Below are 287,274 nucleotides of genomic sequence, written 5' to 3' on the forward strand. Positions count from 1 at the left end.
GGAATAGTCCATCTCTAGTTACTAAACAATTTTGTCGGTTTGGGCTCTCCAAACACCAAATGCTGTATCAAATACTGGAGGACAATCAAGACATTTCTTATTGAAACAGCCAAGTGTTTCCAGTGCTTAAGCTGTAATCTCCTGGTTGCCTTTGAAACTGACCATTCTCTCATAACAGGGCCAACCATTCAAAAACCCCGGATGCTTTCTTAGCATCCAGAAGTTTAAGAAAGGTTTGTCAGACTTCTTGCAGCATGAAAGATCTAAGTTCCTTCACTTACTCCAACCTCTACAAGAAAATACTAAGCAAGGTTTCAAGCTTCTCAGTACTTAAAGGAATTGGTAATAAAGCCCAACTCACTCAAAATGAACAAAACCAGTTGTATTCCTTTCAACACGGGTTCTATGAAATTTTCAGTTAGAGCTGCATTTCTCTCAGACACATCCACTACCAGCCAACGCTTTTCAGCTGAAAAGCCTCCAAATCACTCTACAAATGCAGCATCACTAAGAACTCTTCCCATCAGCTGGAAAATGTACAGGAGGTCAAAAATACTTTCTGCTATTTCTCCCGGTAAAAACAGGAGGCAGAGATGGGAAATCTGCCACTCAAAGTCTCTATACTACCAACCTGGACACTACACCAAAGCAAGTTCTTATATTATTGCCTTGGATCCTGAAGAAAATGTAGAAACATCGCAACATAACATGAAAGTTCTACCCACCTCCTGACCCTCTGGCTCAAACTGCCACAGCTGCACCGATTGCAATGAAGTGAGGACACTTTGATCAGCTGGGGGCTTGGCCACCATGCCAGCTTTACTTACCCCGAGCCATCTTGCTCCTTCGCTGTCAGTCTGCTGGATCTGCGCTCTTCTCAGGCTGTCGCAGTCAACAGCTCCTTCTTGTGCGTCTTCAGCTCCATCCTCAGTTGTGCTCTGCCAGGAAAAGGGCCAAGAGAAACAAGTCAGAGAGAAAGGAACATGGTCCCTGCACAAGCGCAGGCTGCAGACACCAGCATGCCAGCACCAGGATCTCACAACACCTCAACAACGCTCACTTCAGTTGCCACTTTTTAGCTGCCTTCAGTTACCTGGGCCTTTTTGGGCTTTTAACTGAAAGCAGAGAGGAGCTGAGTGCACAACTTACTGCACGAGTCAATGAAAGAGGTAAGAATTAAACCAGAGAGTCCAGATCTCCTGAACCCCACCACTAACAGCCGCTGTATTAACATGCTGATACATGTTGAGGAGCAAAGCACTAGAGAATTGAAAATAGATGTAACAATTAACTTCAGAAATACATATACTGGTCCCCCTGCAACCACATAATGCTTTTTCTTCATACATACCACTTGAATAATTAAAGTTTCAGGGCTTTACTGACTACCATAGCCTTAAGCACAGCAACAACTCAATTAGAAAGGATTTGAGTGCAGTGCAACCAAATCCTGCTTTGGGGAAGCTGGGGTTTGGGGTTTTTTGGGGGGTTGCTTTTCTGGTTTTTTTTTACCTCTTTTAACTCTAAAATATCCCTAAGTCATACAGAACTGTCTGTGCACCAGTGACTTGCCTCTTGAACGCTCTGTGGAACCTCCACGTCTTCCCCAGGTTGGTTCCTCACATTTTCTTCCAGGCTCTGTGGAGTCTCCACGTCTTCTTCAGTTGGCTCGCTTGGAGTCTCCTCTGTGCACTCTGCAGTCTCTGTGTCTTCCTCTGTTGCCTTGCTTAGACCGTTCTCAATGCGCTCTGGAGTCTCTGCGTCTTTGTCTGATACCTTGCTTGTAGTCTCCACATCTTCCTCTCTTGTCTCGCTTAGAGTCTGCTCAATGCGCTCTGGAGTCTCCTCAACGCGCTCTGGAGGCTCCTCAGTACACTCTGGGCTCTCCACTTCTTCCTTGGTTGGCTTGGTCAGAGTCTCCTCAAGGCTGTGCAGAGACTCCACATCTTCCTCGTCTCTCTTCTGCCTGGGTGTCCTCCTCCGTGGTCTTCTCCAGCATCTCCAAAGAGACAGGTTCCGAAAGGGGAAGTTCCGAGCCTGTTAGAAAACAACGGAAAAACAGTTTTGAATTGCAGATAGCAACACATTTACTTTTAACGTCCTTGCAAAAGTACCGGGACAAGATCACATGAACCCTGAAATTCAGACACTATTACAATGCAAAAAATAGATAGGATCATAGAAACATTTTGGTTGGAAGAGACCATCGAGTGCAACCGTCAACCCACCCCTGGCACTGCCCCATGTCCCTCAGGACCTCATCTATGTCCCTTTTAAACCCCTCCAGGGATGGTGACCCCACCGCTGCCATGGGCAGCCTGTTCCAATGTCTAATAACCCTTTCACAGAATCTCAGAATCCCAGAATGTCAGGGGTTGGAAGGGACCTGGAAAGCTCATCCAGGAGCAGGAACACCCAGCTGAGGTTCCACAGGAAGGGGTCCAGGCGGGTTTGAATGTCTGCAGAGAAGGAGACTCCACAACCCCCATGGGCAGCCTGGGCCAGGCTCTGACACCCTCACCATGAAGAAGTTTCTTGTCAAATTTAAGAGGAACCTTTTGTGTCTCAGTTTGTACCCGTCACCCCTTGTCCTGTCACTGGTTGTCACTGAGAAGAGCCTGGCTCCATCCTCCTGACACTCACCCTTTACATATTTATAAACATGAATGAGGTCACCCCTCAGTCTCCTCTTCTCCAGCTCCAGAGCCCCAGCTCCCTCAGCCTTTCCTCACACGGGAGATGCTCCACTCCCTTCAGCATCTTGGTGGCTGCGCTGGACTCTCTCCAGCAGTTCCCTGTCCTTCTGGAGCTGAGGGGCCACAACTGGACACAATATTCCAGGTGTGGTCTCCCCAGGGCAGAGCAGAGGGGCAGGAGAACCTCTCTGACCTACTGACCACCCCCTTCTAACCCACCCCGGGTATCATTGGCTTCCTGGCCACAAGGGCCCAGTGCTGGCTCATGGTTTTCCTTCCTCAGTGTGATATATCACACTATATTTCAAATTTAATCTCTTTTTTTTAGCCATGCCTTTTAAGAAATGAGAAAGCATTACACAAATCCCTTTTATGAAGTGAAACTGCAAAAAGAACTATTACATTTTTTAGCACTAAAGGGACAATTTACCTGGGGAGGGCGGGCGGCGGGGCCCGGCTCGCTCATACCCGTCCGCAGCAGGGCCCGCAGCCGATCCCGCACATGGCGCTGTGTCCGCGTCCGCAGGCAGGGCTGCTGCCGGCTCCGCCAGCCCCGCACTCCCGCTCTCTCTCGCACCGACCGCTCGCCCCCACGCCAACGGCGGCGACGGCTCCGCCGGCACCACGGCGACCGGACGCGGCCTCGCGGCGGCACGCGCCGCCCGCAGCCGGCCAATCGCAGCTCGCCGCCGCTCCGCGCGCGCCCCCTTGCCCCGCCCTCAGCCCGCCCGCAGTCCGAGCCCTTGCTCAGCCGGACAAGGCGCCGGGAGCGGGACGGACGGACCGAGCCGGGAGCGTGGGCATCAGACTGTGCGTGGAACACAACGTGTGCTGCGGCAGAGCCCGGGGCGAGCGCTCCCGGAGCTGCTTCACGCACACGCACCACGCGCTGGGATTTTACTCCTGGCCCTTTAAAGATTCCTAGCACAATTGCTTACATACAGTTCTGAACTAGATATTCATTCTGTGGCTTAAAGTGTTAGTTCGTTAGTAGGCTCTTATTATGTAGTTGGTTAACCCTTTAAAATGTTATTTCCCTCTATCAATATAACTTCATAAACAAGTTTCCTAACTTTTTACATAGAACTTCACCACCTTTTCCTTTTCCAGGTTCAGAGCCCGTGCCCCATTTGGTTATATCTGTAAACATTAAACATCTTCTCAGCACGAACCACAGCTGCATTTCTCACAGTTCCCCTTTTTGCTTTTTATCCCATTGATTCGTGCTTTGACTTCAAAGTTAGCCAGCACCTGCCTAAAATCATTAATTTATACCCCGTTCCTTTTGTTGCCATTTCAGGATCGATAGGCATGGCTGAGATTTGCATGCCTTGGACTGCTGAATGTAGTAACTGAATAAAGCACGGGGTCATGCATGGCACAAACAGTAAACGCAGAAATGCACATACTATCACGAACCCTATTTTCTTCCACCAGGCTACAGTTTCAAGACCAATATCCATTAGGTGGACCTGGCCACCAAGTGGGAGGAATAGAGGTACTTGACGAATTTGCCCTCAACGCTAACTGACAAGGGGTTCGTCCAACGTATTCAGTCATTTGAGACCCCCCACATATCCAGCACGAGGTGACATTTAATTCTCGGGCTGTCTTTTCCATAAGATCTATAAACAGGTTTTTCCCTGCTGTCGGTAATTGTAATCCTTTGTCTTTTTGCCTTATTTCCTCATACCAATCACTGCTGTTCTGTACCAATTTCTGTTGCTCTTGCTTTCCTTTTAATTCCTGAGTGGCACTCTTAACTAACTCCTCCTTCTACTGATCTTGCACTCCCCCTCCATCTGAATAGCCCCACTCACCACCTTGTGTAAAACAGATCCTCTGTTCTCCCCTAGGGCAGGAGGCAGAGCCTACAGCGAGTCCACCTTTCTCTAGGTTAGTTGCTACCCATCATTCCTGCCCTTGGATTTCACACTTCTCCAATTTTGTTCTACCATAACATCCAGAATTAATAGGAGCGTGATAATGTAGAACATGTTGGGTTAGTCTCCCTATTCTCACACGCTCGTAGCACTTGGTACAGGGATTGGCCAGGCTAAGTTGGGAACAATAAGTCACCACTGCTAGCAAGGGGATCAGGTCCAGGGTTCTGCACCCTCTGCCTCTCTGGCCGACCAGGCTGCAGCCGCAGCCGAGTTCGTCATCTTCTCGGCAGCAAGGGCCGTGTCCCCGCCTTTCCTGTTTTTACCGTTAGCGTGGCGACTTTTTATCGTTTCCCAACTCTTGGCCTTCACTTCCCAGGAACAACAGGAGCAACACGGAATGTGGTTTCTCTGTCTGCACTCTGTTCTCCTCATCACTGGTGGGCTCTAAATTCCCATTCACCCCTTCAGTAAATACCTCCCACCATTCTCCGCTATTCTTTTTCTATTCTTCCAGCGGCAACTGGAATCCTCAACCGAGCCCCGGTTTCCTTATCTTCTGTTCTTAGACATTTCTTACACAATCCTGTCGGTAAGTTCCCTTTGTGGATATGCTTATACCACAGTCCATTTACAACCTAAACATCAGATATAAAATGAGAATTACATATACAACTCGGTTCAACACATTTAGCTATTAAGCCATTCTCATTTTCATTTATACTGGGCATTCACATCAATAACACTAATAGTAGTTACATCACCAATCCCGTGTCAACTTCAATTTCAGTTCCCCTGGTTCTTGAGTTACTTTCCGGGTTCTTTCTTCCGTCAGGGCTCCTCTAACTCGAGAGACGCGTGTCCATCCTTTCCCTGCCCTCCCAACAGCTGTTTCTGTAGTTAACAAAACAAGAAAAGTTCCCTCCCATCATGGGGTTGGAGTTTCTCTTTTCAGGTTTTCATTAGTGTTGCCCCCATATCTACCAGAAATTCTACTTGTTTTGTTCTTTTGGGTTTCTTCTTCCCAATGCGGTGAGCACCACCCAGGCTGCTCACCCAGAAGGACTAAAACTGCTTCCCAGTGCAACCCCAAACACCCTTCACTTCAGCAGGTGACCGCACTTGTGCTTTCAGCTCCTGGGCTGGTGCTGTCCGGGCTTTCCCTGCTCAGCACTGACTGTGTTTTGGGAAGGCAGGAGCCAGTGCAAACCCTTCTCCGCTGTTCTGCTCTTTTTCTGCTCTTTTTCCCCTTTGCTGTGAAGCTCAGCTGCTCCATGAGTTATTGTGTTCTCCTGTGAGCGTGGGGTTTGTCCTCTGCTGTGGAGCACGAGAGCGAAGCCCCCGGAGCCCCGGCTGGTGCAGACCCCGCAGCGAGGGTGACAGACCCGGAGCCAGGAGCAGTTTCCCCAGGGTGAGGAGCAAGTGGAGCTGCTCACACCAAGGGCACAGGCAGGGTTGGTGCACGTCACCGGTTCTAAGGCTGTCACCAGAACCTGACAACCTGACAACAGTGTGCTGGCTCCCCGGGCAGTTGAAGTACAACCAGAACGCAAGAGGCAGCTTAAATTCGGGGTCGTCTTTTTGCCAGGAGCAACAAATGCCGTGATGGAGACAACGGGGAAAAGGTGGAAACTCTCAGACCGCGGTGCAGTCTGAGAGGAAAAGAGATGAACGAGACACTGAGGAGCGGGAAGAGTTGACGTATTTATCATAGAAACATTAAAGGTTATAGAGAGATGGAATGTTACACGAGATCAAATATTTAAATACATTCGCTCCAGACACAAAATAGTGTTAAAAAGTTCATCTATTTATTATAGATACATTAAATATTACACAAAGCTCAAACATGATCTAAAGATCAAACATTAAAATCTACTAACTCCAGACAAGAATTGGTGGGAAAACGTTTGCATATTTATTATATAAGTATTAAATATTAAATAAAGATTAAATAGAATACAAAATCAAACATTAAAATATATTAACTCCAGACACAAATTAGTGGTCAAAAGTTAATCTATTTATTATAGAAACATTCAATATGAGATAAAGATTAAATATCATATAAAGATCAAATATTATCTAGAGATCAAACACTAAAATCTACTAACTCCAGACGAGAATTGGTGGAATAAAGTTCAAGTATTTATTATATAAATATTAAATAAAGATTATGTATTATATAAAGCTTAAATATTAATCCTAGTAACTCCAGATCAAAAAATACTGGAAAAATGTTTACGTATTTTTATAGAAACATTCAATAATATATAGAGATTAAATATGATATAAGGATCAAATATTAAACTATATTAACTCCAGACAAAAATTAGTTGAAAAAAGTTATGTATTTGTCATAGAAATGTTACATATCTATAAAAACTAAATACTACATAAGGATCAAATATTAAAATATTTTAACGCCAGACAAGAATTGGTGGGGGAAAAAAGTTCACATATTTATTATGTAAATAAAGATTATGTATTAAATAAAGATTATGTATGATATAAAAGCTCAAATCTTAATATATATTAACTCAAGAGAAGAATTAGTGGAAAAAAAGTGACGTATTTATGATAGAGATGTTACATCCATGTAAAGATTGAATATGACATAGGGATCAAATATTAGAATATTTTAATGCCAGACAAGAATTGGTGGAAAAAAGTTCAAGTATTTATTCTATAAATATTAAATAAAGATGATGTGTTCTATAAAGCTCAGTTATTAGTATCTATTAACTCCAGAAAAAAAGGGTGGAAAAAAGTTTCTCTATTTATTTTATATGCATCTCTAGATATGTGATATAAAGCTCAAACACTATCTACAGAAGAAACATTAAAATACATTAACTCCAGACAAAAATGGGTTGAAAAACGTTGATATACTTATCATATCAATATTAAATATTATACAAGGATCAAATATTATATAAAGATTTAATAATAAAATATATCAACTCCAGAAAATAATTATTGGGGAAGGTCTATGTACATAGTAAATAAATATTAAACATTAGTACATTAAATAAACATATTAAATAAATATTAAACATTAGTACATTAAATAAACATATCACATAAATATTAAATATCAGTATGTTAAATAAAAAATATTAAATAAAGCTCAAATACTATATACAGCTAAACCATTTCAATATATTAACTCCAAGGAGAAATTAGTGGAAAAAGTTTACGTACTTATTCTGTGAATACTGAATATTATACAAGCTAAAATATTCTATAAAGCTAAGCTATTTAAATATAGGAACTCCAAGCAGACATCAGTAGAAAAAAGATTCTATAATATTGAAGGTTTCTGTAGAAGTATGGAAAGATTAAATATGATAAACACATCGAGTATTAAAATACATTAACTGCAGACAAACACTGGAAAAAAGTTAATATACTCGTTATAGAAATATTAAATATGATACAAAGCTCAAACATTATATACAGGTCACATATTAAAATACATGAACTCCAGACTAAAACTGGGGGGAAAAAAGTTTACATACTTATAATATAAACAGTAAATCCTATCCAGAGCTCAGCCATTACAACCCATGAAGTGCGGGCTCCTCCTGTGCTGCAGCTTTTCTTCTCAGGATGCAGTCGAAGTTGCCCTGGGTGCTCATGGCGTAGAACACGTTCGCCTTGGGTGGGATCGCCAGCTCCGCAAGAGAGGGAGCAGAGCGAGCGTTCATGGGCGCCCCACTCAGCGTTGGGGGTTTATTCTCACCGGCAGCTGGGACAACGTGGCGATGGCGTTTCTGACGTCGCTCCGCATGTTACTCTGGCCGGCAAAATGCAGCAGAGCTCTTCAAGCAGCAGCAGCAGCAGAGTTCTGCTTCCCCACCTTTGTCCTCGGAGATGATCTGGACCAGCTCGTAATCCTCAGCCGAGCCAGACTGCAGGTTGTGCTTCTCCATGGCTCGCTGGGTGACAGCAGGAGCCTTCTCTTGGTTACTCAGCTGCAAAGAGGGAGTTGCAAGGAGTCGCTTGGTAACCAAGTCGCAGATTCTGCCAGACGCTAAAACACGCTCTTTGCGACACCTGGGGCTGGAGTTAGTTCAAGACAACAGACACTGCTCTAGAAATGCAGCAGGGAATCACAGCCTCTGCTCTCCTGAGCAACCGCTCGGAGAGGTGAGACCTTGTTCTCAGCAGCCATCGAATCCGCAGCAAGAGCTGCCCCAGCTGCTGTTTGCAGACATCCATTAATCCACAGTCTCCCCTGCTAAACACTTTCTGCGATGTCCTGCAAAGATTCTGGGCCTTGGAGCTGGGTTTGCTGGGGAAGGGGCACCTTGTGTCACAGCTCACACACCCCAGTGCTGAGCTGGACACACAACAGCCGGCGCTGGCAGAAGAGCAGGGGCAGCAAAGCCGGCACTTGCTCAGAGTGCTTCCCTTGGCATTGTTGATCAAATACAAGCTTCAATTTCAAGGCCAGAAACCTTGAGAGATGCTCTTTGCAAACCTCTCATTCATCCCCTGCTCCACATGTTTTGATTTGTAACATCGGTCACGTTCCCTGTCAAGGAGGTCTGATCGGGGAATAGGTGTTTCCGAAACTAAAAGCACCATTCAAGTCACCTGGGGTGAAAACACCACCCACAGTAACAGCGCTTTGCTGTTCCCACCGCTCACCAGGATGCTCCTGTAGATGTTGCCGCTTCTGTCCTCTTCTACGCTGGTGCGGATGACGCAGCTCTCTCCGCTCTGCTGGTTGTAGACTGGCAGGACTGGCGGCACTTCTTTCGATGGAACGGGAGTCACGGGGCCGGGGCACTTCTTGGAGCACTTGTCATCAGATGGCAGCAAGGGGGGAGACGAGATCAAACACATTCATTACCATTGAATTTCAAAGATCCAAAAGCTAAAGATGACACTCTTCAGCACAACAGCCTTAACAAGGGCTTCGGCAACCCAGTTAAGGCAGCTTAGGTCAAGAGAGCAGAGTCTGCAGGACAAAGCTCCCTGGGAACGGAACCCAGCCCAGACCAGGCTTGGTCTGGGCAGTTCCTGGCAGGTCAAACCACAGGGCTGGTGAGCTCTGACCTCACCTGCTTCTCACTTGCTCAGCTGCTCTGCCTGCCCCAGAATTAGGCTGGGCTGATGTACATGAGCCCTCCCCCCAAAATCGCCTTTCCCAGAGCTCAGGTCCCTCCATTCCACTGCCAGCAACGCTCCAGTCAAGATCCACAGGCTTGGGCAAGCGCCTGGGGCCGCCGGCAGCGTCAGCAGCCTCGCACAGGCTGTTTGTGCTGAACACAGGGCCCGGGCCCTACCTTGTGCTGAGGCTCCTCAGCAGTGTCGGTGGGAGGGACGATGGTGACGGTGCTGTCCCCAGAGCTCCCACCTGGAGCAGGTTTGGGCTGCGCGTTGACGGGGGTGCTGAGGGCGCTCACCCCCAAGCCCAGGAACGGCCTAGGGGAGAAAAGAAAGCACAACAGAGCTGGGCTGAGCACAGCTGTCACTTGCTTCAACAATCTGACCTGCTGTTGTGTTTTCCTATCTCGAGTGGCCTATTGTTTGTGTGTGTATAGCAAATTAGACTCTATCCTTATTTGCTCTGTTTTGCTGCTGCAAATTTGAATTGAATTTATAATCCAGCACTAAAATCGTTCCTTTGTTTGACACCTTAGAGTTATTTCTGAAGTCTTTAGTCGATAACCCTCATGGCTACTTACACCAATAGAAAGAGACAACAGCAATACGTATTTCTAGCTGGCGGTGTCTCCTCGCAGCACTGCAGTGCTCTGGATCCCCAGCCAGGTTTGTCAGCTGGTGTTTGATTTATTCCAGTTCATATTCACACACCAAACCCCCTCCCCGTTGTACTCACAGGCTGAATCTCTTCACCACGCTCTTCTGAGCTCTGCCCGCTGCGGTGCTCTGGTCAGGAGCTGCTCCTTCGATTTCACGTGACAGACGGAAACTGCAGAACAGGCAATACCGTTAGTTAAATATCTCAAAGTGGCCATATCTGAGAAGCCCTGGGTCACTCCCACGTCCCAGAGGGTTCATCCCCACGAGGAGGAGCGCAGCTCTGTGCGTGTGTATTTCCACTCTCCGGGAGCAGCTCCTGGCAGCGCAGAGCTCAAGGCTGAGAGAACCTGAACCTGCCTGCGGGGGAAGAAAAGCTGCTTCGCCAGCTGGGCTGAGACCCTACCTCTCCTCATCACTTCAATGCCGCTGCCTCCTAAACCACTGCACGAATTTCTCATCTCCTGTCACGCAAAAGCTGTTACATGAGGACTGCAACAGCTTCATTTGTGCGATTACTTCAAACTCCTAAGAAAACAAATAATAAAATAGGAATTCTAATTAGAAAAATCAAGCCAGTCTCGTTAATACACTAAACACACGCAGCAACAGATCCAGGACAAACTGCCCTCGGACAGAGGAAACCCCGGCACCTTCGCTCCTACTGATCTCTGACCAACAAGGCTCAGGCTGGAAGGCAACGCTCAGCCTTGATTTCTCGGTCCCAGGTACCCGCTTCGCTCTCTGCACCTTTGACCCACAACTATTTACTGCAGCACAAGGAAGATGGTCACAGACTGCATCTTGTGGCCAGCAAAGGTCTCACGCCAGCAGGTCTGATGCGCTCCCAGCACACAGAACACGCTCGTGTAACGTGTTCCCGTGAACACCAAACGGGGGGAACGTGCCCCAGACGTAACTCCCGCGGCAGCGAGTGCCCTGCGGCTCCTCTTCCCCTGCTGCCCGCATCTAAAAGGAATTTCTCTTCCCGCGCCGCCCCGCACAGCCCGGCAGAGGTTCACAGCGTGCCGGGGACTGTTCCTTCCTCACCCTCTGAGTAACGTGAGCGGCTGCTGGATACGCCCAGCAAAGACAACAGGCCTCGCCAAGAGAACGCTCTAGCAGAGAGCGTCAGGCACTAACGATCACAGAACAGTCACCGTTCCACTTACCCTTCGCCGCTTCTCAAAATTGATCAGGCCGCCCTGTTGGAAGGACAGAGAAGGGATCGGAGGAGAAGAGCACAGGCTCGGCTGGAGTTAATCACAAACAGGATGAACAGGATGAAGTAGCGACACCAAGGGACGGGCCAGAGCTGCCCTGACCAAAGGCCTCTACAAAGACCCGTTTCCAGCTCTAGGATAAGCCACAGCACTCGTGTACCTGAGTCTATTTGTTAAATACATTCCTCTCTTTTTAAGAACTGCACTAGCACCCAGTGGAAGATGCAGGAGCAGACACAGTGTCTGCAAGGGAGGGAGGAGATTTAGGATTCCAAAAATTGCCCCAAATTACCTCGAGATAGTCCTGAAGGGCTGTGTCCAGCATGACGAGGTCAGTGAGGAAGGTACCCAGGTAAGGTACCGTGCCTTGTGTGACTCCCTGCAAACGGTCAGAGCAATGGTGGATTAACTGACTGAGAAGTCATAATTATACTAATTAGAATACTCCTGTGGAAGCAAACAAAACACAACTAGTCTGCTTCACCAAACAGCGCTCTTGTAAATGATGCTTTCACGACATCATCCTTGGTATCCCAGCCAGCGGTTCATGTCTGCACAGAGCGGTATATAAGCCAAAGTGCTCATTCGTAACTCCTCTGCGTCAAATCTCGCTGTGCGGCACCTCTCGCCCCAGCAGAAAAGCCGGGATTTACAGACCCGTCTTCCCCAAAGCACCGCATACGGGAGCTCATTGGTCAGGAACAGGGCTGAGCTCGGCTTTGGGTGAGATCACAACCTGGCAACTCAAGCTCATTCCCACCTTCAGCAGCAGCTCCCTGCTCGTCGCAAAGTTGTCACAGTCGGCGATTTCGCAAAGCTCTTCGAACATCAGCATTGTGTCCCTGTACAGGAAAAGATTAAATGATTTAAGTTGTTTGTAAGCACTCTGAATCAGACCAGGGTACAATTTTTTTCTCAAGAATCGTTAACAGTTGGGCACAGAAAAGATAAAAGCACCAAAACACATCCAGTGACACACTGCACAGCCTTACTTTGGAACGCAGGCCCAGGTCTTCTTCAGGCGATAAACCGAGGTGGACTGCAAGGCGGAAACGATGGCCTTCAGAGACGAAAAGTTGTTCAGGATCCTACATTGCTGTGAAAGGAGCGGTTAGAAACACAGGAGCGTTAAACGTCAGCATCACCAATAGTCAGTGCTCTTCTGTCTGCCCCGTGTCCTGCTTGCTGCACATTCTCCCTGCTAAGCGGGCAGCTCTACAAATACTGAGCATCAAAAATATCACTCCCCGCTACAACCCCCCTGTCCCCTCCCAGCTCCACGGCACCCGCACAAGGAACGTTAAACAGTCGCGAATAAACGCTTTACACGTCCGATACGGATCCACTTCTCCAAGATCTTCGCTCTTGGCTGTGTCTTTAATTCTTTGCTCTCCAGGATGGTGCTGAGCACGCAGTTGGTGACGGCGTTGAACTGCGAGATGGTGGCTCTGATGCTCTGTGCCAGCTGTTTGTTCTCTTTCTTGTCCCTTCGGGACCAGATGCAGCCCAGGCAGTGGTGGGGCACAACGTTCTGGAAGAGTGTCTAGAGGGAAACAGAGGTGTCCAACTCAGCCTGGAGCGCTACTGCCCACAGCAAGAAATGCACGGTTACAGTACAAACTGCAGCTGAATCCAGTATGGTATTAAAAGGGAAATATTGGTTTTCTCTCCAGTTTAAAATATACACTTTGGTATAACTCTTTAGGCCTGACGCCCTAAAAGAACTGTCAGCTAAACTGTCCTGGAAAAATAAAAGACACCTTTCTATCACTTACATTACCAGGGGGAAAGATTTCTATATCATGATACTTTTGAAAGAGATTGATACAAATAAGCCAAATCGGAGCTCTACAGTTACAAAGTACTTCTACATCTTCAGGTGAGGTAGCCTAAGATACAGTCAAAATACGCTATTTCTGAGGGGTCAAATGCTAAACTTTGCAAAAGAGGCCACACAGTCTACATCCACACTGTATAACAAAAAGACAAACACCTTCAGAAGAACTGAAGGAAAAGCCCAATCAATGAAGCAAGTCTGGATAACCAAGCAGAGCTGCGCTCTGTGTCCCAGCAACAGAGCGGTTCTGGAACAACAGACTTACACCGATATAAGTTAAAAAACAAACAAACAAACAATGAGAAGCCCAGAACTCTTTCCCCGAGCATTTCAAGTAATACGTATGATCTACATACCGCATCCATGTATGTCAGCTGTTCTGCCACCAGGTCTTCTTGGGACAGCGAGAATTCTTCTGGGCCGCTGATCTCCAGTTCCTCTTCCTCGTCCGGGGTGCAGGGAGAAAGGCTGTGGAACGCGTCTGGCCAGCGGGGAAAACACGAGTCAGTGAATTGATACAGAAAACAAGTAATCAAAGCAGGTATTTGGAAAATCACTACATAGAAGAACAGAACATGCAAAGGGACCTGCCTGGGGTAACGGCCTCACCGTGCTGCATATTTTAGGGAGATAGAGAAGGTCCAGAAGATTAAATGGGCAAAGAGAAGGTAGAAGAAAAAGAAATAGGGAGAACTGAGCTGTTCAGGGTCTCTTAGCTGAGAAGTGCCTTAACCCATTCACTAACCATTCTTTGGAAAGAACAAACCCACCAACCCCCCCACAACAACTCCTTATTAACACTGCAGAACTTTGATAATCTGCTTGTCAGCATTTACGCATTCTATACTCTGAAAAACAGCTGAACTGCAAAGAGACAAGACTGCAGTTATACCCCCAAAATATTACGCTGAGAATGCTCTTATGTCCACGTTTCAAGGGAAGAGGAGGAGAAGGGAGAGAGACCAGTTGGAAAGTTAAAACGTGCTTTGCTAGTACTACTGATGAGGAGAGAAAGTAATGCAAAATATACGAAACCAATCGTGGCTCCAGCAGCTTCAGGACAGGCCCCCGGACGCCCTGGGCTGGACTCGGCACTAAACCAGAGCTGGATTCAGGGCTGCAGGGCTGTACAGAATTGATCAGCAGCCTTGGCTGCTGCAGCACTAAGTCTAAACCTGGGCCTTTTCTGCACACCAGTCCTACCGTTATGCGCTCCAGAGCCAACGGGGTCTGAGAAACACGCAGGTAACGTGAGAGAAATGCATGTAGTAGAACTCAGTCTGCCTACTAAGGCTGGAAGTTGATTCCAGTACTCATTCACATACCACGTGAGCTCTTACGACTTTTCGGCTCACGGCACAGGAAGCTTTGTGCTCTGGATAAGGGGATGTGTCAGGCTTGACGCTGGGAGAACACACAGACAGCAGAGAAAGGTACTTTACCATCATTCTCCCATTCTTCTTTCTGGAACTGCTCCAGGAGGTTCTGCGCCCTCTTCTCCGGGTCAGAGCCGGGCATGTTCTTCTTCAGATAACTCAGCACCTTCTGCAGACACACGTACTCGGGCGGCTCTCGGAAATCGTCGGCACATTGGTCGAGCCAGGCTTGTAAAATCGATGCCATCGCACTGTGAGCAAATTCAGAGAGAACACATGGGTTGTATGCAGCAGGTATTGATGCAATCGCATGGATCTGTACCTAATATAACAACAGGAACACTGAGACATTCATCCCCCACGTGAGGGCAGTATGGACACTTCTGTGAGCACAGAATTTAATTTGTTCTTTTTTCTCCAGACACAAAATAGTGTTAAAAAGTTCATCTATTTATTATAGATACATTAAATATTACACAAAGCTCAAACATGATCTAAAGATCAAACATTAAAATCTACTAACTCCAGACAAGAATTGGTGGGAAAACGTTTGCATATTTATTATATAAGTATTAAATATTAAATAAAGATTAAATAGAATACAAAATCAAACATTCAAATATATTAACTCCAGACACAAATTAGTGGTCAAAAGTTAATCTATTTATTATAGAAACATTCAATATTATATAAAGATTAAATATCATATAAAGATCAAATATTATCTAGAGATCAAACACTAAAATCTACTAACTCCAGACGAGAATTGGTGGAATAAAGTTCAAGTATTTATTATATAAATATTAAATAAAGATTATGTATTATATAAAGCTTAAATATTAATCCTAGTAACTCCAGATCAAAAAATACTGGAAAAATGTTTACGTATTTTTATAGAAACATTAAATAATATATAGAGATTAAATATGATATAAGGATCAAATATTAAACTATATTAACTCCAGACAAAAATTAGTTGAAAAAAGTTATGTATTTGTCATAGAAATGTTACATATCTATAAAAACTAAATACTACATAAGGATCAAATATTAAAATATTTTAATGCCAGACAAGAATTGGTGGGGGAAAAAAGTTCACATATTTATTATGTAAATAAAGATTATGTATTAAATAAAGATTATGTATGATATAAAAGCTCAAATCTTAATATATATTAACTCAAGAGAAGAATTAGTGGAAAAAAAGTGACGTATTTATGATAGAGATGTTACATCCATGTAAAGATTGAATATGACATAGGGATCAAATATTAGAATATTTTAATGCCAGACAAGAATTGGTGGAAAAAAGTTCAAGTATTTATTCTATAAATATTAAATAAAGATGATGTGTTCTATAAAGCTCAGTTATTAGTATCTATTAACTCCAGAAAAAAAGGGTGGAAAAAAGTTTCTCTATTTATTTTATATGCATCTCTAGATATGTGATATAAAGCTCAAACACTATCTACAGAAGAAACATTAAAATACATTAACTCCAGACAAAAATGGGTTGAAAAACGTTGATATACTTATCATATCAATATTAAATATTATACAAGGATCAAATATTATATAAAGATTTAATAATAAAATATAAGTAAGTATAGAATTGCATTTCTGTACTGGTACATGTGCAACGCGTTTTATCTCCTCTGCTATTTTCATTATGGCTTCCCCATCGTTATCTCTTTCCAAACAACACTCCGAAGTGTTCAGTTTCCCACAGACGCCCCCACTCAACATAATGAGCCAAAGGTAAAGAGGTCACTGTGACGAGGCTGAAGGAGCCTTCATCCAAAGACCCCTCCTCAAGACCACCAGATGGCACTGCGCAGGTGCAACAGGGAGGGGTCAAGGAGGAGACTACGGAAACGATCACCTGGGACTCATCCCCCAGTAGAGAGGGAACTAAAATAAAACTTGCTCTTTGCAAATGCATCCGTGGCCTCTGGCTCTTCTTGCGATGTGCCTGCGTACGTGCACACATTTGGCGTAGTCGGCAGTCGCTAGAACCAGCCATGCTGTGGTTTGCAAAAAAAACGAGGACAGGGGAGGCCTCGAGGGTGACTCCCCAAATTCCGGGATGGCCCAGTACGGAGCGCTGGGCTCCCGTGGCTGCTCTCCTGTCTGAATTCGCTCCACCGGAGTCATGGCCTCGGTTTGATGATGGGGCGGTGATTACCCCCCAGGTAATTCAAGCAGCTGTGCTTAAGCTTCCATGGAGAGCAGCATCAACTTCTTCTCGCAAATTAGCGGGAAGATTGGGATGGTTATTTGTTACCGGTCTTAATGCTCTTGATCGTGATGTTGTTGCGTTGAAGAGTAAAATAAGAGAATTGGAAAAGGAGGTTGAGATTTTGCAGGGTGCAAAGGCGATCGCACAAGAAGTAATTACTGTTCAAGCAGAGCGGTGCTATGAGCTGCAAGATAATGTAGACCGGTTGCTAGCATGTATTGCTAAGGAACAAAAGGAAAAACATGCCAAAAGTGAGTTTTTGTGTTCTCAGGTTTGTACTCTTACCACAAAACACTCTTGGAATCCCAAGGAATGGGATGGAAATATTTGGAGTGAATCCTCAGACTCCAATATTGAGTCTGAATTTGACCCTGACTTAAATGGCAGGGAAGCGGTGGGAGCACAACCCCCCATACAAATGGTGCTGCAGCAGGAACAAGCAGATGAGGGGGGCAGGTAGCACATACTCACTCTCCGAAGGAGTTAACGGCATTTTCAGAGATCTCTCAGCAAACGAGTGGGGAAGGAATTCCGGCACAGATTTTGCCAGCTTGGGATAGTGGAGCTGTGTCTATCCATTTATTAGCAGATGAACAAGTTTTCTTAAGCCCTATAGCCTATGATGATCAGATACAACAACAATATGCTCAGCTGCAAACTGTCGGAGGTCCGGACAGGCAAGATATTATTGCACCTGTGCTGTATCAATGTTTGTGTGCAGCAGTTTTAACGGCATATGCTGAACCTGTTGAATCTGTGTTGTCCCGTGGAAATTGGTGCACATTGGAGGAAAGTATTGATTTAGTGCAGCAGATGGGGGTGGTGTATGCATTGATTATGGGATCCGATTCGGACAGGGTAGCAGTGACAAGTGCTACAGGTAATGCAGGCACTCCAACAAATGCCTTGAGCGCAATTGGGGCTGTAATTTCAGGACCCTCTGTTTGGGTGGTGGATAATGGAAATCTGGCAAAACTGAGAAGAGTTACAGCACAGGTGATGAGAACACTAATGTGGAATGATTTAGTACAAGCTGGTATCCCACAATCAGAAATAAGCGGGATCATGCCATCACAAATTTTTTGCCGCTTGCAAAAGTTAATGCTTATGCAGAAAAGCCAACCAGCCCCAGCCCCCCCGCCCACACTGCACCCACCCTGCACCCCAACTGCCACCTCAGGGCGAGACCAGTTTGCCTTTACCTGGCAACAAAAGCAATATACTTGCCGAGTATTGTCTCAGAGATACAAACACAGTCCCTCCGTCTGCCACCAAATCATAGTAGCTGATAGAGCACTATGGTCGGGTACTGTTACTGGTTGCCATGATATTGATAATCTGTTGATCATGGCAGTGTCACAACAAGAAACCGAAGCAGCTGCTGAATTTTTGAAGGTGCATTTGCAGGACCAGGGCTGGGCAATTACTCTGATGAAAATACAGGGCCCTTGTGCTACTGTACTATTTTTAGAAATAGTTTGGCATAGGCAGCTTAGAGAAACACCAGTTAAAGTACAGCACACAGTCCAGCAGTTTTCTGTACCAGCTGCAGTAAAACAATTACATGCCTTTTTAGGATTTTTAGGGCCTTGGAGAATTTCCATCCCTACATCTTCTGTGGAGGAGGGTTCCCCTTGTAAAGAGTTAATAGCAGAGCACAATAAAGTTGATTCATTTGAGTCTCAAAACAGTAAGAAAGCAGATAATATGATCTCTGCTGAGCTGCATGCTCAAGCTCTAAATGTGCATATAGCTTGTGGACATGGATCAGCTTATGCTGCACACACATGGGACATTGGTCACAATCAAACCCCTTTGCTGTTATATACTTGTAAAACATGCTCACATCATTGTGCTGCTTGTACACAGCTACATTTAAGAGCACAGGGAAAGGTAAAACGGGGTCAGTGGGCCTCAAATACCTGTCAGGTTGATTATATTGGCCCCGTATCCCCATCTAGGGGGTGGCAATATGTATACACTGCTGTGGATATAGTGTCACCACTAACTACAGGGGAAATGAAATTATTCACACCAACGGATTGTGAAGTGGGACTGCAGCCTATTGATCGAGATGTGAAAATTTATATGACTCCAGAGAATGCTGTATGGTTTTGTACCCTGACTTCTCCTCTTATGTTACATCCTTTACTAATATCAGATTCTCGAGTTCTTGTATTTCAGGTATCTTCAGTGAACACCTGTGTTTTATCTAGAGGAGACAGCACTGGAACAATGTTATTGGTGTCACAGACTCAACATCCAACTGAATTCCAATCTGAAAAAGTGCAGGCCACGACTTTCCAGTGTGTGTAAGCAATTAGCCCACAACAGGTTGTTAAACCCAGTGATACCAGCTGAAGGAGCTGGAGCAGCAGCGTATGTATTACTGGAAGGTGACAACCCCCATAGCTGTGTTACAGAATTGTGCTATGCTAAGCGATTTTAACACTAATGTTTCTTATTGTTGTTTCTCTGAGTAGGTAGTAGCTGCAAATGCTGCTTTGATTTTGAAGTCCTGTGTTCCTTCAACACAGATGATGAACTAGCCAGCATGGAAGACAACATCTTGCATCTTTGGAACTAATGCCTGGCTGAATGACTCGTTTAATTCCCTGAGAAGATGAATGGGACACCTGATTATTGTAGAAACATGCTTTTTCCTTTTTCTGTATGTGTTTATTGTGTGCCCCTGTAAATTGCTCTGTGCTACACCTCACAAGCCCAAAAGAACAATTCTGGCTTTGTTGACCCCAGGAGAAGCAAGTCACGTGAGCGAGGGAGTGGAATGTATGGGGATATAGCGAAGATTTGGCGAGGAGGTTAGTTAAATGTAAATACGCTCAAGTGACTTGCACCTGTCTGTAGAAAAAGCACACACATCACACTAATTGTCTGACTGACCTTGTGTGCTTGATGAGTAGAAGCTCTGTGTTAGATAACACAGGCCTGGGAGAAACTCTGGGCACCTTATCACTGTGTCTGAGATTCCTGCTTTGTTGTGAGAAAGAGCGGGAGGCTGCGCCTGCCTGAAGCCTTGAAATACAGGCGAGCTCAGCAGGCCCAGCGATCTTCCAGCAGGGCTGAACTGACCAGCGCCTGCGTCCCCGTTTGTGTCACCTCTGCCTGGGAGCTCAGGTGTGGCTTCGGAGATCCCCCAGTAGAGAGGGAACTAAAATAAAACTTGCTCTTTGCAAATGCATCCGTGGCCTCTGGCTCTTCTTGCGATGTGCCTGCGTATGTGCACACAGCAACCAAGCGCCGGTGCGGTCTGAGTGGGGGTCCCTGGGGCAGGATGGCAGAAAGCCCCGCTGTGTTTGCTTTTCAGGAGAAAAATAAGCGCTAAAAAGGCACTTTAAGGGTGCCCAGGTGGATCCGGTGGTACCCAGGGCCCCCCCAGAGGGAGCACTGGCAGCAAACCGGTGGGCACCAGGGCAGAGCCAGCAAAGGCCCATCCTGCACCCCGGGTGGGGCTGAGGTGTCCATGGGCTTCAGAAACACCCCCTGGGACTAACTGGGGGGACGGGGTGAGGGGGTAACCAGGGGGCTGTGCAAGAAGCCGGGCTGACTGTCGGCAGCCGGAGGAGGGGAGCGCTTTGCTCTGGGTCGGGGGACCCAGAACTGGGGGGACGCAGCAGCTCCGCGCCCCGCCCCGGGGGGCCCACAGCCCCATGTCGCAGCACTTTGCAGCCGCAGGAAAGCGCCCGGCACTTCCGGTTGATGGGCGCTCCGGTCACGCCCACAGCCCTCGGCTTACAGACGTTTAGTGAAACGCCTGGGAGCGGAGAAGCTTCTGGAGCACTGACCGTATACGGGCCCAGCTCGGATTCCCTTGGGCTTGACAAGGAGGCTGTGGGACCTTCCGGTGGTTTCGGTGCGGGGCTGCGGGCGGAGCGTTGTCCTCAGACTGCGGACCCTGCGGGAGCATCCCGGGGAGAGCCCCCCCCGCCCCGCCGGCCGGTGGTTGTGTCTGCTGGGGACCCTGCGGAGCCGCCAGCTTTCGTGAGTGGGGATGTGCCTTTGGAATTGTCATTCAAAGGGTAGATGAGCACAGCTCGGCTTCAGCCGGGACGCCTCTGTGCCTTTAGTTTTTGTTTTTCCCTCACCTTCCCTTTCGCGCGGAGCGGCCCGGCCCGGGACGGGGGGGTGTGGGTGTGTGTGCTGAGGGAACACCTCGTACCCAGCAGCCTGCTCCGTGCCGCTGCTCCTTGTCCCTGCATTTATATACGATACACAAATGTAAAGCAAACGGGGGGGGTGCGTGGGAGTAGGAGCGGCTGGGGGCTCCCGGGCCGGGCCTGACGCCTGCAGCGCCTCACGCTTTCCCGCTCCCGTCGCGCCGCCATCTTCGGCGCGGGCAGTGAAGCCGCCGCACTGAGGCCGTGCCCCGTGCCGCCGGGGAGGAGGGGAGCTGGTCGCTCTGGGAGCCGCTCTTGGGAAGCGGGCGGCGCACCCCGCCGAGGAGGGGGAGTTAACGTCCTTCGAGTCCTCCTGCTCGGGTACCGGCGCCGTTCGGGCGGTGGCTGATGAGGTGTCTGTGGCGGGGCGGGGAGAGCGCGGCCGCTGTGCCCTCACTAGAGATGGCGGCGGGGCGGTCTCTCGCGCGGACAGGACGGCGGCCGCGGGGAGCGGCGCTGCAGCCCCTGGCGGAGCTCACGTGGCTGGGTGAGGGGACGGGACCCCCCCTGCAGCCTCGCTGCCTGCCAGGGAACCCCCTTCCCCTTTTCCAAACCTCCCGTTCCCCCTCAGCTCAACCCCCCCTTTCCCAGCCAGAGGGAACCCGTTCTCTGCCCGGCCCCCCCATCTTGGGGTCACTTGTCCCCTGGTTCCTGAGGTTCCGCCGGGTGGGCGTGGGGCGGGTTTGGGTCGGGCTGAGCCGAGGCCCGGCTCCCGGGGGGATGCTCTGCAGGGAACACCCCCCGCCCCAGGAGCGCTGCTGCTCCGGTTTATTTTCATATTTCCCGCCCCTAGCACTGCGCCCCAGCAGTGAAAAAGCAGACTGCAGGTACCGAAGTGTTACGTATTCATAATGACCCCAGGAACGCCTCTACATATTCATAACCTTTCCTGCTTCTTCTTAAAATGAGTCCCAGGTGATCATTTCCGTAGTCTCCTCCTTGACCCCTCCCTGTTGCACCTGCGCAGTGCCATCTGGTGGTCTTGAGGAGGGTCTTTGGATGAAGGCTCCTTCAGCCTCGTCACAGTGACCTCTTTACCTTTGGCTCATTATGTTGAGTGGACTGGAACCCAAGCTGCCAAGTCGATTGAAATCAGACTGGTTCCCCCCTTTTGCTGTAAATCTTCGTTATCTCGTCTTCTCAAGTTTACATCTAGGTGCTGTAAAACCTCTTACCTTGGCATTCGACGAGGTTCTGTTTTTTCTTAACATAATGGGTTAGTTAGTTAGTTAGTTCCCTCTGTCAGTTCCCCCCTTTTCGGGAAGGTTAGTAAATTCTTGTACTAACGTGATGATTCCCTATTTAACCTTTTCTCGGACCACAAGTAAGAAGGCTGCTTCGACAGGAGAAGACTTATCTTTCTCCCTCAAAGAACAAACAAATTCTCATGTTGAACAAAACATTCGTGTTGCTCTTCTGGGGCAGCTGATGACCGGGTGGCTGGTGCCCCGGCAGCAATGGCATCTGTTGGGCTGCAGCGGGAGCTCGCGCTCTTTGGCGTGGTGACCCCGCTCACTGCAGTTCCTAGCGCTTTCCTTTTGGGTTTCTTCTTCCCAGTGCGATGGCCAGGTCCAGTTTGGTGTTATCTTTTAAAATCATTAGTTTATACCCCGTTCCTTTTGCTGCCATTTCAGGATCTATAGGCGTGCCTGAGATTTGCATGGCTTGGACTACTGAATGTATTAACTGAACAAAGCAGGGGGTCATACGTGGCACAAACAGTAAACCCAGAAATGCACATACTATCATGAAGCCTATTTTCTTCCACCAGGCTCCCCCAAATAAGTTACCCCACCAATGGCTAGTAAGTATAGAATTCCACTTCTGTACTGGTACATGTGCAACGCGTTTTATCTCCTCTGCTATTTTCATTATGGCTTCCCCATCGTTATCTCTTTCCAAACAACACTCCGAAGTATTCAGTTTCCCACAGACGCCCCCCTCTCTTCAGCTAAAAGCCAATCTCACGCTCCCTGATTTTGGTACACTGCAGCTCTGGTCTGAGACAATTGTCTCGCTATGAGATTCGGTGCCTCAGCCGTCTGGTTGCTTATTATTTCAACCACTGCTTGCAACCGAATAATTTGGTTTAGCATATATATAGGGGTACGGGATCCCCAGTTTCCATCTTGGGCCCATGTGGCTGGATCATAGTATTCAGATATTCTTTGTGCAGGCCATTCACCATCTTTCCAAGTTTGCATTCCTCCTATGGGGCATTTATTAAACTCCTCTCTGTTTCAAGTTTTGTCTTGCACTCCCCCTCCATCTGAATAGCCCCTCCTACCAGCTTGTGTAAAACAGATGCTCTGTTCTCCCCTAGGGCAGGAGGCAGAGCCTACAGCGAGTCCACCTTTCTCTAGGTTAGTTGCTACCCATAATTTCTGCCCTTGGATTTCACGCTTCTCCAATTTTGTTCTATCATAACATCCAGAATTAATACGAGTGTGATAATGTAGAACATACTGGGTTAGTCTTCCTATTCTCACACGCTCGTAGCACTTGGTACAGGGATTAGCCAGGCTAAGTTGGGAAGAATAAGTCACCGCTCCTGGCAAGAGGATCAGGTCCAGGTTTCCACGCTCTCTGGCCGAGCAGGCTGCAGCCGCAGCCGAGTTCGTCGTCTTCTCGGCAGCGAGGGCCGTGTCCCCGCCTTTCCTGTTTTTGTCGTTAGCGTGGCGATTATCGTTTCCCAACTCTTGGCCTTCACTTCCTAGGAACAACAGGAGCAACACGGAATTTGATTTCTCTGTCTGTACTCTATTCTTTTCATCACTGGTGGACTCTCTAAATTCCCATTCACCCCTTCAGTAAATACCTCCCACCATTCTTGGCTATTTTTTTTCTATTCTTCCATTGGCAACTGGAATCCTCAACCGAGCTCTGGTTTCCTGATCTTCTATTCTTAGACATTTCTTACACAATCCTGTTGGTAAGTTCCCTTTGTGGATATGCTTATACCACAGTCCATTTACAACCCCGAGTCAACTTCAATTTCAGATTGCCCGGTTCTTGAGATACTTTCAAGGTTCTTTCTTCCGTCAGGGGTCCTTTAGCTTGAGAGACGTGTGTCCATCTTTTCTCTGCCCTCCAAACAGCTGGTTCTGTAGTTAACAAAACAAGAAAAAGGCCCCTCCCATCATGGGGTTGAAGTTTCTTCTGTCCAGGTTTTCATTAGTGTTGCCCCATATCTACCAAAAATTCTACTTGTTTGTTCTTTTGGGTTTCTTCTTCCCAATGCGGGAAGCACCACCCAGGCTGGTCCCCCAGAAGGACCAAAAGGTGACTGTGAAAAACAGAGTTTTCCAGGTTGCGCCCGGGTTACCCTCCGTGGTGTTTCACAGGCTTTCTTCACTCTAGAATGGCGAATCCAGGCATTCTGTTCTCCGATATTGGTAGCAGTCAGGGGGTCTTGAAATGGACCTTCCTGTTATGGTTTCAAAGTTTTCTGCAAAAGACTTCACATACTCGTCAGTAAAATGTGGCCCTCAATCAGAGGATCTAACAGCTGGGCCTCCAAGCCTTGGTATTATTTTGTGTATCAGTGTTGTAGTCACCTCCTAAGCTTTTGCTGTCCTGGTAGGGAACGCTTCTGGCCAACCTGAAAAAACATCAGTTAATACCAACAAATATCGGTACCCCCCTTTTCCTGGGAGTTCTGAACAATCAGTTTGCCATTGTGGTCCAGGCCCATTCCCTTTCCCCATTTGACCCATTTCTAGCTTGGGCATATTTTTGGGATTAGTCTGGAGGCAAAGATCACACCGCTGTCACCTCTTCCACAGTGACAGACAAATCTCTAGCTCCTGTCTCCCTAATCAAATGTTTGCGTAGTGGTTCTAGTCCCCAAGGCCCCTTCTTCTGCTCTTCCCTTCCTAAAGGCCAAACCAGGTGGGAGAAAGCCCCACTGTGTTTGCTTTTTCAGGAGAAAAATAAGTGCTAAAAAGCCACTTTGGGGGTGCCCAGGTGGATCCAGTGGTATCCAGACCCCCCCCAGAGGGAGCATCCCCCAGCACCCCCAAGTCCTTCGCAGGGCTGCTCTCAGGCCCTCCATCCCCAGCTTGTGTTGATACCCGTGGTTGCCCGGGGCAGCTGCGTCTCCCAGGCGAGCTGGGTCCCGCCCCGGCCCGCCCCCGGCTCCTCGCAGTGTCCCTTCCCCCGGGCAACGCGGCTCTTCCCCGCCAACACCCGCCGGTGCCGGCCGGATGGAGCAGGCGGTGGAGCCGGTGCCCGGCGCCGAGCGGCTGTGCCGGTGCGCGGCGCGGGGGCTGGGGGTGCCGGCGGAGCGCTGGGAGCGCTGGGCAGGCGGGGAGGCGGCGGGGCCGCTGCTGCGGAGCTTCCTGGCGGGGCCGGCGGGGCCGGCGCTGCTGCTCTGGCGGGGCCCGGCCGGGGAGCTGGAGCTGGGGCCGCCCCCGCCGCCCCCCGCCGCCCGCCGCAAGGGGCTGTTCTTCCTGCGGGCCCCCGGCGCCGGCCCCGGGGAGCTGCTCTGCGGGGACCTGCCCGCCGATGCCCTGCGGCACTTTGCCGCCCTCGTGGAGGAGGTGAGGATGAGGGGCCACGGGGGCAGGCTCAACATGAGGAGAAATTTGTTTGCTGGGAGATGGCAGAGCCTGGCCCAGGCTGCCCAGGGCGGGTGTGGAGTCTCCTTCTCTGAGACATTGAAACCCGCCTGGACCCACCTGTGTGATCTGCTCTGTGACCCTGCGTGAGCAGGGCTTGGACTGGGGGATCTGCAGAGATCCCTTCAACCTAACCAGGCTGGGATCCTGTGAGGCCTGGGCAGCCCCGGAGGTGCAGAGGGAGCCCTGGCACCCATGAGTACCGGGTGCCCCTCGCACATGGCAGCGGGGAAGGTGTCCCCTCCTACAGACAGGCTCCTTGGCCTCCCTCCCTTCTCTGCTGATGCACTTGTACCCTTAACTCTGCCCTTTGCAGTACCATGGACGGCTTTAGAACTCATATAAACCACCTGAATGCTGATCCACATCAGCTCTGTCTATCAGTGGGGTCCTTGTGGGACTGATGTACCCACAGGTGCTGGAGGGGACATCTGCAGGTCACCTACTCCAAACCCCTGCTCAAGCAGGGCCATCCAGAGCCAGTTGCCCAGGGCCATGTCCAGGTAGCTCTTCATTATCTCTAAGGATGGAGACTTCACAACCTCTTTGAGCAACCTGGGCCAGTGCTCGATTACTCTCATAGTGAAAAAGTGTTTTGTGATGTTCAGGAGCCTCCTGTAGCTCAGTGTCGGGTTATCTCAGGTGGGCTGATGTTTTCTTAAAGAGATCGTCAAGAGGTTCGAGTGCTTTTGCTTTGCTGTGTTATTAGCCTGAACTAGACAATGTTGTTTCGGTTTATTCCTGATGGCTCCTCACCTGGAGAAGTCTCAGGAATGAGGCTGTAATGGGAAAGCAGAGGAGCTGCTGGATTTGAGAAGCTCTGATCATGATGTTTGGTATATTAAGATGGTGACTGATAGATTGGATTCCCAAGAGCAGGCTGCCAGACTGGTTATCCTGGTTTTGTGAGAAAACACATTATTTATACGGGGAGCTTTTGTTTTGATGAGCCCCGTGGTCTTGCGAAGTCTGCACAAACAGTGGTTTTGCATCACGGCTGGCCAATAGCATTGCAAGCACCGTCTGCTATGGGTAGATGGTGGGGTAGGAACACTTTGGCAGATCCTGTTAAATCCTGTTTACTGAACGCCTTTGGGAGCCGGGATTGTGCGTCCCAGCTGCGTGTTTGCAGGCTTTGCTCTCCCCTGTGCAGACATGCAGTATTTCTGCAGGGAGCAGATTGTGCCTGGTTTTCATCCTATTTTCCTCTCAAGCTTCACTTGAAGGCAAAAGCAGCGGTGGTGCTGGGTCAGGCAGATGGGGTGGGTCTGCGTGAAGGTGAAAAAGGTCTTGAATTTCCTGGGGTTGGGGTCGTGTGTTCCTCTGCCCACACTTTGTCTTTATTCAGTGAGGGGTCACAGCTGGTGACCTTGTCCACTTGTTGCTTCACTCCTGCGGTGCCGAAGGGAACACACCTGCTCTGTGGGCTGGGGCTTCATCCTGAGTCCAGTTATCATTTTAACAGTCAGAAAGAAAATGAACGGCTATCATTTGCCTGGTTACAACATCACTGGCATTAGCAGTCCACATGCTTTAAGTAATAGAGACACATCTTGCTAATAATGCAGCTAAAACTGCTGAAGGTGAACTCGTCAGCACCTGCCCGTGTGTTCCCTGGGGTTGTGCTCCCCCTTCCCACGGCTCCCTGGGCACGAAGGTGGCTGGTCGGGTCTTCTTCGGGTCTACAGAGCCAGCCACAGTTCCAAAGAGTCTTCAGCATCCTGGGACAGCACCATGGAGGTGCTGAGCTGCTTTATTCCGTTTCAATTTTATGTCCATTTGCAGCTATTTTTATGCCTTTAGTCACCTCCCCCCCCTCCCCTACCCCCACCCTGAGTCCAGTAACACAAAGGGCTGTTGTTTGTCACTAGGGACAACCTGGCTTTGTTAGGCTGTTGCCACAGGCTGGTCCCAGTGCAGAGCCAGCCAGGATAGGTGACAGACACGGTGTTGCTGTCACAGCTCAAACAAGCCAAAAGCAGCTCAAATCTGGGCAAACCCCGACCAGCCCCACAACCCCATGCTGCCGGGTCAGTAAAAGTGCTGATAAAGGCAAAGCTCCTGTTTGGTGGGCTGCAGCTGGGACCTGGGGGACCCTCACCACCAGTGTATCCCAGGGGGTACCAGCAGACCTTCCCTTGCAGCACACTGAGCTCAGCCCAGCCCTGGCAGGCTCAAAGGGCAGCCTGACGGCTGTGCCCATGGGCAGGGACATGGGGACCAAGCACCGGGGACAGTTGTGAGGGCAAGGGACAGCAGCCCATGGGGCCATCTCCAGTTGCGGGCTTGAAAGGCTGGGAGAGCCTGGGGATGGGGCTGCTCACTTTGCCTACTGGCTTCCACCCTCCTTGGCTGCTTGGATTTGGGGAAAAGGGTGTTCTGCTGTATAAAGTGGGCCTGTAGAGATGCCCATTCATCATCAGCTGCCTCTATTTCACATGGGAACTGCTTGAGACAGCAATGAATATGGGTCTCCAGGCTTGGCCAAGCACAGACCTCAGAGCCTGGTGGCCTGTCCGTCTCCTGCTGCACTTTTTTCTCCATTGGTCTTCCGTGACTCCCGCTGTAGGTGATCGTGCCCATCCTAACGAACAAGAAGAACCATCAGGGCTGGCCACAAGTGGTGTCACAAGACATCGTGCGTCATGTCCACAACCTCAAAAGTACCATTTTCACAGTTGTTGGCCAAGTAGACGGCAAGACCTTGCTGCCTCTCCCAGCTGGCTCAGAGGGAATTGAGGACATTGATCTGGAAAATGAGAAATCGTGAGTACCACCCCAAAATAACAGGTTCTGGAAGGTCCAGAGAAGCAGATGCGTTTGTACATCAAGTTGTCATCGTGTCTGGGCTGCGTGCGTGCCCCTGTGGAACCCCAGGAGATGTGTGGGTGCAGTGGAATGAATCACTCCTCAGACAGGACGTGGTGCGGGTGGGATTTTGTGAGAAGTTACTGCTTCCAAGGCAGTGGGGTGACCTGTCCTCAGCTTCCCAGCCCACTTGGTGGTGTTTCTTGCTGAATTAAGTGAGTTAATGACTGCAGGGATGTAGAATATTTTGAGGGAGAATGGTATGGGGAGAGAGAATCTTGCTGGATGTGTGAGTCTCCAGGTCAGATCCTGAACCTGAATGGATCTGATGTGACAATGACTGGCTGTGCAGAGAGGTGGCGACTGGCTCTTCATTTCCATCATTCACTTTATGAACAGTGTTGTTGCCCACACTGCTGCAGACGTTCAGCCATTTTCTCCAGAGTGTAATTCCTATATTAAACCAGTGACAAAATCTTATGGGGTTTGATTGTTTTGTGGTTTTGAAATGTGAAACCCTGTAAAATCCAGCTGCCCACACGGCCGGCCATTGGAAGTAGATCCAACTGAGCAATGCACATCAACAAAGTTAATCACGTACTCTGTTTACTACAGCATGGAACGGATAGATAAATCTCTGGTGTATGCCATGGAGTCGGCCATCATAGACTGGAGCCACCAGATCCAGGAGGCACTGAAGAAAGAGTCTTCAGAGCCTCTCCTGCAAGGCAGCAATCCGAACCCGAAGGTGGAGCTGGAGTTCTGGAAGAACAGGTACCCAGAGCAGCCTGGCCAGTGCACGGTGCCCTGTGGTGCTGGTTTTGTGTAGAGGGAGAGTGCTGGTGGTGGAGCTGCTAATTCCATGAGTTGAGAAGAACAGGCCACTTGGGGTTCATGTAGGCTTCAACTAAGGAAAATTGCTCCCGCACAGAAAATCATCATGATCTGCAAAGTGCCTGGGAGGTCACTGGGCAGCTGGCTGTGTTTTAACTTAGCCCCACCACAGGGGCTACACCTCAAGGGACTTTTTTCAGAAATGCCCTTTACAGAATCCCAGGCTGGTTGGGCTGAAGGGACCTCTGCAGATCCCCCAGTCCAAGCCCTGCTCACGCAGGGTCACAGAGCAGATCACACAGGTGGGTCCAGGCGGGTTCGAATGTCTCAGAGAAGGAGACTCCACACCCGCTCTGGGCACTCTTTCGTCACTGTTCACTAGGAGCCATCCACAGGAGTAATTGCTGATGGACACCTGCTGGGGGCTGTCTGGAAATGGTGCATCTCAGCTGGCTGCTGTTCATCTGTCAGGGCCAGAGGGGCTTTAGATGCTCAGGAGCCTGGGAGTGGCATTTCCTCCTGCCCTTTGAAAACCTTTGTGCTGTACTGGTTCAGGCTGACTCGGGGCAAAGCCCTGCTGGCTGGAGAGCTGTTGCTAATGCCTGCAGAAACACGATGGCTTTTTTTCAGCGATGTTCTGTCAGTAGCAGAGCTGCTGTCATGCTGAACTCAGCACTTTCTGTCCTGTAGGGTTTGTCTGTGCCTCATGCAGCTTTCTCCCATTTCCACAGTCCATGTGTAGCTGGAGGAAGCCCTGAATCAGGCCCAGGGGAAACAGATGATGTTGGGGGACAGCTGATGGCCCAGTGTAGGTGGGTAACATGGCCACCAGCATCCTGGTGTGCATCAAGAACAGTGTGGCCAGCAGGCCCAGGGCAATGACTGTCCCACTGTACTCAGCGCTGGGGAAGCCAAACCTCAAATCACTTTTGGGCCCCTCAGGCCAAGAAAGACCTTGAGGTAGTGGAGTGAGTTGAGAGAAGGGAATAGAGCTGGTGAGGGGCTGGAGCACAAGTGTGATGGGAGTGGCTGAGGGACCTGGGGGGTTCAGCTGGAGAACAGGAGCTGAGGGGAGACCTTCTGATCTCTGCACTGCCTGAAAGGAGCTTGGAGCCAGGGGGGGTCGGGCTCTGCTCCCCAGGAACAAGCGCCAGGATGAGAGGAAACGGCCTCAAGTTGCGCCAGGGGAGGCTGAGGTTGGATATTAGGAAACATTTCTTCCCAGAAGGGGTTGTGAAGCATTGGAACAGGCTGCCCAGGGCAGTGGTGGAGTCACCATTCCTGGAGGGGTTGAACAGTCACAGAGATGACATTCTCAGGGACACGGGGCAGTGCCAGGGGTTAGGTTATGGTTGGACTCGATGATCTTGAGGGTCTCTTCCAACCAACTGATTCTGTGATTCTGTGTCTCGGTTGCTGTAGGTGTGATGACCTGGAATGCATTTACAACCAGCTGACAACGAGGAAGGTCAGGAACATGATGGAGCTGCTGGAGAGAGTTGAGAGCAGCTACATCCCAGCCTTCAAAACCATGCTAATGGATGTTGAGGCAGGTGAGATGCTGGGGCAACTTTACCACAGTGCTGGCTTCTGGCCTTTCTTCATGGCCTGGTGTGACTGATTTCAAGCCAAATCTTTCTAGTTTGTGAATTGAGACTGGGCTGCTTGTGCTTGAGTCTAGGCTTTTGTTTCCAGGCTGGGACAAGCTCCATCGCTGGTCTGTTGAGCCAGACTCTTGCCAAAGTTCAGGGTGAATGGGTTTGGGAATTTATTCTGCTGTAATAAAGTGTTTGCATTACTCTAACAGGACTCACCTCAACTTCCACCAGCTCCTCTGGTGTTATTATGCAGGAATGGGAGTTCAGACTAAGAGGACAGATCTTGTACCTAAGACTGCTTTGTTAGAGCGCTGCTTCTCAGGCTTTGGCCACTGCAGCCCGAATTTCCTTGCTTTGCTTTGCTTAGGGGAGTTGAGCGCAGCCCAAGGAAATATTGCAAATCCCTGTCTGTAGTGAAAAACAGTGTAGTCCTGCTGGTCTGTCCCTGCAGACCAACACAGCTGGACATCCATGTCCAACCCAGCTGCTCTCTGGCACAATGAAACCATCTAGACTGTGTTAGCTGTGCACGTGCTGGCAGAAAACACTGTTCTTCACCACTTCACGTGCAAACATTGAATCTCTTAAGGATCTGTGTCACACTCTGCATTGTGCAGTTTAAATGGGCTGGAGAAACACCCCTTATATAAGGAGCCAAGGGTTCATTGTTAAACTAATTAATACTTTAAGGGTTTAATCAAAATACAACAAATATTTGGTTTTAATCCGGCTACAGCGATACTAACCCTAATTGGATAATTTGGACTATAATTGTTAATTTCCATTACAGCGCAGTTCAGATTTGTGTGCACCTGCTTTTAAGTCTCTGCCCCTTTCCCTGGCATTGTACTGGTGTGGCTGCTGTTGGTGGATTTGCTGGGAGGGTGATGCTGATAGTGGGAGTCTCTTCTTCCTTGGTCTTGGGCCTTAGGGGTTATTTTTGCATGCATTCAAGCACTTCTGTCACTTCTTGTTGGTCCACAGGTTTAATTGCACAACGATCTGGTTTTATTAATGCTTGCGCTCTGGGGTAATTCTTCAGGGTAAAACCACACAGCTGTACAGAGCTAAGCTAAAGCTTTCGACGAGTCAGACATCAGTTGCTTTACTGTTGACAGGTTTTCTATTACAGTCAGGACTAGTGGGGCCGTCGTCATCTGCCCACTGGACAAGGAGTTGCTTGAGCCAAAACTGAGCTAAAAAGGGCTCAGGCCAAGGCTGTACAGCCTGTCGTGCTGTACAGCAAGGCCATGGCTCACAGCCATGGCAGCACTGTATTTTTGGTGCTGTTGGGCAAATTCCGTGTGACTTTTTAGCAGTTGTGGACTCAGGCTCTCCACGAAGCCCTGTCCCAGCTCCCTGTCCCCTGCCATCACATCAGCTTATTTCTGTTCTGGTTACTGCCGCAGGTGAGTGATGTTCACGAGTGAGTGACCTGCAGCACACAGGTGGCTGAGGGTGCTCAGTGCTTGTCAGGACAGTTTCTTTTCCCAGGCACTTTTCCATGTGGTGGGGCCAGCACCTAGCTGGGAACCCAGCACACCGCAGCTGGGTGGTTCTTACCGCTTCTCACGTCTCTCAACACAGCTTTGACTGAAGCTCAGGACGTTCACCTGCACCTGACACCCCTCAAGCGCCGCTTGGAAGACGTAGAGAGGGTTGAGTTCAGCGAGGTGAAACCTTTCCTGCTCCCCCTGCTCCACGTGGTGTGTTTGATCTGGGTCACCTCCAAGCACTACAACATGCCCGTGCGGATAGTGGTGCTGCTCCAGGAGATCTGCAACCTTCTCATTGAGCAGGTCTGTGGCTGTGATGCCTGTGTTTGCAGTCCCCTGTGTCCCCTCTCCCCTTCTTCCTATTGTCCTTCCCTGGAAAAGTGATTCTTTAGGCAACATTTAACTTAATAAACAGGTTCAAATGTGTTCAACACAAGAAGTCCTTGTTTTCCATGATGGCAGAAGTGACCTCTCAGGTGTGATTTTGCTCTTCCAGGCCCTGGTGTACCTGTCTCCAGAAGACCTTCTGAAAGGGGACATGGAGGAGAGCCTGGGCAAGGTGCGAATGGTGCTCGGTATCCTGAACATGTTCAAAGAGGCATTTGAGGAGAGAAGGGAAAAACTGCACATGTATTATGAACCAGGCCAAGAAGTGAGGGAGTGGGACTTCAGCTCCACGATGGTGTTTGCGAGGCTGGACACCTTCCTGAAGAGGCTGGAGATGGTGGAGGTGAGACTCTGGTCTTGAAAAGCATTGCAAACCGTCAGGAGAACTCTGTAGCCAGGAGATCACTTGCTGGCATCTTTCCTTTCTATAGCTTCACCTGATACCAGGGAATGGGGCCACTCTTTTGCTGTTAAGTCTCCTGTTACAGCGAGTCTAAGACTGTGTTTTACTATGTCCTGCTCAGTGCATATGTAAGCTGGTCAGGTTGATAGGTGTGTTTTTTGCTCTCAGGAGTCCCGTTGGACTCCTTGCTCCTGTTGGGGCAAGAAAAGGAGGATTACTGGAGGTGTGGTTTGCACAGCTGTAAATAAAGCAATGTAATCTCCCAGGTCTCCTGGTGCCATCAGAGACAGATTTAGGTTATGGTTGGACTCAATGATCTTAAGGGTCTCTTGCAACTGAAATGGTTCTATGATTCTATGACACCCTAGAGCTGGGTCCTGCCTGTCTTGGAGAGGCCAGATGGCAGGATCCCCTTGGCTGTGCCACGTGGGCCTGGGGAGGAGCAGGGACACGTTCCTCACCAGGTTGTCCCTTCGCATCCTCATAGTCCATCAAACTGGGGTGCTGTGGCTCAGGGGTGTCCCTGTTTGCCAGATCTGTCACCTGAGGCAGGGACATTGGGGTGTCATCCCTGAGCTCCCAGTGTGGCCAAGGGCTCCTTGAGCCACAGGAGATGTTCTGCAGAGAGCAGGTCTGAGTGTGAATGTGGGAGCTCCCTATGCTCTCCTTACCACATGGCTGTGTCTGGAGACCACAGACATACAGACACCATATGTACCTGTTATACAGACACTGTATATACCTCTTATACAGATACTGTATGTACCTCTTGTACAGACCTTGCATGTACCTGTTATCTCTCACGTGGCTAACCACACACATTCATCTGCTCTCCACACACATCCCAAATGAATTTCTTTGTTGATTGTTGCTGCGTTCTCAGTGTGTAGGGTTGGATGGCCAGTGTACAGGTTGCTGGTGTTTGCAGTTTTACTGCTTTAAATGTGCCATATGCTTTTATGTGTTCCTTAATTAACTATGTTGAAAACTGTCATGACTGGTGCCTATTTTAAAAGTATTCATAATGATGGTTTCCAGTAGGGTTTGATGTGAAATAAACCAAATTATGCTGGTCAGTGTAGAGAGGAATATAAATAGACACAGGAATAACTGCAGGTTATCATGAGGACAGTGTTGGTGACAGGTTTACTGGGACCCTGTAAAGGCTCTGGGGCACTGACTGCTGGGATTCCATGGATGCCGTGGGCACACTGTGGATATGGGCTGCAGACAAAAGCCAGTGGGGAGGTTTTGAGCTGGGGCACTGTGCGTTTTGACCAGTGTCTGTTTCCTCCTTCCGTGGCTGTCCCACACTCCAGGGACAGTAGAAGCTGCAGTATCTGGAGTCAGAGGGAGAGCCTGCGGAGTGAGCTGTAAAACAATAATTAAAAGCATAGTGCACACCAGCCTGTTAATGAGGAAAACTGCTGCATCTCTCTCCGTCTCAATTTCCCCTCATCACTTCATTTCAAGCAACCTTGCAAGACAAAGCAAGGGACAACTGGTATTTCCACATTATTTTTTTGCCTTACTAGGTATTTGTTCAAGCGGATGTGCTGGTGTGTCGAAGTGAATATGAATGCATATGTGCATTTGTTTTCGAATTTTCATAAAAGCTGCAGTTACACTGGTGCATGGGTAGCCCATGAGCACGTGAAGAGGGAAGGATCCCTTTCCTTTGGTTCGTTGCACTGTTTCATATTACGTGTCTGTGGTAAAACCTGCTGCCCTGCTCGGGTGGCCCCAGGACAAGTGCAAGCAGAGAGTGGCCACCAGTACATTCCTGTGCACATTTCTCCTGGTCCTCTGAGACAATGGATGTTCAACCAGCCCTTACTTGGCCCTACCTAGGGAGACAGATGAGGTGGGATGGCAGCAGAGCTGCCCAGTGCTGCCACCACCACTGGGGGAGCGGGACATTTTCCCAAGAGGTGACACTGCCAGGCTGCAGAGGATGGGAAGGGAAGGGAAGGACCCGTGTGCCACCTCAGCAGAGAGGGCCAGCGGGGCAGGTGCTGCAACACCCACTTGGACACGTGGAGGTTTGACTGCGCAGGAGCTTTGGACAGTTTGGGTACCTGTAAATATTAGAAATCTGTCCTTGGTTAATACCTATAAAATTGGGATTCTTAGCTATGCTGGATGACATATAAGAGTCTCATATCCTGCTTTGGATCTGTCCTTTAAATACACTTAAAAGCGATTTTACAGTTGTCATGGTATTTCTAGTGGCTGCAGCAGGTCTCACTGGGCAGGGACGTGTTATGAGCAGCCACTGATGCTCAGGACAGGCAGATCAGGCTCCCCCCTTCCCATCCCTGCCACCCAGCCTGAGCACCAGCGCTGTGCTTGGGAAGGTCCCTCAGCAAGTGCAACTCTGTCGTGACAACTGTTGTCATCTTCTTTTGTCAACATCATGACCTGTGTCTCCCTCCGTTGACTTTGAAGGATCTCCTGGCAACTTCCTTGGACTTGATGAAGCTGGAGAAAATTGAATTCAGTGGGATTAAAGGGAAGACCCTGGGCCAGCAGGTCCTGGACATGTATGAGGAATTCCAGGAGGCATACAAGGTGTTTTCAGAGCGAACCTATGACTGTCTTGACCTGACCAACACGGTAGGTGGGACCAGTTTGCGGGAACATCAGGAACATGTGCATGTTTCCAAAGCAGCAGTTTCCTGCTATCTTCTTCCCAGCTCTTTCCTCCTTTCATTATGATCTGATCTGGTACTGGAGGGAACAGGGAGCCGCTGGCCTTTCCTGCAGAGATTTGGGACTTCTTGCACGTCCATATCTAACATATCTTGCTAGATCAGCACCTTAGATCAGTGCAGCTGGGAAACTGGGATTTCCATGAGTTATGCACAAGCTTTTGCTGTACATGGTGCTTGCTGAGGTATAAGAGCTATACCAACACCCACATCTCTTTGCTTTCCTGCTCTTGGTATTTACCATGTTTCCCCAAAAAAAAGACCTACCCCAAAAACAAGCTATAGCATGATTTTTCAGGATGCTTGAAATATGAACCCTATTCAAAAAATTAGCCCTAGTTACAGTTCATAAAAAAGTCAATTTAAATAGGGTCCAGGCAGCTATACATGTAAAAAAGTAAGCATCTTTTGCAGCAAAAATTAATATAAGACTCTGTCTTAGTTTTGGAAAAACAAGGTAGTTTGCCTGATGAGGGCCAACTCAGATCATCTCTGGGATGTGTTCGCTCCTGCCTAGATGAACACATGGCATCTGGGGCTCTCAGAATTCAAGGATGCTCTATTTTATTATCAGTAGTGCTTTAATTAAAGGAATATTCCCAGCCCTCTGGGACCTGCCTGGTGTGGGGATGGGTGGCTCGTGCTTTGCTTCCTGCAGCTCCCAGTACATCTCTGCAGGGGGTGGCACGTCCCCAGTGTTTCTTGCTGGAAAGCTGCTTGCTCCATAGCACCCCTCCTTCAGCAGGGCAGGCACAGAGGAGAGGTGACAGTGGCTCTGCAGGAGGTGGCTTGGGTTTGGTGACCCCATGGCCATTTGTGTGACTCTGAGTCATGTTTGTTCTTTCAGTGCTCTAGTTTTGCACCCTCTGCCACTGCTGGAGCCGTTTTTTTTAGCTAAAACATGGCATCTGGATCTGCTGGAGCTCAGCAGTAGCAATAGTAAAAGCTATTTCCTTGCACTTTGTCCTTTGGAAAAGAGACACATGACCTCATTTTTAGTGGTTTTGTCCAAGCTAGAACAGAAGGACTGTCACGGACTGTCAAGTTCAGTCTTTGATTTGGACTCTTTTACGTGTAGGAAAACAAATATAGATGTTACTCTTGAAGTTCAAAGGATTTATTACAATTGAAGCAAGAAAAGCAGTGCAAGAAGATGATGGAAATTACAGAAACCCAGTACTGTTGAGTTTGAAAAGGACCTCTGGAGATCACCCAGTCCACCTTCCCTGCTCAAAGCAGGCTCAGCTAGAGCAGGACTGTGACTGGTCAGGTGAAATATCTCCAAGATTACCTATGTCCAAGTGTGGAGACTCCACAGCCTCTCTGGGCAACCTGTGCGAGTGTTTTGAAACTGCCTCACTCACAACCAGCTCACCATGGAACCACAGGCTTGTTTTGACTTGAAAGTAGGTTGGATTTGGGACTCAGCAGGTGCATCCGTGGGTTTTCTGGATGATGGTGTGGTCTTCAGGCCAAGTGGTGGGGGAGAGGGTGTGGAAATAGTCCATCTTGCCTGTAGGCTGAAGATAGTGCCATGTGGGCTGTGGAAAGCCCTCAGGACCAAAGGGTCCCTCCCAGAGAAAGGGCCAACATCTCAGCCATGGGACAGCACAGAAATGTTCTCAAGCTTCGTGAGGACTTTGCCACGTTGCGATGGCTGAAGATTGGCCAGAGGAGTGGCTTAGTTCACGGTGAATAAGAGAGGGCATCTCTGGATCGAGGAGTTACAGGTACCTTCCTAGTGCCATCTTGCAGCCTCACAGCTTGTGTTTTGCCTTTGTGCAGGACTTTGAGCAGGATGCCTTTGGTTTCCAGCAGAAAGTAGAAGACATGGACCGTCGGCTGGGCACCATTTTCATCCAGGCTTTTGATGACGCCTCCAACTTGGACCACGCCTTCAAGGTTTGTTTATCGCTCCCTTGCTCTTCCCTAAAAGGGAAATCAGGGCACCCGGCTCGGTGAGAATCACGCTGAGGAGACCAGGCAGTGCTGGAGCCACAGGCACATGGGGCTGGTGTTTGCTGGTGGGACAGTGGGACTTGTAGCTTTTGGGCTGCTCTTGGTTTGGGATGCTCAGGCTGGTGGGTCCCTCACAAAGCTTTTGGATGCCAGGAGATATATTTGTGTCTCTCTCTGCAAGTTGGGGGAAATCATGCTTTTTCTAGGATTTCCTGGTGAGAATTGATATTGTTAGTATCAATTTGTTAATATTATTAATACGTGGATCTGTTTCAGTTTTGGAAACAGGTTTTCTAGAAACAAAGCTGGTTTATTTATCAATTAATCTATCTTGCAGAAATAATAAATGGTATTTTTTTAAAAAAATCAATATAAGCATTTGTAGAAAAGACTTTAGCAAGTGACAGTGTTTATCTTTGTAAGTTTTTTGAAGAAAATAGAAAATCTTGAAGCATTTGAAGAACAACAGTTGGAATGTGGTCCAACCCCAGAGAAAGTCTGAGAGGCCCCGTAACAAAGGGAGCAAATTTCCTTTTTCCAAAGTGCCCATCGGTGCGGACAGTATTGAAGCCTCTGGGCTGGGGAGGAAGGTCCCAGCTGATCTCTCTGCAGGAGTCGGGGTTGTAAATTTTTCCCCTCTTCTTTTCCTGCGTGTTCACCCCAACAGCTGCTGGACATGTTCGGGAGCCTTTTGGAGCGACCGGTAGTCGCTGCAGATGCTGCTGGCAAATACTCCGTCCTCATCAGCGTGTTCAGCAGGGCCCTGGACCACGCCAGGCTGATCTACTCCCGGCACATCCAGGCAGAGCTGAAGCTCGGTAGGTAGAACGTGCTGAGTAAAATGGGTTTTACAGGGAGTTTGATTGAGATTAATTTGGGGGGGAAATGATTTATTTTTCTAAGGAACCCAAAACTTTACAAATTGCAGATGTTTTCAGCCTCTGTAGCTCCTAGTGGCAATGGAAATGCCTGGGAAAGCTCTGTTCTTAGTATTAAAGCAAATAATTGGTTAGGAGTAAAAATACCCTTTTTCAAATGTGTATGCATGATATGTGACTGGGAATGGAGACACATGCTGAGCTTTTCTCCCAGCGAGGCTGTGACAGGAGGTTTCTCTCCACATTTGTGTGCTGCCTCCAACACCCCATGGGACCTGCAAACCCACTCATGTGCTCCTCAGAATGAATTTATTTTGTTTCCCTTACAATGCTTAAAATGCAAAGTATGCGAGTGGGACTTTGTAACCAAGGGTTTAATCAGCCTTTTCCAAGTTTATTATTCCCCGTGACTCTTGGCACAGGGGGGAATGGGTGGATTTCTATCAGATTATGAGGATTCAAGTGTGTCATTTTGAACAATAACCTATTTACTTGCCTCAGAAAGATCATACTGGAACGAGACAAGTCCTGGACTGGAGAGAATCATGGAGAGAATCATTTGCTGTGAATTTGTGGTTATTGTTCTGTGGCTGTTAGATAAGGCGGACAGAAGTAACTCCTGGTCAGAAATCCCTATGTCAGTGTTTGTGAGGGGTGGGGAATGTGTCCCAGGCAAGGGACACCTCACATCAGCTCAGGTTTGGACATAGTCTGGGCTTCTCGTTCGATCTCAGCTCCTTATTCAAGATCCAGAGGCACTCGCCTTGGTCACAGACCTACATCAGTGTGGCAGATGTTGGATTTAAGGAAGGAAGCTGGGAAATCAGAGCAGTTTTCTGCAAATGAGGTTCTGTTGTTGCATCTTTGGGGTTACAAGTGCAGCGTTCAGTCAAACGCTGTTCCAATGTGCCCTCCCCAGGATCCCCCCTGTGCACAAGAACATGCCGCCGGTGGCTGGAGCGCTGCGCTGGGCGCAGGAGCTGCGAGCGCGAATCCAGGTGCCGTTTGATCACTTCAGGCACATCCCACATCTGTGCGTGTCTGTTCCAGCTAAGTTGCTTTATGACCACCTTGCTGTCTTCTCTGTAATCAATCTGATTTTCTTTCTGTGGTGAACATTATCCCATGGTTATAGCTGAAATAATTCTTAGTCAAAGAGGTGTGAAGTGGTTGCACTGGTGCTTTTCAGCTTCCTTGTGATCATTATTTTTTTTAAGAAACTCATTAACTGGATTTGTTTTGAAGCGATTAAGAGGCACAGTGGGCTATTCAGCTTTCAGACATAGTTCCCGGGTTGCAATTGAAAGAGGTATCAGAACCTTTCCTGCTGCAATCCCACTCAGCATGTTCTCCAGGACCTCCTCAGCTGCAAGTCCTGGTTCTGGCATCATCCAAACTGTGAATAGCAGAGAAGTGCTGGGCTGGACTCAGCTGAGATGGGTCGATGGAGCTGGGTTTGCATGTTGGGGAGCAGACGAGCATTTTGTTGGGCAGAAGAAAACTTTCTCAGCGTTAAACAAAGGAGCCATCTCCCAAGATCAAGGAAAGAAACCAATGCTGGTATATTTATCACCCAAATGCTTGTTATAACGGATGGTGTCAGGGAAGCATGGCCTCATACTCACAGCTGGCACCACATGAGACAACATTTAAGAGCTCTGTAAGCAAGGCGGTGTTGGACTTATGACAACTGAGGGTGTTCTAGGGACTGCACCTGGTAGCTCACAGGAATGGCTTCACGTGTGCTGGTCAGGATTCTGTGTAAATGGATCCACTTTTTTAATGTACTTGACCAAAATAACTTGACCGTCACTGTACCATGTTCATAACCTTCTCTCACTGTATCTTGCCATTAAGTGTCTTTAAGTGCACAGTTATTCTGCAGCAGCAAAGACATTGGTGCAATGAAACAAACTCTTGGGCTGTTCCCAGCACAGAGCCCAAGTTATCATGTCTGATTTGAACCTAAATGGCAAATTTTTGTCCACCATGAAGGACCCAGATCTGCATTTCACACTGATTTTCTGTCCTCTGTTTAGAGTAGTTAATAACATGCTCTGCAACGGTGGTGACATGATGCTGTTGAAAGGGAAAAAGGATTAAAAAGGAGAAACAAAAGTGGTTTTGCTGGGATTTACTTGGATTTGCTCAGAGGACTTGTTTACTTCCAGCAGGTTTCTCAGCACTTGCCCAGCGGTGACTGCTCAGGCGCTCCTTTTTTCCAGCTTTTGGTTAAGTTAATTCAAGTTTTGTCAATATGTCCTCCAAAATCAACAACCATCTTGAGGAAAACTTGGATATTGTAGATGAAACAGTGGGGAAAAGACAGCATGATAAGAATTCCTCTGGCCTGCTGTTCCCTGGGCTGTACAGCCCTGGCAGCGTGGCCAGGGCTCTGCCTCCCGCACTCTGGGACACCTTTGCTCTTCGGTTTGAGGGGCATGAATTGGGCACCGCCAAGAGCTTCATCTGCCGGGAGCCACACTCTGCTTCTTTCTGTGCCTCTTTGACCTCAGAAAGCGGTGGCTGGTGAGCAGAGGTTGCCCTGCTCTGTGCAAACACCGGAGCATTGAGTATGTTACGGAGACCAGTGTTCCTCCAGCAGCTCTGGGCCCTTGTTCTTCCCCCAGGACGTGGTTCTCATTTGCCAGTTGCCATGCAAACACCCGCAAAAGGGCGCACTGGGGCTTGGAGAGCTTTTGTGCAGTGAAATGGTTTTGGGCGATATGGTGGGGTTGGAATGTAAGATCCCCAGCCAGGCTCTGCCTGCAAGGTGGTGGGTGGTTTTGGGAAGGGGTAAATAGAGACTGCAGCCTCACAGGGCTAAATGTAACGCTGAGCTTGTCTGTTGTGCCACCAGCTGCTTGGACTCTGCTGAAGGAAGAAGGGTGATAGAGAAGTATGAAGAAATGATCCAGCTGCTCGACAGGTAAGTGGTGGCTCAGGCATGACTGTAACTATATGAAAAAAAGCCAAACCTTATAGAATCATAGAATTGTTTTGGTTGGAAGAGACCCTCATGTCCATCCATTAACACAACCCTGGCACTGCCCCGTGTCCCTGAGAACCTCGTCTCCACGTCTGTCCACCCCTCCAGGGATGATGACTCCACCACTGCCCTCGCAGCCTGTTCCAATGCCCGACAGCCCTTTGGGGAAGAAATGTTTCCTAATATCCAGTCTGAACCTCCCCTGGTGCAACTTGAGGCCATTTCCTTCTCCTTCTCTAAACCACCTTTCAGCACATTTGCAAGCCCAGGGCCTGAGAATGTCTCTTTCTAAGCCAGAAGGAATTTTGTGATGAGAGAGGAGGAGGAATCCTTTGCTACACACCACAGTCTTTCTGTGATATCTTGAAATGAGAAGTTTGCATGGGAGGGACAGGGGCTGTGCAGCCCAGCAGAAATGTTGGAACGAGATTCTTTTGGATGTAGGAGATGCTGTGGTAGAAAACCTGAGCTGACCAGAAGTCTCAATCCACTTGTGCCCATTCACAGTGTACTTACCGTGGCTGTAATGTGTGTATTCCACAAGTGGGAGTGGGATTCGTTGCACCTCACTTAATATCTTAATGTTTGATGCTAAAACTGAACTGATTGCTCTGAGCTTTTGAATGTTTGTCCCCAAATTTGAATCCTCTGCTAAGAATGGTACTTGGGGGATCTTTGTTTTCCTGACTTGATGCTGTCACTGGTTTTCAGGTGTTTGTCTTTGAAGCCAAGATCTTTATGGAGGTGGTGTGGGTGGGTTTTAAATATTCCTTGATGTTCTTCAGCCCTCAGAAGTGGACTTGGCTTTTATTTGGTTCTATGTCTTGGTGTGCGGGCTTGGCAGCTACGTGGTGGATGTTTTAATTTGTTTGTTTGTTTTTCGGCAGGTATCAGGAGAAGCTCTATGCAGACTGGTCCCAGACAGTCTCTGAAAAATCACAGTACAACCTTACTCAACCGCTTATCCGGCGAGATCCAGAAACCAAACTGATCACAGTTAATTTTGATCCCCAGGTAAGAACTAGCTTTCCTGTCTGCTGGAGGGCACGTCTCCAAGCTGTGCCCCACCGTGCATGGCAAGTCTGGTGGGATCGCTACTAGATCTGTTCTGCTGAGGTCCCTGGAGCATCTGTTATGGGTGACATGAATTAACCATCCCCTTTGTGGGCTCTGTCTCCTGGTAAAATATCAGGATTACAGTTTAAGCAGCGCAGATTGTAATTAAAGCCAGAAAGTCTGTGAGTAGCCAGATGTTAACTGGTGTCAACATCTCCAGAGCAGGTTGGTTTGACGCTGGTGTGGGGAGCGTAGGAGCATCATCCTACAGACGTGGGTTCGTGTTATGTTTACCTGAAATCTGAGCTTCCTGAAAGGGTATAAAAATCCCAGGAAAGGTTTGTTTTGTTACTTCAGTGTTGTGGCTGTTGGATTTCCTTAATTGTGGTGCAGGAGGCTTCCAGTAGGTCTCTGTTCCCTAGGGCTGCCCTCTCCAGCACAGGGAGGCCTGACCATCCCCCTGCCCAAAGCAGAGGCAGGGTCCAAGCCAGCAGAGTGCAGAGGTGGATTCAAAGGTGCTGGGGCCTGATGAGAGCTGGGGCCTCTCAAATGTGAAATGCCATTTGCTGCGGAGGTGCTGAATCTCAGGGGCCTGGGAAAACATCAAACACTTCCCCCTTTCCCTGGGACTTGCTGCTGTTAGAGAAAAGTGTTGAGGTTCCAGAGCTCATTCCAGCTTGGCTCTCAGACAAAGGATTTGTCCAGCTCCTTGGAATCTCCTTGCTAAGGTGGGAAGCAAATGGCCCCAGGGGATGTTTTCCACCCTTCACCCTGGTGCCAGGGTTTGGAGCCTGTGACGTGCTGAGCATGTTCTCAGCTCCAGTCTCTGAGTGCTTCTGCGCTGCTCTCAGCTTTCCATACTGAGGACTGCCTCATGTCCTCAGGTGCCTGCTTAGCAGCCCCTTCATGCCCTTCAGAGCAGATAGGAGCACCTCATTTTGCCTAAAGGGAGGATGTATTTGCAACCCTTCAACATTAAAGAATCTTCCAGAGCTCACCTTCCATGGAGGAGAGGGAAAGAGGGTAAGACATCCTTGACACCATGGTGGGGATGTCTCAGACATTCCAGTGCATAAAAGGGAGGGGAGTTTGGTTCTATCTCACTTGGCCTCCTGCTCCCTCAATCCCCTGCTTTTCCCTTCCTCCCATCCCATCCTCTTCCATCCACCTCCTCAAACTGCTCCCTTCACCCTTCTGCGCTCCGTCTTTCTTTCCTCTTCTTGTCATTGTGGACATAGTCACTTTAGTATTGTAGATACTCCTCACCCCTGCCATTGCCCATACAATATACTGAATTTCTGTCACCCAGCCAAAATGTGCAGTTTCAGGAGCATTTTCCCTCTCACAAGCCACTAAACTGAGCAAAGATTTTTTTTTTTTTGTCTTAGAAGTGATATGTTGCGTTGGAAGACCTTGCTGCTCCGTTTGTTGCAGGGACTCACTTCTACTTGGGTTTATAGTTTAATAACCCACTCAATCCCGTTCCATCACAACTCAAAGATGCTTTTGGTTGTGCCTCCTCCTGCAGGCACAGTATTGCTGAAAGACTGTATTGATGAGGATAGCTGAGAAGACCAGAGATCATCATGGCTTTTAGAGGCTGCACAGGGTTTGCTGGCTGGGTAGTTAACAGAGCTATATGTCTTTGATTGGGAAGCAAATCAGAGGCAAAGATCAATGGGAGGGAGATGGTCTGGACTAGGAGGTGTCCAGGCCCTTCTCAGAGCGTACTGCTTTGTGAATAAAACAGCAGGAACCCCCTAAGATCCCCAGAATTGACGGGAGGGTGTCTACCAGGTGAATGGGGAGGATTGTCTCACATTCAGCTCTCTGCCTTGTTTCTGCAGCTGGTGTCGGTGCTGAGGGAGCTGAGCTACCTGTCTGGCAGCCGGCTGGGAGCCATCCCACCCACGGCAGCAGAAATCTATTCCTCCAAGGAGTCATACCGGCAGCTGGCGGCCAACTTGGAGCTGATGGTGAACAGATACAACAAGGTCCTGAAGACAGTCCTGGAGGTCGAATACCCTCTCATACAGGAGCAGCTGTGGGATATTAACTTGAAGCTGAAGAAGGCAGAAGAAACACTCAACTGGAAGATGGAGGGTGAGCTAGCTCTGTGTTAGGGCAAAAGAGGCCGTGCAGGATTTCACAGAATCCCAGACTGGTGAGGGCTGAAGAGACCTCTGGAGATCTCCCAGTCCAACCCCCCTGCTCACGCAGGGTCACAGAGCAGATCACACAGGTGGGTCCAAGCGGGTTTCAATGTCTCAGAGAAGGAGACTCCACACCCGCTCTGGGCAGCCTGGGCCAGGCTCTGGCACCTCCCAGCAAACAAGTTTCTGCTCATGTTCAGATGGAGCCTCCTGTGTTTCAGTCTGTGCCCGCTGCCCCTCACCCTGGCGTTGGGCACCACTGAACAGAGTCTGGTCCATCCTCTGACACCCACCCTGAGATATTGATCCCATTGATCAGATCCCTCTCAGCTTCTCTTCTCCAGCTCAACAGCCCCAGCTCTCTCAGCCTTTCCTCAGAAGAAAAATGCTCTAGACCCCTCAGCATCTTGGTAGCCACCGCTGGGCTCTCCCCAGTAATTCCTTGTCCTTCTTAAACTGGGGTGCCCAGAACTGGACACACCACTCAGATGGGGCCTCACGAGTGCAGAGCAGAGGGGGAGGATTCACCTCCCTCGACCTGCTGGCCACACTCCTACTCACGCAGCCCGGGTACCATCAGCCTTCTTGGCCACAGGGCACATTGCTCATGGTTAACCTGCTCACTTGGGTCTCATCAGATTCCTCCCATGTCCCCAGCCTCCATCACCTGGTTCCCAGTGACAGTTCACAGCAGGGCAGGGGACTCTCCAGCAGAGCCAGCACTGGGGAGACAAAGGGCAGCCCCCAGCCTGCCTGCTCCTTCCCATCTTACCTTGATCTGCTTGGGCTGGGGACAGGATCCTGATCCCTTCAGCTTCCCTCTGGGCTTTTGGGGAAGAGAGGCTGCCCTGTAAGCAGTGATGCTGAGGAAACGGCAAGATTGGGGTTTGTGAGAGCTGGCAAGGCTGGGGTTGAAGAGTCTGCTCCCTGCCCGTGCCAGCCCAAGTGACCCACTGTGTGGTCATGTCCCTGTGTCCCCAAGGCACTGCTTTCTCCCTGAGTTGTGCAGGGACTGGGACCCCTTGGCCCAGCCATCTGGCTTGGGACAGACTTCTCCCGGTGGGGGCCAGGGCCACCTCGTTATCCTTTCCAGCCAGATGAAATACTGTGGTTAGTGGTGAGGTTTGTGCACCGTGACTTTGGGATGATTTAACCAGTGTTCTTGCTTGATCAGTTTTAACTGCAAAGCAGAATGGAGGAAGACAATTTGTTTCCTCTTGGTGAAAGCAAACTGCTCGCTGTTGGAATATATATTTCTGTCATCAGGCTTGTGGTATGAACAGGAACAAGTGTCCTCCCTTGGGAACTTGCAAAGCAGAATTCCTCATGCTGAAAAACTCTTTCTCCATTGCACACCAAAGATGAAGGGACTTTCCTGCAGATGAAGTTCCCTGAATCTAAATGCAGCCCTCGCTGGTACCTTGGGCTGTCACAGCCTGTGTTTGTGGGGCTGTGGGTCCCTGCTCTAGTGACAGTGGCAGGAACACTCAGCCTGTTGTCCTTGTTCTCTCTCTGGTAGCAGATTAAATCTGGGTACGGGAAAGGGGGAAGTGTCAGACGTCCCCACGGTGCTGGTGCTCCTGGCAGAAAACAGAGGCTGCAGCTGTACCATGGATTGTTGGGGTAGGAGGGAGCTAGAAGTGACTCTTTTGGTTGAGGTGGTAAGTCTCTTGTGTTAATGATGGGTGAGAAATACATGAAACCGTGGGGGAAAAGTCTTATGGAGAGTGCACAAGAGCTTGGCCATGCAGCTCTGAAAAAAAGTAGTCAATCATCTCATTTTTTACCAGGTGTCTGGGATCACATCTCCATGGTGATGGATGATGTCCATGACCTCGAGCAGAGGATACAGAAAGCCAAAAACAATGTTGAGGAGATGCAGACCATCGTGGGATCGTGGGCGTCGCCCATATTTGTGAGAAGAGATTGTAAAAGAGAATCGCTGCTGAGCCTGGAGGACTGTCAGGACCGCCTGGAACGGCGTTACAGCCTTGTCCGAGAGTCAGGGCAGAGGATTCATCTGCTGGTGAAGGTGAGGGGGGACCTTCTCCAGGGGTTTGTTGACTCTTCATAGGCTCTGGGTGTCTCTCTGCTCTGGTGAAAATGTCCAGAGCTGCTTCACCTTAAAATTAACTCCCTTAACTCATTTGAAAAACTTACCTGTTGTTGATTAAGGAATACTTTGATGGGTGAGCTGGTACAGCTGAGTGTGCGGGGCTGCTGACCAGGCACCGAGTTTGGAGCAGGAGTGGGAGCCGATGCAGCCCAGTCTGGCTCCCAGTCCTGGTTCTTGTGAAGCCACTAGAGGGGAGTCGTGCATCAGGCTTTGGGATCCTGCTCAGAGGAAAAACTCCTCCGAAATATTCACCTTAAAATGGAGAGGCAGCTGGCTGTGGCTGACCTTTCTGCTTTAGGCTTGTTGTTCCTCTGTGGGAGCAGGAGGTGACGCTGTCAGTCCAGGGAGAAGCTGAGTAACAAGAAAAAAGCTGCTGTCTGAACCCTGGGTTTTTTCCAGTGGCTTTGCCAGAGCTGAGAGTCCTCTTTGCAGAGCAGGAGAAAGCCCAAATCTCTGCGCCTCACCTGCCCAGAGGTTTTAGCGTGTCAGGGACAGCACCTTGGCTGGAAGGCAGATGGATTTTAGGTCCAGCCCACTCCTGAGGGTCACCATCTGGCCTTGGACTCTGGAGAGACTGGGCTGACCCTCTCTGGGACACTGAGCCCTTGTTGCTCACCTTACTTCACTGTCTGCACTCAGCCTTGGGCTTCTGACCCACTTCTGTAGCCTCTGAACCCACGGCGAGGATTTTACTATGCCCACGTTGTCCTGCTGCTACAGCTGTGACAGGCTCAACCACCTCCAGCTACACCCAAAAGATGGGAACACTTCCTAAATTGACCGGAGAGAACATGGGGCTGTGGCCAAGGCAGAAGGGCTGGCACCGCTGCTCTGGTGGCTCACAGGGCAGGACCAACTGCAAAGCAGCATGAAGGTCCTGGGGAGGGAAAGGCACCGTGGCCCAAAATAGGATGTCCCCATGCCTCTGTCCTGCTGTGCTGGTCAAACCTGGAGGAACAGCAGCAAAGGGGCCAAGAGCTGGTCTGCTGTGTTTCCCTTGGGTGTTCAGGTCTTCTTTTGAGCAGGTGAGTCTTGAGGCTGCTGAGAGAAGAGCACAGAGAGTTTGGGTACGTGCACCCACAAGCACAGGCAGGACAGTGAGATGCTGGCTTGCATTGCCCTTTTGCACCAGGATGAGGCCTCTGGAGTAAAGGTTCAGTAGAACACCAGTGACAAGGGGGCATTGTCAAATACAAGGGCATGGGACGGTGAAGAGGGGGTGGTGCTTTCAAATGGGCATTCCCATAGTGTTCAGTCCTGTGAAGTTCCCCTTTCTCTTGTGTCAGCAAAATGTGGAGGTGAGTCTGCAAGGCACCAGAGCCCTGGCTTGCTCTGTTAACAGTTTAATCACTCAGCGTTGATGTGTAAAGTTGGGGAGCAGCAACTCTGGGTTGACTCAAGCCCAATTGGCAATGCCACTCTATCTTGAGGAGGCTGAGGCCAGACCTTCTTGCTCTCTGCAACTGTCTGAAAGGAGGTTGGAGCATGGAGGGGGTTGGTCTCTTCTCCCAAGTAGTAAGAGATAGGATGAGAGGAAGTGGCCTCAAGTTGCACCAAGGAAAGTTCAGATTGGATATTAGGAAAAAATAATTCACAGAGAGGATTGTGAAGCTTTGGAATAGGCTGCCCAGAGCAGTGGTGGAGTCACATCCCTGGAGGTGTTAACAAATGTACAGATGGGGTTCTTAGGGACATGGGTTAGTGGTGGAGTTAGGTTATGGTTGGATTCGATGATCTTGAGGGTCTCTTCCAACCAGAATGATTCTATGATCTCATGTGTGCCAAGCTGCCATGCCACTGGGAATGGCACCCTCTCCTGTGTCCCCAGAGATGAAATACAGCCAGCTTTGAACCCCTGGCAGCAGACTGCAAGCTGGACCTTACGTTTTTTTTGAGCCCGTGCCTGTGTTGAGAGCCCCTGGCAGGCTTAGGAGAAAGAGCCCTCAGAGGGCATAGCAAGGCCGGAACAGGATCACGGCAGAGCCTGGGAGGTGCAGGGGATGGATACCCAGGCTGGTCTTGTGGGTGTGGAAGAGGAGACGCAAGAAGGATGGGGCCATTCTGTGGCCTAGAAAACCGTGAATTTCCTGACTGTGAACTTGCCTGGAGGTAAGGAACGCAATAAGCTGAGAAGGGAGGCTGTAAGCCAACCCTTTGTCTTCTGATCCCAATCTTTAACTATTTTCACTTGGTTTATTTAAAAACCCTTTTCTGAATTTTAAAGTTCTCTTGTTTTGAGATGACCATTTGTAGGGCAGAGGTGTAAGCAGTCCACTTGGAAGGACTCATCCACCCAAGGTAACATTATACAGGCCACAAGGACTGAGGCTTCATGCATTGGGATGAGCCTTTGGCCCAGGTCTGCAAAGCACCCTTGAGCCCTTTGGCCTCAGAGAAGAGGGAGGAGAAGGTTGCAGGGCTGCTAAGTCTCTCACGCACTCCATTTTTACCTTGTGATTATTTTGAGTTGCTTCAGATGACAAAGCAGCCCTTGACAGAAGGAGAAAATTGTGGCCATGCTACCAGCAGCAACATCCGTCTGTCTGGTTTCTCTCCCCCCGCAGGGCTGGTACCTGTGTGCTCATTGCCATGAGTCCTCAGCTGTGGGCAGCTCTTGTAGGACAGACTCAGCCCCGCTGTATTTCAAAGTGTCGTCTTTTTCTTCCAGGAAAACCAGAGCCTCTTACTTGCAGACCCAGCATCTGACATCTGGAAGGCCTATGTGGATGACGTGGATGAGATAGTTCTGGATGGATTCTTCACTGCCATTGAGTGCTCACTCAAGTACCTCCTCGAAAACACAGGTAACTGCTGGTTCCTCAGCTCTGGCCGTGATACCATCTTCAGTCTCACCAAAAGGAAGTTTCTGTTTTGTGCTTTGACTTGTGGTGGTCTTTCTACTCTGCCTCTTGCATTGTCTACAGCAAGTGCTGGAGGAGCCTCCAGACTCAGAGGGTAACTCTGTCCCCTGGTCACTGGAGCAAAGCCTTGCTCAAGGGAAGGGACAGAGATGACTGTGCACCATTTGCTGGGATTTGTGAACAGACAAAATTGAGGCATCATTCCAAGTCTGTTCTTGGGCATCAGCCATCTCCTGACCTCCCATGCACAAAGCATCAAGGTGACACAACCTTTCGTTTGTGGAGAGTCTCAAGAGTTGGTTCTGTGGATGAAAGACATGAAAGAAAAACCTCCATCACTGAGGAGTGAGGAGAGGGGTCACCAAAGCAGAGCTCCTGCCTAAGGCTGCCACGGAGGGTCACTCTGCTGGGAGCAGCTGTGTCCAGCTAAAGCACATCTTCAGAACGCTTCCCTCCTGGATGTGGAGGCACACTGAGCTGGAGAATTGCATCCAGTTCCTCACCATCTTGTTAAAAACAAGCACATAATTTCACATTTGTGAAACCAGTTGGTGTTTTATTTTTTCATGCCTTTCTCCACTAAATTAAAGAGCCTCTTGGTTCCTGTTGTTTTTCTCCTCTTTAAGTACTTATGCGCTGTAATTGTTCAGCTCTCAGACTCCCTTTTGATTAGCTGAAGAGCCTGGTCTCTTTAAGGCTTCCCTCCACAGCATTTTTCCGGTCCTTAAATCACTTGTGTCTCATCTGTTCTCCAGTATCTCCTGTGGGTACCAGAACACCAGCTGGTTTGGCAGCCTCCCCTCTGCGTTGTATGCAGACACAATGTCACTGGACCCAGCGAGTGGGTGTCCCACCTGCCTGGTGTCCCTGTGGGGCATGTGTGTGTCTTGTGGTGGGATGTTAGTGGTGGCTCTAGATCACTTTTCTCCCCTTCAAAAATAACCTGGCACCTCTGTTCTTCCCTACCAGATCCCAAGGCAGGGCTTCCTCCCCTGTTTGAGGTGCAGCTGGATTTGGTGATCCCAGATTTGATATTTCAACCCTCCTTGGACCCTGGCACAAACGATGGCTTCTACGACGTGGTGGAAGGTCTTCTCAACGACATCTACCGGATCTCATCGCTGGTGCCCAGGCTGGCTGAGCACAGCGGCTTCCTCCACTACCAGGTCCGTGGCTGTGGAGCTCCCTCACGCTGTGTGGCAGTGAGGAGGTGCCACGCTGCCCCCGCATCACTGCGAGCTCCTCTCCTCTTCTCTCCAGGCTGACATGGAGGACATGGCTGACCTGGCCGACATGCGCCATGAGCTGATGGGGCGTGTGCAGGCCGTGATGGCGGCCTGCTGTGATTACCGCAGTGCCTTCGACCACTACTCCTACCTGTACGGGGAGGACAGAAAGGAGTTCTTCCGCCAGTTCCTCCTCTACGGGCACATTCTCACTGCGGCAGAAATCGAGGCCCATGCAGAGAACGGGGTCCCTGAGTCACCTCCCACGCTGCAGCAGTTCCGAGAGCAGATTGACTCCTACGAGAAGATCTATGAGGAGGTGAATCGCATCGAGCCCATCAGCATTTTCCAGAGTTGGATGAAAGTTGATGCTCGGCCTTTCAAAGCGTCTCTGCTGAATGTGATTAAACGGTGGAGCTTGGTGTTCAAGCAGCATCTCATGGACCACGTCATGCACAGGTAGGAACCGTTCTACCTCTTCTTCCCAGAACCAAAGTGGGTTTCTCTTGTGTTGGCTGGGCTTTATCATTTCACACTGATAAGCAAAAGGCTAATACAGGAGCAAGAGGAGGGGGCACACACCCCCTGCCAGCTCCATCGCATCTCTGCTAACTTTCATCCCCTCGTCTCTGCTGGGAGCAGCTGGTCCAGCTGAGTGTGTAAAGTGCAAACAGTTCCACGAACTCGGTACCATCGACATCCTGCGAGCTGATGCTCCTACGACCTACTGTGTGGTGTTGGACAGGATGTCTGTTTGTCTGTTCATCCTGGTCCAACTAATCTAATCTCTTCTAGGGCTCTATGCTTATTTTGTTGAATTTGCCATCAGTAAAGCTGCATTAATGCCATGAGATACTTGCTCCGTTTCTAAATGCAGTGCTCTTTTGAGTGCACTCTTTGTAAAAAAAGTAATTTGGGTTGCCTGGCATGAGCAGTCATGGGGAGGCAGTTTCAAGGTTACAAAAAGGAGGAGCTTTGGATGTAAGTTTTGAATTAACATGTGTTCCCTGCTCTGAATAGCTGCTCAGCCGCCTGGTCTCTGCAGGATGATGTGTTAGGTGATTTATTTGAGTAGTAGCAGCTGAAGGATGCCACAGGGCTTGGATGCTTACGAAGAAATATTTACAGACATATGTACTAGTGAAGGCTGCTGCGTGTGGTGGCTGCTGTGATCTCTTGTGTTCTTTTCAGCACGATAATTCCTGTGCAAAGAGGTTTTTGCATAGGTTAGAACAGGCATTTAGGAGTTCTTATTAAGAGCTCCTGACTCAGCAGTTTAGTCTTTAATAGGTGAAGTGTTTAGGGCTATGTTTTGGTCCAGCAGCATCCACAGAATTTAAGCGGGCACTTCAAAAGTAAGCGTTTTGAGAAGGGAAGAATGGAAAGGACCAAAGATCCAGGAGCCCATCAAGCTCTGCTAACAGTGTCCAGCAGCTGGTGAGATCAAGAAGCAGGTAGGGAAACTTCCCCCAAATAGTCTCCTTGTCTCTAACCATTCATACCTGAGGACTTTGAGAGTCATGGGTTGTACCTTTGTATCTAAAGACCTGGATGGATTTTTTTTTCTCCCACAAATGTTCGGTTGCTTTTCTGAACCGCTGTGAATTTTTAACATCTGCATCCTTCTGCAGCAGAGACTTACCCTCTGAAATAAGGCAGCGTGCGAAGAAGAATCCCTGTTTGTTGTAGCTTTACAACCTACCAGGTTCATTTGTTGAATTCTTGTATTGGAAGAGATGACATGAAAACTGTCCTTTCAAATTCACTCTCTTCAGACCACAGACCCGAGCTCACAGGTCTCCCTTATAGAATCATAGGATAGAGTCATAGAATCTGTTTGGTTGGAAGAGACCATCAAGATCACAGAGTCCAACCATAACCTAACTCTGGCACTACCCCATGTCCCTGAGAACCTCATCTATATGTCTATCCAACCCCTCCAGGGATGGTGACTCCACCACTGCCCAGGGCAGCCTGTTCCAAGGCCCGACAGCCATTTCTGTGAATAATTTTTTTCCTAATACCCAATCTGAACCTCCCCTGGAGAAATTTGAGGCCATTTTATCTTATCACTTGCTACCTGAGAGAAGAGACCAACCCCCTCCATGCTCCAACCTCCTTTCAGACAGTTGCAGAGATCAGGTCTCCCCTCATCTCCTGTTCTCCAGGCTGAACAGCCCCAGCTCCCTCAGCTGCTCCTCGTAAGACTTGTGCTCCTCAAATGCCTTTTCTCCAACCTGTGAAGTCCCAACCCATTTATCCGTTCCTCACAGGAAGCTGTACCACATCTATGGATCCCTGTGAGCATGAACTGTGGTTCTGATGCCCTCAGCATGTTGCCATGTGATGGGCAGAGTTAGCCAGGCCTTTCCCTCTCCGTGCCAGTCCAGCTGCCTGGATGATTCCGGTAGGAACTGCTCTCATTTGGTGCTTTCCTGTTTTGTGTTCTACAGCTTGTCTGACCTGGACGAGTTCATAAAAACTGCTGACAAAGGTTTGAGCAAAAAGGTTGAAAAAGGCGATTATGATGGTTTGGTGGAGATCATGGGGCATCTCCTGGCCGTTAAGGAAAGGCACAGTGTCACCGATGCCATGTTCGAGCCCCTGAAGCAAACCGTCGAACTGCTGAAGACGTATGAGCAAGAGCTGCCGGAGGAAGTCTATAAGCAACTGGAGGTGGGTGAAAAGCTGCGGTGGACACGGCGGTTTGCCGAGTAGCCAGCGTCAAAGAGTATGAGCTTAAGAGCATTGCAGGAATATTTAAAGCCCCACTCCCTGTCATTAGAGGGCCTCAGTGGATAGTATTTTACTATTGTGGGATGTGCCTTAATAGCTCTAAATTTTGGAGTTATATTGAGATTTTTCTTTTAAAGCAGAGATTAAGCCTTTTGTTATGTATGAAAAACATAGAATTGCCTGCTCCAACTCTCAGCGATTACTCTTGAAAAAAATTAATGCATTTTCAAATACATCTGTTAATTAGTTTGAATTATAATTATTTTTAAATAAGCCAGTTCTTGGCAACTGTGGAGATGGGAAGGATAATGTTGGCAGAGGAGTCGCCTTCTCATAGGACTTCAGTCCTCCACTAGGTCTATAACACCCAATCTGCTTGACCCAAAGGACATCACTGGGAGCACGTTATGAAAGTATTTCAGCACCTTTCCACATCTGGCCCTGATGAATCAATTTTTCTTTGGGGAATTCTTCTCATTTCTGGACAGGGGACCATGAGGTGAAGGCTGGAAAAGCCTGTGGGATGCCCAGCCAGCCTTGGGGAACTGGCAGCAGTCACCATGTTACGGTGGAGGAGCGTGTGGCTGCATACTGATGGATACCCCTTAGTCACGGGGCGTTGTGTGCAGAGGGCTCTGTGTAGGACACCAGGTTTAAGGCAGAGCTTTTTGGGGAGAAGTTCCTCCCTCTGCTGCAGGCTTGGATGGGACCTGAGCGGGGTTCAGCAATCCCCCAGTTTTCTGCTGGTGCAGCCGTGATCCACGGATGGTTGTATCACCAAATCTGACACGGGTAAGGGTCCTAAAGATAACTGGATTCCTACAGACACCCTGAAAAACAGAAGAGCTGCATTAAATGAATGTTTTGGCTGCTACAGCAGCTTCAGTTCAGCATAAAAAATGGTGCTATGGGGAACCCAGCTCTGCTGATTCCTCTGCCCAAGAGCTGCTTGCTTGGTGCCTGTTTGTGCGTGTAGATTTGAACAACTGATTTATTTTTCTGACAGAAGAAATGAGGTATGCAGGGCAGCCATTCAGATGTAGGAGATAACAAAACAGTTTCGTTCTTTCTGGCAAGTGACAGCAACACATAGTTGAATAATTCATTCACTGCTGTACACAGTAGGAAAACCAAAGTAAGTTCCTCCAGGTACCGCTCCCTCCATGGCCATGAAGATGGATGGGCTGGAGCTGATAGTTTGTATGAGAAGGACAAGGAAGCAGCTCCATGTGTGCCCTGCTATGGTCATGGATAGTGATTTCTGCAGAGACTGGAACATGAAGTGCCAGAAAGAGACCCCTCAGGAGGGACTGGCCCTGCTCTGGCCGCCTCTGCTGCCTCCAGGTTATTTCGCTTCTTTGCATAGTGTTGGTGCATCTCCATTAGTCTTCTCAACTATGTGCACTGGGATGAAAAGAAGCCCAAAGTCTTTCCTGTAGGCTGGCACAGTACCTGGGGAAGTGGGAGAGCAAAGCTGTGGGACTTGAGGACAGCAGAGCCCTGGCTGCTGTCACTGTCTGGGGTGAGGATTTGGCTCGAGAAGTCTAGTGAGAAGAGAAGAAATCAAATCTCTTTCTAAATAAACTCCCAGGTGCAAAGGGTGGATTGTTAGCAGTGCTGTGCACCAGCAGCTTGGATGCAGTCCTGAGAAAGAAACTGTCTTATTTAGTACTAATATTATACAGGCAGGCTGGAGGGATTTGCCCCAGAAAGCTCTGTAGAAGTCCTTCTGGCATAATATCTTCTGCTCTAAGAGCTGGCTGGAAATTTCCCAGGCTCTGTTTCTTAATTAGCTCTGGGAAGCCGGACGATCTGATGAACTTGCATCCTCAGCCCACCCTCCTGCCTCCAGCCAGCTCTGGGTCCCGCTGGGCTCGGTGTCAGGAGAACTGTGCTCTCTCAACCACCGAGCCATCCTGGGAGCCCAGGATCTGGTCTGGGACCCTTCTTCTGAAGTTATTTAACATGTTTTTGCAATCAGAGCAGTCAGTTTTAAAGTCTCAGTCTTCATTCGTCTTCAAAATTGTGGATAACTGATAAGTTTTATCCCAAATTGTGTTTAGCTTTTGCATCACAACAAAACTTCCTTGCAGTTTTAGGCATGGAATCTGTTGCTTTTCCTGTTCTGTGATTGTCCATAAACAGATCAGTCACATCTTATATCAAATAGCAAATACTGCCTACCGTCATTTAAATTTTGCTTGCAGGAGCTGCCAGAAAAATGGAACAATATAAAGAAGCTGGCGATAGGTGTGAAGCAGCATGTGGCTCCTCTGCAGGCGGACGAAATGACAGTTGTGCGCAAGAGCTGTGCGGCGTTTGATGTTGAGCAACACAGATTCAGAGAGCGATTTCGGAAAGAAGCACCATTCAGGTACAGTGAAATTATAACATCAGAGAAGCCCTGAGGAAGAAAAGCGTCATGGGATCATCTCGGAGTGTCCTGAGGATGTGTTCTTGAACCCTTGCATACATTTCCTACCTGCTCACGGTGTTGTATCTGTTATGCCCTGGGTGTTTTGTCCCTGCAAACACTGTAAGGTGTTAGCAAGAGATTCAATCTGGATGCTGAGTGCACAATATTGCTTAAAGGGGTTGTCAGCAGTGCCATGTGGCTGCACCATCAATGGGTACTATAGATGTATCGTGTCTGCTTTGTGTCTCAGAGGCACCATTTGTTTTATGTTTTCTTTAGAAGTTGTTACAATATCACTTATGAAGAATAAACATTTCTTTCTAGGTTTGACACCAAAAAGCCTTATCAACTGCTGGATACAAAGCACATTGACATTAAACAAATGGAGTCAGCCATGACCTCGATTTATGAATCAGCTGGTCTGTTTGAAGTCATAGTGCCAGACTATAAACAACTGAAGCAGTGCCGAAAGGAGCTGTGTCTTCTCAAAGAGCTCTGGGATATGATCTCCCTTGTGGGCACTTGCCTTGATGACTGGCAGACCACCAAATGGGCGGATATTAACGTGGAAAACATGGATCTGGAGTGTAAAAAGTTTGCAAGAGAGATTCGGAATTTGGATAAGGAGGTGAGGGCGTGGGATGCTTTCACTGGGCTGGACAGCAAGGTGAAGAACATGCTGACGGCCCTGAAAGCTGTGGCAGAACTTCAAAATCCCGCCATTAGGGAAAGGCACTGGAATCAGCTGATGCAGGTGACGGGTGTGAGGTTTGTGATGGACTCGGACACCACGCTGGCTGACCTCCTGAAGCTCAACCTCCATAACTTTGAGGATGAGGTTCGTGGCATTGTGGACAAAGCGGTACGAGAAATGAGTATGGAGAAAGTCCTGAAGGAGCTAAAAATGACTTGGAGCACCATGGAGTTTCAGTATGAGCCTCACCCCCGGACGAACATCCCGTTGCTGAAGTCAGACGAGGAACTCATAGAAACTTTAGAAGACAACCAGGTGCAGCTGCAGAATTTAATGACATCCAGATGTATTGCTTTCTTCTTGGAGGAAGTGTCCATATGGCAGAGGAAGCTGTCCACAACAGATTCCGTCATTTCTCTCTGGTTCGAAGTGCAGCGTACGTGGTCTCACTTGGAGAGCATATTCATAGGCTCAGAAGATATACGGGCACAGCTTCCTAAGGTATGAAATCCCAAATCCTATTTTTCCTGTGTGGAAAGCGTTGAAGAAGAGCCTCCATTACACAGAAGAAGGTTGTCTATATTGCCGTGTTCCCCCAAGCAGGACTGTTCTCTTGCTGCATTGCTTTCTTGGAGGCTCCCTTAATGCTACAGCAGTTTCCCCAGTGTTGCCCCAGGATGTTTTTGTACTGTTGGTTGTGCCTGAACCCTGCTGAGAAACTGTTTTTCCTCCCCTCCACCATTGCACAGCAGATGCAGAGTTCCTGGAGGCTGAGCAGGAGGCTGCTGGCTTCCTTCAGTGATACAGGCATGTTCCCTCTTTCCTTGGAGGGGAGAAGACGGAGATAATTACTCAGATGGTGCAAATTGTCAAATCAGAGCTGGACCAGGCAGCTTTGCAGTATCCGCTTCCCTGCCTCCAGTGCTGGTGCAGCAGGAGAGCAGCTCTTCTCCCACTTCAGCTTCAGAAAATTGAGCAGAGTTGTCACTGATGCCCTCCTCAGGGTTGTGACCTCCTCAGGGCTGTCTTTGAGTCCAGCTTCCAGTCTTATTCCCTATTCTCTTGATTATTTAGAAAATCTTCCAAGCTTGTTCCTGGCCCCGCTGGACCACTCGCAGCCCTGTGGAGGAACCTGCCTTTCACTCACGAGTGACCCACAGTTGGCTGTGTGACCCCCGTCCCTGTTCACGAGCAGCATCGCTGACAGCACCACTGTGGGACGAACACCCACGAGGGGATGTGCGCAGCCCATTGACCCCTGGACAACACACTGTTCTGTCTCCAACCCTGCACTCTGCTCTGCTTGGACTGTTCCTCCATCTGCTTCAGAGAGCACGCTGTGCTGAGTGTCCTGGGGGCAGTTTTTGGCCCCTCACACCAAGAAAGCCCTTGTGGTGCTGGAGCAAGTTGAGAGAAGGGAATGGAGCTGGTGAGGGGCTGGAGCACAAGTGTGATGGGAGCGGCTGAGGGACCTGGGGGTTCAGCTGGAGAACAGGAGCTGAGGGGAGACCTTCTGATCTCTGAACTGCCTGAAAGGAGCTTGGAGCCAGGGGGGTCGGGCTCTGCTCCCCAGGAACAAGCGCCAGGAGCAGAGGAAACGGCCTCAAGTTGCCCAGGGGAGGCTGAGGTTGGATCTGGGGAACAATTTCTTCCCCAAAGGGCTGTGGGGCATTGGAACAGGCTGCCCAGGGCAGTGCTGGAGTCACCATCCCTGGAAGATGTATAGATGAGGAACATGGTTTAGTACTAGATTTAGGTTATGGTTGGACTCAGTGATCTCAATGGTCTCCTCCAGCTAAATGATTCTATGATTCTGGGCACACCTCGCTCACTGGGCAATATATACAGGTGCTGATAACCAGTGCCCTGAGGCTGTACCATGTGCCAGCAAGCTCTTAATATCCAGGAGCTATCTAATGTCATGTATGAAATTGCATCATGATTTACATTTGCATCCTGCTGGGCAGCTGTCTGCATCTCAGTAGCTGTCTGGCAGTGGTATGAACCATAGAACCATAGGATGTCCTGACTTGGAAGGACCCATCAGGATTGTCAAGTCCAACTCCTGTCCCTGCACAGGACACCCCACAATTCACCCCATGTGTCTGAGGACGTTGTCCAGTCTCTCCTTGAACACTGTCAGGTTGGGGCTGTGACCCCTCCCTGGGAGCCTGTTCAGTGTCCAGCACCTCTGGGTGAAGAACCTTTTCCTCATGTCCCACTGACCCTCCCTGGCACATCTTCTGCCATTCCCTGGGTTCTGTCACTGTCACAGAGAAGAGCTCAGCCCTGCCCCTCCTGCTCCTGCTGAGGAACCTGCAGCCCCATGAGCTCTGCCCTCAGTCTCCTCTGCTCCAGCTGAGCAAACCCAGGGACTTCAGCCGCTCCTCATACGGTTTCCCCTCCGAACCCTTCACCAAGTTCATGTCCCTCCTCTGGACACCCTCCAGTAGCTTTATCTCCTTTTCTCCTGTGTCCCCAGCCCTGCACACAGTGAATGCTCCAGGTGAGGCCGCCCCAGCACAGAGCAGAGCGGGACAATCCCCTCCCTGCCCGGCTGGCCGTGCCGTGCTGGATGCACCAGGACACGGGGCCCTCTTGGCTCCAGGGACACAGGTGGCTCAGTCAGCAGCTTCTCTTCCGTAAAAGAAAGACTGAAGCTCAAAGTCTCTGTAGCTGAGCACCCTCAGGATGCATCCAGGGCTGGGGGGATGTGCTGACAGGCTGTGGGATGCTCACCTGGAGCTGGATCTGTGGCGTGAGTGTAGGGAGGGCTCAACCTTCCAGATGGAGCCTTGCTCCTGGGGCTGAACACAGGGTAGCGTGGAAGTGTTACCTGGACTGCTTGGAACACTTGTTCAGTGTCCCGCCTCACTTAGGAGGCCTGACCTGGGAAGAAGGGAGGAGCAGAGATGTTTTGAACATAGCTTGCTTTATTCTTCAGTGTTTAGCTCCAGAAATTCAGAGTCCCTGTTAGATATGGAGCATAATTGTTGATGTGGGCCTCCGGTGCTGACGTGGGGTTTCCATACCCTCATTGAAGGCAAGGAAGGGCTCTCCTCTACAAGAGTCATCATACCCGTTTTGTGGATGGGTGTTGGGATTCCTGTGCTGTAGCAGGAGGGGAGGAGTGCACTCACATGAGGCTGGGAGCCTTTCCACGGTGTGGGAGCATCTCCTGCTGCTGCAGCCAGGGAAACTTGGTACTTCACCTGGACATGGGAGAGAGAGATTTATGAGGTTTTCCAAGGGGAATTAAATCCCATGAAAATGGTTGGTCCTAGACATTGCCTCCTGCATGGAGCACTTTATCCACAACCCCTTTGGGATACAGTGACAAGAAGGCAAGTGCCTGTTTGCAGACTAGTTTCAGGCAAGTCAGTGGAAGAGCCATTCTGGAATGGTGGAGGGGTCCCTGTCTGCACTGGACAGAAGGTTTTCCCCTCAACCCAAAGACAGCACCCAGAGGATGGAGACCTTTAGCACAAAATCCATGTTTTACCATGAGCATGTTTGTGTTGCTTTTTAGGACTCCAAACGCTTTGAAGGGATTGATGCGGACTTTAAAGAACTGGCCTATGAAACTCAGAAAACCCCAAATGTGGTTGAGGCCACCAATAAACCAGGTCTGTCCCAACAACTGGAGGACATTCAGAGTAGGTAGGTACAACTTCAGTCCCAGGATGTTGTCAGAGACTGGGATCAGCTCTAATAAGTTGGTTTAACCTGTGCTCCAAGGCTTTCCTTCTGGACTGTGCGTTCTTTGCATTCACACATTGAGTCTTTTTATTCATGATCCATCACCCTGAAGCCCCCAAGGTGGATTCTGGCTTTGCGTATGTGCAAACTCTTATCTTGAATATTGATTTGCACACATACAAAGCTAGGCACTCAGTTGGTTTTAATAACATGTGGCCTCACTGCCACCCCAAATTTGGTGTCTTAAATATCTATTTAGCAGTCCAAGCAGGGATATCTGCAGCAGAGCTGATCCCATGTGCTTTAATTAACAAAATTATCTTTGTGTGTGTACCCTTCACAGATGGTATAACTAAACTCCCTGAGAAAGACCTTAATGTCCAGAGATGGATACAGTTCTCACCTAACATATGAGCTACTCTACCTGGAACACACCTAACAAGTTAACGTGAGAGCTGTTGTGTCAGTAATAACTATCCATTTAAAATAGAGATCTAATTTTACTTCCTAAACAGATAAGGCCCGTGTTCCCCACAGAGGACTAACTGCATGTTATTTATGAACTTTGAAAGCTCAGCAGCAGTTTAACATGTAAACACTGAGAGATTCATTTTAGAACGGAGCAAACAAGTTTCTTTTCAGGCTTCACAAGCACAAAAAGCTGAGTAGGTTTGAATCAGACTTTAAAATGTGCTCATTAGAATAAAAGCAGTTTTGGAAACTTTCATCCTAGTGTGAAATCACCTGTGGCAGTTGAGAGCTTGTCTAAAACAGTAAGTCAGACTGCAAAGCCTTTCTAGCCTCTTCTTCCACCTGTGTTTCTGCTTTTTGGTGAGGATTCTCTGACTCTTTGTCTGTTTGACCCTTGGGAGTGGAGAGAGATCTATGAGTTACTATGTGCTTTGTTATCTATTTGGAAAATGCTGTAAAGGACCAGCCTGCAGGCTCAGCTCATGTCTGGCATTTCCCCATGGGAGGGGAGAATCTGCTCGATAACCCAAACTGTAGCGCGACACATTAAAGGATATTCACCCGCCTGTCCTGGGCTCTATTTTTCTGCTCTTCTCCCCAGGTTGTCCCTGTGTGAGAAGGCTTTGGCTGAATATTTGGACATGAAAAGATTGGCCTTTCCCAGATTTTACTTTGTTTCTTCAGCAGATTGATTGGATATTCTTTCCAATGGCACCAACCCACAGCTGGTGAGCCTTGCACTATGTCACCTTCACATTTTCCAGCTGTCAGTAATGTCAGGGTGGAAGATGCTGTCTAGGGACTCAGCTGTAGCTTATCCTTTCTTGAGTGCCTTTTCTCCCACCCTCACTTGGATTAACAATAACTCTTTCACTGCTGGCCTTCATCTGTCGTCTCTGAAAGGCAATGCGCACACCGTATGTTGTCCCATCTGTCCCTGGTGATGCTTGCAGATGGTTCTGAAAGCACTGCACAGAGCAGAGCTATGTTCTTGATACCATAAAAACAGTGGGTTTGTTTCTGCTGGGATACAGTGAGGTTGGGGGAAACCATTTCTTGAGGATCTCAGCCAAAACTTGTTGCTGAGCTTGGTTCCCCAAGCTGGGATGCCAGCAAACAGCATCTGTTGTTGAAAGAGCCACAGACCGATCATTCAAATGTGACAGTGTTGACAACCGAGGGCTTGGAGACGTCTCTGTTTTTAGGCAGAGGAGACATCTGCTAGTCAGCCACTTCTTCCTTCCCCCATGCAAAGGTCTTTGGGATGGCCTGTTCACAGGGGAAGAGCAGAACACAGCCTGGAAGAGGTAAGACAGCTGGTGGTCAGACAGTGGCTGTGGCCAAGGCAGGACTTCCTTGGGTTGCCACCCACCCCTGCACAGCTCTGCTTGGCCTTGTTTGGGACGCATCTTTTATTCAGAGGTTGGTGCATAAAACCAGTCAAAACGTTCACAGCAAAAGGCGAGTGTTGGATGATGAACAAAGTCCTAATTCTGTCTTTTGGTAGCGAGTATTTTCACTTTCTTCAGGCTTTCCACCATTTTCAGTATTGATGTGAGCACAGGAATGGAGCAGGTTTGCATGTGTATTTGGAAATGCTGTTGTTTACCTCTAACCTTTAACGCTGCTTCTATCTGTGTCTGCTGCTGGGTGATTTCAGCCCACAGAGTATCATAAATACATAGTTGATTGATATTTAAAATGAAGAGGAAAAAAAAAACACAGGAAGCAAAGATACTGTGTTGAAATGCTCTGTTGAGTAAGAAGAAATTCCTGGGGTGTTTTCTGTTATTCAAAAGTATTTGCAGTAAAATCAAAGTAAATGTCAAGCAGTATCATACATAGATACACTCTCAGCCTTCCCAATGTAGTTTCAAAGTCTGATGATTCCTAAAGGAGGATTAAATACACAATGACATTATCCTCGTGAACTGGGTGCTGAACTTGTGCAGATTCAGGTGCGTTCGGGCTCTGGCAGCAGGATCGCAGCAAGTGCTGGGGTTGTGTCCGAACCCTCCAGACTGGACAGGGTCTGGGAAGGGGCAGCTGGGGATTTGTGACCAGAAGCTTCTACATGTAAGAAAAAGTTTCTACGGTTTACTTACGGTTTGAAAAGAGAGAAGCTTATGGCCTCAAGATACGCTTAATGGCCTCAAGTTGTGCCAGGGGAGGTTCAGATTGGATATTGTAAAAAAATTCTTCCCAGAAAGGGCTGTGGGGCATGGGAACAGGCTGCCCAGGGCAGTGCTGGAGTCACCATCCCTGGAGGGGTTTAAAAGACATTTAGACGAGGTTCTTAGGGACATGGATTAGTGCCAGAGCTAGGGTATGGCTGGACTTGATCCTGAGGGTTTCTTCCACCCAAAATGATTCTGTGATCTGGGGGGATGCTGAGTGCCCTGTGCTTCTCAGAGTCACTTAGCACCTCCCAGGGTTTGGCCCTGCTTGTATGTGTGTGAGAAGCTGCGTCCACTTGCAGCACAGCTCATGAGAGGAGGGTTGTAGTTCTTTGTGAGTCAGTGAGTCAGAATTAGATGGACAAATCCACCTCCACCCTTCCTTCTCTGAAAGCATCAGAGCATTGGGCATCTCACGCAGAATCCCAGAATGTCAGGGTTGGAAGGGACCTGGAAAGCTCATCCAGTCCAATCCCCCCATGGAGCAGGAACACCCAGCTGAGGTTCCACAGGAAGGGGTCCAGGGGGTTTGAATGTCTGCAGAGAAGGAGACTCCACAACCTCCCTGAGCAGCCTGGGCCAGGCTCTGCCACCCTCACTGAGAAGAAGTTTCTTCTCAAATTTAAGTGAAACCTCCTGTGTTCCAGTTTGAACCCATTCCCCCTTGTCCTATCACTGGTTGTCACCGAGGAGAGCCTGGCTCCATTCTCCTGACACTCCCCCTTTATATATCTGTAAACATGAATGAGTCCCCCCTCAGTCTCCTCTTCTCCAGCTCCAGAGCCCCAGCTCCCTCAGCCTTTCCTCACACGGGAGATGCTCCACTCCCTTCAGCATCTTGGTGGCTGCGCTGGACTCTCTGCAGCAGTTCCCTGTCCTTCTGGAGCTGAGGGGCCACAACTGGACACAATATTCCAGGTGTGGTCTCCCCAGGGCAGAGCAGAGGGGCAGGAGAACCTCTCTGACCTACTGACCACCCCCTTCTAACCCACCCCAGGTACCATTGGCCTTCCTGGCCACAAGGGCCCAGTGCTGGCTCATGGTCACCCTGCTGTCCCCAGGACCCCCAGGTCCCTTTCCCTCATTTCTCATCTCCCCTATGGGAGTTTTTCTACCTCTCTGCTGTAATTGAGAGAGGCAGCTCCTGTCTGGGACTGCTTTGGGAGCTTCCCCTTTCTGTGGGGACGTCAATCCTAGGAGAATCTCACCTTCATTGGCGTGGGGCGCGCAGTGATGCAGTTGTGTGTTACGCAGTGGTCTGGAAGAAGTGCTGGTGACCTGCTCAGCTCCCAGCAGGCAGATGCTGATGTTGAGAGCCCACAGCATCTCCCTGTTGGCTTTGCAGACTCAGATGGAGGTGAACAGGAAAGAACTGAATTATTCTTTTCCTTCTGGAAGAGTGCTTTTGGTGAACATGGTTGTTCTATAGGAGGTCTGGGCTGTTTATCATAGGTCTTAGGCAGAAATAAAGATCTTTCTTCTCCATGAAAGAGAATTTAGGATATTTCACTAGCACAAAATCAGTTTCTAGTAGTGGAAAAACAGGAAAGTTCATAGTGAAGAAAACTCCACGTTGTGCTGAGAATAGGATGAGGTGGAGAAATGGCTACAGACTTCTCATCACTACATGTAGGGAAATTTGGGGTAGGAGTCATGAGGTGTTTCAATGTTTTCTATGCTTTTGCTCTGTATGGAAGATTTCCCAATGGAGAAACATGATTTATTAAGGCATGTCTGTTTTCTGAATTACGTAGAAATAGGTGGAAGTATTACAAGAGACAGCAAGAGGCTTTTGTTGGCAGTATGTTGGCCACATTTGAGAAGATGTGGTGCTACCTAAATATCCAAGATATTTTGTTAACATGATTTTGCTTGTGACATGTATAGTGATCTTCATTCCGCTCGTCCTATCTCGGTCGCTTTATTTACACAACCCGTTTTGCAGGTGCAACGTCATCTTTCCAAACTCTTTGACAGCTTGGCCAGGATGAAATTCCAGCTGGACTCTGAGCAAAAGCCAACCAAGGTTGGCCTGGGAATGTACAGTAGAGAGGAGGAGTACGTCAGCTTCAGCGAGCCCTGTGACTGCAGTGGGCAGGTGAGAGGGAAGTCCTTGTCTATCAAAACTGTCCGGTGGAGTCTGCTCCCCTGCCCCTCGTGTGAGATCCCTTGCCAAGACGTCATAGAGCTTCACTGCTCTCCCCTGGTGCATGAGAAAAGCTGGAAGAGGTGGTGATTTAGTACCTCCTTACACCACAACCTTTCGTGTCACTCTGGATAGGTCCTCACTAAGGGGGGACGTGGATGTCGCAGTCCACTGTGAGAGAAAGAGCTGTGCCATTTTTCTGACTAGGTTTTTAATTTGATTTTTTCTAAGACCTTTTGAAGGTTAGTCTTAAAGCTTGCTACAAATATCCTCGGTGAGGGAGGGGATGCAGACTGAAAAGAGACTAAGCTATTCCATAGTACCTCTGCACGGGTGTGTTTGGCAGGAGAAGGCCTTTTACCTGTTTCTCAAGTCTTCATTATTTCATACCACGAGTGAAAGTATGAAATGTAAGAATCAAGCTACTGCTCAGCTTATCTATCCTGGTAGTTTCACCTTTCTGCACGGTCTATTACAGGAAGCTAAAGTACGTAATACCGGCTACTGAGCTCCCCAGCAATGGAGCTTGCTGCGTTCAGTCTGTCTTCTTGTTGAGGGCTTTGCCTGTGAAATATGAAATTCAGCAGGAATTGTGTTCCCAAGTTTGGCAGCATCTTTCTTCTGCTGCTGGCAGACTGCCCACATCCCACCAGGGATTCTGTCATGGCCTGGAGGTGGAACACACCTGACCAAATTATTCATTGACGGAGTTCATTTTGGTTCCTCCTGTAGCTAGAGTTCAAGAAAAAAATCTGTCTTCTGTTCTTGGTGTCTGGAAGTAGATGCTAATCCTACAGTACCAGAATTAGCCAAATCTACCCAGTCTGAAGGAGGCTGTGAGGTTTGGTTAACTCATAGAATGTCCTGAGCTGGAAGGGACCCACCAGGATCATGGAGTCCAAGTCCTGTCCCTGCAGTGACAACCCCACAGGTCACCCCGTGTGTCTGAGGACGTTGTCCAGTCTCTCCTTGAACACTGTCAGGCTGGGGCTGTGACACCTCCCTGGGAGCCTGTTCAGTGTCCAGCACCTCTGGGTGAAGAACCTTTCCCTCATGTCCAGTCTAAAGAGAACTGAGATGCTTGCCTCATTTCCTATCTTCACTAATTACCAAAGGCACTTAAGAAGAGCAAATGTGTTACTGGGATTTAATCTCTTTTCCAGGTTGAAGTCTGGCTCAGTCATGTACTAGACAGCATGAGGGCTACTGTGAGAGATGAGATGACAGAAGCCGTCATGGCTTATGAGGAAAAACCAAGGGAACAATGGCTCTTTGACTATCCTGCCCAGGTATCTGCCACTGCTTCTTATCACCACTCAGGCTGGCTCGTGGAAAGGTAGCTCTTGGGTTCCCCATCAGTCCTGCCCTTCCCTTCTTTCAGCAGCTGCGGACAGGCATGTTTCTGGCCTCCACCTTGCTATCCAGGAGAGAGGGAGGATGAGTTGTCCTTTATCCTGGCGGTCTCCTGATGGAGTTTTCAGGCTGAGCTCCATGCTCTGGTTGGGGCTCTTGGTTGGGTGACAGAGCCCAGGGGCTTGGGCAGTGCAGTCTGTACAGCCAGAGCAGTGAGAGGTGCAGCAGGAAGGCAAAGTGGTGAGGCCAGATAAGAGTGAAGAGCCCCTCAGATGCACCTCTGACAACCTCGTGGTCTCCAACTCTTCCTCCTCTGCTGTGTCAGGCATGTGAAAGGTGCTGATTTACTTATAACTAGCTGCTAAATGTGTCTATCACTGATATGGTGTTTTAAATGAATGTCATGGAGCAGATCCTTGTTGTACTGTCTGCTGTGACTACTGTATGAAAAAATACTTAATTTCATGTCACGGATGTTTCATCCTTGATCTCCCTGTGGATCCGACACTCTTGAACATAAGGAAGCTTTGGTATTTTCCCTGATACTGAACCAGCCTATTTCCCTAGGTGGCGCTTTGCTGCACCCAGATCTGGTGGACAACCGAGGTTGGGATTGCCTTTGCCAGGGTGGAGGAAGGCTACGAGAATGCGATGAAGGAATAGCACAAGAAGCAAGTGACCCAGCTGAACACCCTCGTTACCATGCTGATCGGGCAGCTCTCCAAGGGCGACAGACAGAAAATCATGACCATTTGCACCATCGACGTGCATGCTCGGGATGTGGTGGCAAAGATGATAGCACAGAAGGTTGGTGTTGGCAGTTCAGCACAGTTCTGTGGGTGCTGGAGAGGGGGCTTCAGGGGGCCCAACCACTGGCCATTCAGATCACTGCCGGTCTCAGTGGGAGACGTATGACTAAATTTATTTCTACAATGTTTGTAGTAAGTGTGCAGAAAGCCCCTGTAAGCCTGCAGAGCTGTGCTGTGTCATGGCCCTGCAACACCAACTTGTAGTTGCTGCAGATTCACACCAGGAGTGAGAGCGCGGCACTGCGTCCTGGTGCCAAGACATGTGCTGGTGGATGATGGTGGTGTGTTGGGAGGCTGCTGGACTCAGTCTCAGTTTTGACTTTAGAAAGTAAGAAAAAGCATTCAAGCTTTGTTCTTTGTAGCGTCCTTTGTCTGGTGTGGGGCCACAGGGACTTATGTGGGACTCCCTTCTCCTGCAACACCTCTCCCACACTACTCCCCTGTCCCTGACACCATGCCAAGTGTTTAGCCTTGCAGGTGGGTGGGAAGATGCCCTGAATGTATTGGGTTGTGGCTCTTCCCTCATCTGTGTCATCTCAGAGGCAGCCAGGCTGCTCACAGGGTTTCTGTCTTCAAGGCTCAGCTGGGCTCAGTGGTGCCTCGGTCCAGCCTGGGGTGAAGTGATGCATCTGGACCTGCCTGCTGGTTGTGCAGAGAGCGCTGGCCATGCCTGTCTTTGTCCACCTGTCCCCAGTCAGTTTCCTTGGTGCTGTCTGCAACCTCTTCCTTGTCTAGATGGCCTCTGCTCCTTCTCTCACTCTGGTTGCGTTATGAGACCTTCTTCATGACTTGCTGCTTCTTAAATCTATTCAGGAGTCTTTTTGTAAGGCTCTTTCTCTTGGCCATTAATTTTTTCCTCTCCCACCAATGTGGTCACTAATTTGGTTCCTCCCCTTTACTGATGGGAGATGGGGAGGTGACATTTCTCACCGCATTGCAAGGAGGCGGCCTTCCTCACCACACCTGCCTTGCAGTGAGGACCTGTCATCCCCCATGAACATTTTATAGCAGTCGCTATTTTGGCCCCCGAGCTGCATGTGTCTGGCATCCCCGGCCTTCCTGTGATGGTGTTTGTGGGTGTGTTGCAGGTGGACAATGCCCAGGCCTTCATTTGGCTGTCACAGCTCCGGCACAGATGGTCAGATGAGGAACGGCACTGCTTTGCCAACATCTGTGACGCCCAGTTCCTGTACTCCTATGAATACCTTGGCAATACCCCTCGGCTTGTGATCACTCCGCTGACCGACAGGTAAGTCCCTGGGACACAATGTCATAGCTGGGCTTTGCCACACAGGTAGAGAGAGAGATGCCAACCAAAGATGGATTTAGTTCAGACACCTGTATCCCTCTTGTTCTGTCTCCATGTCCCAGCACTCCAGTGGTCGAGCTCTAACTCTTATCTGGTTTTTGGTGGTACCCTCTGGGGAATTTGTACATCAGATCCCTGGGTGGGATTCAGCTCACCCATTAAAACACTTGTGGGTGTCTTCCTGTGCACAAGATGTCCACAGTCCATAAAGCTGGTGAGTCTAGAGAGCTTTCATCCCATCTTGAAGCAGACATCTACCTGGTTGCCTCAGTGGGGACACCTAGGGTTACTTGAGATACTCTGTGTTGTCCCACCTGGCTTCCAGCTGCCAATCCAGAAGTGTAAAAGTCTCCTATGGACCCCTTGTCATATCTCTCCACCCTATGTGACATTTCAGCAACCAAGAGCATCTCAGGTGGCTCTAGTCACCTGTGTTAGTCAGCTGCGTCAAGCCCCCAGGTATCATCAGGTTTTGTTGGCTATATTGACTACACCTCTGTGGCTTATACAGGTAGTATAGATACTCACATGTGGACACCACCCCAGTGTCCATCATCAACATGATGGAGAAACTTTGGGACTTGCTGCAGCTTTGAGTTGGGTTCACTCATAGGCCACCTGAGCAGGTTTCTGTCAGTGACAGGTCTTCCAGAAAAGCTGTCCTTTTCTCATACTGCCTGAGATGTGCCCAATATCCATGAGTTGTATGAGGATCCAGAGAGAACACAAGCTGGACATGAAGAGGTTTGGGCAGACCTTGGTGGAAGATGAGTATCTCTTGGAGAAAACAGAGCTGAGCAGAGGTGGTAATTAATGCCAAGAAGGCTTTCAGCTCAGACATGACCCCTGCTCACGTACAGCTTTTCAGAGGAGAGGCTCTGCTGAGTGCAATGCTCTAGTGCTATTGCCCTGCAGCCCACAGTTGACCTATTGGACATATTTCCTTTTTTCATTCATCATTCACTGTGAAAGATGTTACATCACCCTGACCCAGTCACTGCACCTGACCATGAGCGGAGCACCTGCAGGCCCTGCGGGCACTGGCAAGACGGAGACTACGAAAGATTTGGGGCGAGCCCTGGGCATCATGGTGTACGTGTTTAACTGCTCCGAGCAGATGGACTACAAGGTATGGCTCCCACCTCGGCTGCGGTGCGGTCACATGGGGCAGGGGATGCTCAGGGCCCGAGCAAACCTGAAGGATGAGAGTAATCCAACGGTACCTGGGGTGCATTAGGAGAGGTATGACCAGCAGGTCAAGGGAGGTTGTTCCTTCCGCTCTGCTCTGCCCTGGTGATGCCACATCTGGAGTTGTGTCCAGTTCTGGGCTCCCCAGTTTAAGAAGGAATAACTGCACAGAGTCCAGCAGTGGGCTACAAAGATGCTGAGGGGTCTGGAGCTTCTTTCTTGTGAGGAGAGACTGAGAGAGCTGGAGCTGTTGAGCTGGAGAAGAGAAGCTGAGAGGGATCTGATCAATGGGATCAATATCTCAGGGTGGGTGTCAGAGGATGGACCAGACTCTGTTCAGTGGTGCCCAACGCCAGGGTGAGGGGCAACGGGCACAGACTGAAACACAGGAGGCTCCATCTGAACATGAGCAGAAACTTGTTTGCTGGGAGGTGCCAGAGCCTGGCCCAGGCTGCCCAGAGCGGGTGTGGAGTCTCCTTCTGTGAGACATTGAAACCCGCCTGGACCCACCTGTGTGATCTGCTCTGTGACCCTGCGTGAGCAGGGCTTGGACTGGGGGATCTGCAGAGGTCCCTTCAGCCCAACCAGGCTGGGATTCTGTGATCACCTCTCTCCAAATCCCTGCTACACTCCTTTAAGCTGAATGCCTTTTCCTTCTCCTCCCGTTCCTTCTCTAAGATTTGCACAAGGTTCTTCAGGAGGCAGAGACCCGAACTATCTTCTCTGCCTCATTATGCATTTCCCTTCCTTTCTGGAGTTAGATTTCATGTGTAATTCTTCAAAAATGTTGGTCTGTTCAGTTGAGACCAAGGCTGTGCTGATAGTTGGACCCTGGTCGTTTCTTCTCGGCGTGCTCGCGACCTGGCAGCCCCTGGCACGGGGAGGGACCTGTCCTGGTTTTCTCAGGATCCTCTCCCAGAATAAACCCAAAACATAGTGAACCTTCAGCCGCTACAGAGCACTGAATCATTAGGCTGAGTCTTGCTCTCTGCCAGTCTGGCACGGTACAGTGATTTTGGTAGCCTCGGATCATATTTCATTTAGCTTATGGGCTCTCCCAGGAAACGGGACCATCAGTAATTCAGCACAAGTGACCTTTAAATGAAACTGGTGCACAGATATATCGAGAAAGTGCAATTAGCAGATAAAGTGGCAAGCTGCGCAGAGCTATAAATATTATAATTGAGTTGTGCCTGCTGTTTCCATGCACTTTTCTAAATACCCACAATAGACTGTAAATTGCTATAAATAAACAGGCTGGGAAATAAAATCAATTTTTTGCTGGAGTTGATTCCATTTATGATTTCACTCTTGTAATCTTTGTTTTTGTTTTGTTTTTCCAGTCTTGTGGGAATATTTACAAAGGCCTTTCCCAGACGGGAGCCTGGGGCTGTTTTGATGAATTTAACAGGATCTCAGTTGAGGTCCTTTCTGTGGTTGCTGTACAGGTGAGTGGAGAAACACTCATAAATAAATACAAACAGAGCAGAGCCATTCTGCAGTCTTTGGAGCAAGGGTAAAAATGGCAATTGCATATTGCCGGTTTCAGTTCTGTGTATAGGCAGGTGTGGGATTAGATCTCAAGATTAATCACATGAATATCACAGCACTGCCAAGATGTCGCAGTTACGTGCTGCAAAGATATTTGTCACTTTTCTTGCCCCAGTTACAGCATTTGTGCCAAGACAATTCTTTGTAGCATCTTTTCCCAGACCACTACGCACCATGGCTCTGTACCTGTTCCTCCTCAGGAAAGCACTCGTGTCGTTAATCTGCTGTGAGATAATTGCAGCACATCGTTTCAAGACAGAGAAGCTGCCTTGACTTGCGGCTGCTCAGTCTGCAATGTAGGGAATAATTTTCACAGAGGGGAAGAGGGGTGTTTGGGGCAGATCCGCTGGACTTCTGGGGGTTCCTTATCACCCCTGGTCAGGCACAGGTTGTGTGTCATACTCAGGAAATGGGAATACATTCAGGATTAATTTTCTTAACCTGTCTCCAAAACTATATGGCTGTGGATTTAGTTCTGGTGTCTGTAACGACAGCTCTGCCAAGTGGCTTTGGAAGGTATTCCTGGCCAACTGGCACCATTCCTTGGAGGAATGTGTGCAGCCCCGTGGTGCTCCCAAAAGCCAGTGTCAGCTGGTGACACTCGGGAGCTGGAATCTGGGGCAGATCTGCGGCCCTTGCTGACGCGCTTGCCCAGGGTACCCTGACACCGTGGGATTAAACCTGGGACAGAGCTATTGGAGCGGTGCCCAGCTGGGCATGGGTGTTTCCCCTGGCGAATGGTTTCTCATCTCCTCTGTAGTTCAGCTGCTCAGTGCATTGTGTTGGTGAGTCTCGTGTGAAGCGCAGCAGCATCCCTGGAGAAGGGCTGGAAGGGAGACTGGCCTCCCCATCGTGCCAGAAAGTCCTGGGCTCTCGTGCTTATATATATAATCTGTCACTTCGCGTCCTCCTTCCCCTCCTCTTACCAGCCCATGAGGAAACCTGGCATTATTTTATACAGGGGAAGCCTTGGGGGGCTTCAGTGCAGAAAACTGAGGTGCCAAAGTGCCCAAGTTCTTCAGGATCCAACTGTCAGCTGAGTGCGTGTTTTAGGATCCTAATATCTGATTGAGGTGCTGAATTGTTCCTGGACTCCCTTTTGGGCTCAGTGTTGTAGAAAGATATAAAGCTCAGAAGTTTCTACACTTCTGTAAATGTTTCGGTCAAAGACATTGTTCTTAACCCCTCCATGAACTCCTCATTCTTCTCATCTGTTTCACTCATAATTGGTACCTTATGTGGCATCCCAGAGAAGCCCCAGGCAGGTACAAGAGTTTATGTATCATTCCCTCTCAATTTCTCTTCCGTCAGGTCCTAGTTTAAAGTTGTCATTGAAAAAAAGTCTTTGAGGATCTTGAAATAAAAAGGGAAGCTGAACAAAAGAAGCCCAGGAATGACTCAACTGCTCATGGTTCCCTCGCTCCTGGCTGGAGCGTGGCAGCTGAAGAAAGCGGCACGGCCGTCATTCCATCATGGTGTCTCCTGGCTGCTATTAGGAGTGTTACCATGGCGATGTTTAATTGGCTGTCTTACTCATGCAGCTGATGTCGATATGGTTCCTTACAGGGAAAAATTCGATTAATTGCTTTACTTTGAGATGGCAAACAGTAGTGAGGTTAGAGCGGTGAATAGAGAGAGATTTGCCCCTCGCTGAGGTGCTGTTTGCAGAGAGGTGAACTCTTCGGAAGGAGAGGAATGAGCAGAACAAAGCTGCAATCAGGCAAATATAAAAAACAATATAATATTAGTGAGTGAAGGTGTTAGGAGAGGTTTTACAGCTTCTGCCTTCTGGTTTTGGTTTTAAATCAAACGTCTGATGTCCCAAAATCTTTAAAAGTGATATCAAGTGGTCAGTTTACAACTGAGCTGAGGCCAAGCTTATTGGGAGGTGCTACCCCTTCTCTGGGCCTGGTCAGGGAACGGAGCAGGCACAGGAGGGTTTTGGGATGTCCTGAAGAGCAACGCTGTGTGGGGAGAGGTGAGATGGGTAAAGGGAATAATGGGCCCATATTGTGATAGACTTTGGGGAGTGCGTTTGGGTGTTGGCTATGTTGTGGATACCTGTACTGCCCTGTGTCTCTCTCACACATCAGACCTCTGCTGGGCTGGCTGGTTCAGAGATGGTGGAGCCTTTGGTGGTGTTTTTGCTGTGAGATGTGCTGAGCAGTGTCCCACAGGTGATGTCAAAAGCCAAGGTGAATGCAGGCAGTGCTGGGGACATTTCCCGCTCCTGAGTTGCTCTTCCTGACCCACGTTCATCATTGTCTCATGGAGCAAAGGTGTGAAGTCTTGCAACTCCTTTGCATTTTGACTTTCCACTCTCTTCAGCTCTTTTTTCTGCTTTGCCAGAGTTTGACTGAGATGGGAAATTGATATTGCCATGCTGATGTACTCCAAACAGTGTATAAAGCTTTGTGCTGCCGGTAAAAAATAAAACAGTGATTAGCCCCATTTGTCACGAGGCCAAGAGTAACGAAGGAAGCACCGTTGTCTGATGTGTTTTTCATAAGTGAACGCTGATACTATAGTACTGTCTTGATTTCTAGGTGAAGAGCGTGCAGGATGCAATACGGGAGAAGAAGAAATCCTTCCATTTTCTTGGAGAAGACATCAACTTAGTACCATCAGTAGGCATTTTCATCACCATGAACCCTGGTTACGCAGGGCGAACAGAGCTACCTGAGAATTTAAAAGCTCTCTTCAGGTGAGTCCAGGTCAGGGTTTGTGACCTGGCAGAAACTGTCTTTTGGAACATCCAGGCTCGACCTCCTGTCCTTGGGGAATTCACTTGCATAGGGCATTCGCAGGTAGTTTAAGCCTTGCACAACAGGCCTGGGTCTGGGCACGCACAGGCAGGGCAAAGGAGCTCTGTCCCTTGTCGTGGGGACGGCAGAGGGTGACCTGGCTCATAAAAGAAGGCCTAGAAGATGAAGCTGCAAATGCGCTGCCTGTAAGACCTGTAGTCAAGAAATACTTGTTCTGCAATGCCTCCTCACCTGTCATTTTAGGCCGTGTGCGATGGTTGTGCCAGACTTTGAGCTGATCTGTGAAATTATGTTGGTGGCTGAGGGATTCATCGAGGCCCGGGTGTTAGCCAGGAAGTTCATTACTCTCTACCAACTCTGCAAAGAGCTCCTGTCCAAGCAGGTGAGCCTGATTCTGTGGCTGAGTGGTATGATGAATCTCCAAAATCAGCAGAAACATGGCACTGTGCTGCTCAGCTCCATGGCTAACGTTTCACAGCTTTTATTTAATGACTGCATTTGCACTGGCTGCTGGGGGAGGAGAGGGTTGGTGATCATCGGAGCAATAAAATTTTCAGACTGCTTTACTGGAGCATCTGCAGGGACAAAAGCATTTGACCAGCTGCATTAATGGGAGACCTTTCAGTGAGTTTAAATGACACCATGTTTGGGGTAGTATTCAGTGACCTTTTGCTTTCCAGTCTCTTCCTATTGATTCTCCTGCCTGCAAAGGGTTTATGGTGTCCCTCTCTGAGTTCAGCCTTAGGCTGGTTCCAGGTCTTGTTAGAGTTACTGTCAGTGCAAAGCAGATCAGATTTTTCCTTGTCATTATTTGTGTAGATTGAAGCTGGGTCCAGAGGAGACCTGAATCAGGATTCCTGATGATACAAACCTGATCTTGGCTGTGCCAGCATGAGGCTGGGTGGGATATGCTCTGTCGCAGAAACTTGGTGCTGTGCCTTGAGGGGCCTGGTGGAAGCCATGGCCTCCCACACAGAGCAGAGCTGTCGAGCTGTGCTCTGGAGGGTGTTAACAGGACAGAAATATGAACAGTTGTTTGTTGGCTTGAGAGTTCTTCTCATGCCGTTTTGTGGTACTTTTTCAGCAATGTCTTTACTGACCCCTTATTCCTGGACCTCCTCTGAGACCAAACAGGCTTGTCATCTTGTGATGGGCAGGGTGGAGAAACTTGGGTCTTTGGGGCCTCATAATGGACTCACAAGCCTTTCACCTTGGTGGCTCCTGCAGATGCAGGGGGCTGGCTGGCCTTGCTATAGGTGCTTTATGATTTAGGTGAAACAAATTGCTTTGGTCTCTGGAGTGCAAATCCTGCTGCTGTCTTACTGCCAACTGTGAGCCCATGTGATGGTCTGAACAGCTGAATTATTTGACTCTTTAATACTGTCCCTGACGGGAATCTCACCTACTGAGATGGAAACCAGGTCACTCAGGCTGGAGAAGGTCTCTGGCCACAATGCAAATAACAGATTTAGATGTATTTTCATTGCTTACTAGTCTGGCAGTTTGGGAATGGTGGTTCTTCACCCTACATGGTGCTGTCTAAGCATAAACTCATGCCTCTTTTTTTTTCTTCCTCTGGTGTAGGATCACTACGACTGGGGCTTGCGTGCCATTAAGTCAGTGCTGGTTGTTGCTGGCTCCCTCAAGCGAGATGACCCAGAGCGACCCGAAGACCAGGTTCTGATGCGCTCTCTTCGTGACTTCAACATCCCCAAGATTGTGACGGATGATGTGCCGGTGTTTATGGGGCTGATTGGGGATCTATTCCCTGCACTGGATGTGCCTCGGAAGCGTGACCTGAATTTTGAGTCGTTTGTGAGGCAGGCTGTGCTGGACCTCCGGCTGCAGGCTGAGGACAACTTTGTGCTCAAAGTAAGACCAAGAGATCTTCTGCTACACCCACATCGCCATCAAATCATTTGGGTTTTCTCAAACAGCTTTGCTTCTACAAAGAGAGCTCTGCACAGCATTGTCCTTGCAGGCAGATCTCGCTGGAGGGCAGTCAGCTGTGCTGGGTCTGAGGCAGCTGCACCTGCTCCTGAAGTCAGCACTGGATCAGTCTCTGGGCTTCCAAAGGGGCCAACTTTTGTAGGCTCATGAAAGTGTAGCCCCTGGAGAGCAGGGCCTCATCAGGTGGTGGTTGTCAAGTATAAACAGCGCTGAAAGTTTATCTGCAGGCTGAGGATTTCACCCATTGTGATTAGAGTGGCTGGACCAAACTCAATTGTCAAATCTGCTTGTGTCTCAGGGTCACGTCTTTCTAAAGAGGTGGCCCAGTGGGACCTATTTTATAGACCTGAACTTCAGTTTGGCATCTTTGTCTAAAATTTGGGAGTGTTTTTCTCAGGTGGTGCAGCTGGAGGAGTTGCTGACGGTCCGGCACTCTGTCTTCGTGGTGGGTAACGCGGGCACGGGCAAGTCTCAGGTGATGAGATCCCTGAACAGGACTTACCAGATAATGAAGCGACGTCCTGTCTGGACAGACCTCAACCCCAAGGCAGTCACCAATGATGAGCTCTTTGGCATCATTAACCCAGCAACAAGAGAATGGAAAGACGGTAAATGTCATTTCATGTCTGAAATATGTAGATAAAGACGGGTATTTTTAATGAATTTCCCGAGCAGCAGCAGGGTGACTGGTTCTTCATGTGCAGGTCTGAGAGCCCAGGTGCTTGTCTGCTGCCTACAGCCACATGACAGTTTGTTGTTGAAAGGATACACAGGATGTTTTAGCTCTTTGATCTTCAAATGGGAAATATAGCATAAGCCTACTTGATCCTATTGCCCTAAGAATAATTTTAATGCCCATTAATACCAACACTTACCAGTTCCTAAGTGGGGCAGGCAGTTTTTGGGAGTTGGCTGGACCAGTGATGGAAGAGATGTCCCTCCTGCACTGTGGTGTGCACTGGGACCCCAAAAAATGTCCCATCCCCAGGTTTTCATTGCTGATAGCACGCACAGCAGCCTTAACGTCAGTTTTTCCACTCAGTATGGCTGCCCGATCTCTGTAGCACACCAGCGTTTGCCAAGCTGTTGATCCTGCTTACTCCTGAGGAACATTTCAAACTTGCTGGAAGATTACAGAAAATCTGGAGTGGAAATGTTGGTTGTGACTGATACATAAAGGCAGCTTCGATTTACGTGTGCGGCGGGTTGGGGAGGTGTGGGGGAGGTGAGGGAAGACATTACCATGAATCATCCACAGCAGCAGATGAGCTGCCACCCACCTCCCCTGGCCCCGCCATGGACCCTTCCCGACCCCCTGCTTTGCTCCAATGCCAGGTTAATTTCTTTCTAATTGTAATTAGGGAGCCTAAATCAAAGTGGCAGAGGGACGTGCAGGGTACAGCCTGAACTGTGCAGACTGGCTGCAGCAGTGGCTGCAGATCGAGGGCAGCGGTGACACCGAACAGCAGGAGGGACATTTTACAGGTGACTGTCCGGTGGTTTCTGGCCTGCGATGGTTTAAATGAAATAGTGGCACTCCTCCCTGAGCTTTCAAGGCAGATATTTTCTGCAGTAACCATTCCTGAAAATGTTGTTTCATGTTGTCAAAGACCAGCAAGGCAATCTTCACCACAGCCTAGCAAGAGGTGACCTGTTCCCTTACAGATCAGCCCCTGCTTTTCCGCTCCCCAGTTTTATCCTGTCACATTATCAGAAGTTGAAAAGGTCCTACATGTTAGGTGGTAAAAGGTCCCATATGGGAATCCCAAAAGTGTTCTTTGCAGAACAAAACTCTTCTTTTAAACCCCAAGAGAGCCGTGTGCTGTGGATGCACAAGGTCAGGACAGAGGCGCTTTCCTCTCCCCGCTGCCGCGGTGTATCCGAGGGAAGCCCTGATGCCCTGAGACAGCAACTGTTTCTGATGCTAATAATGTCGGAGTGGTTCCCAAGGCGTGTGTCCAACACGTAAGGAACTGGCTGGAGGCAGAGGCGCTGAAGCGTTATTTTTGTTGACCCAGTCTCGGGATCACACACCTGTTCCAGGTGAGCCGTTCTGCATTTGCTGAGCACAAGCTTTGTCTTCAGTCAGATGGTGCCACTAGCTGTTCCTGATCTGGATCACAAAGAAATAGCTTGTCCTGGAGAAAAAAAGAAAAAAAAAAAGAGTTCTTGTCACAATTCACTGGAAGAGAGGCTTTTTTTTAATGTTTGCCTGATGTTTTTTCATGAAGACCAGCATCTCCCGAGGTATTTTCACATGTAGAGGAGAGCAATAGTTTTGTGGAGTTTTCATTTGCTCTGCAGTGCTGCTGCTCTATTCCCAGCCTTCGTGGTCTTCTTAACATTCATTATTCACTCCCCTTGAGACTCTGTATCCTCTCTCTCCTTGATTTTACCAACATTTTGTTCTGTCATTCAATGTCATTCTGTGCTTGTTCTCCCCTCAGTCTCACTAAAGCCATGACCCAGCGTTTAATGCATCTTGATTGCCCTGATATACTTTGAGCCACAAAAAAATATTTATAAGGATTTCCTAGGCATATTCAGGTGGTTTTCTCTGCATTGTATAACTCATGCCGCCTTTTGCCTTTGAGTAGCTACTCTACATTTTTCTTATCCCTTATGATTCTCGGTGGGAATGAAGCTCGTGCGTAGGTCTGCAATCATTTTCAGTAGTGATAACTGATAACCCTTTTTTCACTTTAAAGCAAACTAGAACCGTATTGTGATATAGTAATATTTACGTATAGGCACATAGAGTTTTGCATGTTTGAGAGGAAAGCATTAATTAGAGTAATTTTTACTGTGTTGCTGGAGAAAACCGTTAGAGCAGGTGTCAAGTTCAGTGTTCATCACCATCTTCCTGTCACCCTCCCAGGCCTGTTTTCATCAATCGTGCGAGAGCTGGCCAACATCACGCATGACGGTCCCAAGTGGATGGTACTAGATGGAGATATTGATCCAATGTGGATTGAGTCTCTTAATACTGTGATGGATGATAATAAGGTAATGAATATAAGTTAAAGAAGGAGATATTCTTTGACTGCATGGCATGGTTCAGCCTAAAAATGCAGATGCTGAAATAACACCTCCTAGAATAATGCGGTTGTGTTTCTTCAGATACACCAAACAATATCACATATAGAAAATGGTGCATGAGGGGAAATAGCTCAAATCATGGTTTCATTGTAATTTCCCTTCCTGGAACTGGGCTCATGGATAATCACAGATGTCCTGATTGTAGCTCCAGGCCCTTCAAAAATAGGGTGGGGTCATAATTCCACACCTTTTTCCGCCGCTCGAAGGGAGTGCTGTTCCTTTGAGTCATGGAAGACAGTTCTACTACCTGCTGGAAATCAGCTGCATTCCCTCAGGAACTGTGCTGGCAGCAACCAAGCTTTTTAGTGCAAAGTGCTGAATGCTTTTCATTCCTGTTCCTGGGGAAGATGTCATTCTGTCTGTCTGTCTGTCTGCCCAATGCAGGTGCTGACCCTGGCGAGCAATGAGAGAATCCCTCTGAACCCAACGATGCGGTTGGTGTTTGAGATCAGCCACCTGCGCACAGCCACCCCAGCAACCGTGTCCCGAGCGGGTGAGTCCTGGCCTGAGCTCCGCACTGGGATTTGCCGTGAACCCAGGAGGATCTAGTGCCATTAACCAGTCTTCTGTTGGCCAACTTGACTCCTGTTGCAAGTACCCAACCTGAGATCACAGCGGCCGTGGGTGGACAGGGCAGGTTTCTGACAGACAAACTGAGGATCCTGACCCCAAATGCACATGTGGAGCTGTCATCATCCTGGAGATTTACCCAGAGCACTCTGACTGTTGGTGGGTGATCATGGCTTCAGCGTTGCTGAGTGCTCCTGTTGTGCAAAGCCCTTTGGATGGACTTTATGAGGAGAAGGACAGTATCTGTCTCAAAGAGTTCTTGATCTTCTGAAGAAGTGCATGAAGTATGGGAGAAGGGAATGGAGGTGTCCCCTAGTTTTACACATGGGGAAATGGGGCCCAGAGCAATGAAACTGCTCAGACAAGACAATGTTCTGAATTTAGGGCAAGGTCATGAAAAGCGCCGTGGTTTCAAGGGTGAAGTTTCTTCACTGTTCATGTTTCTACTCTGCAGTGGGGCAGGAAAAGGGGGCAGGTAATGGGACGTCCCGTCATATTTGATAGGGTTTTAGTTGTGTGAAAGTACCTGGTAAACTCTGCTGGAAGAAAGGAACAGTTTCTGCTATGTCTTTACTATATGTTCTCTCTTACCCTGGGCCTAAAGGGATCCTGTACATCAACCCGTCGGATCTGGGCTGGAATCCTCCAGTGAGCAGCTGGATCGACAGGCGAGAGATCCAGTCCGAAAGAGCCAACCTGACCGTTTTGTTTGATAAGTACCTGCCCATTTGCCTGGACACCCTCAGAACAAGGTACCATCTGATGAGTGATTGTGTCACCCGTGGTGAGGGCATGGGGACACCTGCCACTGTCCAGCCCAGCTGTGCTGCGCTGGGTTGTGCTGCACATGATCCTCCTTGCCCCTGGAAGCCCTGAGCATCATTGGCTTAAGCTCAGAGAACCAGCAGGGCGAGGTGGGCAAAGTGACGCTCCTGCCTGTATCGTGTTGGTCAGATCTGGTTTTCATCTGATTTTGATTTGATTTTTATTGTATTTCCTGTATCAACTCTCTATCTCTTGGAAAATAATTCCGGCAGATCCCAAAGAGAAAGCTTTTCAGCCTCCTGATGTGTCAGGCTAGACCTGAGCCCACTCCACAAGTTATTTTTCATTAAGAACTTGGGTATTTGGAAGGGTCCTAGTGCTTCTTGGCTTGATTTGGCTTTAAAGCAGCGTCCACAGGGAAGTCATGTGGTTCTTGCTTATCATCATGTGAAACCATTCTCTTTCTCATACTGTGGTGAGGACTGGCCAAAGTAGAGTCCCAGAAAACTTAAGGGAGCATCTCCCATCCTCTACTTGCTTCCTATAGTTGCACTTTCCTTTAAAAACAAAAGAAAAATCAGTGAGCATGGGAGATGTCAGCCAAAAGGGGGATGTGTCAGAAGGGTCTGGAATCAGGACTTAAACATTGTGCTAGGGAACTTCTCTCTGTGGGACCAAGTTGGTTTTGACTGTTGGTAGCAAAGTCAATCGGACGTTTCCCATTCTGTTTGCTGAACATTGTCTCAGAGCGTGAAATCCACGGGATTAGCTGCAGGCAACCCTGAGCTGAGTGTTTTGGTAGCTTGCTTAATTCAGAAATCGTAGAACCAACCTTTCAAATAGCTATAATTACTTTATGGAGGACTTCAGTGCAGCTACAATATTAGTTTGGAATTCTGTAAGTGTAGCTTAAATGAATGTAAAATGGCAAGATGAAAGGGTTTATTTTATTACTCCTCTATTTGACCGCTTTTGAACTCATCGTGCTCGCAGGAAATCATTGCCTTTAGCAAGTCTTCCATTCTGCTTCTTTCAAGAAGATCAAAGTTTTAAAATGCTTGAAACTTCTGATTATTGTTATTACTTGTATATGTGCCGGTGCCAGCGGGTCTGAGTGTGAGAATGGGTGTTCTCTGTATTGTACCTGGGAATAGGACACGTACCGCTGACAAGCAGAATGCCAGTGTTCTGAAAGAGCATTTCTAGTCTTCCTGGGTTGTGATGGACGTATTGCTTTCTAATTTCCATCCCTTAGATTTAAGAAGATTATTCCCATTCCTGAACAGAGTATGGTTCAGATGTTGTGCTACCTCCTTGAACGTCTCCTGGCAGAGGAGAACACACCTCCTGACTGTCCCAAGGAGCTTTATGAACTTTACTTTGTCTTTGCTGCCGTCTGGGCCTTTGGTGGATCAATGTTTCGAGATCAGGTAAGACGGAAGATGCCTCTTCAGCATCTTTCACACAGTTTGTTTGTGTGGTTTTGTGTTGTTTTGATTTCTTCATACTTTCTGAAACATAGTGCTATGCCAGTAATGCTGTTTTCCTGGGGCTCTCATATAGGTGATAATAAACTAGAAACACAACAATTCCTTTTACGAAAGGCCTCGTTATCCAGGGTGTAACACCACCGGAGAACAGCTGAGGGGTCAGTGGTAAAGGTGGAGGGATGTTTGCTTATGCAGATGCATTTCACTGGGGAGAAACATAAGGTTAACTTATAGAAGCCTGTGGATGTGCATAATGTGATCAAATTAAGACTGATTTATCAGATGGATGTATCAGTGGAGCAGTCTTTCAGCCTTCTGACTGCACAGGTAGACGTGCTACATAACACAAACCAGCCGGTGTTTTGTCACCAGGGCAGAGCAGAGCCGGAGGAACAACCTCCCTTGACCTGCTGGTCATACTTTTCCTAAGGCACCCCAGGTGCCATTGACTTTCGTGGCCACAGGGGCACACCTACTCTTGGGTGGTTGCATCCCCTAGTCAGAGGACGCCTTATCCTCAGATCTAAAGTGTGTAGTCCTGATGTCTGGGTCTGCCCACACTGCACTGCTGTCAAGGGCTTGGAGATCCACGTCTGATCTCCGCTGGGCTTGTGTCAAACTCTGTGTTGTCTGGACTATGCGGGAGGTCTCTCCACGAATGTAACACCAGACACCCCTCCCCAGCTCGGGTGGAGGCACTGCCGTTCTTGATGGCTGCTCAAGCGCTCCCAGGGGTCTCTTTGTGTGTTTTCATGTACCTTAACGCCAGACCTAGAGTGTCTGCTGGTCTCTTCAGATTTGCTCCATGCCAAGGATCAGATGCTTCAGGAAGTGCTGAACAACACAGCTCAAGCTCAGCTGGGTGCTCACTTGGTGCCATCACACCTTGTGACCATTGAATGACCTGTGCGAGACCAGCTTCCTTGGTCCTTGTGGAGCCTCCATTTCCCATGTGCCAGCTGGGAAATACTCAGCCTTAGTGTTGCCAGTCTAGGATGACTTAAAGAAACAAAACAAAGCACAATAAAGCCTGGGAAGCACTACTTGTCTTTGCTTCAGCAGTACAAGCGCAAGTATGCTGGTGTGCGGTGCTGTGGCAGCTGGCCGCTGTGTTCCCCGTGCCGCACAGTCAGTCTCGGGTGCATCAGGCCGGGCTCCTGCCTGCGGTAGTGGCTCTGGGTGGGCTGCAGGAGCAGCTGCAGGCACAGCGACCCTCCGGGAGGCTCCGCCGGGAGCCTGGCTGTGCGTTACTGCCCGCGGTGCTCTGTAAATGTCAGAGCTGAGAGTGCGAGGATACAGCAGTCCGAGCAATGGGGAGCCTGATGAAAAATGATCCAATATAAAATCTGTTTATTGCTTTCCACCGAAGGTGCCCTTCGCGCTGACCTTTTGCGGCCGAAATGTCAGGAGAAACAGTCTGGGAGGCTTCCCACTACTCGGTGCTTGTTGGTGGGTAGCGGGGCCCCTGTATAAAAACAGATGATAGATTTGCCATTTCCTGGCTCTGAAATTAGCGGTAATCCATATGGGGTTTTTATTAAGGAAGTGGTTTGAATTCCACACCGTTCTGGCAATAGAGCTGGGGCTGGAGCGGCTCCATTTAACCGCGGGGTCAGGGAGGGCGGGCAGCGCGGCACAGCGCGCTTGCAGGCGGTCTGGCTGTGCGGGGTAAGGGCACCCTTGTGGGAAAGCTTTTAGCAGCCGCGCACGTCCCGCTCCACTGCGGGCTACTCTGCTGCCGCTGCTGAGGAGTTATAACAACAGGAGAACGGAGAATTACAGGGATTCTGCCTCTCTGAATAGCATGAGTCTGCAAAATCGTGGATACTATTAATGTGTTTTTCAAATCCACTGGTCTTTTGAGGGACTGTGGCTCAGGAGGCTTTATGGAGGACACTTGGTTCAGTTCAGCAACAAACCCAGGTTTCCTTATGGAGGCCGAGCAGCCTATGGACAATGTGTTGGTGACCCCACATTGTATGGCTATGGGGAGGAGAGACCCGCAGACACCCCAGGAACAAACTGTGCTGTTAAAACGGGCTAAATGATGCGTCCGGTATTTCACAACCATCTTTCTCACAGCAATTTTCCTCTCCTCCTCCCCTCCACCTCTCTCCAGTTCCCATTGTCCACATGGGAAGGTGTTTGGGCAGAATGGCTGGCCCAATGTCATACAGGAGACCTAGGGCAGAGGAGGGGACTAAGCACATTTTGTGAGTCCTGACCCAGCATCTAAAGCAAAACTGTCACCCCAGTTGAAAAAATTCAGATGCTCCAAAATCTCCATGTGTAGAAAGATACAATGGGGAAAAGCAAGGGAACGGGTGCCTTGAGGGGAATGTGGCAGCGCAGAATCACGGCGGGGTCAAAGGGGCAGACCCTCGCTGCTGCTTTGGTGCGCTGGTGTCTGCAGTCCTGCTTGTCTGAAACGTTGTGGCTTGAAAAGAAGCCAGAAGACAACAACTCACTCTGAATAGAGTGGTGTGATTGATGAGGAAAGGCTTTGGTATGCATGCTGTGACTGACCATGAGCACAGATGTAGACGGATGTTGTGTCCTTGTCTGTTGGAAGAAGTAGGCACCAAGAATCAATCAAGTGGTCTGTTTAGTCATAGGCACGTATTTCTCTTTTTCAAATTGATCCATCTATCTAGTCTCAGACATACCAAGAGTGATCAACACAGAGGATGAATTATTTAGATGAATAAATAGGACTGATGAGCAGAAATGAAGAAAATGAAAAATTAGGCTTAATAGCAGGAAAAATGATAAGAACTTTATGCTGTGGAATATATTTTAAGGACTAATCCCGCTCTGGTGGACTGGGATAGATAACATTCTCCATTACTAATTAATTGATCCAGATTAGTGTATTTTCTCCACTTTTTGTCTTATAGCTTGTGGACTACAGAGTGGAGTTCAGCAAGTGGTGGGTGGCAGAATTCAAGACTATCAAGTTTCCCTCTCAGGGCACAGTCTTTGACTTCTACATTGATCCAGAAACGAAGAAGTTTGAACCTTGGTCTAAACTTATTCCTCAGTTTGAATTTGATCCAGAAATGCCCTTACAGGTATGTGAACCTTGCACGTGTTTTGTCTGGGAAGAGCACATGCATTTTAGTGACTGTATGCAGGCATTTCAATTGAAGTCTCATTCGAGGTCAAGCACTTCATAATAAGAATGGCATTCCGTCCTGGTTTTGTTAAAAACAAGTTTCTCTTTTAGTGAATTTGCCTGTCAGGTAAAACCTTCATATCAGCTGCGTTTTCCTGGAGAACCAGATCCATGTTTTGGTAAACATAGCAATGGAATGTGAGGTTATTGATAAGGACAGATTCGCATCTCGCGAGAGGGGCAATGAGAAACAGGTGACCAAGAAACTGACAAACAGAGTATAACATCCCATTCACGTGAATACTTCATATAAAAGTGGGAGATCACGAGGATCTCGCCCCTTTTGCTTATGGCCGAGATTAGGAGAGGACCTTGCTGGTCGTCCCTGCGAACTGAGGCCTCATGACAGACTGAATCCAGCTCCGGTTGGCTGCACAGTCCAGTCCAGGACTTCAGGTGCCAGCTCTGCAGTTGCTGGGGCTTTCAAGATTGGTTTTGTATATTTTGTATTATTTTCTCTATTCTTATTAGTAGCATTAGTAAAACATCTTTAATTTTTCCAATTCTCTTCTATCTATCCTTCTTTCCCTCCCAATCACCTGTCCTGAGTGGGAATGGGGGAGAGAGAGGGGCTGAAGGTGGGGGAGAGGGGGCTAACAACACATCTGCCATGGTTGTATTGTCACCCCACAATCAAAACCCTTGACACATTCTTTATGAAGTACAACTCAATTACCCATCTTTCTTTACTGTACTTTGACTGTGAAGACTCATCCTCCATCCATCTTCCAGAGCTGAGTGATGTACATGAGGCGCAGGCTCAGAGACACCTATGAGCCAGGGCTGGTGTGCCCAGGGTGCGGGATGGAGGTGCGTTTGGCCTGCAGAGAGAAGCAGGATGTGGGACAACGTAGTGACAAAGTCCCTGAGACACCATCTCGTCATTCTGCGTGGCTGAAAATAGGGTTGTTTATGTGATTTGGACGAAAAATGAGAGTTGCTGCAGGTAGTGAATTGCGTTTGCCAGCTATGCCTTTCTTTCCTTTTAGAGGTGCCACAGTGAGCAGATGACTTGTAAAAATTGTTACCATTTTAGCAAAATGTGTGTTTGCGGGGAGATCCAGATGTTGCTCTCAGCATCCCGCTGTCATTGTTTCGTCTGTACAGATAGTTTGACTTGAATGGTTGGTAGCAGTGTATTGTTCCCTTCCTAGCGCCATCTAGAAACTCAGGTCACCGCACTCATTCCTGGCTCTCCCAGTTTGATGTCTCCTCAGAACATGGCAGTGGGGTGGTGCCACAGATGGGTACACTTACCTGCTCGTTTTGCCCCTCTCAGGCTTGCCTGGTGCCCACCACCGAGACGGTCCGTGTGCGGTACTTCATGGACAGGCTCCTGGAGCGCCGGCGCCCCGTGATGCTGGTGGGCAACGCCGGCACGGGGAAGTCTGTGCTGGTGGGGGACAAGCTCTGCTCACTGGATACAGACGCCTATGTGGTGAAGAAGGTCCCGTTTAACTACTACACCACCTCTGCCATGCTGCAAGGTAAGACAATGGCTGAGATGTGGGACTTCTGCCTGGCAGGTCACCAAATTCCTGGGGTGTCCGTCGGGGTTTGGAGCTGGGTGTGCACTGTGGGCACTGCACTGGCACCCACTGACTCTTAAATCCCACTGTGAAACTCACTGGTCCGCAGACTCCTGGTTTTATGGAAAATGGCATTTCCCAACATGAGGGATTGAATTCTGAACACCACGACTCTGGTTCAGGGCTGTGCAAAGCACACACTTAAATCTGCTGCTGTTCTCTACAGCACACAGCTCGTACTTGACTTGAGGTGTGTCTTTAATACGCTTGAATTTAAGCCCGTGCTGAATAGAATGGGTTGCTTGGCTGGGATCTAAGCTGTCCTCAGAGTGCAATGATGGGAATTGCATCCCAGTTGTCAGTGAGGACAGTGCTAATGGGGATGTGCAGGTGCTGCTGGTTCCTGGGCTGTCCCCCGCATCCTGATGCAGCCCCGTGTGCTCCCACGGAGCGGGTGCCACATCCCACCGCCCCAGGGGACACGGCTGCTGACCCTGGGAGGCTCTGACCTGGGGAAGCCCATGAGAATATCTTTGATGAGGATTTTGGCACATCAGTGAAAGATGAAGTTTGAGACCAGGATAAGGTCAGTTCTGCTGTGTAGTCTTTTCACAGATGAAGAGAAAGAGGGAATTGTTGAAAAGTGACTCATTTTGGAATGGTATTTTCACTTTCAGTTGACCTAAAGAGAGAGGATAATTTTCTACATGTATTTATTAATCAGGAATGAAACAACCTTGCTTGTTTTGAGTTGAACAACAGCTGTGGGTCACTGTAAACCAAAATAACTTCCTTTATGGAGTTTGGTCTGACCCAAGTGTCCTGAAATCCCTTTACTCCCTCTACAGGACCAGCACCAGTGAGACCAAGGTTTTAACCTTCACCATGTGGGTTTTTCCTGGCCAGGTGGCCCTGGGGCGAACACGCTCACGGCCATGAGCATCACAGCCCCTGTCTGTGCTCTGCTGGGCTCCCGACACTGCAGATGTTTTAAGGAAGGTGTCAGAGTTTAAAGTTGCCCTGTGGGACTGATCCACTCGCAGAGGTGACAGCACAGGCTCAGCCCACGCTGTGTCACCTGGGGCTGTGTCGTGGAGTCACGGCAGCTTTCTGGGGCAGGTCTGAAGGGTTTTGGGTCTTGCTAGTGTGTGATGGCTGCAGTCTCCCTCCTCCCTCCCAGGTGCCCCTTTGCTTTTTTCCCTGTGTTGGGGTCTCTGCAAAATGCCCTTGAGCTGCTAAATGGGCTGAGCTGTCTGGCTGTCTGTCTGTCTGTCTGTCTGTCTGTCTCTCTGTCCAGCTGCCTGGGTGGGGGACAAAGATGCTGAGGGACCTAGAGATTCTTTCTTATGGGGAGAGACTGAGAGCTCTGGGGCTGTTGAGCTGGAGAAGAGAAGCTGAGAGGGATCTGATCAATGGGATCAATATCTCAGGGTGGCTGTCAGAGGATGGACCAGAGTCTGTTCAGTGGTGCCCAACGCCAGGGTGAGGGACAGCGGGCACAGACTGAAACACAGGAGGCTCCATCTGAACATGAGCAGAAACTTGTTTGCTGGGAGGTGCCAGAGCCTGGCCCAGGCTGCCCAGAGCGGGTGTGGAGTCTCCTTCTGTGAGACATTGAAACCCGCCTGGACCCACCTGTGTGATCTGCTCTGGGACCCTGCGTGAGCAGGGCTTGGACTGGGGGATCTGCAGAGGTCCCTTCAGCCCAACCAGCCTGGGATCCTGTGATTCTGTGAATGTGCAGCCGTTTGTCTCCAGCTGATGGGCGAGTGTGTGCAGGTGTTATTTGTACAGGCAGACCTGGCACCGTGTCCCTGGTCATGAGCTGTGGGCTGAGTCAGTGATTTTCTTCCCCTGCACAGAGGAGCAAGTTGTCTTGTGTGTGGATGAAGATGTGGTGGTGAGATTTGCATTGAGAAGCATGATTTATACTGCTTGGCCTGGATCCCTGCTGCTCATTTTTTAGAGTTAATTTGTCCCTTTTTGTGTAGTTTGTCACTTGGCTGCTTTATTCTTTTCCCCAGCAGGCACATCTTTAAATTTGTAAAACATGGGCACAAAGTAATTTTGGATTTTTTCTTACTTAAAAAAGATCCTAACCTGAGTTCCAGTAGTTCCTTAGACAAGGTGCCTGTTGCTGCAGAGATGTATAAGATGCAGCCCTTAGGGGAAGCGGAGTTGTTGTTCAACCCATCCCTGCATCCTGTGGCTTCCAGAAGCGCCATGTGCACAGGGGTTAAAAGGAGCCCAACACTCTCTCTGCCTGAACCTGGGGCCAGTTTGGGGATTTTCTGTAGTTTATTGTGACTAAATACCACATTCTGTGGCATTTGCCCTGGGCCTCGCTCTGCTTCGTGCCCTCTTGGGCCTCTGCCCCTCCATCAGATGTAGCCCTGACTTCTGTCATTCAGAGAAATTGCAATAAATCTTGTGGTTTTTTTTGTTTGGGTTCTTTTTTTCCCTCTCCCTTGCTCACCAACCAGAAGGTACGAGGTGTCCAGACTGTTTCTTTGAGGTGCTGGTTTGAGTATGTGTCAGGATCTCACACAGACACACCGCCCCTTATTATTATTGTGAGATACGGCTTTGAATTAAAATACCACTTCCACGAACATGTCACTTGATCCCCAGTAATTGCATTTCAGTGTGATGAATCTCTTGCGTACTTGTTTAACCTCAAAAAGGGCTGATTTTATATGTTAATTAGGGACTAATTAAATTTAAATTAAATGCTTATTTGAAACACTTAATTTAACTTGCTACCAGAAATTTCAAATATTGTGGTTTTATTGAACGGGGAGAGAGGCTCCGCTGAGGAAAGATTCATCATTTTTCGTAGCACAATCCATTCCTTTGTGCAGCAGCTGTCTGTGACAAGAAATCAGCTGCGTTTTGAGTGGTGAGCAAGGCGAGCTGTCTGCAGTGCACCCAAGCAGGAAAACCCAGCGTTTTGAAAGGTCTGTGATCTGAAACAAACCAACGGAATATAAATCTTCCTTAACAACTTTTGCACGTGATAATAAATGGCTTAAAAAAACTCCCAGTCCCGTTTACATTTGCCAGTCTTCCCTAATTACAAAGAATTGCTACTTACCGTGTGCTGCTTTATAGCACCTTATAGGTCTGTTGCCAACCCAAAACTGCTAATGAAACAAATTCTTCGAGTAAGCACAGGGCAGAAAACCCACCCGGGGTCTGGGCAGAGGAGCGTTGCTTCCGTTTGCTTTTCCACTTACTGAGACAGTAAAGGTTGCCTGGGCTGCAATCAGAGGAATCAATAACCTATAGAACATGATGTGCAGCGACGTGGGGTGATTTTTATTAAATATCAGCCCAGGATTATAAATATTCCCCACGTTTTATGAGCTAGAGCAACATATGACCCCAGCCTTCTGCTAAAACAAATTAAAGTCTTCCAAGGCTTTGAAATGCGAAACTGTTCTCTCCGTGCTTTCCTTTGCGTGTGCGTGACCCTACTTGAAACTAGGTGGTAATTTGACAGCTCGTGTTGGAATTAAGTCTTGTCACATTATCTGGAGGGTTGGGTAACGCTGGTGAGAAGATCAGGGAACTTATGATTATTTGATGCATTTAAATAAAAGTGTCATGTTGGTTGTTCTGAAGATGTCCAGGAATTTGGCCCTGAGATCGCCTATTTTTGTCTAACAGGGTAAAAGATGCATATATTCACAAAACCAGCAGCTTTGCTCGTGGGCTTCTGTGCCCACAGCATCCATCTCCCTTTCTCCATCGCAGCGCCCAGTGCCTGCTGCCCTGGCCACGCTGCAGTTGCCGCATCGCCGGGGCAGGCAGCAGGGGATGCTCACTGCTCTGGCACAGCCACCTCTGCAAGCAAGATTTCGTTTAAAAAATTATGCAGAAGAGATTCAAAAGGCTTTATCTTGCATGAAAAGCTCTTGTTTGCTCTGAGGTAGACATGTTTTGTAGCAGACGAAGTTTGTTGTATTTTTGTTTGGAAGGAAGAGTTGAGAGCTTTCTGATTTAAGTCAAACCAAAGTGCTGACCAAGGGTCCCTGCAGGGCTCCCAGCTGCACTGTAGAATCATAGAATCAGTTTGGTTGGAAGAGACCTTCAGGATCATCGAGTCCAACCGTAACCCAGCTCTAGCACTCTAGTCCCTGAGAACCTCATCTCCACGTCTGTCCAACCCTCCAGGGCTGGTGACTCCAGCACTGCCCTGGGCAGCCTGTTCCAATGCCCCACAGCCCTTTGGGGAAGAAATTGTTCCCCAGATCCAGCCTCAGCCTCCCCTGGCGCAACTTGAGACCATTTCCTCTGCTCCTGGCGCTTGTTCCTGGGGAGCAGAGCCCGACCCCCCCTGGCTCCAAGCTCCTTTCAGGCAGTTCAGAGATCAGAAGGTCTCCCCTCAGCTCCTGTTCTCCAGCTGAACCCCCCAGGCCCCTCAGCTGCTCCTCATACAGCTGCAGCTGGGGGACATCTCAGCTCCTTGAGGGGCCGCTGTAGCTACACACAGCACAGCATTGAGCTGGGCTGAGAAATCATTTTTATTTTGCAGCAGTTGCTCTCCCAGTAGATGAGCTTTGCACCTCTGCCTCCCTACAGGTATGCTTGAGAAACCTCTGGAGAAAAAGGCTGGTAGGAATTATGGCCCTCCAGGTACCAAGAAGCTCGTGTACTTCATTGATGATCTCAACATGCCCGAGGTGGACGCTTACGGGACAGTGCAGCCCCATACGCTGATCCGGCAGCACCTGGACTACGGCCACTGGTAGGAGCCTGCTTGGGCTTGGTTGTCGGAGACCTTTTTGTTCAGCTCCAGTGCTGGGGAGTGGGTTTGAGAGAATCTCAAAGCGTGGGTCCCTCTTCCCATTGCATACTGCTGGGCTAGAGCTGGTTGGGAGGCTCTGGGTGAACTGAGAGTTGAGCACCCTCAGGGCTTCCCCTGTCCCCAGCAAACAAATTCACTTAGAATCACAAAACGTCCTGAGCTGGAAGGGACCCGCAAGGATCATCGAGTCCAGCTCCTGTCCCTGCACAGGACAACCCCACAGTTCACACCGTGTGTCCGAGGACGTTGTCCATCGCTTCTTTAATACCGCTTGATTGCTTACTCATAGCTGGGTTGAGAGGAGCTTTGCTCTGCTCTTGCTGTGGCTTGTGACTGTGGTCCCAGTGCAAAGCCTGCGAGGGGAGCGCGATGCTCGGCCTTGCTGCCCCGCGACGCTGAGAGCAGAGGCGGCTGTGGATTTGGCCTCAGCTGGGGTGAACCCCCCTGCTGTGAGCACCTAACGTTGTCTTCTGTCAGGCAGCAGCAAACAACCATTATCTAGGCAGAGGTGATTTGAAGGAAAAGCAGTGACTGTTTTGGAAGGAGATTGGTGTGTTTTACACTTTAGCCAGCAGCTCTGTGTGGGACATGAATATTTGCATCTCTCCACAGGGAATACAGGGCAGGGACGCATTGCAATTTCCACTCTCCTCAGCTGTGTGCATGCCTGAGCTCTGCCAAAAGCTTCCGAGGAACAGAGACAGTGGAGCGGAGGCAGAAATCTTGGGCTGTGGGTGTCAGGGAAGTCAGGCAGATAGAGGGTGAGGGAGCTGCGAGGGAGCGTTGGAGGCACAAGGGGCTGCAGCGAGGAGTAGGGGGATGCAGTGAGGCGCAGAGGGATGCAACGAGGTGTGGGGGATGGAGTGAGGCATGGGGGATGCAGCGAGGTGCGGTGGGATGCAGCAATGTACAGGGGATGCAGCGAGGTGCGGTGGGATGCAGCAACGTACAGGGGATGCAGCGAGGTGCGGTGGGATGCAGCAACGTACAGGGGATGCAGCGAGGTGCGGTGGGATGCAGCAACGTACAGGGGATGCAGCGAGGTGCGGGCGGATGCAGCAACGTACAGGGGATGCAGCGAGGTGCGGTGGGATGCAGCAACGTACAGGGGATGCAGCGAGGTGCGGTGGGATGCAGCAACGTACAGGGGATGCAGCGAGGTGCGGTGGGATGCAGCAACGTACAGGGGATGCAGCGAGGTGCGGTGGGATGCAGCAACGTACAGGGGATGCAGCGAGGTGCGGGCGGATGCAGCAACGTACAGGGGATGCAGCGAGGTGCGGGCGGATGCAGCAACGTACAGGGGATGCAGCGAGGTGCGGGCGGATGCAGCAACGTACAGGGGATGCAGCGAGGTGCGGGGGGATGCAGCAACGTACAGGGGATGCAGCGAGGTGCGGGGGGATGCAGCAACGTACAGGGGATGCAGCGAGGTGCGGGGGGATGCAGCAACGTACAGGGGATGCAGCGAGGTGCGGTGGGATGCAGCAACGTACAGGGGATGCAGCGAGGTGCGGGCGGATGCAGCAACGTACAGGGGATGCAGCGAGGTGCGGGGGGATGCAGCAACGTACAGGGGATGCAGCGAGGTGCGGGCGGATGCAGCAACGTGCAGGGGATGCAGCGAGGTGCGGGCGGATGCAGCATGCCATGGGTCCCCTCCCAGACACATCGAGGCCTTCTGCCCATGTGCTCAGCAGTGCCCACTGGGCACTGTATTGCATGCAGGAAGTTATCATCTCACCAATATAATAGGCTCAGGTAGGATCTCTCAGCACAGCATATTTTATTAACGATTTTGCAAGGTCGGGTGTTCCACCTAAAGGTAGGCACACAAAACAGGGCAAAAAGCCACTGCTTATATCCACCCCTAATCCCAACTGCAAATTCCCTCCCCAGTTCCCCGTTGGTTGGGTACGGCAGGGTTTACAGACTACCTGACACTTCCTAGCTGCCAAGGCTCAGTTTACCTGTCTCACGACTCCATTCTAATAACCCTTCCCATTATTTCTTTATTTTCATTGAAGGTGTGTTTTCTTGACTGTCTGAATTTTAACCACTGGAATGGTTTTCAATTCCTCCACACCCGCTCTGGGCAGCCTGGGCCAGGCTCTGGCACCTCCCAGCAAACAAGTTTCTGCTCATGTTCAGATGGAGCCTCCTGTGTTTCAGTCTGTGCCCGTTGCCCCTCACCCTGGTGCTGGGCACCACTGAACAGAGTCTGGTCCATCCTCTGACACCCACCCTGAGATATTGATCCATTGATCAGATCCCTCTCAGCTTCTCTTCTCCAGCTCAACAGCCCCAGCTCTCTCAGTTTCTTGTCACAAGAAAGGTGCTCCAGATCCCTTAGCATCTCTGTAGCCACCGCTGGACTCTCTCCAGTAATTCCTTGTCCTTCTTAAACCAGGGAGCCCAGGACTCCCTGTCCTCCCCCGGCAGCAGCAGCCTGCTGACCCTTGTCATGTCCCACCTGGCGCTATGGTTGGGGGAAGTGTGACTGAGATTTGTCAGTCCCCTGGGTTGGAAAAAAGTACATACAATCCTGAAGGTCCACAAACAAAAGACCTTTATTTTTTGTAGCTTGGTCCAATTGGCAAATGACTCAGTGGCAGAAGGATTTATGTTACTTAAGCTCAATCGATAAACAGTTTAGCAGCGAAAAGATTCACATGAAAGAGTTTTGTGGCACAAGTGGGGCTCTAAACCTTATGTTACTGTATTACTCACAAAAAGGAAGGCAAAGAAATAGGAATATAGGAAGGAAAGAGAGAGGAAGAAAAGAAGGGGAAAGGAAGGGGGAAGGAAATGGGAAGGGAAGGAAAAGGAAAGGGAAAGGAAAGGTCTCACCACCCTTAGGGCTCCGTGGTGTGTTTGAGGGGTTTGTAGTCTCAGGTCCAGTTCCTATGCAGGAATGCTTGGGTCTGTAGTCAGGGTTCAGCACCCTGTGGTGTGTGGTTCGGTTCCCGTGGTCAGCCCGGTGGGTGGAAGGGTCCCCAGGGTGGCACCCTGCCCGTGCTGGCACAGCTTTTATAGGGTTTATAGCCCTCGGGATCACCTGGGCTTTTGTGCAGGCGTCACTGGGGGTGATTGTGGAAGATGGGGGAGGCCCGGAGGGTCTCTCAGCCTGGGCCTTGACACCGTGTCGGGCCTGTCAGCGCACAGGCTGCGTGTCCTTCAACACAGCACTGCCTGTGTCACCCAGCCTTTGTCTGTGGCTGTCACCTCGGCCTTGACATGTAAATCACCATTCACCTGCTCACGATGGCCCGTCTCCCATGACTGGGTGTTGCAGGGCTGGGTTTGCCAGAGTGTTTGAGAGTCACCCTTGTAGTCTCTCACACCCTGTCCCGGGTTGGGATCAAACCAGAGACACTCCTGCTGTTTTCTGCCATTTCCATGCAAGTGAAGAGTATGGCCCAGGGGCTTTGCTCAGTGCTTATTACTGATAGAAATATTAGCTACAGGTTGTTGAAGCTGAAGGATTTCCACCAGGAGCAGGACTCGCATGTGCCAGGCCGTGTACAGATAGGCCGGCAACCTGGGCCTGGGCCTCATCTTGGCAAGACGCAGAATTTGACCCCCTGAAGACAAGCGGCCTCTGGCAGCCCAGGGACACGTACTGAGAGAGGCAGTGGCCGTGGTCACTGTGCTGCTGCTTGTGTTTTGCCCGAAGGTACGACCGGACCAAGCTGTCGCTGAAGGAGATCACGAACGTGCAGTATGTGTCGTGCGTGAACCCGACGGCGGGGAGCTTCACCATCAACCCTCGGCTGCAGGTAAAGCCCTGCACAACGGCAGGTGCATCGCTGGGTTTATTTTGGGGTGGATCATTTAAACGTGAGGTTAGAGGACAACCACTGGCAGATCCTGCTGTTGTTTTATCAGTACAAATGGCACGAATCTGTCGAGTGACTGTGATTCCTAATAGTGAAGCACCGAACTGGGTCCCTTATTCCCTTGTTTGTTTTTCCTCGCATTCTGCAGCTCCGTCAGAGGAGGAAGTCAAAAGTTGCCAGCCAGCTTAACACCTACTTTCAGGACAACCTTCTGGTCCATACAGGCAGATTTTGCCTTCATTTAGCTCGTATTTAGCTCTGAAGCATGGTGCATTAACGCCGCCTGCTTTCCAGAATTGTCTGCTGCAGCTGTCAGTAAAAAGAGGTGTGGGGGAGAAACCCAAACGAAGAAAACAGACAAAACTAAAAAAAAACCCAAGCCACACCAAAACACAACAACAACAAAAACCCCAACAAACCCCAAACCAAGCAACCAAACAAAACCAACAAAACAAAGAACACCAAAACCAACCAACCAACCAAATCCCCCCAAAAACCTAACCGAACAAAAAAACCCCAAGCCAAACAAAAAGCAGTTCAAGCGCTGCTGATAACAGAAGATTTGGGAAGAGATCTTAAACATTAGACTTTGATTTTTGGGAGCTGCCAACCGATGGAGGGACTGGGTAGCAGTGAGCAAAATTCATTTCATCATGGAGAAACCTAATGACCAGAGTCAGCTTGGACCCTGGCTCCTCTTCAGCAAGGTGTGGAGTTAAAATGAAGTGTCCCATGGGCAACTTTGCAAGTTCCAAATTAGTAAAGAGGTCCTCTGGGAGATGGCACCTTCCAGGGGCTGCTCTTAATAGAGACAGTGACTGGGCTTTGTCAGAGGTCGGTGGGACCTTCAGAGCCCTTTGGCTCTTCAGTGGACTGCACTTCCAGTGCAGCATTGGTGAGATGCAGTTGAAAATCCCTGGTTTAGTGAGCAGAGTGATGTCACTTCCCACCTGAGCTCTGCTGGCAAACTGGGAGAGGGAAATAACCTTGTTCAGGTGGACTGCAAATCAGAGAATCATAGAACAACCCAGGTTGGAAGGGACCTCAAAAGATCATCTGGTCCAGCATTTCATGGGAAAGGGAGCCTAGATGAGATTATCACAGCAAATCCCCAAGGGCATTTTGCTTGAAAGGTGTTTTTCTACCTCTCTGACCTTTCCATGCCTTCCTTTCTCTCCCTCAGCGTCACTTCTGTGTCTTCGCGCTGTCCATCCCTGGGCAGGATGCCTTGTCCAGGATCTATAGCACCATTTTAACGCAGCACCTGACAAGTGGAAATTTCTCGGGGGCTGTGCAAAAATCAGCTCAGCAGCTGATTGCCCTTGCCCTGGGACTGCACCAGAAAGTAGCCGCTACATTCCTTCCAACAGCCATCAAGTTCCACTACATTTTCAACTTGAGAGACTTCTCCAATATCTTCCAAGTAAGTGCAGTTGCTGTCCTGTGGGACTTGAAGCTTGTCCCGATGCTACAAGAGGCTGCGGAGCTGTGTTCCTCTAGCTCTGGTGGGCAGAATGCAGTCTCCTACCTAAAAATGACACAGCACATGTGTGCCCTGAGTAAAGTGGGTGACCTTAGGCCGTTCCTTAATTCCTTGTTAGTTTTGGATGGATTCCAGAACCATTGCCCATGGCTTTGAGAAGCTTAGTTACTTTCCAGCCTCTTGTGGTCAGCGGGGAGGGATGAGTAGTTCCAGATGGATGTGCAGGTTTGGGGTGGGTTGAAACGCCCTCTGGCTGTAGAAGGGACCAGCTGAAGGGAGCTTTGGGCTTCCGACTTCAGCACTTAAATGACTGATGGTGAGTGCGATGGAGCTGCGCTCATCTTTGGGAGCCTCAGTTCCACACGTGTAAATGTGGGGATTAATGGCACTGTTCCACCACACAGGCAAATTATTTTATTGTACTGAAGCAGGTGGTGGATAGTTAGTGGGTTACTGGCCCTGAAGTTAGATCCAGCTTAGCTTGTTGGCCTGTACTGGCATGTCCTCTTAGCTTCTTGATGGTCAGATGCTCAGTATGTGCATGAAGGGTGGCATTTAAAAAGGTGATAATTGAATCAAACCCAGCTTTGACTTAATTGCTAAAACTGAATTTCCACCAGAGCCAGTTCTGTACCAAGGGGAAGTTGTTCAGATTTAGAAATATTTTCTTCCAACAACGGAGAGACTTTTTTTTCCCCTGAAATCTCATACTTTGAAGCAGTAGATATTACTGCTCAAAGAGCCTTTCAGAGTTTAAGGCTGATTAGTAAAATTTGAGAAGGTTCTCAGCAGCCAAATCGAGAGGTTTGGAACACCATAAACTCTTGTAGAACCCCGGTTTGTAACTTGTTGCTGTCCTTCTTAACACCTGTTCTCCTAAGTACGTACTGAAAGTTTGGTGCCTTGTGGTCTGGTCCATCACACAAGCACTGAAGTAATGACGTAGTGGGAAATGCAAAAACAGGGCCTTGAAAAAGTTAATAACTCTTTTGTGCCAAGAAAGAATCAGACCTGTCACTTATGCTCAGCTAAACATCAGCAGCTTTTGATGTTAGATGTGGGTCGTGTTAACTCCTGACTTCTAGTTAATCTGTGCTTTGAAAGGCAGAGAGAGAAAAGCAGCATTTCCATGGGAAGCTTTAATTTTAACTGTAACCTGCTTGAAAGGTGCTCAGGTTGTGGGATATTAGGAAATGTCCTGCCAGGTCTGGATGCTGGGGCAGGAGCAGCGACTGAGCTCAGGTGTTGTTTTGTTTATCACGTGGCTTCAGGAGTGGGGGAGTCTGGCTCCTGGGCTTCATAATGTTTATTTAAATAGTGGTCCAATTTTTCTTGAAATCCTTCCTTACCTTTTGGATTCATTCTTGATTATTCCTTCACATTAAATATTCTTGAGTTTTTGAGATCTCCTGATATCCTGTTTGTCCCTACGGGAACACAATTTTCTTCCTGAAATTGAGTGTGAAAGAAGCTCTGGACTCCGGGAATGCATTTCCATGTGTTACTTTCATTCAATCTTCATAAACTCATAATTTAGCTCACACTCTCTTGTCCAAACCCTTCTTGTGCAGTGCTGGCTTCAAAGTCAGGTCAGGCTGATCAGCCAAGTTTTGAATGTTTCCATGACTGGAGTTCCCATAACCTCTCCGACCCTTGTCACACCACTAAACCCACTCCACGGTGAAGCTGATATATTTTTATTTCAGTTGGAATTTCCCTTCCTGCAGTTTGTTACCTCTTGTCCTTTTGCTATACACCTCCAAAAAAAATTGGCTCAGTCTTCTCTATAACTCCCTATTAGGTAGTTGTAGACAGAGTCAAAGAATCACAGAACAGTTTGGGTTGGAGGGACCTTCCCAGCTCCCCCAGTGCCACCCCTACCATGAGCAGGGACATCTTCACCAGCTCAGGTTGCTCAGAGCCCCATCCAGCCTGGCCTGGGATGTCTCCAGGGATAGAAACAGAATTAAAATTCCCCTTCACCTTTTCCCCGAGCTGTAACAAACCGATTTCTCTCAGCCTTTCCTTGCATGTCCTGTCCTCCACCATTTTATGACCTTGGTGGCCTCCGTTGAACTCGTTCCAGTATGTCAATGTCTTTCTTGTCCTGGGGGCCCCAAAAGTGGATTGAACCTCACACAGCTTTTGTCTGCCTGTCAAGGTCCTTCCCTTTGCGTTCTGCGTGGTCAGTGCCAGCTGCAGCCCTGCTGGGAGAGCACTGCTGGCTCCCGCATGGAGACACCCACTGCCCCGGTACCAGCCCCTGCGGAACACTGGAGCTCCAGTGAGACCTCGGAGCCTGCTGGGCCAGCCAGTTCTCCACCCACCTTCCAGTCTACCATGGCCCATGACCCTTGATATGATGCTAACTGGGAAAAAAAAAAAAAGATAAAGGAATAAACAACCCCCTTTTCCTGGTTAGGGACATGTGAGTTTCCTTAGCTTGTGGGCAGATGGAGAACTGGTGGATGTAGCTCGGTGCATGTTGCCTTTTTCAAATTCCTTTTAATCCCAGACAAGCAATCAAACACCGCCTGCACAATAGCTGTGTGTGTGAAGGGCATTGGGAGATTGTTGTTTTACCGACTGTTCTGTAGTTATACAAGCAGCCAATGACAACTGTTAAAGGCACAAAGCACGTAGAAATTGCAGCTGTGGAGGGGTCAGCCCCTGGACTTGCTGCCGCTGTGCTGTGATACTGCTGGCTCTGCACAGGTCCTTAAAATGGCTCCATTTGCAGCCTGTCCAGTGGCTCTGTTGTTATCTCACTATTATATACATACTGTTATATACATAATATATTATATATTAATACTGCACCTACCAACCTTAGAAGCCCAGCTTGATTCCCTTTGTCAAAACTGCCTGACAGCTCTTATGACAAGGAGTCCTGTGCTAATTACCTCATTACAAAACACTCCAAGAACTTGTATCTTAATTGCTGCAGCTAATGAATTTGGACATTGTACGCATGTGAGTGTTGCACAGAACAAGGAAGACGGCCCCAAATCAAGTCAGCAATAATTCCTTTCAACAGGTACAGGTCCTTACTGCTCTCATGTTTTCCCTTCTGCACCCAAGACCCATTGCCAGCTGGCTCCAGCTGGTCAGGCTGATGTCTGCGTTGCTTGGAGCGAGGGTTCAGCTGAAGGTGACTCCAGGTGTTCACTACAAATGATGGCAAAATACCAGAGAGATTTGTCAGGTATTGGTGAAACCAAAGGGAAAAGAGCAACCTATACACCCAGGGGTAGGAGGCTCGGCAGGCAGCAGTGGATTGACTTTGTCAAGCACTGTTCATGTTTGTCCTGACTGATTGGAATGATCGTCTCTGGGGGTCTGAGTATCTTCAGTGGGATTCCCTTTTGCCTGGCGAGTCGCGTCCTCTCCCCCAGCAGAGAAAAATGGGCATTTCTGTCTGTAGTGCATCAGCTCTTCCTCATGGACAAACACGGAGAAGAGCTCAGAGGAACTGTGTTTCTGAAGCACCTCATTCACTGGAGGTGAAAGGAGTCCAAGGTGACTGTCCTCTTGTCAGACATCAGCACTTTGCAGATCTAAGGTGGGATTAGGCTCCAGTTCAAGGTGCTCAGATTCAGGTAGGTGAGGATATCCAGGTTCATCCGAGGCTGTGGAGGCCAGAAGGGTGTCCAGCGCCCCATCAGGGACACAGGTGTGGTTTCACTCTGTTGCCCAAGTGTGGGTCTCTAATGCTTTTTGAAACATGTCAGGATATCCAGCCTGGGTTCCAGCGGCTGTTCAAGGACACAGGTGTCTTCTTCTGTTGTGTGGGTTCCTGTCTGAACTGCTTGAGCCATGTTGTTTTCCAGGCTGCCCTGGCTGTACAATAGGTTTCTCCTGAGATGAACCATCTAGTTGTGTTGACTTGGGAAGGCTGTGGGAAATTCCACGTATCCCTACAGAACAATGATTTTCATCCACTGTTCTCATTTGATTTTTGTCTCTGGACATCACCTTCAGCTGGAAAACACTAAATGCCTCAGCATTACAGAATCCCACATAATCCCAGCCTGGTTGAGTTGGAGGGACCTCTGGAGATCCCCCAGTCCAAGCCCTGCTCACGCAGGGTCACAGAGCAGATCACACAGGTGGGTCCAGGCGGGTTTCAATGTCTCAGAGAAGGAGACTCCACACCCGCTCTGGGCAGCCTGGGCCAGGCTCTGGCACCTCCCAGCAAACAAGTTTCTGCTCATGTTCAGATGGAGCCTCCTGTGTTTCAGTCTGTGCCCGTTGCCCCTCACCCTGGCGTTGGGCACCACTGAACAGAGTCTGGTCCATCCTCTGACACCCACCCTGAGATATTGATCCATTGATCAGATCCCTCTCAGCTTCTCTTCTCCAGCTTAACAGCCCCAACTCTCACTGAGTCTTTCCTCATCAGAAAGATGCTCCAGACCCCTACCAAACCATCTAGTTGTGTTGACTTGGGAAGGCTGTGAGAAATTCCATGTATCCTTGCAGAACAATGATTTTCATCCACTGTTCTAATTTGATTTTGTCTCTGGACTTCACCTTCAGCTGGACAGCATTAAATGCCTCAGCATTGTACTCAGTGCTGCTGCTTGTCTGGCGTCAGCTGGCCAAGGGTGAAACTTTGGTTCAGGCCCTCAAGTAGAGATAAGCTGGTCGGTCCTATGTGACACCAGGGTAATGTGTGTGTTGTGGGGGCTTTGGCTCCCAAAGGGGAACATGAGTCTCCAGGGAGGTGGCGACTGGCAGAAGGGCTGTGGGTGAAGAAGGGGGATGAAGAGGGGAAGCCAGCACTGGGCATGGTTCCTCTGCTGAGTACACAAACACATTCGGGTCACTGCTGACCTGGGAACACACCAGGGTCTGGGCTGAAGGATGCTGCTTCCTGATTTTTAAAAAGAATAACAAGGAACCTCAAAATCTATGACCATCTTCAGCCCCCTGGGCTCGTGGCTGGTTTTAAATGACTACAGAAGGCTCAGCAAGTACCGTAATAATTTGTAATAATCTAACTTTAATTTGCTGTCACGTTTCACTGGAAATATGAGGAGGGGCTGGAAACCACAGTCAGGGATGACAGGCAAGAAGGGGCTGGAGCAGGGTTAGGCAAGGTCTGCAGGAACGGCAGCCTGGCTCCTGGTTGTTGTGAGTATATAATTTACTGTTTCTGATGTTACTGCTGCAGGGGCAAGGTCACCCTTCAGTCCTTTGTAATCCTTTGGGCTCATCAGAAGGTATTATCTGTTACTTTCGCTCTGTAGTGGGTCCCGTCTGTGGTTCAAGTCCGACACTACTTTGTCTTGCACTTCTACAGCACCTTTTCGTGCCTCTGGGTCCCACCATGCACTGCAGAGTTAAATTGATTGGTACGCTCCAAGCAATTTACCCTTGATTAAAGCAGACAGGTCTCTGCAGTGACAGAGTTGTGGATTATGCTTTTTAAAAATACATTCCCTGCTGGCTCCCACCAGAGAAAGCCCTGCTGCTGTCTTTCTTTCCATCTGAAAGGGTTACCATGGTATTATGCTCTAAATTATATCTGTCATCTCTGTAAAATAATAATCACAGACCCAGCAGGGTTGTATTTTGCTTTTTATTCCTATTTCTAACAAGATTTTGAAGCAGCATGTCACATTAAGATCTGTGGCAGCTGGGGAAGAGCAGGCTCTCTCCTCCTGACAGCCAGACAGCAGCGGGGGCTCCGGCGTGTCCTGCTGCTCCACGTCGGCTCCGCTGCCAGTGAACTCCTCACTCCTTTGCATGGGGAGGGATTTTCATGTTCACCCTTGGTTGAGCTCACTAAAGAGCCCTGCAAACTTCAGGCTTGAAGCACCGAAATGCACCTTGTGTGTTACGTGCTGACATTGTGGCTGAGTTGGGAATGACGGCGGCGAGATGGGCGCAGGGTCAGCAAGAGTTTGTTTTGTGCCTTGGTCTGGCACGGTTGTTTGGCACAGCTTTACCTTGGGTTTGGCTGGCGTGTGGTTACCTGAGCCAGTCTGGTTTCACAGCTTCCCCCTCCTTCTCTCTTCCCATCTCTGCTATTTTTCTTCCTAACAGAGATCCAGGTGCCAGCAGCTGCTCTATCGCACATGGCAACCACGGTGCTATGGAACAGGCTGCCCAGGGCAGTGGTGGAGTCATCATCCCCGGAGGGGTTTGAAAGGTGTTTAAACAAGGTGCTTAGGGACATGGTTTCATGCTAGAATTAGGGTATGGTTGGACTCGATGCTCGTGAGGGTCTCTTCCAGCTGAAATGATTCTGTGATTCTATGCAGTGCCAAGGGGGTGACTGGAGCCTCTCGTCAACCCTCCCTGATACCAGAGCAGATTTAAAAATTGGCACTTTAAATAGGACTCTTGAGTTTGTGGCCCACACGCTGTTGTTGTGTTTGTCATTGTTTTCATGTCACCGCTGCTGAGGCAGCTCCAGGCTCCCCAAGAAGAACGTCAGGAGAAAGGAGAGCAGGTGCTTCATCCAGCAGTGCAGGACAGCTAGAAAGGGGTCGCTATGCTGCACTAGTTAGTATAATTTTAAATGTTATTTAGACTGCAAAGAAAAAGTTATTTACTTTTCTTGCCTGGTCTCCAGGGATGGTTCATCCACCACCTCTCTGGCCAACCTGGGCCAGGCTCTCACCACCCTCAGGGGCAGCAATTTCTTCCATATCTAGAGCGTCCCCGTCGCTCTCTGGGGACGCAGCTGGTTGCCGTGGCAGAGCCTGGTAGCTCTGCTGAGAGGAGTCGGGAGAGTCGGGTCTGTAAAGTGAAGGAAGGGGAGATGTTCAGGTGTTAAGTTAATAAACTGCTTACAGATTTGTGAAACGTGGATTTTCTTCCCTCTGAGCCTTACATTTGCTTGCATCAAGAACACAACTTTTGTGGCTTGGAGTGTCTTTAGAGTGACTTTTTTTTAGGACCTGATGGGTTTCACCTTATTCTCTTTGAGTCATCAGCTCTTCTCACTATCTTTTCTCTGAAATAAATAAAATAACAGCTTGACAGCTGTAATGACAAATGTGAAACCCAAATGATTTGAGCCATGATCCATCGAGCTGAGATGGCCTGCTTTACATTGCTTTTAATACATTTTATGTTTTGTGTGTAAATAATTAGATGTTAGGAATAAAAACTGTCTGTTTAATACATGCCATTGAAAACCCTGGGTGCTGTTAATAGGCTTAGTAATAGGTGACACCTCTTTGAAATATAATTCTTTTATGCATTTTAATAGAGTTCATGGTAAACATGCTGTGATAAGCAGACAGAAACTAATATTTCCTGCAGCCAGAATGCACCTAATTAAAATTAATTGATTTTAGAAAAAAATCATCACCGCTAAGATGTCCAAACTATCTTCTTCTTGACAAAGCAGCCGTGCTGTGGTGTTGGGATGCAGAAACCCGCCCGTCAGGCTGGTGTCTGACCCTACGCACTCTTGGAGATCAGGCTGCGCGGGGGATGCACTTTGGCTATTAAAATTGGTGTAATATATACAATTGCTTTGGGAAATTGGAGGTAACGAAGGGCACGTTCTCCAGGGGCTTCTTCAGAAGTTTATTTGCAGGTTGTTACAGTAACTCTGCATTTTGAGTGATTCAGCCCCATTCAGCCTGGATGCTGGGGAGACATCAGGCCCTTCAGGTCAAGGTGGGGTTTACTGCTGGTCTCTGCACCCCACAGGGCCTTCTGTTCTCTACCCCGGAATGTCTGCAGCACCCCCAAGACCTGGTGAAACTCTACCTGCACGAGTCAAACCGAGTCTACCGGGATAAGATGGTTGAAGAAAAGGATTATGGTACCTTTGATAAAATCCAGCTGGAGACGGTGAAGAAATTATATGACGTAAGTGTTGAGGTTCATAACTCTGATAATAACGTACGTGCTTACAGGAAAAAGGTTCCTTGGGCAAGAGAAGTTTGACCCAAGGTCTGCCAGTCTCTCACTTGCAGGGAGTGTGATGCTCTTGGTGGGACACCAGGAGCAAAATCTCTGTCAACTGCTTCCTGGGCTGCCAATGTTGGTATTTGGGTGAACGATGCTCTCCCTAAGGGCACCGGGGAGAGGAGATTTCGGCTCTGTGAATTAATTAAATTATTTTATTTAAATGTCTTGAGTCTTGTGGCAAAAGCAAAAGAGTCAGATCCCCAGTCTTGGTGGGAGTAAAGTGAGATGCAGGCACAAATCCCTAGTGCTTTCCTTTTTTTCCAAAATATCTTCCTAATGGAAGCTCTAGACCTGCTTTGCTTCAGTCCTGTCATCACCCGGCAGTGTTGCCATTGGAGTCCTGCAAATATCACAGTAACGCAGACAGTGCTTTTTCCTCTGGCTGTTAATCATTGTCCATGCAACAGTGTCATGCTGTAGCTGTTGCTGTGGGGCTTTTCTTGTGCTCACATTTTCTTAAGGTGATGAGTTCTTGTGATTTACAAAAGGTCCAGAGCAAGTATTGGGGCTTTATCCTTTCCCTTTCCTTCCCTTTTGTCGCTCTTTCCCCTTTTTCAACACACAGGTGCAGCTATATGGACATTTTTTGGAACACTGTGCTTCACTTGGAAAGATGACATAGAGCTGCAGTGTTTTCTCCTTTACTTCTTATATACCTTTTTTAAAAATTATTTTTAAATTTGACAGGACATTGAGGAAACTTTAGAGCAGACCAAGCGAATGAACATTTATTGCCATTTCGCTAAAGGCGTTGGAGAACCCAGCTACAGGCCAGTTCCGACCTGGGAGGAGCTGAACAAGATCCTTGTGGAAGCCTTGGACAGCTACAACGAAGTCAACGCTGCCATGAGCCTGGTGCTGTTTGAGGACGCCATGTGCCACGTGTAAGGGAGTTTTCTGTCTTTATGCTCTCATTGTAGCTTTTATCCATGCAGATTGTTTCCATGGAGGTTTCTGGAGGATGTCGGTATCCATTATTAGAGCAGAAGGAGCTGGAGGTGTGCAGAAGCTTCATCTGCCCACGTGGTGTGTCCTGCACAAATACTGCCCTGCTTCTCCAGCTGCTGCTGGGGGGATCTTTTGACACTGTGAGGATGCGGGGCTGTCGGATGGAGGGTCAGCATGCTGCTGGTCGTTTGAAGTCTGGTTGCTGTTACATCTTTGGCCCTTGATGCTCTGCATACGGCACAGACGTTTATTGTACATGACATTGATCAAGTGCTTTTTGTCTTCACTTGACAGCCAGCCACAGAACTAGTTACACCAGGATGTCCCTAAACGCTTTCACAACTGGGTTAGAGGCACGTTTACACAATTCTCAGTGGGATTTTCAAATGTATATAATGTGAGATTACGTGAATTCAGGCTGCTAGTTTGAATGGACTGAGGCACTTAAATTGCCTGGATCCTTTGGAAAGCCTGCTTGCATTCCGATGCCTGGAGGTCCAGCTGGATTCCCTGTGGAAACTGGACACGTGGGACTATATGAAAATAGCGAGCCTCCGTTGATCATTATGAAGCTATTTACATGCCTGTGGTATGGATTGTGACACGTACCTCCAGCTCTTACACATGATTTAAATGCTTGTTGGGAATTCCACAGAATCAGAGAATCCCAGAATGTCAGGGGTTGAAGGGACCTGGAAAGCTCCTCCAGTGCAATCCCCCCATGGAGCAGGAACACCCAGCTGAGGTTCCACAGGAAGGGGTCCAGGCGGGTTTGAATGTCTGCAGAGAAGGAGACTCCACAACCTCCCTGGGCAGCCTGGGCCAGGCTCTGACACCCTCACCATGAAGAAGTTTCTTCTCAAATTTAAGTGGAACCTCCTGTGTTCCAGTTTGTACCCATTGCCTCTTGTCCTGTCACTGGTTGTCACCGAGAAGAGCCTGGCTCCATCCTCCTGACACTCACCCTTTAGATATCTGTAAACATGAATGAGTCCCCCCTCAGTCTCCTCTTGTCCAGCTCCAGAGCCCCAGCTCCCTCAGCCTTTCCTCACACGGGAGATGCTCCACTCCCTTCAGCATCTTGGTGGCTGCGCTGGACTCTCTGCAGCAGTTCCCTGTCCTTCTGGAACGGAGGGGCCACAACTGGACACAATATTCCAGGTGTGGTCTGATTTTTGGGGGCTGAAATGCAGACCTGGCCTCAGATAATTTCTGAAGATGAACCTCCCCTGTAAATCATATTTTTAACTGATTTTGCCTGGAAACATTGTATCATGAAGAGCAGGTTTGTGACTAAGCTAGAAGGAAGCCGCTGTCCTGCTGCACGCTTGTGTGGGTGATTTCAGGTTTGCTGGACCTGGTAACCTAATGCAGTTACTCTCATGCAAATTAAAAAAATACATAGATATATATATAAATTTCTACTCCTTTTAACTAGCTGTTTAACCAGTTCTGTTCTAAGAGCTCAGCAATCTGTTCCTTTTGCGGTGCAGCGTGCTGGCTGTGCTGGGGCATGGCTTCCCTTATAGTTTGGGCATTTACTTCTTTGTATTAATGAGTCATATGCAACCTGATGTCCATTGGTGTTTCTGCTTGCAGAAAGGTGACAGTAATTTTAATCTTGTGCTTCTTTTGCACTTTACATAAATTGGGATTTTCAACAAAACCTGTCAGTATCCCTCCAGTTAATATTGTGAGTAATCGGGAAGGCGAGGTTTGAGTATTCAGCATGATTTTCACTGGAGCTGAGTGATTTCGATTCAGCGCATTTGGAAATTGCGTTTTGCTGAAACACACAAATTATTCCATCTCCAACAGCTTATGGATGACATCTTGAATTTGTTGTGAAGTTTCTGTTGGGAAAAAAAAGTAAGGGAGTTAATGTATGTGGGGAGGTGGGGGATATGGGTCAGTCACCTCCTGACCCGGGGCTCATGGTGCCCATTCCCAACGCACACCCCGTGCCCTTGCTTTTGGGGACAGCCAGCTAGAGAATGAAAAGCAGGAACGTTCCAGCTCTCCACACAAGCTGGATTGCTATTCTGGGTTTAATTTCACAATCTGTGGGAGTCTGCACATAGATCATAAGACGCTTGAGTTGTAATAAAGCAGTACAGTATTTCTTGCAGTCTTATTTGAAAAATTAATTAGATTAGTCTAGGAAAATACTCAGTTAAGTGAGTTGAATAAAGGCAGTGATGTCAAGAGGGGAATGGTGCTTGCATTTCAGACACCTGACAGTGAGGTTTTCACAGGTAGGATCCTCTAAACCTCCCTCACTTGGGATTTTAACGTGGGGATGTCAGCAATTGCTTAAAGAGAATAGACTGGGGGCAGAGCTCACTGTGCAACTCTCAAGGACAAGTGAACAGACCTGAAAAACAATAGCAAGTTCATTTTAAGTGTGACAAAATCTCACTCTTAATGGTGGCTTGGATAAATAATGTTGGACTGTATTTTCCAGACAGGTATTATGCTATTCCAGATGTATATGAATATGCTTTAATGCATAGCAGGACCCTTCACCTGAACATGAACCCAAAATGCTTTGTGAAGAGGAACCTTCACTGGAGAGGTGCACCAGAGCCATGAATTCTGTTCTCACTATTTGCATGTCCATGTAATGTGTTTTTTCCCTTGTCCTCCCTGCAAAGACATCCAGGCCTTCACCTTAAAATATTTCTATCCAGCAGGACTTGGCAGGTGGAAAAATATTGGACACAGTTTGAATCGCCACCAAACTATTTTTTTAATCAGCTACGTCCTTTGTTTGGGCCTCAGCAGAGATGGGGATTGATTGCTGACATGGCTCTTAGATTGACATTTTTCATCCCATTCAGACTACGGTTTCCTAGTGATTAAAATATATATTGAAAAGCAGTGGGCAGAGAATAAGAAAAATACTCTTATTAATGACAGATTTTATATGCTTCAATTTAGTTGCCGCATCAACCGGATCCTGGAGTCCCCCCGAGGGAACGCTCTCCTGGTCGGCGTGGGTGGAAGCGGGAAGCAGAGCCTGACCAGGCTGGCGGCCTTCACCAGCTCCCTGGAGCTTTTCCAGATCACGCTGAGGAAAGGGTACGGGATCCCTGACCTGAAGGTGGGTGACTCCTGGGGCTGAGGTGGAGCGGAAGGGAATAAAAAGCAGAACTTGCCCTGAAAACTTTGGGATCCCCAATTTAAGAAGGACAAGGAATTACCAGAGGGAGACAAAGATGCTGAGGGGTCTGGAGCATCTTTCTGATGAGGAAAGACTCAGTGAGAGTTGGGGCTGTTGAGCTGGAGAAGCTGAGAGGGATCTGATCAATGGATCAATATCTCAGGGTGGGTGTCAGAGGATGGACCAGACTCTGTTCAGTGGTGCCCAGCGCCAGGGTGAGGGGCAACGGGCACAGACTGAAACACAGGAGGCTCCATCTGAACACGAGCAGAAACTTGTTTGCTGGGAGGTGCCAGAGCCTGGCCCAGGCTGCCCAGAGCGGGTGTGGAGTCTCCTTCTGTGAGACATTGAAACCCGCCTGGACCCACCTGTGTGATCTGCTCTGTGACCCTGCGTGAGCAGGGCTTGGACTGGGGGGTCTGCAGAGGTCCCTTCAGCCCCACCAGGCTGGGATTCTGTGATTCTGTCTTGTTGCGTGTTGAATGACGCCATTGTGAAGACAGTAAAAAGCTCCAGAGACTCTATGGGACTGCAGAGAGGAGCAGTGCTTCCCAACACATCTGTGGGGTGCAGACAGGCCTGATGTCCCCTGCCAGCCCTCTGAGCTGGCCAGACCCAACAACATCCCAGCCCAAGGCTCAGAGTCAGCGCTGGGCTCCGATGATAAACCCCTGGTGTGGACATTCAGTTAATGCTTGTTCAAGAAACCGTATTTGACTATTATTTCTAATTAAAGCAAGATGTGGTAATTAGCTCATCTGTGAGGTGCCTGTTGTGGAGTGATTTGGAGGTGGAAAAGGAGCAGGAGAGAGCAGGAGGAGAGTTCCAAAGTCGTATCCAGTCCTTCCACCAGGATTTTGTATGAGGGAGGGACTGAGGGGATGGTGGATGGTTCACTATAGAGAACAGGTGCCTGTGCTTATATCTATGCGCAGGCTAGTGAGCACAGAAGTTACAAATCAACATTGTAAAATATCGTTGAAATGATTTTCAAGTATTTTAGCTGCTGGCAAAAGGATTCTCATCAGAAATGTTGTAAAAATCACAACCTCAGTAACTTCACGCCATTCTGCTCGGGAGATGCGATGGCCAATGAACCCTTGCCTTCCTTCCCCATCAGAGGCAGGGCCTGATGACCTGTAGTTGTGTACAGGTTGTTTTTGTCATGTTTTTGTCACGTCACACAAGCCTGATCCTCCATCCATTGGGTATTTTCAACTTTCCTCTGTGTTCTTCAGCCCCACTCGTACAATTTTCTAGCTCCTACCTGCCTATTCATTGAGAAAACCTGTGCTCCCATCTAGGAACATAGCTTGAAACCAGCATTAATAAACTTGTTTTCAAAGCATGTCTTTACTTCTGTCTGTGGAGGTGGAAGATAATTTGATGTTCCCTTCACTCTCTATTCATTTTCAAAGAGTTTATGAAATATGGAGTCATCTTTTTTTCTTAGATATGGAAGAGCAGGATGGTGACAGATCACCCTGTCTGGCATTGGCCCCTCGTGCTGTTATAATTGATCTAATTCAAATTTCCAGTGATGGAAGTAACAAATGATTCTTTTTGAGGGAGCGTGTGTATTTGCTGAATTTCTAAGAAAGTTTCTGGAACACAGGCCAGTAAATTCCTTCAGTGTCTCCCGCATGCCTTGTATCCTGCTTGGAGGGGCAGGAAGGAAATGATGGAGTTTGAGCGGGATGATGGCGTTTTTCCCATCTCATGAACAACTTGGATTTCAAGAAGTTGGTGTCCTTCATCAGGAGGACACTGTGTCCTTCATCAGGACACTGTCCCCTTTGAGGTGAAACAGCTTTTCCATATGAGCAGTTTCTCTGTCAGCATCACTGCACTGAGTGGGACACTGAAGGGCGAGTCCCTGCTCAGACTCTGGAAAGGAATAAAACTGAAAACATCCCTGTTTGCACAAGGTGTCCTTCTCCTTTCTTCACAAGCAGAAAGAAATGTGTTGCAGCACCTCAGAAAAAAAAAAGAAAATTCAGGTATAGTTGTGAAATCAGAGAAATCTACAGCATGGGGACACCAAGGTCCAACATTTTCAGTGGCTGCTGTCCCTCCCAGTCCCTGTGGTGCTTTAATGTCCCCGTATAGTGGCTTATTGTGCCCACAGTAAGCCTTTCTGAACTCCCAGGGCAGCCTCCACAACCAGGGACTGCACTGATGTCTTTAGCCACATCCATTGACCTCCAGGTGTTCCAGCTACAAGCATTTCCCTGTGTGTAGCGGTGCTGGCCAGGGCTTCTTTCTCTTTTTTTTTGTGTTACACAGACCTGGCCGTAACGTCAAGTCTTACTGGGTAAAGTCTTACAATGATGACAGCGATAGACTCCCCCATATAACCTGGCAGACTCAGCCATGAAGATGGAGAGTGGCCAAAGTGCAGTTTCACGCTAATTAATTGCCATTGCTTTATTCTTGGTTAATGGGAAGATTCTGAAATATCCTGCTTGTAGATGTGGTACCTACCTGAGTTTTGCAGAATGGAGGTGCACCCCCTAAGTCCTCTTGCTTTTCAACGTCCAGGCAGACCTGGCAAACCTGTACCTGAAAGCCGGTGTGAAGAACATAGGCATCGTGTTCCTGATGACCGACGCTCAAGTGGCAGATGAGCAGTTCTTGGTGCTGGTGAGTGACTTCTTAGCATCAGGTACCTCTGTCATTGCTTGATTTCCCCTTTCCCCCTTCTCAGTGTGGTTGTGCTCATGGTAGCATCTGTGGTTTTAGAATATACAGAAGGGCAATATATGAAGTGAGCTAGAAGATATGTGGGTTAAGTTCTGGACTAAAAGCCATGATAAGGTCTCCTTTGTGAGGATGTACTCCATCATCTGATAGTTTTTCTTTCTCTGATGTTGTGTACCTAGTTTTTCCATACTTCATGGTATACTCTCTACAGTTAAGAGACGTGTCTGTTGTGACATTGCAGCTGAGGACAGAGCCCAAGGAATGTATCAACAGATGAAGAGTTTGACCTGTGGATCTCATGCATCCACACTCTAGTTACCTAATAAGGTTTTTCCTGGCTGGAATATTTGACTGCAAGTTGGTGGATGGTACAAAGCCACCAAATGACCGTGTCTGTGTGCGTCACCTAGCTGCTTGTCCCATTGCAGTCCTTTTCCTCTTTGTTTTTCCATTAAAGTTGTTGAGTTGTTGCTTGCCCAAACAATTGCAGAATAGCCAGCCTACACACAGATGCTCTGTTTCGCTGCAGAACATGGCATGAGTATGTGTGGTGGAGCACTCCCCATGCAGGGCGCACTGCAGCTACAGCGCACATGGGAGCGTGCGGCTGTGTCACCGTGACCGCAGGGGGTAACCCAGCCTGGGCATATTCCCCAGAGTCCCTGGAAAATCACTGCTACCAACTGCATGATGCTTTTTTCCTTATTTATGAGTCAGGAGTGGGAAGACTCCAGCTGGTTCGGGTGACCTCTGTGCATGGTGAGGACTGGAGAGTTGAAAGCACAGGGAAGCGATAGTTTGTGCGAAACTCCAGAGTTGACATATGTGGCTGTAAATTGGCCAGATGGTTTGAGCAGCAAACAATCTCTGCCTGTGATAAATTTGTAATCAGGAGTAAAGACAGGGGTTGTTGTGGAGGCTGGTGAGTAGCTCCTGTCACCTGTGTAGATGGCACAAATATCTCATGACATGAAGTGAAGCTCTGCAGTGTCCTGCAGCAAGGGGCAGGCCAAGCAGCCTGGTTTGGGATGTCCAGGTCATTTTGCGGTGGTTCAGAAAGGTGTCACATTTTCCTGTAGCTGCTATGTGGGGAAGAGGGGACAGATCAGAAGTCCTCACTCAGGGTCTGGGGAGGCAGCTCAGAATTGTGGCTGGACTGAGGACTGAGGAAGGGACCATGGGAGGGACCATGACAAGTGTAACAAGGGCAAGTGCCAGATTTTGCACCTGGGACACAGCAACCCTGGCTGTACAGACAGACTGGGGGACGAGATGCTGGAGAGCAGCTCCATGGAGAGCTCTGGGGGTTCTGGTCAGTGGCAAGTTGAACATGAACCAACAGTGTCCCTGGAGCCAAGAGGGCCCCGTGTCCTGGTGCATCCAGCACGGCACGGCCAGCCGGGCAGGGAGGGGATTGTCCCGCTCTGCTCTGTGCTGGGGCGGCCTCACCTGCAGCATTCACTGTGTGCAGGGCTGGGGACACAGGAGAAAAGGAGATAAAGCTACTGGAGAGTGTCCAGAGGGACATGAAGCTGGTGAAGGTTTGGAGGGGAAGCCATATGAGGAGCGGCTGAAGTCCCTGGGTTTGCTCAGCTGGAGCAGAGCAGACTGAGGGCAGAGCTCATGGGGCTGCAGGTTCCTCAGCAGGAGCAGGAGGGGCAGGGCTGAGCTCTTCTCTGTGACAGTGACAGAACCCAGGGAATGGCAGAAGATGTGCCAGGGAGGGTCAGTGGGACATGAGGAAAAGGTTCTTCACCCAGAGGTGCTGGACACTGAACAGGCTCCCAGGGAGGGGTCACAGCCCCAACCTGACAGTGTTCAAGGAGAGACTGGACAATGTCCTCAGACACACGGTGTGAACTGTGGGGTTGTCATTGCAGGGACAGGAGTTGGACTCCATGATCCTTGGGGGTCCTGTCCATGTCAGGACGTTCTATGGTTCTATGACCTCCCAAAACGTGACCTAGTGCCACCCAGCGGGTGCTGCCTGAGGGCTCTGGCTGCTTCCCGCTCTCTGCAGGCTTGTTTTTCTTACTTGTTTCACTTCTTTCCATCACCTAAGGAGCTAGAACAGAATATATATTTTAGACTCTCTTATAAACAAGCAGATATCTGATTAGTGTATTTTCCTAAGTAATTAGTGCTCATATTGACAGTATCTCACTCAATAATAATGATTTCAATCAAATCAGAAGCCAGAAGGGAAGTGAATAGGTGATAAATTAAGTAACCAGAAAAAAAAGAAAAATTGGCTGGTTATGTTTTTGGCAATCAGTTGCATAACTATTAACTTTAAAAAGTTTTTAAAAGATTTCTGACTTTTAAAATGTTTTGGTGATGTGGGAGTTATTTTACCAGCACTGGCAATGGCATTGAACAGCTGCAGGAACGGTACAGGTAACTAATTGATTTGCAAAACTGAAATTATTTCATTATTGTGTATAGCATATTAGGTATTTGCGATTTTTTTTTGTAATCTAATCAGCACTGTCGATCTGACAAAAATGGACTTTCTGTACTTTGGCTTTATTCTGTGTTTGTTTAGCTCATACTTTTATGAGAAATGTTGCTCTCACAAGGGCTTATTTTTTAGCAGAATGATGTTCTGTGCCACTTTGCTGCTGCTGGGGCCTATGGGCGCCTGGCACAACGATTTTTCTCAAGGAAGGGTTTTCCCCAAGGCCCTGAAGAGGGAGGCACCTGCTTCACTTTGCTCTGCGACTGCAACAAAATCCAGACCAGTAAACCCAAACCTGCCTTCTTCTCAGGTGAAATCCCTGATCTCTTCCCCGATGATGAAGTAGAAAACATAATCAACAGCGTGAGGAATGAAGTCAAAGGCCGAGGGCTGGTGGACTCCAGGGAGACTTGCTGGAAGTTTTTTATAGAGCGTGTTCGACGGCAGCTGAAGGTGAGACAGGCTGGGGGAGTTCAGGTCTTCGCCATCTGCCTTGGTGCAGGAGCATGGGGTGAAGATGCTTTGGGCTGCCTGGTAGGAAGGTCAGACCGCAGCCTGAAAGGCTTTTCTGCCTGTTCATGATGAGAACTGTGATGCACTCAGCAAGTAGTACTGAAGTGCAGGAAATGCTCTCTGTTGCCATCACTTCTTGGGTGTTAGAAAGCACTATGGAAGTTGAGAACGTTCTCTTTCAAGAGCTGAGCAGGACCAGCCGCTCCCTTTTCAAAGCCGGGCACAGGGGTGCATCAGGACGAGGTCTTGCTGCTTGAAAGAGCTGCTGAAGGGATCAGTGTTCATGTTGTTGGGGTTCCATTGCCAGAAGAAATGAAGTATTATGTTAAAAACAGAGTGCTGGAAACTGAGTGGCATGCAATGTGCCTACAGGATTTCTTCCAGCACAGCCCATAATCCAGCATAGAAAGGCCTTATGAATATGTCCAAAAGATCCCAGAACAGTTTCAGGACTATTTCCCATGTGTGCTCAGCTCACGGGGAAAGCACAGTGAGGCGCACAGGAGAGTGAGACTGTTCCAGAAGGTGTTTACCCCTCTGCAGCGCTGTTCACTGCTGCCGGCACAGGGCCAGGAGCTGGGGAGGGCAAAGAGAGAAGCCTTGATCTTTGCTCAATGAAAGCATGTCCTCCTCCTTACTGCTCCGTTTGTGTTGGTGGGACACGGTCACTGAGATAGGGTGGCCCGTTGCTTTTTTGATGTGGGAAGGTACATGTTTAGGATGGGGAACAACTGGAAAATTAATTTTTGAGGGAAAATTTGAGGACCATGCCACAGTGTAGGTGCCCAAGGAGAGGGAATGCAGTCCTGCTCTTTCCCTCTCTGGGTGTAGAGGGGATTTTCTGATGAGTCCTGATGCTGTTTTGTGACTTTTCAGCATCTTGGTTGTCTTCTGCCTCCCGTCCCCTCATGGATCTATTCCTGTTATTGTGGTGCACTGGAAGGGCAGTGTGAATATGATTTACTTGAGGCTGATCCCTTCTCTTTTTTCTACCCTTCTCCTTAACCGTGTGTTACAGCAGATGGATGGGGTCAGCTAGGAAGTATTATTTATGCTTATAAATATCTCCAGGGTGGGTGTCAGAGGATGGACAGTGGTGCCCAGCGCCAGGGTGAGGGGCAACAGGCACAGACTGAAACACAGGAGGCTCCATCTGAACATGAGCAGAAACTTGTTTGCTGGGAGGTGCCAGAGCCTGGCCCAGGCTGCCCAGAGCGGGTGTGGAGTCTCCTTCTGTGAGACATTGAAACCCGCCTGGACCCACCTGTGTGATCTGCTCTGTGACCCTGCGTGAGCAGGGCTTGGACTGGGGATCTGCAGAGGTCCCTTCAGCCCAATCGTCTGGGATCCTGTGAAGAGGCTTTTGTACATGGACAGCTTCCTGAAACTTGCCTGGCCCTGACAGAAAAACGTAGAGGTGCCCAAGGCATATGCTTGAAGGTGCAGGAAGGATTTCTGTGTGTCTGTCCCCATGCGCAGTGGCCATGGCAGAGGAGCAGGAGCTCTAAGTTCAGCTACCTCTTCTGAAATGGAAACTAAAGTGGGTTTGTTACAGGCAGTTCTTTTGTGGCTTCTAAAAAACAGATCATGATGGAGGTGTTGACCCACTATAGCGACATCTGAGCTAACAGCAGCCTGTCCTATGACACTTGCTAAGGTACCAGCCAGGGCTAACAAGTGGGAGAGGGATGATGCACTGAGTGAGATACACTGCTTCCCAAGCTGGTCCTTGCTCACATGTTGCTACTTCATTGCATGGTGGCATCTTGTCCATGTCCTTCTTTGTGGCCAATTAACAAAGCTTATATGGATTTATGAGCCACAGCGGGCTCACAGGAAAAGGGCTGTGATGAACAGTAGTGGTAGGTTTTGGTTCTTGGGTCTTATCTTGCTGTTAAAGCTGGTTGTGAGGCAACAAAGAGGAAAGGTACTTTGCCTTGTCCTGACTTTACGTCCTTCCAGAAGGAGTTTCCTGCTGGCAAAGGCAGAGCTTGTGCTGCCAAGAGGAGCTGTGGGCCAAGCGGCTGTGGGGCAGGAGGCTCCCCGCCTGCAGGAAAGGCAGGGGATGAGGGAAGGGATAAGGCTGGAGGAAGGAGAAATGGTGCAGGGCAGAGGGGATGCTGGGCAAGGGAGTAACAGCCCCTTGACCAGGCCCCAGAATAATGCAAAGAGAGACCCCCAGGGGCCCACATACACTGCACAATTTGCTGCAACTCAGAAACTTTTAGCAGCTGGACTGAAATAAAAGCCTGAAAAGCAAAGGACCTGCTGCACAAAAATGCAATGAGTAGGGAAAATATATTCATAAATGCTTTTATTTCTGTTCTGCTTTGTTTTGAGGTTTCTCTATTCAAAAAATGTCTCACTCTGATAAAAGCAGATTTTGAGTTTGAGCCACCTCGACTCTTTTCAATGCTGCTTTCGGGGAAACAGCCCAGGTGGGCCTGTGGTCCTGCCAGGAGAATTTAGATCCATTCACTTTAATTCCTGGTTGCACCACTTGAATACAGATGCCAGTTCCCTGCTGGGCAAAGCTTTGTTTCACTGCTGAAGCAGGGAAGGGTGGTTTTATTAAAACCCAGCTTCAAGCTTGAAAGTGTGCCAGGCTTCTGCTTTTGACCATGGCAATGTTTAACACCACTGCTTGTCTTTATTGCAGAGAAAAAATGTGTTCACTGCCACATTACGTTTTTTTCCATGCCAGGCTTGCTGGCCTGAAGTGCAAGGGCTCAAGGACTGAGGTTGCTGTAACCTCAGCTGGTGCTGTGAGATCTTCCATTCATGGAATCCCAGCCTGGTGGGGGCTGAAGGGCCCTCTGCAGATCCCCAGTCCAAGCCCTGCTCACGCAGGGTCACAGAGCAGATCACACAGGTGGGTCCAGGCGGGTTTCAATGTCTCAGAGAAGGAGACTCCACACCCGCTCTGGGCAGCCTGGGCCAGGCTCTGGCACCTCCCAGCAAACAAGTTTCTGCTCATGTTCAGACGGAGCCTCCTGTGTTTCAGTCTGTGCCTGTTGGAAGTGGATGGAAGAGCCTGAGCTGGGCTGTGCAGCTGGAACCCCATGCCTGCTCCTGGCTGTGTCTTCTCACGTTCTCCTTCCCTGGGCTCTGCAGGTTGTGCTGTGTTTTTCGCCCGTGGGCAGCAAGCTCCGTGTCCGCAGCAGGAGGTTCCCTGCCATCATCAGCTGCACGGCCATAGACTGGTTCCAGGAGTGGCCGCAGGAGGCCCTCGAGTCTGTCAGCCTCCGCTTTCTGCAAGAAACAGAGACCGTGGAGGTGAGCACCTCACCCACTGGCATCTGGGGCTGCCATGGCCGTGCCTGGGTTTGGGTTCCTCTGCGGGGGGTGCTGGTGGCAGCCAGGTGTGACATGTCCCTCTGCTTGGTGCAAGCAGTGCCTCTCGCGATGGGGACAGCACTGCAGGGACAGCACTCACCCAGGACATCTGGGTGACCGTTCAGAGAGGAATTGCTGGTAACTCTCTACTGCTTTAGGATGAGAGAAAATGGCCTCAAGTTGTGCCAGGGAAGGTTCAGATTGGATATTAACTAAGGTTTCTTCCCCAAAGGGCTGTCGGGCATTGGAACAGGCTGCCCAGGGCAGTGATAGAGTCACCATCCTTGTGGAGGGGTTAGACAGAGATTAAGTTCTTAGGGCCATGGTTTAATACCAGAGTTAAGTTATCGTTACACTTGATGTTCTCAAGTGTCTCTTCCAACCAAAATGTTTCTATGATGCTAATTAACTTAAGCAAAGCAGGTTTTTCAGAGAGGGGCACAGCCCTCAGCTGAAGCATGGCCGTGGGCACCATGTTGTGTTTGTTCACTGATAGCACTGCCAGACACACCACTGCTTTGCAAGCAAGAGCGGCAGCTTACAAATCGGTGCAGGAAATAACCTAATGCTTATGGTTATTGCAGGGAACGTGGGCTTTGCTCTCCACAGGCGTGTCTGAGCGCCTGTAATTCTCAAGGGCAAAATTATGTCAAGTTCTCATTGATGACAACCTGCTGCTAGACTAAAAGAGATTCAGTTATGTTTATTTAGCTTTTCTGGGCAGGATTTTTGTAGAATAAAGTCTACAATGTTTCTTTTTATGTGTGTGCTTTCCCTATTTGTAGAGGAGAAAAGCCCAAATTTATGCTTGAAAGGCTGTTATTTTATAGAGCTTAATGCTAGAAAAATTGCTTGGAATAAGATAAAATATGAGATAAAAAGATATAAAAAGAGGTATACAGTACATGAACAGACAAAGTTATTTTAGAGATAACAAATGAAAAGGGATCAACTTAGATGTTCCAGCCTGGATTTTGCTGCAGCAGAATAAAATGTTAATAAATTCCTTTGTATATGGCACAGATCTGCACTACATATAGTTGTTCAGTTTGAAATATTTTCTCCTTGTCTTCTCATCTTACTTTTAGGATTCAGTGAAAGATTCAATAAGCAAATTCATGGCCTATGTCCACACAAGTGTCAACGAGATTTCGCGATTGTATCTGAGCAATGAGCGACGATATAACTACACCACTCCAAAGTCCTTCCTTGAGCAAATCAAACTCTATCAGAATTTGCTACTGAAGAAGGGCAAGGATTTAAAAGCAAAAATGGAGCGGCTGGAGAATGGCCTGGAGAAGCTCAAGAGCACATCTGCACAGGTAAGCAAACCCTTGGGGTTAAAAGCTGATGGGTTTTCGTGTTTCTCTGTTAGAGGCATCTCCTCATCCTGGTTTGAAGGAGAACTTTACCGGCTGGAACTGTGCAGAGTGTAAAATTTGCACTAGATCCTGGCTCTAGTCTGGTGTGAACTGGTTCTTTGAGGAGCAGGAGTTGTGTCTGTACTGGAAAGGAGAAGGGGAGGGATGTATATTCAGTCCCTGCTGCTGGGGTGGTGCCAGTCCCTGGTGACAGATCACAGGAACTGAAATGAGATAGGGATCCAACTGGCTATGTACATCTTTTAATTATTATCTTTCAGTTGTGACAAGATACCTTATAAAATAGAGGGAGATCAGTGATTTTTGGAGTAGCATCCAGGGGATCTACAATGACTTCAGCAAGAATCCTTTTAAAATATAGCTGATGGTCATTTTTCCTTGCATTATGCTGTCCATCTTTGAGGGAAACTACTGCGTGTCTGAAATGTAGACCAGCCATCCCCAAATCGCCCTGCTAAGGACCAGCACTGGCACTCTTGTGCAGTAAAGACTGGATGTTGTTCTGAGTATTTCACAAACCCCTCTGTAGTGACTCAAACTGCCTTTCAGAGCTTTGCTGTCTACACCAGTTGCTAGCTCCCGTTTTTCTCTCCATTTCATATTCTATTAACTGTTTCAAATGTTCTCTTACAAGCTTCTGCTGTGGCAAATGGACCTCTCCTGAAGCTGCTCTGAGGAAATGCAGGGGGTTGGTGGGAATGAAGGACTAGCGGGTTCACTCCCTTCTGCCTATGTGCTCTGGGTAGTGCTGCTGACATAAACAACGTCTGTCGTGCTCAGAAGGGTATGTGCCTCGCTGGAGGGTGATGTGTGGGCTTTATTAGTGCCTCTTGGCTCTGAGAGCCTGCGTCTCACTTGAGCACTTGCTTTCTTCATGGTGCAGGACAGGTCTTTGAGGACACAGAATGGGAGGGGGCATGTTTCATGTCCCCTTTGCAGGTTCTGTCATCTCCTGCGGAAGGATGGGGCTGCGGTTGAACAGCCAGTAGCAGAGAACACCAGTTAGAACCAGTGATGTCAACCAGAGCGACCTCACACCCACCCTACCTATGGGGGGAAATCATTTTGCTGACCTGTGCATTGCTGCTGGTTTTGGTGGTGTCCCAGTGATGGAAAATTTGTGTTAGGTCTATTTTTTATTGCAAGCAACTAATATGAAACCAACCTTTTGAGGGGAAACAAGTCCCTGTAGTGTCGGTCAAACATGGGAACCTTTTGTATTCTTCAGTTGTATCTGCATATAGGTGTTTTGTTGGCAAGGGTTCTCTGACCAGCCACAGAAGAGGTGCTGAGGAGTGGTGGAGGGCTGGGGAGGAGATGGGGAGCCACAGCACCTTGGGGTCTTGTCTATTTTACTGTTGCGAGAAGGATAAAAGGAAGCGATGTTCATATCTGGTTGGAGTAAGGCTGGGTGAGAAACGCCTGTTTGTGAGGTTCCTGAAGATGCAGAGCAGTGAGGAGAAATGTGTCAAATTTGCATCTGAGATTAGCACTGGGGGCCTAAAATTAAACACCTGAAATATCAGATGTGTGCAATAGTCAAAACTGCTGCCGAGTTGAAACAAGGGTGTGGATATTTAGCAGTAGTGAAAATCATACCAGAACGTTCCATCTTGTCTGAACTTTACACTCACCCATGGTTGGTCCTGGTGCTGAGGAGCTGACGAGTCTTATGTCTCAGGTGTGTCATCTCCAAGCTGTGTCGTGGTGCTTGAAAGTGATATGTTGTGGGTTGTTTTGGTTTTGTTTTTTTCTTTAAATTTCAAAGCAAAGGTGGAGGATTTCGATACCTGGGTGTGGCCTTACGTCTGAGGACTAGTGCTCCTGTCACCAGGATTCTCCAGTTTCCTGCTGCTTGGATGCCACGACAAGTTAATTATGAGTTTTATGCATTTCTATAGACCTTCCAGTGTGGCCTCAGCATGAGGGAGCTGTTGTGCAAATAGTTGCGGGGTACATTTTGACTTAACCATTCCAACTTCAAAATAACCTCTTCCCCCTCCTTTGACTTGTTTCCCCTCTCCACCCCTCGTCCCTGCTCTGGACAACTTGATACTGTTGACCAACTTTTCTTCTAAAGAAATGTTTTCCATTTCCTATGTTTCCTCACCATCTTTCCCTGAAGACAGCGACTGTCCTCAGTACCCTGAAAAGCAGGAGCCGGCTTCCAGTTATTAGGACATAGAAGACTTAGGAAGATGCATGGGATGAGTAATTTGTTTTTCCAAGTGATGTTCACCATGAAGAGGTCAGCGCTCTGTTCAGAGCTCATTGCTGAGTCATTTTTTGGATGACCTTGGTTAATATTGCATCACTGGATTCCAGATCCAAGTCTTGCTTGCTCTATCAATTAGTCGCTGACCTTTGTGATGTATTTTGTGTTCTTGAAACAAAGCAGGGAAAATGAGGTAAAATGAGTCTTCTGGGAACCTGCCCTGCAGGTTTTCTGTTCTTTAATAATTCTTCTTGCTCTGTCCTGGTTGAGTGTTCATGGGTAAGAAGACCAACAAGGCCAATATCCTGGTGGGGGTTTGTTACAGCCCACCCAACCAGGATGAAGAGGCAGGTGCAATATTCTGTGGGCAGCTGGGAGAAGTCTCCTGATCGCCAGCCCTTGTTCTTGTGGGGGACTTCAACCCACCAATGTCTGCTGGAAATACCACACACAGAGAGATTAATAGTGTTCTCTCCTCACTCTGGGGTGATGGTCTGCTGTCATTTTTCCTGCCACCTCGGTCTCTCTTTGTACAATTATTCTTGAAGTGTTACCCAAAAGTTTCCGAAGAAGCAGCAAATAGCTCTGTGTGCAAGCTGCCACCCTTTTTGGTGTGAGAGAGGGGAAATCTGAGTACCTGGTTACCGTGACGTTTGTAGAAAGAGGAGAATTTTTCATGCCTTTATTCCTGGCATTGCTGTGCCAGGGACGGCTCCGCAGGCCACCCATGGGAGCGCATTAGATATTTCAGCTGTGCCTTCCCGAGGCGGCGGTGTGAGCCCGCCCCGCTCAGCGCTGTCTCATCAGGCGTTTTCATGTCTGGGCATCAGGCTGTGTGGGAAGGGAGGAGAAATGGATGTGACAGACTGGTTTTGCTGTGGAAACGAGCCTGACATTAAAGGAAACTTGTTTGATGTGTTGAGGGGGTGAAACTGGAGGAGTGAAGTTCATAAATCTGCATTCCTGGTGCTGCCCCCAGGATACCACTAAAGAGAGTGGATTTAGTTGTTTAGGCGTAGCTCCTGTTTCTCTCTTTCCACTGCACAAACACTATTAAATTGTCCCTGTTCAACTGTGTTTGAGCTGTAGCCTCACTGGGGAAGTGTGATTTGTTTCCTTACACAGGTGAGGGAGGCTGGAGGTCAGCAAACGTCCCCCAGATGTGGCGAGGTCTGTTAGCAGAGGGTCCTCAGCTCCCACTTGGATCATTTCCACTGGGAATTTAACGTGTTGCCCAAGCCAAACTGGGCAGTAACACACACCTTCACAGTAACACACACCTCTGGCCTTCCAAATGTTTCATTCGGGCAAAGCCCCAGCTGAATTTCTTGATTTTAAAATCCTGACAGTGTTATAGCAAGTCATTTACCCTTCCGCTATTACATGTGCTTGGCTGAAAGAAGGTTTTGTCAGAACATTTTCTGTTCTCAGGGGCTGTGCTGAGGGCTGAATTTACATCAGCTGTTGAGTGCTGGTGGGTTTTAATCCCTCACTTGTTTTGTTGTGGCCACGTAAACCCCTAAAGCTCCCATTCATGTCTATATCCAGCACATCATTTTTGGGCAGAAGCTCACAAGCCATATCTGCTATCAGTGAAGCCTCCCACTTCAGTTTCCTGCAATCCCCAAAGATGTGGAGCTGAACAAGAAGCTGCTGCTGAGTTTGCTGAATGAAGGGATTACATGCTCCTGAAGGCTGGAGTCATCTGGATTTACAGTTGCGTCTTTGCCCAGGTGAAAACAGCATTGTAGTGCTGGGCAGCAGGAGTTGACAATGACTGAAGCGCACAAAGAGACTTCTAAGAAACCGCCCTCCACTTGAAGCTGATGCCGAATGTCAATAGCTTCAGTTTATATGATTGCAAATCTTGCTCTCTCTTCTGGTATAAAAATGGAATTATCAACAAAAGCAAGTGTCTGACTTCCCTTCTAGTAAGTACTTTTATGTAGGTAAAGATGTATTGAAGGAGCATTAAGTAATCCTTTATGCGCCTGACCTCAGGACAGGGAAAAACTCCATGGTCTGCACAGAGCCTGTGGAAATTAATCGATAGGGTGCTTTTAGAAAGAGACTTTCTGTCTTGGAGTGAGAGCCAGTGTGAGCTGCCCCACCATGTGAGCGCTCCAGCCTGTTGCTGAAAGTGCTCCTACCTTACGCGTCTGAGTAGCTGCTTGGTGGAGCTGCTACCACTGCTGTGCCTCGAGGCTGCCAGCTGAATGGGGGATCCCTTCTCAAGCTCATTTGACATCACGAATTGGAACAGAAGTGTGATGGGAGCGGCTGAGGGACCTGGGGGGTTCAGCTGGAGAACAGGAGCTGAGGGGAGACCTTCTGATCTCTGAACTGCCTGAAAGGAGCTCGGAGCCAGGGGGGGTCGGGCTCTGCTCCCCAGGAACAAGCGCCAGGAGCAGAGGAAACGGCCTCAAGTTGCGCCAGGGGAGGTTGAGGTTGGATGTGGGGAACAATTTCTTCCCCAAAGGGCTGTGGGGCATTGGAACAGGCTGCCCAGGGCAGTGCTGGAGTCACCATCCCTGGAGGGGTGGACAGACGTGGAGATGAGGTTCTTACGGATGTGAGTTAGTGCCAGTGTAGGTTAAACAGTTGAACTTGGTGATCTTAAAGGTCTTTTCCAACCAAAATGATTCTATGATTCCACAATGTAAAGTCCCTCAAGCCTTGGGCGTCTGACAAGGGCTGTATGTGTCAGCAGATCACAATCATGATGTTTGTGGTGTGAAAAATGCCCTTAGTGCCACAAGTCTGTAGGACCTGATGGTTGTAAGGGAACTGATGGGCATCTTCTTCTGCCGTGTGTGTGCGGGGTGCGGGGGGGAGGAGGTGTGTTGCAGGGTGTGCCTGGCAAGCAGGGGGTTCCTGGTGCACAGGACCTCCTCAAAACCTGCACGTGGCAAAATAACACCTGCTCTGTTCTGTAGGTGTCAAGGCTGAGAAGAGAAAGAAAGCGTAGCTGAATTGTAGTGCGTCATCGCCACTGCCAAACACATATGTACAGTGCATGCGTGCCTCTGTTAGAGGGGACGTGATGTGACACCAGATCTCGTGTTCAAAGAGAGGTGACAGCTGGGTGTATTTGGTTTTCTGATGAGAACAGCTTGCTGCAAGTGCCTGGCCTATGGTGAGGCTCCTGATTGCACAAAGGCAATCCCAGGAACAGCTGAAATGAAAGTTTCCACCTGCTTCCCATCAGATCATACTCAAAGCAGCATTTGCATTGCCCTGGCACCTCAGTCCTCTTTCCAGGCAGGGAGCAGGGCTGGGACAACCTCAGCAGCTCCATCTGCTGATGGGGTTTCTCCCCTGCTGGGTTCCTCACCGCTCGCAGGCTGCTCCACTGTGTGCACCACACACACCGACCCTGACCCAAGCAACCATGGGCAAAGGAGAGCAGCAAATCTTGCTAACAGCTAGAATACCACTTTTCTGTGCTACCGTGGCATTGCTTGCTTTGCCCACAGGCCCTCTGTGCTTTTGAGTGCTGCTCAGCCCCTCCGGAGTGTGAGCCTGTGCTGCTGTGCAGGGCAGGAACAGGTTGGTGCATGTCTGTGCTCCCACATGTGTTTCTTCCCTCCAGGTGGATGAGCTGAAGGCCAGGCTGGCAGCCCAAGAAGTGGAGCTGAAGCAGAAGAATGAGGATGCTGACAAGCTGATCCGGGTGGTGGGAGTGGAGACGGAGAAAGTGAGCAGGGAAAAGGCGATTGCTGATGAGGAGGAGCAGAAAGTGGCACTTATCACCCAGGAGGTCGAGCAGAAACAGAAGGACTGCGAGGAGGACCTGGCCAAAGCTGAGCCTGCCCTGGAGGCTGCCCAGGCTGCTCTGAACACCCTTAACAAGGTAGGGTAAAGATTCCCCTGGGAATCCAGTATCTGCCGACTGCATTGGAGCAGGGGGAAATATCATCTGATGGCCCAAATTTTTGGGCGATGTATTCACCCTCCTCCAGCTTCCTCCCAGCTGGTGCATACTGGGTTCTTGGTGTAACTTAGAGTAGCAGCAAGGCTGCACCAAGTTGCCTTTTACTCATGTTTATGGAGAGCAGGAGGAACTGGAGGTGGGTGTTTCGTTTGCACCTCTTCTCCACTGTTGGCTGGCTCCACTGCTCGTTGGTTCTGCCCCACAAGGAAGGGAAGGTCACCTTAGAATCATAGATCCATAGAATCACAGGATGGTTTAGGTCGGAGGGACCTTCAAAGCTCCCCCAGTGCCACCCCTGCCATGAGCAGGGACACCTTCAACAGCTCAGGTTGCTCAGGTCATTCCCCAACTTATACTGGAACCTGGACGGACCTACAATTTATCTTGACTTGAAGTTCACACGGCATCCTGGAGCAGAAAACTCCTGCTGCACCCAGGGCAGAGGAGTGGCCAAGCACCTGGTGCAGCTGGAAAATCAGAATGAATCCCATGATTGCAGCAAGGCAAGGCTCTGTCATGCCTCAAACCATGGCTCAGTCATAGCCCCGTTGGGGGAGAGGAAAACAACTCTCCGTCATCAGGAATGGGTTTGCTGTTTAATTAGCTTTCAGAAAACATGGCTTTGCTGCAGAGATGTGTTGCTTTGGCTCTTGTTCCTGGAAGGGAAAGGACTGTGCAAAGGGAAAATGTTTGTCTCCTTATTAGTTTTGGTTTCGTGCTGGAGCTGTAGAATATTTCATTAGGCAAAGATTAGGGAGATGCTGGGATTTTTCTCTAGGGACCTGTGAAGCTGCAGTAGCAGAGCACTGGAAGGCATGGTCTCCTTTACCTGCTGATCGGAGATGCGCCGGAGAGCTTGACCTGCTTACTAATGTGAATAATCTGCAATATTTGTGTGTGTATATACAGTTTCTCCCCAATTATCTGTCTTCTTTGGGCAGCACTGCTATATGCAACATTAACATGGAAAATAGCGAGAAAAACTGTCAAGTAGAATGCAGCAGTAAATATACATAGTTAGCTACCAAGAAGCTCAGTAAGTATGTGGATACATGGACATTTCTGTGCCAGTGTCACCTGCTAGTTTAAAAGAAGAACAACCATGTCTATTCAGACTTGTATAGTATATGCATAAAATAATTAAGGTAATAAGTATATGGACCATGATGGATGCCCAGCAGGTTATGACAGACCCAGCACAGAGCACCTGCAAAATCAAAAAAATGCAAAGCCAGATGTGACAGTGAGTTTGAAAACTTAGGAAATCAGGTTTTAGAGACAAAAATGCCCTTTATCTCTTGCAGTGCAATTTGTCTGCGGGCTGTTCCTCAGCACCTGCATCCCCTAAGGAGTGCAGGACGTGGAACTCGGGGGATCTGATGTTTCGACATCCTCATCTCATTTTGGGAGGAGGGAAGGAGGAGATGAAGGCACAGCGACTCCGGGACTGCCTTCCCCTGCCCGTGGGTCTCTGCTTGGCACAAAGCACTTGCAAGAGGAGGCAGAGTTGTCTCTCTGGGCAGCCTGTGCCCGTGTGAGAAGGAGGATGGTGCTTGGCCAGTGCTGCTCAGTCTCCGCACAGGTTACAGAGAGCAGAAAACAGTGACAGTATCAAAAGCAACAAACTTGCCGTGCAATTGCCTGCAAGGAATATCCCCCTGGAGATGGTCCAGAGACATCTGAGGATGCCATAGTGGTTCCTGAGGCAGGTGGCACTCGGTGTCAGTGTCCTGTCTGGTTTCCATCCTGGGGATACTCCAGTGTGCAGAAGAAGAATTTAGAGTGATATAAGGTTGTAGCATGGAGGGTGTTGATCTCTTCTCCTGAATAGCAAGCGATAGGATGAGAGGGAATGGCTTCAAGTTGCACGAGGGGAGGTTTAGATTGGATATCAGGAAAAATTTCTGAATGGAAAGGGTTGTCAAGCATTGGAACAGGCTGCCCAGGGCAGTGGTGGAGCCACCATCCCTGGAGGGGTGGAACAGATGCGGAGATGAGGTTCATAGGAACATGGATTAGTGCCAGAGTCAGGTCATGGGTTGAACTTGATGATCTTGAGGGTCTCTTCCAACCAAAATGATTCCATGATTCTGTGATTAAAATGCAACAGATTGATGCCATCAGGGAAAAGGGCAGAGCTCCTTTTACATGGTACTCAAGTTCATCAGCGTGGCGCTCACCATGGGCTTGACTTGTCCTCTTCCCGTGGCGCCAGAAACTCTCACAATAGGGAAGGAAACCAGGCACCCCATGCTGCCCAGGGCTTCCTCCATCTCCTGACCAGGACAGCATCATCCTCCCCTCCACCCAGGGCAGTGGCGTCCCCGTTCCTGTCATGCCGTGAAGTGTTCACTTCCTAGGGAAAGAACAACAGCACCCACTCAGCATCCCATTGCCAGCAAGATGCAGGCTGTGAAAGACAGGCTGCTTTGCCAGAGCCCCCCAAGCAGCACCCCCAGCACACGGGGGCTCCGGAGAGGCCACATCGTCCGTGCTGCTCCCGGCTGAGCTGAGCTGGGTGCTGGGGACACGGGAGGGAATGTCGGGCTGCTCGCCTGTGCTCACGGTTGGCTCCGTGTCATCGAGCATGTTAATTAGAGACGTTTCACACTGGAAATGCACACAGCTCCCAAGGGCCTGTTTCTGCCAGCTTGATGATTCAGAAAAGCTCAAAGCAAACGAAGACACATTTAGGAGTAGATTCATGGCAGATACCTTTATCTAAAAAATGAATGCTCAGAAGTACCAGACTCTCGCACCTTGCTGCCACAGATAGAAACTGATAGAAGCAGAACATCAGAGAAAATAGATTAAAAACTATTCAGAACTGATAGAAACAGGAGCTGACTGAAACTCATAGATTTTCCTTAAACCAGTGTTGAAACAGCCCTTATCCTTGTTTTGACAACAGCGTGTCATCTGAGCACAGCTGAGTTACCCGCGCTGGTTTTTCCTATGCTAAAGCTAAATCGCGTGTGCGTGGAGACAAGATTTAAGATGTCAGCAGATCAAATCCTCAGCACTGCTTTATTGTCACAGTTGCAAGGGTGTTAGGAAATAGGTGCTTTCTCTGCAATTCACCTTTTTTTAACTTAGGGTAAGATTCATCCCACTTTCTATTAGGGACTCACTGAAGCTGCCTGTGTTGACAGTGGAGGAGGTGGATTAGCTGATTTTCTTGTGAGGGGACTGTCTGTTCACCCCAATGACTGCCATCCTGCTAAAGGTGCTTTGTTTAAGTGCCTAAATTTGGGCTGGATGATGGCCCCAGGGGTGCACACAGATAGTTCAACAAGACCTCAGTGCAAGGGTGTCTGGCACAGGGAGTAGTTGAGCACAAAGAGAAGAGCGTCAAGGCAGTTTTAGAGGGGCTGGGGGCAATTTGAAGAGGTTATTATTTGGAAAGTTTTCCTTTTTCCTTATCCTGATCTTCTGAGACGGCAAAAAACCTCCTGCAGCAGGGAAAGGGTGGGAGTGTGGGGAGGAACATGGGGCTGGGCTGGTCCGGGTGCAGGGAACTGAGCACATGTGCTGCAGACATGCACAGCGGTGATTTAGAGGCAAGAATGTTTGGGCTGGAAGAAACCCAATTTATCAGATTGATAGCTTGGGAGCCTGACTCTATTAGTTGCAAAGTAGAAAGCAAACCCATTAATTTTTGTCTAACAACCTTGTTTTCCCGTTTTCAGAAGAATCTGACGGAGCTGAGGTCCTTTGGCTCACCACCTTCAGCTGTCAGCAATGTCACCGCAGCCGTGATGGTGCTGATGGCCCCAGGAGGAAAGATTCCCAAGGACAGGAGCTGGAAAGCAGCCAAAGCCGCCATGGCCAGGGTGGATGGCTTCCTGGACTCCTTGATCAAGTTCGACAAGGAGAACATCCATGAGAACTGCCTCAAAGCCCTTCAGCCCTATTTACAGGATCCCAAGTTTAAACCCGAATTTGTGACCACCAAGTCCTTGGCGGCGGCCGGGCTCTGCTCCTGGGTGGTGAACATGGTGCGGTTCCACGCTGTGTTCTGCGAGGTGCAGCCCAAGCGGCAGGCTCTGAGCAGGGCCAACGCCGAGCTGGCGGCTGCCCAGGACAAGCTGGCCAGTATCAAGGCCAAGATTGCTGTAAGTGCTTGCCCTTCGGTGGGAGCAGTGTAAGGGAAAGGGAGCTGGGGGTCCTGGGGACAGCAGGGTGAGCATGAGCCAGCACTGGGCCCTTGTGGCCAGGAAGGCCAATGGTACCTGGGGTGGATTAGAAGGGGGTGGTCAGTAGGTCAGAGAGGTTCTCCTGCCCCTCTACTCTGCCCTGGGGAGACCACACCTGGAATCTTGTGTCCAGTTGTGGCCCCTCAGCTCCAGAAGGACAGGGAACTGCTGCAGAGAGTCCAGCGCAGCCACCAAGATGCTGGAGGGAGTGGAGCATCTCCCGTGTGAGGAAAGGCTGAGGGAGCTGGGGCTCTGGAGCTGGAGAAGAGGAGACTGAGGGGTGACCTCATTAATGTTTATAAATATGTAAAGGGTGAGTGTCAGGAGGATGGAGCCAGGCTCTTCTGGGTGACAACCAGTGATAGGACAAGGGGCAATGGGTGCAAACTGGAACACAGGAGGTTCCACTTAAATACGAGAAGAAACTTCTTCCTGGTGAGGGTGGCAGAGCCTGGCCCAGGCTGCCCAGGGAGGTTGTGGAGTCTCCTTCTGTGCAGACATTCAAACCCCCTGGACCCCTTCCTGTGGAACCTCAGCTGGGTGTTCCTGCTCCATGGGGGGATTGCACTGGATGAGCTTTCCAGGTCCCTTCAACCCCTGACATTCTGGGATTCCGTGACTTGTCACACTGGTCACTGCCTGGGGAGAAATCCTCCACTTTGGAGCAAACTGCTTCTCTGTGCTCACGTGTGGAGTGGGAATCCAAAGATTTTTTTTTACTGCTGCTTTCTACATTTCATCTGTTCTTCGCCAGCCTTGCTTACACCTTGAAAGAAAGGCTAATTAATAATTCTTATTATTCCCACCTAGTTTTTCAAAACGTAATTTACCTCTACACCTGGGTCCTCAGGACACTCATTGTCTCAAACCAGTGTGTTCTGGGGGGGAAGAGGAACCGGAGGCTCATTCAGAGCACTCATAGCATGTGCTGGGCTGGCTCCCTGCGCTCAGTCCCCGATGATGGGCGTTTTTTGCAGGATGACGACTGCTGAAGTACGAGGCTAAAAGTTTGTCCCTGCACAGCTCCCTGATGGCAAATCTTGTGCATCATCCTTATTTAGTTTTTTGCTAATTAAAAAAAAAAAAAGAAAAAAGGCAGCGCAGCAGGGACATCTTTACCCAGCCTGGCCTGGGATGTCTCCAGGGATGGTTCATCCACCACCTCTCTGGCCAAGCTGGGCCAGGCTCTCACCACCCTCAGGGCAACAATTTCTTCCTCATGTCCAGCCTGAATCTCCCTCCTTTAGTTTAAACCATCACCCCTTGTCCTATCGCAACAGGCCCTGCTCAAAAGTCTGTCCCCATCTTTCTTATCAACCCCATTGACGTATGAAAAGGCCACACTAAGGTCTCCCCGGAGCTTCTCTTCTCCAGCTGAACCCCCCAGCTCTCTCATCCTGTCCTCCCAGCAGAGCTGTTCCAGCCTCGGATCATTCCTGTGGCTCCTCTGGCCCCGCTCCAGCAGGTCCATGTGTGTCCTGTGCTGAGGACCCAGAGCTGGACCAGCACTGCAGACAGCAAAAAAACCCCACAAAAAACCCAGACAAATAAGTCAATAAAATCAAAATACGTAAAAAATATTGACAAGTAAGTAAAAATATTGACTTATTTTGGAGCATGTGCCCCGAAACCTGCCTTTTCTTAACATGCTGTGGAACTGGCATCCTCCTTCATGAGTGAAGGATCCTGTGTGTCTGTGCCTTCGTACTGACACCACAGTGTGTGCAAAATCCCCTTTAAAAACCAACATGTGTTGTCAGCTGGGCTGACAGTTCTGTGTTGAAATATGCGGCTTTGAGATGTGCACTTAGAGAGGGGCAGCGCTGTTCCTGCAGCCCAGCTCGTGCGAGGACTCATCTGTTCCATCTTCGTTTTAGAAAATATATAGCTCTTTTGATGCCTCCTAGGCTTCTTAAAATGCTTACTACACTTTTTAACTAAAAATATTAAAGAAAAGGCTGCAGATTCCTCCAGTAGCCCCTTCCTGCTGCAGAGGTGGGCACAGCACCTGGAGCAGGGCTGGATTTAGAGCTATTTAGCCTCTAATTCTCCCATCTCAGATGTGAAATACAGCACTGGGAAACATTTTTTTATCCCTTTATGGTTCTTGTTTCTGAAGCTTTTAATGTCTGAGCTTTTTCTCTTCTTTCTTTTTTCGAAGAAGTGGGATTTGGTAAAGGAAGTGGCAATCCCCCCAATCTTTGGGGGGATTACTGGTACCTCACCAGCATGCGCTTGCAAAACTGATTGGTTTAGGTGAGTTTTCCCCTCTGCAGATGGGTAATGACACACTGCTCGGCGCAGGGCTGGATCTGTAGGGGTATCCCTGCTTATCAAACTGTGATATCTTGGATACCTTCATTGACGTGAGGCTGATTCATACCTGCTCACAACAGGGCCCTGAGCTGCCGCATATCTATTTTTAGGAATAAATGAGACTATTTGGATTTTCAAAAATACTTATCACTTTGCCTGGGAAGTAAGGTCACTACAAATCTGGGGAGGGTAGATATAGAAGTGAGAGCTGTCCTCCCAGCTGCACACAGATGTGTTTGTGTGTTACTGCAGAGTGGGTCTGGTGGGCATTGCAGCTCTGACCTGTTCTCACAGCTCACGCTCATGTATCAGATTGTGCTTGTGTAATGGGGTTTTATATATAGGAGTGTACGTATGCACACACATTCATGTACCTGCAGGGACAGAAACTTTTTGTGTTATTAATTCCAAGACAGGTCAAGGAGGGAGCGCTTTGTGTTTTCCAGTATCCTGGAGAGCTGCAGATACTGGAATGGAATGGAATGGAATAGGATAGGATAGGATAGGATAGGATAGGATAGAATAGAATAGAATAGAATAGAATAGAATAGAATAGAATAGAATAGAATAGAATAGAATAGAATAGAATCCTTTTTTATTTTCAGGTTTGTTTCTAGCGTAGCTCAAACAGCGTTAGAGTGATTTACGAGCAGTTTATCCTTAAGCAGTTTGCACTGGGTGGAGATAAAATCTATTATTACTTCTGCCTCTCTTATCAGAAGTGAGATGCTCCAAGTGCTTGTGGGAGCCCTTGATTTGTTTTAGACCTGAGTGTGAGCAGCTCTGGCCAAGCAAAGGGACAGTGTGGGGGGCTCCAGGTGCTTTGGGAGCTTCTGCCCCTTCCCAGCCCTCAAACACTTTGCAGCCGGCCTGCACGTGAGATGGTCCCACCTGGAGCTGCTTGCGCTCCTCTGTCACAGTGTCCAAGGCAGCTCAGGCAGCTTTAGGAGCAGGATCACTTTATTGACTTCTATGTCATAGTCCTTTCTAGAAAGAGGGCACAGGAGGTGTGTTCTGGCGATGGTTCAAGCCCCAGGAGCCCCTTGGGGTTCTGCGCGCAACTCAGCAGAGCCTCAAGGACTGGACCGAGACCAGAGGGGCTGCAGCATCAGAGAACAAGACTTGGTTTTCTTAGCTGCCCTGTTCATAGCTATAGCACCACTCATAGGTGCTTGGCCATAAGGACCCCTTTTCCCAGTTTAAATTCACACCAAATACATTAGTTTTGCAGGTTCTTCGCCTGTGCCCTGCGCTGAGGGTGTGAGTTCCAAGCACACAATGTAACCCAGGACCCGGCTGCTCCGCGCTGCTCCTGCTGCCGCAGGGGGAGTATCTCTCCAGAAGGGTTTGCCTTAAAACTGTGCTGTGATTTTCTCCTTTTATTTTCTTTTCTCATGTACAGCGCCTCAACGAGAACCTGAGGAAGCTCACAGCCAAGTTTGAGAAGGCCACTTCCGACAAACTCAAGTGTCAGCAAGAAGCCGAAGCGACAGCGTGTACCACTGCTCTTGCGAATCGACTGGTGAGTGTCAGCAGATGCAGCTCTGGTGGCATGAATGGGAGGTACCAGGTGCTGCTGAGATGCGAACCACGTGCGCACAGCACGTTACATCCTCTCATTTTTTTGGAATATGTTTCCTGCACTGCAGCAAGTTTCAGTAATGAAAATGATTTTGCATTGGCTGTTTTCATACATCAGGGTAGGCACTGCTCGTATTGCTATACCCTCTTCACAGGTCTCATCTCCTTTTTGTTACTTAAAAGCTTGATCAAGTACTGATGAGCCAAAACTATATTACTCAAAAATCGTATCATTAAAAAAAAAAAAGACAGGAATATGCCAGTAGCTTTGCAGGTTTAGAAATTATGAAAAGTTAATAGTGAAAAGCTCTAAAAAAGCAGCGCATGTCTCCATTATCAGTCCATCGCTATGCATTGCAGTCTATTGTATCTTCAAAATACGCAGCCTCCTAGTCCTCTGCAGGGGCAATGCCCTTGTCACTACTTCACAGATAAGACACTGAGAGATGATGGCTTCTGTTCACACTAGCTGGAGCCCCAGCTCACATCCAGTGCCTTAATTGCCCTTAATGCTTTGCATTTTGGCTTCCGCACTGGCTGTCAGCTCCGAGCGAGCCAGTTCTTCCTCTGAGCAATGGAACAGGGCTGCAGGAGACTGACTGGTGCTTGAGCTCTGCCCTGCCAGGCGGTGGTGTTGGAGCTGGTTCTAGCAGCTGATTCTGCTGACTCAAGCTCCCCCTCTTGCACACAAAGGCACCATTATCATAGAATCACAGAATCATTTGGTTGGAAGAGCCCCTCAAGATCATCAAGTTGAACAGTTAACCCACCCTGGCACTGCCCCATGTCCCTGAGAGTGTCATCTCCATCTATTCAACCCCTCCAGGGCTGGTGACTCCAGCACTGCCCTGGGCAGCCTGTTCCAATGCCCCACAGCCCTTTGGGGAAGAAATTGTTCCCCAGATCCAACCTCAGCCTCCCCTGGCGCAACTTGAGGCCGTTTCCTCTCATCCCATCGCTTGTTCCTGGGGAGCAGAGCCCGACCCCCCCTGGCTCCAAGCTCCTTTCAGGCAGTGCAGAGATCAGAAGGTCTCCCCTCAGCTCCTGTTCTCCAGCTGAACCCCCCAGGTCCCTCAGCCGCTCCCATCACACTTGTGCTCCAGCCCCTCACCAGCTCCGCTCCCTTCTCTCAACTCTCTCCAGCACCTCAAGGCCTTTCTTGGTGTGAGGGGCCAAAAACTGAACGCATTGATATAATCTCAGTGGAAAGCCCCAATTTTTCCATGTTTTTAAAATATCCGACATGCTAGACCTGCAGGGAAGATGCAGGTGGAGGTCTGGACTTAGGCAGTTGCGTTCCCACATTGCAGCTCTTCATGTGCAGAGCTCCTCCCGTGCCCTGTTTTGGGTGAGGGATATGTGCACAGCTGCCGAGCCTGTCCTGTGACCTGGCAAAACTCACTGAAACGTGTGGCCCCTGCTTTGTGACCTGCAGCCTGGGCCTGCAGCAGCCCTGAAAGGCAAGCGGCCGTGCTGCTCTTCCTCCCAGCGGCAGGGGAGATGCTGTGTTTGAACCGCTCTCTTTCCCAAGAGACTCGGCCTGTATCTCCAGGAGACCATCCTGCCTGCTCTGCCCATCTTCAGGGATGCAGGTTGGTCTCTGTGTTGTTGAAGCTGCTACTGCTGGTGGAGCTGGTGGCAGCTGCATCCCAGTACAAAGGTATGTCTAGAAGTGATGCAGGATTCTCTGATTGGCTGTAATCTGTATATAAAGTAAAATATCTGTTTGCATCTATCCCAATGTAGCATGCAGTGATAAATAGAGAAGTCAAATGGTTAAGCTTTTTGCTTTGGACATGCAGAGTTGTGCTCTGTTCCACATTTCGTACTCTCAGACCTTCTTAAGTGACCTTCAGCAAATTGCTTTAGCCTGGATTTTCAGAACTGTTTAGATTTCGGGTGAGTTTTCACAGACACATGAAAAAGGACAGGAAAGTGTTCCCCAAAAGTGCGGAGTTCACCTGCTGCGTGCTTGGGTACTGGGAAACTTGGGAAAAAAGACCCTTCATCTTGAATATCTGTGTGCCTGCGTTGGAAGAGCCGCGTGCAGCCCGGCTGCAGCACAGGCGGCTGCTTTGCCGACAAATGCGTTTGGGACTCTGAGATGCTCAGATATCCGGGGTCAAAGACAAACAGCAGAAAAGTCCCTTCCTGTGCCGATTTAGATCTGTTTTATGCAACCGCTGAAGGAGTTTTATGCTTTCATGTTCTTCAGGTTAAATCTCGCTGAATGCTTCTGAAGCATTTAATTAAAACAGGAAAGTAGCTTTTTCTTTTGAAAGAGCCATTGATGTTTCCGGGGAGATTTTGAAGGATGAGTATTGCCCTGTGTCTTTCTGCAGACTAACAAAATCACATTGAACGTGTGACATGGAGGTAGATTGTGGCTCACATAGAAGAACCACAAAATAGAAGAAAATATTTCATTAAAAAGAAACATAGAAATGATGGTTGCAATTCTTTTCATATAAATATGTGTGTGTGTGCTTTACACTGAATACGGCTTAATTTCACCTTGATTAGTACCACTGTAGTGACAGATTGTCACCTGTGATGTATCTTCCTACATGATTTTTTTTAAGTTTGATAATTTCCTTTAAAAGCAACTATTTCAATTCTGAAATCAAGATAAGACATAGGAATCAAGTTTTAGAAAATCTTTCTTTGGTTGCAACTGCATTTTTAGCAATGATCTCTGCACTAGTCTGTGGTCTGACAGCACGGAGTTTGTGTCATGGGCGGTATAACCTCAGTGAAGCAATAGGAATATATTGGCTCTGAAACGTGTTCTTTCCCTTGCTCGTGACCTGGGGACGCTCACAGGTCCCGGCCCCGGTCCCACCGCCCCGGGCGCTGAGCAGGCAGCGGCTGCAATAAATGGCGATGGGCAACCAAGCGCCGGTGCGGTCTGAGTGGGGGTCCCTGGGGCAGGATGGCAGAAAGCCCCGCTGTGTTTGCTTTTCAGGAGAAAAATAAGCGCTAAAAAGGCACTTTGGGGGTGCCCAGGTGGATCCGGTGGTACCCAGGGCCCCCCAGAGGGAGCACTGGCAGCAAACCGGTGGGCACCAGGGCAGAGCCAGCAAAGGCCCATCCTGCACCCCGGGTGGGGCTGAGGTGTCCATGGGCTTCAGAAACACCCCCTGGGACTAACTGGGGGGACGGGGTGAGGGGGTAACCAGGGGGCTGTGCAAGAAGCCGGGCTGACTGTCGGCAGCCGGAGGAGGGGAGCGCTTTGCTCTGGGTCGGGGGACCCAGAACTGGGGGGACGCAGCAGCTCCGCGCCCCGCCCCGGGGGGCCCACAGCCCCATGTCGCAGCACTTTGCAGCCGCAGGAAAGCGCCCGGCACTTCCGGTTGATGGGCGCTCTGGTCACGCCCACAGCCCTCGGCTGACAGACGGAGCCCTCGTTTAGTGAAACGCCTGGGAGCGGAGAAGCTTCTGGAGCACTGACCGTATACGGGCCCAGCTCGGATTCCCTTGGGCTTGACAAGGAGGCTGTGGGACCTTCCGGCGGTTTCGGTGCGGGGCTGCGGGCGGAGCGTTGTCCTCAGACTGCGGACCCTGCGGGAGCATCCCGGGGAGAGCCCCCCCCGCCCCGCCGGCCGGTGGTTGTGTCTGCTGGGGACCCTGCGGAGCCGCCAGCTTTCGTGAGTGGGGATGTGCCTTTGGAATTGTCATTCAAAGGGTAGATGAGCACAGCTCGGCTTCAGCCGGGACGCCTCTGTGCCTTTAGTTTTTGTTTTTCCCTCACCTTCCCTTTCGCGCGGAGCGGCCCAGCCCGGGACGGGGGGGTGTGGGTGTGTGTGCTGAGGGAACACCTCGTACCCAGCAGCCTGCTCCGTGCCGCTGCTCCTTGTCCCTGCATTTATATACGATACACAAATGTAAAGCAAACGGGGGGGGTGCGTGGGAGCAGGAGCGGCTGGGGGCTCCCGGGCCGGGCCTGACGCCTGCAGCGCCTCACGCTTTCCCGCTCCCGTCGCGCCGCCATCTTGGGCGCGGGCAGTGAAGCCGCCGCACTGAGGCCGTGCCCCGTGCCGCCGGGGAGGAGGGGAGCTGGTCGCTCTGGGAGCCGCTCTTGGGAAGCGGGCGGCGCACCCCGCCGAGGAGGGGGAGTTAACGTCCTTCGAGTCCTCCTCCTCGGGTACCGGCGCCGTTCGGGCGGTGGCTGATGAGGTGTCTGTGGCGGGGCGGGGAGAGCGCGGCCGCTGTGCCCTCACTAGAGATGGCGGCGGGGCGGTCTCTGGCGCGGACAGGACGGCGGCCGCGGGGAGCGGCGCTGCAGCCCTATCTGTGATAATAAGAATTAAAAGTGTATGGGGAAGGAATATATTAGTGGAAGATTCCCCAGCTTATTTATTAGAGACAAACGTTTTACAGGCTCTGGGTGTGGAAGCACAGTTACTGCCTGGGGGGGTGATAAGGAGAAAATTTGAGAGCTATTCTATTACCTGGAAGTTTGTGTTGGTTTTGGCCAGGGTGGAGTTAATGTTCTTTGTGGTACCTAGTATGGGACTATGTTTTTTGATTCGTGCTAAAAGCAGTGTTGATAATACAGAGATGTTTTTGGTACTGTTGAGCAATGCTTGCACAGGGTGGCCTGTTCTGCCTCCCACACTGCTCCACCAGCAAGTGGGCTGGGGGGAAGCGACAGCCAGTGGCACACTTATCTAAGCTCTTAGAGCCAGTGTCTTGAGTGTGTGCAAACTGCAGCAGTCACCGCTCTTCTGGTGAAAGAAAGCAGGAAATTAAACCCTGCTGCTTTCCTGAGGAGAGATGACAATGGGCTGCACCTCCTCATAGATGGGACTTCAGGGATAATTCAGGGGAAAAGACACAATGGGTGTGCCATCGTTGAAGGTGTGAGTGGTGAAATAAGAAACGGGCAGGTTACCTAATAACTGGTCAGCTCAAACATGCCAGCTATACGCTGTCAATCAGGCACTGCAAATGTTAGATGGAAAAGAAGGTACCGTCTGTAACGGTTCTAGATATGCATTTGGAGTAGTGCACACCTTTGGGAAAATCTGGGAAGAATGGGGTCTAATTAATAGCAAAGGGAAAGAATTGGTTTGTGAAGAACCAGTTGGACAAGTGTTACATAATCTGATGTCACCAATAGAAGTGGCTGTAGTGCATGATGTCCATTAGGACATCAGAGGGGAAACTCCTTTTGTGTCAGGGGAAATTGGTTATCAGATGAAATGGCCTGAGAAGCAGCCTTAAAACCTGAAGTGATAACTGTAAGTTATCTCACGCTTGAGGTCCTGGCCTCACAGGAAATTCCAGTTTTTGATGAAAAATAAGAAGAAGTCCTCCAAGAATTAGGAGCCAGGGAACAGAGTGGGAAATGGGTACTCCCAGATGGTAGAGAAATGTTAAATAAGCAAATCATGAGGGAGGTATTAGCGATTCTACATCAGGAGAGTTATTGGGGAACACAAGCAATGTGTGACGTAATACGGGAATTTATACTATAGCCAAGCAAATTTGTGAAAGATGGGTGGTTTGTAAAAGAAGAAATAAAAAGGCACTTAAAAAGCAGCCTGCAGGAGGGCAGGGTCCAAGTTTACAACTCTCTCAAAATATTCAAGGTGATTGGCCTGTAGCTGGTGGAATTAAATACATACTAGTGTTGGTTGATCACCTTGCCAGCTGGGGAGAAGCTTTCCTCCTGAGCACTGCCGCAGCAGCAGTGGTAGCAAAAGTTTAATAACAGGTGGACCTCCACAGTTTGAAACTAAGGATTTATTTCTCAAAAACTGTATACTCGGGTTGTCTTGCCTATCTTCTCTCAGGCACAAGGCCGTCTGGCACAAACTCTGCCTTTAGAGTTTGCAGCTCACAAGTTTCAGCCTGAAAACTGGGTCCTGGTCAAATCCTGGAAAGAAACGGAAGCTTCAGCCAGATTGGGAAGGAGCATTTCAAGTTCTGCTGCTCACCGAGACAGTGGTACGACCAGCTGAGAAAGGGTGGACTCATTAGACACGGATTAAAGAGCCAATGGAACCTCCAAAGGACAATGACGAGTGGCAAGTATTGACAACTGATGACCCCCTTCGACTAAAGATACAGAGATGAAAATGAAATGAAACCTTTGGGGATTGTTAATCCTGTGTATGTAGAATTTACAAATGGGTTACTTAACAAACGTCACTGAAACTGAAGGTTCCCTAACAATTTGAGTAGATGATTGCCACATCCTTAACTGTGGGGATGTACAGAGCTGAAGAGAATGGAGTTATGAAAAGAAACGTGTCCAAGGGGACTGAGTCTAAGGATGATTTAAAGAAGTGCACAGTTTTTGTTACTGTCTCTCATTGCCCCTCCTGGTACAGTGTTATTTGGAGCACAGAGTTTAGGGGATGGACAGTGAGCAATGAACGGTTATAGAGTTGCAAAGAAAAATGACCCTATCTAAAGGACAGTCTCTCCCAGGATGTGAGTCTCTGCAGTGCAACCCTTTGCTAATTGCAAGACAGAGAGCAGATGATTCAGTAAGTGGGGTTTATGGATCACAAATAGACATTAGTAGAAAAGATGCCCTGGGAAGGTTCAAAATATATGGAGGTACAAATGCCTGGGTAGAATGGATCAAATCTATGGTGCAAAGCCTAAACGAGCAATTGCTATGCCTGTGCGGCAGGAAGGCCTGTGGCCCAAGTGGTACCCTTCCCTCTGGGGTGGAGCGAAGATTGACAGGGGATGGAGTGCGTCTTAGCCTTATGCCAAGACTCTACGGCATGCAGAAATAAGTCGTGTCATACTCTCTCCCTACTGTTTCCAGCTTTGCAGGGAAAAATATCAAAATCCCCCTGGCATTTTCAGGAATAATTGAAAATCATACTGCCTGTCTCTCACGACGCGGCAGGAATGATACCAAGTTCCTAGGAACATGAGTAGGTGTGCAGAGACACGGGAAGTTGGTCCTCATATGTCCTCAACTGCTTCTTGAGTGGATCTTTGGTGGTACTGTGGGAAGATGACACTTCATTCCATTTTATCCCCCACTGGGAAGGTACCTGTGACGTCGTACAATTGGAAATTCCTTTTACCCTGGCATTTGAACGCTGTGATCCATCAGGGCAACAGAAAAAGGAGTTTAGGGCTTTCCTCTGATGACAGGGTTTATTTCAATTAGATTGGGGTCCCCAGAGGAGTCCCCAAGGAACACAAAGCAAGAAGTCAAGTTAGCTGCGGGTTCTGAGTCCTTTTTGTTTTGGTAGGTAACTACAAACAAGAATGTAGACGGGATAAATAACATTTATTTATAAGTTATACTAGACAAGCAGTTAAATGAATCACCAAACAATTAGATGCTACTAGTAGAATGGCATGGGAAAATAACATGGTCCCAGATACGATGTTGGCAGAAAAAGGTGATATATGTCTAACCACAGCTTCAGCAGAAGAATTGGCTGAGAATTCAGGTGTAGATAGTCCACTCATGGGATTGTTAGAATCTTGGTTTGGAATATTGAGAGAAATTACTTCTTTAATCGAAGTAACAGAAGCACTGATTTCTATAGCGTGCTACATCATTGCGTGTCTGCGAGGACTTGTTCAACACCTTATTGGACAGCTCTATCAAAGCAAGTGCCTTTAGGGCCACTGCCATGCTCAGATAAAATGATCCTGCTAAAAGAACAAGAAGAAAGAAAGAACAGCAAATGCATAACTCCAGAAGAAAAACGTGAAATCGTGTTGTCTAGGCTTGAAGCCACCTATACAACTGTATCATAAGAAAATGCAAAACCTCCTCCATTTCAGTCCTGCAGCTCAGCACTAGTTTTTCCTCTTCCCTCCCTTTGTCCTGCTCCCTTTGCTTTCTCCCTTTGTTCCATATCCTTCTGCACAAAACCACCGTGACTCAGCCTAAGTAGATCTGCCGCTTATTCTTTTGTACTGCCAGCAGATTGTGGAAGTAGAGTATAAAACCCATCCTGATGGAGAGATCTTTGCATTTTAGGCTTAGTCTAAGTGTCTCAAGTAGCCGGGGTTTTTGATTGGGCCTAATCCATCAGGTCTGATGGCTTTCCTCCTCATCTCAAAATGAATGTGGTACAAAATATGTAACCAAGGAAATGTCCTTTGGCCCAGCCTTGCCTTGCCTTGCCTTATTTCCTTCTCATCCTTTTCTCCATCCCAGCCTGTCGAGGGTTAAGATTGCGGGGTGACAATCAAACCCTGGCAGATGTGTTGTCAACCTCCTCTCCCCCCCACTTCCCCCTTTTGCCCCTCCCTCTCCCCCCTTCCCACTCAGGACAGGCGATCGGGAGGGGAAGAAGGACAGAGAGAAGAGAGTTGGAAAAGTTAAAGGTGTTTTACTAATGCTACTAATAAGAATAGAGAAAATAATACAAAATATACAAAACCAATCTTGTAAGTCTCAGCAACTGCAGAGCCAGCACCCAAAGTCCTGGATTAGGCTCTGCAGCCAACCGGAGCTGGATTCAGTCTGTCACTGGCCTCAGTTCGCAGAGATGACCAGCAAGGTCCTCTCCTAATGTCGGCCATGAGGAAAAAAAGGGAAAAGGGGCGAGATCCTCGTGATCTCCCACTTTTCTATGAAGTATTCACGTGAATGGAATGTTATTCACCGTTGGTCAGTCTCTCAGTCATCAGTTTTCTCATTGCCCCCCTCGCGAGATGTCCATCCGTGCTTATCAATAAGTTTGCATTCCCTTGCTGGGTTCAACCAAAACATGTGTTGGGTTCTCCAGGAAAATGCAGCTGACATGAAGGCTTTGGCTGACAGGCAAATTCACTAAAAGAGAAACTTGTTTTTAACAAAACCAGGACACTGTCTCAACCCCATAACCTGGCTGTGTTCAGCTAAGCCTGTTCTCTGCAGGGTGGGGTAATCCTGAGATAAATAACAGTGAAATAAATATTCCACTATTTGTTGCCTACTTTGAAGGAAAATAAGTCTGTCCATCCATACCAGAACTGTCGCAAAACAGATGTTGGTCTGCAGTAATAATGACAAGCTTTGGACCTTTAATCTTGGAAAGGAGGTGAGGGTCAAGGGAAGGTAAAGGAAGATGTAGAGAGGTATTAGGTTTTCTTTCCTGATCGCAAAACCTACTTTTTCCATTCTGAAAATCTCAGTATTGTGTATGTAGAACTGTAAGATCTACCTGAGGATGAAATCTCGGGCTGGGAGGTAAGCGCTGTGTGCTTACCAATACTTACAGGGCATGGTTCTCACTTTTTTTGGGGAGAAAAAACATTAAAAAACAGAACAAAACACACCACTAAATTAAAAAAGTAAGCCACTGGGTGCGATAAACTGGGTCTGCCTTTCACTCCAATACCGGGTGTCTGGTGGGAGCCTTGTGCTCGTTCTTCTGCCAGCTTGGTACGGAGATGGAGAGCTTTGCAGATGTTCCTATTTTGGGGGACCCTTGGTAATGTGGTATGGGTCCATCTTCAATGTGCCCATTGAAAAATCAGTGGTGCTGGGCACCTAAATTTGAGCTGATTCTGCTCTTTGAAGAACCTGTCCATTTTGCATGAGCAGAGCCAAGAATATTTCTAAACACCAGTGTTCCTTCCCAGTGGCTTACTCACTTTCATTGATCTTGAACAGCTGCATTAGCTGGTGTCTCAATTAGCATTGGTGGGAACAAACTATCCCCTCAGAAATTACAGTGCTGATGTAGTTAATTCTTTGTTTGAGCAAATTGATTTCAGAGGCTCATCACAGCCCTGATCCCGTGCGTATGAGATTTCCTGGGCTTTCCTTATGGGAATTGTTTCCTGGAAGCCAAGTCTGCTTGGAAATATTGACAAGGCCAGATGCAGATGGTTTTTTGTTGTTTTGGGGTTTTTTTTATTGCTTCTAAAGCTTTGTCTGCAACAGGGTGACCGTGGGGAGAACTAAAGTAAGATGAAGAGAGAACTTGGGGCTGGAGCCGTCAGAACCTCTGCTGCACTGTAAGACAATTCCCCTCACACAGATGCCAAAGAAGCTGTTACATGGGGATTTTTAACTATGGGCATGAGAGAACCATAAGCAGCCTCAGCCTGATGGATTTTCTGGGGAGATGTTGTTTCCCTTGTTGTGTCATAAAATCACAGAACAGTTTGGGTTGAAGGGACCTCCCCAGCTCCCCCAGTGCCCCCCCTGCCATGACAGGGACATCTTCACCAGCTCAGGGTGCTCAGAGCCCCGTCCAGCCTGGCCTGGGATGTCTCCAGGGATGGTTCAGCCACCACCTCTCTGGCCAGGCTCTCACTACCCTTGGTGTAAAAACAAATTTCTTCCCCATGTCTGGTTTGAGGTTGTGTGGAAAGAGCCAAGATCCTGGTGTGTTTCAACGTATGTATGCAATAATGTACATCTGTGAATCATTCCCTTGGCCTTGGAAGATCATTGAAGGCTTTAAAATCGCTGCTGCTGCCAGCAAAATGCATTATCCACAAGCTGCTGAAGGGCATAGGGAAAAAGTCAGAGAAGAGAGCTATTTGTTGCATTCCTGGGCTGTGAGGTCCTGTTTTTGTCCAGCTGCCCAGCCGGGAGTGTTGCTGCTCTTGTTACTGGTTCCACACTCCCACACAACTCCTGCCGCTGCTCGGGGCTCAGACCATCTCTGCACAGGAGCTGACGTCTGGGGGACCAAGGTAAAGTGGTTAAAAAATAAGGTACTTCCAAAAGTCTGTCCTGAATTATGGAAACCCTAGAACAAATGCCAAGTCCCCATGAAGCCAAAAAGTCTTACGCGTACATTCAGATTTTTAGCAAGTTGATTAAATGCTTAAACAATATTTGAACTCGGGCCTGAAGGATCAGGCTTTATTAATTGTGTGAGTATAATTGTGGTAAAATAAGTGGTGGCAAGGAAGGTTTAAATCTGCTCACAGGCGCTGAACTGCGTTGTTGTGAGATAGCTCGGTGACATCTCGTGATGCGTTATAGAATCATATAGGTTGGAAACGAGCTTTAATATAATTGAATCCAACTGTTAACCCAACACTGCTGAGTCCACCACTGAACCACGTCCCTAAGCACCACATCTACGTGTGTTCTAAACCCCTCCAGGGATGGTGACTCCAGCACTGCCCTGGGCAGCCGTTCCAATGCCCCACAGCCCTTTGGGGAAGAAATTGTTCCCAGATCCAACCTCAACCTCCCCTGGCCCAACTTGAGGCCGTTTCCTCTGCTCCTGGCGCTTGTTCCTGGGGAGCAGAGCCCGACCCCCCTGGCTCCAAGCTCCTTTCAGGCAGTTCAGAGATCAGAAGGTCTCCCCTCAGCTCCTGTTCTCCAGCTGAACCCCCAGGTCCTCAGCTGCTCCCATCACACTTGTGCTCCAGCCCCTCACCAGCTTTGTTATCCCCTGATCTGTTGGTATCTGCAGGATTTGAGGTGTCAAGTCCCAGATTAATGCATGCAAGGTAGGACAGGCACACACACAAATATCTACAAAGCAACAGAGTGTTTCTAATTAAAAGAAAATTGTTAATTAGTTGAGCCTCCTCGGTCAGTGCTGGGTGAACAAGAGCCTCATACCTGCCTGTTGCTGCAGGAGTGCTTGAAAAAATATAATGAACCCTGCTTGGTTTGCAGAATTTTGGGAAAGGTGCTGAGCTGGAGAACATAAGTCATGAATAGTAGCAATGCCACTTGTTATTGTGTGGTAAAGAAGGGCGTTTTCACAGCTGGAATAAACCACCAGAATTTGGGAAATCTGGGTATACTGCCCAGCCGGGTGCTGAACAGCTCTTCACTTGTGCATCAAGCCACGGGGTGAGTAGTGTGTTCTGTTTCTTGGCAGGAAGGTGATGGAGCCAGACCTACAAAAGCTTTGTCTTAAGCCATTGTAATAGTACAGCTGCTTTTTTGGTCGCTCTCCGCTGCCTTGGCAGACTCCCTCTCGCTGGATTTTAAAAGTGTTTTGCCTCTGTCGTGTTTTGAATGTTTTTTTCCCTTTAGGATCCATACCTTCTCTTCTAGGCTCTCCCAGCCGCAGTGTTTCCTAGTCAAGCGAATTCATCACTGATTCACAGTGGAAACTGCCAGTTTGGTGGGTTTTATGTTTTGAGTTAGTTTTCTAAGTCTGGCAGCATCCAAACACAAAGACAGGGAGAAATGACTCGTCTGTTACTTAATTTAATGCTTGTTTTGGGAAATCTAAATCCAAATGTGTATGGGACTCATATTAGGACTCCAGTGCTGGATTTTATTTTTCTTTTTGCCATTGTTGGCAGGGCCGAATTCACCTCCAGAATAAGCGCAGTCGTCGGTCTGTGTGACACTGAGCTCGGTTCTCTGCTTGGACCAGACGGCGTTTGGAGCTGCCCAAAGTGACTGAAAGCTGAAGTGGGCTTTTGCTGCAGCATCTAAATGATTCTGAGGGCTCTAGCGACCCTTACAAAGCCAAAAGTACCTTGCTATCTTCTTTAGTCTCTCACAAACATGCTGAGTCCTGCTTTAGAGGGCTGAGCTCTCCGGAAACATCGGGTGGGACCAGCTTTGGCTGTAGCCCTCATAGCAAGAGTGGGGGACACAGCTCTGACTCAAAGACCAAGCCATTTGGTGACAGTGACAGAACCTTTTTGTCTCCTAGACTTCTCTGGAGATCCCAGACTGGCCAGATTCCCCATGAGGGTTTATGCTTGTGTGAGGAAACTTCTTAGAAATAACTGTAGAATTCAGCCTTTTTTAGTAGGCTGGAAGGTGGCAGGTCAATTGACCTTGCCAAACTTTAACCAACAGTAAGAGAGCAGGGCCCGAGCTGCCATAGCCTGTGAGTCTGTATTATTTCTAATAAAAGAGGAAAGATGGGGCTCTGCAGGTGATCTCCTTCCCATTCTGTCTTGCTCCTTCAAACATGTGAGGGCACGGAGGGGTTCAAGGTCCAACCTGAGTATTTGGGTATCTCTGGCATGCAGAGATATGCTTCCTCCATCGCTGTTTCTTTTGAGACATAGAGTCTCTCTGAATGCTTTATTGCTGCTCTGCTTTGTGGAGGATGGCCAAGGGGAGCTACTGGTGCTTTTGTCACCAGTTTCTGTGCTATGGTTGTTAGGAGTGATCTGCTAACAGGCTTTCCATTGACTTTGGGCTTCGCTTTGGACGAGGCTCCGCAGATTTAGGGCACGTGGCCAACTTATGGCTCTTGTTTCAGTGGAACTCAATCTTGGACTACATCCCATAGCAAGCCTGGTGGGTAAACTGGATCTCTGGCTGCAAGCGGAGAAAAAGCGAGAGGGATGGCTAAACTGGATATCTGTGGCTTCTCCTGGGACTTGGTTACGTGCCCAGCTCAGTCCTGCAGCAACCCTGGAAAGCCAAGGGTGTCCTCCTCCTGGGAGCCGTTCTCAATGCAGCCCCAGCCATCAGCAGCACCCTGACCATCGTCATCCATGTACGTGCTTGGCAGGGCGATGGGAAGGGGCCGCTTGGACCTGAGGGGCTGAATTTGGCTCTCGTAGCAATCAAGGATTTGGGAGCAGATGACTCAAACAGTGCTGATCCATTCTCTGTGTACATTTTTTTGCTGTGTTATGTTACACGGGGATGGGGGCAGAACCCATTGCCCTCCTCAAGCCTTTACAGTCTTTGAAACATCATCAGGATGGGAAAGGATCCTCTAAGGAACTTTAATTTTCCATAGAATCATAGAAACTGCCTCCAGTTCTGGCTCTGCTTTGCAGGACGCACTTCTTGAATGTGAAGTGCTTACATCTCTTCAAAGCCCTTTCTCCCTGCCCGTTTGCCAAAGGGAAGAATTGATAAATGTTAAATTCAGTAGCAAAATCACCGCAGGCCCCTGGCCATAGAGTTTCCCACAATTTGTGTTACGAGGTGACCCAGATTCTGACGAACCAGAGGCACACAGGGTTGGTTTTGTCCTGTAGTACTTTTCCTATACAGATGGTGAAGGTGATTTTTTTTCCTCTGCCCTAGTGCCTGAGGTAAATAAACTGTAAATAGCTTGGGAGAGCAGGCTGGGATGTGGAGGAGTGAAAAAGGGTGATTTTTATTCTCAAGGGTGTGGAGGAAAACAGGAGGAGAACATTCGAAGCCTAAATTAACTCCCTCTTGCAAACACAGTTTGATCAGACATTATCAGGCTAAATATATGAGCAGTCTGTAAAAGGAGCAGTTTTCCTCCTGTGCTACTGCTCACATGTTACTTAATTAAAACAGTAGGAGCTTAATGTTGCGCTTACTTTTCCGCTATTAGCGGTACTTGTGTTTTTTTGGGAGGGGGCTACTTTACTGAACATGGCCAATGAGGGTTTGTGTCCATGGTAAGACTTCTGCTTAAAGCCAAAGTAGATATTGAGGTGGTTATAGTTATACCGACATAAGCCCCTATATGAACATTCTTGCTCAAGCTTTTCTAAAATTTAACTTCTATTTATTGGAAATAGGTTTAAATCTGAATGGAAAAAGTTGCCGTGTTACTGGAATAGGTGTGTCCATCTGTAGAGCTGTTCCAGTTTAATTTATTAAGCTTTATCTTCAGAAAAGAGTGGCGGGAATTTAATATATATTTCGTTGTTGTTTCTTCCTTGTCACTCCCCCAACCTTAACTGGTTGTGTCGCACAGGCTGTAGGTTGTAAATCTTGCAGGAGACCTTTTTTCTTTAAATTTTAGCCTTTGTTAATCAGCTCTTGAACATGAAGTTGCCTCCCTTTTAGTGCAAAGGTTGTGGGTCTAACTGGTCTCTTTTGAGGGAATCCTGCTGTTGAAGCCGCCTCCCCCAATAACTGGTTGCAGGCGGAGTGTGTTGGCTTTGGCTTGAGAGGTGCCTGCAGGGCATCTCCTGAACTTCATCAGGTCCTGCACCTGGGGTGGAAGAACCCTTCACAGGGATGTAGGCTGGGGACTAACTAATCCACTCCAAAAATGTGATTTACCTCACCTATCAGGAGCATTTCCCAAGGGGAGTCAGCACGGGATGCTGCCAACAGTGTCCTCCATGTGGTGCTTTCTTACCCCTGGTTTATCACATCTACGGTCTCATCCCATGGCCTCGTCTCACTGTACCAGCCCTGTCACAAGCGTTGACAACTCCATCCCTGCATCTCAACCCTTCCTGACCGTCCTCACCCAGGGAAAGGACGCTCAGTGTTCCAGAAACAAGGAGATGTGCACCATGGACAACAGACCACCAGTGACGGTGGTGACATCTGCAGCAGAAATGCCCTTATGAGTCTCCAAAATGGATTTAGAATCCAAGTGGTCCATCTGAGTTAGAACAATGAAGTTTTAACTGTCTACTCAGCTTCTTGACATCCTACAAACTATTACAGAATGTGTACGATGGGGCCTGTCCTGATGTTCCTCTTATGGCTTGAGGAGCTCTCACTGCCAGTGGGAAGTCCTGCTCCTATTTTTATTTGTCTGTTTTTTCCTGTGCGGGGGTTGTTATTTAAAAAAAGGGAGGAAAAAAAGAAGTGTCTGTTTTTCCATACAGTGATAACGCAAATACCATAGCTGCTATTTTTTTTCCGGGGGGATAGGTGGACTGGTTCAGATACTAAAATAGGAGTAAGCGCAAATTTTGTTTGATCTTAAATGTTAATTGTTCAGAGACTAATAGTGATAATTACTTTTCAGAATAGCTTGAGTCATTTGTTGGGTTTTTTTTTAAATTGTGTTGTTTTTGAGGCTCCAAGCTGGAAAAACAAAGGTTTGCCAATGTGCTGGTCGTAGGGCATGTTTCGTCCAGGGTGTGACAGATTTTACTGCCTTTGAGAACTCTTGGGCTTAGAAATGCTGCTGGGTGGATGGTCCTGGAGACTTGAGTTAGGTATTTGCGCCAGTTTTGTCTCATCAATGTCCTTGTTAAAGGTCTACTGGGCTGTGAATTTACCTTTTAAATAACACCACCATTACAGCTTGGGCAGTAAAATGCCATTTTTCTTCTGGCAGTTTCCTTGTGGGTAGATGTAGAGATTCCTGTGTCTCACGTCTGTCTGGGGGTTGTCAGGTGTTGGGGTCTTCTGGGGTGGGTTGTGTGAAGAGCATGCTGCCCTACCAGGAGCAGGATGGAGAACCCCAGGTGTATGGGATCTGGTTGTCCCCACTGATCTTACACAAGGATAGAAGGTCTGGGATGGGGCCTGATGAGAGAAACGGGCATGTACACCAGACTCTAGGATTTGTAGGCTTACTTTAAGGGTTTGCAAGATCTTTAAGACTGGCCTGGGCCTGGCAAAGAGGTGGTAAAACACCAGCCAGAGAGGTGGTGGCTGAACCATCCCTGGAGACATCCCAGGCCAGGCTGGACGGGGCTCTGAGCACCCTGAGCTGGTGAAGATGTCCCTGTCATGGCAGGGGGGGCACTGGGGGAGCTTTGAAGGTCCCTTCAACCCAAACTGTGATTCTGTGGTGTAAGATGGACTCTGACGTTCTTCAGGAAGGCCACCATCATCTTTGCTTGGTTTGCATGACACGTACTTGCAGTGTGGTCCTACTGTGTGGCAGGAGCTTCCTGGTGCCACTGCAGCTCCAGCAATGACAATGAACAACAAAACCGTTTTCACGGTTCTTTGGTATTTTAGGAATTTTGGAGCTGTTGACTGTGCAGCCGGCGTGTGGGAGGAAAGCTGAACGAGAGCAGTGAAATGCGCAAGGGCAGCAGGAAGCCCAAGCAAGTGTATCAGAACAGGGACTGGGGTGGAATCTGCGATCTGTGAAATACATGGAGCAAGTTGGACACCAGTCTGTTCTACCAAGTCAGCACTGACTGGTTTAGTTCAGTTAAACATCCTCGCGAAGCTGGATTTGCAGTGCAGTCCAACCCAGGGTCTGGGTCAAAAGCAAACCCCGAAGCTATGATGAAACCCAGCCTTGCTCTGGCATAGGAGAGCAGCTAATAGCAAAGAAACCAACCCTCATTCACTTGCTGAACTTCCCTTATTTATTGCTTTGCTAGACAGGAATAAATACTCAATAAGCTTCCTGTCCCTAAATTATTGCATTCTTCTGCGTTCTTGATTCCTTTTATTTTTAAATTAAACCAGGCTAAACCCCACGGGATTGATGTCCTCTCATTGCATGAGCTAGAAAGGGTTCATGGTCTGATCGTCGTCTGGAGGATCACACGATGGCTTGGGGTGGAGGTATTTTCCTGAAATAGTTTGGAGTAGCTCTGGGGTTTGGGATGTGCTCCCTTTCTCCCTTCAGTGTCTCCCCTCCCTCCTTTCTTCCCTCCCAGCTACAGGGATCTCTGACTTCAAGTAGGATGGAGGATGCTGTGGGAGATGCCTTTGGGTCTCTGGAGCTGGAGGACAAGAGAGGCGATTAAGAGCAGCTGACAGGGGCTCAGCACAGCCTTCCAGCCCCCTCCCCTTGGGGATGTGTTCCATACCCTCTTTGCTGTCTCTCCACGAGACCTTTTGGGAGTATTTCTACTCCCAGAGGAATTTAAAGGGATTGTAAATTCTCAGTGGAGCTGTGGCTGCGCAGGTTGTGTCCTGCCATGGGGCTGTGCTGCCGTTTGCCTAGGGAAAAATGAGCAGCCCTTTGGCTGGAGGGAATTTTCGGTGGGATCTACCATGGCCAGGTGTCGGATCCGCAAAGTCGTGGTCCCGGGGAAGCGCAGGCTGGGAATGAGGAGCCGGGCTGTGCCGATGAGCTCCTGGCTTCTTTGGGAGCGTTTCCATGTGATTCCCATCAGGAACATGGATCTGTGCATCCTGTTCCAGTTTGTGCAGCTACACAGCTCAACCCCAAGGAGGAAAAAAAACCAACATTCTTCAGATGCTGCTTTTGGGGAGGGTGGGGGAAGGAGCAGGCGGGTTCCTTCCACCCCGTTGTTTGAGACTGAGCGCTGTTGCAGCGTTTTAAGAGAGCCCAGCATCTGCACAAAGCTCCTCTGTGTGTTTTTACAAACTTAGAACCTCCATGTGAGGAAACAGCAGCCGCCTCTGAGCCCCAGCCTTTTCAGCTTAAACACAGAGTATGGGGACAATACAGCAAGCAGAACAAAATCCCCGTGCCTCTAGAGGTGGGATCTTCACAGCTATAATAACTTACCTGCGGCCATTCATGTTGTGGTGGCCTGTCGTGTCTTTCCCAGTGGGTGAACTGGACATTTAAAGGGACGTGGCTGGAATCATAGAACCGTTTTGGTTGGAGAAGATGTTTAAGATCATCAAGTCCAACCGTTGACCTCACACTGCCAAGTCCACCTCTAATCCACGTCCCTGAGAGCCTCATCCATGCGTCTTTTAAACCTTCCCAGGGATGGTGACAGTTGGCAAGGAGAATTCACCGTGTGGTCATTAAGAACAGAATTCAGTCCTGTACCTGCTCGGTGCTAAAGCTGCTGTGGTCTCGATGAGGCAGGAGGAGATGAGCAGAGGGGAGAGATGTGCAAGGATGCCCGCGTTCTGGCTTTGTGGGGAATCTGGGCTTTGCTCTGTGCTTAAACAAGGACTTGCACCTCTGTGGAGCTGCCCCGAGTTCTTCCAGGAACCGGATGTGCCTGTAATAAATAGCTCGTGCCTCTGTTTGACTCAATTGCTGGCTGGGAAAAAGCGAAGGACCTAAACCGTGTGTTAATGGGGCTCTTTGTGCTCTCGTTTTTCCAGGGTGGCCACTGCCCGCAATGTTGACACCACCACAGCAATGCTTAGAGAGTGGCTGAAGAACGTGCAGAACCTCTACCACGGTGTGGAGTGGAGGCCGATGGAAGAGCCCCGGTGAGCACTGCAGTGAGGGGCTGACTGTTTGGTCTGTATCTCCGGTTTTCTAGATTTTCTGGTCTCAAATAAGGAGGTGTACTTAAAATGTAGATTTTGTGGGGGGAGGCGGGTCTGTCCCATTTAAACTGTGTCCTTATGGAGCCCATAAAAAGGTCTCTGACTTCAGTGAAGCAACTCATGCAGAAATTCAGCAAATCTTTTCCGTTCAGTTATTTAACGTCTGCAGCTGCTCTCTGTGCCTGGAAAACAAATCACATCAAAAACTACAGGGAATAAAAACTGTCATTCTTTATTTTCAAGGAAGCAGAGAAATCGTAGCCCATTCCCATTAGTGTCTATGAAAGTTCTGTTCGAGACATTGAATTCTCAGTAAGTTCTGAGCCAGAGAACTAGATTTAATTCAGCATATTATGCCTTTGCATGACTTGCAGGATCATTGCTTTGAAATACGATAGTAGGTTTAAAGAGCATCCTCCTATAAGGAATGAAAAGCAACACCTATTTATATGCAGAATTTCAAAGAGGAAGAACTCTGTGTGTTTGGTTTGTATCCTGACTTGTTATTCCACACAGGGCTCTGTCCCGGTGTTTCCTTCCATCTTTGTAACAAAGCGTTTGCTTTTGGACCTGATCCTGAGAACAGAGACACGTGGCTAACTTCACTCACGTGCTTGGGCCCCTGGCGCTGGGCGCTGGGTGTCTGTAGATTTCAGAGCTGTTAGCAGGATGTGTTAACAGTTGCTAGTGATGCCCAGACCCAAGGGAATCCAGATTGCCTTCATCTTCTCACCCTCCGTTCTGTTGATTCTACTGGGCTCAAGGAAGCTGTGTTTATAGTTTAAACTTGAATTGTAGCAGAGGAGAGATGACTTTCTACCAGAGGGTCAGGTGAGGTAAATCAGCTTCAGCCCATTTTGGTGGTGTAACCTCTGCTTCCATCAGGGCCTGTTGCTGCTGAAGAAACTCCTGGGTGTGTTTGATGGTGCTGTTTTGCTTTCAGTCACTTGCTCAGCCCAAAACGCTGCAGCGCTGCTTGTTTTCCAGTGCCCTGTGTACACACGCCAGCACGAAACTTGGAATCTTTCTCTCTCAAAACCGCTCCTGGGTTGCCTGAGGTGACTCTAACACTGTTTTTATTTTGGAAAGAAGATAGTAAGGGAACTTTTTATTTTTCTAACTAGCGCAATAGGTTTCTAGACATGGGTTGCAGTCACTTTCTTTTGGTTTTTTTTGCTACGTCTTACCCAGAAGAATTTGGGCCAAAACATTGGCCAAGCTCCCGATTCACTCACGTGACGAAACTCCGACCGGCAGCCCTGCGTGCTGCACGAGAGAAGGGGTCAGACCACATCCTGGTAAGTACAGGGTTTGATTTATTAACTGTCCTCAGGCAAAAGCTTTTCAGATGGTCACTCTGATAACTCCGGGGCTGCCAAAAAGTTTCCTGTCCATCTAAAGACAAAGCTCTCTGCAGTGAGATGCCGTGTATCCTTTCTTGGTCTGATGAGCAAGAGAGTTTGCAGCTGGAGAGAGAAGTCCATGGGTAAACCCAAGGTTTGTTGCCCAGCGGTCAGGACTGAACGTAGTCCTGGTGGTGGGTAGGTACCTGCAAGGGGCCCTCAGATGGAAACCCCACCTGTTAGTGATGGAATGTAAGGGGAATAGTTCTACGGAACAGTTGTGAACAGATGTGTGGCTTTGGTGACTGCAGCAGCCACTTTTTAAGAGTGATCCTCTTTGCAGAATAAATGCACCCTGAATTTTCAGCAGTGATGTTTTCCCCCGCAGCTCCGTTGCCCCAGTGTTGGAGGAACATTCCGTGGAGTGCGAGGGAAACTCCGCATCTCTTCTCATCTCATAATGTACCTTTAACAGAGATGTGTCCTACGGTATCAAAACCAGCAGCTCAGTGCTTTTTGGGTTTTTTTTGACAACCTCATGCCTCTGGCTGCCTTGTTCCCAAGAAAGCATCAGGGCAAGCATATCATTTAATCTAATAACAAATTTATTTTTCTCTTCCCCTCTTCTCTAATTTATTGATACAGATAACTCACTGACCAACGCAGAAACCCTGAACCTGTTGATAGCAGAAAACAAGACCTTGGTGGCACCAATGCTCGAGTCTCGCTCTCTCTACTCAAATTTCTGGTGTGGCATCACCCCCCAGGCAAGTGACCTCCTGAACGCTACGGGGCGACTGTGCAAGCTGTGTTTGCAGAGGCCTCTTGTGTCTGTGAAGTGGTGGGTTGTGGTTTCTGTCCCGTGGGCTTTCCTGGCTGTTTTTGTAGCGTCCTTTTCTGAAAAGAAGCTGCTGTAGCTCGGTGACGTGCACTCAGCTCAGCTTGCGCCTCTCTGAGTGGCAGCATCCCAAATCTTGGTGGGTACCTTTGGGAAAGGTCCATACGTTTATAGGAAATCTGGGAATGAGGGCAGAGAGGACACTGCGGTCTATCAGTGTTTTTCAGGCTTTGTTTTCTAACCGAGCTGTAGGTACGAGCAGAGCAATGCGTGTTCTGCATTGGGTGTGCAGGCACGTAGCTGGAACTTGCTGCCTTGTCTGAGATTTCTCGCTTGAAAAAGCTGAATCTGGAGGAAGCTGAGCTTGTTTAGCCAAAAGTCCTGGGAAATGATACAATCCCACTAACTACATAAAAAATACTGATATACACACCAGAATTTATTTGAGGTCACTCCATATGTTTGTTTAATGGCCTTAAATCTCTTGGTACATAATTTTAGACAAGCTTTCCTGTATAGTGATGCTAATCAGAGAGGAATTTGCTTTTCTTTCTACAGCTTTCTGTTGTATATAGGTTGTTTTTCTCACACATGAACAAGATTTATGTGTTGGGGCAACATTGTTTGCCTTGTAGAAATTAGTTTTGTGCTTCTTTCTCAAATCATAGATGCTGCAGTAAATATTGGTACAAAGATGCTGCCTAGTAGGAGTAACATCATTTTTAGAGCCAGAATGAGATTGAGCTATCACTTGACAAGTAGATCCACATCGCTGTGGTCAGTGTGGGTCAGCGGTGATTTTTTGCCTTTTTTCACTCTTTTTCTTTGGAATGTTCTTGACTGAGCTCCAGATGGGCTTCCTCAGACAGTCAGCCTTGTGGGATCGTTTCTGGAAACAAATGGACATCGGTGCAGTGAGCAAGACTGCATCGAGCTGATCCAGGCCACAAGGGAAGGGTCATTGAAAGGTCCTTGACCACACAGAATGGGGTAGAAAGTTGATGAGGCACGAGGAGAATGAGGAGTTAAAGTAGTTTGTGGTGAGACACGAGAGGTGATGATTGTCTAAGGTAGCGATCAATCATGTATTAGCTAGAGAAATGTAAGCAGCGCGTAATCTAACTATAATTATCCAAGTATAAATAATGTAACTACAAAATCAGCAGTTTAAGACTATATAACCTGATCAAACTTTACATTAAACAGCTTCAGTTTATAACTCTCATAGAGTTGTCGGAGTCCATTCTTCTCCCGCGCAGTCTGAGGTGAGGACTATAATTAATACTCGTTTCTCCAAGCCCACAGGTAAATCTCAATAATGAGATGGGGTTTTTGACCTGTTTGCTGCTCTGCTGCTGGCAGGTGTTTCATCATCCCTTGGGGATGTTAGAGAGGCTCCATGCTCCAGCCATTTCCTGCCCTCTTGCTTTGCTCCAGAGAGCTACCCGGTTACTAATTATTGTCATTATTGCTGGAGTGAAATGAAGAACAAACTCCATTTCCCACTTCTGGTGTAAAACATCCTCTGGCAGTCTCCTTCTGTAGGATTTCTTGAGGAAGGTCTTTGTTTTTAAAGCTCTCGGTGATTATATTTTTTCTTTTACAGAAACCACCGAATCTTTTCTCTTTTGGCCCCCACACCATCTTATGACAGGGAGTTCCACAAGTCAGACCAACTAATTGAGTAAAAATAGCAGGAAAAGGTCCTGAACTCGCCAAATTCTTGGGAAGTAAATACACAGATAAGAAAAGGGGTGTGTGGGGGGGTGTGTTTACTTGTTTCAGTTGTTGTTTTAAAATGGAGAAATAAACTTTATAGGAAAGGCATTGTCCTTTAAATGTTTAAGGTGAAGTCCTGATGTAAATCAGCAGTTCTCCACAGCCTGGCATGGGGCTCTGCCAGTGTGCGCCAGCCCCAGCCCCGGCCCCTGCTGTTACCTCTCCAGCAGAAAATCGCCATCATTACCAGGATTACTGAGAAAAGGAGGGGAAAAAAACCTAGCAGCAAATGCATCTTGCAGGATTTGCTGAAAAAAGCTGCTCAGATGAAGAGGAAAGTTCCCACTTTTTTTCCTTTTCTCTTAGTTACTGCTGCTTGTTTCTGTGCTCGCAGTCCTGCAGCTTCGTGCTCTCAGCCCTGCTCTCCCTGGAGACTTGGGGAGGGAGCAGGAACTGGAGAACGCCCTAAAACACAAAGCCAAACCCAGCTGCAGACAGCCTGACATTCAGCTGTCGTGAAGCTGTCCTTAGGAGAGCACAGCAGTGCTGACAAGTTGGAGTCTTTCTTGGCTACAGGTGATTTATGAGCCATGAAAAGCCCCACAAGCCCGTAGTGAGCAAGTGGAGGAGGACAAAAATGAAGTTTCCAGCATCTTTCACCCGTGGGCACTCTCGGCCGTCTGTTAACGTTGGATGTTTTAACCCTTCCCGCAGCGGGAATGCCGGTCAGGGCTCTGCCCGCTCGCTGCTCTTCGTGGACATCTGAGACATCCAGGCCTCACAGCGTGGTCAGAAGGTTTCCGAAGGGCAAACCAACAGATGCATAAACAGACAAACGCACCACACGGTGCTTCTGCGCAAAGGCAGGGTAAAGTGGTTCTGCAGTGATTTGCTCGGCTGTTGCTAGGATGCTCTTGGAAAATATAAATCAAAAGTAACTTCAACTGATTTTAGTGACTCATCATTTCTGTAAAGACCAGAATCCACTACGGACCCAACCGTCAGCCATATTCAGATGTCTAATTGGTGCATTAGGACTTTCTTTCAGGGGGAATTCAGTGTATTGATTTCCAAATCTGATAGCTTTAGACATATGGCACCTGCAGACCCAGCTGTGAGCTGCACAAGGCGGGTGTCGCACCCTCAGTGCCGAAAGGTTGGCAAAGCTCTTTAGGTCATGGCCAGAAATACTTTGCAGGTCCTATTCGGTGAGACACTGAATGTCCTTTGTGCTTGTTGAACACAGAGGATGCCACAGATGCTCAGCAGCTTCCAGGGTCAGAGCTGAGAGTCTATGTGCAAAAAAAAGGTTTCCAGAGAGCCAGGGGAAAAAAATCCGAGATTTGAAGCTCTGTTGCAAGGGAATTTTGTAGCAGAAAGGCTTGAATTTCCATTAGCTGCTGAAAAGCAGAGAGAAGGTCATATTTTAACCTTTTTGGTTGAAGATTGTTTCTGAATACTTGACTGAGCCCTTTTCAAAATGGGGACACTTCACAATCTGAGAACTGAGCACTGATCCGTCTCTGCTGAGCAGGACTAAGGGCAGGAGCTTTTGCTGGGGAGCAGCTGTGAAACTGAAGTCTTCTGTCACATCCAGCCCTCTGCTTCTGTTTGCAGGGCTATTACAAAAGGACCCTGGTCTACCCCCTGATCCGGGAATGGAAGAGGACAGGCTGGTTTGCTGTCCCGATGGTTCATTCCACCTTCCTCATCGACTTGAGGAAAGAAGCCTCCACCAAGCTGATGTTCTACCCCCCGCATCAGGACTACACCTGGAGCTTTGACGATACCATGGTCTTTGCCTTCTCCAGTCGCCAGGCAGGTGTGTCTGGAGACTTTGCTGGGCAGGATTCACTCGTAGACATGCAGATCTTTACTTTGGAGTTCACAGACCAAAAGCCAATTTTTTGGCTTCAGTGGTGAGTTAAGACCCTGTTCCCTTTTCTCTTTTGGATCTGGTCAGGGACAACCAGCAGCAAGTGAGTGGCAGTGCAGCTTTGAATCACAGATAGCTTCAAAAGACATGGGAACTATTCTAGGGACGAAGGCAATGTTTCAGAGACCAAATTAGTGGCATCTACCTTTGTTTTTTGTCACAGTGAGATGATAGCGAGCACAAGTGAATGCTGTGAGAGTGGAAGGCACTCTGTAGTTGTCTAAATTCACCACTTCCAGGAGACTCCATGAGGAAGGGGTGAGGACAAGAGACACTTTTTAGACGTTGCAGTGTTTGTGCAAAATAAAACCCAAGTTGCTTGCCTGCAGTGCTTGATGAAGCTTTGCTTTGTGGCAGCTCAGCAGGAATTGTCTGAGAGTTAAGAGGTTTTTCTTTTGTTGGTTCTGTTTGCTTTAAGCAGAATCAGTGCAACTTTCAGGGAGTGATGTGGGGGCTGTGGGCTGTGCTCAGAGGAAATTTCTTGCTGGCGTGAGAGCGGTAAAATCTCCACAGAACTGACGCCTCACTGGGACTTTGGGAGAATGAGTCAAGAACCAGTCCTTGAGATGTTTGGGACCAGTTTCTACAAGACATTGGGAGGATTTCAGTTAGATCTGAAACTCAGGAGTCCTTTCGGGCCAAGGCACCACCTCAGCGTCTTCTTCTACCTGGAACGGCTGTTGGTGTGTGCAGAGCTCCATGTGTCTTGGGGGATTCGCTGTCTCTTAGTGCACGATAGCACTGCTACAGCTGCTTGTTCTTCTGCTGAGGATGGTCAGTCCTGTTTATTTTTGGATCTGGTGGGTATTCTGTCTCTAGCGAAGTCCTGGCTGGCAGAACTGTGTCCCATCTATGAAAGGAGCTCCTGGGAAGGGTATGTTTTTAATGACCATCTGTATTGTTCTTTGCCCTCCTGTGTTGAAAAGGGCAAAGTTTGGGGCCTTATAAAGGAAAAAATGACTGATGAAACCTCAGCGGCACTGATGAAACGCGCTTCTGTTCAGAGCTTCACAACTGGTTTGCTGGCTTACTGGGGTGAATTACTTGGGGAAAGTCGGGTCTTGGGTCTGCTGAGTGATGTACAGCTGGTGTTATCTGTCCTCTCCTTGTAAAAAGTTAAGGTGAGAAGGAGGGGCTGTTCTTGGGGTGCAGACAAGTAGAGGGAAAGTGAAGAAGTGTGGCTTGTCAACAGTGGCTTCTAGAGAAGAGCCAGGCTGAGCAATCTGCCTTTCCCACCACTTACAGAGCAGTGCAGCGACTGTTGGCAGCTTTCTTTTGAGTGATCCTTCTTGTTGCAAACAGCACTGCGAAAGACAGTGTTCTTGGCATGGTAAGCAGGGCTTTTTAAAACTCAGCTTCCAGGGGATGTGGAGCATGGATGAGTGGGAGAGGAGACGCAACCAGAGCTGAAATTGAGCCCTTGGGAGGCAGAGGAAGATGGGAGTTTGCAGGGCACTTTTGGGGCCCTGACCTTTTGAGTCAGGCCATGGGTATGTTGGCTCCAAAAGAGAACAGAGGTTTAGGTCCAGTGAGAAAAGCAGGTTCCCTCAAATCTGCCTGCCCCTTGTTCCCTCTGACAGCATCCAATTAGTCTGGGAACTGCATTGCATCAGCTCCAACTGCTTCAGAAATATTTCAGGGATCCAAACCCATCATTTTTTCCTTCCATCCTAGAACACTTCAGCTTTTTCCAGAGTTGACCTCGGCAGTCTGGCCCGCTGATCTTCTCAGATTGTTGGCTTGTGTCCTGGGCTGAGTTTTGTCACCCAGGACAAAAGGATGACATCCAAGTTCAGAAATGTGAAAAATGTATGGACTTTGAGGCATACTTCTCTTCAGAGTAATTCCACTTATTTCCCTGAAGCCATAAACGATGTTGGCTTTTGTCTGGGCCAAGTACTGCGCTTAACGCCTCAGGTCAGCCCATTGATTTTTCCAGCAGTGAATCTTCTGCTCGAAGCAGGTGGTTTGTGATGCTCCACAGAGACCATCCCACCTGTCCCACTTCTGCCGAGAGGGCGTGGGCTGCGGAGCACAGAACAAAACTCAGCGCAGGTGTTTTATTGAGGAGGGCGGTCTCCGTAGAGCCCTTTGCACTGGCAAGATGATGTTGAGCTGGCCAGAGCTTCTGAGCTTCCTTCAGCCTGAGGCTCTGAGACCTCAGGCCAACCAGGAATGTCCAGTCGCAGGGATGTGGGGGAAATTTAGGTTGCCTAAATATGACTGTGGATTTATTTAAGGCATATGACTGTGAACCCTGCTCACTGCCTTACAAAGGCTAATAGTAACACCAGTATCTCTAGCCTTCTGTCCTTTGTAGCAAACTTTTATTTTATTATAAAAACAGAGCCGGAGAGTGAGTCCCCCTCCCCGTTTTAAGGTAGATTTACCATTTTGAAGTAACTTTTATCCCAGAAGAAACAGAAATACTGGTGTGAATCTATGCAGATGAACTGTGTTTAAGCCAGCGGAAGATAAAAACGGAGATCAGTGAGCCAGATAAGATTAGTTGATTAGATCAGTGCCAAATCCATTAATATTAGCAGGTAGTGTTTTTTATTTTGCCATTTACCTAAATTGCAGCTGACAGCTGAATGTGTTTTGGCAGTAGTGTAGCCAGCAGCTTCCTCGCAGAACTTCAAACAGTAGAAACACCGGGGTCAGTAGTGCAGATAATTCTGCCTTGCTAAAAATACCAGGGATTTAGGAGGATTAATACATGAAAGCACCAACTCTCACCAGGTGGTGTCTGCTTTTCATTCATTTCCTAGAGGGACAAGGGTGATTCTGCTTGTTTAATTAAAAAAAAAAAGAAAAGTTATAGCCGATAATGAGCAAACTCTTGGTGAGTCTGGGGGGAACAGCATCTTACTGATCACACGTTGCGACGTTCCCAGCAGCGTGTGGGTCTCTCCCTTGCAAATGGATCTGCTCAGAAGGGAAGCTTTGCATCTTCTTCTTGTTCCGTGCCTTCAGATTCAGCTCCTTGAACAAGCAGTTACAAAAGCTTTTGAGCAGAAGGAAGTTACGGTATCACCTATTTTCGGAAGCATCTCTTTCTCCCTGCTGCTCTCTCTCTCTAGGATTTGGTTGATTTGGATGGTGCAGACCTGCTCCTGCTTTTGGCTCTGTGAAGGGATTGCACCAGGTCTGAGCGGTGCAGGTGGGGTTTGGGGAATACAGGGGTTTCTGGGGTGCTCCCCAGTTCTCCCAGCAGATCCGCTGTGTGCATTGAACATCGCTTTGCCAAAGGCCGGTTCTGCCCTCTGCTGAGAGATTGTTTTCATAGCATGAAGGCAAAGGCCAAAAGAGACCCTTTCTCTGGGCTAAGAGGGAGTTTCCAGTCTCTCCTAAGAGAAAACTGATGGCAATTAAAAATACCTTCGGTTATGGAGCAACTGGAAATTGTTTTCAGAGGAGAGACCACGTGCTGCCAGCCAAATGATACAGAAAATGTCACTATGAATTTCATAGACTCATTTTGCTTGGAAAAGACCAAGATCATCGAGTCCAACCGTTAACCCACCCCTGGCACTAACTCATGTCCCTGAGAACCTCATCTCCACATTTGTTCAAGCCTTCCAGGGATTTAAGTTAAACCCCTTCATTTGCTTTTGAAGCAGAACTTTTTGGGACTGGGCTCCTGGCAACGAATTTGATGGTGGGTACATAGCAACAGAGCAGCGAACTCCTCTTTTAAGAGACCTGACTCTATTTTCTGTTTTTTTCTGTGATCCCCAGGTATACAGATGTTCATCTGCAACCGTGAACACTATGGTTTCCTTCCCATGCCCCTGAAATCGCACCAGACGCTGCAAGAAGAAACCGAGAACTTTGTGCACACCCTCATTGAGGCAATGAGTAAGTTACTGTGCCTTGCTGTGATGGACACCCCCAAGTTAAGGTTTGGAGAGCTCTCTTACCCCTGGGAATCTGCCTCCTGATCCGACTGTTCTCATCCTGGTTTGACATGCAGTTTCCCATTTTTCCACTGTTTTTCTACCTAGAGATGCAATCGCTTCACGGTCAGGTCAGCTCCGTTGACAAAACTCCTTAACTTCCCCATATCGAATGCAAAAATGCTTCTTTAACGTGGCAAGGATGCTGCAGAACCTCGTGTCTCTCCTGAGCTATGTCTGGCAGATGGCTGCTGGCTTCTGTTCTGTGACATGGACGCTTTGTGCTACACCCACTCCTGCCTGACTTCATCAGCCAGGTCCCTGGGGCTTTAGGTCCAGAGATGCAAACACGCACACACACACACGTTATTGTTAGTGCATGAAGGTGATGCTTGGGATCTCTCCTCTCTTCCAGTTGATCGTCCTCCCGTTGAACCCTCACAGTTTGTCTCTGTTCCGCCGAAGAACCCTGACAAGATGGGATTTGATGAAGTAAGGAACTTATTTTGCTGCCATTGTCTTGTCTTCCTGTTTCTCACCTAATGGAGCTGGGATCTCCCTGTAACTGACCTTCCAGCCGTTTCCCATTCCCATCTCTTCATACGTTTGAGCTCTTTCCCAGTCACTCGTCTGTTGGATTTCAGCTTTTTACCAGGAGCAAACAGCCGTCCTTACGTGGGGAGAACTTCTGAGGTCAGGGAAGCAGAAGGGAAAGGGCTCAGGGAGCATTCTTGCCCTCTGGCATTTGCTGGGGAGAAATGAGGCCACTCAGGTCTGTGGGCATTTCATACCTGCTACAAAACCCCCGATTAAGGTTGGTGTGCCAGGGCAGTGCTCAGCAAATCTGTGGGCTTCCTGCATTGATGGTACGGATGTTTTAATCCAGCCAGGAAGAGATGGCAGAAGTGAGAGTGAAAAACACATCATTTAACTCCCCCGATTCTTGTGCCATTTCCTCTCCATCTGACTCTGTGGGGCAGCTTAGCCATCCTTCCATTCTGCAGCAAGAACTGGTCATTCGGGAAACCTCTCCTGTGTTCCAGTGAGAGACAGGAATGATTTTCTCCCCTGAGAGAGGCACTGGGGAGCCTGGAGAAGATGGGGGAGGCTCTCAGCCGAGTTCTGTCCAAGATGGGGACGTCTAGGAGGGCTGGAAACCATGTGTGCTCCCCCCTTACTGGGGCAGCTCTCCTCCTGCCCTGCTCGGTCACCGCATTTTTCTGCTATGGCCTTTAAAAGCGCATTAGAAAGGTGGTTCCTGACAGCGGTCCTGCCCCAAAACCCCGCAGAAATCCTTCTCCTCCCTGTTCTTCATGTTATGGAGGGTGCAGGCATTGAGGGGAAAGGCTGGAGAGGGATCTGCTGTGCTTTAATTAACCAGGAGTTGTGTTTTTATGCAGCTGCCAGGGTGGCAGTTGTGGAGACCAGAGAAGCCTTTGTTTTCTTGGCTTATTCTGTTACATCTGTTTATACGACACGTGAATTCCAAACACGATTTGTTGGAGCGTCTGTGTTTAGGGCGCAGCTGTTGTAGGTTTTTTGCCGTGTTGTCCTTTGTGGCTGCGCTCTATTTATCCAATTTATTATTTTTGCATTTGCACACTGACCTAGAACTGGATCCGCTTCTTACTGGCTCGAGGTTTTTGCTCCACAGGCTACAAAGCTGCACTTGTCTGCCTGGGACTGAAAAACATCCCAGCCCCTCTGCAGTTTACCTGCAAATGAGGGGTTTGGGCCTCTGCCCCCCACCAAAAAGTCTGTCTGCTTAGGCTTGGGAGAGCCTGGCGCAGACATCTCTGGGTGTGATCTGGGCTCTGTGCTGGGCTTTCTGCTCTGGCAGGGGAAGCAGCAGATTTGTTTTTGGTGAAAATTCTGTGATTTTTTGGTGAAAATTCTGTGATTTTTTTGGTGAAAATTCTGTGAATTTTCAGTGCCTGAAGTAATTTACAAAACTTCTCTTTGCTGTGTTCTTGTGCTTGGGTGGTGACCCCGCAGATAATCCTAAATACAGGTAGTGGTGGCGTTGTGGAGAAACATGTGGGTCGATGTTCCTCTGGGACTGGAGCTGGACATTTGACTCTGTGTTTAATATAAATCAAAACATCTTATATCTTTGGAAATTATAGACTTGGCTGTAACTGGTCTGCTCTCACCTTTATTCATCCTTGATGAGCAGCTTCTCCTTGTGACATAAAACGTCCTTAAAAAGTAGTTGTTAGACAAAGAATGAACCTCTAACCTTCCAACTCAAAACCAACCCCAACTTTCTGACAAATTCTACGCAACCTGGGATAAAATCACAGCTGGTATTTTAAGATCTGCTACTGAAGAAGGGTAGATGAGAAGTCACTTCTCCTCCTCGCTCCCAGGCTGTGAGCTTGATGTCTCTCTCTTCAACCCAGATTTTCATGACCAACCTGAAGCGCCGGAAGGACAGGCGGGATCGGATGCTGCGGACTCTCTACGAGCAGGAGATTGCAGTCAAGATAGCAGAGGCCGTGGATGGGAAGTGAGTTTCGGCTGGGGTTGCTGATGTTTGCAAAGAGGGGGTTTTGCTGGACACCATCTCCTTGGGTGCCCTGACCTCCCTCCTGCTGGGGATGGATGGGCTGAGGGAGAGGTGGACGTTTTATTAACCTAACTGCCCCTGCTTTGGGGCAGTTTTACTCTGTTTGTGTCTTCTTTTGTCATTGGTCTTCATGAGAGAACCAGGGCGGTGTGGGTCAGGCTGATAGAATCACAGAATCATTTGGGTTGGAAAAGCCCCTCAAGATCATCGAGTCCAACTGTTCCCCCACCCCTGGCACTGCCCCATGTCCTGAGAACCTCATGTCCGTCTGTCCAGCCCTCCAGGGATGGTGACTCCAGCACTGCCCTGGGCAGCCTGTTCAATGCCCCACAGCCCTTTGGGGAAGAAATTGTTCCCCAGATCCAACCTAAGATGAAAATCAGGTTAAAATCATACTCCTTTCTGTGAACTGTAACACTTGCACACAATTAGAAAGCAGCGAAAGTGTGTGAGAGCAATCATCTCCTGAGAGATTTGTCTGTCCTCGTGCTACAAAGCTGTTGGGCTACAGTATTAACCCTGACACAGCCCTTACTTTAAGGCATGTTAAGATGTTTTTATCTTGAGAAATCAAGGCAGAAATTTTTGGTCTGGGACTCGCAAAAAGGGAAGTGGGAACCCCCATGCCATCTGGTGGTCTCGGAGACTTGCGCACCCATCAGGACCTCTTAGGAAAGTATTTGAAGCCAAGCTCCTGACATATTGATGGTCCCACAAGAAGTCGTTGGCAGAGTTAAGGATATCATTTCTAAGCTCGATTTAGAATGTAAATCAGTTAGTTAATTTTTCTCCCGGTTTTTGAGCAAAGCAAGTGCAGGAATTTCGTGAGTTACAGCTTATCTCTGAACATCAGCAGCGCTTCCCCCGTTGCGTCTGTGTCCGACTTGAATTTGCTTTCTATTTAAATGCTGATAGGTGTTCTCTCTTTCTCAGAGCGCTGAACACGAGTCGGCTCAAAGCTCTCAGCATCGACACCGGGACCCGTGCTCCTCGCGGCCCCTCACCCGGGGAGAGATCGGCTGCTTCCTCAGCCACTGCTGCATCTGGGAGGAGGTGAGGGGGGTGCGGGTGCCCTGGGGAGGGTGCTGAGGGCAGGAGCAGTGGGGAGGCACACGGACGGTCCCAGGACAAATCTAATACCGGTTTCTGGAAGTGTAGGGTGGTTTTACTTGGTTTGTAGGGGATCGCGTACAGGGGTTCTCTTGAACACATTGCTCAGCTTTCTCAGCTCTACTCTCCGTTTGCCAAGTGATTTTTATCAGAATGTTTTCACGATTGGTTTTGCAGACCATCTGATAGCCTGTTTGGAGTGAGTTTGTTTAGGAGAAAGGCAGGAAGGTTTTGAAGAACAAATGGTATTAAAGAAACTCCTGTTTTATTTCCCTGGTTCTTCATGTGTGCTGGAGCAAGTTCCAGTGGCTCTGCTAACTGCTTTTTTTTGAGCTGGTCTATCATAAATAAATTTAGCAGCAGGGATCTCTGTTACTTGAGCTAACAGGTGTTGTTTGGGTTGTAGTAGCTGTAGCTTCCATCTGTCCTGGTCACCTGGGGAGTCACACTTGAGAGGATCTGGGCTGTGCTGGTTGGAGGTGCTGGAGTTACACAGCCTGACATCAACGGGAGGGATCATTTCGAGCGAGGTGGGATGTGGAGGCAGGGAGAACAACTTGGTGCTTAGAGAAGACTGGTCTAAGGCAGCAGCTGCCCAAATGTGACTGTGATGGTTGGATGATCCAAATACCTTTCAGCCAGCAGCAGGGACTTCAGCACTGAGAAATCAGGCAATGATTTGGGGCTTGAGACTTCTGCATCACCAATGGTCAGATGGTAAGATGGGAACCCACTCGCAGGATGCCTTTGCATGTGTGTTCTTGAAGTTGCCAGGGCCAGACTTTGGATGTGCTGGATCATTCTCCAGATTCCAGAAACACTTTTTTTCCCGAACAGAAACAGGTTTTTCTGAACAGCGGTTTTGTTGTCAAAGGAGGAGGTGGTCGTGCAAGATGGTAGCTCACGGGGTTGAGGTGCTGCAGCATCACATGGAGGGTTTTTCTAGGTTGCAGATGCTCAGCCACAGGATATTTTTGGACAGCTCGTCCCAGCTGAGCTGTGAATCTGGGGCTGGTTCTCCAGCCTCCCTACCTGTATGGTCCAGAGGGCCAGGACCAGGTCAGGATGATCCCCAGAGATTTCGGGGCCGCTGTGATCACTTCTGAACCATCTTGTTTCAGGTGGTGAACAGAGAACTGGAGAAGACGCTTGTTATTGAGGACGAGTTCAAGAGGAAGCTCATGAAGCTGATGGATGACATTGAACAAGCCCAGCTAGGCTGGGAGCTGATGTAAGTCACTGGCCCTCGTGAAGCTCTGGGCACACAGGGGACATGAGCAGCAGAGATGGAGGGTGATGCTGGAGTGCAGGGAAAGGTGGCAGAGGCTTCTTGATGGCTCTTCCCATCAGGATAACTCTGCTTCTGGGCCAGGCTGGTGCTGGGGTGCCCCGGCTGTGTTGGGTACCACTGGTGCGCTTTGTGGGCAGTGCTGGTCGTCTGGGGACACCGCTGTGACAGAGGAACTGCCGCAGCTCAGCGCTGAGGCTTGGACCGTGTCATCTCAGCTGCCTTATCAAGTCTTTCACATCTGTACCACCCGCTGGGGTAAGGTTTGAATGTCTGAGAGTGGTACAGGATAGAAATGTGTCAGGGATTGCTTCTTAGATCCACCCTTTGTCCTTCCCCGCTTGACATGGACAGTTGTGTGGTCCTAACTGCTGCAGATTCACATTTAGGTTCCGATTTCTGTGGTCTTTTCCCCCTTTAAGCTACATTGGCCGGAAAAGGATGCAGGTGCAGGAGCCTGAGAAAGCGGTTCCCAACGTCATGAACCTGGTGGAAGCCGATTACTCGTACTGGACCCTGGGCTACGCGATCTCCTTCCAGGGGGTTCAGAAGCTCATCGGAGCGGAGCCTTTCGGCAAGATGTTGCCGGTGGATGAATTTCGGCCAGTCATGTACAACAAGCACCCGGTGTGAGTAGGTCGGATGTCTTCGTTACTTGGGTTCACGTGAGCTTGGTCTTGCTGAATGATTAAGATCTGGTTCGTAGATTTGTGTAGTGTATATCATATGTGTTAATATCTATATATGCTTATGTATACCCTTGTTTATGTGTGCACACTTAGTGTGGTGCATATAAATGATTAATTTTGGAGCTTGGAGTCCAAATTATTCACGTTACAGTTTTCAGCAGGTTGATGACTTGAGTGCTCTGCGGGGCACTTCAGAAAATGGAGCTCACTTGGTGCTCTTCAGCTTCATCTGCAAAAATGTTGATTTATCAATCAGTACTGAGACCTAAACCAACAAAAGATCAGGTTAATAATCATTCGGTTCTTTAGTGTTTTAATGCTGTTTGACTCAAGCTACGCAAAACCTCACGGTGCTTAGTATGCAGCGTGTGATGTTGTGATGCTCACGTTTCATTTTTCTAAAGCTGAATGCAGTGGGTAGAAGGTCAGACCCCACCACAGCAACGACCTGTGCTGCTTGGGACACATTCACTCAGTGGATGGGCTTGGATCTCGCAGTTATAAGCATTTCACTCTGTCCCTGATGATTTTTCTCTCCTCTTTAGAGCAAAGTACATGGAGCACTACAAGTCCAGAGACTTGAAAGCCTTTTCAGCAGAACCCCTGCTCGTCTACCCCACGCACTACACAGGGCAGCCCGGCTACCTTAGCGACACAGAGACCTCCACCATCTGGGACAACGAGACCGTGTCGGCGGACTGGGGCAGAACGCACTCCTGGAAATCCCGGCCGCAGGGCACGATCCGCAGCGACGCCAGAACAAGGACGCTCTGCCCTCACAGTCGTCTCTGGACGCGCCGTCCTCCAGGGACGAGCTATGACCGCCCGCGGCCCCGCGGCTCTGTCGGCGCTGAACCTGCCTCGCGCTTCGGCTTTTCACCCTTGGCAGTGGCGGAGCCGCTCTTCGTGTGGTCTCCATCCCGCTGCTTCGAGTGGCAGAGCACAGAGCCTGGAGCTGATGTGACAACTGACCGAGACGCGCAGGGCGAGGCGGGAGATGGAGGAGGAAAAAGAACGAGTGATGCAGACTGGCAGGAAAAAAAGCAGAGATCTGAACAAAAGCCCTCGCAAGCTTTTGTAAAAGAAAAACCAAACCTTGAATGACGTCTTTCTACAGTTCCTTGTGTAGAATACTGTATTTATAAAGATTAATATATAGAGGTGTACAAGTGTTCATACCTTTCTGGATCGCTGTCACTAGGCTGCTGTGTAACTGTTAGTCCTCGTAGGTTCACAGGCTTTTTATAACCCTGTTCGCTGAGAGAAACTGCGGGCGAGTGTTTGGGTATTTGGGTTTGTTTTTTCAAAGGGAATCAAAATGGTTTCCAAAACCACCCAGCTCCCTGGAGCAGCGCTCCATGTAGGGTCATCTCCTTCATCGCACGCTGATAGAAAAGGATCGCTGGCTTCCCCTCTGCAAATCACAAAACTTGCCGGATCTGAACGGGCCTCCCAGTGCGGAGCTGCCATCTTGGCGTGCCTAAAATCCTGGGAGCTGGCAGCAGGAGTGGAGGTTGCAAAAGGGAAGAGTTGGTCCATGCCATGTCCTGCTTCACCCCCTGTGCCTCTACTTATTCCTTCAGGAAAACAAATCTCCACAGCCTGTTTGCAGGCCTGTTTAATTAGGCCGTAAAACCAAGTGTTAGGACTTTCAGGAACTTTAAAATGTTTGGTTACGAACTGCTTGACATTATCCTTATCAAACCAAAGCAACTTACCGAGATGTTGGTGGTGTCATCCGTACTGTTCTCGACAGCCCCGACAGAATTATTGTGCGTTACAGGACGGAAAGGCAGCTTGGCTGGATATTTTTTCACGTGAGGAGCAAACTGGTCTCTTTTTTTGGATGGGTTCTGATGTACTTGCTGCAGAGTATGGTGATTATTTTTAAAAACAAACGATTCTCAGAGGGCAGGTGATACCGGCCTGCACTGCTTGGGTTGGCTGGGATGTTCTCCTGCGCTTCCCACCGAGAAACTCACCCGCTGGAGATCTGTACGGTTGGGTATGTGTGCCTGGGCTTTCACTTGTGTTTGTTTTTTAATAACTCCTGACGGATGTTGTGCTTTCTGCTCAAGAAGATGTGTTCTTACCTGTCAGCCGGTTTGATAATACATAAAACCTGGTGCAAAATGGCAGCTGTGTGTGCTGTTCCGTGGGGTGGGAGCAGGCCTGGCAGGGAAGGCCAGCGCAGGCCGTTCAGCTCTGTCGCTCTACCACGGAGTCCCTGCCCGTGGAAATGCGCCTGTTGTGCCGGGAAGCCGAGTTCCTTCTGCTCCGCGGGCCGGAGCAGCGTCCATGTTGCGTGGTGAGCGTGCGGAGCGGCTGCGCCGCGGGGGCGTCGCTCTCTGACAGCTCCTCTCCTTTCCTCCTCAGCTCTGGCTTCACGAGCGGCAGCCCGGCTCTGTGTGAAGCGCGGTGCAGCACGGCGATGCTCCAGACGGCGGCAGACGCTTGGCGCGGCCCTCAGCAGCAGGACGTCTGCGAAGCGGAGCATCCAGCGCGGTGCCGCTGTCGGTGTGGGCAGGAGCAGCACGTGTGTCAGCACAGCTCTGGGTTCCCAGCCGTTCCTCTCCTGACCCGTTGTGATCCCACGGGAGCAGTTTCTCCATGAAACGGCCCTGGTGTTCCTCACAGTTCTGCCCGCCGGGGGCTGGAGACGGAAGGGACAGACACACTGCAGATTCTGTTTAACTTTGATTTCCCTAAGCAGAGCAGTAGCAATTTATTAAAAACTACTTGACACTGCAGCTGGGGTTTTTGCTTTTTTTATTTGTTTGTTTGGTTTGAGGTGCGTGGGTTTTTTTTTTTTAGTTGATTTAGGAAGCGAGTTATTAATAGTACAAGAGGTTTGAAGGTTTCACGGACGGGAGAGAAATAATTAAGGATCTAAATGTAATGAATTAGATGAATGTGTCCATTTCATGGCCTCAGTGGAGCCGACTGTTCTTTCACCTGTACGTGTGCGTGTAGGTGCACTTTTCTATTTATTTCCATCTGCAAGACCCGGTGGCTGCCCAGCGGTTCCACAGCTCCGACAGGCGCTGGTTCTCTGCCTGTGCTTTCAGCTCCTGGGCTGGTGCTGTCCGGGCTTTCCCTGCTCAGCACTGACTGTGTTTTGGGAAGGCAGGAGCCAGTGCAAACCCTTCTCCGCTGTTCTGCTCTTTTTCTGCTCTTTTTCCCCTTTGCTGTGAAGCTCAGCTGCTCCATGAGTTATTGTGTTCTCCTGTGAGCGTGGGGTTTGTCCTCTGCTGTGGAGCACGAGAGCGAAGCCCCCGGAGCCCCGGCTGGTGCAGACCCCGCAGCGAGGGTGACAGACCCGGAGCCAGGAGCAGTTTCCCCAGGGTGAGGAGCAAGTGGAGCTGCTCACACCAAGGGCACAGGCAGGGTTGGTGCACGTCACCGGTTCTAAGGCTGTCACCAGAACCTGACAACCTGACAACAGTGTGCTGGCTCCCCGGGCAGTTGAAGTACAACCAGAACGCAAGAGGCAGCTTAAATTCGGGGTCGTCTTTTTGCCAGGAGCAACAAATGCCGTGATGGAGACAACGGGGAAAAGGTGGAAACTCTCAGACCGCGGTGCAGTCTCAGAGAGGAAAAGAGATGAACGAGACACTGATGAGCGGGAAGAGTTGACGTATTTATCATAGAAACATTAAAGGTTATAGAGAGATGGAATGTTACACGAGATCAAATATTTAAATACATTCGCTCCAGACACAAAATAGTGTTAAAAAGTTCATCTATTTATTATAGATACATTAAATATTACACAAAGCTCAAACATGATCTAAAGATCAAACATTAAAATCTACTAACTCCAGACAAGAATTGGTGCGAAAACGTTTGCATATTTATTATATAAGTATTAAATATTAAATAAAGATTAAATAGAATACAAAATCAAACATTAAAATATATTAACTCCAGACACAAATTAGTGGTCAAAAGTTAATCTATTTATTATAGAAACATTCAATATTATATGAAGATTAAATATCATATAAAGATCAAATATTATCTAGAGATCAAACACTAAAATCTACTAACTCCAGACGAGAATTGGTGGAATAAAGTTCAAGTATTTATTATATAAATATTAAATAAAGATTATGTATTATATAAAGCTTAAATATTAATCCTAGTAACTCCAGATCAAAAAGTACTGGAAAAATGTTTACGTATTTTTATAGAAACATTCAATAATATATAGAGATTAAATATGATATAAGGATCAAATATTAAACTATATTAACTCCAGACAAAAATTAGTTGAAAAAAGTTATGTATTTGTCATAGAAATGTTACATATCTATAAAAACTAAATACTACATAAGGATCAAATATTAAAATATTTTAACGCCAGACAAGAATTGGTGGGGGAAAAAAGTTCACAGATTTCTTATGTAAATAAAGATTATGTATTAAATAAAGATTCTGTATGATATAAAAGCTCAAATCTTAATATATATTAACTCAAGAGAAGAATTAGTGGAAAAAAAGTGACGTATTTATGATAGAGATGTTACATCCATGTAAAGATTGAATATGACATAGGGATCAAATATTAGAATATTTTAATGCCAGACAAGAATTGGTGGAAAAAAGTTCAAGTATTTATTCTATAAATATTAAATAAAGATGATGTGTTCTATCAAGCTCAGTTATCAGTATCTATTAACTCCAGAAAAAAAGGGTGGAAAAAAGTTTCTCTATTTATTTTATATGCATCTCTAGATATGTGATATAAAGCTCAAACACTATCTACAGAAGAAACATTAAAATACATTAACTCCAGACAAAAATGGGTTGAAAAACGTTGATATACTTATCATATCAATATTAAATATTATACAAGGATCAAATATTGTATAAAGATTTAATAATAAAATATATCAACTCCAGAAAATAATTATTGGGGAAGGTCTATGTACATAGTAAATAAATATTAAATATTAGTACATTAAATAAACATATTAAATAAATATTAAACATTAGTACATTAAATAAACATATCACATAAATATTAAATATCAGTATGTTAAATAAAAAATATTAAATAAAGCTCAAATACTATATACAGCTAAACCATTTCAATATATTAACTCCAAGGAGAAATTAGTGGAAAAAGTTTACGTACTTATTCTGTGAATACTGAATATTATACAAGCTAAAATATTCTATAAAGCTAAGCTATTTAAATATAGGAACTCCAAGCAGACATCAGTAGAAAAAAGATGATATAATATTGAAGGTTTCTGTAGAAGTATGGAAAGATTAAATATGATAAACACATCGAGTATTAAAATACATTAACTGCAGACAAACACTGGAAAAAAGTTAATATACTCGTTATAGAAATATTCAATATGATACAAAGCTCAAACATTATATACAGGTCACATATTAAAATACATGAACTCCAGACTAAAACTGGGGGGAAAAAAGTTTACGTACTTATAATATAAACAGTAAATCCTATCCAGAGCTCAGCCATTACAACCCATGAAGTGCGGGCTCCTCCTGTGCTGCAGCTTTTCTTCTCAGGATGCAGTCGAAGTTGCCCTGGGTGCTCATGGCGTAGAACACGTTCGCCTTGGGTGGGATCGCCAGCTCCGCAAGAGAGGGAGCAGAGCGAGCGTTCATGGGCGCCCCACTCAGCGTTGGGGGTTTATTCTCACCGGCAGCTGGGACAACGTGGCGATGGCGTTTCTGACGTCGCTCCGCATGTTACTCTTGCCGGCAAAATGCAGCAGAGCTCTTCCAGCAGCAGCAGCAGCAGCAGAGTTCTGCTTCCCCACCTTTGTCCTCGGAGATGATCTGGACCAGCTCGTAATCCTCAGCCGAGCCAGACTGCAGGTTGTGCTTCTCCATGGCTCGCTGGGTGACAGCAGGAGCCTTCTCTTGGTTACTCAGCTGCAAAGAGGGAGTTGCAAGGAGTCGCTTGGTAACCAAGTCGCAGATTCTGCCAGACGCTAAAACACGCTCTTTGCGACACCTGGGGGTGGAGTTAGTTCAAGACAACAGACACTGCTCTAGAAATGCAGCAGGGAATCACAGCCTCTGCTCTCCTGAGCAACCGCTCGGAGAGGTGAGACCTTGTTCTCAGCAGCCATCGAATCCGCAGCAAGAGCTGCCCCAGCTGCTGTTTGCAGACATCCATTAATCCACAGTCTCCCCTGCTAAACACTTTCTGCGATGTCCTGCAAAGATTCTGGGCCTTGGAGCTGGGTTTGCTGGGGAAGGGGCACCTTGTGTCACAGCTCACACACCCCAGTGCTGAGCTGGACACACAACAGCCGGCGCTGGCAGAAGAGCAGGGGCAGCAAAGCCGGCACTTGCTCAGAGTGCTTCCCTTGGCATTGTTGATCAAATACAAGCTTCAATTTCAAGGCCAGAAACCTTGAGAGATGCTCTTTGCAAACCTCTCATTCATCCCCTGCTCCACATGTTTTGATTTGTAACATCGGTCACGTTCCCTGTCAAGGAGGTCTGATCGGGGAATAGGTGTTTCCGAAACTAAAAGCACCATTCAAGTCACCTGGGGTGAAAACACCACCCACAGTAACAGCGCTTTGCTGTTCCCACCGCTCACCAGGATGCTCCTGTAGATGTTGCCGCTTCTGTCCTCTTCTACGCTGGTGCGGATGACGCAGCTCTCTCCGCTCTGCTGGTTGTAGACTGGCAGGACTGGCGGCACTTCTTTTGATGGAACGGGAGTCACGGGGCCGGGGCACTTCTTGGAGCACTTGTCATCAGATGGCAGCAAGGGGGGAGACGAGATCAAACACATTCATTACCATTGAATTTCAAAGATCCAAAAGCTAAAGATGACACTCTTCAGCACAACAGCCTTAACAAGGGCTTCGGCAACCCAGTTAAGGCAGCTTAGGTCAAGAGAGCAGAGTCTGCAGGACAAAGCTCCCTGGGAACGGAACCCAGCCCAGCCCAGGCTTGGTCTGGGCAGTTCCTGGCAGGTCAAACCACAGGGCTGGTGAGCTCTGACCTCACCTGCTTCTCACTTGCTCAGCTGCTCTGCCTGCCCCAGAATTAGGCTGGGCTGATGTACATGAGCCCTCCCCCCAAAATCGCCTTTCCCAGAGCTCAGGTCCCTCCATTCCACGGCCAGCAACGCTCCAGTCAAGATCCACAGGCTTGGGCAAGCGCCTGGGGCCGCCGGCAGCGTCAGCAGCCTCGCACAGGCTGTTTGTGCTGAACACAGGGCCCGGGCCCTACCTTGTGCTGAGGCTCCTCAGCAGTGTCGGTGGGAGGGACGATGGTGACGGTGCTGTCCCCAGAGCTCCCACCTGGAGCAGGTTTGGGCTGCGCGTTGACGGGGGTGCTGAGGGCGCTCACCCCCAAGCCCAGGAACGGCCTAGGGGAGAAAAGAAAGCACAACAGAGCTGGGCTGAGCACAGCTGTCACTTGCTTCAACAATCTGACCTGCTGTTGTGTTTTCCTATCTCGAGTGGCCTATTGTTTGTGTGTGTATAGCAAATTAGACTCTATCCTTATTTGCTCTGTTTTGCTGCTGCAAATTTGAATTGAATTTATAATCCAGCACTAAAATCGTTCCTTTGTCTGACACCTTAGAGTTATTTCTGAAGTCTTTAGTCGATAACCCTCCTGGCTACTTACACCAATAGAAAGAGACAACAGCAATACGTATTTCTAGCTGGCAGTGTCTCCTCGCAGCACTGCAGTGCTCTGGATCCCCAGCCAGGTTTGTCAGCTGGTGTTTGATTTATTCCAGTTCATATTCACACACCAAACCCCCTCCCCGTTGTACTCACAGGCTGAATCTCTTCACCACGCTCTTCTGAGCTCTGCCCGCTGCGGTGCTCTGGTCAGGAGCTGCTCCTTCGATTTCACGTGACAGACGGAAACTGCAGAACAGGCAATACCGTTAGTTAAATATCTCAAAGTGGCCATATCTGAGAAGCCCTGCGTCACTCCCACGTCCCAGAGGGTTCATCCCCACGAGGAGGAGCGCAGCTCTGTGCGTGTGTATTTCCACTCTCCGGGAGCAGCTCCTGGCAGCGCAGAGCTCAAGGCTGAGAGAACCTGAACCTGCCTGCGGGGGAAGAAAAGCTGCTTCGCCAGCTGGGCTGAGACCCTACCTCTCCTCATCACTTCAATGCCGCTGCCTCCTAAACCACTGCACGAATTTCTCATCTCCTGTCATGCAATAGCTGTTACATGAGGACTGCAACAGCTTAATTTGTGCGATTACTTCAAACTCCTAAGAAAACAAATAATAAAATAGGAATTCTAATTAGAAAAATCAAGCCAGTCTCGTTAATACACTAAACACACGCAGCAACAGATCCAGGACAAACTGCCCTCGGACAGAGGAAACCCCGGCACCTTCGCTCCTACTGATCTCTGACCAACAAGGCTCAGGCTGGAAGGCAACGCTCAGCCTTGATTTCTCGGTCCCAGGTACCCGCTTCGCTCTCTGCACCTTTGACCCACAACTATTTACTGCAGCACAAGGAAGATGGTCACAGACTGCATCTTGTGGCCAGCAAAGGTCTCACGCCAGCAGGTCTGATGCGCTCCCAGCACACAGAACACGCTCGTGTAACGTGTTCCCGTGAACACCAAACGGGGGGAACGTGCCCCAGACGTAACTCCCGCGGCAGCGAGTGCCCTGCGGCTCCTCTTCCCCTGCTGCCCGCATCTAAAAGGAATTTCTCTTCCCGCGCCGCCCCGCACAGCCCGGCAGAGGTTCACAGCGTGCCGGGGACTGTTCCTTCCTCACCCTCTGAGTAACGTGAGCGGCTGTTGGATACGCCCAGCAAAGACAACAGGCCTCGCCAAGAGAACGCTCTAGCAGAGAGCGTCAGGCACTAACGATCACAGAACAGTCACCGTTCCACTTACCCTTCGCCGCTTCTCAAAATTGATCAGGCCGCCCTGTTGGAAGGACAGAGAAGGGATCGGAGGAGAAGAGCACAGGCTCGGCTGGAGTTAATCACAAACAGGATGAACAGGATGAAGTAGCGACACCAAGGGACGGGCCAGAGCTGCCCTGACCAAAGGCCTCTACAAAGACCCGTTTCCAGCTCTAGGATAAGCCACAGCACTCGTGTACCTGAGTCTATTTGTTAAATACATTCCTCTCTTTTTAAGAACTGCACTAGCACCCAGTGGAAGATGCAGGAGCAGACACAGTGTCTGCAAGGGAGGGAGGAGATTTAGGATTCCAAAAATTGCCCCAAATTACCTCGAGATAGTCCTGAAGGGCTGTGTCCAGCATGACGAGGTCAGTGAGGAAGGTACCCAGGTAAGGTACCGTGCCTTGTGTGACTCCCTGCAAACGGTCAGAGCAATGGTGGATTAATTGACTGAGAAGTCATAATTATACTAATTAGAATACTCCTGTGGAAGCAAACCAAATACAACTAGTCTGCTTCACCAAACAGCGCTCTTGTAAATGATGCTTTCACGACATCATCCTTGGTATCTCAGCCAGCGGTTCATGTCTGCACAGAGCGGTATATAAGCCAAAGTGCTCATTCGTAACTCCTCTGCGTCAAATCTCGCTGTGCGGCACCTCTCGCCCCAGCAGAAAAGCCGGGATTTACAGACCCGTCTTCCCCAAAGCACCGCATACGGGAGCTCATTGGTCAGGAACAGGGCTGAGCTCGGCTTTGGGTGAGATCACAACCTGGCAACTCAAGCTCATTCCCACCTTCAGCAGCAGCTCCCTGCTCGTCGCAAAGTTGTCACAGTCGGAGAAGATTTCGCAAAGCTCTTCGAACATCAGCATTGTGTCCCTGTACAGGAAAAGATTAAATGATTTAAGTTGTTTGTAAGCACTCTGAATCAGATCAGGGGACAATTTTTTTCTCAAGAATCGTTAACAGTTGGGCACAGAACAGATAAAAGCACCAAAACACATCCAGTGACACACTGCACAGCCTTACTTTGGAACGCAGGCCCTGGTCTTCTTCAGGCGATAAACCGAGGTGGACTGCAAGGCGGAAACGATGGCCTTCAGAGACGAAAAGTTGTTCAGGATCCTACATTGCTGTGAAAGGAGCGGTTAGAAACACAGGAGCGTTAAACGTCAGCATCACCAATAGTCAGTGCTCTTCTGTCTGCCCCGTGTCCTGCTTGCTGCACATTCTCCCTGCTAAGCGGGCAGCTCTACAAATACTGAGCATCAAAAATATCACTCCCCGCTACAACCCCCCTGTCCCCTCCCAGCTCCACGGCACCCGCACAAGGAACGTTAAACAGTCGCGAATAAACGCTTTACACGTCCGATACGGATCCACTTCTCCAAGATCTTCGCTCTTGGCTGTGTCTTTAATTCTTTGCTCTCCAGGATGGTGCTGAGCACGCAGTTGGTGACGGCGTTGAACTGCGAGATGGTGGCTCTGATGCTCTGTGCCAGCTGTTTGTTCTCTTTCTTGTCCCTTCGGGACCAGATGCAGCCCAGGCAGTGGTGGGGCACAACGTTCTGGAAGAGTGTCTAGAGGGAAACAGAGGTGTCCAACTCAGCCTGGAGCGCTACTGCCCACAGCAAGAAATGCACGGTTACAGTACAAACTGCAGCTGAATCCAGTATGGTATTAAAAGGGAAATATTGGTTTTCTCTCCAGTTTAAAATATACACTTTGGTATAACTCTTTAGGCCTGACGCCCTAAAAGAACTGTCAGCTAAACTGTCCTGGAAAAATAAAAGACACCTTTCTATCACTTACATTACCAGGGGGAAAGATTTCCATATCATGATACTTTTGAAAGAGATTGATACAAATAAGGCAAATCGGAGCACTACAGTTACAAAGTACTTCTACATCTTCAGGTGAGGTAGCCTAAGATACAGTCAAAATACGCTATTTCTGAGGGGTCAAATGCTAAACTTTGCAAAAGAGGCCACACAGTCTACATCCACACTGTATAACAAAAAGACAAACACCTTCAGAAGAACTGAAGGAAAAGCCCAATCAATGAAGCAAGTCTGGATAACCAAGCAGAGCTGCGCTCTGTGTCCCAGCAACAGAGCGGTTCTGGAACAACAGACTTACACCGATATAAGTTAAAAAACAAACAAACAAACAATGAGAAGCCCAGAACTCTTTCCCCGAGCATTTCAAGTAATACCTATGATCTACATACCGCGTCCATGTATGTCAGCTGTTCTGCCACCAGGTCTTCTTGGGACAGCGAGAATTCTTCTGGGCCGCTGATCTCCAGTTCCTCTTCCTCGCCCGGGGTGCAGGGAGAAAGGCTGTGGAACGCGTCTGGCCAGCGGGGAAAACACGAGTCAGTGAATTTATACAGAAAACAAGTAATCAAAGCAGGTATTTGGAAAATCACTACATAGAAGAACAGAACATGCAAAGGGACCTGCCTGGGGTAACGGCCTCACCGTGCTGCATATTTTAGGGAGATAGAGAAGGTCCAGAAGATTAAATGGGCAAAGAGAAGGTAGAAGAAAAAGAAATAGGGAGAACTGAGCTGTTCAGGGTCTCTTAGCTGAGAAGTGCCTTAACCCATTCACTAACCATTCTTTGGAAAGAACAAACCCACCAACCCCCCCACAACAACTCCTTATTAACACTGCAGAACTTTGATAATCTGCTTGTCAGCATTTACGCATTCTATACTCTGAAAAACAGCTGAACTGCAAAGAGACAAGACTGCAATTATACCCCCAAAATATTACGCTGAGAATGCTCTTATGTCCACGTTTCAAGGGAAGAGGAGGAGAAGGGAGAGAGACCAGTTGGAAAGTTAAAACGTGCTTTGCTAGTACTACTGATGAGGAGAGAAAGTAATGCAAAATATACGAAACCAATCGTGGCTCCAGCAGCTTCAGGACAGGCCCCCGGACGCCCTGGGCTGGACTCGGCACTAAACCAGAGCTGGATTCAGGGCTGCAGGGCTGTACAGAATTGATCAGCAGCCTTGGCTGCCGCAGCACTAAGTCTAAACCTGGGCCTTTTCTGCACACCAGTCCTACCGTTATGCGCTCCAGAGCCAACGGGGTCTGAGAAACACGCAGGTAACGTGAGAAAAATGCATGTAGTAGAACTCAGTCTGCCTACTAAGGCTGGAAGTTGATTCCAGTACTCATTCACATACCACGTGAGCTCTTACGACTTTTCGGCTCACGGCACAGGAAGCTTTGTGCTCTGGATAAGGGGATGTGTCAGGCTTGACGCTGGGAGAACACACAGACAGCAGAGAAAGGTACTTTACCATCATTCTCCCATTCTTCTTTCTGGAACTGCTCCAGGAGGTTCTGCGCCCTCTTCTCCGGGTCAGAGCCGGGCATGTTCTTCTTCAGATAACTCAGCACCTTCTGCAGACACACGTACTCGGGCGGCTCTCGGAAATCGTCGGCACATTGGTCGAGCCAGGCTTGTAAAATCGATGCCATCGCACTGTGAGCAAATTCAGAGAGAACACATGGGTTGTATGCAGCAGGTATTGATGCAATCGCATGGATCTGTACCTAATATAACAACAGGAACACTGAGACATTCATCCCCCATGTGAGGGCAGTATGGACACTTCTGTGAGCACAGAATTTAATTTGTTCTTTTTAGGCAAGAAATATTATTAAGATAATACTTCATAGGAAACTAAAGGCTGCTTCTTCAATTACACCTTGAGAAACCAGCGCAGTCATTCATATTTTCTCTGTGTTGTGCTCTGCTGCCCACGTCCCGCTCCAGCACCGAACCCTGACTGGGGCTCGCTGGGCGCTGCAAAACCAAACTTACGTCCTGAGCACTGTGCTGGATCCGGGGGAATTCTGGGTTCCATGTTCTTCAGAGCCCGAGATCTCCAGGTTTCCGTATCTGAAAAAATGAGATGGCTGTTTAGAGGAACCTCTACTGAGCAACCCAAACAGCGTAATCCATATACAATTGGCATAAACATATAGATATTGGCATATTCATATACAATTGGCATGAAGACAAGGGCTTCATGCTGGACAATTCCACCGTGGCTGGGGAAGCTGCGGCAGAGATGAAGGGTTTGCACATATCCCCCGTGCACTGGTCTTTTTTTAAGGGACAAGCTGTATTGGTTTTCTTGTGTCGGTCCCAGTTTGGTTCCTTAGCGGTCAGACCACGCACGCTTTCCCCACCTGGCGCTTAAGCTTTAATGAGATTTGGGATGTGGGCAACGTGCATTTACACATGGTGTGTTTACGCTGAAATCCTGAATTTTGCAGGATTCTTTTCTGTCAACATCCCCCTGTCGTGTATAATAAATGACGGCTCAGTTTCCATTCTGTCCCGGCTCTCACCTGTCCAGGAGCAGTTCCAGGACTGTGCTGGTGGAAGCAAAGGCCCTGTACGTGGAGAGGAAGATGCTGATGTATGTGAAGTCATTATCGGCAAAGGCCGTCGGAAGCGTCTCCACCAGCTTTTCCAAAGTTCCAGCTTTCAGGGCCCTGCTGTTGCACGTCTCGTCCGGGCTGACAGTGTGTCCTGCAGGGAACTGGTCCCCTTCAGCCTACAAAGTGGAAACAAAGACAAAGCACAAAACTCAGACAGAAGCCAGAGCCCCGACAGAGCTTGCACAACGAAACACAGATTCCATTCCACCTTTTCACAGGAATAGTCCATCTCTAGTTACTAAACAATTTTGTCGGTTTGGGCTCTCCAAACACCAAATGCTGTATCAAATACTGGAGGACAATCAAGACATTTCTTATTGAAACAGCCAAGTGTTTCCAGTGCTTAAGCTGTAATCTCCTGGTTGCCTTTGAAACTGACCATTCTCTCATAACAGGGCCAACCATTCAAAAACCCCGGATGCTTTCTTAGCATCCAGAAGTTTAAGAAAGGTTTCTCAGACTTCTTGCAGCATGAAAGATCTAAGTTCCTTCACTTACTCCAACCTCTACAAGAAAATACTAAGCAAGGTTTCAAGCTTCTCAGTACTTAAAGGAATTGGTAATAAAGCCCAACTCACTCAAAATGAACAAAAACAGTTGTATTCCTTTCAACACGGGTTCTATGAAATTTTCAGTTAGAGCTGCATTTCTCTCAGACACATCCACTACCAGCCAACACTTTTCAGCTGAAAAGCCTCCAAATCACTCTACAAATGCAGCATCACTAAGAACTCTTCCCATCAGCTGGAAAATGTACAGGAGGTCAAAAATACTTTCTGCTGTTTCTCCCGGTAAAAACAGGAGGCAGAGATGGGAAATCTGCCACTCAAAGTCTCTATACTACCAACCTGGACACCACACCAAAGCAAGTTCTTATATTATTGCCTTGGATCCTGAAGAAAATGTAGAAACATCGCAACATAACATGAAAGTTCTACCCACCTCCTGACCCTCTGGCTCAAACTGCCACAGCTGCACCGATTGCAATGAAGTGAGGACACTTTGATCAGCTGGGGGCTTGGCCACCATGCCAGCTTTACTTACCCCGAGCCATCTTGCTCCTTCGCTGTCAGTCTGCTGGATCTGCGCTCTTCTCAGGCTGTCGCAGTCAACAGCTCCTTCTTGTGCGTCTTCAGCTCCATCCTCAGTTGTGCTCTGCCAGGAAAAGGGCCAAGAGAAACAAGTCAGAGAGAAAGGAACATGGTCCCTGCACAAGCGCAGGCTGCAGACACCAGCATGCCAGCACCAGGATCTCACAACACCTCAAAAACGCTCACTTCAGTTGCCACTTTTTAGCTGCCTTCAGTTACCTGGGCCTTTTTGGGCTTTTAACTGAAAGCAGAGAGGAGCTGAGTGCACAACTTACTGCACAAGTCAATGAAAGAGGTAAGAATTAAACCAGAGAGTCCAGATCTCCTGAACCCCACCACTAACAGCCGCTGTATTAACATGCTGATACATGTTGAGGAGCAAAGCACTAGAGAATTGAAAATAGATGTAACAATTAACTTCAGAAATACATCTACTGGTCCCCCTGCAACCACATAATGCTTTTTCTGCATACATACCACTTGAATAATTAAAGTTTCAGGGCTTTACTGACTACCATAGCCTTAAGCACAGCAACAACTCAATTAGAAAGGATTTGAGTGCAGTGCAACCAAATCCTGGTTTGGGGAAGCTGGGGTTTGGGGTTTTTTTGGGGGTTGCTTTTCTGGTTTTTTTTTACCTCTTTTAACTCTAAAATATCCCTAAGTCATACAGAACTGTCTGTGCACCAGTGACTTGCCTCTTGAACGCTCTGTGGAACCTCCACGTCTTCCCCAGGTTGGTTCCTCACATTTTCTTCCAGGCTCTGTGGAGTCTCCACGTCTTCTTCAGTTGGCTCGCTTGGAGTCTCCTCTGTGCACTCTGCAGTCTCTGTGTCTTCCTCTGTTGCCTTGCTTAGACCGTTCTCAACGCGCTCTGGAGTCTCTGCGTCTTTGTCTGATACCTTGCTTGTAGTCTCCACATCTTCCTCTCTTGTCTCGCTTAGAGTCTGCTCAATGCGCTCTGGAGTCTCCTCAACGCGCTCTGGAGGCTCCTCAGTACACTCTGGGCTCTCCACTTCTTCCTTGGTTGGCTTGGTCAGAGTCTCCTCAAGGCTGTGCAGAGACTCCACATCTTCCTCGTGTCTCTTCTGCCTGGGTGTCCTCCTCCTTGGTCTTCTCCAGCATCTCCAAAGAGACAGGTTCCGAAAGGGGAAGTTCCGAGCCTGTTAGAAAACAACGGAAAAACAGTTTTGAATTGCAGATAGCAACACATTTACTTTTAACGTCCTTGCAAAAGTACCGGGACAAGATCACATGAACCCTGAAATTCAGACACTATTACAATGCAAAAAATAGACAGGATCATAGAAACATTTTGGTTGGAAGAGACCATCGAGTGCAACCGTCAACCCACCCCTGGCACTGCCCCATGTCCCTCAGGACCTCATCTATGTCCCTTTTAAACCCCTCCAGGGATGGTGACCCCACCGCTGCCATGGGCAGCCTGTTCCAATGTCTAATAACCCTTTCACAGAATCCCAGAATCCCAGAATGTCAGGGGTTGGAAGGGACCTGGAAAGCTCATCCAGGAGCAGGAACACCCAGCTGAGGTTCCACAGGAAGGGGTCCAGGCGGGTTTGAATGTCTGCAGAGAAGGAGACTCCACAACCCCCATGGGCAGCCTGGGCCAGGCTCTGACACCCTCACCATGAAGAAGTTTCTTGTCAAATTTAAGAGGAACCTTTTGTGTCTCAGTTTGTACCCGTCACCCCTTGTCCTGTCACTGGTTGTCACTGAGAAGAGCCTGGCTCCATCCTCCTGACACTCACCCTTTACATATTTATAAACATTAATGAGGTCACCCCTCAGTCTCCTCTTCTCCAGCTCCAGAGCCCCAGCTCCCTCAGCCTTTCCTCCCACGGGAGATGCTCCACTCCCTTCAGCATCTTGGTGGCTGCGCTGGACTCTCTGCAGCAGTTCCCTGTCCTTCTGGAGCTGAGGGGCCACAACTGGACACAATATTCCAGGTGTGGTCTCCCCAGGGCAGAGCAGAGGGGCAGGAGAACCTCTCTGACCTACTGACCACCCCCTTCTAACCCACCCCGGGTATCATTGGCTTCCTGGCCACAAGGGCCCAGTGCTGGCTCATGGTTTTCCTTCCTCAGTGTGATATATCACACTATATTTCAAATTTAATCTCTTTTTTTTAGCCATGCCTTTTAAGAAATGAGAAAGCATTACACAAATCCCTTTTATGAAGTGAAACTGCAAAAAGAACTATTACATTTTTTAGCACTAAAGGGACAATTTACCTGGGGAGGGCGGGCGGCGGGGCCCGGCTCGCTCATACCCGTCCGCAGCAGGGCCCGCAGCCGATCCCGCACATGGCGCTGTGTCCGCGTCCGCAGGCAGGGCTGCTGCCGGCTCCGCCAGCCCCGCACTCCCGCTCTCTCTCGCACCGACCGCTCGCCCCCACGCCAACGGCGGCGACGGCTCCGCCGGCACCACGGCGACCGGACGCGGCCTCGCGGCGGCACGCGCCGCCCGCAGCCGGCCAATCGCAGCTCGCCGCCGCTCCGCGCGCGCCCCCTTGCCCCGCCCTCAGCCCGCCCGCAGTCCGAGCCCTTGCTCAGCCGGACAAGGCGCCGGGAGCGGGACGGACGGACCGAGCCGGGAGCGTGGGCATCAGACTGTGCGTGGAACACAACGTGTGCTGCGGCAGAGCCCGGGGCGAGCGCTCCCGGAGCTGCTTCACGCACACGCACCACGCGCGGGGATTTTACTCCTGGCCCTTTAAAGATTCCTAGCACAATTGCTTACATACAGTTCTGAACTAGATATTCATTCTGTGGCTTAAAGTGTTAGTTCGTTAGTAGGCTCTTATTATGTAGTTGGTTAACCCTTTAAAATGTTATTTCCCTCTATCAATATAACTTCATAAACAAGTTTCCTAACTTTTTACATAGAACTTCACCACCTTTTCCTTTTCCAGGTTCAGAGCCCGTGCCCCATTTGGTTATATCTGTAAACATTAAACATCTTCTCAGCACGAACCACAGCTGCATTTCTCACAGTTCCCCTTTTTGCTTTTTATCCCATTGATTCGTGCTTTGACTTCAAAGTTAGCCAGCACCTGCCTAAAATCATTAATTTATACCCCGTTCCTTTTGTTGCCATTTCAGGATCGATAGGCATGGCTGAGATTTGCATGCCTTGGACTGCTGAATGTAGTAACTGAATAAAGCACGGGATCATGCACGGCACAAACAGTAAACGCAGAAATGCACATACTATCACGAACCCTATTTTCTTCCACCAGGCTACAGTTTCGAGACCAATATCCATTAGGTGGACCTGGCCACCAAGTGGGAGGAATAGAGGTACTTGACGAATTTGCCCTCAACGCTAACTGACAAGGGGTTCGTCCAACGTATTCAGTCATTTGAGACCCCCCACATATCCAGCACGAGGTGACATTTAATTCTCGGGCTGTCTTTTCCATAAGATCTATAAACAGGTTTTTCCCTGCTGTCGGTAATTGTAATCCTTTGTCTTTTTGCCTTATTTCCTCATACCAATCACTGCTGTTCTGTACCAATTTCTGTTGCTCTTGCTTTCCTTTTAATTCCTGAGTGGCACTCTTAACTAACTCCTCCTTCTACTGATCTTGCACTCCCCCTCCATCTGAATAGCCCCACTCACCACCTTGTGTAAAACAGATCCTCTGTTCTCCCCTAGGGCAGGAGGCAGAGCCTACAGCGAGTCCACCTTTCTCTAGGTTAGTTGCTACCCATCATTCCTGCCCTTGGATTTCACACTTCTCCAATTTTGTTCTATCATAACATCCAGAATTAATAGGAGCGTGATAATGTAGAACATGTTGGGTTAGTCTCCCTATTCTCACACGCTCGTAGCACTTGGTACAGGGATTGGCCAGGCTAAGTTGGGAACAATAAGTCACCACTGCCAGCAAGGGGATCAGGTCCAGGGTTCTGCACCCTCTGCCTCTCTGGCCGACCAGGCTGCAGCCGCAGCCGAGTTCGTCATCTTCTCGGCAGCAAGGGCCGTGTCCCCGCCTTTCCTGTTTTTACCGTTAGCGTGGCGACTTTTTATCGTTTCCCAACTCTTGGCCTTCACTTCCCAGGAACAACAGGAGCAACACGGAATGTGGTTTCTCTGTCTGCACTCTGTTCTCCTCATCACTGGTGGGCTCTAAATTCCCATTCACCCCTTCAGTAAATACCTCCCACCATTCTCCGCTATTCTTTTTCTATTCTTCCAGCGGCAACTGGAATCCTCAACCGAGCCCCGGTTTCCTTATCTTCTGTTCTTAGACATTTCTTACACAATCCTGTCGGTAAGTTCCCTTTGTGGATATGCTTATACCACAGTCCATTTACAACCTAAACATCAGATATAAAATGAGAATTACATATACAACTCGGTTCAACACATTTAGCTATTAAGCCATTCTCATTTTCATTTATACTGGGCATTCACATCAATAACACTAATAGTAGTTACATCACCAATCCCGTGTCAACTTCAATTTCAGTTCCCCTGGTTCTTGAGTTACTTTCCAGGTTCTTTCTTCCGTCAGGGCTCCTCTAACTCGAGAGACGCGTGTCCATCCTTTCCCTGCCTCCCAACAGCTGTTTCTGTAGTTAACAAAACAAGAAAAGTTCCCTCCCATCATGGGGTTGGAGTTTCTCTTTTCAGGTTTTCATTAGTGTTGCCCCCATATCTACCAGAAATTCTACTTGTTTGTTCTTTTGGGTTTCTTCTTCCCAATGCGGTGAGCACCACCCAGGCTGCTCACCCAGAAGGACTAAAACTGCTTCCCAGTGCAACCCCAAACACCCTTCACTTCAGCAGGTGACCGCACTTGTGCTTTCAGCTCCTGGGCTGGTGCTGTCCGGGCTTTCCCTGCTCAGCACTGACTGTGTTTTGGGAAGGCAGGAGCCAGTGCAAACCCTTCTCCGCTGTTCTGCTCTTTTTCTGCTCTTTTTCCCCTTTGCTGTGAAGCTCAGCTGCTCCATGAGTTATTGTGTTCTCCTGTGAGCGTGGGGTTTGTCCTCTGCTGTGGAGCACGAGAGCGAAGCCCCCGGAGCCCCGGCTGGTGCAGACCCCGCAGCGAGGGTGACAGACCCGGAGCCAGGAGCAGTTTCCCCAGGGTGAGGAGCAAGTGGAGCTGCTCACACCAAGGGCACAGGCAGGGTTGGTGCACGTCACCGGTTCTAAGGCTGTCACCAGAACCTGACAACCTGACAACAGTGTGCTGGCTCCCCGGGCAGTTGAAGTACAACCAGAACGCAAGAGGCAGCTTAAATTCGGGGTTGTCTTTTTGCCAGGAGCAACAAATGCCGTGATGGAGACAACGGGGAAAAGGTGGAAACTCTCAGACCGCGGTGCAGTCTCAGAGAGGAAAAGAGATGAACGAGACACTGAGGAGCGGGAAGAGTTGACGTATTTATCATAGAAACATTAAAGGTTATAGAGAGATGGAATGTTACACGAGATCAAATATTTAAATACATTCGCTCCAGACACAAAATAGTGTTAAAAAGTTCATCTATTTATTATAGATACATTAAATATTATACAAAGCTCAAACATGATCTAAAGATCAAACATTAAAATCTACTAACTCCAGACAAGAATTGGTGGGAAAACGTTTGCATATTTATTATATAAGTATTAAATATTAACTAAAGATTAAATAGAATACAAAATCAAACATTAAAATATATTAACTCCAGACACAAATTAGTGGTCAAAAGTTAATCTATTTATTATAGAAACATTCAATATGAGATAAAGATTAAATATCATATAAAGATCAAATATTATCTAGAGATCAAACACTAAAATCTACTAACTCCAGACGAGAATTGGTGGAATAAAGTTCAAGTATTTATTATATAAATATTAAATAAAGATTATGTATTATATAAAGCTTAAATATTAATCCTAGTAACTCCAGATCAAAAAATACTGGAAAAATGTTTACGTATTTTTATAGAAACATTCAATAATATATAGAGATTAAATATGATATAAGGATCAAATATTAAACTATATTAACTCCAGACAAAAATTAGTTGAAAAAAGTTATGTATTTGTCATAGAAATGTTACATATCTATAAAAACTAAATACTACATAAGGATCAAATATTAAAATATTTTAACGCCAGACAAGAATTGGTGGGGGAAAAAAGTTCACATATTTATTATGTAAATAAAGATTATGTATTAAATAAAGATTATGTATGATATAAAAGCTCAAATCTTAATATATATTAACTCAAGAGAAGAATTAGTGGAAAAAAGTGACGTATTTATGATAGAGATGTTACATCCATGTAAAGATTGAATATGACATAGGGATCAAATATTAGAATATTTTAATGCCAGACAAGAATTGGTGGAAAAAAGTTCAAGTATTTATTCTATAAATATTAAATAAAGATGATGTGTTCTATAAAGCTCAGTTATTAGTATCTATTAACTCCAGAAAAAAAGGGTGGAAAAAAGTTTCTCTATTTATTTTATATGCATCTCTAGATATGTGATATAAAGCTCAAACACTATCTACAGAAGAAACATTAAAATACATTAACTCCAGACAAAAATGGGTTGAAAAACGTTGATATACTTATCATATCAATATTAAATATTATACAAGGATCAAATATTGTATAAAGATTTAATAATAAAATATATCAACTCCAGAAAATAATTATTGGGGAAGGTCTATGTACATAGTAAATAAATATTAAATATTAGTACATTAAATAAACATATTAAATAAATATTAAACATTAGTACATTAAATAAACATATCACATAAATATTAAATATCAGTATGTTAAATAAAAAATATTAAATAAAGCTCAAATACTATATACAGCTAAACCATTTCAATATATTAACTCCAAGGAGAAATTAGTGGAAAAAGTTTACGTACTTATTCTGTGAATACTGAATATTATACAAGCTAAAATATTCTATAAAGCTAAGCTATTTAAATATAGGAACTCCAAGCAGACATCAGTAGAAAAAAGATGATATAATATTGAAGGTTTCTGTAGAAGTATGGAAAGATTAAATATGATAAACACATCGAGTATTAAAATACATTAACTGCAGACAAACACTGGAAAAAAGTTAATATACTCGTTATAGAAATATTAAATATGATACAAAGCTCAAACATTATATACAGGTCACATATTAAAATATATGAACTCCAGACTAAAACTGGGGGGAAAAAAGTTTACGTACTTATAATATAAACAGTAAATCCTATCCAGAGCTCAGCCATTACAACCCATGAAGTGCGGGCTCCTCCTGTGCTGCAGCTTTTCTTCTCAGGATGCAGTCGAAGTTGCCCTGGGTGCTCATGGCGTAGAACACGTTCGCCTTGGGTGGGATCGCCAGCTCCGCAAGAGAGGGAGCAGAGCGAGCGTTCATGGGCGCCCCACTCAGCGCTGGGGGTTTATTCTCACCGGCAGCTGGGACAACGTGGCGATGGCGTTTCTGACGTCGCTCCGCATGTTACTCTTGCCGGCAAAATGCAGCAGAGCTCTTCCAGCAGCAGCAGCAGCAGAGTTCTGCTTCCCCACCTTCGTCCTCGGAGATGATCTGGACCAGCTCGTAATCCTCGGCCGAGCCAGACTGCAGGTTGTGCTTCTCCATGGCTCGCTGGGTGACAGCAGGAGCCTTCTCTTGGTTACTCAGCTGCAAAGAGGGAGTTGCAAGGAGTCGCTTGGTAACCAAGTCGCAGATTCTGCCAGACGCTAAAACACGCTCTTTGCGACACCTGGGGGTGGAGTTGGTTCAAGACAACAGACACTGCTCTAGAAATGCAGCAGGAAATCACAGCCTCTGCTCTCCTGAGCAACCGCTCGGAGAGGTGAGACCTTGTTCTCAGCAGCCATCGAATCCGCAGCAAGAGCTGCCCCAGCTGCTGTTTGCAGACATCCATTAATCCACAGTCTCCCCTGCTAAACACTTTCTGCGATGTCCTGCAAAGATTCTGGGCCTTGGAGCTGGGTTTGCTGGGGAAGGGGCACCTTGTGTCACAGCTCACACACCCCAGTGCTGAGCTGGACACACAACAGCCGGCGCTGGCAGAAGAGCAGGGGCAGCAAAGCCGGCACTTGCTCAGAGTGCTTCCCTTGGCATTGTTGATCAAATACAAGCTTCAATTTCAAAGCCAGAAACCTTGAGAGATGCTCTTTGCAAACCTCTCATTCATCCCCTGCTCCACATGTTTTGATTTGTAACATCGGTCACGTTCCCTGTCAAGGAGGTCTGATCGGGGAATAGGTGTTTCCGAAACTAAAAGCACCATTCAAGTCACCTGGGGTGAAAACACCACCCACAGTAACAGCGCTTTGCTGTTCCCACCGCTCACCAGGATGCTCCTGTAGATGTTGCCGCTTCTGTCCTCTTCTACGCTGGTGCGGATGACGCAGCTCTCTCCGCTCTGCTGGTTGTAGACTGGCAGGACTGGCGGCACTTCTTTTGATGGAACGGGAGTCACGGGGCCGGGGCACTTCTTGGAGCACTTGTCATCAGATGGCAGCAAGGGGGGAGACGAGATCAAACACATTCATTACCATTGAATTTCAAAGATCCAAAAGCTAAAGATGACACTCTTCAGCACAACAGCCTTAACAAGGGCTTCGGCAACCCAGTTAAGGCAGCTTAGGTCAAGAGAGCAGAGTCTGCAGGACAAAGCTCCCTGGGAACGGAACCCAGCCCAGCCCAGGCTTGGTCTGGGCAGTTCCTGGCAGGTCAAACCACAGGGCTGGTGAGCTCTGACCTCACCTGCTTCTCACTTGCTCAGCTGCTCTGCCTGCCCCAGAATTAGGCTGGGCTGATGTACATGAGCCCTCCCCCCAAAATCGCCTTTCCCAGAGCTCAGGTCCCTCCATTCCACTGCCAGCAACGCTCCAGTCAAGATCCACAGGCTTGGGCAAGCGCCTGGGGCCGCCGGCAGCGTCAGCAGCCTCGCACAGGCTGTTTGTGCTGAACACAGGGCCCGGGCCCTACCTTGTGCTGAGGCTCCTCAGCAGTGTCGGTGGGAGGGACGATGGTGACGGTGCTGTCCCCAGAGCTCCCACCTGGAGCAGGTTTGGGCTGCGCGTTGACGGGGGTGCTGAGGGCGCTCACCCCCAAGCCCAGGAACGGCCTAGGGGAGAAAAGAAAGCACAACAGAGCTGGGCTGAGCACAGCTGTCACTTGCTTCAACAATCTGACCTGCTGTTGTGTTTTCCTATCTCGAGTGGCCTATTGTTTGTGTGTGTATAGCAAATTAGACTCTATCCTTATTTGCTCTGTTTTGCTGCTGCAAATTTGAATTGAATTTATAATCCAGCACTAAAATCGTTCCTTTGTCTGACACCTTAGAGTTATTTCTGAAGTCTTTAGTCGATAACCCTCCTGGCTACTTACACCAACAGAAAGAGACAACAGCAATACGTATTTCTAGCTGGCGGTGTCTCCTCGCAGCACTGCAGTGCTCTGGATCCCCAGCCAGGTTTGTCAGCTGGTGTTTGATTTATTCCAGTTCATATTCACACACCAAACCCCCTCCCCGTTGTACTCACAGTCTGAATCTCTTCACCACGCTCTTCTGAGCTCTGCCCGCTGCGGTGCTCTGGTCAGGAGCTGCTCCTTCGATTTCACGTGACAGACGGAAACTGCAGAACAGGCAATACCGTTAGTTAAATATCTCAAAGTGGCCATATCTGAGAAGCCCTGGGTCACTCCCACGTCCCAGAGGGTTCATCCCCACGAGGAGGAGCGCAGCTCTGTGCGTGTGTATTTCCACTCTCCGGGAGCAGCTCCTGGCAGCGCAGAGCTCAAGGCTGAGAGAACCTGAACCTGCCTGCGGGGGAAGAAAAGCTGCTTCGCCAGCTGGGCTGAGACCCTACCTCTCCTCATCACTTCAATGCCGCTGCCTCCTAAACCACTGCACGAATTTCTCATCTCCTGTCACGCAATAGCTGTTACATGAGGACTGCAACAGCTTCATTTGTGCGATTACTTCAAACTCCTAAGAAAACAAATAATAAAATAGGAATTCTAATTAGAAAAATCAAGCCAGTCTCGTTAATACACTAAACACGCGCAGCAACAGATCCAGGACAAACTGCCCTCGGACAGAGGAAACCCCGGCACCTTCGCTCCTACTGATCTCTGACCAACAAGGCTCAGGCTGGAAGGCAACGCTCAGCCTTGATTTCTCGGTCCCAGGTACCCGCTTCGCTCTCTGCACCTTTGACCCACAACTATTTACTGCAGCACAAGGAAGATGGTCACAGACTGCATCTTGTGGCCAGCAAAGGTCTCACGCCAGCAGGTCTGATGCGCTCCCAGCACACAGAACACGCTCGTGTAACGTGTTCCCGTGAACACCAAACGGGGGGAACGTGCCCCAGACGTAACTCCCGCGGCAGCGAGTGCCCTGCGGCTCCTCTTCCCCTGCTGCCCGCATCTAAAAGGAATTTCTCTTCCCGCGCCGCCCCGCACAGCCCGGCAGAGGTTCACAGCGTGCCGGGGACTGTTCCTTCCTCACCCTCTGAGTAACGTGAGCGGCTGTTGGATACGCCCAGCAAAGACAACAGGCCTCGCCAAGAGAACGCTCTAGCAGAGAGCGTCAGGCACTAACGATCACAGAACAGTCACCGTTCCACTTACCCTTCGCCGCTTCTCAAAATTGATCAGGCCGCCCTGTTGGAAGGACAGAGAAGGGATCGGAGGAGAAGAGCACAGGCTCGGCTGGAGTTAATCACAAACAGGATGAACAGGATGAAGTAGCGACACCAAGGGACAGGCCAGAGCTGCCCTGACCAAAGGCCTCTACAAAGACCCGTTTCCAGCTCTAGGATAAGCCACAGCACTCGTGTACCTGAGTCTATTTGTTAAATACATTCCTCTCTTTTTAAGAACTGCACTAGCACCCAGTGGAAGATGCAGGAGCAGACACAGTGTCTGCAAGGGAGGGAGGAGATTTAGGATTCCAAAAATTGCCCCAAATTACCTCGAGATAGTCCTGAAGGGCTGTGTCCAGCATGACGAGGTCAGTGAGGAAGGTACCCAGGTAAGGTACCGTGCCTTGTGTGACTCCCTGCAAACGGTCAGAGCAATGGTGGATTAATTGACTGAGAAGTCATAATTATACTAATTAGAATACTCCTGTGGAAGCAAACAAAACACAACTAGTCTGCTTCACCAAACAGCGCTCTTGTAAATGATGCTTTCACGACATCATCCTTGGTATCTCAGCCAGCGGTTCATGTCTGCACAGAGCGGTACATAAGCCAAAGTGCTCATTCGTAACTCCTCTGCGTCAAATCTCGCTGTGCGGCACCTCTCGCCCCAGCAGAAAAGCCGGGATTTACAGACCCGTCTTCCCCAAAGCACCGCATACGGGAGCTCATTGGTCAGGAACAGGGCTGAGCTCGGCTTTGGGTGAGATCACAACCTGGCAACTCAAGCTCATTCCCACCTTCAGCAGCAGCTCCCTGCTCGTCGCAAAGTTGTCACAGTCGGAGAAGATTTCGCAAAGCTCTTCGAACATCAGCATTGTGTCCCTGTACAGGAAAAGATTCAATGATTTAAGTTGTTTGTAAGCACTCTGAATCAGATCAGGGGACAATTTTTTTCTCAAGAATTGTTAACAGTTGGGCACAGAAAAGATAAAAGCACCAAAACACACCCAGTGACACACTGCACAGCCTTACTTTGGAACGCAGGCCCAGGTCTTCTTCAGGCGATAAACCGAGGTGGACTGCAAGGCGGAAACGATGGCCTTCAGAGACGAAAAGTTGTTCAGGATCCTACATTGCTGTGAAAGGAGCGGTTAGAAACACAGGAGCGTTAAACGTCAGCATCACCAATAGTCAGTGCTCTTCTGTCTGCCCCGTGTCCTGCTTGCTGCACATTCTCCCTGCTAAGCGGGCAGCTCTACAAATACTGAGCATCAAAAATATCACTCCCCGCTACAACCCCCCTGTCCCCTCCCAGCTCCACGGCACCCGCACAAGGAACGTTAAACAGTCACGAATAAACGCTTTACACGTCCGATACGGATCCACTTCTCCAAGATCTTCGCTCTTGGCTGTGTCTTTAATTCTTTGCTCTCCAGGATGGTGCTGAGCACGCAGTTGGTGACGGCGTTGAACTGCGAGATGGTGGCTCTGATGCTCTGTGCCAGCTGTTTGTTCTCTTTCTTGTCCCTTCGGGACCAGATGCAGCCCAGGCAGTGGTGGGGCACAACGTTCTGGAAGAGTGTCTAGAGGGAAACAGAGGTGTCCAACTCAGCCTGGAGCGCTACTGCCCACAGCAAGAAATGCACGGTTACAGTACAAACTGCAGCTGAATCCAGTATGGTATTAAAAGGGAAATATTGGTTTTCTCTCCAGTTTAAAATATACACTTTGGTATAACTCTTTAGGCCTGACGCCCTAAAAGAAGTGTCAGCTAAACTGTCCTGGAAAAATAAAAGACACCTTTCTATCACTTACATTACCAGGGGGAAAGGTTTCTATATCATGATACTTTTGAAAGAGATTGATACAAATAAGCCAAATCGGAGCTCTACAGTTACAAAGTACTTCTACATCTTCAGGTGAGGTAGCCTAAGATACAGTCAAAATACGCTATTTCTGAGGGGTCAAATGCTAAACTTTGCAAAAGAGGCCACACAGTCTACATCCACACTGTATAACAAAAAGACAAACACCTTCAGAAGAACTGAAGGAAAAGCCCAATCAATGAAGCAAGTCTGGATAACCAAGCAGAGCTGCGCTCTGTGTCCCAGCAACAGAGCGGTTCTGGAACAACAGACTTACACCGATAGAAGTTAAAAAACAAACAAACAAACAATGAGAAGCCCAGAACTCTTTCCCCGAGCATTTCAAGTAATACCTATGATCTACATACCGCGTCCATGTATGTCAGCTGTTCTGCCACCAGGTCTTCTTGGGACAGCGAGAATTCTTCTGGGCCGCTGATCTCCAGTTCCTCTTCCTCGTCCGGGGTGCAGGGAGAAAGGCTGTGGAACGCGTCTGGCCAGCGGGGAAAACACGAGTCAGTGAATTTATACAGAAAACAAGTAATCAAAGCAGGTATTTGGAAAATCACTACATAGAAGAACAGAACATGCAAAGGGACCTGCCTGGGGTAACGGCCTCACCGTGCTGCATATTTTAGGGAGATAGAGAAGGTCCAGAAGATTAAATGGGCAAAGAGAAGGTAGAAGAAAAAGAAATAGGGAGAACTGAGCTGTTCAGGGTCTCTTAGCTGAGAAGTGCCTTAACCCATTCACTAACCATTCTTTGGAAAGAACAAACCCACCAACCCCCCCACAACAACTCCTTATTAACACTGCAGAACTTTGATAATCTGCTTGTCAGCATTTACGCATTCTATACTCTGAAAAACAGCTGAACTGCAAAGAGACAAGACTGCAGTTATACCCCCAAAATATTACGCTGAGAATGCTCTTATGTCCACGTTTCAAGGGAAGAGGAGGAGAAGGAAGAGAGACCAGTTGGAAAGTTAAAACGTGCTTTGCTAGTACTACTGATGAGGAGAGAAAGTAATGCAAAATATACGAAACCAATCGTGGCTCCAGCAGCTTCAGGACAGGCCCCCGGACGCCCTGGGCTGGACTCGGCACTAAACCAGAGCTGGATTCAGGGCTGCAGGGCTGTACAGAATTGATCAGCAGCCTTGGCTGCCGCAGCACTAAGTCTAAACCTGGGCCTTTTCTGCACACCAGTCCTACCGTTATGCGCTCCAGAGCCAACGGGGTCTGAAAAACACGCAGGTAACGTGAGAAAAATGCATGTAGTAGAACTCAGTCTGCCTACTAAGGCTGGAAGTTGATTCCAGTACTCATTCACATACCACGTGAGCTCTTACGACTTTTCGGCTCACGGCACAGGAAGCTTTGTGCCCTGGATAAGGGGATGTGTCAGGCTTGACGCTGGGAGAACACACAGACAGCAGAGAAAGGTACTTTACCATCATTCTCCCATTCTTCTTTCTGGAACTGCTCCAGGAGGTTCTGCGCCCTCTTCTCCGGGTCAGAGCCGGGCATGTTCTTCTTCAGATAACTCAGCACCTTCTGCAGACACACGTACTCGGGCGGCTCTCGGAAATCGTCGGCACATTGGTCGAGCCAGGCTTGTAAAATCGATGCCATCGCACTGTGAGCAAATTCAGAGAGAACACATGGGTTGTATGCAGCAGGTATTGATGCAATCGCATGGATCTGTACCTAATATAACAACAGGAACACTGAGACATTCATCCCCCACGTGAGGGCAGTATGGACACTTCTGTGAGCACAGAATTTAATTTGTTCTTTTTAGGCAAGAAATATTATTAAGATAATACTTCATAGGAAACTAAAGGCTGCTTCTTCAATTACACCTTGAGAAACCAGCGCAGTCATTCATATTTTCTCTGCGTTGTATTATTGGATGTGTTATGAGACAGCTGATACTTGGCCTTTACACAAGCTCCTTGAAGCAAACAGGGCTGTGAATTGTCAAATGAAACAACAGCTCTGCTGCCCACGTCCCGCTCCAGCACCGAACCCTGACTGGGGCTCGCTGGGCGCTGCAAAACCAAACTTACGTCCTGAGCACTGTGCTGGATCCGGGGGAATTCTGGGTTCCATGTTCTTCAGAGCCCGAGATCTCCAGGTTTCCGTATCTGAAAAAATGAGATGGCTGTTTAGAGGAACCTCTACTGAGCAACCCAAACAGCGTAATCCATATACAATTGGCATAAACATATAGATATTGGCATATTCATATACAATTGGCATGAAGACAAGGGCTTCATGCTGGACAATTCCACCGTGGCTGGGGAAGCTGCGGCAGAGATGAAGGGTTTGCACATATCCCCCGTGCACTGGTCTTTTTTTAAGGGACAAGCTGTATTGGTTTTCTTGTGTCGGTCCCAGTTTGGTTCCTTAGCGGTCAGACCACGCACGCTTTCCCCACCTGGCGCTTAAGCTTTAATGAGATTTGGGATGTGGGCAACGTGCATTTACACATGGTGTGTTTACGCTGAAATCCTGAATTTTGCAGGATTCTTTTCTGTCAACGTCCCCCTGTCGTGTATAATAAATGACGGCTCAGTTTCCATTCTGTCCCGGCTCTCACCTGTCCAGGAGCAGTTCCAGGACTGTGCTGGTGGAAGCAAAGGCCCTGTACGTGGAGAGGAAGATGCTGATGTATGTGAAGTCATTATCGGCAAAGGCCCTGTACGTGGAGAGGAAGATGCTGATGTATGTGAAGTCATTATCGGTAAAGGCCCTGTACGTGGAGAGGAAGATGCTGATGTATGTGAAGTCATTATCGGCAAAGGCCGTCGGAAGCGTCTCCACCAGCTTTTCCAAAGTTCCAGCTTTCAGGGCCCTGCTGTTGCACGTCTCGTCCGGGCTGACAGTGTGTCCTGCAGGGAACTGGTCCCCTTCAGCCTACAAAGTGGAAACAAAGACAAAGCACAAAACTCAGACAGAAGCCAGAGCCCCGACAGAGCTTGCACAACGAAACACAGATTCCATTCCACCTTTTCACAGGAATAGTCCATCTCTAGTTACTAAACAATTTTGTCGGTTTGGGCTCTCCAAACACCAAATGCTGTATCAAATACTGGAGGACAATCAAGACATTTCTTATTGAAACAGCCAAGTGTTTCCAGTGCTTAAACTGTAATCTCCTGGTTGCCTTTGAAACTGACCATTCTCTCATAACAGGGCCAACCATTCAAAAACCCCGGATGCTTTCTTAGCATCCAGAAGTTTAAGAAAGGTTTCTCAGACTTCTTGCAGCATGAAAGATCTAAGTTCCTTCACTTACTCCAACCTCTACAAGAAAATACTAAGCAAGGTTTCAAGCTTCTCAGTACTTAAAGGAATTGGTAATAAAGCCCAACTCACTCAAAATGAACAAAACCAGTTGTATTCCTTTCAACACGGGTTCTATGAAATTTTCAGTTAGAGCTGCATTTCTCTCAGACACATCCACTACCAGCCAACGCTTTTCAGCTGAAAAGCCTCCAAATCACTCTACAAATGCAGCATCACTAAGAACTCTTCCCATCAGCTGGAAAATGTACAGGAGGTCAAAAATACTTTCTGCTATTTCTCCCGGTAAAAACAGGAGGCAGAGATGGGAAATCTGCCACTCAAAGTCTCTATACTACCAACCTGGACACTACACCAAAGCAAGTTCTTATATTATTGCCTTGGATCCTGAAGAAAATGTAGAAACATCGCAACATAACATGAAAGTTCTACCCACCTCCTGACCCTCTGGCTCAAACTGCCACAGCTGCACCGATTGCAATGAAGTGAGGACACTTTGATCAGCTGGGGGCTTGGCCACCATGCCAGCTTTACTTACCCCGAGCCATCTTGCTCCTTCGCTGTCAGTCTGCTGGATCTGCGCTCTTCTCAGGCTGTCGCAGTCAACAGCTCCTTCTTGTGCGTCTTCAGCTCCATCCTCAGTTGTGCTCTGCCAGGAAAAGGGCCAAGAGAAACAAGTCAGAGAGAAAGGAACATGGTCCCTGCACAAGCGCAGGCTGCAGACACCAGCATGCCAGCACCAGGATCTCACAACACCTCAACAACGCTCACTTCAGTTGCCACTTTTTAGCTGCCTTCAGTTACCTGGGCCTTTTTGGGCTTTTAACTGAAAGCAGAGAGGAGCTGAGTGCACAACTTACTGCACAAGTCAATGAAAGAGGTAAGAATTAAACCAGAGAGTCCAGATCTCCTGAACCCCACCACTAACAGCCGCTGTATTAACATGCTGATACATGTTGAGGAGCAAAGCACTAGAGAATTGAAAACAGATGTAACAATTAACTTCAGAAATACATATACTGGTCCCCCTGCAACCACATAATGCTTTTTCTTCATACATACCACTTGAATAATTAAAGTTTCAGGGCTTTACTGACTACCATAGCCTTAAGCACAGCAACAACTCAATTAGAAAGGATTTGAGTGCAGTGCAACCAAATCCTGGTTTGGGGTGCTGGGGTTTGGGGTTTTTTTGGGGGTTGCTTTTCTGTTTTTTTTTTACCTCTTTTAACTCTAAAATATCCCTAAGTCATACAGAACTGTCTGTGCACCAGTGACTTGCCTCTTGAACGCTCTGTGGAACCTCCACGTCTTCCCCAGGTTGGTTCCTCACATTTTCTTCCAGGCTCTGTGGAGTCTCCACGTCTTCTTCAGTTGGCTCGCTTGGAGTCTCCTCTGTGCACTCTGCAGTCTCTGTGTCTTCCTCTGTTGCCTTGCTTAGACCGTTCTCAATGCGCTCTGGAGTCTCTGCGTCTTTGTCTGATACCTTGCTTGTAGTCTCCACATCTTCCTCTCTTGTCTCGCTTAGAGTCTGCTCAATGCGCTCTGGAGTCTCCTCAACGCGCTCTGGAGGCTCCTCAGTACACTCTGGGCTCTCCACTTCTTCCTTGGTTGGCTTGGTCAGAGTCTCCTCAAGGCTGTGCAGAGACTCCACATCTTCCTCGTGTCTCTTCTGCCTGGGTGTCCTCCTCCTTGGTCTTCTCCAGCATCTCCAAAGAGACAGGCTCCGAAAGGGGAAGTTCCGAGCCTGTTAGAAAACAACGGAAAAACAGTTTTGAATTGCAGATAGCAACACATTTACTTTTAACGTCCTTGCAAAAGTACCGGGACAAGATCACATGAACCCTGAAATTCAGACACTATTACAATGCAAAAAATAGATAGGATCATAGAAACATTTTGGTTGGAAGAGACCATCGAGTGCAACCGTCAACCCACCCCTGGCACTGCCCCATGTCCCTCAGGACCTCATCTATGTCCCTTTTAAACCCCTCCAGGGATGGTGACCCCACCGCTGCCATGGGCAGCCTGTTCCAATGTCTAATAACCCTTTCACAGAATCCCAGAATCCCAGAATGTCAGGGGTTGGAAGGGACCTGGAAAGCTCATCCAGGAGCAGGAACACCCAGCTGAGGTTCCACAGGAAGGGGTCCAGGCGGGTTTGAATGTCTGCAGAGAAGGAGACTCCACAACCTCCCTGGGCAGCCTGGGCCAGGCTCTGACACCCTCACCATGAAGAAGTTTCTTGTCAAATTTAAGAGGAACCTTTTGTATCTCAGTTAGTACCCGTCACCCCTTGTCCTGTCACTGGTTGTCACTGAGAAGAGCCTGGCTCCATCCTCCTGACACTCACCCTTTACATATTTATAAACATTAATGAGGTCACCCCTCAGTCTCCTCTTCTCCAGCTCCAGAGCCCCAGCTCCCTCAGCCTTTCCTCACACGGGAGATGCTCCACTCCCTTCAGCATCTTGGTGGCTGCGCTGGACTCTCTCCAGCAGTTCCCTGTCCTTCTGGAGCTGAGGGGCCACAACTGGACACAATATTCCAGGTGTGGTCTCCCCAGGGCAGAGCAGAGGGGCAGGAGAACCTCTCTGACCCACTGACCACCCCCTTCTAACCCACCCCGGGTATCATTGGCTTCCTGGCCACAAGGGCCCAGTGCTGGCTCATGGTTTTCCTTCCTCAGTGTGATATATCACACTATATTTCAAATTTAATCTCTTTTTTTTAGCCATGCCTTTTAAGAAATGAGAAAGCATTACACAAATCCCTTTTATGAAGTGAAACTGCAAAAAGAACTATTACATTTTTTAGCACTAAAGGGACAATTTACCTGGGGAGGGCGGGCGGCGGGGCCCGGCTCGCTCATACCCGTCCGCAGCAGGGCCCGCAGCCGATCCCGCACATGGCGCTGTGTCCGCGTCCGCAGGCAGGGCTGCTGCCGGCTCCGCCAGCCCCGCACTCCCGCTCTCTCTCGCACCGACCGCTCGCCCCCACGCCAACGGCGGCGACGGCTCCGCCGGCACCACGGCGACCGGACGCGGCCTCGCGGCGGCACGCGCCGCCCGCAGCCGGCCAATCGCAGCTCGCCGCCGCTCCGCGCGCGCCCCCTTGCCCCGCCCTCAGCCCGCCCGCAGTCCGAGCCCTTGCTCAGCCGGACAAGGCGCCGGGAGCGGGACAGACGGACCGAGCCGGGAGCGTGGGCATCAGACTGTGCGTGGAACACAACGTGTGCTGCGGCAGAGCCCGGGGCGAGCGCTCCCGGAGCTGCTTCACGCACACGCACCACGCGCTGGGATTTTACTCCTGGCCCTTTAAAGATTCCTAGCACAATTGCTTACATACAGTTCTGAACTAGATATTCATTCTGTGGCTTAAAGTGTTAGTTCGTTAGTAGGCTCTTACTATGTAGTTGGTTAACCCTTTAAAATGTTATTTCCCTCTATCAATATAACTTCATAAACAAGTTTCCTAACTTTTTACATAGAACTTCACCACCTTTTCCTTTTCCAGGTTCAGAGCCCGTGCCCCATTTGGTTATATCTGTAAACATTAAACATCTTCTCAGCACGAACCACAGCTGCATTTCTCACAGTTCCCCTTTTTGCTTTTTATCCCATTGATTCGTGCTTTGACTTCAAAGTTAGCCAGCACCTGCCTAAAATCATTAATTTATACCCCGTTCCTTTTGTTGCCATTTCAGGATCGATAGGCATGGCTGAGATTTGCATGCCTTGGACTGCTGAATGTAGTAACTGAATAAAGCACGGGATCATGCATGGCACAAACAGTAAACGCAGAAATGCACATACTATCACGAACCCTATTTTCTTCCACCAGGCTACAGTTTCGAGACCAATATCCATTAGGTGGACCTGGCCACCAAGTGGGAGGAATAGAGGTACTTGACGAATTTGCCCTCAACGCTAACTGACAAGGGGTTCGTCCAACGTATTCAGTCATTTGAGACCCCCCACATATCCAGCACGAGGTGACATTTAATTCTCGGGCTGTCTTTTCCATAAGATCTATAAACAGGTTTTTCCCTGCTGTCGGTAATTGTAATCCTTTGTCTTTTTGCCTTATTTCCTCATACCAATCACTGCTGTTCTGTACCAATTGCTGTTGCTCTTGCTTTCCTTTTAATTCCTGAGTGGCACTCTTAACTAACTCCTCCTTCTACTGATCTTGCACTCCCCCTCCATCTGAATAGCCCCACTCACCACCTTGTGTAAAACAGATGCTCTGTTCTCCCCTAGGGCAGGAGGCAGAGCCTACAGCGAGTCCACCTTTCTCTAGGTTAGTTGCTACCCATCATTCCTGCCCTTGGATTTCACACTTCTCCAATTTTTTTCTACCATAACATCCAGAATTAATAGGAGCGTGATAATGTAGAACATATTGGGTTAGTCTCCCTATTCTCACACGCTCGTAGCACTTGGTACAGGGATTGGCCAGGCTAAGTTGGGAACAATAAGTCACCACTGCCAGCAAGGGGATCAGGTCCAGGGTTCTGCACCCTCTGCCTCTCTGGCCGACCAGGCTGCAGCCGCAGCCGAGTTCGTCATCTTCTCGGCAGCAAGGGCCGTGTCCCCGCCTTTCCTGTTTTTACCGTTAGCGTGGCGACTTTTTATCGTTTCCCAACTCTTGGCCTTCACTTCCCAGGAACAACAGGAGCAACACGGAATGTGGTTTCTCTGTCTGCACTCTGTTCTCCTCATCACTGGTGGGCTCTAAATTCCCATTCACCCCTTCAGTAAATACCTCCCACCATTCTCCGCTATTCTTTTTCTATTCTTCCAGCGGCAACTGGAATCCTCAACCGAGCCCCGGTTTCCTTATCTTCTGTTCTTAGACATTTCTTACACAATCCTGTCGGTAAGTTCCCTTTGTGGATATGCTTATACCACAGTCCATTTACAACCTAAACATCAAATATAAAATGAGAATTACATATACAACTCGGTTCAACACATTTAGCTATTAAGCCATTCTCATTTTCGTTTATACTGGGCATTCACATCAATAACACTAATAGTAGTTACATCACCAATCCCGTGTCAACTTCACTTTCAGTTCCCCTGGTTCTTGAGTTACTTTCCAGGTTCTTTCTTCCATCAGGGCTCCTCTAACTCGAGAGACGCGTGTCCATCCTTTCCCTGCCCTCCCAACAGCTGTTTCTGTAGTTAACAAAACAAGAAAAGGTCCCTCCCATCATGGGGTTGGAGTTTCTTCTTTTCAGGTTTTCATTAGTGTTGCCCCCATATCTACCAGAAATTCTACTTGTTTGTTCATTTGGGTTTCTTCTTCCCAATGCGGTGAGCACCACCCAGGCTGCTCACCCAGAAGGACTAAAACTGCTTCCCAGTGCAACCCCAAACACCCTTCACTTCAGCAGGTGACCGCACTTGTGCTTTCAGCTCCTGGGCTGGTGCTGTCCGGGCTTTCCCTGCTCAGCACTGACTGTGTTTTGGGAAGGCAGGAGCCAGTGCAAACCCTTCTCCGCTGTTCTGCTCTTTTTCTGCTATTTTTCCCCTTTGCTGTGAAGCTCAGCTGCTCCATGAGTTATTGTGTTCTCCTGTGAGCGTGGGGTTTGTCCTCTGCTGTGGAGCACGAGAGCGAAGCCCCCGGAGCCCCGGCTGGTGCAGACCCCGCAGCGAGGGTGACAGACCCGGAGCCAGGAGCAGTTTCCCCAGGGTGAGGAGCAAGTGGAGCTGCTCACACCAAGGTCACAGGCAGGGTTGGTGCACGTCACCGGTTCTAAGGCTGTCACCAGAACCTGACAACCTGACAACAGTGTGCTGGCTCCCCGGGCAGTTGAAGTACAACCAGAACGCAAGAGGCAGCTTAAATTCGGGGTCGTCTTTTTGCCAGGAGCAACAAATGCCGTGATGGAGACAACGGGGAAAAGGTGGAAACTCTCAGACCGCGGTGCAGTCTGAGAGGAAAAGAGATGAACGAGACACTGATGAGCGGGAAGAGTTGACGTATTTATCATAGAAACATTAAAGGTTATAGAGAGATGGAATGTTACACGAGATCAAATATTTAAATACATTCGCTCCAGACACAAAATAGTGTTAAAAAGTTCATCTATTTATTATAGATACATTAAATATTATACAAAGCTCAAACATGATCTAAAGATCAAACATTAAAATCTACTAACTCCAGACAAGAATTGGTGGGAAAACGTTTGCATATTTATTATATAAGTATTAAATATTAAATAAAGATTAAATAGAATACTGCTCTAGAAATGCAGCAGGGAATCACAGCCTCTGCTCTCCTGAGCAACCGCTCGGAGAGGTGAGACCTTGTTCTCAGCAGCCATCGAATCCGCAGCAAGAGCTGCCCCAGCTGCTGTTTGCAGACATCCATTAATCCACAGTCTCCCCTGCTAAACACTTTCTGCGATGTCCTGCAAAGATTCTGGGCCTTGGAGCTGGGTTTGCTGGGGAAGGGGCACCTTGTGTCACAGCTCACACACCCCAGTGCTGAGCTGGACACACAACAGCCGGCGCTGGCAGAAGAGCAGGGGCAGCAAAGCCGGCACTTGCTCAGAGTGCTTCCCTTGGCATTGTTGATCAAATACAAGCTTCAATTTCAAAGCCAGAAACCTTGAGAGATGCTCTTTGCAAACCTCTCATTCATCCCCTGCTCCACATGTTTTGATTTGTAACATCGGTCACGTTCCCTGTCAAGGAGGTCTGATCGGGGAATAGGTGTTTCCGAAACTAAAAGCACCATTCAAGTCACCTGGGGTGAAAACACCACCCACAGGAACAGCGCTTTGCTGTTCCCACCACTCACCAGGATGCTCCTGTAGATGTTGCCGCTTCTGTCCTCTTCTACGCTGGTGCGGATGACGCAGCTCTCTCCGCTCTGCTGGTTGTAGACTGGCAGGACTGGCGGCACTTCTTTTGATGGAACGGGAGTCACGGGGCCGGGGCACTTCTTGGAGCACTTGTCATCAGATGGCAGCAAGGGGGGAGACGAGATCAAACACATTCATTACCATTGAATTTCAAAGATCCAAAAGCTAAAGATGACACTCTTCAGCACAACAGCCTTAACAAGGGCTTCGGCAGCCCAGTTAAGGCAGCTTAGGTCAAGAGAGCAGAGTCTGCAGGACAAAGCTCCCTGGGAACGGAACCCAGCCCAGCCCAGGCTTGGTCTGGGCAGTTCCTGGCAGGTCAAACCACAGGGCTGGTGAGCTCTGACCTCACCTGCTTCTCACTTGCTCAGCTGCTCTGCCTGCCCCAGAATTAGGCTGGGCTGATGTACATGAGCCCTCCCCCCAAAATCGCCTTTCCCAGAGCTCAGGTCCCTCCATTCCACTGCCAGCAACGCTCCAGTCAAGATCCACAGGCTTGGGCAAGCGCCTGGGGCCGCCGGCAGCGTCAGCAGCCTCGCACAGGCTGTTTGTGCTGAACACAGGGCCTGGGCCCTACCTTGTGCTGAGGCTCCTCAGCAGTGTCGGTGGGAGGGACGATGGTGACGGTGCTGTCCCCAGAGCTCCCACCTGGAGCAGGTTTGGGCTGCGCGTTGACGGGGGTGCTGAGGGCGCTCACCCCCAAGCCCAGGAACGGCCTAGGGGAGAAAAGAAAGCACAACAGAGCTGGGCTGAGCACAGCTGTCACTTGCTTCAACAATCTGACCTGCTGTTGTGTTTTCCTATCTCGAGTGGCCTATTGTTTGTGTGTGTATAGCAAATTAGACTCTATCCTTATTTGCTCTGTTTTGCTGCTGCAAATTTGAATTGAATTTATAATCCAGCACTAAAATCGTTCCTTTGTTTGACACCTTAGAGTTATTTCTGAAGTCTTTAGTCGATAACCCTCCTGGCTACTTACACCAATAGAAAGAGACAACAGCAATACGTATTTCTAGCTGGCGGTGTCTCCTCGCAGCACTGCAGTGCTCTGGATCCCCAGCCAGGTTTGTCAGCTGGTGTTTGATTTATTCCAGTTCATATTCACACACCAAACCCCCTCCCCGTTGTACTCACAGGCTGAATCTCTTCACCACGCTCTTCTGAGCTCTGCCCGCTGCGGTGCTCTGGTCAGGAGCTGCTCCTTCGATTTCACGTGACAGACGGAAACTGCAGAACAGGCAATACCGTTAGTTAAATATCTCAAAGTGGCCATATTTGAGAAGCCCTGGGTCACTCCCACGTCCCAGAGGGTTCATCCCCACGAGGAGGAGCGCAGCTCTGTGCGTGTGTATTTCCACTCTCCGGGAGCAGCTCCTGGCAGCGCAGAGCTCAAGGCTGAGAGAACCTGAACCTGCCTGCGGGGGAAGAAAAGCTGCTTCGCCAGCTGGGCTGAGACCCTACCTCTCCTCATCACTTCAATGCCGCTGCCTCCTAAACCACTGCACGAATTTCTCATCTCCTGTCACGCAATAGCTGTTACATGAGGACTGCAACATCTTAATTTGTGCGATTACTTCAAACTCCTAAGAAAACAAATAATAAAATAGGAATTCTAATTAGAAAAATAAAGCCAGTCTCGTTAATACACTAAACACACGCAGCAACAGATCCAGGACAAACTGCCCTCGGACAGAGGAAACCCCGGCACCTTCGCTCCTACTGATCTCTGACCAACAAGGCTCAGGCTGGAAGGCAACGCTCAGCCTTGATTTCTCGGTCCCAGGTACCCGCTTCGCTCTCTGCACCTTTGACCCACAACTATTTACTGCAGCACAAGGAAGACGGTCACAGACTGCATCTTGCGGCCAGCAAAGGTCTCACGCCAGCAGGTCTGATGCGCTCCCAGCACACAGAACACGCTCGTGTAACGTGTTCCCGTGAACACCAAACGGGGGGAACGTGCCCCAGACGTAACTCCCGCGGCAGCGAGTGCCCTGCGGCTCCTCTTCCCCTGCTGCCCGCATCTAAAAGGAATTTCTCTTCCCGCGCCGCCCCGCACAGCCCGGCAGAGGTTCACAGCGTGCCGGGGACTGTTCCTTCCTCACCCTCTGAGTAACGTGAGCGGCTGTTGGATACGCCCAGCAAAGACAACAGGCCTCGCCAAGAGAACGCTCTAGCAGAGAGCGTCAGGCACTAACGATCACAGAACAGTCACCGTTCCACTTACCCTTCGCCGCTTCTCAAAATTGATCAGGCCGCCCTGTTGGAAGGACAGAGAAGGGATCGGAGGAGAAGAGCACAGGCTCGGCTGGAGTTGATCACAAACAGGATGAACAGGATGAAGTAGCGACACCAAGGGACAGGCCAGAGCTGCCCTGACCAAAGGCCTCTACAAAGACCCGTTTCCAGCTCTAGGATAAGCCACAGCACTCGTGTACCTGAGTCTATTTGTTAAATACATTCCTCTCTTTTTAAGAACTGCACTAGCACCCAGTGGAAGATGCAGGAGCAGACACAGTGTCTGCAAGGGAGGGAGGAGATTTAGGATTCCAAAAATTGCCCCAAATTACCTCGAGATAGTCCTGAAGGGCTGTGTCCAGCATGACGAGGTCAGTGAGGAAGGTACCCAGGTAAGGTACCGTGCCTTGTGTGACTCCCTGCAAACGGTCAGAGCAATGGTGGATTAATTGACTGAGAAGTCATAATTATACTAATTAGAATACTCCTGTGGAAGCAAACAAAACACAACTAGTCTGCTTCACCAAACAGCGCTCTTGTAAATGATGCTTTCACGACATCATCCTTGGTATCTCAGCCAGCGGTTCATGTCTGCACAGAGCGGTATATAAGCCAAAGTGCTCATTCGTAACTCCTCTGCGTCAAATCTCGCTGTGCGGCACCTCTCGCCCCGGCAGAAAAGCCGGGATTTACAGACCCGTCTTCCCCAAAGCACCGCATACGGGAGCTCATTGGTCAGGAACAGGGCTGAGCTCGGCTTTGGGTGAGATCACAACCTGGCAACTCAAGCTCATTCCCACCTTCAGCAGCAGCTCCCTGCTCGTCGCAAAGTTGTCACAGTCGGAGAAGATTTCGCAAAGCTCTTCGAACATCAGCATTGTGTCCCTGTACAGGAAAAGATTCAATGATTTAAGTTGTTTGTAAGCACTCTGAATCAGACCAGGGGACAATTTTTTTCTCAAGAATCGTTAACAGTTGGGCACAGAAAAGATAAAAGCACCAAAACACACCCAGTGACACACTGCACAGCCTTACTTTGGAACGCAGGCCCTGGTCTTCTTCCGGCGATAAACCGAGGTGGACTGCAAGGCGGAAACGATGGCCTTCAGAGACGAAAAGTTGTTCAGGATCCTACATTGCTGTGAAAGGAGCGGTTAGAAACACAGGAGCGTTAAACGTCAGCATCACCAATAGTCAGTGCTCTTCTGTCTGCCCCGTGTCCTGCTTGCTGCACATTCTCCCTGCTAAGCGGGCAGCTCTACAAATACTGAGCATCAAAAATATCACTCCCCGCTACAACCCCCCTGTCCCCTCCCAGCTCCACGGCACCCGCACAAGGAACGTTAAACAGTCGCGAATAAACGCTTTACACGTCCGATACGGATCCACTTCTCCAAGATCTTCGCTCTTGGCTGTGTCTTTAATTCTTTGCTCTCCAGGATGGTGCTGAGCACGCAGTTGGTGACGGCGTTGAACTGCGAGATGGTGGCTCTGATGCTCTGTGCCAGCTGTTTGTTCTCTTTCTTGTCCCTTCGGGACCAGATGCAGCCCAGGCAGTGGTGGGGCACAACGTTCTGGAAGAGTGTCTAGAGGGAAACAGAGGTGTCCAACTCAGCCTGGAGCGCTACTGCCCACAGCAAGAAATGCACGGTTACAGTACAAACTGCAGCTGAATCAGAGGCCTCGCTGCTCACAGGGGGGACAGCAGGCAGTGACAGGCCCGGGGATGACAGGCCCCCCCTCCCCTAGGGGGCGCTCGGCTGGGCCAAAGGACGTTTCCTTGCTTTATATTTTCTACCACATTCATCTGGAGACGAGGAGGAAAGCCATCAGACAGTACCACTGTTCAAAAACAGGTACAGGCCTGGACTAAGATGTTTACAAAAGGTGTTTTTCCACTAATTGTTGTTAAAAACACACTAAACTCATGTGATGTTTGTCTCCCTTGTTTTCCCACTCTTTCACAGACCAGGCCCAAGGACATTCACACATCCCATGCACTTGGGGGCGGTTATCCGGCCCGAGATACCATTCTCACGAGTCTGGGCTATAACTTTTTACAATTACGAGAAATGTACTTCAAAGTAATCTGTCCAAGGCCCTTTATATATTATTATGTTAGTATTATGTCTTTGACTGTCCAGATGGTCACGTTAGTATTGATCTTCCTTTATCATCCAGGTGGCTGGAACCGCACATCTTGCTTTTCCACATTTACTTTCCAACATGAGTCCTCAAGACATTACCTTAGAATCTCTCCCATATGGCCAGTTGAACAGCTTGTCAGAGGAAACAAGGTGAAGTGGGTGCACTCTGATGAAAACAAGGTTTCATACAAGTTAATCATTGTTTTACTTATCTAGTAATACTATATAACAGATTTAAAGCAGTGCAGAGAATGCCACGTTGTACACCTCGTGTTGCAAACATCGGCACTGAGCGTATTTCTGATATGAAATACAGGTGGATGCCTCTTGCAAAATTTTTGTTTCCTTATAGAATGTTTTTCCATTTTGTTTTCCATTGTCTGGACTGCTTTTCCTATTTCTCTTTTTTTTTTTCCATCCTAGGATGTGAATGTAACTTCCTACGATCGGCTCTTTGGGAAAGAGAGTGAAATGCAGGTGTTCACTTTGCTCTAGTTGGGAGGGGAGCAAACACAGCAGTTTTGACTATTGATGTGATTCAGAGCAGCACATCAGGCACATGCGCTGGGTGCAGCTTTTTAGTGCAATACTTGCAGAATCATGAGGGTAAAAACCTCCTCTGCTGAGGCCACGACATGAGGGGCAACGTGTCGGGCAGAGTGACAGAGAGGACCCAGGTGTCCGGGCACCGGCACAGCAGTGGGAGCATGGACACGGACACACATCCACACGCAGGCGTAGCTTTGCTGAAGGGATTTACTGATCATGAGAGGGAAATGGCCCAGGGCTCCCAGGGGATCAGACGGGGTCATCCAGGGATGATCATCTCCTCATGTCACTGGAGGGGGACAGGACACGGCTGTCACCATCAGTTTCAGTTCTGAAATCAGAGCCCAAAATGAGATCTCCAGTGTCAGCTGGGACATGAGGGGAGGCTTCTCCCCACCGTCTCTCTGCAGAGACCCAGGGAAGGAGAGAAGAGTTGGAGCCCTCAATCAACCCAGGACAAGACTCGGTTCTCCTGAGATCCATGTGGCACCCAGAGCTCCTTGGCCAGTGTGTCATTAGCCCCGGATGCCCCTACATCTCCAAGAACCCTGCCCAGCCCTCAGGGTGATCCTTGGGGTCTGTAAGGCCCCAGAGCCCCAGCCCGGCCTGCACGGTGACCCTCTGGGTCCGTAGAGCCCCGCTGGGTGCAACAAAAGTCATGGGGGCAGCTCTGTCCAGCGTGGCCTGGGACACAGGGCATGGACAGTCTCCTCTGTTTGCTTCTAGATCCACGTTCTGCCCACCCAGGACCCTTTGTGGGGCTGGAGATGCCCTGATGCTGCTCACCAGCAATGGAGGAGATGGGTGCACTAGCACTTCAGCATCTGGAAGATCTGGAACCTGGTGTTTCTGCTGCAAAACATCATCCACCCTGAGAGACAGAGGGAGCTGGGGAGAAAGGTTGGGTGAGGGACACACTTGGGTGCACTGGGAGGCAGGGGAAAGCGATGGGGTCCTTGGGAAGGTGACTCCAGGGAAAATGGGGTGCGTGAGTTTGTGTGGTGGGGCACAGAAAGCAGTGGAGGTCCTGGGGAAGGGGCTGTGTCCTGGGGTATCGTGGGGTGCACTGGGCTGTAGTGGGTTGTGATGGGGTGGAAGGGAATGCAATGGGAGCCCTGGGCAATGGGGCATCCCTGGGAAAACACTGGGGAGCAGGGATGTTCTGTGGGGCTGCAGGGGGTGCATGGGAGTGTACTGGGGCACACTGGCATGTTCTGGGGAACACTGGGATGCCCTGGAGTTTTGTGGCCGTGGGAGGGAGGGTGTGGGGCAGCAGAACTTGTGACACCTACCGCAGCCCTCTTCACTCGCCCCAGTTTGAGTCCCTGCTGTAGAGAGACCATGAGACCTCACTGGTCACTGGGATGTCCCAGCCCCAGCGAGGGAGGGGAGGACCAAGGTGCCCTCCAGTTCCCAGACTGGATGTCCTCCAAGTCCGCCCCACTACTCACATGCAGGAGAGACCCTCCACTTGCTTCCAGCAATGTTCCTGGAAATGCCTATGAAAGAAGAGAAAGGGGTTGGAGACAAATGGGGCTGTGGGTGGGGCACAGGTGTCCCCAGCCCCACCCAGGCCCATGGATTCTCCCTCATCTGAGCGTGAAAATCCCTTCTGCTCCCCCCAACCTCATTCCTCCAAGTTTCACCTGGGATACCTGTTCATGGCGGACCAGGGCTTGGGTTGGAGAAAAGGATAACATGGGAATTTGGGGCCTCCAAGGAGGACGGTGGCTGGGGGGGACCCAGAGGCAGGGCACTGTTGTGAACTCGCAGAACCCAAGGGACCGGGCTGGGGGTGCTGGAGGGACAGGACTGCATGGGATGCAAGCGAGGGGTAAAGAATTCAAGGGGAGGGGACACGGGGAATTCAGGTGAGGTTGTTGGTGGGGGCAGGAGGAAGAGGACAGCAGAGGAACAAAACGCGGGGATCGGGAAAGTGTTTGGGAGGGGGTGTTCAAGGAGGGGGATCTGGGGGCACTACCGCAGGGGACAGGGTGAAAGGCAAAGGGCGGAGTGGAAAGATGGAAAGAAAGGCATTGGCATCCATCAAAGAGAGGGCATTTGGGGACCCTCTATAGGACACAGAGGAGATCCTGAGGAGGAGATACCTGAGGGGTCTTAAAGGATGGAATGGGGAGGCCCAAAGAAGAGGGGTGTGGGGGCACCAAGACAAGAAACTGGGAGCGGCCCTCACTGGAGCCTCACCTGCGCATCCTCCAGGGTGCACAGCAGGATGGTGAAGAGCAGGGCCACACTGAGCACTGCGACCTTCATCTTCCTCTGCGGTGCAGCGAGTCCTGGGTGATGCCAGAAAAGGTGAGGGCACCTTTATCCCTCCCAGGAGGACTCCTTGCCCCTCCCCACGCCTCCAGCCCCCAGGGCAAAGCTTGGCAGAGACACCCGCCCTGGCAACCCAGCCTTGGCACAGAGTCACTCCCGCCTTGAGCACTGATCCAGCTGCCTTCCCTGGCATCAGTGCCGCTTCCTGCATGGGGCAGCTGCACGGGGAAGGGCCCAGGCATCCACAGTGGTGAGGGGGGACAGCAGTGTGTCCCTGACAGCCAGACACCCTATGGTGATGACCCACTGCTCCAACTCGAAACCATCCTGCAACAACCCCAAAAGCCTGATCCCCCCACCTGCCAGTGCCCCTCACCTCCCAGCACCACCATCTCCCAGTGCCCCTCAACTCCCAGGCCAGTCTTTCCCTATGGAACCCCCCCTAGAGATGACACCAGCCTCAAATCTGGGGTCTCTAAGCACAATTATCTCTGAGCCCTTTCCAGCCCCTTAAATAAATGAGGGGCTGGGAGTCACTCCTCTTCTTGGGGCACCAGGGACCCCAGGATTAGGGAACTCTGGGAGGTGGGAGGACAGCTGGGGCAATGTGGACAGCTGGTGACTGGGATCCTCAGTCACTGGTGGCGCTGCCCATGGGGAGCACTGGTGAATCCTGGGCTCTGGGAGAGGAGGGCTGGGCTTGGGGGAAGTGCTGGGGTGGTGTGAGTGCCCAGCTCCAGCCCACCCCATTTCCCTTGCACCGCCAGCCCCCAACTGGTCCAGTCTGCAGCCACAGCTGAGAACAGAGCAGAGGGAACATCCCCTGCCCTGGCTCTCACCTGTCCCTGTCCGGGGTCACTGTGCCCTCCCAGACAACCTGGGTCCCGCCCTGTAGAGTTGATCCCACATGGTGGGTCCCAGTGTCCCTGTCCCCAGCCCTGTCCCTTCCTGGGACTTGGCCACAGCTCACCAAAGGCCCTTGTCCCCACCGAGTGTCCCTTCAATGCCCCCATCTTCGGCCCAGGCCAGCGCTGTCCCTGAGCAGGACGTGGCCATCCAGAGGGACGTGATGAAGCGGGCGCTTGTTCCCAGGCAGCCGCTCGGAGCTCATTGCAGGACGGAGCTCCCCTGGCACGAGGAGGGATGTTTGCTCCCACAGCGGCTCTGATCAGCTCTGTTTGCCCAGGGCCCATGGCACAAGAAGCCCGTTCACCAAGATCGGTGCCTCACAGAGTGACCGATCAGGGGATCCAGGGCAGTTAAAGCAGCCTGGAAGCCTGGGCTCCCCCAGCCCTGGCAGCGGGCAGAGCCCACAGAGAAGGGCAGTGCTGGGGCAGCGGGGAGGAGCAGGTCCTGGGGCACCCGCACGCCTGGGGCTCCCTGGCTGCCCTGGGCACAGGCTGGAGCCCAGAGGCCGGGGGGTCCCAGGGGAGCAGCTGGACAGCCGGGGTGCCGCTCTGCTTCGGGACAGCCTGGGGAGTCCTGCCGGAGCGGGGCTCAGAGCAGCTGGGGGATGGAGCTGTGTCCCCAGGGGCACGGCCTCCCCTGCCCTCTCCCCCGCCCGCCTTGCAGCTCTCCCTGGCTTTTTGCGGGGCGCGGGGTTCCCTTCACTGCGCCCCTGGCCCAAACATCCCCATCCTGGGGGCCCTGGTCAGCATCCTCTGGGCACTGTGGGGCAGTGTGACAGTGGGGGAATCAATGGGTTTATAACTCCAGTCTCAGTGGCTGCTGCCCGGGCGACCTGGATGTTGAGCGGTTTCCAGCACCAGTCTGTGCTCACTGACTGGAGCAGAAGAGGGATCTCAGATTCCCAAGACCCGATTTCTGTCCCTGCAGAGCTGGCAGCCCTTCAGGGACATACCTGTGTTTGCTTTGATATTCTTCAGTGGCTGACTCTGGGCTGTGTGAGCATCTCCATGATGTACTTTTACAACCATGTTCTCCGTACAGACAGCAACACCTTGCCACAGTTCAGCAGCCTCTTGGAAAGTAAATGTGGAAAAGCAAGATGTGCGGTTCCAGCCATCTGGATGATAAACGAAGATCAATACTAACATGACCATCTGGACGGTCAAAGACATAATACTAACATAATAACATAGAACGGGCCTTGGACAGAGTACTTTGAAGTACGTTTCTCATAACTGTAAAAAGTTATAGCCCAGACTTGTGAGAATGGGATCTCGGGCCGGATAACCGCCCCCAAGTGCATGGCATGTGTGAATGTCCTTGGGCCTGGTCTGTGAACGAGTGGGAACGTAACTGAAATAAACATCACATGAGTTTAGTGTGTTTTTAATAACAATTACTGGAAAAACATCTTATGTAACATCTTGGTCCAGGCCCACATCTGTCCCCAAGGAACGTATTTTGGTGTTGGGGCAGGGGAGGAGCACAGACAGGCAGCCCGGACCCCTGGGTCCTCTGCCCTGCTCGGGGAGGGGAGGTCGTTCCCTGTATGATGGGCTCAGCACTCCTGGGCTCACAGGAGATGTCACCCCCTCCAGAAGCCATCTGCTGTTCACAAGGCCACCAGTGCAGCAAGTCAACATTCATTTGATGCAACCAGTCTGTTAGAGCCAGTAATCCTGTGTAAAATCGATGCAAAATTACCACTGTGCTTAACTACAATGTGCCATGGAACAACCAGGCACTGACAAATCTCTCTGTTTTCCCTGGGAAATCACATTTGTGGCACTTTTACCCCCAAATCTCAGCAGCAGCGTTTGTTAACACCGGTTAACAGCTTTGGGTACCCAGAGCTGCCTTCAGCTCACGTGAAAACGTCTCCTCGTAACGCCCAGCGTGAGCCCAAGAATGACGCCTCCCCAACGCCCAAACTGAGGAACCTCAAGCAGTGCCCCCTTCTCCAAGGGCTGCGTTACAATCTGTGACAGAAAGGGGCTTCCACAGCCTGTAAAAGCTCCACAAGGAACTGGAGATTCCTGGGTCTCAGAGTAATTCTAGAGCTCAAGTGGTGACAGCCATCAGCTCCAGCTCAGACAATACATGCCAACGCCCATCACTGACCCAGGAAGGCAGCTCTTCCTGTCCTGCCCAACGCCTTCAAATCCAGCACACTTTGTCCCTCCAACAGGAGGCAGCTGATTGATTTCTAACACCACTCTTCTCTGTCTACTTCGAGATGAACCAGACATACGTTATACAAGCAACCAAGTCCCCGCCTGGAAGCAGCGGAGCCTTTTGCCTTCTCCTTCCCACCCCACTTTGCAGGAGAAGGAAAACAAACGGCAGAAGAGACGCTGAGAAATTCAACCACCACATGGAGAGGGAACCTTTGAGAGCGGGAAAACTTATCCGTACAATGGAGAGAGCTACGCTGAATGAATAACACTGAAAACGAACCCTTCTTGCAGGGTAAAGTGCACAGCAATTCAAGACCTGCTGAACAGACCCCTGCCATTCTCAGCAATAAACAACCCCCAAGGCTCAACCAGCCAGCCAGGGTCACTGCTCTAAATCCAAGCGCAGCTGCACCGACCTGAGCCAGCACGGACACAGCCGCCTCCCTTGGCCCACACGAAGCTGCACAGGCCACGCGCTGCTCCAACAGGAACGTGCTGGGGACACCCGGGTTTCTCATGGCGGCCTCTGCGCTGTCACCTGCACAAAGCACCAAGAGACCGGCAGCTGTGGGCTCAGCTCCGGGGGTTCCCGGAACCGGGGTCTCCAAGGGCCCGTTCGCACACGGACCCTTGTGCGCGCGCCCCGACCGCGGGCGCCTCTCCCGCCCCCATCCCGACCCGCCGCTCACCTCCCCGGACCCGCCGCTCGCTCCCCCGGACCCGCCGCTCGCCTCCCCGGACCCGCCGCTCGCTCCCCCGGACCCGCCGCTCCCCGCCCCGGACCCGCCGCTCGCCCCCCCGGACCCGCCGCTCGCTCCCCCGGACCCGCCGCTCGCTCCCCCGGACCCGCCGCTCGCTCCCCGGACCCGCTCAGCAGCCTCGGCTCAGCAGCCTCCGCTCGCCCCAGCCCTGTAGCCGGAAATTGCGTCACCGGGAGGGGCGAGCCGAGCGGCGCTGCCGGCAGGACCCCGCCAGAGCTGTCCGATTATTCGCCTGACCCGCCAAATTTTTATACGAAATGTGACTGAGTTGAACAGTTATTAAAATAACAAAGTCTCTGGCAGCCGTGCCGTCATGGTGGCTCAGAGAGTGGAAAACCCCCTGAACTGCAGGTCAGCCTCAGCTCTCAGATGAGCTCCTCCCCGCCCTCCGCACCGCTGACCCCGCAGCACAAAGCGCGACCGGCGCGTCCCGCGGGCGGACTCGGTGTCCGCGCTCGTTCGTCGCCTCCTCGCTGGCTGCAGCGGGACTGAGGGGCTGTGGGTTCCAAACCTGCGGTTTGCTGCCCTTGCACAGAGGAGAAGGCTCGGCTGCTGAGAACAGGTTCCGTGTTAAACTCGGCTGAAGAGAAGTTTCTCCTCCTGGGATCTCAGAACAGCAGCAGCTCCAAGGAACTGACAGAGCATGGGCCGCGGGCATTTCTCAGTGTCTGTGCTGAGAGGTTTGATCTGGGCGTTGTTAATGCCAGAAAGAGGTGGAAAGATAGAGAGATAAAGATGAGGGGTCGTGCTGCACAGAGTTACAGCATTTTTGCAAATGAGGAACTGAAATACGTAGCTTACGCTTTTTCTATGGATAAACAACATTTAATCCAATTCCTTAACTGTATTCCTTGAACACGTGTTCGTTAGAGCACAAGCCAAACAGCGCTGGGTGCACGGGCGATTCACTCTTTGTACTGGACATTCACATTAACAGTGCTGATAGTGGTTACATCACCAATCCCGTGTCCATTTCAATTTCAATTCCCCTGGTCCTTGGGTTACTCCCCAGGTTCTTTCTCCCGTCCGTGGTCCTTTAACTCAAGAGCCGTGTGTCCACCCTTTCTCTGCAGTCCGAACGGCTGGTTCTGTAGTTAATGAGGCAAGAAAAGGTCCTTCCCATCGTGGGGTCAGAGTTTCCTCTTTCCAGGTTTTAATTAGTGCTTTATCCCCAGGTTGTATTTTATGAATCGGAAACCCTAAAGGCAGAGTCTGATTTAAAATCTCTTTCTCCCTTCATTTAGTTCCTGCGACTATAAACTTCATATGCAATTTCAATTAGCTGAGCAATAGTTACATCCCTCAGCTCCTCCCTTTTGTAGTTTCTTACACTAATTTCAGACCCAGATCAGTCTGTGCGCAGAACAACACTGACTGCAACACAGCTAACCCAGAATTTCACATTCACATCACTTCCCCCTCTCATTTACTCTCATGTGTACAGATGCATCTGAACGGGGAGCGTGGTGGCACTTTAATAATGGAACCGGTTCTCATTTTGTAATTATCTCCCCGAACAAAATTCTTTTGGTACCAAATATAAACGTGCGAAGTAAAAGGCTGAGCTCAGACACGCAAACCGCACGCCAAGCTCAAATATACAAACAGATCACAATTACATTCATTGAAGACAATATCTCGATTTTAGCCTTGCGCCTTTGGGCCGCTCGCTGCTCAGCCGGGTGGAGGCACCGCTGGGGCTCCTGACAAACAGGGCAGTGCGGCTGGAGCCCCATCGGCACCCGCCCCGCTGCTCCAGCGAGCTGGGCTGGGCAAGGCTTTGATTGGTGTCCATCTGGGTGATACAACTGTTATCCCAAAACCAGGGGTCTGTACTCGGTGTGCACACGGAAGAAAAGCCACATTTAGTACACCGAGATGAGACACAGCCTGTCAAAAGCAGCACGAAAAACACACGTTCTCACTGTTTTCCCTACACACTACACTGAATTCTAAACAATGTAGCCTTGTATTAACTTTCCAAACATTAACATAATGTGTTTTCCAGTAAAACATAGGCTGTGTTGTAAATCCAAAGCGAGTAATGCCATGGTTTGCACAGTTCTGATGTGAATATTGGTGTTTGTGCCCAGCAACACATTGTATTTCATTGTGAATGCGCCAGAATATTTCCGGTCTGACTTTGTGTTGTACAGATAATGTCAGATTGGTTTTAGATCGTGTGGGTTCAAGGTTTGCACAGCTGAACGTGCTGCCGTGGTGTGCGTCTGTCTGTCCAGAGCCGGTAACGTGTATGTTTGTACAGCTTGTGTGTGATTTCTGTTTCTTGCAATAACAATTGTTTGGAGTGTGGTTTTTGCCATTTTCACATTGTATCACTCAGCTCTTGTTTTTCAATGCTTTTTTTTTTGCCTAATGGTTTTTGGAAAAGTTCTCAAAAACCACTGAGAAACCGTTATTGTTAAACTTGGTGCTGTTTCTTTCTTGTGAGTTGGGGCTTCAAAGAAATACCCAAACCAATACATTCCATACATTTGGAAGACAGTTCTGTGCAGCTAAATGATTCCTTTTCTTGTCCTTAAATACTTGGGCATTTGTGCTAGAACTGTGTAACAGGAGTGATATTGTTGGGGCACCTCTGAGTGTAAGTTTGTCTTGGATAGATTGCCATGAATGTAGACACTGCTGCTCCACAAAGTGATGTTCTGAAGTTCTGCATTTGATCTTTTCACTTCATCTGATGGAGCAGTGGAGTTTAATCATTTGTCTGCAAATGAAACTCCCTAAAAGGCAGTGTACAGGGAACCTGCGGCAGGGAGCTCCTGATTCCCACCTGACTCCTCCAAAGGCCTCTCTTAAAAGTGAACAAAAGCCAACAAAAGCTGCGGCCCCTCCCTCCTGGGCCACTGCGGTGGGCGCCTCCCCTGAGACCACAGGAAGGTCCAGGCTCCTTGTCCTGAGTGGTCAGGGCATCGCTGGCAGGTGGCACCTGCTCGCCTGCTCAGGGCCACTCTTGGGTGCCTTCATGGCCCAAAATCCCCGGGGATGCCACAGGGCCACCCACTTTTTCCTCGCAGAGGGCACCAGTGCCCAGGAGGCCTGGACATAGAGGTGGGCAGGGAAATGGAGATAGGCTGGTGTCGAGGGTTAAGATTGCGGGGTGACAATCAAACCCTGGCAGATGTGTTGTCAACCTCCTCTCTCCCCCACTTCCCCCTTTTGCCCCTCCCTCTCCCCCCTTCCCACTCAGCACAGGTGATTGAGAGGGAAAGAAGGACAGAGAGAAGAGAGTTGGAAAAGTTCAAGATGTTTTACTAATGCTACTGATAAGAATAGAGAAAATAACACAAATATACAAAACCAATCTTGAAAGTCTCAGCAACTGCAGAGCCAGCACCCAAAGTCCTGGACTGGACTCTGCAGCCAACCGGAGCTGGATTCAGTCTCTCACTGGCCTCCGTTCGCAGGGACGACCAGCAAGGTCCTCTCCTGATGTCGGCCATAAGCAGAAGGGAAGGAAAAAGGCAAAAGGGAAGGAAAAGGGACGAGATCCTCGTGATCTCCCGCTTTTATATGAAGTATTCACGTGAATGGAATGTTATACACAGTTGGTCATCAGTTTCTCGTTGCCCCTCTCGTGAGATGTCCATCCGTGCTTATCAATAAGTTTTCATTCCATTGCTACGTTTATGTCCTGGTTTTGTTAAAAACAAGTTTCTCTTTTAGTGAATTTGCCTGTCAGCTAAAGCCTTCATGTCAACTGCATTTTCCTGGAGAACCCAACACATGTTTTGGTTAAACCCAGCAAGGGAATGCAAACTTATTGATAAGCACGGATGGACATCTCGCGAGGGGGGCAATGAGAAAACTGATGACTGAGCGACTGACCAATGGTGAATAACATTCTGTTCACGTGAATACTTCATATAAAAGTGGGAGATCACGAGGATCTCGCCCCTTTTCCCTTTTCCCTTTCTTTCCTCATGGCCTTTTTCTTGTTTTGTTAACTACAGAACCAGCTGTTTGGAGGGCAGAGAAAAGATGGACACACGTCTCTCAAGCTAAAGGACCCCTGACGGAAGAAAGAACCTTGAAAGTATCTCAAGAACCGGGCAAACTGAAATTGAAGTTGACTCGGGGTTGTAAATGGACTGTGGTATAAGCATATCCACAAAGGGAACTTACCAACAGGATTGTGTAAGAAATGTCTAAGAACAGAAGATCAGGAAACCGGGGCTCGGTTGAGGATTCCAGTTGCCACTGGAAGAATAGAAAAAAAATAGCCAAGAATGGTGGGAGGTATTTACTGAAGGGGTGAATGGGAATTTAGAGAGTCCGCCAGTGATGAAAAGAATAGAGTGCAGACAGAGAAACCAAATTCCGTGTTGCTCCTGTTGTTCCTGGGAAGTGAAGGCCAAGAGTTGGGAAACGATAATCGCCACGCTAACGACAAAAACAGGAAAGGCGGGGACACGGCCCTCGCTGCCGAGAAGACGACGAACTCGGCTGCGGCTGCAACCTGCTCGGCCAGAGAGCGTGGAAACCTGGACCTGATCCTCTTGCCAGGAGCGGTGACTTATTCTTCCCAACTTAGCCTGGCTAATCCCTGTACCAAGTGCTACGAGCGTGTGAGAATAGGAAGACTAACCCAGTATGATCTACATTATCACACTCGTATTAATTCTGGATGTTATGATAGAACAAAATTGGAGAAGTGTGAAATCCAAGGACAGAAATTATGGGTAGCAACTAACCTAGAGAAAGGTGGACTCGCTGTAGGCTCTGCCTCCTGCCCTAGGGGACAACAGAGCATCTGTTTTACACAAGCTGGTAGGAGGGGCTATTCAGATGGAGGGGGAGGGCAAGACAAAACTTGAAACAGAGAGGAGTTTAATAAATGCCCCATAGGAGGAATGCAAACTTGGAAAGATGGTGAATGGCCTGCACAAAGAATATTTGAATACTATGATCCAGCCACATGGGCCCAAGATGGAAACTGGGGATCCCGTACCCCTATATATATGCTAAACCAAATTATTCGGTTGCAAGCAGTGGTTGAAATAATAAGCAACCAGACGGCTGAGGCACCGAATCTCATAGCGAGACAATTGTCTCAGACCAGAGCTGCAGTGTACCAAAATCAGGGAGCGTGAGATTGGCTTTTAGCTGAAGAGAGGGGGGCGTCTGTGGGAAACTGAATACTTCGGAGTGTTGTTTGGAAAGAGATAACGATGGGGAAGCCATAATGAAAATAGCAGAGGAGATAAAACGCGTTGCACATGTACCAGTACAGAAATGCAATTCTATACTTACTAGCCATTGGTGGGGTAACTTATTTGGGGGAGCCTGGTGGAAGAAAATAGGCTTCATGATAGTATGTGCATTTCTGGGTTTACTGTTTGAGCCACGTATGACCCCCTGCTTTGTTCGGTTAATACATTCAGTAGTCCAAGCCATGCAAATCTCAGGCACGCCTATAGATCCTGAAATGGCAGCAAAAGGAACGGGGTATAAACTAATGATTTTGAAAGATAACACCAAACTGGACCTGGCCATCGCACTGGGAAGAAGAAACCCAAAAGGAAAGCGCTAGGAAGTGCAGTGAGCGGGGTCACCACGCCAAAGAGCGCGAGCTCCCGCTGCAGCCCAACAGATGCCATTGCTGCCGGGGCACCAGCCGCCCGGTCATCAGCTGCCCCAGAAGAGCAACACGAATGTTTTGTTCAACATGAGAATTTGTTTGTTCTTTGAGGGAGAAAGATAAGTCTTCTCCTGTCGAAGCAGCCTTCTTACTTGTGGTCCGAGAAAAGGTTAAATAGGGAATCATCACGTTAGTACAAGAATTTACTAACCTTCCCGAAAAGGGGGGAACTGACAGAGGGAACTAACTAACTAACTAACCCATTATGTTAAGAAAAAACAGAACCTCGTCGAATGCCAAGGTAAGAGGTTTTACAGCACCTAGATGTAAACTTGAGAAGACGAGATAACGAAGATTTACAGCAAAAGGGGGGAACCAGTCTGATTTCAATCGACTTGGCAGCTTGGGTTCCAGTCCACTCAACATAATGAGCCAAAGGTAAAGAGGTCACTGTGACGAGGCTGAAGGAGCCTTCATCCAAAGACCCTCCTCAAGACCACCAGATGGCACTGCGCAGGTGCAACAGGGAGGGGTCAAGGAGGAGACTACGGAAATGATCACCTGGGACTCATTTTAAGAAGCGGGAAAGGTTATGAATATGTAGAGGCGTTCCTGGGGTCATTATGAATACGTAACACCTTACTGTATTAAACACACCTCATTCAGCTTCTTTGGGGAACTGAGCAATTGCTGAGCTGACACCAAGTCCTGCTGTGTCCCTGTCACCCGCAGAGTGCCCGCATCCTCCCCACGGTAGCGGGCATTGTGACAAAGGTTCTATGTCAGCTGGGTGGGGCAGCCGAGCGCCCCCTAGGGGAGGGGGAGCCTGTCAGCCCCGGGCCTGTCACTGCCTGCTGTCCCCCCTGTCAGCAGCGAGGCCTCGGAAAAGTTTCCAAAACATCCCCAGACTTGGGTCCAGCGTGGCCAAAAGTCTCCAAGAGACAAGTCGGAAAGAAGGATATGGAACAAAGGAGAAAGCGAAGGGAGCAAGCCAAAGGGAGGGAAGAGGAAAATCTAGTGCCGGGCTGCAGGACTGAAATGGAGGAATGGAAAGACAAAAGCCAGGAAGCAGGAGAGTTTGAGAAAAGGAGAGAGGAAAAAAGAGACATGCAGCCAGACGAGGGGTCAGTGAGAGAGGCTGGGACAGAGAACAGGATGAGAAGGAAATAAGGCAAGGCTGGGCCAAAGGACGTTTCCTTGCTTTATATTTTCTACCACATACATCTGGAGACGAGCAGGGAAGCCATCAGACCTGATGGATTAGGCCCAAACAAAAACCCCGGCTACTTGAGACACTTAGACTAAGCCTAAAATGCAAAGATCTCTCCATAAGGATGGGTTTTATACTCTACTTCCACAATCTGCTGGCAGTACAAAAGAATAAGCGGCAGATCTACTTAGGCTGAGTCACGGTGGTTTTGTGCAGAAGGATGTGGAACAAAGGGAGAAAGCAAAGGGAGCAGGACAAAGGGAGGGAAGAGGAAAAACCAGTGCTGAGCTGCAGGACTGAAATGGAGGAGGTTTTGCATTTTCTTATGATACAGTTGTATAGGTGGCTTCAAGCCTAGACAACACGATTTCACGTTTTTCTTCTGGAGTTATGCATTTGCTGTTCTTTCTTTCTTCTTGTTCTTTTAGCAGGATCATTTTATCTGAGCATGGCAGTGGCCCTAAAGGCACTTGCTTTGATAGAGCTGTCCAATAAGGTGTTGAACAAGTCCTCGCAGACACGCAATGATGTAGCATGCTATAGAAATCAGTGCTTCTGTTACTTCGATTAAAGAAGTAATTTCTCTCAATATTCCAAACCAAGATTCTAACAATCCCATGAGTGGACTATCTACACCTGAATTCTCAGCCAATTCTTCTGCTGAAGCTGTGGTTAGACATATATCACCTTTTTCTGCCAACATCGTATCTGGGACCATGTTATTTTCCCATGCCATTCTACTAGTAGCATCTAATTGCTTGGTGATGCATTTAACTGCTTGTCTAGTATAACTTATAAATAAATGTTATTTATCCCGTCTACATTCTTGTTTGTAGTTACCTACCAAAACAAAAAGGACTCAGAACCCGCAGCTAACTTGACTTCTTGCTTTGTGTTCCTTGGGGACTCCTCTGGGGACCCCAATCTAATTGAAATAAACCCTGTCATCAGAGGAAAGCCCTCAACTCCTTTTTCTGTTGCCCTGATGGATCACAGTGTTCAAATGCCAGGGTAAAAGGAATTTCCAATTGTACGACGTCACAGGTACCTTCCCAGTGGGGGATAAAATGGAATGAAGTGTCATCTTCCCACAGTACCACCAAAGATCCACTCAAGAAGCATTTGAGGACATATGAGGACCAACTTCCCGTGTCTCTGCACACCTACTCATGTTCCTAGGAACTTGGTATCATTCCTGCCGCGTCGTGAGAGACAGGCAGTATGATTTTCAATTATTCCTGAAAATGCCAGGGGGATTTTGATATTTTTCCCTGCAAAGCTGGAAACAGTAGGGAGAGAGTATGACACGACTTATTTCTCCATGCCGTAGAGTCTTGGCATAAGGCTAAGACGCACTCCATCCCCTGTCAATCTTCGCTCCACCCCAGAGGGAAGGGTACCACTTGGGCCACAGGCCTTCCTGCTGCACAGGCATAGCAATTGCTCGTTTAGGCTTTGCACCATATATTTGATCCATTCTACCCAGGCATTTGTACCTCCATATATTTTGAACCTTCCCAGGGCATCTTTTCTACTAATGTCTATTTGTGATCCATAAACCCCACTTACTGAATCATCTGCTCTCTGTCTTGCAATTAGCAAAGGGTTGCACTGCAGAGACTCACATCCTGGGAGAGACTGTCCTTTAGATAGGGTCATTTTTCTTTGCAACTCTATAACCGTTCATTGCTCACTGTCCATCCCCTAAACTCTGTGCTCCAAATAACACTGTACCAGGAGGGGCAATGAGAGCACAGGCGGCGGCTTTCCCCGGCCCCAACCACCGCCTGCCCGCCCCAGTCCGCCGCAGCGAGCCCGGCCGCCCATCCCCGCCCAGAGTTCCTCCCCACCCCCCGCCCCGGCCTTTCGCCAGCGAGTTCGCCTCCCCCCCGGGAAGCCGGGGCGTCCCTGCCGGCTCCGTGCCCGGGGTGGACGGGGGTGGACGGCGGGGGGGGGTGGGGGGGGGGGGGTGGACGGGGGGGGGGGGGGGCGGCACGCGGGCGTCCCGCGGTTTCTCAGCCCCGCTGTCGGAGGCCTAACCCCCTCACCTGCCCGTGCTGCCGCCTCCCGCGCTTCTTCCTCGGTGGCTCGCTCGCTCGGTCCCTCGGCCCGCTGCCCGCCCCGGCCGCGGGCTGAAGAAGAAACCGACCCCGCCAGCGGCTTTGCCTCCCCCCGGGGAGGCACAGAGACACCGCGTCCCCGTCCCCGTCTCCCCGTCCCGGCCCGCCTGCCTCCCTGCCTACCCGCGCGCGGGGTTCCTCGGCCGATCGGCAAGACGCTCCCGCGCTGGCCTCCCCGCGACCGCCCGCCCGACGGGCTTGACTCCGAGCGACTGACCGTTGGGCACCTGGCGGGGGGCAGGGGGCCGGTTGCCGGGCGGCGGGGAGAGCGCGCATGCGCGGCGCGCGCAGTTGCCGACCCCCTCCGGCCCTTCCCGCGGGTGGGCCGGAGGGGGCGGGGGGCAAGGCGAGGGCGGGAGAGACCGCGCTTTGGGGTGCGGGCGGGGGGGGGGGGTGTTTGTGCTCGCCGTGCAGTCTGAGCCGGAACACGAAGTGAAATTATACGGCGGCGGCAGGTGCGGGTGGGGGGCACGACGACACCACCACGACCCCGCCGCCCCTGCCGAAATAAACCCCCACCAAAAAAAAAAAAACCACCGCCACGAAACCCGCATCCCCACGCCACGCGCGAGCCCCGAAACTCCAGACACGGACTCGCCGAGCGTGTGCACGGATCGCGAGGGTCGAAAAGCTCGACTCGTAGAGTCGCGTACACTGTCCCGCAGCCACCCGCGAGAGGCTCGCTCGGTCGCGTCCAGATCCTGTCCCTGCGTAGGACCAACCGCCCCGCCGTTCCGGTTCAGTCCTTGCCCGCCGGTCCCGCTTACTTGGAGTAAGCCTAAAATGCAAAGATCTCTCCATAAGGATGGTTTTTATACTCTACTTCCACAATCTGCTGGCAGTACAAAAGAATAAGCGGCAGATCTACTTAGGCTGAGTCACGGTGGTTTTGTGCAGAAGGATGTGGAACAAAGGGAGAAAGCAAAGGGAGCAGGACAAAGGGAGGGAAGAGGAAAAACCAGTGCTGAGCTGCAGGACTGAAATGGAGGAGGTTTTGCACTTTCTTATGATACAGTTGTATAGGTGGCTTCAAGCCTAGACAACACGATTTCACGTTTTTCTTCTGGAGTTATGCATTTGCTGTTCCTTCTTTCTTCTTGTTCTTTTAGCAGGATCATTTTATCTGAGCATGGCAGTGGCCCTAAAGGCACTTGCTTTGATAGAGCTGTCCAATAAGGTGTTGAACAAGTCCTCGCAGACAAGCAATGATGTAGCATGCTATAGAAATCAGTGCTTCTGTTACTTCGATTAAAGAAGTAATTTCTCTCAATATTCCAAACCAAGATTCTAACAATCCCATGAGTGGACTATCTACACCTGAATTCTCAGCCAATTCTTCTGCTGAAGCTGTGGTTAGACATATATCACCTTTTTCTGCCAACATCGTATCTGGGACCATGTTATTTTCCCATGCCATTCTACTAGTAGCATCTAATTGCTTGGTGATGCATTTAACTGCTTGTCTAGTATAACTTATAAATAAATGTTATTTATCCCGTCTACATTCTTGTTTGTAGTTACCTACCAAAACAAAAAGGACTCAGAACCCGCAGCTAACTTGACTTCTTGCTTTGTGTTCCTTGGGGACTCCTCTGGGGACCCCAATCTAATTGAAATAAACCCTGTCATCAGAGGAAAGCCCTCAACTCCTTTTTCTGTTGCCCTGATGGATCACAGCGTTCAAATGCCAGGGTAAAAGGAATTTCCAATTGTACGACGTCACAGGTACCTTCCCAGTGGGGGATAAAATGGAATGAAGTGTCATCTTCCCACAGTACCACCAAAGATCCACTCAAGAAGCATTTGAGGACATATGAGGACCAACTTCCCGTGTCTCTGCACACCTACTCATGTTCCTAGGAACTTGGTATCATTCCTGCCGCGTCGTGAGAGACAGGCACCATATATTTGATCCATTCTACCCAGGCATTTGTACCTCCATATATTTTGAACCTTCCCAGGGCATCTTTTCTACTAATGTCTATTTGTGATCCATAAACCCCACTTACTGAATCATCTGCTCTCTGCCTTGCAATTAGCAAAGGGTTGCACTGCAGAGACTCACATCCTGGGAGAGACTGTCCTTTAGATAGGGTCATTTTTCTTTGCAACTCTATAACCGTTCATTGCTCACTGTCCATCCCCTAAACTCTGTGGTCCACTGTACCAGGAGGGGCAATGAGAGACAGTAACAAAAACTGTGCACTTCTTTAAATCATCCTTAGACTCAGGCCCCTTGGACACGTTTCTTTTCATAACTCCATTCTCTTTAGCTCTGTACATCCCCACAGTTAAGGATGTGGCAATCATCTACTCAAATTGTTAGGGAACCTTCAGTTTCAGTGACGTTTGTTAAGTAACCCATTTGTAAATTCTACATACACAGGATTAACAATCCCCAAAGGTTTCATTTCATTTTCATCTCTGTATCTTTAGTCGAAGGGGGTCATCAGTTGTCAATACTTGCCACTCGTCATTGTCCTTTGGAGGTTCGATTGGCTCTTTAATCCGTGTCTAATGAGTCCACCCTTTCTCAGCTGGTCGTACCACTGTCTCGGTGAGCAGCAGAACTTGAAATGCTCCTTCCCAATCTGGCTGAAGCTTCCGTTTCTTTCCAGGATTTGACCAGGACCCAGTTTTCCGGCTGAAACTTGTGAGCTGCAAACTCTAAAGGCAGAGTTTGTGCCAGACGGCCTTGTGCCTGAGAGAAGATAGGCAAGACAACCCGAGTATACAGTTTTTGAGAAATAAATCCTTAGTTTCAAACTGTGGAGGTCCACCTGTTATTAAACTTTTGCTACCACTGCTGCTGCGGCAGTGCTCAGGAGGAAAGCTTCTCCCCAGCTGGCAAGGTGATCAACCAACACTAGTATGTATTTAATTCCACCAGCTACAGGCAAATCACCTTGAATATTTTGAGAGAGTTGTAAACTTGGACCCTGCCCTCCTGCAGGCTGCTTTTTAAGTGCCTTTTTATTTAGTCTTTTACAAACCACCCATCTTTCACAAATTTGCTTGGCTATAGTATAAATTCCCGTATTACGTCACACATTGCTTGTGTTCCCCAATAACTCTCCTGATGTAGAATCGCTAATACCTCCCTCATGATTTGCTTATTTAACATTTCTCTACCATCTGGGAGTACCCATTTCCCACTCTGTTCCCTGGCTCCTAATTCTTGGAGGACTTCTTCTTATTTTTCATCAAAAACTGGAATTTCCTGTGAGGCCAGGACCTCAAGCGTGAGATAACTTACAGTTATCACTTCAGGTTTTAAGGCTGCTTCTCAGGCCATTTCATCTGATAACCAATCTCCCCTGACACAAAAGGAGTTTCCCCTCTGATGTCCCAATGGACATCATGCACTACAGCCACTTCTATTGGTGACATCAGATTATGTAACACTTGTCCAACTGGTTCTTCACAAACCAATTCTTTCCCTTTGCTATTCATTAGACCCCATTCTTCCCAGATTTTCCCAAAGGTGTGCACTACTCCAAATGCACATCTAGAACCGTTACAGATGGTACCTTCTTTTCCATCTAACATTTGCAGTGCCTGATTGACAGCGTATAGCTGGCATGTTTGAGCTGACCAGTTCTTAGGTAACCTGCCCGTTTCTTATTTCACCACTCACACCTTCAACGATGGCACACCCATTGTGTCTTTTCCCCTGAATTATCCCTGAAGTCCCATCTATGAGGAGGTGCAGCCCATTGTCATCTCTCCTCAGGAAAGCAGCAGGGTTTAATTTCCTGCTTTCTTTCACCAGAAGAGCGGTGACTGCTGCAGTTTGCACACACTCAAGACACTGGCTCTAAGAGCTTAGATAAGTGTGCCACTGGCTGTCGCTTCCCCCCAGCCCACTTGCTGGTGGAGCAGTGTGGGAGGCAGAACAGGCCACCCTGTGCAAGCATTGCTCAACAGTACCAAAAACATCTCTGTATTATCAACACTGCTTTTAGCACGAATCAAAAAACATAGTCCCATACTAGGTACCACAAAGAACATTAACTCCACCCTGGCCAAAACCAACACAAACTTCCAGGTAATAGAATAGCTCTCAAATTTTCTCCTTATCACCCCCCCAGGCAGTAACTGTGCTTCCACACCCAGAGCCTGTAAAACGTTTGTCTCTAATAAATAAGCTGGGGAATCTTCCACTAATATATTCCTTCCCCACACACTTTTAATTCTTATTATCACAGATAGGAATTTATTCATAATTGTCTCTCCTTCCTCCCTGCTACCCCATTTATTACAACTCTTTCTTCAGTTTTAGATCTTTTTAGGGTAGAATTTAGAAGGGATAGGGTAGCTTCTGTTTTTACTAAAAACTAGACCTCATTACCTCCTACTTTACCAATTACATGCCCCTTTGCGATTTAAACAAGTTGCCCCACAAAAAAGAAACACCACAAATATTTTCAGCCCCTCTGATTTTCCAAAGGGTATTGAGTTTTCCTCCTTTAGTCATTTCTAACAGTTGCCGTCCTCGGGGTAAATATCCCACATTTCCACAATAAGAGCATTCCATTTTCTCTCACTCTCTCACTGTACCAAATGCTACGAGCGTGTGAGAATAGGAAGACTAACCCAGTATGTTCTACATTATCACACTCGTATTAATTCTGGATGTTATGATAGAACAAAATTGGAGAAGTGTGAAATCCAAGGGCAGGAATTATGGGTAGCAACTAACCTAGAGAAAGGTGGACTCGCTGTAGGCTCTGCCTCCTGCCCTAGGGGAGAACAGAGGATCTGTTTTACACAAGCTGGTAGGAGGGGCTATTCAGATGGAGGGGGAGTGCAAGACAAAACTTGAAACAGAGAGGAGTTTAATAAATGCCCCATAGGAGGAATGCAAACTTGGAAAGATGGTGAATGGCCTGCACAAAGAATATCTGAATACTATGATCCAGCCACATGGGCCCAAGATGGAAACTGGGGATCCCGTACCCCTATATATATGCTAAACCAAATTATTCGGTTGCAAGCAGTGGTTGAAATAATAAGCAACCAGACGGCTGAGGCACCGAATCTCATAGCGAGACAATTGTCTCAGACCAGAGCTGCAGTGTACCAAAATCAGGGAGCGTGAGATTGGCTTTTAGCTGAAGAGAGGGGGGCGTCTGTGGGAAACTGAATACTTCGGAGTGTTGTTTGGAAAGAGAGAACGATGGGGAAGCCATAATGAAAATAGCAGAGGAGATAAAACGCGTTGCACATGTACCAGTACAGAAATGGAATTCTATACTTACTAGCCATTGGTGGGGTAACTTATTTGGGGGAGCCTGGTGGAAGAAAATAGGCTTCATGATAGTATGTGCATTTCTGGGTTTACTGTTTGTGCCACGTATGACCCCGTGCTTTGTTCGGTTAATACATTCAGTAGTCCAAGCCATGCAAATCTCAGGCACGCCTATAGATCCTGAAATGGCAGCAAAAGGAACGGGGTATAAACTAATGATTTTAAAAGATAACACCAAACTGGACCTGGCCATCGCACTGGGAAGAAGAAACCCAAAAGGAAAGCGCTAGGAACTGCAGTGAGCGGGGTCACCACGCCAAAGAGCGCGAGCTCCCGCTGCAGCCCAACAGATGCCATTGCTGCCGGGGCACCAGCCACCCGGTCATCAGCTGCCCCAGAAGAGCAACACGAATGTTTTGTTCAACATGAGAATTTGTTTGTTCTTTGAGGGAGAAAGATAAGTCTTCTCCTGTCGAAGCAGCCTTCTTACTTGTGGTCCGAGAAAAGGTTAAATAGGGAATCATCACGTTAGCACAAGAATTTACTAACCTTCCCGAAAAGGGGGGAACTGACAGAGGGAACTAACTAACTAACTAACCCATTATGTTAAGAAAAAACAGAACCTCGTCGAATGCCAAGGTAAGAGGTTTTACAGCACCTAGATGTAAACTTGAGAAGACGAGATAACGAAGATTTACAGCAAAAGGGGGAACCAGTCTGATTTCAATCGACTTGGCAGCTTGGGTTCCAATCCACTCAACATAATGAGCCAAAGGTAAAGAGGTCACTGTGACGAGGCTGAAGGAGCCTTCATCCAAAGACCCTCCTCAAGCCCACCAGATGGCACTGCGCAGGTGCAACAGGGAGGGGTCAAGGAGGAGACTACGGAAATGATCACCTGGGACTCATTTTAAGAAGAAGCGGGAAAGGTTATGAATATGTAGAGGCGTTCCTGGGGTCATTATGAATACGTAACACCTTACTGTATTAAACACACCTCATTCAGCTTCTTTGGGGAACTCAGAAATTGCTGAGCTGACACCAAGTCCGGCTGTGTCCCTGTCACCCGCAGAGTGCCCGCATCCTCCCCACGGTAGCGGGCATTGTGACAAAGGTTCTATGTCAGCTGGGTGTGGCAGCCGAGCGCCCCCTAGGGGAGGGGGAGCCTGTCAGCCCCGGGCCTGTCACTGCCTGCTGTCCCCCCTGTCAGCAGCGAGGCCTCGGAAAAGTTTCCAAAACATGCCCAGACTTGGGTCCAGCGTGGCCAAAAGTCTCCAAGAGACAAGTCGGAAAGAAGGATATGGAACAGAGGGAGAAAGCGAAGGGAGCAAGCCAAAGGGAGGGAAGAGGAAAATCTCGTGCCGGGCTGCAGGACTGAAATGGAGGAATGGAAAGACAAAAGCCAGGAAGCAGGAGAGTTTGAGAAAAGGAGAGAGGAAAGAAGAGACATGCAGCCAGACGAGGGGTTAGTGAGAGAGGCTGGCACAGAGAACAGGATGAGAAGGAAATAAGGCAAGGCTGGGCCAAAGGACGTTTCCTTGCTTTATATTTTCTACCACATACATCTGGAGACGAGCAGGGAAGCCATCAGACCTGATGGATTAGGCCCAATCAAAAACCCCGGCTACTTGAGACACTTAGACTAAGCCTAAAATGCAAAGATCTCTCCATAAGGATGGGTTTTATACTCTACTTCCACAATCTGCTGGCAGTACAAAAGAATAAGCGGCAGATCTACTTAGGCTGAGTCACGGTGGTTTTGTGCAGAAGGATATGGAACAAAGGGAGAAAGCAAAGGGAGCAGGACAAAGGGAGGGAAGAGGAAAAACTAGTGCTGAGCTGCAGGACTGAAATGGAGGAGGTTTTGCATTTTCTTATGATACAGTTGTATAGGTGGCTTCAAGCCTAGACAACACGATTTCACGTTTTTCTTCTGGAGTTATGCATTTGCTGTTCTTTCTTTCTTCTTGTTCTTTTAGCAGGATCATTTTATCTGAGCATGGCAGTGGCCCTAAAGGCACTTGCTTTGATAGAGCTGTCCAATAAGGTGTTGAACAAGTCCTCGCAGACACGCAATGATGTAGCACGCTATAGAAATCAGTGCTTCTGTTACTTCGATTAAAGAAGTAATTTCTCTCAATATTCCAAACCAAGATTCTAACAATCCCATGAGTGGACTATCTACACCTGAATTCTCAGCCAATTCTTCTGCTGAAGCTGTGGTTAGACATATATCACCTTTTTCTGCCAACATCGTATCTGGGACCATGTTATTTTCCCATGCCATTCTACTAGTAGCATCTAATTGCTTGGTGATTCATTTAACTGCTTGTCTAGTATAACTTATAAATAAATGTTATTTATCCCGTCTACATTCTTGTTTGTAGTTACCTACCAAAACAAAAAGGACTCAGAACCCGCAGCTAACTTGACTTCTTGCTTTGTGTTCCTTGGGGACTCCTCTGGGGACCCCAATCTAATTGAAATAAACCCTGTCATCAGAGGAAAGCCCTAAACTCCTTTTTCTGTTGCCCTGATGGATCACAGTGTTCAAATGCCAGGGTAAAAGGAATTTCCAATTGTACGACGTCACAGGTACCTTCCCAGTGGGGGATAAAATGGAATGAAGTGTCATCTTCCCACAGTACCACCAAAGATCCACTCAAGAAGCATTTGAGGACATATGAGGACCAACTTCCCGTGTCTCTGCACACCTACTCATGTTCCTAGGAACTTGGTATCATTCCTGCCCCGTCGTGAGAGACAGGCAGTATGATTTTCAATTATTCCTGAAAATGCCAGGGGGATTTTGATATTTTTCCCTGCAAAGCTGGAAACAGGAGGGAGAGAGTACGACACGACTTATTTCTCCATGCCGTAGAGTCTTGGCATAAGGCTAAGATGCACTCCATCCCCTGTCAATCTTCGCTCCACCCCAGAGGGAAGGGTACCACTTGGGCCACAGGCCTTCCTGCCGCACAGGCATAGCAATTGCTCGTTTAGGCTTTGCACCATATATTTGATCCATTCTACCCAGGCATTTGTACCTCCATATATGTTGAACCTTCCCAGGGCATCTTTTCTACTAATGTCTATTTGTGATCCATAAACCCCACTTACTGAATCATCTGCTCTCTGTCTTGCAATTAGCAAAGGGTTGCACTGCAGAGACTCACATCCTGGGAGAGACTGTCCTTTAGATAGGGTCATTTTTCTTTGCAACTCTATAACCGTTCATTGCTCACTGTCCATCCCCTAAACTCTGTGGTCCACTGTACCAGGAGGGGCAATGAGAGCACAGGCGGCGGCCTTCCCCGGCCCCAACCACCGCCTGCCCGCCCCAGTCCGCCGCAGCGAGCCCGGCCGCCCATCCCCGCCCAGAGTTCCTCCCCACCCCCCGCCCCGGCCTTTCGCCAGCGAGTTCGCCTCCCCCCCGGGAAGCCGGGGCGTCCCTGCCGGCTCCGTGCCCGGGGTGGACGGGGGTGGACGGCGGGGGGGGGTGGACGGGGGGCGGGGGGGGGGGGCACGCGGGCGTCCCGCGGTTTCTCAGCCCCGCTGTCGGAGGCCTAACCCCCTCACCTGCCCGTGCTGCCGCCTCCCGCGCTTCTTCCTCGGTGGCTCGCTCGCTCGGTCCCTCGGCCCGCTGCCCGCCCCGGCCGCGGGCTGAAGAAGAAACCGACCCCGCCAGCGGCTTTGCCTCCCCCCGGGGAGGCATAGAGACACCGCGTCCCCGTCCCCGTCTCCCCGTCCCGGCCCGCCTGCCTCCCTGCCTACCCGCGCGCGGGGTTCCTCGGCCGATCGGCAAGACGCTCCCGCGCTGGCCTCCCCGCGACCGCCCGCCCGACGGGCTTGACTCCGAGCGACTGACCGTTGGGCACCTGGCGGGGGGCAGGGGGCCGGTTGCCGGGCGGCGGGGAGAGCGCGCATGCGCGGCGCGCGCAGTTGCCGACCCCCTCCGGCCCTTCCCGCGGGTGGGCCGGAGGGGGCGGGGGGCAAGGCGAGGGCGGGAGAGACCGCGCTTTGGGGTGCGGGCGGGGAGGGGGGGTGTTTGTGCTCGCCGTGCAGTCTGAGCCGGAACACGAAGTGAAATTATACGGCGGCGGCAGGTGCGGGTGGGGGGCACGACGACACCACCACGACCCCGCCGCCCCTGCCGAAATAAACCCCCACCAAAAAAAAAAAAAACACCGCCACGAAACCCGCATCCCCACGCCACGCGCGAGCCCCGAAACTCCAGACACGGACTCGCCGAGCGTGTGCACGGATCGCGAGGGTCGAAAAGCTCGACTCGTAGAGTCGCGTACACTGTCCCGCAGCCACCCGCGAGAGGCTCGCTCGGTCGCGTCCAGCTCCTGTCCCTGCGTAGGACCAACCGCCCCGCCGTTCCGGTTCAGTCCTTGCCCGCCGGTCCCACTTACTTAGACTAAGCCTAAAATGCACAGATCTCTCCATAAGGATGGGTTTTATACTCTACTTCCACAATCTGCTGGCAGTACAAAAGAATAAGCGGCAGATCTACTTAGGCTGAGTCACGGTGGTTTTGTGCAGAAGGATATGGAACAAAGGGAGAAAGCAAAGGGAGCAGGACAAAGGGAGGGAAGAGGAAAAACTAGTGCTGAGCTGCAGGACTGAAATGGAGGAGGTTTTGCACTTTCTTATGATACAGTTGTATAGGTGGCTTCAAGCCTAGACAACGCGATTTCACGTTTTTCTTCTGGAGTTATGCATTTGCTGTTCTTTCTTTCTTCTTGTTCTTTTAGCAGGATCATTTTATCTGAGCATGGCAGTGGCCCTAAAGGCACTTGCTTTGATAGAGCTGTCCAATAAGGTGTTGAACAAGTCCTCGCAGACACGGAATGATGTAGCATGCTATAGAAATCAGTGCTTCTGTTACTTCGATTAAAGAAGTAATTTCTCTCAATATTCCAAACCAAGATTCTAACAATCCCATGAGTGGACTATCTACACCTGAATTCTCAGCCAATTCTTCTGCTGAAGCTGTGGTTAGACATATATCACCTTTTTCTGCCAACATCGTATCGGGGACCATGTTATTTTCCCATGCCATTCTACTAGTAGCATCTAATTGCTTGGTGATTCATTTAACTGCTTGTCTAGTATAACTTATAAATAAATGTTATTTATCCCGTCTACATTCTTGTTTGTAGTTACCTACCAAAACAAAAAGGACTCAGAACCCGCAGCTACCTTGACTTCTTGCTTTGTGTTCCTTGGGGACTCCTCTGGGGACCCCAATCTAATTGAAATAAACCCTGTCATCAGAGGAAAGCCCTCAACTCCTTTTTCTGTTGCCCTGATGGATCACAGTGTTCAAATGCCAGGGTAAAAGGAATTTCCAATTGTACGACGTCACAGGTACCTTCCCAGTGGGGGATAAAATGGAATGAAGTGTCATCTTCCCACAGTACCACCAAAGATCCACTCAAGAAGCATTTGAGGACATATGAGGACCAACTTCCCGTGTCTCTGCACACCTACTCATGTTCCTAGGAACTTGGTATCATTCCTGCCGCGTCGTGAGAGACAGGCAGTATGATTTCCAATTATTCCTGAAAATGCCAGGGGAATTTTGATATTTTCCCCTGCAAAGCTGGAAACAGGAGGGAGAGAGTATGACACGACTTATTTCTCCATGCTGTAGAGTCTTGGCATAAGGCTAAGACGCACTCCATCCCCTGTCAATCTTCGCTCCACCCCAGAGGGAAGGGTACCACTTGGGCCACAGGCCTTCCTGCTGCACAGGCATAGCAATTGCTCGTTCAGGCTTTGCACCATATATTTGATACATTCTACCCAGGCATTTGTACCTCCATATATTTTGAACCTTCCCAGGGCATCTTTTCTACTAATGTCTATTTGTGATCCATAAACCCCACTTACTGAATCATCTGCTCTCTGCCTTGCAATTAGCAAAGGGTTGCACTGCAGAGACTCACATCCTGGGAGAGACTGTCCTTTAGATAGGGTCATTTTTCTTTTCAACTCTATAACCGTTCATTGCTCACTGTCCATCCCCTAAACTCTGTGCTCCAAATAACACTGTACCAGGAGGGGCAATGAGAGCACAGGCGGCGGCTTTCCCCGGCCCCAACCACCGCCTGCCCGCCCCAGTCCGCCGCAGCGAGCCCGGCCGCCCATCCCCGCCCAGAGTTCCTCCCCACCCCCCGCCCCGGCCTTTCGCCAGCGAGTTCGCCTCCCCCCCGGGAAGCCGGGGCGTCCCTGCCGGCTCCGTGCCCGGGGTGGACGGGGGTGGACGGCGGGGGGGGTGGACGGGGCCGGGCGGGGCACGCGGGCGTCCCGCGGTTTCTCAGCCCCGCTGTCGGAGGCCTAACCCCCTCACCTGCCCGTGCTGCCGCCTCCCGCGCTTCTTCCTCGGTGGCTCGCTCGCTCGGTCCCTCGGCCCGCTGCCCGCCCCGGCCGCGGGCTGAAGAAGAAACCGACCCCGCCAGCGGCTTTGCCTCCCCCCGGGGAGGCATAGAGACACCGCGTCCCCGTCCCCGTCTCCCCGTCCCGGCCCGCCTGCCTCCCTGCCTACCCGCGCGCGGGGTTCCTCGGCCGATCGGCAAGACGCTCCCGCGCTGGCCTCCCCGCGACCGCCCGCCCGACGGGCTTGACTCCGAGCGACTGACCGTTGGGCACCTGGCGGGGGGCAGGGGGCCGGTTGCCGGGCGGCGGGGAGAGCGCGCATGCGCGGCGCGCGCAGTTGCCGACCCCCTCCGGCCCTTCCCGCGGGTGGGCCGGAGGGGGCGGGGGGCAAGGCGAGGGCGGGAGAGACCGCGCTTTGGGGTGCGGGCGGGGAGGGGGGGTGTTTGTGCTCGCCGTGCAGTCTGAGCCGGAACACGAAGTGAAATTATACGGCGGCGGCGGCGGCGGCAGGTGCGGGTGGGGGGCACGACGACACCACCACGACCCCGCCGCCCCCGCCGAAATAAACCCCCACCAAAAAAAAAAAAACCACCGCCACGAAACCCGCATCCCCACGCCACGCGCGAGCCCCGAAACTCCAGACACGGACTCGCCGAGCGTGTGCACGGATCGCGAGGGTCGAAAAGCTCGACTCGTAGAGTCGCGTACACTGTCCCGCAGCGGTCCGGTCCGGTTCGGTTCGGTTCGGTTCAGTTCAGGCCTTTCCCGCCAGTCCGGTGCAGTCCGGTTCAGTTCAGTCCTTTCCCGCTGGTCCGGTGCGGTCCAGTCCGGTTCAGTCCTTGCCCGCCGGTCCCGCTTACTTAGACTAAGCCTAAAATGCAAAGATCTCTCCATAAGGATGGGTTTTATACTCTACTTCCACAATCTGCTGGCAGTACAAAAGAATAAGCGGCAGATCTACTTAGGCTGAGTCACGGTGCTTTGCTCCTAAGACCATGCATACCATGGGAATATTTCAGCTGCATGTCCCACCCCAACCCCAGAGAGCAAGAGCTCCAGGAACAGGTGGAGAAACAGGGAAGAACACTGCAGTGCTTCTGAGAAATAAAGCAAGGACAGAAAGGCAGACGGGCAGGCTGTGGAACCTTCTCCTTACCCGACTGTGCTGCTGCCACACATGAAATGACACTGTAGAGCAAGTACTTTTAGCACCTTTTTTGTGTTTCACGTTCCAGGAACCCTTCCCCTGGAGGTCCAGCTGCTGAGGTGGAGACTCAGGACCTGGACCCCATGGCTTCGGGGCAGAGGCTCTGATGGAGAGGAGAGGAGACCAGGGGTTGCACTGGGAAATGTGTCTGCACTGCAGGGGATGTGAGAGAGGTTCCTAAATCCCATCCCCAGCATTTCTGGTAGCAGTTAACTCTTCCTGCCCATGTCTGTGCTCCTGCAGCTGTGTCTCTGTCCCTGGGTCTGCTCCCTGTCCGTGTCACAGACCCCGTCCCACCCGCTGTGTGCTCAGCTCTGTCCTGCTCACACCGCCTGGCACTGCCCAGGTGTTGCTTTATCCATGCGAGCCACGGAACCTGACACACCAATATGATGTTCACAGAGTTCGCTTTATTGTCTGACCGGGCTGGCTTTATAGCAAAGCTGCCCTGTCCACGCGCCTTACAACAACGTGATTGGTTGTAACTCGTGTCATACAATAACATGCTAGGCTGCATGTACTGTCCACGCGCTCTGCACGCATGTGTCCGGCGATTGCTCACTCATTATTACCTTCTAATGGTGCTCCTTTAGTCTCTTTTGTCTCTGGCTTCACCTCTCAGCCAAGCTGGCGACAACCCCATCCCCCTGGGGCGGGGGGGGCTCTGCCACTACATCTCCCCCTCTTTTATTTAATATTAACAATACGCCATATCATGCTTTAAATACAGTGTGAAATACAGGGTAAGAACATTAAGGCTAATACAATTACAATTAACAAGAACAAACCTGTTTTCAATATTCCTTTTAACCAAACAAGGCATTCACCCCAAAAAACCCAGTATCTTCTGTTATTTTCTTGTTCTGCAAATCTTCTATCTTTTTAACTTTTAAGTTCAAACAACACATACAATCAAACTCTTCATAACTGTGAACATGTCCAATAACAAAAAATTAATTGCTGCTCTGTTTTACAAAGTGGTATTCTCAACATTGGCTACATTCGTTGCTTAAAGCGATAACATGTCTGAGGTTAAGGGTTGTCATCACTGCAATCGGTTTCTTCTCTGTTAGCTAGCCAAGGTCTCACCCACTTTGCTGGGATCCATGAATTTTTGTGGTTACCTGTAGAAACACAAGCATATCCCCTTCCCCAGGTTATTAGTGACATAGGACCTTCCCATTGTTGTGTTGTCGGATTAAACACACTAACCTTAGGCACATTTTCGGAAAAATCTTTGACATTTTTGATATGGTGCATAACAACCGGTTCCATTTCAGTTTCACTTTTAGGATTAAGCCAGTTCAGCACATACAATGCCTTCATCAATACCTCTTCTGGGCTCACACCAATTCCCCCTTGTTTTTTCAAAACAGACAAAAGATTTTTTAATGCACGGTGTGCACGCTCAATAATTGCTTGGCCAGTAGAATTATAAGGGATTCCAAACAGGTGCTGTACCTTCCACTGGGTGAGGAAGGCTGCAAGTCTGTCAGAGTGGTATGCAGGACCATTATCTGTTTTGATTTGTGTAGGGACACCCATGACAGCAAAAGCTTGTAGTAAATGACGTTTTACTGCCTTTGCATTTGCTGAGGTCAAGGCTGTAGCCCACAGCAGTCCTGAACAGGTATCTATGGACACATGAATGTACTTTTGTCTGCCAAATGGTGCAAATTCAGTAATATCAGTTTGCCATAACTGACCTGGCTGCAAGCCCCGAGGATTTACTCCCTTTTGTTGGAGAGGGACTATGCGGGCACAATCAGGACAAGCTGCGATAATGGCTCGAGCTTGTTCCTTTGTAATTGTAAACTGCTTTCGGAGTGCTGCTGAGGATTGATGAAAGAATTCGTGAGCTTGTCTGGCTTGTTCAAAAGGGGATATATCTGCTACTGCCACAAGTTTGTCTATGGTGCTGTTTCCCTCTACTAGACCACCTGGTATGTTAGTATGGCTTTTTATATGCATGATAAATACTGGTGCTGTCCTATAATCTAATACGTTCCACAAATCTAACAATGCTTCAAACAACAAGGAATTGGAAACTCGCTGCAAAAGCGCTCTATGTATTCTTTGTACAATTCCCACAACATAAAGAGAATCTGTTACCAGATTAACTGGAGAGTTATGCCATTTTTGCAATGCTGCTGTCACCGCTCGCAATTCTAAAATTTGAACCGATCCTTCAGCTATGACAATCTGTGAATGCCACTGACCATTCTCAAACCATACAAAGCCTCCTTTGCATGAGCGACTACTCGCATCTGTGAAAATGGTTATAGCATCTAGTGGATGCTCACTAAAAATTGACATAGGCTCTAAGGGGAGGTTGGTCTTAAATATAGGATGTGGTGGATAATGATTGTCCACCTGCACCGGAATCCGGGCAAGAGCTGAGGCAAGATCGTCATGTTTGAGAAGGATCTGTTCAAACAAATTGAGGGAAATAGGGATCACAATTTTAGCAACATATAGTCCAGACAATGTCAGAAATCTGCTTAGTCCTTTCACTATCACTTGGGCAATGGCTTCCCACCTCTGAATGATGGTTTTTTGTTTTTGGCTGTTTAAAAATATCCATTCTAATATTACCAATGGATCCTTTTCTTCCGTGCTCCACTGGGCCAAAAGTCCTGCCACTTCCTTATTGGTATTATAGACATAGAGAGTAACAGGCAATTCTGATCTTACCCGCTGAGCAGTATTCTGTGAAACTTTTCTTGCAATCTGCTCAAGCGCTTTCTGTGCTTCTGGTGTGAGGCACCGTGGTTCTTGGGGGTCTCGTCCCCCACGGAGGAGACTAAACAGCGGTTGCAAATCTGTATTTGTAATACCCACAACATTTCTTATCCACTGTAAGTCCCCTACTAACTTCATTGCATCGTGAAGGGTTGCTATCTTTGCTTTCACAGTAAGCTTCTGAGGTCTAATCATGGCCTGAGTTAGTTCATATCCTAAATATTTCCATGGTGCAGTTTGCTGTACCTTTTCTGGTGCCACAACCAGACCCCATTGACCTAATTGCTTTGTCAACTGAGTTATTATGTCCTTACTAATTTTCTCTTTATTGCACAAAAGGATATCATCCATATAATGATAGATGATCATCTGAGGGTGTTGTTGCCTGAATGATTTTAAAGCCAAATCTACATACCATTGGCAAATAGTAGGAGAATTTTTCATTCCCTGAGGTAGCACTACCCAATGATATCTTTTTGTGGGAGCTTGATGATTAAGCACTGGAACAGTAAAGGCAAATTTTTCACAATCCTCTGGGTGTAAAGGAATCGTGAAAAAACAATCCTTCAGATCAATGACAGTTATATCCCAATCTTTTGGAAGCATGGTTGGGGTAGGAAGACCTGGTTGTAGTGCCCCCATATCTTTCATTACTGCATTAATTGCCCTGAGGTCCTGTAACAAACGCCACTTCCCTGATTTCTTCTGGATAGTAAAAACAGGTGTATTCCACGGGCTGGTGGAAGGGACCAAATGTCCGAGACTGAGTTGCTCTTCAACCAGCTCCTCTAAATGTGCGAGCTTTTCTTTTGGTAATGGCCATTGATCCACCCAGACAGGATCATTTGTTTCCCAACTCAGCTTCATACATGGCCGGGTGTCGCTCGCTGCAATGGCCATTATTAAAAAGGTGACTGCATAACTATTCCCCACTGAGACATCACATCCCTTCCCAATAATGCAATTGTTGTGTTTAGAACATAAGGTCGTACCCATGCCTCTAAGCCCTCGCCCTCCTCCCTTATCTTAACCATATGTGTGCTGATGTGGGTGGGAGTGGCCCCCCCTATCCCCACTACCATGGTATTTACTGCTTCTAAAGGCCAACACAAAGGCCAGTCAGTGCGAGGGATAATCGTCACATCTGCGCCTGAATCTAAAAGCATTCTTTTCCTCTTAATCTCACTGCCAGGCCCAATAATGGAAACTACCCTAGATGGTTTGTCCAAAGTCAGTTTTTCCGTGAAAGCAACCACAGGGGCTCCAGTAGAACCAAAACCTTTCTGACCTCTTTCTGTATTTAAAGCCTTTGGAACACATGCTTTAAAAGGTACCAATTGTGCTATACGGGTCCCCTGTTTAATAGTCACAGGGGGTGTTAAGACTTGCAACATAATACCTATGGGTCCAACATAATCAGAGTCTATTAATCCTGGCAAAACAAACAACCCCTGTCTTGAAGCAGAAGAACGACCTATTAAAAGTGCACTCAATCCATACCCTAGGGGCCCTGTTACTGTAGATGGAACTACATGTACAGACCGGTCTGTTATTGTGACATCTGTTCCCACGGCCAGATCGACGCCTGCGCTTCCTGAGGTTGCTGCCCTGAGCTCGGACAAGCAACCATGGCTGTTCCCCCTCTCGGCTGGTATTGTGGTGTCATCGCGCCCCAGCCCCTGGCGCTGGTCCTCCCGTTTCCCGGCAGCGGTGTCCCATCTTTTTTAAATCTTGATCGACACTCCACTACTCGGTGTCCATACTTATCACACCGACTGCACGTGCCATCAAAGCGCAAATTATTGAGAGGGGCTGGTGACTGACTAGTGCCATTACTAGGTCCCCCTCTCCGAGTATACTGAGGGCAATTTCTTCTAATATGTCCTGTTTGTCCACAAGTAAAACATGCTAGGCCGCGAGAAGAAGGGCTTCGACCTTTCATTGCAGGCTTAAGTGCTGCAGCCAAGGCCGCAGCGTGGGCTTGAGCATGTATTTTTGCTTTTTCTACCTCCTGTTGCATAATTGGTACCCGTGTGCAAGCTTCCACCATCTCTGCTAAAGAAGCAGTTTTTCCCAAACCGGCTAATATCTGTTGGCATTGGGTGTTTGCATTCATCATAGCCAAATCTTTCCCCACAGCAGCTTTTGCCTCTGGAGTCAAGTTAGGAGAGGCATCTATCACTTCTTTCAAACGATCTACAAACTTCATATATGGTTCCCCAGGATCCCACTCTATTGTAGAATAGGGTGGCACAGGGTTACCTCTATTTGGCAATTCTTTCACTGCTGCCAAGGCAAGCCCTTGCGTTTGCTGCAAAATCCTTGGATGAAGCGCTGCCTGAGTAGCACCATCCGCATATTGCCCACGACCCAGTAACCGGTCCATGCTCGCTAACCGCAACGGATCATCAGCTGGTAAACGAACATTTTCTAATACTGCCAATTCCACTTTCCCCTGCCACTTGTCCAAGAACAGCAAATACCCCGTTGGAGGAAGCAATAACTCCATCAATGCCCTAATATCTGTTTGAGTTAGTACTTGCCCCTTGAAAAATGAATTGATTAGCTGCATCACATGCTTATTATCCATACCATATTGCATAACTGCACTTTGCAATTGCTTAACCGTTTTCCAATCAAAAGGCGACCACTGCCTTTGTCCTCTATTATCTATGTGCACTGGCACTGCTGTAATACTACCAGGTAACATGATCCCTTCAATAGTTGCATCTCTGATTACCCCTTGCCAACGTTGCCCTGCATTATAAGAATGATCTCGAGGAATATCTCTACCCTGATGCACAGGGGCAGCACCCAAATTATCATTATTATCACTGCTATACAATTCCCTTGTGTTTCCCTGTGGATCAGTAAGTCGACGCATATTTGCAAACCGATCTACTAACCCAGTCTCCAGCCCTTTTCCATATCGCGCTCTCAAATATTCATCTGCTTCTCTTACAGACCACATCCCATCTTCAACACATTGTCTAGCCCATTTTTGTATTCTCTCCCTTTTGATACGGAGCTCCTCCGGAGTGAGGTCTAATTCCACCCCCTCCCTTTCCTGTTTTCCCCGTTTTTCACATTCCCTGCCAATTGCCTCCAGCCCGTCCTTAATTGCATCTGACGCCTTTTTATATGCTATTAACCGCGAAGTTTTACTGTTACCGCCATCCAGTCGTTTCATAGCTTCTAGAACTTCTTGCATCTGGCTCTCCTGCCGTCTCAGTAAGTCCTTCAGGCTCTGCACGTGGCTCTCCTCCTGGCAGTCAGGGCGATTCTGCGCGCTCCGTCCTGGTGTTCCATCGGCTCCTCCGGCAAAGGCACGTCGGCTGGATTAACTTGTCCTGGCTTGTTGAAACTTGCCGGTTGCTGCCATTCGTTGTCGGAGCCAGGCAATGGCTCAACGGGCGCAGAGGGTGTAATTTGCTCTCCGCCCCAGAACTCCAGATCTGATACGGGACATACCAGCGGTGTTGATTCTTCGGAGTTCTCGGAGGGTGGGCAGCTCGCGGCGGGCGGCTCCGAGGGGACGGCACACAGCTCGGCTCCTCTGAGACTTCCTGCACCAGCTGCCTGACCTCCCGCCAGGGTCCGGCGAGATCGCAAGCCTCGCGGCTCCCCCTTGTAACCGCTTCCCATAGTTCGGTCCCTATGTCCTCCCATGTACCGGGAGAAAAAAATTCGTCCGTCGAACGAACACAGCCCTTACGCTGGGCGAATAGTAAAAGGCGCTCCACCGCGTCTTTTTCCAAAATTCTTCCTGTTCTTGCAGCCAGCTGCAGAATACTTCTCACTATTATTTTTTCTTCCACGGATGCCGTGTTTCCCATGCCACCTGCTTCTTCGTAGGCCTACTTTCCGCTATGATTGAGCGCTGGGCTGGTGTCGCCCCCAGGTGGCGTCCTCGCGTCTTCACTTCCGGCGATCTTGCTTCGATACGAAGGATCACGTCGGGGTCACCAAAGTGTTGCTTTATCCATGCGAGCCACGGAACCTGACACACCAATGTGATGTTCACAGAGTTCGCTTTATTGTCGGACCGGGCTGGCTTTATAGCAAAGCTGCCCTGTCCACGCGCCTTACAACAACGTGATTGGTTGTAACTCGTGTTATACAATAACATGCTAGGCTGCATGTACTGTCCACGCGCTCTGCACGCATGTGTCCGGCGATTGCTCACTCATTATTACATTCTAATGGTGCTCCTTTAGTCTCTTTTGTCTCTGGCTTCACCTCTCAGCCAGGCTGGCGACAACCCCATCCCCCTGGGGCGGGGGGGGGCTCTGCCACTACACTCTAGGTTAGTTGCTACCCATCATTCCTGCCCTTGGATTTCACACTTCTCCAATTTTTTTCTATCATAACATCCAGAATTAATAGGAGCGTGATAATGTAGAACATGTTGGGTTAGTCTCCCTATTCTCACACGCTCGTAGCACTTGGTACAGGGATTGGCCAGGCTAAGTTGGGAACAATAAGTCACCACTGCTAGCAAGGGGATCAGGTCCAGGGTTCTGCACCCTCTGCCTCTCTGGCCGAGCAGGCTGCAGCCGCAGCCGAGTTCGTCATCTTCTCGGCAGCAAGGGCCGTGTCCCCGCCTTTCCTGTTTTTGCCGTTAGCGTGGCGACTTTTTATCGTTTCCCAACTCTTGGCCTTCACTTCCCAGGAACAACAGGAGCAACACGGAATGTGGTTTCTCTGTCTGCACTCTGTTCTCCTCATCACTGGTGGGCTCTAAATTCCCATTCACCCCTTCAGTAAATACCTCCCACCATTCTCCGCTATTCTTTTTCTATTCTTCCAGCGGCAACTGGAATCCTCAACCGAGCCCCGGTTTCCTTATCTTCTGTTCTTAGACATTTCTTACACAATCCTGTCGGTAAGTTCCCTTTGTGGATATGCTTATACCACAGTCCATTTACAACCTAAACATCAAATATAAAATGAGAATTACATATACAACTCGGTTCAACACATTTAGCTATTAAGCCATTCTCATTTTCATTTATACTGGGCATTCACATCAATAACACTAATAGTAGTTACATCACCAATCCCGTGTCAACTTCAGTTTCAGTTCCCCTGGTTCTTGAGTTACTTTCCAGGTTCTTTCTTCCGTCAGGGCTCCTCTAACTCGAGAGACGCGTGTCCATCCTTTCCCTGCCCTCCCAACAGCTGTTTCTGTAGTTAACAAAACAAGAAAAGGTCCCTCCCATCATGGGGTTGGAGTTTCTTCTATCCAGGTTTTCATTAGTGTTGCCCCCATATCTACCAGAAATTCTACTTGTTTGTTCTTTTGGGTTTCTTCTTCCCAATGCGGTGAGCACCACCCAGGCTGCTCACCCAGAAGGACTAAAACTGCTTCCCAGTGCAACCCCAAACACCCTTCACTTCAGCAGGTGACCGCACTTGTGCTTTCAGCTCCTGGGCTGGTGCTGTCCGGGCTTTCCCTGCTCAGCACTGACTGTGTTTTGGGAAGGCAGGAGCCAGTGCAAACCCTTCTCCGCTGTTCTGCTCTTTTTCTGCTCTTTTTCCCCTTTGCTGTGAAGCTCAGCTGCTCCATGAGTTATTGTGTTCTCCTGTGAGCGTGGGGTTTGTCCTCTGCTGTGGAGCACGAGAGCGAAGCCCCCGGAGCCCCGGCTGGTGCAGACCCCGCAGCGAGGGTGACAGACCCGGAGCCAGGAGCAGTTTCCCCAGGGTGAGGAGCAAGTGGAGCTGCTCACACCAAGGGCACAGGCAGGGTTGGTGCACGTCACCGGTTCTAAGGCTGTCACCAGAACCTGACAACCTGACAACAGTGTGCTGGCTCCCCGGGCAGTTGAAGTACAACCAGAACGCAAGAGGCAGCTTAAATTCGGGGTCGTCTTTTTGCCAGGAGCAACAAATGCCGTGATGGAGACAACGGGGAAAAGGTGGAAACTCTCAGACCGCGGTGCAGTCTGAGAGGAAAAGAGATGAACGAGACACTGATGAGCGGGAAGAGTTGACGTATTTATCATAGAAACATTAAAGGTTATAGAGAGATGGAATGTTACACGAGATCAAATATTTAAATACATTCGCTCCAGACACAAAATAGTGTTAAAAAGTTCATCTATTTATTATAGATACATTAAATATTATACAAAGCTCAAACATGATCTAAAGATCAAACATTAAAATCTACTAACTCCAGACAAGAATTGGTGGGAAAACGTTTGCATATTTATTATATAAGTATTAAATATTAAATAAAGATTAAATAGAATACAAAATCAAACATTAAAATATATTAACTCCAGACACAAATTAGTGGTCAAAAGTTAATCTATTTATTATAGAAACATTCAATATGAGATAAAGATTAAATATCATATAAAGATCAAATATTATCTAGAGATCAAACACTAAAATCTACTAACTCCAGACGAGAATTGGTGGAATAAAGTTCAAGTATTTATTATATAAATATTAAATAAAGATTATGTATTATATAAAGCTTAAATATTAATCCTAGTAACTCCAGATCAAAAAATACTGGAAAAATGTTTACGTATTTTTATAGAAACATTCAATAATATATAGAGATTAAATATGATATAAGGATCAAATATTAAACTATATTAACTCCAGACAAAAATTAGTTGAAAAAAGTTACGTATTTATGATAGAAATGTTACATATCTATAAAAACTAAATACTACATAAGGATCAAATATTAAAATATTTTAACGCCAGACAAGAATTGGTGGGGGAAAAGAGTTCACATATTTATTATGTAAATAAAGATTATGTATTAAATAAAGATTATGTATGATATAAAAGCTCAAATCTTAATATATATTAACTCAAGAGAAGAATTAGTGGAAAAAAAGTGACGTATTTATTATAGAGATGTTACATCCATGTAAAGATTGAATATGACATAGGGATCAAATATTAGAATATTTTAATGCCAGACAAGAATTGGTGGAAAAAAGTTCAAGTATTTATTCTATAAATATTAAATAAAGATGATGTGTTCTATAAAGCTCAGTTATTAGTATCTATTAACTCCAGAAAAAAAGGGTGGAAAAAAGTTTCTCTATTTATTTTATATGCATCTCTAGATATGTGATATAAAGCTCAAACACTATCTACAGAAGAAACATTAAAATACATTAACTCCAGACAAAAATGGGTTGAAAAACGTTGATATACTTATCATATCAATATTAAATATTATACAAGGATCAAATATTATATAAAGATTTAATAATAAAATATATCAACTCCAGAAAATAATTATTGGGGAAGGTCTATGTACATAGTAAATAAATATTAAATATTAGTACATTAAATAAACATATTAAATAAATATTAAACATTAGTACATTAAATAAAAATATCACATAAATATTAAATATCAGTATGTTAAATAAAAAATATTAAATAAAGCTCAAATACTATATACAGCTAAACCATTTCAATATATTAACTCCAAGGAGAAATTAGTGGAAAAAGTTTACGTACTTATTCTGTGAATACTGAATATTATACAAGCTAAAATATTCTATAAAGCTAAGCTATTTAAATATAGGAACTCCAAGCAGACATCAGTAGAAAAAAGATGATATAATATTGAAGGTTTCTGTAGAAGTATGGAAAGATTAAATATGATAAACACATCGAGTATTAAAATACATTAACTGCAGACAAAAACTGGAAAAAAGTTAATATACTCGTTATAGAAATATTCAATATGATACAAAGCTCAAACATTATATACAGGTCACATATTAAAATATATGAACTCCAGACTAAAACTGGGGGGAAAAAAGTTTACATACTTATAATATAAACAGTAAATCCTATCCAGAGCTCAGCCATTACAACCCATGAAGTGCGGGCTCCTCCTGTGCTGCAGCTTTTCTTCTCAGGATGCAGTCGAAGTTGCCCTGGGTGCTCATGGCGTAGAACACGTTCGCCTTGGGTGGGATCGCCAGCTCCGCAAGAGAGGGAGCAGAGCGAGCGTTCATGGGCGCCCCACTCAGCGTTGGGGGTTTATTCTCACCGGCAGCTGGGACAACGTGGCGATGGCGTTTCTGACGTCGCTCCGCATGTTACTCTTGCCGGCAAAATGCAGCAGAGCTCTTCCAGCAGCAGCAGCAGCAGAGTTCTGCTTCCCCACCTTTGTCCTCGGAGATGATCTGGACCAGCTCGTAATCCTCAGCCGAGCCAGACTGCAGGTTGTGCTTCTCCATGGCTCGCTGGGTGACAGCAGGAGCCTTCTCTTGGTTACTCAGCTGCAAAGAGGGAGTTGCAAGGAGTCGCTTGGTAACCAAGTCGCAGATTCTGCCAGACGCTAAAACACGCTCTTTGCGACACCTGGGGGTGGAGTTAGTTCAAGACAACAGACACCGCTCTAGAAATGCAGCAGGGAATCACAGCCTCTGCTCTCCTGAGCAACCGCTCGGAGAGGTGAGACCTTGTTCTCAGCAGCCATCGAATCCGCAGCAAGAGCTGCCCCAGCTGCTGTTTGCAGACATCCATTAATCCACAGTCTCCCCTGCTAAACACTTTCTGCGATGTCCTGCAAAGATTCTGGGCCTTGGAGCTGGGTTTGCTGGGGAAGGGGCACCTTGTGTCACAGCTCACACCCCCCAGTGCTGAGCTGGACACACAACAGCCGGCGCTGGCAGAAGAGCAGGGGCAGCAAAGCCGGCACTTGCTCAGAGTGCTTCCCTTGGCATTGTTGATCAAATACAAGCTTCAATTTCAAGGCCAGAAACCTTGAGAGATGCTCTTTGCAAACCTCTCATTCATCCCCTGCTCCACATGTTTTGATTTGTAACATCGGTCACGTTCCCTGTCAAGGAGGTCTGATCGGGGAATAGGTGTTTCCGAAACTAAAAGCACCATTCAAGTCACCTGGGGTGAAAACACCACCCACAGTAACAGCGCTTTGCTGTTCCCACCGCTCACCAGGATGCTCCTGTAGATGTTGCCGCTTCTGTCCTCTTCTACGCTGGTGCGGATGACGCAGCTCTCTCCGCTCTGCTGGCTGTAGACTGGCAGGACTGGCGGCACTTCTTTTGATGGAACGGGAGTCACGGGGCCGGGGCACTTCTTGGAGCACTTGTCATCAGATGGCAGCAAGGGGGGAGACGAGATCAAACACATTCATTACCATTGAATTTCAAAGATCCAAAAGCTAAAGATGACACTCTTCAGCACAACAGCCTTAACAAGGGCTTCGGCAACCCAGTTAAGGCAGCTTAGGTCAAGAGAGCAGAGTCTGCAGGACAAAGCTCCCTGGGAACGGAACCCAGCCCAGCCCAGGCTTGGTCTGGGCAGTTCCTGGCAGGTCAAACCACAGGGCTGGTGAGCTCTGACCTCACCTGCTTCTCACTTGCTCAGCTGCTCTGCCTGCCCCAGAATTAGGCTGGGCTGATGTACATGAGCCCTCCCCCCAAAATCGCCTTTCCCAGAGCTCAGGTCCCTCCATTCCACTGCCAGCAACGCTCCAGTCAAGATCCACAGGCTTGGGCAAGCGCCTGGGGCCGCCGGCAGCGTCAGCAGCCTCGCACAGGCTGTTTGTGCTGAACACAGGGCCCGGGCCCTACCTTGTGCTGAGGCTCCTCAGCAGTGTCGGTGGGAGGGACGATGGTGACGGTGCTGTCCCCAGAGCTCCCACCTGGAGCAGGTTTGGGCTGCGCGTTGACGGGGGTGCTGAGGGCGCTCACCCCCAAGCCCAGGAACGGCCTAGGGGAGAAAAGAAAGCACAACAGAGCTGGGCTGAGCACAGCTGTCACTTGCTTCAACAATCTGACCTGCTGTTGTGTTTTCCTATCTCGAGTGGCCTATTGTTTGTGTGTGTATAGCAAATTAGACTCTATCCTTATTTGCTCTGTTTTGCTGCTGCAAATTTGAATTGAATTTATAATCCAGCACTAAAATCGTTCCTTTGTTTGACACCTTAGAGTTATTTCTGAAGTCTTTAGTCGATAACCCTCATGGCTACTTACACCAATAGAAAGAGACAACAGCAATACGTATTTCTAGCTGGCGGTGTCTCCTCGCAGCACTGCAGTGCTCTGGATCCCCAGCCAGGTTTGTCAGCTGGTGTTTGATTTATTCCAGTTCATATTCACACACCAAACCCCCTCCCCGTTGTACTCACAGGCTGAATCTCTTCACCACGCTCTTCTGAGCTCTGCCCGCTGCGGTGCTCTGGTCAGGAGCTGCTCCTTCGATTTCACGTGACAGACGGAAACTGCAGAACAGGCAATACCGTTAGTTAAATATCTCAAAGTGGCCATATCTGAGAAGCCCTGGGTCACTCCCACGTCCCAGAGGGTTCATCCCCACGAGGAGGAGCGCAGCTCTGTGCGTGTGTATTTCCACTCTCCGGGAGCAGCTCCTGGCAGCGCAGAGCTCAAGGCTGAGAGAACCTGAACCTGCCTGCGGGGGAAGAAAAGCTGCTTCGCCAGCTGGGCTGAGACCCTACCTCTCCTCATCACTTCAATGCCGCTGCCTCCTAAACCACTGCACGAATTTCTCATCTCCTCTCGTGCAATAGCTGTTACATGAGGACTGCAACAGCTTCATTTGTGCGATTACTTCAAACTCCTAAGAAAACAAATAATAAAATAGGAATTCTAATTAGAAAAATCAAGCCAGTCTCGTTAATACACTAAACACACGCAGCAACAGATCCAGGACAAACTGCCCTCGGACAGAGGAAACCCCGGCACCTTCGCTCCTACTGATCTCTGACCAACAAGGCTCAGGCTGGAAGGCAACGCTCAGCCTTGATTTCTCGGTCCCAGGTACCCGCTTCGCTCTCTGCACCTTTGACCCACAACTATTTACTGCAGCACAAGGAAGATGGTCACAGACTGCATCTTGTGGCCAGCAAAGGTCTCACGCCAGCAGGTCTGATGCGCTCCCAGCACACAGAACACGCTCGTGTAACGTGTTCCCGTGAACACCAAACGGGGGGAACGTGCCCCAGACGTAACTCCCGCGGCAGCGAGTGCCCTGCGGCTCCTCTTCCCCTGCTGCCCGCATCTAAAAGGAATTTCTCTTCCCGCGCCGCCCCGCACAGCCCGGCAGAGGTTCACAGCGTGCCGGGGACTGTTCCTTCCTCACCCTCTGAGTAACGTGAGCGGCTGTTGGATACGCCCAGCAAAGACAACAGGCCTCGCCAAGAGAACGCTCTAGCAGAGAGCGTCAGGCACTAACGATCACAGAACAGTCACCGTTCCACTTACCCTTCGCCGCTTCTCAAAATTGATCAGGCCGCCCTGTTGGAAGGACAGAGAAGGGATCGGAGGAGAAGAGCACAGGCTCGGCTGGAGTTAATCACAAACAGGATGAACAGGATGAAGTAGCGACACCAAGGGACGGGCCAGAGCTGCCCTGACCAAAGGCCTCTACAAAGACCCGTTTCCAGCTCTAGGATAAGCCACAGCACTCGTGTACCTGAGTCTATTTGTTAAATACATTCCTCTCTTTTTAAGAACTGCACTAGCACCCAGTGGAAGATGCAGGAGCAGACACAGTGTCTGCAAGGGAGGGAGGAGATTTAGGATTCCAAAAATTGCCCCAAATTACCTCGAGATAGTCCTGAAGGGCTGTGTCCAGCATGACGAGGTCAGTGAGGAAGGTACCCAGGTAAGGTACCGTGCCTTGTGTGACTCCCTGCAAACGGTCAGAGCAATGGTGGATTAATTGACTGAGAAGTCATAATTATACTAATTAGAATACTCCTGTGGAAGCAAACAAAACACAACTAGTCTGCTTCACCAAACAGCGCTCTTGTAAATGATGCTTTCACGACATCATCCTTGGTATCTCAGCCAGCGGTTCATGTCTGCACAGAGCGGTATATAAGCCAAAGTGCTCATTCGTAACTCCTCTGCGTCAAATCTCGCTGTGCGGCACCTCTCGCCCCAGCAGAAAAGCCGGGATTTACAGACCCGTCTTCCCCAAAGCACCGCATACGGGAGCTCATTGGTCAGGAACAGGGCTGAGCTCGGCTTTGGGTGAGATCACAACCTGGCAACTCAAGCTCATTCCCACCTTCAGCAGCAGCTCCCTGCTCGTCGCAAAGTTGTCACAGTCGGAGAAGATTTCGCAAAGCTCTTCGAACATCAGCATTGTGTCCCTGTACAGGAAAAGATTCAATGATTTAAGTTGTTTGTAAGCACTCTGAATCAGACCAGGGGACAATTTTTTTCTCAAGAATCGTTAACAGTTGGGCACAGAAAAGATAAAAGCACCAAAACACATCCAGTGACACACTGCACAGCCTTACTTTGGAACGCAGGCCCTGGTCTTCTTCCAGCGATAAACCGAGGTGGACTGCAAGGCGGAAACGATGGCCTTCAGAGACGAAAAGTTGTTCAGGATCCTACATTGCTGTGAAAGGAGCGGTTAGAAACACAGGAGCGTTAAACGTCAGCATCACCAATAGTCAGTGCTCTTCTGTCTGCCCCGTGTCCTGCTTGCTGCACATTCTCCCTGCTAAGCGGGCAGCTCTACAAATACTGAGCATCAAAAATATCACTCCCCGCTACAACCCCCCTGTCCCCCCCCAGCTCCACGGCACCCGCACAAGGAACGTTAAACAGTCGCGAATAAACGCTTTACACGTCCGATACGGATCCACTTCTCCAAGATCTTCGCTCTTGGCTGTGTCTTTAATTCTTTGCTCTCCAGGATGGTGCTGAGCACGCAGTTGGTGACGGCGTTGAACTGCGAGGTGGTGGCTCTGATGCTCTGTGCCAGCTGTTTGTTCTCTTTCTTGTCCCTTCGGGACCAGATGCAGCCCAGGCAGTGGTGGGGCACAACGTTCTGGAAGAGTGTCTAGAGGGAAACAGAGGTGTCCAACTCAGCCTGGAGCGCTACTGCCCACAGCAAGAAATGCACGGTTACAGTACAAACTGCAGCTGAATCAGAGGCCTCGCTGCTCACAGGGGGGACAGCAGGCAGTGACAGGCCCGGGGATGACAGGGCCCCCCCTCCCCTAGGGGGCGCTCGGCTGGGCCAAAGGACGTTTCCTTGCTTTATATTTTCTACCACATTCATCTGGAGACGAGGAGGAAAGCCATCAGACAGTACCACTGTTCAAAAACAGGTACAGGCCTGGACTAAGATGTTTACAAAAGGTGTTTTTCCACTAATTGTTGTTAAAAACACACTAAACTCATGTGATGTTTGTCTCCCTTGTTTTTCCACTCGTTCACAGACCAGGCCCAAGGACATTCACACATCCCATGCACTTGGGGGCGGTTATCCGGCCCGAGATACCATTCTCACGAGTCTGGGCTATAACTTTTTACAATTACGAGAAATGTACTTCAAAGTACTCTGTCCAAGGCCCTTTATATATTATTATGTTAGTATTATGTCTTTGACCGTCCAGATGGTCACGTTAGTATTGATCTTCCTTTATCATCCAGGTGGCTGGAACCGCACATCTTGCTTTTCCACATTTACTTTCCAACATGAGTCCTCAAGACATTACCTTAGAATCTCTCCCATATGGCCAGTTGAACAGCTTGTCAGAGGAAAGAAGGTGAAGTGGGTGCACTCTGATGAAAACAAGGTTTCATACAAGTTAATCATTGTTTTACTTATCTAGTAATACTATATAACAGATTTAAAGCAGTGCAGAGAATGCCACGTTGTACACCTCGTGTTGCAAACATCGGCACTGAGCGTATTTCTGATATGAAATACAGGTGGATGCCTCTTGCAAAATTTTTGTTTCCTTATAGAATGTTTTTCCATTTTGTTTTCCATTGTCTGGACTGCTTTTCCTATTTCTCTTTTTTTTTTTCCATCCTAGGATGTGAATGTAACTTCCTACGATCGGCTCTTTGGGAAAGAGAGTGAAATGCAGGTGTTCACTTTGCTCTAGTTGGGAGGGGAGCAAACACAGCAGTTTTGACTATTGATGTGATTCAGAGCAGCACATCAGGCACATGCGCTGGGTGCAGCTTTTTAGTGCAATACTTGCAGAATCATGAGGGTAAAAACCTCCTCTGCTGAGGCCACGACATGAGGGGCAACGTGTCGGGCAGAGTGACAGAGAGGACCCAGGTGTCCGGGCACCGGCACAGCAGTGGGAGCATGGACACGGACACACATCCACACGCAGGCGTAGCTTTGCTGAAGGGATTTACTGATCATGAGAGGGAAATGGCCCAGGGCTCCCAGGGGATCAGACGGGGTCATCCAGGGATGATCATCTCCTCATGTCACTGGAGGGGGACAGGACACGGCTGTCACCATCAGTTTCAGTTCTGAAATCAGAGCCCAAAATGAGATCTCCAGTGTCAGCTGGGACACGAGGGGAGGCTTCTCCCCACCGTCTCTCTGCAGAGACCCAGGGAAGGAGAGAAGAGTTGGAGCCCTCAATCAACCCAGGACAAGACTCGGTTCTCCTGAGATCCACGTGGCACCCAGAGCTCCTTGGCCAGTGTGTCATTAGCCCCGGATGCCCCTACATCTCCCAGAACCCTGCCCAGCCCTCAGGGTGATCCTTGGGGTCTGTAAGGCCCCAGAGCCCCAGCCCGGCCTGCATGGTGACCCTCTGGGTCCGTAGAGCCCCGCTGGGTGCAACAAAAGTCATGGGGGCAGCTCTGTCCAGCGTGGCCTGGGACACAGGGCATGGACAGTCTCCTCTGTTTGCTTCTAGATCCACGTTCTGCCCACCCAGGACCCTTTGTGGGGCTGGAGATGCCCTGATGCTGCTCACCAGCAATGGAGGAGATGGGTGCACTAGCACTTCAGCATCTGGAAGATCTGGAACCTGGTGTTTCTGCTGCAAAACATCATCCACCCTGAGAGACAGAGGGAGCTGGGGAGAAAGGTTGGGTGAGGAACACACTTGGGTGCACTGGGAGGCAGGGGAAAGCGATGGGGTCCTTGGGGAAGGTGACTCCAGGGAAAATGGGGTGCGTGAGTTTGTGTGGTGGGGCACAGAAAGCAGTGGAGGTCCTGGGGAAGGGGCTGTGTCCTGGGGTATCGTGGGGTGCACTGGGCTGTAGTGGGTTGTGATGGGATGGAAGGGAATGCAATGGGAGCCCTGGGCAATGGGGCATCCCTGGGAAAACACTGGGGAGCAGGGATGTTCTGTGGGGCTGCAGGGGGTGCATGGGAGTGTACTGGGGCACACTGGCATGTTCTGGGGAACACTGGGATGCCCTGGAGTTTCGTGGCCGTGGGAAGGAGGGTGTGGGGCAGCAGAACTTGTGACACCTACGGCAGCCCTCTTCACTCGCCCCAGTTTGAGTCCCTGCTGTAGAGAGACCATGAGACCTCACTGGTCACTGGGATGTCCCAGCCCCAGCAAGGGAGGGGAGGACCAAGGTGCCCTCCAGTTCCCAGACTGGATGCCCTCCAAGTCCGCCCCACTACTCACATGCAGGAGAGACCCTCCACTTGCTTCCAGCAATGTTCCTGGAAATGCCTATGAAAGAAGAGAAAGGGGTTGGAGACAAATGGGGCTGTGGGTGGGGCACAGGTGTCCCCAGCCCCACCCAGGCCCCTGGATTCTCCCTCATCTGAGCGTGAAAATCCCTTCTGCTCCCCCCAACCTCATTCCTCCAAGTTTCACCTGGGATACCTGTTCATGGCGGACCAGGGCTTGGGTTGGAGAAAAGGATAACATGGGAATTTGGGGCCTCCAAGGAGGACGGTGGCTGGGGGGGACCCAGAGGCAGGGCACTGTTGTGAACTCGCAGAACCCAAGGGACCGGGCTGGGGGTGCTGGAGGGACAGGACTGCATGGGATGCAAGTGAGGGGTAAAGAATTCAAGGGGAGGGGACATGGGGAATTCAGGTGAGGTTGTTGGTGGGGGCAGGAGGAAGAGGACAGCAGAGGAACAAAACACGGGGATCGGGAAAGTGTTTGGGAGGGGGTGTTCAAGGAGGGGGATCTGGGGGCACTACCGCAGGGGACAGGGTGAAAGGCAAAGGACGGAGTGGAAAGATGGAAAGAAAGGCGTTGGCATCCATCAAAGGGAGAGCATTTGGGGACCCTCTATAGGACACAGAGGAGATCCTGAGCAGGAGATACCTGAGGGGTCTTAAAGGATGGAATGGGGAGGCCCAAAGAAGAGGGGTGTGGGGGCACCAAGACAAGACACCGGTGGGGGCCCTCACTGGAGCCTCACCTGCGCATCCTCTGGGGTGCACAGCAGGATGGTGAAGAGCAGGGCCACACTGAGCACTGCGACCTTCATCTTCCTCTGCGGTGCAGCGAGTCCTGGGTGATGCCAGAAAAGGTGAGGGCACCTTTATCCCTCCCAGGAGGACTCCTTGCCCCTCCCCACACCTCCAGCCCCCAGGGCAAAGCTTGGCAGAGACACCCGCCCTGGCAACCCAGCCTTGGCACAGAGTCACTCCCGCCTTGAGCACTGATCCAGCTGCCTTCCCTGGCATCAGTGCCGCTTCCTGCATGGGGCAGCTGCACGGGGAAGGGCCCAGGCATCCACAGTGGTGAGGGGGGACAGCAGTGTGTCCCTGACAGCCAGACACCCTATGGTGATGACCCACTGCTCCAACTCGAAACCATCCTGCAACAACCCCAAAAGCCTGATCCCCCCACCTGCCAGTGCCCCTCACCTCCCAGCACCACCATCTCCCAGTGCCCCTCAACTCCCAGGCCAGTCTTTCCCTATGGAACCCCCCCTAGAGATGACACCAGCCTCAAATCTGGGGTCTCTAAGCACAATTATCTCTGAGCCCTTTCCAGCCCCTTAAATAAATGAGGGGCTGGGAGTCACTCCTCTTCTTGGGGCACCAGGGACCCCAGGATTAGGGAACTCTGGGAGGTGGGAGGACAGCTGGGGCAATGTGGACAGCTGGTGACTGGGATCCTCAGTCACTGGTGGCACTGCCAATGGGGAGCACTGGTGAATCCTGGGCTCTGGGAGAGGAGGGCTGGGCTTGGGGGAAGTGCTGGGGTGGTGTCAGTGCCCAGCTCCAGCCCACCCCATTTCCCTTGCACCGCCAGCCCCAACTGGTCCAGTCTGCAGCCACAGCTGAGAACAGAGCAGAGGGAACATCCCCTGCCCTGGCTCTCACCTGTCCCTGTCCGGGGTCACTGCGCCCTCCCAGACAACCTGGGTCCCGCCCTGTAGAGTTGATCCCACATGGTGGGTCCCAGTGTCCCTGTCCCCAACAAGGCTCTGGCTCCAGCCCTGTCCCTTCCTGGGACTTGGCCACAGCTCACCAAAGGCCCTTGTCCCCACCGAGCGTCCCTTCAATGCCCCCATCCTCGGCCCAGGCCAGCGCTGTCCCTGAGCAGGACGTGGCCATCCAGAGGGACGTGATGAAGCGGGCGCTTGTTCCCAGGCAGCCGCTCGGAGCTCATTGCAGGACAGAGCTCCCCTGGCACGAGGAGGGATGTTTGCTCCCACAGCGGCTCTGATAAGCTCTGTTTGCCCAGGGCCCATGGCACAAGAAGCCCGTTCACCAAGATCGGTGCCTCACAGAGTGACCGATCAGGGGATCCAGGGCAGTTAAAGCAGCCTGGAAGCCTGGGCTCCCCCAGCCCTGGCAGCGGGCAGAGCCCACAGAGAAGGGCAGTGCTGGGGCAGCGGGGAGGAGCAGGTCCTGGGGCACCCGCACGCCTGGGGCTCCCTGGCTGCCCTGGGCACAGGCTGGAGCCCAGAGGCCGGGGGGTCCCAGGGGAGCAGCTGGACAGCCGGGGTGCCGCTCTGCTTCGGGACAGCCTGGGGAGTCCTGCCGGAGTGGGGCTCAGAGCAGCTGGGGGATGGAGCTGTGTCCCCAGGGGCACGGCCTCCCCTGCCCTCTCCCCCGCCCGCCTTGCAGCTCTCCCTGGCTTTTTGCGGGGCGCGGGGTTCCCTTCACTGCACCCCTGGCCCAAACATCCCCATCCTGGGGGCCCTGGTCAGCATCCTCTGGGCACTGTGGGGCAGTGTGACAGTGGGGGAATCAATGGGTTTATAACTCCAGTCTCAGTGGCTGCTGCCCGGGCAACCTGGATGTTGAGCGGTTTCCAGCACCAGTCTGTGCTCACTGACTGGAGCAGAAGAGGGATCTCAGATTCCCAAGACCCGATTTCTGTCCCTGCAGAGCTGGCAGCCCTTCAGGGACATACCTGTGTTTGCTTTGATATTCTTCAGTGGCTGACTCTGGGCTGTGTGAGCATCTCCATGATGTACTTTTACAACCATGTTCTCCGTACAGGCAGCAACATCTTGCCACAGTTCAGCAGCCTCTTGGAAAGTAAATGTGAAAAAGCAAGATGTGCGGTTCCAGCCACCTGGATGATAAAGGAAGATCAATACTAACATGACCATCTGGACGGTCAAAGACATAATACTAACATAATAACATAGAAAGGGCCTTGGACAGAGTACTTTGAAGTACATTTCTCGTAATTGTAAAAAGTTATAGCCCAGACTCGTGAGAATGGGATCTCGGGCCGGATAACCGCCCCCAAGCGCATGGGATTTGTGATGTCCTTGGGCCTGGTCTGTGAACGAGTGGGAACGTAACTGAAATAAACATCACATGAGTTTAGTGTGTTTTTAATAACAATTACTGGAAAAACATCTTATGTACCATCTTAGTCCAGGCCCATATCTGTCCCCCAAGGAATGTATTTTGGTGTTGGGGCAGGGGAGGAGCACAGACAGGCAGCCCGGACCCCTGGGTCCTCTGCCCTGCTCGGGGAGGGGAGGTCGTTCCCTGTATGATGGGCTCAGCACTCCTGGGCTCACAGGAGATGTCACCCCCTCCAGAAGCCATCTGCTGTTCACAAGGCCACCAGTGCAGCAAGTCAACATTCATTTGATGCAACCAGTCTGTTAGAGCCAGTAATCCTGTGTAAAATCGATGCAAAATTACCACTGTGCTTAACTACAATGTGCCATGGAACAACCAGGCACTGACAAATCTCTCTGTTTTCCCTGGGAAATCACATTTGTGGCACTTTCACCCCCAAATCTCAGCAGCAGCGTCTCTTAACACCGGTTAACAGCTTTGGGTACCCAGAGCTGCCTTCAGCTCACGTGAAAACGTCTCCTCACGCCCAGTGTGAGCCCAAGAACGACGCCTCCCCAATGCCCAAACTGAGGAACCTCAAGCAGTGCCCCCTTCTCCAAGGGCTGCGTTACAATCTGTGACAGAAAGGGGCTTCCACAGCCTGGAAAAGCTCCACAAGGAACTGGAGATTCCTGGGTCTCAGAGTAATTCTAGAGCTCAAGTGGTGACAGCCATCAGCTCCAGCTCAGACAATACATGCCAACGCCCATCACTGACCCAGGAAGGCAGCTCTTCCTGTCCTGCCCAACGCCTTCAAATCCAGCACACTTTGTCCCTCCAACAGGAGGCAGCTGATTGATTTCTAACACCACTCTTCTCTGTCTACTTCGAGATGAACCAGACATACGTTATACAAGCAACCAAGTCCCCGCCTGGAAGCAGCGGAGCCTTTTGCCTTCTCCTTCCCACCCCACTTTGCAGGAGAAGGAAAACAAACGGCAGAAGAGACGCTGAGAAATTCAACCACCAAATGGAGAGGAAACCTTTGAGAGCGGGAATACTTATCCGTACAATGGAGAGAGCTACGCTGAATGAATAACACTGAAAATGAACCCTTCTTGCAGGGTAAAGTGCACAGCAATTCAAGACCTGCTGAACAGACCCCTGCCATTCTCAGCAATAAACAACCCCCAAGGCTCAACCAGCCAGCCAGGATCACTGCTCTAAATCCAAGCGCAGCTGCACCGACCTGAGCCAACACGGACACAGCCGCCTCCCTTGGCCCACACGAAGCTGCACAGGCCACGCGCTGCTCCAACAGGAACGTGCTGGGGACACCCGGGTTTCTCATGGCGGCCTCTGCGCGGTCACCTGCACAAAGCACCAAGAGACCGGCAGCTGTGGGCTCAGCTCCGGGGGTTCCCGGGACCGGGGTCTCCAAGGGCCCGTTCGCACACGGATCTTTGTGCGCGCGCCCCGACCGCGGGCGCCTCTCCCGCCCCCATCCCGACCCGCCGCTCGCTCCCCCGGACCCGCCGCTCGCCCCCCCGGACCCGCCGCTCGCTCCCCCGGACCCGCCGCTCGCCCCCCCGGACCCGCCGCTCGCTCCCCCGGACCCGCCGCTCGCCCCCCCGGACACGCCGCTCGCCCCCCGGACCCGCTCAGCAGCCTCCGCTCGCCCCAGCCCTGTAGCCGGAAATTGCGTCACCGGGAGGGGCGAGCCGAGCGGCGCTGCCGGCAGGACCCCGACAGAGCTGTCCGATTATTCGCCTGACCCGCCAAATTTTTATACGAAATGTGAATGAGTTGAGCAGTTATTAAAATAACAAAGTCTCTGGCAGCCGTGCCGTCATGGTGGCTCAGAGAGTGGAAAACCCCCTGAACTGCAGGTCAGCCTCAGCTCTCAGATGAGCTCCTCCCCGCCCTCCGCACCGCTGACCCCGCAGCACAAAGCGCGACCGGCGCGTCCCGCGGGCGGACTCGGTGTCCGCGCTCGTTCGTCGCCTCCTCGCTGGCTGCAGCGGGACTGAGGGGCTGTGGGTTCCAAACCTGCGGTTTGCTGCCCTTGCACAGAGGAGAAGGCTCGGCTGCTGAGAACAGGTTCCGTGTTAAACTCGGCTGAAGAGAAGTTTCTCCTCCTGGGATCTCAGAACAGCAGCAGCTCCAAGGAACTGACAGAGCATGGGCCGCGGGCATTTCTCAGTGTCTGTGCTGAGAGGTTTGATCTGGGCGTTGTTAATGCCAGAAAGAGGTGGAAAGATAGAGAGATAAAGATGAGGGGTCGTGCTGCACAGAGTTACAGCATTTTTGCAAATGAGGAACTGAAATACGTAGCTTACGCTTTTTCTATGGATAAACAACATTTAATCCAATTCCTTAACTGTATTCCTTGAACACGTGTTCGTTAGAGCACAAGCCAAACAGCGCTGGGTGCACGGGCGATTCACTCTTTGTACTGGACATTCACATTAACAGTGCTGATAGTGGTTACATCACCAATCCCGTGTCCATTTCAATTTCAATTCCCCTGGTCCTTGGGTTACTCCCCAGGTTCTTTCTCCCGTCCGTGGTCCTTTAACTCAAGAGCCGTGTGTCCACCCTTTCTCTGCAGTCCGAACGGCTGGTTCTGTAGTTAATAAGGCAAGAAAAGGTCCTTCCCATCGTGGGGTCAGAGTTTCCTCTTCCAGGTTTTAATTAGTACTTTATCCCCAGGTTGTATTTTATGAATCGGAAACCCTAAAGGCAGAGTCTGATTTAAAATCTCTTTCTCCCTTCATTTAGTTCCTGCGACTATAAACTTCATATGCAATTTCAATTAGCTGAGCAATAGTTACATCCCTCAGCTCCTCCCTTTTGTAGTTTCTTACACTAATTTCAGACCCAGATCAGTCTGTGCGCAGAACAACACTGACTGCAACACAGCTAACCCAGAATTTCACATTCACATCACTTCCCCCTCTCATTTACTCTCATGTGTACAGATGCATCTGAACGGGGAGCGCGGTGGCACTTTAATAATGGAACCGGTTCTCATTTTGTAATTATCTCCCCGAACAAAATTCTTTTGGTACCAAATATAAACGTGCGAAGTAAAAGGCTGAGCTCAGACACGCAAACCGCACGCCAAGCTCAAATATACAAACAGATCACAATTACATTCATTGAAGACAATATCTCGATGTTTGCATTGCGCCTTTGGGCCGCTCGCTGCTCAGCCGGGTGGAGGCACCGCTGGGGCTCCTGACAAACAGGGCAGTGCGGCTGGAGCCCCATCGGCACCCGCCCCGCTGCTCCAGCGAGCTGGGCTGGGCAAGGCTTTGATTGGTGTCCATCTGGGTGATACAACTGTTATCCCAAAACCAGGGGTCTGTACTCGCTGTGCACACGGAAGAAAAGCCACATTTAGTACACCGAGATGAGACACAGCCTGTCAAAAGCAGCACGAAAAACACACGTTCTCACTGTTTTCCCTACACACTACACTGAATTCTAAACAATGTAGCCTTGTATTAACTTTCCAAACATTAACATAATGTGTTTTCCAGTAAAACATAGGCTGTGTTGTAAATCCAAAGCGAGTAATGCCATGGTTTGCACAGTTCTGATGTGAATATTGGTGTTTGTGCCCAGCAACACATTGTATTTCATTGTGAATGTGCCGGAATATTTCCGGTCTGACTTTGTGTTGTACAGATAATGTCAGATTGGTTTTAGATCGTGTGGGTTCAAGGTTTGCACAGCTGAACGTGCTGCCGTGGTGTGCGTCTGTCTGTCCAGAGCCGGTAACGTGTATGTTTGTACAGCTTGTGTGTGATTTCTGTTTCTTGCAATAACAATTGTTTGGAGTGTGGTTTTTGCCATTTTCACATTGTATCACTCAGCTCTTGTTTTTCAATGCTTTTTTTTTTGCCTAATGGTTTTTGGAAAAGTTCTCAAAAACCACTGAGAAACCGTTATTGTTAAACTTGGTGCTGTTTCTTTCTTGTGAGTTGGGGCTTCAAAGAAATACCCAAACCAATACATTCCATATGTTTGGAAGACAGTTCTGTGCAGCTAAATGATTCCTTTTCTTGTCCTTAAATACTTGGGCATTTGTGCTAGAACTGTGTAACAGGAGTGATATTGTTGGGGCACCTCTGAGTGTAAGTTTGTCTTGGATAGATTGCCATGAATGTAGACACTGCTGCTCCACAAAGTGATGTTCTGAAGTTCTGCATTTGATCTTTTCACTTCATCTGATGAAGCAGTGGAGTTTAATCATTTGTCTGCAAATGAAACTCCCTAAAAGGCAGTGTACAGGGAACCTGCGGCAGGGAGCTCCTGATTCCCACCTGACTCCTCCAAAGGCCTCTCTTAAAAGTGAACAAAAGCCAACAAAAGCTGCGGCCCCTCCCTCCTGGGCCACTGCGGTGGGCGCCTCCCCTGAGACCACAGGAAGGTCCAGGCTCCTTGTCCTGAGTGGTCAGGGCATCGCTGGCAGGTGGCACCTGCTCGCCTGCTCAGGGCCACTCTTGGGTGCCTTCATGGCCCAAAATCCCCGGGGATGCCACAGGGCCACCCACTTTTTCCTCGCAGAGGGCACCAGTGCCCAGGAGGCCTGGACATAGAGGTGGGCAGGGAAATGGAGATAGGCTGGTGTCGAGGGTTAAGATTGCGGGGTGACAATCAAACCCTGGCAGATGTGTTGTCAACCTCCTCTCCCCCCCACTTCCCCCTTTTGCCCCTCCCTCTCCCCCCTTCCCACTCAGCACAGGTGATTGAGAGGGAAAGAAGGACAGAGAGAAGAGAGTTGGAAAAGTTCAAGATGTTTTACTAATGCTACTGATAAGAATAGAGAAAATAACACAAATATACAAAACCAATCTTGAAAGTCTCAGCAACTGCAGAGCCAGCACCCAAAGTCCTGGATTGGACTCTGTAGCCAACCGGAGCTGGATTCAGTCTCTCACTGGCCTCAGTTCGCAGGGACGACCAGCAAGGTCCTCTCCTAATGTTGGCCATAAGCAGAAGGGAAGGAAAAAGGCAAAAGGGAAGGAAAAGGGACGAGATCCTCGTGATCTCCCGCTTTTATATGAAGTATTCACGTGAATGGAATGTTATACACAGTTGGTCATCAGTTTCTCGTTGCCCCTCTCGTGAGATGTCCATCCGTGCTTATCAATAAGTTTTCATTCCATTGCTACGTTTATGTCCTGGTTTTGTTAAAAACAAGTTTCTCTTTTAGTGAATTTGCCTGTCAGCTAAAGCCTTCATGTCAGCTGCATTTTCCTGGAGAACCAGACACATGTTTTGGTTAAACCCAGCAAGGGAATGCAAACTTATTGATAAGCACGGATGGACATCTCGCGAGGGGGGCAATGAGAAAACTGATGACTGAGCGACTGACCAATGGTGAATAACATTCTGTTCACGTGAATACTTCATATAAAAGTGGGAGATCACGAGGATCTCGCCCCTTTTCCCTTTTCCCTTTCTTTCCTCATGGCCTTTTTCTTGTTTTGTTAACTACAGAACCAGCTGTTTGGAGGGCAGAGAAAAGATGGACACACGTCTCTCAAGCTAAAGGACCCCTGACGGAAGAAAGAACCTTGAAAGTATCTCAAGAACCGGGCAAACTGAAATTGAAGTTGACTCGGGGTTGTAAATGGACTGTGGTATAAGCATATCCACAAAGGGAACTTACCAACGGGATTGTGTAAGAAATGTCTAAGAATAGAAGATCAGGAAACCAGAGCTCGGTTGAGGATTCCAGTTGCCACTGGAAGAATAGAAAAAAAATAGCCAAGAATGGTGGGAGGTATTTACTGAAGGGGTGAATGGGAATTTAGAGAGTCCGCCAGTGATGAAAAGAATAGAGTGCAGACAGAGAAATCAAATTCCGTGTTGCTCCTGTTGTTCCTAGGAAGTGAAGGCCAAGAGTTGGGAAACGATAATCGCCACGCTAACGACAAAAACAGGAAAGGCGGGGACACGGCCCTCGCTGCCGAGAAGACGACGAACTCGGCTGCCGGCTGCAACCTGCTCGGCCAGAGAGCGTGGAAACCTGGACCTGATCCTCTTGCCAGGAGCGGTGACTTATTCTTCCCAACTTAGCCTGGTTAATCCCTGGACCAAGTGCTACAAGCGTGTGAGAATAGGAAGACTAACCCAGTATGTTCTACATTATCACACTCGTATTAATTCTGGATGTTATGATAGAACAAAATTGGAGAAGTGTGAAATCCAAGGGCAGAAATTATGGGTAGCAACTAACCTAGAGAAAGGTGGACTCGCTGTAGGCTCTGCCTCCTGCCCTAGGGGAGAACAGAGGATCTGTTTTACACAAGCTGGTAGGAGGGGCTATTCAGATGGAGGGGGAGTGCAAGACAAAACTTGAAACAGAGAGGAGTTTAATAAATGCCCCATAGGAGGAATGCAAACTTGGAAAGATGGTGAATGGCCTGCACAAAGAATATCTGAATACTATGATCCAGCCACATGGGCCCAAGATGGAAACTGGGGATCCCGTACCCCTATATATATGCTAAACCAAATTATTTGGTTGCAAGCAGTGGTTGAAATAATAAGCAACCAGACGGCTGAGGCACCGAATCTCATAGCGAGACAATTGTCTCAGACCAGAGCTGCAGTGTACCAAAATCAGGGAGCGTGAGATTGGCTTTTAGCTGAAGAGAGGGGGGCGTCTGTGGGAAACTGAATACTTCGGAGTGTTGTTTGGAAAGAGATAACGATGGGGAAGCCATAATGAAAATAGCAGAGGAGATAAAACGCGTTGCACATGTACCAGTACAGAAATGGAATTCTATACTTACTAGCCATTGGTGGGGTAACTTATTTGGGGGAGCCTGGTGGAAGAAAATAGGCTTCATGATAGTATGTGCATTTCTGGGTTTCCTGTTTCTGCCACGTATGACCCCGCGCTTTGTTCGGTTAATACATTCAGTAGTCCAAGCCATGCAAATCTCAGGCACGCCTATAGATCCTGAAATGGCAGCAAAAGGAACGGGGTATAAACTAATGATTTTGAAAGATAACACCAAACTGGACCTGGCCATCGCACTGGGAGGAAGAAACCCAAAAGGAAAGCGCTAGGAACTGCAGTGAGCGGGGTCACCACGCCAAAGAGCGCGAGCTCCCGCTGCAGCCCAACAGATGCCATTGCTGCCGGGGCACCAGCCGCCCGGTCATCAGCTGCCCCAGAAGAGCAACACGAATGTTTTGTTCAACATGAGAATTTGTTTGTTCTTTGAGGGAGAAAGATAAGTCTTCTCCTGTCGAAGCAGCCTTCTTACTTGTGGTCCGAGAAAAGGTTAAATAGGGAATCATCACGTTAGTACAAGAATTTACTAACCTTCCCGAAAAGGGGGGAACTGACAGAGGGAACTAACTAACTAACTAACCCATTATGTTAAGAAAAAACAGAACCTCGTCGAATGCCAAGGTAAGAGGTTTTACAGCACCTAGATGTAAACTTGAGAAGACGAGATAACGAAGATTTACAGCAAAAGGGGGGAACCAGTCTGATTTCAATCGACTTGGCAGCTTGGGTTCCAGTCCACTCAACATAATGAGCCAAAGGTAAAGAGGTCACTGTGACGAGGCTGAAGGAGCCTTCATCCAAAGACCCTCCTCAAGACCACCAGATGGCACTGCGCAGGTGCAACAGGGAGGGGTCAAGGAGGAGACTACGGAAATGATCACCTGGGACTCATTTTAAGAAGAAGCGGGAAAGGTTATGAATATGTAGAGGCGTTCCTGGGGTCATTATGAATACGTAACACTTCGGTACCTGCAGTCTGCTGGTTCACTGCTGGGGCGCAGTGCTAGGGGCGGGAAATATGAAAATAAACCGGAGCAGCAGCGCTCCTGGGGCGGGGGGTGTTCCCTGCAGAGCATCCCCCCGGGAGCCGGGCCTCGGCTCAGCCCGACCCAAACCCGCCCCACGCCCACCCGGCGGAACCTCAGGAACCAGGGGACAAGTGACCCCACGATGGGGGTGGCCGGGCAGAGAACGGGTTCCCTCTGGCTGGGAAAGGGGGGGTTGAGCTGAGGGGGAACGGGAGGTTTGGAAAAGGGGAAGGGGGTTCCCTGGCAGACAGCGAGGCTGCAGGGGGGGTCCCGTCCCCTCACCCAACCACCCGAGCTCCGCCAGGGGCTGGAGCGCCGCTCCCCGCGGCCGCCGTCCTGTCCGCGCGAGAGACCGCCCCGCCGCCATCTCTAGTGAGGGCACAGCGGCCGCGCTCTCCCCGCCCCGCCACAGACACCTCATCAGCCACCGCCCGAACGGCGCCGGTACCCGAGCAGGAGGACTCGAAGGACGTTAACTCCCCCTCCTCGGCGGGGTGCGCCGCCCGCTTCCCAAGAGCGGCTCCCAGAGCGTTCTGGAACAACAGACTTACACCGATATAAGTTAAAAAACAAACAAACAAACAATGAGAAGCCCAGAACTCTTTCCCCGAGCATTTCAAGTAATACCTATGATCTACATACCGCATCCATGTATGTCAGCTGTTCTGCCACCAGGTCTTCTTGGGACAGCGAGAATTCTTCTGGGCCGCTGATCTCCAGTTCCTCTTCCTCGTCCGGGGTGCAGGGAGAAAGGCTGTGGAACGCGTCTGGCCAGCGGGGAAAACACGAGTCAGTGAATTTATACAGAAAACAAGTAATCAAAGCAGGTATTTGGAAAATCACTACATAGAAGAACAGAACATGCAAAGGGACCTGCCTGGGGTAATGGCCTCACCGTGCTGCATATTTTAGGGAGATAGAGAAGGTCCAGAAGATTAAATGGGCAAAGAGAAGGTAGAAGAAAAAGAAATAGGGAGAACTGAGCTGTTCAGGGTCTCTTAGCTGAGAAGTGCCTTAACCCATTCACTAACCATTCTTTGGAAAGAACAAACCCACCAACCCCCCCACAACAACTCCTTATTAACACTGCAGAACTTTGATAATCTGCTTGTCAGCATCTATGCATTCTATACTCTGAAAAACAGCTGAACTGCAAAGAGACAAGACTGCAGTTATACCCCCAAAATATTACGCTGAGAATGCTCTTACGTCCACGTTTCAAGGGAAGAGGAGGAGAAGGGAGAGAGACCAGTTGGAAATTTAAAACATGCTTTGCTAGTACTACTGATGAGGAGAGAAAGTAATGCAAAATATACGAAACCAATCGTGGCTCCAGCAGCTTCAGGACAGGCCCCCGGACGCCCTGGGCTGGACTCGGCACTAAACCAGAGCTGGATTCAGGGCTGCAGGGCTGTACAGAATTGATCAGCAGCCTTGGCTGCCGCAGCACTAAGTCTAAACCTGGGCCTTTTCTGCACACCAGTCCTACCGTTATGCGCTCCAGAGCCAACGGGGTCTGAAAAACACGCAGGTAACGTGAGAAAAATGCATGTAGTAGAACTCAGTCTGCCTACTAAGGCTGGAAGTTGATTCCAGTACTCATTCACATACCACGTGAGCTCTTACGACTTTTCGGCTCACGGCACAGGAAGCTTTGTGCCCTGGATAAGGGGATGTGTCAGGCTTGACGCTGGGAGAACACACAGACAGCAGAGAAAGGTACTTTACCATCATTCTCCCATTCTTCTTTCTGGAACTGCTCCAGGAGGTTCTGCGCCCTCTTCTCCGGGTCAGAGCCGGGCATGTTCTTCTTCAGATAACTCAGCACCTTCTGCAGACACACGTACTCGGGCGGCTCTCGGAAATCGTCGGCACATTGGTCGAGCCAGGCTTGTAAAATCGATGCCATCGCACTGTGAGCAAATTCAGAGAGAACACATGGGTTGTATGCAGCAGGTATTGATGCAATCGCATGGATCTGTACCTAATATAACAACAGGAACACTGAGACATTCATCCCCCACGTGAGGGCAGTATGGACACTTCTGTGAGCACAGAATTTAATTTGTTCTTTTTAGGCAAGAAATATTATTAAGATAATACTTCATAGGAAACTAAAGGCTGCTTCTTCAATTACACCTTGAGAAACCAGCGCAGTCATTCATATTTTCTCTGCGTTGTATTATTGGATGTGTTATGAGACAGCTGATACTTGGCCTTTACACAAGCTCCTTGAAGCAAACAGGGCTGTGAATTGTCAAATGAAACAACAGCTCTGCTGCCCACGTCCCGCTCCAGCACCGAACCCTGACTGGGGCTCGCTGGGCGCTGCAAAACCAAACTTACGTCCTGAGCACTGTGCTGGATCCGGGGGAATTCTGGGTTCCATGTTCTTCAGAGCCCGAGATCTCCAGGTTTCCGTATCTGAAAAAATGAGATGGCTGTTTAGAGGAACCTCTACTGAGCAACCCAAACAGCGTAATCCATATACAATTGGCATAAACATATAGATATTGGCATATTCATATACAATTGGCATGAAGACAAGGGCTTCATGCTGGACAATTCCACCGTGGCTGGGGAAGCTGCGGCAGAGATGAAGGGTTTGCACATATCCCCCGTGCACTGGTCTTTTTTTAAGGGACAAGCTGTATTGGTTTTCTTGTGTCGGTCCCAGTTTGGTTCCTTAGCGGTCAGACCACGCACACTTTCCCCACCTGGCGCTTAAGCTTTAATGAGATTTGGGATGTGGGCAACGTGCATTTACACATGGTGTGTTTACGCTGAAATCCTGAATTTTGCAGGATTCTTTTCTGTCAACATCCCCCTGTCGTGTATAATAAATGACGGCTCAGTTTCCATTCTGTCCCGGCTCTCACCTGTCCAGGAGCAGTTCCAGGACTGTGCTGGTGGAAGCAAAGGCCCTGTACGTGGAGAGGAAGATGCTGATGTATGTGAAGTCATTATCGGCAAAGGCCCTGTACGTGGAGAGGAAGATGCTGATGTATGTGAAGTCATTATCGGCAAAGGCCGTCGGAAGCGTCTCCACCAGCTTTTCCAAAGTTCCAGCTTTCAGGGCCCTGCTGTTGCACGTCTCGTCCGGGCTGACAGTGTGTCCTGCAGGGAACTGGTCCCCTTCAGCCTACAAAGTGGAAACAAAGACAAAGCACAAAACTCAGACAGAAGCCAGAGCCCCGACAGAGCTTGCACAACGAAACACAGATTCCATTCCACCTTTTCACAGGAATAGTCCATCTCTAGTTACTAAACAATTTTGTCGGTTTGGGCTCTCCAAACACCAAATGCTGTATCAAATACTGGAGGACAATCAAGACATTTCTTATTGAAACAGCCAAGTGTTTCCAGTGCTTAAGCTGTAATCTCCTGGTTGCCTTTGAAACTGACCATTCTCTCATAACAGGGCCAACCATTCAAAAACCCCGGATGCTTTCTTAGCATCCAGAAGTTTAAGAAAGGTTTCTCAGACTTCTTGCAGCATGAAAGATCTAAGTTCCTTCACTTACTCCAACCTCTACAAGAAAATACTAAGCAAGGTTTCAAGCTTCTCAGTACTTAAAGGAATTGGTAATAAAGCCCAACTCACTCAAAATGAACAAAAACAGTTGTATTCCTTTCAACACGGGTTCTATGAAATTTTCAGTTAGAGCTGCATTTCTCTCAGACACATCCACTACCAGCCAACGCTTTTCAGCTGAAAAGCCTCCAAATCACTCTACAAATGCAGCATCACTAAGAACTCTTCCCATCAGCTGGAAAATGTACAGGAGGTCAAAAATACTTTCTGCTATTTCTCCCGGTAAAAACAGGAGGCAGAGATGGGAAATCTGCCACTCAAAGTCTCTATACTACCAACCTGGACACTACACCAAAGCAAGTTCTTATATTATTGCCTTGGATCCTGAAGAAAATGTAGAAACATCGCAACATAACATGAAAGTTCTACCCACCTCCTGACCCTCTGGCTCAAACTGCCACAGCTGCACCGATTGCAATGAAGTGAGGACACTTTGATCAGCTGGGGGCTTGGCCACCATGCCAGCTTTACTTACCCCGAGCCATCTTGCTCCTTCGCTGTCAGTCTGCTGGATCTGCGCTCTTCTCAGGCTGTCGCAGTCAACAGCTCCTTCTTGTGCGTCTTCAGCTCCATCCTCAGTTGTGCTCTGCCAGGAAAAGGGCCAAGAGAAACAAGTCAGAGAGAAAGGAACATGGTCCCTGCACAAGCGCAGGCTGCAGACACCAGCATGCCAGCACCAGGATCTCACAACACCTCAACAACGCTCACTTCAGTTGCCACTTTTTAGCTGCCTTCAGTTACCTGGGCCTTTTTGGGCTTTTAACTGAAAGCAGAGAGGAGCTGAGTGCACAACTTACTGCACAAGTCAATGAAAGAGGTAAGAATTAAACCAGAGAGTCCAGATCTCCTGAACCCCACCACTAACAGCCGCTGTATTAACATGCTGATACATGTTGAGGAGCAAAGCACTAGAGAATTGAAAACAGATGTAACAATTAACTTCAGAAATACATATACTGGTCCCCCTGCAACCACATAATGCTTTTTCTTCATACATACCACTTGAATAATTAAAGTTTCAGGGCTTTACTGACTACCATAGCCTTAAGCACAGCAACAACTCAATTAGAAAGGATTTGAGTGCAGTGCAACCAAATCCTGGTTTGGGGAAGCTGGGGTTTGGGGTTTTTTTGGGGGTTGCTTTTCTGGTTTTTTTTTACCTCTTTTAACTCTAAAATATCCCTAAGTCACACAGAACTGTCTGTGCACCAGTGACTTGCCTCTTGAACGCTCTGTGGAACCTCCATGTCTTCCCCAGGTTGGTTCCTCACATTTTCTTCCAGGCTCTGTGGAGTCTCCACGTCTTCTTCAGTTGGCTCGCTTGGAGTCTCCTCTGTGCACTCTGCAGTCTCTGTGTCTTCCTCTGTTGCCTTGCTTAGACCGTTCTCAATGCGCTCTGGAGTCTCTGCGTCTTTGTCTGATACCTTGCTTGTAGTCTCCACATCTTCCTCTCTTGTCTCGCTTAGAGTCTGCTCAATGCGCTCTGGAGTCTCCTCAACGCGCTCTGGAGGCTCCTCAGTACACTCTGGGCTCTCCACTTCTTCCTTGGTTGGCTTGGTCAGAGTCTCCTCAAGGCTGTGCAGAGACTCCACATCTTCCTCGTCTCTCTTCTGCCTGGGTGTCCTCCTCCTTGGTCTTCTCCAGCATCTCCAAAGAGACAGGTTCCGAAAGGGGAAGTTCCGAGCCTGTTAGAAAACAACGGAAAAACAGTTTTGAATTGCAGATAGCAACACATTTACTTTTAACGTCCTTGCAAAAGTACCGGGACAAGATCACATGAACCCTGAAATTCAGACACTATTACAATGCAAAAAATAGATAGGATCATAGAAACATTTTGGTTGGAAGAGACCATCGAGTGCAACCGTCAACCCACCCCTGGCACTGCCCCATGTCCCTCAGGACCTCATCTATGTCCCTTTTAAACCCCTCCAGGGATGGTGACCCCACCGCTGCCATGGGCAGCCTGTTCCAATGTCTAATAACCCTTTCACAGAATCCCAGAATCCCAGAATGTCAGGGGTTGGAAGGGACCTGGAAAGCTCATCCAGGAGCAGGAACACCCAGCTGAGGTTCCACAGGAAGGGGTCCAGGCGGGTTTGAATGTCTGCAGAGAAGGAGACTCCACAACCCCCATGGGCAGCCTGGGCCAGGCTCTGACACCCTCACCATGAAGAAGTTTCTTGTCAAATTTAAGAGGAACCTTTTGTATCTCAGTTTGTACCCGTCACCCCTTGTCCTGTCACTGGTTGTCACTGAGAAGAGCCTGGCTCCATCCTCCTGACACTCACCCTTTACATATTTATAAACATTAATGAGGTCACCCCTCAGTCTCCTCTTCTCCAGCTCCAGAGCCCCAGCTCCCTCAGCCTTTCCTCACACGGGAGATGCTCCACTCCCTTCAGCATCTTGGTGGCTGCGCTGGACTCTCTGCAGCAGTTCCCTGTCCTTCTGGAGCTGAGGGGCCACAACTGGACACAATATTCCAGGTGTGGTCTCCCCAGGGCAGAGCAGAGGGGCAGGAGAACCTCTCTGACCTACTGACCACCCCCTTCTAACCCACCCCGGGTATCATTGGCTTCCTGGCCACAAGGGCCCAGTGCTGGCTCATGGTTTTCCTTCCTCAGTGTGATATATCACACTATATTTCAAATTTAATCTCTTTTTTTTAGCCATGCCTTTTAAGAAATGAGAAAGCGTTACACAAATCCCTTTTATGAAGTGAAACTGCAAAAAGAACTATTACATTTTTTAGCACTAAAGGGACAATTTACCTGGGGAGGGCGGGCGGCGGGGCCCGGCTCGCTCATACCCGTCCGCAGCAGGGCCCGCAGCCGATCCCGCACATGGCGCTGTGTCCGCGTCCGCAGGCAGGGCTGCTGCCGGCTCCGCCAGCCCCGCACTCCCGCTCTCTCTCGCACCGACCGCTCGCCCCCACGCCAACGGCGGCGACGGCTCCGCCGGCACCACGGCGACCGGACGCGGCCTCGCGGCGGCACGCGCCGCCCGCAGCCGGCCAATCGCAGCTCGCCGCCGCTCCGCGCGCGCCCCCTTGCCCCGCCCTCAGCCCGCCCGCAGTCCGAGCCCTTGCTCAGCCGGACAAGGCGCCGGGAGCGGGACGGACGGACCGAGCCGGGAGCGTGGGCATCAGACTGTGCGTGGAACACAACGTGTGCTGCGGCAGAGCCCGGGGCGAGCGCTCCCGGAGCTGCTTCACGCACACGCACCACGCGCTGGGATTTTACTCCTGGCCCTTTAAAGATTCCTAGCACAATTGCTTACATACAGTTCTGAACTAGATATTCATTCTGTGGCTTAAAGTGTTAGTTCGTTAGTAGGCTCTTATTATGTAGTTGGTTAACCCTTTAAAATGTTATTTCCCTCTATCAATATAACTTCATAAACAAGTTTCCTAACTTTTTACATAGAACTTCACCACCTTTTCCTTTTCCAGGTTCAGAGCCCGTGCCCCATTTGGTTATATCTGTAAACATTAAACATCTTCTCAGCACGAACCACAGCTGCATTTCTCACAGTTCCCCTTTTTGCTTTTTATCCCATTGATTCGTGCTTTGACTTCAAAGTTAGCCAGCACCTGCCTAAAATCATTAATTTATACCCCGTTCCTTTTGCTGCCATTTCAGGATCGATAGGCATGGCTGAGATTTGCATGCCTTGGACTGCTGAATGTAGTAACTGAATAAAGCACGGGATCATGCACGGCACAAACAGTAAACGCAGAAATGCACATACTATCACGAACCCTATTTTCTTCCACCAGGCTACAGTTTCGAGACCAATATCCATTAGGTGGACCTGGCCACCAAGTGGGAGGAATAGAGGTACTTGACGAATTTGCCCTCAACGCTAACTGACAAGGGGTTCGTCCAACGTATTCAGTCATTTGAGACCCCCCACATATCCAGCACGAGGTGACATTTAATTCTCGGGCTGTCTTTTCCATAAGATCTATAAACAGGTTTTTCCCTGCTGTCGGTAATTGTAATCCTTTGTCTTTTTGCCTTATTTCCTCATACCAATCACTGCTGTTCTGTACCAATTTCTGTTGCTCTTGCTTTCCTTTTAATTCCTGAGTGGCACTCTTAACTAACTCCTCCTTCTACTGATCTTGCACTCCCCCTCCATCTGAATAGCCCCACTCACCACCTTGTGTAAAACAGATCCTCTGTTCTCCCCTAGGGCAGGAGGCAGAGCCTACAGCGAGTCCACCTTTCTCTAGTGTTGCTTTATCCATGCGAGCCACGGAACCTGACACACCAATGTGATGTTCACAGAGTTCGCTTTATTGTCGGACCGGGCTGGCTTTATAGCAAAGCTGCCCTGTCCACGCGCCTTACAACAACGTGATTGGTTGTAACTCGTGTTATACAATAACATGCTAGGCTGCATGTGCTGTCCACGCGCTCTGCACGCATGTGTCCGGCGATTGCTCACTCATTATTACATTCTAATGGTGCTCCTTTAGTCTCTTTTGTCTCTGGCTTCACCTCTCAGCCAGGCTGGCGACAACCCCATCCCCCTGGGGCGGGGGGGGGCTCTGCCACTACATCTCCCCCTCTTTTATTTAATATTAACAATACGCCGTATCATGCTTTAAACACAGTGTGAAATACAGGGTAAGAACATTAAGGCTAATACAATTACAATTAACAAGAACAAACCTGTTTTCAATATTCCTTTTAACCAAACAAGGCATTCACCCCAAAAAACCCAATATCTTCTGTTATTTTCTTGTTCTGCAAATCTTCTATCTTTTTAACTTTTAAGTTCAAACAACACATACAATCAAACTCTTCATAACTGTGAACATGTCCAATAACAAAAAATTAATTGCTGCTCTGTTTTACAAAGTGGTATTCTCAACATTGGCTACATTCGTTGCTTAAAGCGATAACATGTCTGAGGTTAAGGGTTGTCATCACTGCAATCGGTTTCTCCTCTGTTAGCTAGCCAAGGTCTCACCCACTTTGCTGGGATCCATGAATTTTTGTGGTTACCTGTAGAAACACAAGCATATCCCCTTCCCCAGGTTATTAGTGACATAGGACCTTCCCATTGTTGTGTTGTCGGATTAAACACACTAACCTTAGGCACATTTTCGGAAAAATCTTTGACATTTTTGATATGGTGCATAACAACCGGTTCCATTTCAGTTTCACTTTTAGGATTAAGCCAGTTCAGCACATACAATGCCTTCATCAATACCTCTTCTGGGCTCACACCAATTCCCCCTTGTTTTTTCAAAACAGACAAAAGATTTTTTAATGCACGGTGTGCACGCTCAATAATTGCTTGGCCAGTAGAATTATAAGGGATTCCAAACAGGTGCTGTACCTTCCCCTGGGTGAGGAAGGCTGCAAGTCTGTCAGAGCGGTATGCAGGACCATTATCTGTTTTGATTTGTGTAGGGACACCCATGACAGCAAAAGCTTGTAGTAAATGACGTTTTACTGCCTTTGCATTTGCTGAGGTCAAGGCTGTAGCCCACAGCAGTCCTGAACAGGTATCTATGGAGACATGAATGTACTTTTGTCTGCCAAATGGTGCAAATTCAGTAATATCAGTTTGCCATAACTGACCTGGCTGCAAGCCCCGAGGATTTACTCCCTTTTGTTGGAGAGGGACTATGCGGGCACAATCAGGACAAGCTGCGATAATGGCTCGAGCTTGTTCCTTTGTAATTGTAAACTGCTTTCGGAGTGCTGCTGAGGATTGATGAAAGAATTCGTGAGCTTGTCTGGCTTGTTCAAAAGGGGATATATCTGCTACTGCCACAAGTTTGTCTATGATGCTGTTTCCCTCTACTAGACCACCTGGTATGTTAGTATGGCTTTTTATATGCATGATAAATACTGGTGCTGTCCTATAATCTAATACGTTCCACAAATCTAACAATGCTTCAAACAACAAGGAATTGGAAACTCGCTGCAAAAGCGCTCTATGTATTCTTTGTACAATTCCCACAACATAAAGAGAATCTGTTACCAGATTAACTGGAGAGTTATGCCATTTTTGCAATGCTGCTAAGCATATTGAGGGCAGTTTCTTTTAATATGTCCTGTCTGTTTGCAAGTAAAACATGCAAGAACAAGAAGAAGGGCTTCGGCCTTTCATTGCAGGCTTACGTGCTGCAGCCAAGGCCGCAGCGTGGGCTTGAGCATGTATTTTTGCTTTTTCTACCTCCTGTTGCATAATTGGTACCCGTGTGCAAGCTTCCACCATCTCTGCTAAAGAAGCAGTTTTTCCCAAACCGGCTAATATCTGTTGGCATTGGGTGTTTGCATTCATCATAGCCAAATCTTTCCCCACAGCAGCTTTTGCCTCTGGAGTCAAGTTAGGAGAGGCATCTATCACTTCTTTCAAACGATCTACAAACTTCATATATGGTTCCCCAGGATCCCACTCTATTGTAGAATAGGGTGGCACAGGGTTACCTCTATTTGGCAATTCTTTCACTGCTGCCAAGGCAAGCCCTTGCGTTTGCTGCAAAATCCTTGGATGAAGTGCTGCCTGAGTAGCACCATCCGCATATTGCCCACGACCCAGTAACCGGTCCATGCTCGCTAACCGCAACGGATCATCAGCTGGTAAACGAACATTTTCTAATACTGCCAATTCCACTTTCCCCTGCCACTTGTCCAAGAACAGCAAATACCCCGTTGGAGGAAGCAATAACTCCATCAATGCCCTAATATCTGTTTGAGTTAGTACTTGCCCCTTGAAAAATGAATTGATTAGCTGCATCACATGCTTATTATCCATACCATATTGCATAACTGCACTTTGCAATTGCTTAACCGTTTTCCAATCAAAAGGCGACCACTGCCTTTGTCCTCTATTATCTATGTGCACTGGCATTGCTGTAATACTACCAGGTAACATGATCCCTTCAATAGTTGCATCTCTGATTACCCCTTGCCAACGTTGCCCTGCATTATAAGAATGATCTCGAGGAATATCTCTACCCTGATGCACAGGGGCAGCACCCAAATTATCATTATTATCACTGCTATACAATTCCCTTGTGTTTCCCTGTGGATCAGTAAGTCGACGCATATTTGCAAACCGATCTGCTAACCCAGTCTCCAGCCCTTTTCCATATCGCGCTCTCAAATATTCATCTGCTTCTCTTACAGACCACATCCCATCTTCAACACATTGTCTAGCCCATTTTTGTATTTGCTCCCTTTTAATACGGAGCTCCTCCGGAGTGAGGTCTAATTCCACCCCCTCCCTTTCCTGTTTTCCCCGTTTTTCACATTCCCTGCCAATTGCCTCCAGCCCGTCCTTAATTGCATCTGACGCCTTTTTATATGCTATTAACCGCGAAGTTTTACTGTTACCGCCATCCAGTCGTTTCATAGCTTCTAGAACTCCTTGCATCTGGCTCTCCTGCCGTCTCAGTAAGTCCTTCAGGCTCTGCACGTCGCTCTCCTCCTGGCAGTCAGGGCGATTCTGCGGTGCTCCGTCCTGGTGTTCCATCGGGTCCTCCGGCAAAGGCACGTCGGCTGGATTAACTTGTCCTGGCTTGTTGAAACTTGCCGGTTGCTGCCATTCGTTGTCGGAGCCAGGCAATGGCTCAACGGGCGCAGAGGGTGTAATTTGCTCTCCGCCCCAGAACTCCAGATCTGATACGGGACATACCAGCGGTGTTGATTCTTCGGAGTTCTTGGAGGGTGGGCAGCTCGCGGCGGGCGGCTCCGAGGGGACGGCACACAGCTCGGCTCCTCTGAGACTTCCTGCATCAGCTGCCTGACCTCCCGCCAGGGTCCGGCGAGATCGCAAGCCTCGCGGCTCCCCCTTGTAACCGCTTCCCATAGTTCGGTCCCTATGTCCTCCCATGTACCGGGAGAAAAAAATTCGTCCGTCGAACGAACACAGCCCTTACGCTGGGCGAATAGTAACAGGCGCTCCACCGCATCTTTTTCCAAAATTCTTCCTGTTCTTGCAGCCAGCTGCAGAATACTTCTCACTATTATTTTTTCTTCCACGGATGCCGTGTTTCCCATGCCACCTGCTCCCCCCAGGCCTACTTTCCGCTATGATTGAGCGCTGGGCTGGTGTCGCCCCCAGGTGGCGTCCTCGCGTCTTCACTTCCGGCGATCTTGCTTCGATACGAAGGATCACGTCGGGGTCACCAAAGTGTTGCTTTATCCATGCGAGCCACGGAACCTGACACACCAATGGGATGTTCACAGAGTTCGCTTTATTGTCGGACCGGGCTGGCTTTATAGCAAAGCTGCCCTGTCCACGCGCCTTACAACAACGTGATTGGTTGTAACTCGTGTTATACAATAACATGATAGGCTGCATGTACTGTCCACGCGCTCTGCACGCATGTGTCCGGCGATTGCTCACTCATTATTACATTCTAATGGTGCTCCTTTAGTCTCTTTTGTCTCTGGCTTCACCTCTCAGCCAGGCTGGCGACAACCCCATCCCCCTGGGGCGGGGGGAGGCTCTGCCACTACACTCTAGGTTAGTTGCTACCCATAATTCCTGCCCTTGGATTTCACACTTCTCCAATTTTTTTCTATCATAACATCCAGAATTAATAGGAGCGTGATAATGTAGAACATGTTGGGTTAGTCTCCCTATTCTCACACGCTCGTAGCACTTGGTACAGGGATTGGCCAGGCTAAGTTGGGAACAATAAGTCACCACTGCTAGCAAGGGGATCAGGTCCAGGGTTCTGCACCCTCTGCCTCTCTGGCCGACCAGGCTGCAGCCGCAGCCGAGTTCGTCATCTTCTCGGCAGCAAGGGCCGTGTCCCCGCCTTTCCTGTTTTTACCGTTAGCGTGGCGACTTTTTATCGTTTCCCAACTCTTGGCCTTCACTTCCCAGGAACAACAGGAGCAACACGGAATGTGGTTTCTCTGTCTGCACTCTGTTCTCCTCATCACTGGTGGGCTCTAAATTCCCATTCACCCCTTCAGTAAATGCCTCCCACCATTCTCCGCTATTCTTTTTCTATTCTTCCAGCGGCAACTGGAATCCTCAACCGAGCCCCGGGTTCCTTATCTTCTGTTCTTAGACATTTCTTACACAATCCTGTCGGTAAGTTCCCTTTGTGGATATGCTTATACCACAGTCCATTTACAACCTAAACATCAAATATAAAATGAGAATTACATATACAACTCGGTTCAACACATTTAGCTATTAAGCCATTCTCATTTTCATTTATACTGGGCATTCACATCAATAACACTAATAGTAGTTACATCACCAATCCCGTGTCAACTTCAGTTTCAGTTCCCCTGGTTCTTGAGATACTTTCCAGGTTCTTTCTTCCATCAGGGCTCCTCTAACTCGAGAGACGCGTGTCCATCCTTTCCCTGCCCTCCCAACAGCTGTTTCTGTAGTTAACAAAACAAGAAAAGGTCCCTCCCATCATGGGGTTGGAGTTTCTTCTTTTCAGGTTTTCATTAGTGTTGCCCCCATATCTACCAGAAATTCTACTTGTTTTGTTCATTTGGGTTTCTTCTTCCCAATGCGGTGAGCACCACCCAGGCTGCTCACCCAGAAGGACTAAAACTGCTTCCCAGTGCAACCCCAAACACCCTTCACTTCAGCAGGTGACCGCACTTGTGCTTTCAGCTCCTGGGCTGGTGCTGTCCGGGCTTTCCCTGCTCAGCACTGACTGTGTTTTGGGAAGGCAGGAGCCAGTGCAAACCCTTCTCCGCTGTTCTGCTCTTTTTCTGCTCTTTTTCCCCTTTGCTGTGAAGCTCAGCTGCTCCATGAGTTATTGTGTTCTCCTGTGAGCGTGGGGTTTGTCCTCTGCTGTGGAGCACGAGAGCGAAGCCCCCGGAGCCCCGGCTGGTGCAGACCCCGCAGCGAGGGTGACAGACCCGGAGCCAGGAGCAGTTTCCCCAGGGTGAGGAGCAAGTGGAGCTGCTCACACCAAGGGCACAGGCAGGGTTGGTGCACGTCACCGGTTCTAAGGCTGTCACCAGAACCTGACAACCTGACAACAGTGTGCTGGCTCCCCGGGCAGTTGAAGTACAACCAGAACGCAAGAGGCAGCTTAAATTCGGGGTCGTCTTTTTGCCAGGAGCAACAAATGCCGTGATGGAGACAACGGGGAAAAGGTGGAAACTCTCAGACCGCGGTGCAGTCTGAGAGGAAAAGAGATGAACGAGACACTGAGGAGCGGGAAGAGTTGACGTATTTATCATAGAAACATTAAAGGTTATAGAGAGATGGAATGTTACACGAAGATCAAATATTTAAATACATTCGCTCCAGACACAAAATAGTGTTAAAAAGTTCATCTATTTATTATAGATACATTAAATATTATACAAAGCTCAAACATGATCTAAAGATCAAACATTAAAATCTACTAACTCCAGACAAGAATTGGTGGGAAAACGTTTGCATATTTATTATAGAAGTATTAAATATTAAATAAAGATTAAATAGAATACTGCTCTAGAAATGCAGCAGGAAATCACAGCCTCTGCTCTCCTGAGCAACCGCTCGGAGAGGTGAGACCTTGTTCTCAGCAGCCATCGAATCCGCAGCAAGAGCTGCCCCAGCTGCTGTTTGCAGACATCCATTAATCCACAGTCTCCCCTGCTAAACACTTTCTGCGATGTCCTGCAAAGATTCTGGGCCTTGGAGCTGGGTTTGCTGGGGAAGGGGCACCTTGTGTCACAGCTCACACACCCCAGTGCTGAGCTGGACACACAACAGCCGGCGCTGGCAGAAGAGCAGGGGCAGCAAAGCCGGCACTTGCTCAGAGTGCTTCCCTTGGCATTGTTGATCAAATACAAGCTTCAATTTCAAAGCCAGAAACCTTGAGAGATGCTCTTTGCAAACCTCTCATTCATCCCCTGCTCCACATGTTTTGATTTGTAACATCGGTCACGTTCCCTGTCAAGGAGGTCTGATCGGGGAATAGGTGTTTCCGAAACTAAAAGCACCATTCAAGTCACCTGGGGTGAAAACACCACCCACAGTAACAGCGCTTTGCTGTTCCCACCGCTCACCAGGATGCTCCTGTAGATGTTGCCGCTTCTGTCCTCTTCTACGCTGGTGCGGATGACGCAGCTCTCTCCGCTCTGCTGGTTGTAGACTGGCAGGACTGGCGGCACTTCTTTTGATGGAACGGGAGTCACGGGGCCGGGGCACTTCTTGGAGCACTTGTCATCAGATGGCAGCAAGGGGGGAGACGAGATCAAACACATTCATTACCATTGAATTTCAAAGATCCAAAAGCTAAAGATGACACTCTTCAGCACAACAGCCTTAACAAGGGCTTCGGCAACCCAGTTAAGGCAGCTTAGGTCAAGAGAGCAGAGTCTGCAGGACAAAGCTCCCTGGGAACGGAACCCAGCCCAGCCCAGGCTTGGTCTGGGCAGTTCCTGGCAGGTCAAACCACAGGGCTGGTGAGCTCTGACCTCACCTGCTTCTCACTTGCTCAGCTGCTCTGCCTGCCCCAGAATTAGGCTGGGCTGATGTACATGAGCCCTCCCCCCAAAATCGCCTTTCCCAGAGCTCAGGTCCCTCCATTCCACTGCCAGCAACGCTCCAGTCAAGATCCACAGGCTTGGGCAAGCGCCTGGGGCCGCCGGCAGCGTCAGCAGCCTCGCACAGGCTGTTTGTGCTGAACACAGGGCCCGGGCCCTACCTTGTGCTGAGGCTCCTCAGCAGTGTCGGTGGGAGGGACGATGGTGACGGTGCTGTCCCCAGAGCTCCCACCTGGAGCAGGTTTGGGCTGCGCGTTGACGGGGGTGCTGAGGGCGCTCACCCCCAAGCCCAGGAACGGCCTAGGGGAGAAAAGAAAGCACAACAGAGCTGGGCTGAGCACAGCTGTCACTTGCTTCAACAATCTGACCTGCTGTTGTGTTTTCCTATCTCGAGTGGCCTATTGTTTGTGTGTGTATAGCAAATTAGACTCTATCCTTATTTGCTCTGTTTTGCTGCTGCAAATTTGAATTGAATTTATAATCCAGCACTAAAATCGTTCCTTTGTTTGACACCTTAGAGTTATTTCTGAAGTCTTTAGTCGATAACCCTCATGGCTACTTACACCAATAGAAAGAGACAACAGCAATACGTATTTCTAGCTGGCGGTGTCTCCTCGCAGCACTGCAGTGCTCTGGATCCCCAGCCAGGTTTGTCAGCTCGTGTTTGATTTATTCCAGTTCATATTCACACACCAAACCCCCTCCCCGTTGTACTCACAGGCTGAATCTCTTCACCACGCTCTTCTGAGCTCTGCCCGCTGCGGTGCTCTGGTCAGGAGCTGCTCCTTCGATTTCACGTGACAGACGGAAACTGCAGAACAGGCAATACCGTTAGTTAAATATCTCAAAGTGGCCATATCTGAGAAGCCCTGGGTCACTCCCACGTCCCAGAGGGTTCATCCCCACGTGGAGGAGCGCAGCTCTGTGCGTGTGTATTTCCACTCTCCGGGAGCAGCTCCTGGCAGCGCAGAGCTCAAGGCTGAGAGAACCTGAACCTGCCTGCGGGGGAAGAAAAGCTGCTTCGCCAGCTGGGCTGAGACCCTACCTCTCCTCATCACTTCAATGCCGCTGCCTCCTAAACCACTGCACGAATTTCTCATCTCCTGTCACGCAATAGCTGTTACATGAGGACTGCAACAGCTTAATTTGTGCGATTACTTCAAACTCCTAAGAAAACAAATAATAAAATAGGAATTCTAATTAGAAAAATAAAGCCAGTCTCGTTAATACACTAAACACACGCAGCAACAGATCCAGGACAAACTGCCCTCGGACAGAGGAAACCCCGGCACCTTCGCTCCTACTGATCTCTGACCAACAAGGCTCAGGCTGGAAGGCAACGCTCAGCCTTGATTTCTCGGTCCCAGGTACCCGCTTCGCTCGCTGCACCTTTGACCCACAACTATTTACTGCAGCACAAGGAAGATGGTCACAGACTGCATCTTGTGGCCAGCAAAGGTCTCACGCCAGCAGGTCTGATGCGCTCCCAGCACACAGAACACGCTCGTGTAACGTGTTCCCGTGAACACCAAACGGGGGGAACGTGCCCCAGACGTAACTCCCGCGGCAGCGAGTGCCCTGCGGCTCCTCTTCCCCTGCTGCCCGCATCTAAAAGGAATTTCTCTTCCCGCGCCGCCCCGCACAGCCCGGCAGAGGTTCACAGCGTGCCGGGGACTGTTCCTTCCTCACCCTCTGAGTGACGTGAGCGGCTGTTGGATACGCCCAGCAAAGACAACAGGCCTCGCCAAGAGAACGCTCTAGCAGAGAGCGTCAGGCACTAACGATCACAGAACAGTCACCGTTCCACTTACCCTTCGCCGCTTCTCAAAATTGATCAGGCCGCCCTGTTGGAAGGACAGAGAAGGGATCGGAGGAGAAGAGCACAGGCTCGGCTGGAGTTGATCACAAACAGGATGAACAGGATGAAGTAGCGACACCAAGGGACGGGCCAGAGCTGCCCTGACCAAAGGCCTCTACAAAGACCCGTTTCCAGCTCTAGGATAAGCCACAGCACTCGTGTACCTGAGTCTATTTGTTAAATACATTCCTCTCTTTTTAAGAACTGCACTAGCACCCAGTGGAAGATGCAGGAGCAGACACAGTGTCTGCAAGGGAGGGAGGAGATTTAGGATTCCAAAAATTGCCCCAAATTACCTCGAGATAGTCCTGAAGGGCTGTGTCCAGCATGACGAGGTCAGTGAGGAAGGTACCCAGGTAAGGTACCGTGCCTTGTGTGACTCCCTGCAAACGGTCAGAGCAATGGTGGATTAATTGACTGAGAAGTAATAATTATACTAATTAGAATACTCCTGTGGAAGCAAACAAAACACAACTAGTCTGCTTCACCAAACAGCGCTCTTGTAAATGATGCTTTCACGACATCATCCTTGGTATCTCAGCCAGCGGTTCATGTCTGCACAGAGCGGTATATAAGCCAAAGTGCTCATTCGTAACTCCTCTGCGTCAAATCTCGCTGTGCGGCACCTCTCGCCCCGGCAGAAAAGCCGGGATTTACAGACCCGTCTTCCCCAAAGCACCGCATACGGGAGCTCATTGGTCAGGAACAGGGCTGAGCTCGGCTTTGGGTGAGATCACAACCTGGCAACTCAAGCTCATTCCCACCTTCAGCAGCAGCTCCCTGCTCGTCGCAAAGTTGTCACAGTCGGAGAAGATTTCGCAAAGCTCTTCGAACATCAGCATTGTGTCCCTGTACAGGAAAAGATTCAATGATTTAAGTTGTTTGTAAGCACTCTGAATCAGACCAGGGGACAATTTTTTTCTCAAGAATCGTTAACAGTTGGGCACAGAAAAGATAAAAGCACCAAAACACATCCAGTGACACACTGCACAGCCTTACTTTGGAACGCAGGCCCAGGTCTTCTTCAGGCGATAAACCGAGGTGGACTGCAAGGCGGAAACGATGGCCTTCAGAGACGAAAAGTTGTTCAGGATCCTACATTGCTGTGAAAGGAGCGGTTAGAAACACAGGAGCGTTAAACGTCAGCATCACCAATAGTCAGTGCTCTTCTGTCTGCCCCGTGTCCTGCTTGCTGCACATTCTCCCTGCTAAGCGGGCAGCTCTACAAATACTGAGCATCAAAAATATCACTCCCCGCTACAACCCCCCTGTCCCCTCCCAGCTCCACGGCACCCGCACAAGGAACGTTAAACAGTCGCGAATAAACGCTTTACACGTCCGATACGGATCCACTTCTCCAAGATCTTCGCTCTTGGCTGTGTCTTTAATTCTTTGCTCTCCAGGATGGTGCTGAGCACGCAGTTGGTGACGGCGTTGAACTGCGAGATGGTGGCTCTGATGCTCTGTGCCAGCTGTTTGTTCTCTTTCTTGTCCCTTCGGGACCAGATGCAGCCCAGGCAGTGGTGGGGCACAACGTTCTGGAAGAGTGTCTAGAGGGAAACAGAGGTGTCCAACTCAGCCTGGAGCGCTACTGCCCACAGCAAGAAATGCACGGTTACAGTACAAACTGCAGCTGAATCCAGTATGGTATTAAAAGGGAAATATTGGTTTTCTCTCCAGTTTAAAATATACACTTTGGTATAACTCTTTAGGCCTGACGCCCTAAAAGAACTGTCAGCTAAACTGTCCTGGAAAAATAAAAGACACCTTTCTATCACTTACATTACCAGGGGGAAAGATTTCTATATCATGATACTTTTGAAAGAGATTGATACAAATAAGCCAAATCGGAGCTCTACAGTTACAAAGTACTTCTACATCTTCAGGTGAGGTAGCCTAAGATACAGTCAAAATACGCTATTTCTGAGGGGTCAAATGCTAAACTTTGCAAAAGAGGCCACACAGTCTACATCCACACTGTATAACAAAAAGACAAACACCTTCAGAAGAACTGAAGGAAAAGCCCAATCAATGAAGCAAGTCTGGATAACCAAGCAGAGCTGCGCTCTGTGTCCCAGCAACAGAGCGGTTCTGGAACAACAGACTTACACCGATATAAGTTAAAAAACAAACAAACAAACAATGAGAAGCCCAGAACTCTTTCCCCGAGCATTTCAAGTAATACGTATGATCTACATACCGCATCCATGTATGTCAGCTGTTCTGCCACCAGGTCTTCTTGGGACAGCGAGAATTCTTCTGGGCCGCTGATCTCCAGTTCCTCTTCCTCGTCCGGGGTGCAGGGAGAAAGGCTGTGGAACGCGTCTGGCCAGCGGGGAAAACACGAGTCAGTGAATTTATACAGAAAACAAGTAATCAAAGCAGGTATTTGGAAAATCACTACATAGAAGAACAGAACATGCAAAGGGACCTGCCTGGGGTAACGGCCTCACTGTGCTGCATATTTTAGGGAGATAGAGAAGGTCCAGAAGATTAAATGGGCAAAGAGAAGGTAGAAGAAAAAGAAATAGGGAGAACTGAGCTGTTCAGGGTCTCTTAGCTGAGAAGTGCCTTAACCCATTCACTAACCATTCTTTGGAAAGAACAAACCCACCAACCCCCCCACAACAACTCCTTATTAACACTGCAGAACTTTGATAATCTGCTTGTCAGCATTTACGCATTCTATACTCTGAAAAACAGCTGAACTGCAAAGAGACAAGACTGCAATTATACCCCCAAAATATTACGCTGAGAATGCTCTTATGTCCACGTTTCAAGGGAAGAGGAGGAGAAGGGAGAGAGACCAGTTGGAAAGTTAAAACGTGCTTTGCTAGTACTACTGATGAGGAGAGAAAGTAATGCAAAATATACGAAACCAATCGTGGCTCCAGCAGCTTCAGGACAGGCCCCCGGACGCCCTGGGCTGGACTCGGCACTAAACCAGAGCTGGATTCAGGGCTGCAGGGCTGTACAGAATTGATCAGCAGCCTTGGCTGCCGCAGCACTAAGTCTAAACCTGGGCCTTTTCTGCACACCAGTCCTACCGTTATGCGCTACAGAGCCAACGGGGTCTGAAAAACACGCAGGTA

General features: G+C 49.1%; 2 protein-coding genes, 1 long non-coding RNA gene, 2 other non-coding genes and 1 pseudogene across 5 annotated transcripts; 2 read left to right on the forward strand and 4 right to left on the reverse strand.

Moving 5' to 3' along the window:
• The first annotated feature begins 20,749 nt into the window (after window positions 1-20,749).
• LOC139826691 (dynein axonemal heavy chain 9-like) lies at window positions 20,750-136,453 on the forward strand (annotated as a pseudogene).
• A 16,228-nt stretch (window positions 136,454-152,681) lies between these two features.
• Window positions 152,682-169,080, forward strand: LOC139826722 (procollagen galactosyltransferase 2-like). The gene is given in 12 exon segments (XM_071803130.1): window positions 152,682-154,032; window positions 154,710-154,845; window positions 158,253-158,457; window positions 162,313-162,432; window positions 162,886-162,962; window positions 164,873-164,979; window positions 165,973-166,007; window positions 166,010-166,092; window positions 167,271-167,380; window positions 167,860-168,066; window positions 168,672-168,880; window positions 168,883-169,080. Coding segments are annotated over 12 exon segments (1,509 nt in total). The 5' UTR covers window positions 152,682-153,877; the 3' UTR covers window positions 168,948-169,080.
• Window positions 169,081-208,906: 39,826 nt separating this feature from the next.
• Window positions 208,907-234,534, reverse strand: LOC139826692 (uncharacterized). The gene is made up of 9 exons (XM_071803101.1): window positions 234,135-234,534; window positions 225,865-226,082; window positions 225,428-225,671; window positions 214,387-214,551; window positions 212,451-212,542; window positions 211,697-211,744; window positions 211,538-211,573; window positions 211,032-211,133; window positions 208,907-209,862 (listed from the first exon to the last, which is right to left on the reverse strand). Exons 1-9 carry the CDS (start codon window positions 234,268-234,270, stop codon window positions 209,833-209,835), a joined length of 1,071 nt encoding a protein of 356 aa, XP_071659202.1. The 5' UTR covers window positions 234,271-234,534; the 3' UTR covers window positions 208,907-209,832.
• On the reverse strand, window positions 214,805-216,198 carry LOC139826708 (uncharacterized). The gene is made up of 2 exons (XR_011736861.1): window positions 216,028-216,198; window positions 214,805-215,113 (listed from the first exon to the last, which is right to left on the reverse strand). It is a non-coding gene; the product is annotated as an uncharacterized lncRNA (long non-coding RNA).
• On the reverse strand, window positions 215,472-215,556 carry LOC139826730 (small nucleolar RNA SNORD45). Its single transcript, XR_011736874.1, has one exon. It is a non-coding gene; the product is annotated as a small nucleolar RNA SNORD45 (small nucleolar RNA).
• Window positions 234,535-260,079: 25,545 nt separating the features above from the next.
• Window positions 260,080-260,164, reverse strand: LOC139826731 (small nucleolar RNA SNORD45). The gene has a single exon (XR_011736875.1). It is a non-coding gene; the product is annotated as a small nucleolar RNA SNORD45 (small nucleolar RNA).
• Between the last annotated feature and the right edge of the window lie 27,110 nt (window positions 260,165-287,274).

The sequence above is a fragment of the Patagioenas fasciata genome, unplaced genomic scaffold (genome assembly GCF_037038585.1).
Source record: "Patagioenas fasciata isolate bPatFas1 unplaced genomic scaffold, bPatFas1.hap1 Unplaced_1, whole genome shotgun sequence".
Classification (NCBI taxonomy): Eukaryota; Metazoa; Chordata; class Aves; order Columbiformes; family Columbidae; genus Patagioenas; species Patagioenas fasciata.

Coding starts and splice junctions, on each gene's coding strand:
- LOC139826692 (XM_071803101.1), bottom strand. CDS start 234,270: ATGCCTCCCCGGGGGGAGGCAAAGCCGCTGGCGGGGTCGGTTTCTTCT. Junction 211,745..212,450: donor GCACCCTGGAGGATGCGCAG/GTGAGGCTCCAG, acceptor CTTCTTTCATAG/GCATTTCCAGGAACATTGCT. Junction 209,863..211,031: donor ACCCATCTCCTCCATTGCTG/GTGAGCAGCATC, acceptor TGTTTTCATCAG/AGTGCACCCACTTCACCTTG.